General features: G+C 36.5%; 22 protein-coding genes, 1 long non-coding RNA gene and 3 pseudogenes across 36 annotated transcripts in view; 16 read left to right on the plus strand and 10 right to left on the minus strand.

Moving 5' to 3' along the window:
- Window positions 1-2923: 2923 nt before the first annotated feature.
- LOC128026623 (V-set domain-containing T-cell activation inhibitor 1-like) lies at window positions 2924-8846 on the plus strand. The gene is made up of 4 exons (XM_052613864.1): window positions 2924-3165; window positions 4196-4543; window positions 4977-5252; window positions 6643-8846. The coding sequence occupies exons 1-4, from the start codon at window positions 3120-3122 to the stop codon at window positions 6765-6767; spliced, it is 795 nt and encodes a 264-aa protein (XP_052469824.1). The 5' UTR covers window positions 2924-3119; the 3' UTR covers window positions 6768-8846.
- Window positions 8847-14101: 5255 nt separating this feature from the next.
- Window positions 14102-15303, minus strand: LOC128026582 (CD276 antigen-like). The gene is made up of 3 exons (XM_052613842.1): window positions 15294-15303; window positions 14786-15133; window positions 14102-14501 (listed from the first exon to the last, which is right to left on the minus strand). The coding sequence occupies exons 1-3, from the start codon at window positions 15301-15303 to the stop codon at window positions 14203-14205; spliced, it is 657 nt and encodes a 218-aa protein (XP_052469802.1). The 3' UTR covers window positions 14102-14202.
- A 2750-nt stretch (window positions 15304-18053) lies between these two features.
- On the plus strand, window positions 18054-19915 carry LOC128026764 (transmembrane protein 234-like; annotated as a pseudogene).
- A 318-nt stretch (window positions 19916-20233) lies between these two features.
- dcdc2b (doublecortin domain containing 2B) lies at window positions 20234-25547 on the minus strand. Its single transcript, XM_052613843.1, has 15 exons — window positions 25403-25547; window positions 25081-25191; window positions 24959-24968; window positions 24283-24340; window positions 23577-23647; window positions 23344-23475; window positions 23078-23224; window positions 22387-22426; window positions 22022-22081; window positions 21733-21910; window positions 21508-21617; window positions 21371-21442; window positions 21151-21300; window positions 20800-20895; window positions 20234-20396 (listed from the first exon to the last, which is right to left on the minus strand). The coding sequence occupies exons 2-15, from the start codon at window positions 25160-25162 to the stop codon at window positions 20304-20306; spliced, it is 1299 nt and encodes a 432-aa protein (XP_052469803.1). The 5' UTR covers window positions 25163-25191; window positions 25403-25547; the 3' UTR covers window positions 20234-20303.
- A 2109-nt stretch (window positions 25548-27656) lies between these two features.
- Window positions 27657-29334, minus strand: iqcc (IQ motif containing C). Of its 3 annotated transcripts, none has more exons than XM_052614040.1 (5): window positions 29186-29334; window positions 28720-28863; window positions 28238-28538; window positions 28017-28138; window positions 27657-27906 (listed from the first exon to the last, which is right to left on the minus strand). In XM_052614040.1, exons 1-5 carry the CDS (start codon window positions 29249-29251, stop codon window positions 27862-27864), a joined length of 678 nt encoding a protein of 225 aa, XP_052470000.1. In that variant the 5' UTR covers window positions 29252-29334; the 3' UTR covers window positions 27657-27861. The 3 variants fall into 3 exon arrangements, with proteins under 3 accessions (XP_052470000.1, XP_052469999.1, XP_052469998.1); XM_052614039.1 differs by having other exon boundaries at window positions 29177-29319; XM_052614038.1 differs by having other exon boundaries at window positions 29144-29264.
- Window positions 29335-31540: 2206 nt separating this feature from the next.
- On the minus strand, window positions 31541-36539 carry ccdc28b (coiled-coil domain containing 28B). 3 transcript variants are annotated; one of them, XM_052613860.1, is made up of 6 exons: window positions 36368-36539; window positions 34442-34694; window positions 34165-34337; window positions 33791-33945; window positions 32473-32495; window positions 31541-32052 (listed from the first exon to the last, which is right to left on the minus strand). In XM_052613860.1, exons 2-6 carry the CDS (start codon window positions 34675-34677, stop codon window positions 31998-32000), a joined length of 642 nt encoding a protein of 213 aa, XP_052469820.1. In that variant the 5' UTR covers window positions 34678-34694; window positions 36368-36539; the 3' UTR covers window positions 31541-31997. The 3 variants fall into 3 exon arrangements, with proteins under 3 accessions (XP_052469820.1, XP_052469818.1, XP_052469821.1); XM_052613858.1 differs by having other exon boundaries at window positions 34442-34704; XM_052613861.1 differs by lacking the exon at window positions 36368-36539 and having other exon boundaries at window positions 34442-35003.
- Window positions 36540-37128: 589 nt separating this feature from the next.
- Window positions 37129-44320, minus strand: tmem39b (transmembrane protein 39B). Of its 2 annotated transcripts, none has more exons than XM_052612803.1 (9): window positions 44126-44320; window positions 41994-42189; window positions 41669-41888; window positions 41495-41578; window positions 41247-41401; window positions 40407-40749; window positions 38155-38342; window positions 37661-37781; window positions 37129-37494 (listed from the first exon to the last, which is right to left on the minus strand). In XM_052612803.1, exons 2-9 carry the CDS (start codon window positions 42122-42124, stop codon window positions 37261-37263), a joined length of 1476 nt encoding a protein of 491 aa, XP_052468763.1. In that variant the 5' UTR covers window positions 42125-42189; window positions 44126-44320; the 3' UTR covers window positions 37129-37260. The 2 variants fall into 2 exon arrangements, with proteins under 2 accessions (XP_052468763.1, XP_052468764.1); XM_052612804.1 differs by having other exon boundaries at window positions 44123-44320.
- Window positions 44321-46037: 1717 nt separating this feature from the next.
- LOC128026084 (uncharacterized) lies at window positions 46038-51977 on the plus strand. The gene is made up of 3 exons (XR_008186336.1): window positions 46038-46291; window positions 46547-46612; window positions 47277-51977. It is a non-coding gene; the product is annotated as an uncharacterized LOC128026084 (long non-coding RNA).
- Window positions 51978-52181: 204 nt separating this feature from the next.
- On the minus strand, window positions 52182-54483 carry oip5 (opa interacting protein 5). Its single transcript, XM_052612811.1, has 5 exons — window positions 54157-54483; window positions 53947-54013; window positions 53731-53853; window positions 52477-52558; window positions 52182-52344 (listed from the first exon to the last, which is right to left on the minus strand). The coding sequence occupies exons 1-5, from the start codon at window positions 54386-54388 to the stop codon at window positions 52258-52260; spliced, it is 591 nt and encodes a 196-aa protein (XP_052468771.1). The 5' UTR covers window positions 54389-54483; the 3' UTR covers window positions 52182-52257.
- Window positions 54420-58989, plus strand: nusap1 (nucleolar and spindle associated protein 1). Of its 2 annotated transcripts, XM_052612808.1 has the most exons (12): window positions 54420-54813; window positions 55098-55163; window positions 55250-55399; window positions 55517-55706; window positions 55833-55916; window positions 56101-56213; window positions 56981-57031; window positions 57237-57400; window positions 57577-57737; window positions 57818-57940; window positions 58059-58164; window positions 58439-58989. In XM_052612808.1, exons 1-12 carry the CDS (start codon window positions 54739-54741, stop codon window positions 58524-58526), a joined length of 1371 nt encoding a protein of 456 aa, XP_052468768.1. In that variant the 5' UTR covers window positions 54420-54738; the 3' UTR covers window positions 58527-58989. The 2 variants fall into 2 exon arrangements, with proteins under 2 accessions (XP_052468768.1, XP_052468767.1); XM_052612807.1 differs by lacking the exon at window positions 56981-57031 and having other exon boundaries at window positions 54609-54813.
- On the minus strand, window positions 58841-63840 carry ndufaf1 (NADH:ubiquinone oxidoreductase complex assembly factor 1). 2 transcript variants are annotated; one of them, XM_052612809.1, is made up of 5 exons: window positions 63630-63840; window positions 60779-61343; window positions 59664-59849; window positions 59330-59404; window positions 58841-59178 (listed from the first exon to the last, which is right to left on the minus strand). In XM_052612809.1, the coding sequence occupies exons 2-5, from the start codon at window positions 61295-61297 to the stop codon at window positions 59038-59040; spliced, it is 921 nt and encodes a 306-aa protein (XP_052468769.1). In that variant the 5' UTR covers window positions 61298-61343; window positions 63630-63840; the 3' UTR covers window positions 58841-59037. The 2 variants fall into 2 exon arrangements, with proteins under 2 accessions (XP_052468769.1, XP_052468770.1); XM_052612810.1 differs by lacking the exon at window positions 63630-63840 and adding an exon at window positions 63566-63591.
- Window positions 63838-76842, plus strand: rtf1 (RTF1 homolog, Paf1/RNA polymerase II complex component). 2 transcript variants are annotated; one of them, XM_052612805.1, is made up of 19 exons: window positions 63838-63998; window positions 67670-67780; window positions 69063-69213; window positions 69300-69504; window positions 69950-70067; window positions 70152-70263; window positions 70418-70453; window positions 70541-70682; window positions 71165-71342; window positions 71478-71560; window positions 71647-71734; window positions 71851-71958; window positions 72074-72151; window positions 72552-72673; window positions 74290-74347; window positions 74428-74505; window positions 74617-74715; window positions 74791-74905; window positions 75712-76842. In XM_052612805.1, exons 1-19 carry the CDS (start codon window positions 63915-63917, stop codon window positions 75816-75818), a joined length of 2073 nt encoding a protein of 690 aa, XP_052468765.1. In that variant the 5' UTR covers window positions 63838-63914; the 3' UTR covers window positions 75819-76842. The 2 variants fall into 2 exon arrangements, with proteins under 2 accessions (XP_052468765.1, XP_052468766.1); XM_052612806.1 differs by lacking the exon at window positions 70418-70453.
- A 498-nt stretch (window positions 76843-77340) lies between these two features.
- Window positions 77341-84839, plus strand: golga5 (golgin A5). 2 transcript variants are annotated; one of them, XM_052612812.1, is made up of 13 exons: window positions 77341-77525; window positions 78094-78735; window positions 79634-79843; window positions 80363-80582; window positions 80679-80802; window positions 80892-81095; window positions 81187-81354; window positions 81898-82026; window positions 82153-82251; window positions 82385-82607; window positions 83943-84048; window positions 84144-84207; window positions 84327-84839. In XM_052612812.1, the coding sequence occupies exons 2-13, from the start codon at window positions 78105-78107 to the stop codon at window positions 84405-84407; spliced, it is 2259 nt and encodes a 752-aa protein (XP_052468772.1). In that variant the 5' UTR covers window positions 77341-77525; window positions 78094-78104; the 3' UTR covers window positions 84408-84839. The 2 variants fall into 2 exon arrangements, with proteins under 2 accessions (XP_052468772.1, XP_052468773.1); XM_052612813.1 differs by lacking the exon at window positions 77341-77525 and adding an exon at window positions 77987-78008.
- A 751-nt stretch (window positions 84840-85590) lies between these two features.
- trip11 (thyroid hormone receptor interactor 11) lies at window positions 85591-102366 on the plus strand. 2 transcript variants are annotated; one of them, XM_052612815.1, is made up of 23 exons: window positions 85609-85736; window positions 85973-86134; window positions 88209-88285; window positions 88518-88628; window positions 88757-89059; window positions 89162-89233; window positions 89322-89487; window positions 89637-89975; window positions 90079-90119; window positions 90335-90433; window positions 90633-90839; window positions 90945-93653; window positions 93751-94032; window positions 94371-94511; window positions 94660-94853; window positions 95591-95754; window positions 95855-95958; window positions 96057-96156; window positions 97603-97684; window positions 97784-97898; window positions 99887-100009; window positions 100088-100226; window positions 101023-102366. In XM_052612815.1, exons 2-23 carry the CDS (start codon window positions 85996-85998, stop codon window positions 101244-101246), a joined length of 5931 nt encoding a protein of 1976 aa, XP_052468775.1. In that variant the 5' UTR covers window positions 85609-85736; window positions 85973-85995; the 3' UTR covers window positions 101247-102366. The 2 variants fall into 2 exon arrangements, with proteins under 2 accessions (XP_052468774.1, XP_052468775.1); XM_052612814.1 differs by having other exon boundaries at window positions 85591-86134.
- A 4785-nt stretch (window positions 102367-107151) lies between these two features.
- Window positions 107152-121807, plus strand: fbln5 (fibulin 5). Its single transcript, XM_052612816.1, has 11 exons — window positions 107152-107622; window positions 108640-108694; window positions 108951-108999; window positions 109092-109412; window positions 117770-117892; window positions 118500-118613; window positions 118715-118831; window positions 119003-119125; window positions 119679-119805; window positions 119930-120125; window positions 120982-121807. Exons 1-11 carry the CDS (start codon window positions 107579-107581, stop codon window positions 121141-121143), a joined length of 1431 nt encoding a protein of 476 aa, XP_052468776.1. The 5' UTR covers window positions 107152-107578; the 3' UTR covers window positions 121144-121807.
- Window positions 121808-122046: 239 nt separating this feature from the next.
- Window positions 122047-132004, plus strand: LOC128026089 (tandem C2 domains nuclear protein). The gene is made up of 12 exons (XM_052612817.1): window positions 122047-122192; window positions 122805-122880; window positions 122990-123184; window positions 123324-123494; window positions 123823-123896; window positions 124813-124888; window positions 125569-125675; window positions 126155-126271; window positions 127223-127414; window positions 129963-130077; window positions 130299-130498; window positions 130821-132004. The coding sequence occupies exons 2-12, from the start codon at window positions 122814-122816 to the stop codon at window positions 130929-130931; spliced, it is 1425 nt and encodes a 474-aa protein (XP_052468777.1). The 5' UTR covers window positions 122047-122192; window positions 122805-122813; the 3' UTR covers window positions 130932-132004.
- Window positions 132005-133681: 1677 nt separating this feature from the next.
- On the plus strand, window positions 133682-137525 carry LOC128026641 (pleckstrin-2). The gene is made up of 9 exons (XM_052613891.1): window positions 133682-134001; window positions 134340-134504; window positions 135248-135438; window positions 135517-135608; window positions 136029-136216; window positions 136302-136403; window positions 136489-136572; window positions 136688-136766; window positions 136992-137525. The coding sequence occupies exons 1-9, from the start codon at window positions 133945-133947 to the stop codon at window positions 137117-137119; spliced, it is 1086 nt and encodes a 361-aa protein (XP_052469851.1). The 5' UTR covers window positions 133682-133944; the 3' UTR covers window positions 137120-137525.
- Window positions 137526-137676: 151 nt separating this feature from the next.
- On the minus strand, window positions 137677-141011 carry LOC128026761 (galectin-related protein B-like). Its single transcript, XM_052614031.1, has 4 exons — window positions 140863-141011; window positions 140406-140494; window positions 139110-139299; window positions 137677-138995 (listed from the first exon to the last, which is right to left on the minus strand). The coding sequence occupies exons 1-4, from the start codon at window positions 140887-140889 to the stop codon at window positions 138852-138854; spliced, it is 450 nt and encodes a 149-aa protein (XP_052469991.1). The 5' UTR covers window positions 140890-141011; the 3' UTR covers window positions 137677-138851.
- Window positions 141012-143823: 2812 nt separating this feature from the next.
- Window positions 143824-169029, plus strand: LOC128026090 (zinc finger FYVE domain-containing protein 26). Its single transcript, XM_052612818.1, has 41 exons — window positions 143824-143925; window positions 144394-144674; window positions 144941-145016; window positions 145131-145211; window positions 146046-146535; window positions 148114-148238; window positions 148454-148618; window positions 149375-149463; window positions 150043-150176; window positions 150250-150441; window positions 150945-151523; window positions 151995-152165; window positions 152258-152412; window positions 152685-152928; window positions 153454-153717; window positions 153790-153900; window positions 153998-154168; window positions 155020-155253; window positions 155345-155450; window positions 155536-156371; window positions 157313-157509; window positions 157777-157881; window positions 158549-158671; window positions 158894-159067; window positions 159161-159410; window positions 159534-159626; window positions 160168-160337; window positions 160510-160643; window positions 161163-161191; window positions 161339-161475; window positions 161600-161820; window positions 163811-163958; window positions 164153-164362; window positions 164466-164681; window positions 165170-165367; window positions 165443-165633; window positions 165855-166014; window positions 167227-167286; window positions 167376-167558; window positions 168350-168400; window positions 168498-169029. Exons 2-41 carry the CDS (start codon window positions 144484-144486, stop codon window positions 168699-168701), a joined length of 7668 nt encoding a protein of 2555 aa, XP_052468778.1. The 5' UTR covers window positions 143824-143925; window positions 144394-144483; the 3' UTR covers window positions 168702-169029.
- Window positions 169030-170826: 1797 nt separating this feature from the next.
- LOC128026092 (retinol dehydrogenase 11) lies at window positions 170827-175055 on the minus strand. Its single transcript, XM_052612820.1, has 7 exons — window positions 174890-175055; window positions 173945-174063; window positions 173646-173801; window positions 173454-173558; window positions 172529-172738; window positions 172258-172447; window positions 170827-171312 (listed from the first exon to the last, which is right to left on the minus strand). The coding sequence occupies exons 1-7, from the start codon at window positions 174964-174966 to the stop codon at window positions 171210-171212; spliced, it is 960 nt and encodes a 319-aa protein (XP_052468780.1). The 5' UTR covers window positions 174967-175055; the 3' UTR covers window positions 170827-171209.
- Window positions 175056-175622: 567 nt separating this feature from the next.
- LOC128026093 (vesicle transport through interaction with t-SNAREs homolog 1B-like) lies at window positions 175623-183016 on the plus strand. The gene is made up of 6 exons (XM_052612821.1): window positions 175623-175917; window positions 176255-176313; window positions 179385-179576; window positions 181709-181882; window positions 182016-182077; window positions 182182-183016. Exons 1-6 carry the CDS (start codon window positions 175821-175823, stop codon window positions 182273-182275), a joined length of 678 nt encoding a protein of 225 aa, XP_052468781.1. The 5' UTR covers window positions 175623-175820; the 3' UTR covers window positions 182276-183016.
- Window positions 183017-183979: 963 nt separating this feature from the next.
- Window positions 183980-191274, minus strand: LOC128026091 (arginase-2, mitochondrial-like). The gene is made up of 8 exons (XM_052612819.1): window positions 190826-191274; window positions 190663-190735; window positions 187318-187492; window positions 186737-186896; window positions 186434-186528; window positions 186095-186199; window positions 185042-185178; window positions 183980-184950 (listed from the first exon to the last, which is right to left on the minus strand). Exons 1-8 carry the CDS (start codon window positions 190934-190936, stop codon window positions 184763-184765), a joined length of 1044 nt encoding a protein of 347 aa, XP_052468779.1. The 5' UTR covers window positions 190937-191274; the 3' UTR covers window positions 183980-184762.
- Window positions 191275-197561: 6287 nt separating this feature from the next.
- On the plus strand, window positions 197562-202632 carry LOC128026584 (RNA-binding protein 25-like; annotated as a pseudogene).
- A 3352-nt stretch (window positions 202633-205984) lies between these two features.
- Window positions 205985-208258, plus strand: LOC128026781 (potassium voltage-gated channel subfamily F member 1-like; annotated as a pseudogene).
- Window positions 208259-237871: 29613 nt separating this feature from the next.
- LOC128026772 (uncharacterized protein C2orf50-like) lies at window positions 237872-240993 on the plus strand. The gene is made up of 3 exons (XM_052614044.1): window positions 237872-238403; window positions 238763-238802; window positions 239570-240993. The coding sequence occupies exons 1-3, from the start codon at window positions 238171-238173 to the stop codon at window positions 239765-239767; spliced, it is 471 nt and encodes a 156-aa protein (XP_052470004.1). The 5' UTR covers window positions 237872-238170; the 3' UTR covers window positions 239768-240993.
- Window positions 240994-243242: 2249 nt separating this feature from the next.
- The window catches only part of LOC128026094 (rho-associated protein kinase 2), a 48380-nt gene continuing 12639 nt past the window's right edge, over window positions 243243-278983 (plus strand). For 2 of the 4 annotated variants that reach the window (XM_052612822.1, XM_052612824.1), the window contains exons 1-15: window positions 243243-244114; window positions 268221-268302; window positions 271788-271888; window positions 272699-272836; window positions 273777-274037; window positions 275257-275401; window positions 275489-275627; window positions 276357-276448; window positions 277153-277312; window positions 277447-277504; window positions 277703-277714; window positions 277811-277939; window positions 278026-278253; window positions 278549-278795; window positions 278879-278983. The exon at window positions 278879-278983 is cut by the window's right edge and continues 2 nt beyond it. In XM_052612822.1, coding sequence (XP_052468782.1) covers window positions 244016-244114; window positions 268221-268302; window positions 271788-271888; window positions 272699-272836; window positions 273777-274037; window positions 275257-275401; window positions 275489-275627; window positions 276357-276448; window positions 277153-277312; window positions 277447-277504; window positions 277703-277714; window positions 277811-277939; window positions 278026-278253; window positions 278549-278795; window positions 278879-278983 — 1996 coding nt within the window. In that variant the 5' untranslated portion in view covers window positions 243243-244015. The remainder of the gene's footprint in view (window positions 244115-268220; window positions 268303-271787; window positions 271889-272698; window positions 272837-273776; window positions 274038-275256; window positions 275402-275488; window positions 275628-276356; window positions 276449-277152; window positions 277313-277446; window positions 277505-277702; window positions 277715-277810; window positions 277940-278025; window positions 278254-278548; window positions 278796-278878) is intronic. The other 2 variants (XM_052612823.1, XM_052612825.1) reach the window with 2 other exon arrangements.

A 278983-nucleotide genomic window follows, 5' to 3' on the forward strand; every position in this document is an offset into this window, starting at 1 on the left:
TGTGTTGCTGAAGAGTACATTTGAATATGCATCTAAACACTAAAATCTATCAATCACTCAAAAGAATTGACCAGTGTATGAATGGATAAAAAACAAAAAACTATGGTTTTGCCTGTAGTCTTGCTTTAGGCAAACTAAATGACTGAAGAAGTCCTCCATACATCACCAAAAAGAGGTCTATCATTTGGGTATGTTATTCACAAATAAGATTTTAACATGAATTTCAGAAAGCAGATAAGGTGAAGTCTGGTATAAATATGGTGAAGTGTGTAATTTTGTGTAATTTTCCTATTCCAGCTGCATTGGATTATAAAGTAGTGTCTCTACTATTTTTAATGTTATCACCAAAAACTGATAGTTTAACTATACTCAAAATACTTATAGCCATTATATGCATTTCTACAAAGTTATTACAAAGTAAAGGTTTGGGTTTATTCTGAATGAGCACCTGCTGTGGACGTGCTGTTTGAGAACACATATGAACCCCTTTAGACTGGGAGGAGAGCATCTTCAAGCTGAAAGCAGATCTGTTTATACAGACTCAAGATCTCACAGAGCATCTTTTGTTCTCTCACCACACACAGATAGTATAAATCTTGATGGAGACATGAGGCCATTAATCACACATGTACATTCCCACACACACACACACAAATAAAGTGGCCTCTGCATTTCCCTCCCAGCACACACAGACCATACGGTTTGTAAGACCAAACAGATTCATCGGTTGCTACACAAAAGCACATAAACGCACAACACCTTCTGACTTCTCAGGCTTAATAAGCCTCTTTCAAAACAACCATTACCATCTGGCTGAAACGAACCTCATACACTTAACTTGAAACCACATTACACAAGACCACAGCTTCCAAATAATCCCTCTTTATTATAAACACAGGACACATATACTAAACCATCTATTCAATCAAGTTGTTCGATGCATCTGAACATTATATACGAACAAGTTGTAAATTGTCAGTGATTCATAATATTGTCTCATATCCACAGGAGATCAGTTTTAAAATAATTTGGTGACCTTAAGAACTACATATTACAAAACAAAATGTATACCTTTAAATAAAAAAGACAAAACAGACTTAACAATGATACATGTATAATGCTAAGAACATGCCATTTTTATGATAGAATAAACATCTATAGTGTGAAGGAATCAAGACAAAGCATTCAAATATTTAGATTACAAACTCTATGAGAAATGAATGAAAGCCATATAATTGTTTTAACTTTTTCGATTTTATGTGACATGCTTAAGGTATCTCGATACCCTTTAAGCAATTTAGGGGATCATTTGACACTGAAGTCTGGAGTAACAGCTGCTGAAAATCCAGCTTTGTCATCATATAAATAATTAAAATATATTAAATAGGAAAACAGTTATTTTAAATGGTTATATGTCTGTTCAAATAAATGTGGATTTGGTGATAAAACTTACAAATATATATATATGTGTGTGTGTATGTATGTATGTATATATATATATATATATATATATATATATATATATATATATATATATATATAAATTGGTTAAATGAAGGGGATATGAATTCTTCATGAATGGCATATACTGTATATGAACACTCACCGTTCTCCCTCCCTCCTGTCTCCTGGACTCCCTCCCAACCCCAGTGTGGAAGTTTCCTCTCAATGATGACATATTTCCAGATGCTATAAACAAAGCAAAAAATTTCATATTTTAGTAATGAAAACATGACTATCTTAACCAAGCATTACAGTATGCTTTTCAATATTAATACTTTTAGTTTCCTTTTTTATTCGTCAAACCATTTTTATATTAAGCTTTTCTTTCTTTTTAATATTTTTATGTTATTAAATGATCTACAATTTATATTTTTTTGTTTAATTATGACTCTGTGAAGCACTTTGTATTACCCCAGTGCAAATAAATTTGCCTTGCCTAGTAATCTTCATCTTACCCAATACTTAATACCCAATACCAGGGGTGAACTGCTGCACATTTGGCAGAACACAACACACAATCTTCTGCCTTGTATTTGCTGAGCATTGTGAGCATGATAGTACTACAGCTGGCTGATCAGATCGCAGACACAGCAACAACACCAGGACTCTGTTATTATCATTCTTGGCGACTTTAATAAAGCAAATCTCTTACATGCCTCACCAGAGACAAAAATATTTTGAATCACTGCTACACCACAATACAGGACGCATATCGCTCCGTTCCCAGAGCAGCTTTAGGACCCTCTGGGAACCGCATTGGTGCTCCCCTGCTCAACCTTCAAGAACTCTATGCATCCAGAGTGAGGAAAAGGGCTCAGAAAATCACTCTGGATACCTCACATCCAAGGCATATCCTTTTTTAACTTTTTCAGTCTAGTCGGAGCTAGCACCAAACACCAGGACAGATAGACAAGAAAAGCATCTCCCTCCAGGCAATCTACCTTATAAACACAGTTATGAACATTGTGCAAGAAAAATGTGCAATACCACTTATATTTATTTGATACCACCCTTATTGTATTCCATCTATAGCACACCTATACATAATATTTTGTCTATTATCATGTACATGTGTATTTTATTAATATAGCTTTTTTTATTATCTGTGTGTTTTTTGTTGTTTTCTCTGTGTTCTGGAAGCTTCTGTCAAAACTTATTCCTTTTATGTGCAAACATTCTTGGTAATAAAGCTGTTTCTGACTGCTGACAGGCTTCGTTGCAAGATAATGCAATTATATTTAAATATGAAACATCACAGCCATCAGCTGTTTCAAGATGGTACTGCATTTCAAAACCAAAACTAATATTTCCCCATAAAAACTGCTATTTTATGCTTTTGATCCCTAGATGGGGCAGGCGTGTTGTAGCCTTTCATTCATTTCAAATTAGGACAACCTCCAAGTCACGCGCTCAAGTAAAGCCTTCAGCGGAGCACACTGTACATTGTTACTGTACGTGTACTCAAGCTTCTGTCCATGCATTTATTACAGATCACATAAATCGTGAAGAATAAACTTGAGGAAGATGGCTTGAAGTTTTATTTCTGACTGGCAGGTGAACAACGCTGCAATGAGCTGCTTTCTTATTTAAACCATGCTCCTGAACTCCAAGCGACCATGCTTTGGCTCTTCTTGTGCGTCGTGGTCGGGGATGTTCTTGTGGGTAAGACTTACATTTAATATAAAAGAAATCGGAGAAGTGTTATAATACACAACATTGTCATTGTGTCATACGTGTGTAGGCTACATACTTTGGAAATAAAGTAGGCTACACTAACGAATATATATATATAGAGAGAGAGAGAGAGAGAGAGAGAGAGAGAGAGAGAGAGAGAGACAAAGCCTTGATGGAAATGGCCAAGCAACTGTTGGATATATAACATTTTAGTGAGAAAGCAGTTTTACTAAATGAATACTGGGATATTAAGTGTTTTAATAGTGTTAATGTAATCACAATTTTTTTATAAAGTTTAAAGTAAAGTTTAGATTAATGTCTGGGTCTGGCATGATGATGATTGAAGGATGTTAAAACGTTCTAAGACAGTTTTAATGTGACCTTTATTTAAGTAAGTTTTTTTTTTCATTAGTCTTGTGACATACAAGTCAGCTTAACTTTACTTTATAAAAATGAACTTAACTGAACTGAATCTTAAAATGTTAACTTGATTGAACTTACTGTTTGTCTTTCCTCTCCTGACTAGTCAAGTAAAATATTTTGGCAGAGCTGAATTGGACTTAAGACAGATTCCAGTTGCTACATGTCCTGTAAATAAAGAGTTATGGCAGGCTTCTTTATTTTCATTTCTTCTTCTTGTTCACTGGGTTTGGCTTTTTGATAGTTCAGTCCCTGTAATATATCTAAAATAATTACATGTTAAAGAAAGAAGGTATAATTTAAGTCAGTAATAATGGAAAAACTGAGGATCAAACCAGTGATGTGATCTCTTGGTTGCAACCCTACTTTGGTCATTTATATTTAAGGATTTTGCAAGCCACATATTCAGGGTTTTTTTTTCTCACAGCTCCAGATGTTTAAAGCTTGATACTGTGAACATTTCTGCTGTACCATTGCTGTCCAATGTTTGTTTCCATAATACGTCAAAAAAAAATGAAGGAAAACTTGATTATTTTAATGTATGAAATGTGCCCAGTGGTGTTTCTTCAAACGACTCTAAATTGTTCTCTCTCTCCAGCCACATTTGAGGTGATTGCCCCTAATAAACATCTGCTGGCAGTCCGAGGTCGTCCAGCTGTACTGGGCTGTGAGTTCACACCTGGTCCTGACCTGTCCAGCTTGGTCATTACCTGGCAACGTCAGGAGGACTCACGAGTTGTCCACAGTTTCTATTATCAACAGGACCAATTGGACCGACAATGTCCAAAATACCACAATCGGACCTCATTATATGTTTCAGAGCTTCATAAAGGAAATGCCTCTCTAAGAATTGCATCAGTTGAACTGAAAGATGCAGGTTGGTACATTTGTGTAGTCAGCAATGAAAAGGGAACAGGAAGAGCCTTGATGGAAGTGACTTATGGAGGTATGTATATGATGGACATAGAAGAGAATATGTTGACCTAGCAGCGTCTTTTTCATGCATATTAAATGATTAAATTATCATACATGTTTTGTTTAAAGAAATGACAAAAAAAAAAGTATATTACCAAATGACATTCTGTTAACTATTCTTCCACATGCATTCTCAGAACACCATACTAAAATAATCAGATAATCAGTTATATATATATATATATATATGTTCACCGTGGTTTTGTAGTGGATGTATCATATTTCAGCTTTCTTAAGGTCACAAAAATCTTTGAAATATAAAATATATTTAAAAAAAATTGGATTTCAAGTGAACATTTATATAGTGTTTCAGTTATACTTTGCTGTAAAATATTTGATCAGCTAGACATTACTTACGATGTACATTTCAACACATTACAGCTGATTGTGTTTGTGTTTCTCAGCTCTTTACTCTGAACCCAGGTTAAGCTTCCATGTAAACTCCTCTGCTTTGAAAATGCAGTTTGAGACAGAAGGTTTCCCCAAACCTGAGGTGATCTGGCTGGGGGAACACAACCAGAACATCAGCCATTACATGGAAATCCACGACCAAACAGAAGATGGACTTTATCTCATAAAGAGCAGCTATGAGGCTCAGAAGCCAGTGGTTAATGTCACATTTACACTAAAGAATCACCTCCTGAACCAGAACCTTCAGAGAACAGTGTGCCTCAGCTTTGGTAAATATCTTTATTTACTTTGTGCAATAGGTGTGTGAGAGGGTGGCAGTTAAAGGCATGTTATTCTTTACTCCATTTATTTAAGACATGTTTGACTTGTTGATTTAATGTGAATTGTTGGAATCATATTATATATAACAAAGAACTGCTTTGTCTGCTTAAGGCTGGATCTTAGAATTACCCAACCTCAAATAATTATGGAAAGAGTAAGACAGTGATTCAATTGTTACAGTTAGAGACATGATTTTTCCAGTTTTGTAATGCTGATGTCTGCGTTAGTGACTCTGCACATACAGACAAACCTGAATATATTCAAACGCCTTCAACATTTCATATATTATCACAGTTTATTCGCTACGGTTTAGACAATGGTAATAAAATATGACAAGAGCTCAGAGTTAAACAGTGTCAGAACACATTAATCTCGATCATTCCAGAAAGCAAGACATGGTCAGGTCAAAGTGGCTGAAAAATGTTTGGTCCAAATTATTTATACATTTTACTGGTACTCCAATGTATGAAGAATTTTTGTGTGTAATATGTCCCAGACCAGTTTACTTTTTTTGCCATCCTCACTTACATAAATGAACTATAGTGTCCTGCACCCAATAGTAAAAAAAATATATATATATTTGGTGTCTGAATAATTTTTAACTGTATTTGTACACTTTTTTAATATAGCTGAGAGGTCATAACATGACACCTATCTTCTATTGGTCACATGTCTTAATAACCTAATATGAATTTACTAACCTTGACCTGCCACACTTTCATATGTATGAATGAATGTCAGTGGAACAAAAAGTGTAAGATGTCATCCTCTGTATTCAGACATACTGTACATTTTTTAGCGTACTATATAATAGGAAAGTAGGTATATTCGGATGCAGCGTTGTAGTCTCGACTACTGATGAACTGATGAGTCAGGAATCATATTGAGGTTTTCCTACAGGAACATGGTTGGGAAACACCGATAATTAGCAGTCCTGTTTTTTTCCTAAAACATAAATATATTTCAAGAAAAGGCATTAACGTACTAGAATTTATACAGCATAAAGGACGTGCCCATTTGAGTTGATAAATATTCTGACTAGCCACAAGTGTGTCAACAAGATCAGTGATTTTAAATGTTTATTTAAAAAATAATAATAATGAAAATAGTTGTCTGAGAGATTGTACATATACTGTACTGTATATAGTACATATCCAGGGTTTGAAAGCTCAGTAATTTTTGTAATAATAAGTTTGAATGATTTTGTTCAAGCACTGTATCTTTTTTATATGGTGTGATTATTATACTGGATGTAGATTTGGATCTGGATTTAACAGTTGATTTGACACTATCAAACAAATGCCACATATTAAACCAAATGATCTTTTTCTGTTTCAGATGAGGACACCACAGACCATACGATTATTGTACTTGCTGTCCTGTCAGTGGTTTGCATTCTCCTGTTCATTGGCATCATTGGGTTAGCAGTGCACAAGCAGAACAAGCAGAGATCTTCGATGTGATGAACCATGACAGTTAATGAACGGTGTTGGAGCTGTTCCCAAAAAGTCTGCAGGCATGTTTAGACTTGTGCTAAACATTACTGGGATTATTCATGAGATGCAAGCAGAGCAAATGTTAATTAAAGCTGCAGTAGGTAACTTTTGTAAAAATATATTTTTTACATATTTTTTAAACCTGTCATTATGACCTGACAGTAGAATATGAGACAGATAATCTGTGAAAAAATCAAGCTCCTCTGGCTCCTCCCAGTGGTCCTATTGCCATTTGCAGAAATTCATCCACTCCCGTTAAGAAACAACCAATCAGAGCTGCGGTCCGTAACTTTGTTTGTGTTTAAAATGTAGAAAAATGTATATAGTAAGCGAGTACACCATGAATCCATTTTCCAAACCGTGATTTTGTCTTGTCCTGAATCACTAGGGTACACCTATAATAAGTGTTTATATTCGGACTATTTTAGATTGCTTCGGGGGTACCGCGGCGGAGTAATCCAGTACCTTTGTGATACTTCATAGACATAAACAGAGTGAAGTAGATCCGGCTACGATGTTCTTCCGCAAGACGCAAGGAGTTCTGTTTACTAACCGCTAGAGCAGTGGTTCCCAACCTTTTTCAACTCACGGCCCACACAACCAAACACATATGTTTGCGCGGCCCACTTCAAAAAAATTAACTGACCCCGCTATTGTTGGGTTAATAACTTAGTACTCAGAAGCTAGATTTTAAACTACATTTATTGAATAAACTAGGGCTGTGCGATATGGACAAAAAAAAAAAAAAAACTATCGCGATTTTTTTGATCAATTTTGCAATTGTGTTTTTACAGTCATAAATGCATTCAGGATTAATTTGAAACATATTTCCAAAAGAAAACCAATCAGAGCTTAATCAAAAAGTTGTAACATCTCTAGAACAGACATAAGTCAAAATTATCACTATAGTGAAGATGTAAAAAAATGTATAGACTTGTGGCAAAAAAAATAAATAAAAACAAATCCTGTATACAGGGACTTTTTTTTCTTTTTTGCCATGCATTGTTCATAGAGCTCATTAATTGTAGCGGTGCCTCAGGTGTTTGCAGTGTGTATACAGTATGTGTATGCGGTCAGCAGTGAGAGCGCATAAATATAACGCGAAAGCACATTAAAATAATGTACGAGTGCGAATCTCTCTGTTCGCAGCAGATTTCCTTTGCTCTGTCACAAAACCGGTCGTGCTTGCTCAGATACACGCTGCTCTGCGCGGAGAGAGTGTGCGCACTTAAAACGTGTCTCCTCTCACTTAAACTGCATCCTGTTCACTAACAAATTCACTTTATGCTCATGTGTTAGACTTGAATTATTTTCGCACGTTTTTATTTCTAGCCTTTTACCGCAGTGAGAACGCTCTGATCCGTCAACATTGGCTCAGAAAAAAGGCGCATCACAGACAGTATGTGAACCTGGAGTTAGGCATATGCGCACGCTCAAATCGTGATTTTAGGTTGTTTTCTTTTAATCGCACAGCCCTAGAATGGACTGGAAATGAACAGAAAATAATTGGCGGCCCACCTGCAATACCACCGCGGACCACAGGTTGAAAACCACTGCGCTAGAGCATCAAAAGTTACCTACCGCAGCTTTAAACTATACTTGCATAAACTGAAAATAATTGCAAAAGATGCTAATGTTCGAAAGAATGGATTTCTAAATAATTTACACAGGTTTCAAAAAATGTCAGAGTCTGTAAGTGGGAGTCATATGGATATGTGCTAAAAGTCATTTCCAAATCTTTTTACTGTGTACATTCTAACCATTGCAGTCTGTCCTTAAGCCCTTAGAGAAATGTGTAATCCTAAATTTCTGTCCTCTAGCCATGTTTCCTAGCAACAAATATAAGGAGAGTAATATAATTCAGAGTATACTGGTGCTGATGGCTGTTTTTCCCACACAGTAGATTTAGAACAAATTATAACCCAGCATCTGTTTAACCATCTGTTAACTTACCCATTAATTATGCATTAATCCAGCACATACTGTAGCAGTAATTTAATTTCTCATGGCTGCTTATCAAATAAAGCTTGTGTTAAATGACTATGACCTGATCATTGTTTCAGTTTCATCTTTTTAAGACTATATTTGTCTTGGTTAAAAACCAGGAAATGGGTTTAAAAAAGAAATGCATTTGAATGCATTTCCTCCCATTTTCATTTTCTTTGTTTATCTACATTATATGCTGTTGGTAGTGTGGCACAAGGCTAAATTGACGAGCAAAAAAACAAAACAAAAAAACAAAGTACCGTTTCATTCTTTCCTTGGTGCTGTAAAGGAGTGAAGCATTTTTTTCCATTCACGTAGCGTGGACTATTTTGATAATAAAAATGACCTCATGTGCACTTTCGATGGGTTAAATGCAGAGCACAAATTCTGAGTCTGGGTCACCTGACCCAGCTGAATGTCAAGTTACTTTCACTCACTCACTATCTAAGTTTAAGTTTAGTAACAGCAGCACCCTCTGTACTTCACATTAAATTTTACACCGTTTACGAAAACTAAATGTAGACATTAATTTGTAGCAGACAAACATTGGATTATTGACATTGAGACAAAATATGTTACAGCCCTTGGACTCCACATGTTGTAACAAAAGATTAAGTTTGTGTCAAAAAACACATTTACAAAACATTACAAGCTCTGTTACATAACCTCGGTTCCCTGAGATAAGTAGTAATGGGTCGTTCTTGAAAGATTCATTCATTTTGAACAAATCTTTAATGTGACTTAAGAAGAACAAGTCGTCTCGGGGAGCGATTCGTTCAGTCGCACATGCACAAAATTCTATAGGTTATGTACTGGATTTAGTTTAGTAGTTCACCTGTATCAGTCAGTGCAATCTTGAGCCAGAAAAAGGGAATTGATTAGTTAATCTCTTGAGTCTCTGGGTTTTTCGAGGTGTTCATTCATCCCGGGACAGACCTATAAGCTTTAACCTATGCAGTCTTTTAATATAACCAACTCTTTATTACCTTTGTTACAACATTCAGTGTATGGAAAATAACCATCATGACAGAAATTCACACATTTATAAACTGTAAGAAGTAAAAAGCTACAATTTGAGACCAGAAATGCAGTAACTGTAAGAGTAAATAATAATTATAATAATGATTATGTTAAAGGGTTAGTTCATCCAAAAATGAAAATTATGTCATTAATAACTCACCCTTATGCTGTTCCAAACATGTAAGGCCTCCTTTTATCTTCGGAACACAGTTTAAGATATTTTAGATTTGGTCCAAGAGCTCTCAGTCCCTCCATTGAAGCTGTGTGTACGGTATACTGTCCATGTCCAGAAAGGTAAGAAAAACATCATCAAAGTAGTCCATGAGACATCAGAGGGTCCGTTGGAATTTTTTGAAGCATCGAAAAAACATTTTGGTCCAAAAATGGCAAAAACGACGACTTTATGCAGCAGTGTCTTCTCTTCCGTGTCTGTTGTGAGAGAGAGTTCAAATCAAAGCAGTCTGGATATCCGGTTCACGAACAAATCATTCAGTTCACCAAAACGAACTGAATCATTTTAAACGATTCGCATCTCTAATACGCATTAATCCACAAATGACTTAAGATGTTCACTTTTTTAATGTGGCTGACACTCCCTCTGAGTTCAAACAAACCAATATCCCGGAGTAATGCGTGCACTCAAACAGTACTCTGACTCTCAGACTAAATGTAAAATATCTTAAACTGTGTTCCGAAGATAAAAGGAGGTCTTACATGTTTGAAACAGCATTAGGGTGAGTTATTAATGACATAATTTTCATTTTTGGATGAACTAACCCTTTAATAATAATAACTATGAACCCATTTGTAACGAAGCTTGTAAATTCATTTCTCTATTCAATGCTGTCATGCCACAAGACAAAAGAACAAACATAGGTTAAAGCTTTTTTGCAGTATTTTTTTATTTATTTTTTTTTACAATACAAACATTAAAACATTAAGACAGTATGCTTAAAATCATGAAGACAAAAACATAAAAAATAAAATAAAAAAAGAATGTACACACAGATTTGTTGCCAGAGTAACTTTTTTACACAGTCTATGGTCAAAGCTTAAGGGGCTGTCAAGTGATGAAGGAACGACTCAAACATTGACTTGATAGATTAATAATATCCATCTTTATGTGACACAAACTCAAACACTTCTGGTTTAACATATTTAACCAAAGTATCAAGATTTGCACTTGTTTCTTCTCAGTGGTTCGGCGAACAGTGGCGGTGAAGCTCAGCTCTTTCCCTCTGATGAACCATGAAAGTTAATGAGGGTGGTGTTGCTATGTGTAAAGCTTTGCAAGGCATGTTTCATCTTGTTACATGGTTATATATCCAATGCAATGGCATAGTATTAGAGTTTAGCACGGGGGGCCACACTGAGCCAGTTGATTTGGTCAGTCACACTTTTAAACACATTTTAGAGTTTCCATAGTAAGTGTATTGGAGCATTTATGTTTTGTAACAAACAAGAAAGGGCTTAGAAAATAATTGGTCATGCCATCCATTCATTACAAATCTAAGCCAAACTGCCAACATTCCAACTGTTGTCATTACACCTATTTCAAATAAGCGTCCTTCTAGATTATCTTAGAAACTACAGTATTATCTGTTGACCGTTAAGGGCTTATTTTCCTGGAGCCGTCTGTGTTGACACAGTAAATGCATAAATTCTATGTTCTCTAGGCACTTGTCCTCAACTAGCAATGAATAGTGACGAGACTGCAATGATGACAGCATAGGTAACAACTTTGATGAATTTTACAAAAAATATATCATGGATGATAAATAACATTTGTGTGTATTTAAGGGTTTATGAAAAATTTATACTACTTTATTTTGATTTAATATTTAAATGAGCAATGCCCCAAGCAATGCCAGCAGTTTTATTTTGGAGTAATGATGGTTCAACATGCCAGGAAAGGCCATGGTGATGACAGAAAGAGATTGGAGGTTCATAGGTAGGACTTTATTTGTTTTCTTAACAGTAAAAACATCACAACAGCAAAAAGAATGACAACCAGTATTAAGAGAATAATGACTGAAGTGCTTCCATCATCTCCATCTGAAACTGAAAAAGACAAATTGTTAGTTATAAGCTGTACATCAAAGCTTGCGTCAATTCTACCTCAAACCATACTAATTGTTGAACTGGGTTTAAATCATTTAACCCCAAATTGAAATCAATCTTCAGATAAAAACAAGTTATTACTTGAAGAGAGAATCATAATTCCCGGAAAATTACTAACTGAAAATCAAAGACCCTGCAGAGACATGTAGGAAATTGAACACTAAGAAACACTAAGATAAAATGCCACAACTTACTAATGTATTGAACAGCTAAAATCACCCTTGAATAGCAAGTGAGCTTATATGTTTTATTCTTCCAAGAATCCAGAAGTGAAAATGTAGTGATAGATTTCATAAGTATAATTTGATCATTCAGTCAAAAAAAAAAAAAAAACCCAGAAAATTCAGTAACCTGAGAAAATATTTTTGTTTTCAGTTGACCATCTCAGGATTCAAATTAGTGACACAATGTAACCTAAATGGAGGTTACTACACAAACTAGGTTTTCAAACCAATGTGACTTGCATGTAACATAATCATTCACAGTAACTTGATACTAATAAGACTTACCCCGGCCCCAGTCACAACACAGCATCATCTTCCTTGTGTTTTTAATTTTACATAATGTATAGCTGTTTGTTGAGCTTGTGTCAAACCTTAATTTATGTTTCCAGTGTGGTTGTCTTTACTAAGCCAACAGATATAAGTTTTTTTTTAATGTAGCCAGTTCTTTTATCATCTTTTTCTTTTTGTAATTTTAATCTTATAAGCCTGCTTTTCCGTTTAAGTGGTAATGTGGTATGAGTCTGAATTAACCTGCAAAACTGGTTAAAAACATTCTGATTCATTCTTTTTTTCTAAAATCTGTGCCTGCAAAAAATCTGCTCACATGGAAAGTCCCTCACATGTTTGGGCAATTCTGTACCTCCAGCTGCATTTAGCTCTTTTTAAGTAGTTTTACCATATTTAAAGGGATAGTTCACCCAATTTGCAAAATTATGTCATTAATAACTTACCCTCATGTTGTTCCTAACCCGTGGGACCGCCGTTTATCTTCGGAAAACAGTTTAAGATATTTTAGATTTAGTCCGAGAGCTCTCAGTCCCTCCATTGAAGCTGTGTGAACAGTATACTGTCCATGTCCAGAAAGGTAAGAAAAACTTCATCAAAGTAGTCCATTTGACATCAGAGGGTCCGTTAGAATTTTTTGAAGCATCGAAAATAAATTTTGGTCCAAAAATTGCAAAAACTACGACTTCTTTCAGCATTGTCTTCTCTTCCGTGTCTGTTGTGAGAAAGAGTTCAAAACAAAGCAGTTTGTGATATCTGGTTTGCGAGCGAATCATTCGATGTAACCGGATCTTTTTGAACCAGTTCACCAAATCGAACTGAATCGTTTAAACGATTCATGTCTCCAATATGCATTAATCCACAAATGACTTAAGCTGTTAACTTTTTTAATGTGGCTGACACTCCCTCTGAGTTCAAACAAACCAATATCCTGGAGTAATTCATGCACTCTGAATTTCATCTTCAGTTCTCTCTTCACAGCAGTTCAGTCAGTGTACTGTTTAAGTAAATGAATTACTCTGGGATATTGGTTTGTTTTAACTCAGAGGGAGTGTCAGCCACATTAAAAAAGTTAACAGCCTAAGTCATTTGTGGATTCATGCGCATTGGAGACGTGAACCGTTTAAAACCATTCAGTTCGGTTTGGTGAACTGTTTCAAAAAGATCCGGTTACATCGAATGATTTGTTCACGAACCGGATATGACGAACTGCTTTGTTATGAACTGTCTTACAACAGACACGGAAGAGAAGACAATGCTGAATTAAGTCTTAGTTTTTGCTATTTTTGGACCAAAATGTATTTTCAATGCTTAAAAAAATTCTAACGGACCCTCTGATGTCCCATGGACTACTTTGATGATGTTTTTCTTACCTTTCTGGACATGGACAGTATACTGTACACACAGCTTCAATGGAGGGACTGAGAGCTCTCGGGCTAAATCTAAAATATCTTAAACTGTGATCCGAAGATAAACGGAGGTCTTGCGGGTTTGGAACAACATGAGGATAAGTTATTAATGACATAATTTTGCTATTTGGTTTAACTATCCCTTTAAATCCATTCAGTCATATAGCACCTATTCAGTGTTATTTTCACAGGCTTTGAACATATAATTCTATACAGCATGCATTCATTTGAGAAAAACCATACATTACAATGGCTGTTATACTTCCATAATTATGGTGTATAGATTTGATTTTAAATATCACAATTTTACATTGCTAACCGTGTTCTATAGTGAATGCCTTCTGACATGCACTTAGTTCAGAGTGAAAGAAGGTCTTTACCAAAGCTGAGGCACACTGTTCTCTGCAGGTTCTGATTCAGGAGGTGATTCTTTAATGTAAATGTGACATTAACCGCTGGCTTCTGAGCCTCATAACTGCTCTTTATGTAATAAAGTCCATCTTCTGTTTGGTCGTGGATCTCCAGGTGATAGGTGAGATTCTGGTTATTTTCCCCCAACCAGATAACCTCAGGTTTGGGGAAACCTTCTGTCTCAAACTCAACTGTCACAGTAGTGGAGTTCACATAAATGTTGAGCCTAGGCTCTGAATAAAGGGCTAGAAAACACACAAACATGCACACATTCAGAGATTAAGTATACAGTTGTACTGTAAATAACAGTAAATTCTACACAACTCTGTACCGAATAAGCTGTCTGTGTTGGATACTTTATTATTTTGTGAGCTATCCACAGATGCAAATATTTGTATGGAAGAAGGGTCTATATATGATTAATTAAGTTAACTTCACTTCAGGTTCATCTATGTTCATGTTCAAGCTATAATATAAAACACATTTATTTTTATACATATATTCTGTTTATTTTAAGCTTATAACATACCCCCATAGTCCAGCTCTATCAGAGCCTTTCCAGTCCCTTTAGCATTGCTCACTTGACACAGGTACAGGCCTGCATCCTTTGGTCCAACTGGATTTATTCTTAGAGAGGCATTACCTTTACCAAGCTCTGACATATACAATGAGGTCCGGTTGTGGTATTCTGGACTCTGTCTGTCCAAATTGTCCTGCTGATAATAGAAACTGTGGACGACTTGTGAGTCCTCCTGCCGTTGCCAGGTAACAACCAGACTGGACAGTTCAGGATCAGATGTGAACTCACAGCCAAGTAGAGCTGGACGACCTCGGACTGCCACCAGACACCTTTCAGGAACATTCACCTTAAAACAGGCTATAAAAATGTGTTCAAGCAGTTAAAGTTCATGAACAATAGTCTATTATTTCAAACAAGTTACACTATATAATCTTTCATTATATCATCAGTTTTTTGTTTTGTTTTTATGGTTTCAGTGTGTTTCTTCTAAACAGTGTTCTTTTAAAACACATCTAACACATATTCATGTATACGAGGGCTATAAGATGTCACACAAAATGATATTCAAACTCACATTAAACCCTTTTAACATTAAATAAAGCACATAATCAGTGCCTGGGATTATCATTGTCATATGGTGTTGTTCCAACCATGACATTGCAGAGATAGAAACTGAATAGGCTACTGAACACTCCTGTTTGAAAAAATAGGTATTTAGACACAGGTATAGCCTACTCAAGATACAAAGGTTCACTTACTTCTACATACATGTAAGCCATAGAATGTTTGAAACAGAATTAGTCGATCTAATAGGCAATCTAATCTAACAGAACGCATTATTAAAAAGCTGTAGGATGCTATAGACAGTTTGAGAAAAATTAGACTCTCCCCCCGTCAGGTGCTTTACTACGGTTCCCGGGAGATGCCATGGTCGGTTCACTTAGTTTTGTCATGGCCACGACATAATAACTCGTGGGAACATAATATGTCATGGCCACCAGATATTCATTTTTCATTTACAAATGAAGCTACTTGAATCATTAATTCCTCAACGACACACAACAGTATCTATATAATTATGGTCTATTGATTAGCTGATATATAAAATGAAATATATGTTACATTTAAACTGCATTCCAGCAAAAATTCCAGTCAACATATTCAATGCTTGATTTGCATGTTAAGTATTTACAGTAGGCTACTATTTACCAAAGTATTCAGAACGTTTAGTAAAGAGATGGAAATGAAGCAAAAAATTAACATAAATGGATATAAATATAACCAATAATAATAGTCTAATCATAATAATATACAAATATTATGGGGAAAAGATGATCAGTTAATAGACTCTTGTAGGCCTATTTTATATTATGCATTTTATTGACCATGACAAAACTATAAGTGAACCGACCATGTCATCTCCCAGGCATCGTAAAAGACTGAAGAAAACAGGATAAAACATAATCTTGCACCAGCCCATATTCATTTTTTTTAACTACTCATGACCACCTTTACTAGAAGAATTTATCAAGTTTTATTGAAGTCTGCTTTATTGTGGTGCATTTTGTTGAACTTGATGTAGAAATTATAATAGGTCATCTGTTAAGGGACTCGACTTTCCCCTATAGATTTATCTAACAACTGAGGCATGTTGTTTCTAAATGTGCAGGCTGTTGTTTTTCATAACAAAGGCTATATAGATAAAGAACAACAAAAAAGTAATTATTGGCCTGGTAATGAATAATAGGCTAGCCTTATTATAACAAATGCTGTTAAGAACTATGGTACATTTTCATAAGAGCAAGCACAAGCCAGAATCATTAAGAGCCTGATGAACTGTTAAGGAGTAAGAAATAAACTATATTAATATAAGAAAATGATAAGATTGACTTCCTATTGCATGTTGAAGTAGAACATTTTGTCAAACTATGAGTGCCTATAGGCTATCTGTAAACAAGTAGCCAATTGTTAACAAGGTTATTACTTTATTGCAGTTATGTTATTAACCAACTTTGCATGTGTGGATGAATGCACTAATTTTTTTTGGCTACTTCACAAATTTTACGAATAACTTAATTTCTAAACTGCTTTAATTTGTAGCAGACAAATATAGGATTATTATATCCAAGTTTATTTGGTTAACAAACAAAACGTGTTATAGCCCTCAGTCTGTAGCTAAATTATTGATAACAGTGACTGTATTATTCCATAATATGAAAAAAAAAACTTGTTTCACCTCACCAACACTGATGATCCACAAGCAATACAAAGAAACCTCTATAAGAGTCGGAGCCATGAAGGGTTTTATATGCGAAGTGAGTATAAACTGTCTCTGGTTTAAGCCAGCTGTCTTGATGAAGGCTACCTGCTTGTGGTGTGTGATACAGGTCGAGCGGGAAACTCAAACTGCCAACGGACATTGGTAGGTAAAAACTGGTTTAAATTGTTGATTGTTCAAGGAAATAATTAAAACGAATAGAACTAGCCTACCTTATTTCCCCCAACACCTCCGGGCCAAAGTGGATATTTTTTTTCAGTTAAAGGTGTTTCCTCATTTATATTTAAGTTAAAATGATATAAAACTAACTTGCAACTATACAACATGCAGCCGGAATTTCAGGAAATGTAATGTAACGTTAGCCTAATTTAGTATCTGATTCAATTTTATTAACATCTTTTCAGAACTCTTGTTTTAAATGTTATTCTTGGTATGCGGATGTTTTGTGTTCCAATCAACGAAAAAAAAAAAACGTTCTTTTAGCGTTCGATACCTGAACAGCAGATCTAAGCTACAGTGGACTGACAAGAGCTGCTTGAGACGAAGGGCGGTCGTGTGGTTTTAACCGATCAGTCTGAGTTAGATTAGATATCAGCAGGAAGAAGAAACAAAGAAAGCCCCAGTTTACTGTCGGATGCATAGAGAAATGGTGTCTACAAGTAAGCCTGCCGTCTATTATTATGTGTTGTTCAAATGTTTGGGCATTGTCGACTACAACTGTGTCAAATAAATAAGCTCACCACCTCACACAGTGTTGAAGATAAGAATGAACTGTAAGTGATGCTTTCCACGCGTGCCTGTACAAATCAATTTTTTACATTTAATAAGCGAGACAATTTAGTGCGTGTATTGAGTAAATGATAATTATAATAATTGTGTGATCGGCTGATCTGCATAGGTTAGTGTAGAAGGACCACGTCCTTCTTCTTCTTCTTCTTCTTAAAAAAAACTGTTTGTAGGCTAATGTAGCCTATGTAATAGAAATGTCCTATTAATGGAATGGTCTCTGAATGGGAGGTGTTTTGTCTGTTGTTGGTCGCGATTATGTGGGGAGGCACAACCCATTCCTGAAAAAAGGCACAGAGGGCATTGAAGGGGTTCAGAAGGACAATAAATTCCTCCAATTTCTGGCTGAGATCAAATTTCTGTTTCTCAATATCAAGGTGTGTTTTATAAACCTTTTATGCGCATATAACAACTGCTTATGAAAATATTTGCGTGTCTAATTAATTATAATTTATTAATCTATTTTTTTTTTATTTAATATAGTATTTATTCCCATTCCTGTTGAACCAAAGTGGATCATTTGTGTTCTACTTCACTCTTGCTTCTACAGGTGAGAAGTTTCTTTTTCTCCACAAGTTTCTAAGTGACTGTCTGTTCTTAGTAGCATAGTATCATACTACTATTTCAGCAGTATATGAGGCTGAAACTGGATTGCCTACTAAAAATGCAACAACACAACCACTGGATAGCTGGCCATTCAGAACACACGTCGCTTTTCAGAACAATGAGCTTTGTAAAAATCGATGCATTTCAGAAAGGGCATAGAGGAGCAACGATAATGTACAGTATGTCAAAAATAATGTTTTTTTTTGTTTTTTTGTTTTTTTTTACCTTAAATCGTATAAATAGATTGCATTACACCAAATACACAAAATGATTAGCAACATCATATGACCCCTTTAAGTGAATGTAAACAGTCGTGAAAGAGAAAAGTTTCCAAAACGACATTCAGATCCTGCGTTTAACTGAGTAAAATAAATATTAAGAGATATGTGTGTAGTCTGGCACAGTTGCAGGCTGTACTTAAATCAAGAAAAAGTAAACAAGTAGCATTAATAGTCATAATTTTAGTTGACATATGCTGAAAATTTTAAAATATTTTATTTTTATTGTAAAATAATGGAACATTAGATTGTGAATAGTCTCAAAAGTCATGGAAAATTATTGGTAAAAATGTGTACGAACCCTGTAAACTGTAGGCAGCATATGCTTGCAGTTTAGTATAAAGTTAGTAATCTGGTATACTTGTGCAGCCATGAAAAACATTTATTGCAAATATTAAGGCTTAAACTGTTATAGCATACACACATATTGGCAAGCATTGGTGTTGCATTTTTAAGTGCTGTTTATGTTGTAGATTTGTCTCTGGCTGTTCCCATGGTGAACTCCCTCACATTTCTGTTCACGTTACTAATGGGTAAATTGCTTGGAGAAGAAGTTGAAGGAAAGAGTAAGTAGCTTCTGTTCTACTAACATCTCTCTCCATCTCTCTCTGTGTGGCAGGTCTTTGACTCTGTCTCTCTGCTCATGTAGGAGCTGTGCTGGGTATGTTGCTCATCATGTCTGGAGTGACAGCGTGCGTGCTGAGTTCTGTCTCTGAGACGGACAGCGCAGGAGCCCGCAACACAAGTGACCACTACATTCCACTGGACTAGGAGGTGGAGGAGGACTGTAGATCACGTGATCACATGTCATCACACCTCACACACACACACAAATTCATCTGACACAATATATGTGCTGATCCATTTTCAGTATGTGCTGCTTTATATCTGTACTTGAACCATGCTGGTTAAAAATCCAAATATTTTGCACTTTAATTGCAACTGTGGAAAGAGTAACTTTTAAGTATGTGGATTGTGGAACATACAAAATAGTTGTATATATTGTAATATTAACTGATATTTATATGGATTCATATTAATATAATGTGAAAGTGCCCAGTGTTTAAATACTTTTATTTTAAATGTCTTTTACATCGAGGTATTATTTTTGTTAAACAGAAGAAATAAAAAAATTTAAACATTTCTCAGTGAATTTCTGCATGCTGTAAGATCACTGTTACTTTGCTAGGGTACATTCACGAGTTCACACTTACATATAATTAACTGAATATTATAATGCGTATTTGGCGTGCTGTCCGGGGAAGGGGCTCCGAGCTCGGGAATGGCCCGAACCTAGAGTACCCCCCCCGTATATGAAGTGTAAAGTGAACTCTAGTGGAGGAGAAGGGGTGGAGGGGGGATGCTGATAAACCGTCAATAGAGACAGGTAGGCTGATTCAGCTGTATTTATACCCTAAGGTTGATTATCTTGAGTGGTTCCACCTGTGCTAATTAGGTTAAGTATCTGACGTGCTTCTCCCGAACCTTGTTATAAAACTACATTTATTTTAAAAGCTATTCATTCACCAAAACAGTGCTAATTTCATAGCGAACTCCACGTTCAGAGAATGTCTCTAGATTAGTAAGGTGCGTCTCTGTCTCCTGCATCATCCTCAGACTGGAGAGGTCGCTCCGTATCCCTGTCTGTCTGTTCCTCACGGGAAACCCCATTCTGATACACACACAGATCAACACAATGTGTTTAGATGGTTAATATTTACACAGCATTTACAATAATAGCTAAATATGTACGTCTACCACATCTAATTTTCTGTAACAGGTCTGATAATGGACTATGAAAGGGATGTATTAATAAAGATATTTAATTTCTTTAGTTAGAAAAAAAGGTACCAAGATGTCACAGAGGCAGTTTCTTAAGATGCAAGCTATGAAAGGTACATTTTTGGACCTTATTTAGCCCTAAATGATACATATTAGTATATTTTGAAAGGGTACTGCCACAGTGACAGTTTGGTATATTTTAATTTAAATTAATAACATTATAAAATACTACAGCATCATTTGCATATATGATTGAATGCATCAAATATATTGATTAAATCTCATAAACTGACAGGTTTGTGTTGTGTTACTTCACTTCGTGGGGAATGTTTATAGACTTTGGGTGATGTAGATGATGAAGAAGCTCTGGAATGCCGTTTGGTTGACTCCTAATATATAAAATAGAAAAAAACTATTATTTGTATATATTATTATACTATAAGGTTTTGTTACTATACAGATGGCAGGCCTGAAAAACAAATCAGCATGATTGATAGTTTATTATATAATAATACTATAACCATTCTATACTGTATAAACATATAAAAACATTTTAAGCCAATTCAATTCCATGTAAGCCTAAGTGAAACCCAAAGATGTAAACATGCACAAAAATGTTAAGTGCTCAGTGCTTAGTGCCTTACAACATCTTGCTTGTTTGTGTCATGCTGAGACTCTTTGCTGGATGTGTATCGCTGCTGTGCTTCTCTCTGGGGAGCTGACGTGTCCTCCCATGTCTCCCTCTCAGACACTATGAACTCAGATGATGGCCTGTGCAGTTCAGCTGAATTTCTCTTTAATACAACAAACAATGAGTTATCTCATGATCAAGTCATTACATTCATGTGTATTTCACACACTCACATGATTTATGTTGGCTGTATCGAAATGGTTACTTTCAAGAAGCTCGTCATCCTCCACAACCTCTGCTTCTCTCTGAAATTATAAACATTTTTATAGTAAATGAGATGAGTTGAGACAAAAGAAGATTAGACATCTACCTGGTCAATGGGAAGCTCTACAGCTGTGTTTTCATCCTCTGTGACCTCCTCAGCACCTCGAACCTCCTCCCTCATCCTGCTCTTAGAGGCCTTAAACACACTGGGCTCATCTAACACAAGTAAACAATATCACACAAGAAAGAGGTCAACACTTTAATAAATAGTTACATTTTAGACAAAGTATGGCATAACAGTACTATTTTTATTTGTTTATTCAGCATTCACCTATTGTGGCTCTAGGAGGGGGTCTGTTTGTGGGAGGGTGTCTACGGACTCTTACAGGTCTGGCGAAGAAAACAGAGTTTTCCTCTCTTTCTCCTCTTCTTCCTCTCCTCTTAACCGGCTGAGGGGAGCTCTCTCGCTCAACCTCATCACCTGTGGACTTCACACGCCTGCCTTCCCTCTAAAGCAGTAAAGAAGGCAAGAGATCTATCTATATATATGTGTGTGTGTGTGTGTGTGTGTGCGGGTGTGTGTGTGTGTGTGTGTGTGAAAAAAAGTATCAGTTTTTTACCTCAGGTAAATTCATTAGGGTGGAGTCACTGTGGCTCTCCTGGGGAAACATCTTTCTACTCTGAGTTGGATCGTCATGAGAGAATAATAAGGAACTTCAACAGAACAAACGTTTAATTGAAATATATATTTTTTTTACATATTAAAAAGAACTATGCAGTGAAGTCCTTAAGTCTGAGACCTCATTAAAAGTTCTGAGAGTAAAAATATAATTTAGACCTGAAAATAAATATTTTATAAAAAAAAAAAAATTTTTTACTTTAATTAATGTATATCTTTTTAATGATTTCTAATGTTTTTAGATACAATGTTTATAATTTTCTCAGATATATTTCAACTCCACTGTATATTAATTGTAAATACTACCTCAGTTCTTCTCTGTAATCCTCTGTCTCCTGTAAAATGTCTACAGTGAAGACAGACAAATCCTGTTTAAAGGGGTTTAATTTACACTTCCACTAGCGTTCAAAAGTTTGGGGTCTGTAAGTTTTTTTATATTGCTGAAATAAGTCTTTTTTGCTCACCAAGGCTGCATTTTTTGCTTCAGTGTTAAGCAGTAATGCAAAATGTTATTACAATTCAAAACAAATCTTTTCTATTTGAATATATTATAAAATGTAATTTATTCCTGTGATGGTAAACCTGAATTTTCAGCAGCATTTACTCAAGTCTTCAGGGTCGCATGATCCTACTATAATTCTAATACACTGTTTTAGTGCTCAAGAAACATTTCTTATTATCAATGTTGAAAACAGTTGTGCTGCTTAAAATCTTTGTGTAAATTGTGATACTTTTTTTCAGGATTCTTTTTAGATTCTTCTTTAGTGATTAGAGAGATAACAGAAAATACATTTCTATTGAAAACTATTTCTATTTTGTAAAATTTTAAATGTCTTTACTGTCACTTTTGATCAATTTATTTTTAATGCATTCTTGTTGAATAAAAGTAATAATTTCTTAAAAAAAAAAAAACACTCACAGACCCCTAACTTTTGAACAATAGTGTATGTGCATAATAAATACATTACCATCTATTGCAGTTATCTACCAACATCACCTGTCTGCGCTGTTGCCTGTTGCTTTGTTCAGCAGTATCTCCACATATGGAAGTTTCTTGAACCTCTCTGTTCCCACAGCTACATAGCTTTGCCCACTCTCCAGTTCTTCTGTGGAGGTCACTGTGAAGCCCTCCAGAGTACAAAGCCTGAGAGGTAAAAGGAGAAATGATTATGGAAATGAAAACAACCTTTAAAAATGTAGGATATAAATATGACATGTTTCACAAGTTCACTATAAAATAGAATGTGTGACTGAATAGAACACCTGCGCACGGCTCCTGTGCGAAGCATGGCTTTTTCAGAAATGAGGCTCAGGATCTGCTCTAGATTTTTCTGCATGTTGCGGGGAATGATAAGACGCATGGCAGGACTGAGGATGTCTCCATTCCTAAATACACTACGTGTGAGTGTGAGAAAAAGAATGAAGAATAGATCTCTTGTGAAAGGATGAAAAAAAACGGTTTAACAGAGGTCAAACTTTGAGTGTGCAGTTCTCACTGTATGATGCAGGGCAGAGTGATGGCTTTACTCCATTTCGCAGACACATTAGGCCTGAAAAGTGCTTTAGCCTGTAAAAAGAGTTATATATTATTTAATGCCAATTATATATCAGAACAGTTGATTCTGATTGGTCAGTCACAGCATTCTGAGGTCATATCTCTCATATTACTTTGCGGCCACTTTATTGTCACATAATAAATTTAATGGAAATCAATATTTCATCTCCATTTATTTATTTGGCAACTGGTTGTGTAATAAGCAGGTTAATGTGCAGCCAGTGATTTTCCATCAGCGTAAATCAAAGATGCAGTGTGTGCTGACGCTGAGTCAGTCTCCCATGCTCTCAAGGTTATTATCATCAGTGGTTTTAGCAGCTCTGTGTGCAGCATTAAAGGGTCAGGCACTTAAACATGCCCTAACAAGCTTTCTAATCTGATAACACAAACTCCCCTGGCCTTCTATTGTTGGAAGGGACAATAACACCCCTCACTCCCTCTCCTTCTCTTTATAACACACTTCAGCTAAGCATCCACAGCAACATAAAAACACAAACACAACATTACACCCCAATAGACAGAAAAAACAAGGCAGACTGACTCTATCTGGTATGATTTTTGATACCTAAATTCAAACTTTAGAATACCATGATTTATAGGTTAATATAGGTAAATAAACAGGAAGTATTGAACTCTCACATGTATACCTGGGCTGGTTCCACAGCTCTGCACAGTGGACCTTTCTTCTGTCCCGAAGTCAGATAACTAAACATTTACAGAAAAGACAAGCCAAATATTATGCATCTTTTAGCCATCATCATGTATATAGCCTGATAAACCAGAAAAAAATCAATCTAGAATATAATTTCATGATGAAAATTTAATTAACACCTCTCTTAAAGGTTATTTCAATGCACACATTTAGAAAGATAGGATAAGTATACTTCTCAAGCAACGGTTCATAAATAAAGGTTTTTAAAGTATAAAACATATATAATACTTATATACAGTTCAAAATGTGAGCTGAGGGGAACTGACTTTATACATCTACTAAAAATCACTGAGGCAGTTGGATACAAATTCTTCATAAACATTAGTATTTTTTTTTTTTTTTTTTTTTTTTTACTTTTTAAATTTCTTTGTAGATGTAACATGGTTTATTTTATGGTGTAAATTATTTAGTATTATTTATATACTATTATAATACATAATAATATTTTGATATATTAATATATTATCCATTATATATTTTCAGAGTTGGAGTAGGTTTCATCTTAATTTCAGCTTTACTAATTTTGTATAAGTTTAAGATTTTTTTTTGCTTTTATCACTTAGTTTTATTTTTAAGTATATTTAAAACACACACACAGTTTCATTTCAGACATATGCATGTCTTTGAGAGAGCGGTGAAAGTGATACATGTTGCACACATCACTGCAGTAACATTTTAAGCCCTGTGTGTGCAACAAACAACCCAACAAAACGGTTTCAGGACCAGATCTAACCTGAAAAGAAAGGGTCTCCATTTCTGTAGACCATCACACTCTTGACTGGAGGCAGGTGACTAGTGACACCAGTGGATGCCATGACCCAAAACTAGCCACATTAACACACACCTGTAAAATAAACACAAACTCAGAGCAACTCCTTCATTTGATAACTTCTGTCATCAAATTTAACTAAAGGTATGTTAATAACACTGAAAATGTACAAATCCAAACCTTTATTTACACCTTAAATGCCCAAAAACTCACAAATGGATTCACTTACAGCTAAGATAAATAATTCACGTTTAAGCAAATCCACACACAATCACAAAATACTTACAGAGAAAGCTTGTTATCCAGTTGATCACCTGCAGAAAACCTATGAGTTCATCTGTTATTTGTGCTGATTATTTTTCAGCGTTTATTTCTAATATTAAAGCACTGAGCGTGAGAGAGTCAGACCCCTCATCCAGACTCCCTCCCTCTCGCGCACACACTGGAGTGTTTCCTGGTTGCCATGGCAGCATTACTAACAATGGCGGCGGCCTTTGTGAGATTTTACAACCAGCAACAACAAGACGGAGAGAGAGGGCCGCAGAAATACTTACAATTATAAATTCAATAATCTAATGTTTTTTTAATTAATCACTAAATTCTACTAAGAAGTAGATTTGGAAATCTCACATTCAGGACGGATATTTGAAGGGATTTGTTTGTGGAGGTTCGTGTCTTTAGTGAATTATGCCCCTTATCATCACCCACAGACAACAGAAACATTCAAACACAAGGACGAAAAACCTGTGGAGTGATAAAGAAGAAAAACAGCCTTCTGTTTACCATTTGCAAATAAATATAAATCAGCTAGTCAGAAATACTGTATAACACTGTCCAGTCAAAAGCTTTTTTTTTTTTTTTTATCTTTAAAGATAAAATTATTCTAATGTAACTGAACAGGGATTCTTGTGATTCAGTTATAATTATTATATACTACTTTGGGGGTTGTATATTGTCAAGTTGAATCTATTTATTTCTATAGCTCTTTACAATTGTTTCAAATAAGTACAGAGGTGTATAATCAGAGCTGGGTAGTAACTGATAACATGTAATCTGGATTACATAAATACTTGTTATTAGATTGAATTACATTTTTAAATACTCCAAATCAGACTACAGTTAACTATTTATCGATTACATGTTATTCAATCAATGGCAATAGATTATTTTTCTTATCTAAATTCATAATTTTCCTTTCTAAAATAGCCTACTAAAATAGCCTAGTTTTGCAGATATTCACAAAAAGACACTAGTCAGATGGATATAATTACACAGAAATTTGACAGGCCACACAGCATAGAACACTGGATTTACCACAATCATTTCAGTTTTAAGAAGTGATTTCTTAGCATTTCAACATTACATCAACTACTGATGAACATGCATACTTTGATTTAATAAATTTGCTTTTCATTAAACTCACAAATCCCCTGCAGTTCCTTTACGAACCCCAGTTCGGGAAACCTTGACATAATGTAATGTTTAATGCACTTCATTTGGAAAAACAACAAATGGAATATACTTTCTTTTTCTTTGCATTTATAGATGGATATGGTACAAGATTATCCTTTTTAAATCAACGTGATAAACAAGTTAGGTCAAAATAATCTAAAAGTAATTAAAAAGTAGATTATATTACCTAAAATGTGTTATGTAATGGATTACGTTACCACCACTACTTTTTTCATGTAATTTGGAATCAATAACTCATTACAGTTTGTAAGTAATCTACCCAACTCTGTTTATAATATCTTAATATCTTCAGACGTTACAGTCGGATTTAGTGGATTTGATCTGAGCGATAATATAGCCAATATATACACCAATATAAACAAATAAATAGCTGCGATTTGCTTTATAACATATATTGCTTCGTTAGTGTATTGTAGGCTCTGCATTTAGATAAAGTTTGATATACTTCCTGTATATATCCAACTGCACACATACAGTGGTTTATGTGCCTATACTATATTTGAACAAGGTGGAGCTACTACTAGGTTACATCCATCTTTAAATATATCACTAGACAATAATATATATATATATATATATATATATATATATATACACACACACACACACACACACATATCTATATATATATCTATATATATATCTATATATATATATATATATATATATAGATATATATATAGATATATATATATATAGCTCACCCATAAACAAATAAACTAAAGATTTAATTGAAAGTAATGGCATGATACTACTTATAGATTAAACATTGTACATAGCAGCCTATCTAATATATTTAGTACCCTAGTGTACAAGTCAAAGGCAACTGTGGCAAGGCAAGAAAAACTTGATTTTGGATAATGACATTAGAGAAACCAGGGCAGGCAACATCAAGAGATCAGTTCTCATGTGGTTATACAGTCTAAATACAAGTCAATAATTAAATAGATATTACACTACATTGACTGATCTGTAAGATTAAGTTGTGGGAGCCTTTGACGTCCTTCTAGGATTGAACTGTACTGGCTTTGCGTGATACAGAAAAATGTGTTGCTCTTCCATCTCCATCATGTGCACATTATATTTATTTCTGAAATGCCATTTGTACAAAAATATAAATATTCTTTAACACAAACCCGTTTAAAGACAAAAGAAGCTCATAAATAAGTATAGTTTACAAAATTTCTCAAACATTCTGTGCTGTAAATGATACAATAATACAGAAATAATGAGATAACATCTGTAAAAATGTTGGTCCACTTCCGAACTGCTTCAGTAGGAGTGTGGTACATCCATTCTCTGTTTGTGGGAAAGATACTACAAAAGAAGCAGAGCAGATTTATAGATTTATACATTTTATAGACTAAAACACACATATACATACAAATAAACATTAATGTAAAAAATAATCCTAAAATTTTTCTCACTTTCTTTCTGCTGCTTATGGCTTGCTGGATCCACAGCAGCTCCATGGCTAAAGTGCTCCGCTGCTGCTTCAGAGAGTCGAGAGTGTGTGCTGTGTCTTTAAAAACTGAATGCCAATTTGTTCCTACCAAAACAAAACAAACACATAAGTGTCTCAAATAAGTCATGTCTGTTTTTTAAAACCGCTGTATCCTTTTTTGAGAGGTTTTCTCTCTGAAAGTACCGGTCTGAAATAAGCTGCTGTGGTTGACATCTGAATTGACAGTACTGTAACATGTAGTAAAATCATCCATCAGGTTTTGTATGACCAAATTCTCTCCTCTCTTGTCCACAATACCATCCACGGTTGTGGAAGAATCTCTGCTGGCTGTAGCAGCAGCTTCGTCTCTCTCCGGTACCTGGATTTCAGACTGTGGGAGAGATTTTTCACTGCCCCTATTCAGTGTTTTCTGTTCTCTCTCTGAATTATCCAGACGGTCATGGGAATGAAACCTGGAGCGTTCATACTGCAACAATTGGTTTTCCTATGGATTACATTATTTACAATTATCATTATGCAACATGAAGACAAAACATTATCTGAAAATCTTAAAAGTGACAATGAAACTTTAAAGCATACTTTCTACGAGTAACAAATAAACAGCTTATGATGCTTTAAAATAACAGTAGGAAGAAAGAGAAATGGGAAATGACAGAGAGGCTCACAGTGTCAGTGAAGTAAGGTTTGGGAATTATGTTTCCTGTCCACTGCAGGTGATCCAATCCTCCATCAATCTCTCGGACGATCTCTTCAAACTGAGTCCGAATCAAACTCAGTCCTTTCCTCATCACATAACCTCGACACTGAGCCTGGAAAGCGCATAACATTAGTGTTACTTTCCTGACACTGCGTCTAAACTAAACGTTTTAAGAACTTCATTCTGTTGATAAAAACAGAAATAAAAAAAAAACAAAATTCTTAGTAATTTATCAAATGTATACACAAAATCAACTCAATAAAAAAAGAAAAGAAATATAAACACTTGAAAATGATGAACTTAGCGACTGTAAACAAACAGATACTCATCCGACACAAGGCAAAATAAGTTACTTGTAAATTACTGACAAAAAAACACACATGCACACTAACTTTAGAAATGGAATTTCTAATGATAATATTTACAAACAAAACCTGCAACAAAGTTAATGTCTGAATCCATTTCTGTTCTTTCATAGCTCCGCTTTCTGTTTGCACCATAGGTTTGCACCAGGTTTCTTTTACTGTCTATGGTTTAAACAGCTGATTGTCTATTTCTTCTCCCGTAGACAGACCGAGGAACAGACTCACCTGCAGCTCTGTTCCGCCACCTGCTGTTTGGAAGAGCTATTAATAATAAGGTCGCTTCCGTAGAACTCCCCAAAATAAGCTATTTTAGTTTGATCTTTTTTTAAAAGCATAATTAAGTGAAAATTGAGGTCAGAAAATAAAACAAAAATCAATACTTTGGTTTGAGAGTATTGTTTCCTTTTCTTAGGTTGCTTCTAAACTTTTCTAAAGTTTCCTTTATCCAACCAAAATGCTTTAAATAAAACTAATATCATCCAATATCATTGCAAAGTCTTTTGCAATATCCTTTATTATCATTATATTGTTTATATATATATATGTATATATATATATATATATATATATATATATATATATATATATGTATGTATATATATATGTGTGTGTGTGTGTTATAGTCGCTATTTATAACATTTGTTTTTAACAAATTTTATAGCTTCTGTTATTTTTATTTAACAAGCTGCTTACCTATAACTCAATGACCCATAACCTCAATAAAAGTCCAAAGTCAGTGATTGAATTGTTGTATTGTTTTATTACTTAAAGCACACAAATAGAAAATAGCTTATATGCATTGTTGAACGAAACAAGAATGTGGACAAAAAGCAAAGCACACAAATATTTTCTTTTTGAAATGTTTGAAATTCACAGAAAGAATACTAACTTCATTTATTTTTACATGATTCTTTCAATGCTTTAGACTCAGGCAGTGAGGGAAGAGAAAACAGCCTGTGCATGCTGATGCAGGATCAGATCCTGACATGAAACAATCGGATATCGATTTAAACAGACCTCCCTCAAGGAAACAGTATTGAGTCTATATTGAAATAGTTGGAGGTAGCAGGCGTAGCAGAGGTCGGCTGTAAAGTGATATTACTGCATCATGAAATATAATAATCAAACTGGTGTAGATCATTAGCTTTTTCTTAAACCTGTCCATATGTTGTGCTGATGGATTATCACTGAAACTGGTGTAAAATGGGAAGACTATCCTTATAGGGACGTTAGTGAGATTGTACTATGTATTATGGACTATGTCACAGTTTTTTTTGCAGTAGTTTTGTCCTACATCCACTTTAGCTTGTCAGAACCTCCTGACTTGTATTAGATACTACTGTACTCTGTTATTTTGTGCTTTGGAGTACAGACTGCAGATCTACAAGGTTCAAAAACTATTTTGTGCTCCAAGAAATGGACAAATTCCACTGGTCAACTCATCTATAATTCTACAATTACCCAAAGAGTACTGGATGTCAACTTTTTAGAATCTGAAATTTGAAATGCCTGACTCCATTATTTTTTTACTTTAGTTTATGCAACGATAACATACACATACTGTACATTTCCATCAGTGCCATCAAGAATAACAAATAACTTCTATCATAATTGTTCCTAAATCAACATAAAAACTCTAGTTTACAAACAAGGTGTATAAGGTTTATACAATGTATATATTTTAATGTACAAACATCTACAAAAAAATCCAGTTCCACATTTGGAGAGTACCATGAAAACTATATGATAAAACAATCAATGTAATCTAGACAGTGAGAAGAGGCACTAAGATCACTGATCTAAAACAGTCCTGAGTGAGTTTATAGCTACTCCGCAGCCATTTACGACATCATTTCTGAGAACACTGATGAACTACAAAATGAAGATCAATTGTGTATGTGCTGATTGACTGATAATGTAAATGTTCATCTTCTCATTCACTTTTGACATTGTTGATCTAATAATTTCAAGTCAAACTTTACCAGTAATGAATGAAATCAACTCATGCCATGTCTAAAGTATGGACAATTCTTATTTATCCAAATAAACCACTTAAAGGCATAGTCATTAAGATATTTTTGGTGAAATCCGAGAGCTCTCTGACCCTCCATAGACATCAAGGGAACTCCCACGCTCAAGAGCCAGAAAGCTGGTAAGGACATCGCTAAAATAGTCCACATGACATCACTGGTTCAACCTCAATTTTATGAAGCTCTATACATCACCACATGCATGCGTCATGGTACTCTTGTGAATAGCGGTGGAGACTGACCTGAAGAAATTGTTGAATACATGTTTTATTTTTGTTTTCTTTGCTCTCAAAAGTTTTCTCGTAGCTTCACAAAATTAAGGTTGAACCACTGATGCCCCATGGACCATTTTAACGATGTCCTTACTATCTTTCTGGGCCTTGAGGATGGCAGTTCCTTTGCTGTCTACGCAGGGTCAGAAAGCTCTCAGATTTCATCAAAATATCTTAATATGTGTTCCGAAGATGAACAAAGGTCTTACGTGTTTGGAACGACATGAGGGTGAGTAATTAATGACGGATTTTCATTTTTTTGGGTGAACTATCCCTTTAAACATGGCAACAAAAAGGGTGCGATTTAGCTTTTAGGCTCAAAACCATTTAAATTATTAACATTTCAATGCTAAGATCAAAACATTTAAAAAAAGAAGAATTTTTTTTTTCAACCATTTTTGCAGTTGAATTTCGTTTATATGGAGAATGTGCTTTGAAGCTGTTGCCATCACTTAGCATTGCATTAGCCACAGATCACGATGATGGTGCTTCAGTAACTTGTAGTTGAGTTGTAGCCATGGCAACTAGGGTTTTGGTCGGCACAGTGATTTGATAGTCGGCTGGATTTGGTTTCCCGCTTCAGGTGCTGGAGGTCTTGGGTAAGTCTTGATTTTCTGCCAGGTGGAGTTTCTGTCTGGATAAACTGCATTAAGGGGATATGTATTGCTAATGTACATCTAATGTACAAGCTCTGAAGCTCCTATTACATATATAACAATGCTGACTTTATCATTCTTCCTATACATATGTTGGATATATCCATTAGGTTTCTATTAGGACACAACTTATCTTCAGCTAAGATGTTCTGAGAAACACAATCCCCGATTTTACTGAAACTAAAACGAAATGCTTAGCTGAGAGCAGTGAGAGCTTTCAGTGTAACACAAACCCTTTCTGGATAAACAGAAAATACCAGGAAAACACAATATAACATTTTAACAAAATATTTACTTGACAAAAGCTGATTAAGCTTACTGTACTTTCACTGATTAATGTCAGAAGTAAAGTAAAACACCATATTTAAACACATACAAAACATAATATGGAAGGATACATTGAGCTGCTCAATTCTTCCAGCTGAGGGGAGGAAAAAACAGATGCATAAAAAATTAATATAATTGCTGCTGCTTTAAAAAAGACAAACAAAGGGTTCTTTTGGAATTCAGCCTATATGTTAAAAAAAACTGAGATGATTTGTGTTGTACAGGTAAGGAAAAGCATTTCTGCAGTGAAGTTTGTGATTTCTGAAAACAGACAGCCTGTAGGCTAAATTGTTTAGTTCTGTTTTTATTTTTGCGTTTTATAAACACCTATTTTCTGTCATATAGCTTCTCCTGGACATCAATTTTATAATAAATAGGTGAATTACAAAAACCTGTCTAGGTCACATTTTACAAACAAACAAACAAACAATAAATAAACTGTTTTTTGTTTTTAATTAATTGAATATATATTAAGTTTTTTTTGCATCCCAATATTAATGACTCTAGTACAATAATATCTAAACAAACATTGTATTAATACAACATAAATATTGTCATAAACATGTATTATTTACATTTAGAATTTCTGGGAGGAATTTTTTTTTGAATACTCCTGAAATAAGCTTTAATAGTGGAGTAAAACATGACCTTTCTTATGATTCAGCTATATACACTCTGTTATACTAAGTGAACCATCCATAATGAAACTCTCACACATATGTACACTCTCTCACACTCCAATCTGCTGGGTTCTATACCACATACCACTGAGCTGACAGCTAGAAGGGAAATACTATCTATAGCAACTGGCCAGCCCTTCACAGGCTGATGAAAGAATTCAGTCAGACAGCGACATTTGGATTTGGAGGATAACACAAGATTCAGCCAGAGGCCTGTATTCAGATACAAGGTACTATTGTGTCCAGTCCTGTAGTATCTGTGTGTGAGAGAGTTCTTGAATAGTGGATAGAGAACAAGTAGACTGGTATTCTATATCCATTAGATCCAGATTCCACTAATGTGTTTGTGTCTACTGTAATGAACAAATAAAAACTGGTGAGAAAAATGTATGTCTGTAGTTTAAGGTTCAGTATGAATACATAAGAGATTAAACGATTTGGGGAATTTTTTAAGATTCTGATATTCTGCGATTAAGATTTAAAATAAGTTTTTTTTTAATGTTCCGGGTTTGTTTGTAGGGGCTGCACAATTTGGCCAAAAATGCAGTGATTTTATCAAAATGAGTAAAAAAAATAAAAAAAAGATTATGAATTGCAGCCTTTGCGATTCGATAATCACACTAGGCCATATCACAATTCAGTTTTATTTAGATTTACTGTGCAACCCAACAAGAGATGCATTATAAAAGAAGATTAAACAATATCTTACATTAGAAAGCAAATGTTCTAGATTGCGGTCAGAAGCGTTTTTTCTCTGGTCTTCAGACAGCTCCTCCACATGACTGTCCAGACTGAAATGCAGATGGGCAAGACGTTCCTGCATCTCCCTCACATGCTCTAGCTGCTCAAAGGAGCACACCTTACCTGCAAACACACGGTTTTACACACATGGAAAGTGAGACTTTCCTTTCTAGACTTACTAGACCAAACAAATCCCAATCAAACTGATGAATTAGATGGTGAAAAGGTGCAACCCTTACACACCTTTGCATTACTTAAAAATTTCTCAACGGTTAAGACTGCAAAATAATTCTCATGACAGCCCAAACTACTAAGGCTTCTGAATAAACCCCTAGCACATACCAAAAGCCTGTAGTTTTCCAGAGTGAAAGTCATTGAGCAAGTTGAGCAGTCCTCCCTCCATCTCTCTCACATCAGAGACGTCGGTGAGGAATGAGTGCTGGAGTGGAGAGGACGACTGGGACACTCGGCTGGGTCCAGCAGGCTGAGGAGCTCTGGGTTTCTCTCTGTGAGGCCTACAAATGGAACCAGAATCACAATTTGTGGCTCAATTTGAAAAAGCCAATTACAAACTCAAACCAAATTAACATCTATCTATGATCTATAATGACACACACACCTTGTGTTTTTGGGGGGAACCACAGGAACAGCGAGAGCTTCTTTAGACGGACCCATTGCCCCCACCGATCTCTTGTACTTGCCTCTGGGTTTGGGCGAGGGCGGCTGGGGTAAACCCAATGAGAATGTGGCACTTTTACTCGCTGGGAGAACGGTAAGCTTTCGAGGGTTGATTGGTGGAGGAGGAGGCTGGGGAAGGGACACTTTGGGACTCCTTTTCTTCCTCTTGTCTTCCATGAGGCCAGTGGCACTTTCTAAGACACACTGACAAAAGCTCTAAGCTATTGAGGTACTATGAAGAGAAACTGAGAGACTATGAAAAAACAATATGAGCTGATCCTTAACTAGTGGAATACAAACAAAGTGTGTCATTTCTATCAAAAGGCACCATATGAAATTGCAAAAATATTGTTATATGAACTAGTGTTACCCAAATACTGCCATTATTGTAAAGAAGTCTACTTTAACGGGAAAAGTAACTTGTTTAGGCTTTCTGCTTTGGCTCTGGTGGAAAGGCAACCAGGAGCATAATATAGTATATATATATATATATATACATATATATATATATATATATATATATATATATATATATATATATATATATATAAATATATATATATATATATATATATATATAAATGTGGGCTCTAAATGTGAAGGTTTGTCCCATGCTTCAGTTCTGTTGGTATCACTGCACTAATGTCAATTTTAGCTTTAACTATTACATCAGGTCAGTGAGAGCCTGTGCTAAACATTCACAAGATATCAAGCAATTATCTGACCTTGAGCTGCTAACAGATGGAATGGAATATTCAATGTTTTGTGCAACTGCATGAAGCCATGTTAACAACATCAGATGTACTATGCGTAATAAATGAAACTAGTGAAAGTAAAAAGATATGCCTTCTTATCGTCCTATTTAAGAAGTAGTTTGATTCACACTCCACCAAAAGCAATCCTCCCTGTCATTTTCTTGTTTATTTATTCTCCTGTTCTGTTTTGTTTCTCACTCTGCATAAAGAAACACAGTGTTATCAAGCCATGCTCTAGTGCTGAATATTTTTAGATGCTTCAGATCTCTCCGGGACTCTCGGATGACTGCTGTCCACCCGCCAGGGATCCAGTATTATATTTCTACCATCAATTTCTTTTTCTTTTTCTTTTTTTAATTGCATTAATTTTTATATATACTTTGTTAGTGTAAGCATACCAATATTCAACACTGTTTCTCAGAAACTGCAACTAGCTGGGTCAGGTAACATAAACTCAAACATCTTTATCTAAAAGTAACAAAGTAATATCTTTAAGTATTTAACTAAGGTTTTTAGAAATTCTGACATTTTAAATAAAAGCAAGGTTTTAAATACAACCATTCAACTGTATGCCTATTATTTAAGTCCTTAGGCTATATGTTGGGGAAAAAATATAAATTAATTTCCGAGCACATGTTCCTCATAATTATATATCAGTGGTAGATAGATGTATGATAAATTAGATTCTATAGAAAGATTGTGTGTGTGTGTGTGTGTGTGTGTATTATAATCTAATTGCAAATTAATATGTGAATCCTACACGTATGTACTGTATATCATGATAGAAATTCATGCGTAATATTGTTAATTGCAAAAGGGCGTTGAACAATCTGGGTTAATCATGAAGCTTTTAGATGAATAATCTGCCCCAAAATCTCAATTTTAAATCATGCACTTTACTTTACAAAATTAAACACGAAGATTTCGTCTCTTTGTATTGTTATTCTATGCTAGACTATAATTTTTTTTTCTTTGATTTGTGTATCAGTGCAAGATATAATACGTTTTTCATTTGGCGAAGAGGTTTTACATATAATGGCAGGGATTGGCAAAGGGGGTTGAAAGGCACGATGCGCACATCGTCATATGGCTGAACAAAACGATTTACTCACCGGCTCGCGGACAAGGATGCGGCTCGAACTTTTGAACGTAAATTTAAGGCGCCCGTGTTGATTTTTCCATTCCAATAACGCAGGATTTATACGTAGTCCGTTTTAACAGCAGAGACAGAGCACTTTACTATTCTAGCGTGAACTCTCCTTTCCTTGCTTCCCGACCGCGATTCTACTGATTAGTACTATGGTGGAGCTTAGATGTTAATAATAATAAGACACGCTTTTGTTATTGGACGGCATTGAAGAAACGTCACGATTATCTAATTAATATTCAAGAGCCAAGCCTCAGCAATGGGTATGCTCCTGAGCAACGTCAAAATAACAGTATTAATATTAATGAGCTGGACCTTGGCCATAAGAACGTAATCACGAGCTGAGCACCAATTTAAATAACCTTAAACTAGTTATTAAAAACTCATCCACAAAGATGGCTATTTATACAGCGGCTTTTAATAAGCCATTATATACCACAAAAAGAAATGCCAATGTAAATATCTGTGTTCATTATAGTCAACCGTTGACCGAAATCTTGGTTGCTCATGCTACCTAATGATAAACCTAAGAAATATTATGATGACAAAACTTGTACTTACCACTGATCTATATAATGTATATATTCTCTTTTATAAATTAGTTATTTGTTTTTAAATGGTATTTGATTCAAAATAAAGAAACATTACATTGAACTATAAAGAAAAAAAATCATTTTGTTTTGAATTCATGAATGTCCTTTAAAGAAAACTTCAGATATCCAGATATAGTACAAAAATATGTTTCCTTTTTATTTCATGGCAAGTCAGAACAGACCGAAATGCACTTGTAGAAAAAATAAACAGCCCTCATGCATATTTTCTGCTCATCTGTGATGACTGACAATAATTTATCTTTGTTTAACTGACTTTATGATTGGAGGCACTGGCTGAATACGAATACGCTTTTCCCAGAACTATTCTGTCTCTGAGCAGTTTGAAAAAGGCATAATAATTACTGAATAAAATTAGAGCTAATGATATTGTCTGATGCCACTTCTCTGAACACATCAGTGAATATAGCTGGTAGAATATCATTGCACCTTCCAGGATTATAAGAATGTTCAATATTCGAAGAGGTTTGTTGAAGAAAAACTGTTAAAAGAAAGGGGAAAAAAAGGAGGGTATCAGTGGTTAAGGCAATTCCCGCGAATACATTATTAATTCTTTGTAATAATATTTCTGAAAACATTTCCATTCAATCATGTTCTTAAAAACAAAGCACTCTGTGTTTTAGACTTCGCCTACAGCTTATACTTACATAAAAACGATAATGGGAGACATCTGAGGGAACTGCTACGTTATAATGGCCCATGGCCTTATAAACATTTTTACTGTGTTTGACCAAAACTCCTTGTGGCCACATATACTCTTCTGTCCATCTGAAGGAAACAGAAAAAAGAAAGATATTACAACTTACAAAAAACAAAAAAAAATTTCTACATAAAAAAAAAAAAACTAAAAACAAAGCATTTTGACAGTTTAAGAAGAATATTATATGTAAAAATAAATAAAAAATTAAATGAGGTAATATTATTTAGCAAAAACAGGTTAAATAAAAAAAATCTGTTCTAGTGACTGTGAACAAGATTTGAAATTAGGCTCTTTTAGAAATGCATTTGGAATCATACAGTACCTGCTATACTTGCATTTTAGCACTTAAAAGAATATTAACCAAAACCCAGCACAGACACATACTAAAACCCTAACACAACCTATATTTAAGCTATTTCTATGTCCCCAGGTCAGACGTACATGTGTTGGAGGACGTTTGAGCAGAGGGAAGGGTCCACCTTCTGCCAGCAGCCCAGATGTGCAGCAGCTTTGTGGAGCAGGTCACAGTATCGCGGAGGTAACAGGTGCCGCATCAGAATGATTGAAGTACTGACGGATACCAGGATGAACAGCTCACACGACCACCGCTTATCTACATATTGTGTGCTCTATATACATAAAAAAAATTAAGAAAGAGTAATATGCATGAATGTAAAGCAATTCTTTAGGTCTAAGACAAAATCTTTCAGTCTAAAATGTGCTGTGCCATGTATAACAGTAGCACACAAATCTTTAAAAAATATTTGTTTGATAAATTATTTTATTAGACAATGACTCATTTGATAAAAAGTGACAGCAAAGCGATTTATAACATTACAAAGGATCTCCATTTAAAATAAATACTATTATTCTGAACTTTCTATTCACAAAAAAGACCTGAAAAAAATGCATTATGCTTTCCATAAAATATGAAACAGCACAACTGTTAATACTGATTGATATTACAACATATAACATTGATAATAATGAGAAATGTTTATTGAGCACCACATCAGCATGTTTTCAGAATGATTTCTGAAGGATCATATGACACTGAAGTCTGGAGTAATGATGCTGAAAATTAATTTGTTCATTGCCATGACAGGCAGAATTTAAATGTTAAAATGTAAAAAAAAAAAAAAAAGCAATAAACGTTCTAAGAAAATATAACTGCCATATAACTGATGATTCACTGTTTTGTAGCAGTTTGCATGGAATAATATGTTTTCAAAAGATACAATAATTTTTTTTTAATACAATAAACTATTACACAAACTACATCCAGAGGAATTTCAACAAAACCCATGATGCTAAACCAAAGTTTTGCATTGAGGGCAGATAGAAAGCCATAAAAATTATATCTGGAAAAATAATTTGCATGTGTTGGTTTAAACGCCAAGAATGATTTTTACCTACAGCCAATCTGATCTGAATTTACAGATTCATTACACATGAATCACCATTTCGTCATCAACCAAACCTGGGAGGTATTCCAGAAGGCTGGTTATGTGACATAGCCGGGTATGTTTAATGGCAAGTAAAGCAGATAAACTCAGCTTTCGGATCCAAAAACAGATGTAGTTCTCAGGGTACTCGTAAGGGACTGCTGTTGCACACATAAAATGCAACCTTTTTTATTCTGAAAATGTATGATTTATATTAACATTACAGAATAGAAAATGCTCAGTATGACCTTTTAAGATTCAATTTAAATAAATGTAATTGCACAAACTATGTAGTCTACAATTTCAGTTGGATTATTCTGAAATAAATAAGTTTTTTTTCTGATTTATGTTATTCTGGGCAGCCATTCCCAAAAGCATAATGCTTTCATATGATACTTTTTGGGAACGCAGGCTTGTTTGAATGCACTGTCAGAAGTGAGTGAACACTGTGTCTGATTGGTTCTGTCTTGTAGGGGTGCGCGATAAATATCGTCCGATAATTAATGCGCATCTCGTCAGTAAAGCCGGTTTTCTAATCAGCTGTAAATTCCATCAGGTGTGTGATTTCACATAGAACAGCTGTTACTACACAGAGCCATTGTTAACTGACTAACTGCGCAAATAAACGCTGATAATGAACGTGGATTTGCGCAGCTAGTCAGTTAACAGCGGCTCTGTGTAGTAACAGCTGCTCTATGTGAAATCAAGCACCTGATGGAATTTACCGCTGATTAAAGGAACCGGCTTTACTGACGTGATGCACATTAATTATCGGACGATATTTATCGCGCAACCCTACTGTCTTGCAACATTTGCGTTTTGATTAGCAGGAAAATAGTTCTATCCTACACAATTATTCACAAACACAGGTTATTCATCCAATTCAATGCATATTGCATTCATTTTTTTTGTTAAATAAACAAATTCACTGGTAAATAAAACACCTTAGTGTCAATATTTTTCATATACATATTAGTATCAATCCTTTCAATACTGACATCAGTATCAATATATCAATACTTAAGGATTGATACGACCATACCTTGTGAACATACTCTGAGCTGAATTAACTTAATCCCGGATGCTTTTTTGGAACCAGCAAACCTTGAGTCAGAAAGCTTTGGGTTAATCAGCTGAGAGTTCAGGGTATGTGTAAGGTCATTTAACCTTGCTTTCTGGAATATCCCCCTGCAGTCCGTACACTATATGTGTGTTTATGCACAAAAGACCACCTGTCAATGCACTCACCTTGACGAACCAAACAGGTACGAATGCAACGTAGTAGGCGCTGAGCATGGAGCTAACCAACACCTCCTTCATCCTCCAGTTGAAGTCCATCTTCAGGTACTCCACTTCTTTGCGGATAAGGTCAGGAGAGAGACAGCAGGCGTGGGTGGGCATGGGTTGAGCACTGTACAGCTGACTCGTGTGCTGTTTCCATGTTTCCTTCAGGACGGACAGATAGTCCCATCCCCCACGGCCCAAAGCAGCACTGTTCACCTCTTTGGAACTCATGCTGCCTAATGGGGACATGGATCCAGCCCTCCGGAAGTCACAGCTGAGTCGGAAGAAAGGGATGTACATTCCAAACCTGAGAGAGAAAGATAGATGAGCATGTTGAAACATTCTAATTCATATAAATTATCTATCTATCTATCTATCTATCTATGTATTGTGTTGTAAAGTATTGTAAAGCTCCTGAGCTAAAAAAATAACAATATATATCACAAAGCACAATAATTCCATATTATAAGTAACTAGTCAACCATCATGACCCATCATATATGCATTATGAAAGCAGTAAAGGTGGAGTCACATTAGCAAAATTTTATGGGCAAAAAGGTCCATTATTCACAGCTCACACACAGATGTTACTTTCAAACCAACCAGCTTTCTGTTGGCCAACATAGCAAACTTGTGTGACTGATGCAAAATCTGTGTTGAAAACCTTCAAAAAAAATTCTAGATCACATGGATCTCATTTAAATGACTGGATTTCACCCACGAAATCTCACAAAGCAATGGTAAACATGACAGCACTTGAAAACATTAGATTCAATAGCAGCAAAGTTGTAGATTATTACTCACGGATAGCAGAGGAAGAGCAGGCTGAGTACGGAATACGTCTTGAAGAGATAAATAAGTGAACGACACAGACTCCATCCTGCAAGGGTCAGGACAGCAAAACGAGCTGTCACCAGGAAGACAGAGTGAGGGAAGGACAACTTCCCACTTTGTGATGCCTTTGAAGCAAAGAAAGAATGGGAAATGATTGATGCACAACATTTTTAAAGCTATTAAAATGAAATAAAGATCCAGGATATAAGGCACGTTACCTCTTTTACAATGGCAGCAATTAGCCTGCGAGCCAGCACTATGATGGTGAACACCAACATATTATAATCAATGAGGTGGAAGTTCTGCAGAGACAAAGAAAAATTATAAAAAAATAAAAAATAAAGATTGGATGCTTCTGTGTTGTTAAATTTAAGATTAATGACGTGACTTACTAGAGAGGTGTGTGAAGGTGGGTGCGAGGGGGGGTACCACCACACGGTTTTGTAGATGTTGACGTAATGTACAAACAGAGCTGTAAGATGGCATACAAACAGGTGCAGCTCAAACAGGATGTTCTGGTCCACAGAGAGCTCCGGAATCTTACAGTGCTTCAGTGGCACCACCGTCTGAGTGGCCAACGGAGGGCTGGACATTCCCGTCCCTGATCCATTCCTGATGACCGCACAGATTTGAAAACAGCATGTTATTGGAAGAGGATGTTTTCATAGGAACAGAACATTAGTTTGTGTGTAACATTATGCTTAAATGTGCCCCCACCTGGTTCGTGACCTCACACCTGTCACAGGTGAGCTTGTGGAGTGGTTACCGTTGCCAATGGAACCAGACTCACTGCTCAGCGGAGAACGACAATATGTCGTTCTATTCGCTCCTCTTCTTCCTCCGGCCATTCCAGATCTACTCTTGCCCCTCCTCTCAATTTTTTCGCACTTATAGTTGGTTACGCTATAGATACCTGCAGGAAAACAAACAAGTAGTTCCAAACACACAACAACACTCTGTGGATCAGTTCAGGTCTATTCAAATCCTTTTTGTTTTAGATCATTATCGGCCAATCTCAAAATGATCATTTTATCAAGAGTGATGGAAAAGGCTGTCTTCCACCAATTTACTGTAATTTACAGTTTGTAAGTGAGAATAATTTGTTAGACAAGTTTCAGTGGGGTTTTAGACAACATCATAGTACAGATTCATCTTTGCTAAAGGTCCTGAATGATCTTTTGTTAGCTGGGGACTCTGCAATTCTAGTATTCTTGGACCTCAGTGCTGCTTTTGACACAACTGATCTTGCCATTTTACTTGAAAGGATGAGCAACTGTGTAGGATTTCAAGGTACTGCATTGCAATGGTTTAAATCCTCTATTTGTGATAGAACATTTTTGGTGGAGGTTGGGAATTTTTCTTCTTCTGTACCATTAACTTGCGGTGTGCCTCTGGAATCAACTTTGGGCCGCTTTTGTTTTCACTTTATTTGCTCCCTTGTTTTAATACACAAAAATTCATTGGCAAGTTCATTTTCTAAATATGTTTTTTTTGTTTGTCAATTCCTCTTTACAAGTAATTTAATGCTTATTACAGATACATTATTATACATCTCTGTTTACTGTTAATCATCATCACAGGTTGTTCAGAAGCTCAGAATGTTTGCAATAGCTGGTACCATACTTATCTTGCTATTTCTGCAGCATGAATGCCACCTGTGCACAGTGTGCAAATTGTCTTAGTGGATGGAATATGTTGACAACCAACTAATTTGACCTTGGATGTGATGTATTAAGCATATTTCTAAAAAAATTATATGATAATAAGTTTCTTAGTAATCCTGTCCAGAACACTGGGTACTGAATAAATTCATATAACACAATATTATTTTAAGACCCTGTCAAGACACCATACTATGTTATTAAAAGTAAAATCAAGTTTAGTTTATTGTCATTTGGCAATATGGTGACACAAAATGTAGCTTTACCAGGTCTGCAGGACAAATTATAGCCAGAGAGGAGAAAATGTTGCAGATTCTTTTGGTGTTGGGTTTAAAGAAAATTAGTTTTTAAATCCTTGCCAGCTCTAAAAGGATATTAATGTAAGTTACCAAACCACTGGTCTTGCACTGAATGAATTGACACTGTATGTTTGTAAACTCTTCCTCAAATGGCTCATATTGTAACTTTAGGCTACTTCCACTTGTGCCTTGGGCCTACAATTGGTAACTTTCTTTTAAGAGGCATTGGAAAGCCTTTTATGGCAGCAATTGTTAAACCAGTGAGAAGAACTTACTTGTCTGTCACATCCTATGAAGGCTCAGATACTTTTTACCATGCATGAAGTTTGTATTAACATGATGATGCCTACAATTTATTTTTAAACTTACTGAATCAAACCATTTTGCACTGAATCTGTCTAGATTATGTTTTGTCATGTTAGGGCTCATTGCACTGTTAGATTTATCCCCATGCACCACCTCTGGTCTCATGCACAGGACATTTGACAAAGAAGACTCGAAATGCATGCAGCACTACTGGCTTGCCAATTCACGTGCCACAAACGGGTCTCACTATAGCAAGCCAAAATAATGTATGTGTTATGGTTAGTTTTTAAAGAAATGTTATCCTGCTTAAAACGAGGAATAAGCTTTCCTGTTCGCTCTGTTGTTTTGCAGCCCTGCCTTTATTGATAACTTAGACAACTTTTGCGGAAGCGTTGCTGTTAAAAACATATAGGTTGAAAGATGTCGTTTTTTTATTTTGAAACCAAATTAATTTAAAATGCAAGAAAAATGTATTGGGTCTGGTTGAATCTTAACGCCTATAGCAATAAATGCATGTTCGAATATAAGACTGCGGCCTAGCACATAACCAAATTTCAAGAAATAGCAAAAAATGTCTTACCACCTTCAACAGCGGAGTTTAGTCCGGATAAGGCGACTGTGAGAATTAGTTTGAAACGCACTCGATACCTAAATACAGTGAATTACTTGGAAGCGTAAAGGGTTTGTTTAATTTCTGACAGTAAACGCGAAGGGCTCATTCTGTTGATGTTGTACCGCAGACGCACGCACGCGCAGGGGGAGGAGGCAAGCGTGCGTGCTTGCGTGTGTGTGTGTGTGTAAAGCCCCTTTCACACTGCACGTCGGACCCGCAATATTCCCGTAACATTGCCTGGTCGCCTTCTGTGTGAAAGCAACCACGTCCCGGAATTGATTACCGAATCGAACCCGGGTCGGGGACATAGTAACATTGCGGTAATCGATCCGGAACGAGCGCTGTGTGAACAAAAGCCAGATCTAATTCGGTATCGAAGTGATGACGCGCGTTATCGCGCGACTCTTTTACCGGCTGTTTTGAAGGAAGATCAACATTCGAGACGAAAACATATGTGCAAACTGTAATAAAGCAGAGATCAGTTATTTCCTCACTTTCCGCGCTGACGTTGAGATCATTTGCTTGCTTCAGTGAAAGTATAACGTGCCAAGCTTTGTCGACTCGTACATTACACGTCACGCGCCGATGTCACGTGTCGTTACGGGATCTTCAGGGGTTGTGTGTGAAAGCACGCACATATACCGGGTCATCACTGGCTGTGTGAAAGTGCCAAATCTAGCGACCAGGGAACAATTACAGGAACACTTTACCGCTGTATTTGCCGGAATGGCAGTGTGAAAGGGGCTTAAGAGAGAGAGGAGAGAGAGACATCAAAGCACACATCATGTGGTTGCTCTTCAGGCACATACATTACACAGAACCGGTTCGGAAAGGTTAATGTATTCAGTGTATAACACACATTCATTGAACATATTTGATTGCATATAAAAAACAGCCCGGAGTCCAGCCATGAAAACAGGCTAACAGTTTTATTCCGTTTAGCTATTCCACACAATGTATATTATTAATACATTGTATATTATTAATACTGTCAATCATTTATTCAGACTGTAATCTATCCTAATTTATATATATGCAAAACTATAAACAAATCTCCCTCCACAAAAGATACTCATGTGCCAGATTCTTGTATTTAAATATATTTTAAATATTCTCATAACACTTGTAGCTAAATTCCATAGACATACACCACTGTTTGGGGTCAATAATGTATATATATATATATATATATATATATATATATATATATATATATATATATATATATATATATATATATATATATATATATATATATATATATATTTAGCAAGGACATATTTAATTAATCAAAACTGATGGTAAAGTAACTTATATATATATATATATCATCCCACAACATTTACAAAAACTGTTTCAAATAAATGCATTTATTTGTAAATATTTCTATTAATAAAATATATATCTGTTTTCAACTTTAATAATTATAAGAAACAGTTCTGGAGCACCAAATTAGCCTATTAGAATGATTTCTGAAGGATCATGACTGGAGCAATGGCTTCTGAAAATTCGTTGTATTCAAACTGTCTCTGTTTTATTGTATTATTTTTTTTTTTTAGACAAATTCAGCCTTGGTGAGCATAAGAGACTTTAAAGCTATCGAAAGTTTTAATATTTGGAAGTTTTCCCCAAATATTCATGAACAAAATATTAAGTATGTGAATTTTTTTTTCTGTCTTCTTATTGTGTGTATTCTGCATCTCCATAAATAACGCATCCCTGTGGTGTTTTTTCTTTTCTTCATTTCTCTTCGTTGTTATTTATAATGCTGCCGTTTGTTTTTCGTTTATATATAAATGAATGCCTACACATTAAAAACATGTCTCTTCACCTGTACCAAATCCTGTACCCTGTGTCTGTACAAAAGGGCGGGTGTTGTTCGTCTGAAGGATCGTCCGGCTGCCCAATCAGAGCGCAGGGTGCGCGCCCGGAAGATCGCTGCTGCAGCAGCAGAACAGAAGCAGCAGCACACGGGACCGAAATGGCGTAGCGCGCAGTCCTCTGCTGCAGCAGCGGGGCCAGGCTCGCCGATCATCCCAGAGCCTGGCCCGTCGTTCTCCAACCGACGAGTATGATGGAGGTGACTTTTAGTTCCAGTTCACTTGCTTCGAAACCAGCACGAGATCACCGGAGACGGTAAGTGCACATGTACTACAGGGGCATGTCTTTGTTTAATCTTTGCGTTGCAGTTTCGCATTCCAGCACTTGCGTCACACGTATGGTCATGCACTTGTGCAGGACTAGAGATGCACATCATTTGGTTATGTATTAATATTAATTTTCACTGTTCTTTCAAGCACTTTGTCCTTTCCTTCCATACGTGCTCTAGAACTAATGACTGGATTGCTAAATGGGAATGCAGATCTTAATGAACCTGCTTTGTCTCATCAGAACAGTGCCCTTCATATGTCATATCAAGAAGAGAAAGCAACAGTCCTGGAAGGAACTCATGACCAGGTAGGTCAGTTTGTGCCGCAGAAATAAGACAAGATACTCTCTATTGTAGGGCTTGGTATTGTCATTGATTTCATGAATTGCTTTGACTCAGATTAACAAACTCTTGTTTCGATTCTGATTTCAATTCCTTTGGATACATGTCTTTTACAGCTAATGTTTGTAAACTATACAGGGAACCCTGTCATTTGGTTCATTTATATATTTAGCTATAATAACCAACACTTTATTAAACATTTTATATAAGCATTTAAATTGCACATAGTACATGCAAGTTGTGCTGTTTCTTTCCATGCTTAATATTAAAGATAGTAAAAAAAGTATTTATTGTTTGTATTTTGTGATAAAACTGTCTGAATTTGAAAGCTGAGATAGTTTTAGACCAGTAACAGGGCTTATTGTAATTATTGGGTGGCAGGTGTGCTACAAATAATGTTTAGTAAAGTTTTGTTCATGTATCAACGCAAAACAGCTTAGGTTAAAAGATTGATATTGGGTGTTAAAAACTAATTGGTTCATTAAAATAAAGATTTATTTAAATTAGTTCTGCCAATCTTTTTGGTTAACTCCTTTTTGGTAACTTCATGACCACTTCATGATCAATATTGGCAACCAAGCCCTGTCTTCTTGCCTTATCTGATCTGATTCAAATGTCCATTCTGTGCAGATAAGATCGTCATGACTTTGTTCTTCAAGCTGCTCTCCATCCCGATAAGTTGACTTTCCCCCAGCGTTATTTCAGGGAAGTGTTTGTTCAGCATACCAACTGTCACTGGTCTATGAAAATATCATCTCTGCACTTTGGAGACGACAACTGAAGTTGTTTTTATCCACGAAAGAACCATAAACTCTTCATGTGTCCAAAAAAGTTAAGTAACACACAATTGTGCCACAGTAAAGAGACATCATCATCTGGTCATATCTGTTATAAATAAATCCAGTGGGGTATTTATATGTTGCAGGTTGTTAAAAAGAAGTGAAAAAGGAAATGGTGAAAGTGCACTTGCTTTGCAAGTAAAACAAATGGGTATTTAAAAATGAAATCATGCAGGCAAGACAAAGTAGCTTCATCCAACAGTTTTATTATATGCAGATTAAGTGCCTAGACTTAGTCTTTTATTAAGAACATGTCTGAAAGTTTCATTTCTGAGACAATAAACTGTAGACAGATGTTCTTTTGATTCAGAACTCATATTGGTGTTTTCGTAAAACCATGAACCATGCTTTCATTTTTTCCATGATCACTTGACAAACCAAGACGGACAGTGTGGCACACTGACCCGTGCATAAGCTTTATAAATTCCACAGTTAAACTTTCTTGTGGGAGTGTGGTGCTAATGAGATGCAGGACATAATGAATTAGAATTATTTTACTACCTCAGAAGTTACTACAGCTCAGACCCACACAGCAAACACTCTGATCAACCTATATTCACATGCTTGTCTTACAGTAATGTCAAACGAGTCATTGTTTGTCAAATGGTTTGGGGATAATTTGAAAGAGGAGTAAGCATGATTCTTTTCACTTCTTGTACATTAGTTTATTAATAGGTTTGGGAATATCACACAAATCATAAAGAGACCTTGTAGTTCACTGGTTTGTACACTGGCGGCCGAAAGTTTGGAATAATTAAGGTTTTTTTTAACTATTTTTGAAAAGAATATTAGAAAATCTTAAAATAACTGGTTTCTATTTGAATAAAAAAATGAAATAATAATTTATTAATGTGATGGCAAAGCTGAATTTTCACCAGGCATTACTTGGTGTCACATTATCCTTCATTATTGTTATCATTGTTTAAGATTTTTGTGGAGATCATGAGATATTATATATTATAATATAAATTATTTGAGTAATAGAAAGTTAACTGAACAGCATTTATTAGAAATAATTTTTTTTGTAACATTAGTGTCTTTATTGTCACTTTTGATATTTTCTTTTTTTAATCTTACTTATCCTAGCTTTTAAATTAAAGGAGTCATATGATGCGATTTCAAATTTTCCTTTCTCTTTGTAGTGTTACAACCTCTTGGTGAATGTAGATCTGTTAAGTTGCAAAGACTAAAGTCTCAAATCCAAAGAGATATTGTTTATCAAAGTTAAGACTCTGCCACGCCACCCTTAAAACGGCTCATTCATGTCACTTTGTGGGAATATTTGTGTAATGCTGCCCAAATGTTCTCATAAAGAAGGCGTGGTTTCAGTAACTGTAGTCAGTGTTGAATCAGCCATGCCAGGGAGATGCTGTGTGTATCTAGGCGAAAGGAAAAGCACTTTATTTGGCCTTCTGAAAGTAGATGCATTTAGGAATCTTTAAGATTTGCTGATTTGAGAAAATTCTGACTTTGCTACGACAATCTAACCATGGCTTGTGTACTGCAAACACATACATGATTCATCACTGTATCTGCCACATGACGCGATTATGGAAAGGGGCCTTACATTTCCAACGAGTGCTTGCAGAAGGAGGGACTTTGTAGAAAACGGCGTGTTTGAGAGAGGCGGGGCATAGAGGACCTACAATAATCAGTACAATAACAGTACTTAAAAAAGGATGTCAACATATTCTGTTACACCAAATACACAAAATAATGATCTTTAAAAAAGCATCATATGACCCCTTTAACTAAACAAGGACGTATATCAAAGTTTACATAAAAATATCAGTGTTGATAAAAATAAGAAATTCAATTAAATTCAGATCAGCATATTAGATTATGTCCTGAAGGATCATGTGACACTGAAGACTGGAACAATGTATGCTGAAAACTGAGCTTTGCCATTACTAGAATAAATTGCATTTTGAAATATACTAAAATAGAAAACAGTTATTTAAAATTGTAATAATATTTTACAATAGTACTGTTTTTACTAATTATTGGATAAAATAAATGAAACCTTGGTGAGCATAAAAATGTTAAATCAAATACATAAAAACACATTTAAAAAAAAATCAGAATTATTCCAAAGATTTGGCTTCCAGTCTTTATGTGTCCTACATGTTTTCCAAGAGAGCATGTAGAGTGAAATAAACATGTGATTTTCATCCAGTAACATTCTCATGGTTATTATCATCATTACACCTGAAGAAAGGCAGTAGAATGGTTAAATGTTAGATCCTGGTAAGAACGTTTTGAAATAGTTGTTAACAGTTTAGTATGTTTTAATGTATCGCCTCAAATAGTCTATCAAATGGATTGGTAGAATTAAGGGTCTCGTGTACAGAGTATGAATTTTCATTAGAGAAGAAAGAGTAATGAGGCCTCAGTGTGGGAAATGTGCAATATTTGTTTCTTTCCTCTGTCTTGTTTTGAGATGAATATGTATATTGTACAAACAAGTGACAAGTTGTTCGCAAAAACAACAAAATCACCAATGTCTTCCATTAAATGATGTATAGTTTCATCCGCATGCTTTAGGGTTGGCGGGATTTGTAGTGCCAGCATAAACATGGCCATGCATGTACGGTAGCGAATACTAGCGATGCTTGCAGAGTTTAATAGTTGTGGTGACATTCAGTATATGCTATAATAAAGCTGTTTAGAAAATAAAATTAGGCCAATAATGATTTTGTTAATAACAAACCATGGATGCCGCATCCACATCTCGATCGATTTTATTAAGAGATCACTAGGTGAGTCATTTTCACCTGTGCACTGCTGAGTTCATTTTAGTTTTTAATCAATAAACAACATTTATTCACAGGTAATCACTGTTAGTTAATAATAATGTGTGGTAGCATGCTGAGGATTAGAAAAACGGCGGTTGGTATTGACGTATGGCTATCTATGCTGAAATTCATGTTTCATAAGCACTGTGTGAGTTTGTCCTAGTTTGTACTGTGCAAAATTAAGTTCTCGGCCCAGAATAGTTGACTCAGATCAAAATGAAAGTCCCTATTGGGCAGGAAATATGGCTTGGTGACTTAGAAGATATTACAGGTGTTGAAGTGAGGGGTTTCATTTGATACCCGTTTTGAGATTATTAGTTATTACAGAAACAAAATGGTAGATCTTGAAATATTATTTGGTCTGTAATAATCAGACACAAAGAAGGCTCGGTATTCTCATCCTGATTAGAAAGGGTAACCTAGAACTGTGTTTGTATTCATACCTCTAATATTGCATTCTCCATCAGGTTATGTTGTCTCAGACTAGAGCTGTGGGTAGATTATTCCTAGTAGCAGAAACTCTAGATTTTCAAGTAACGTAGTATATTAAGTGACAAAGCAATTATCAAAGCATTGTAATGTAGATAAATACCTCAATGACTGGAATGCAAACTATATTTTTTACATATACTCAAAGATATGCAAGCCATTATGTGTATTAAGTTCAAAGTTTAGAAGCAATAATCAGTTTATGCATGAATTATAGTGTTGGAATAGTTCAGTAGTGTTTGTGAAATAGAAATCTGTAGCATATTTGTGACAGTGGTAAGTGTCTGATCCAGAGCATCCCATTGCTCATATTTCGTAGGACAGAACTAGCTCTCAACAGCCCCATTATTCATTGACACCAAATAAATATATGAAGGTAGCACCAAGGGTCTGGCAAATTTTAAAGAGCTTTTATATTTTGGACAGGTGGAAGTTAGTTGATAGGTAGTAAGTATATATATGCAGGGCTTATGCCCTTCTGTTGACTTTGCATGTCTGCATACAAACCATTGTGGAATGCACATAAGCTGTATGTATATTTACAGCTTATTTTCATTAACGGCAATATGAGCAGTGTTTTGTAGCAGTTTGTGACACTCTGATGATTCATTATCTCAGTGAATCTTGGGTAAACAATATATCACAAAACTAAAAAGATCCATTGGGAATTAACTGGTATTTTTAATAAGAGTGCAAAAAAACATTTGCTGATGCATGGTAGAAATGGATAAGAAATGTTTTGTGCTGCATGCAATAATTAAACTTTGCTTGAACATATTTATGCAGAAATGTGATATCTATGAGTGGACAAATGTTGTCTTTTTCTTTTCAAATGCATGTAATCCCAAAGGTTTATCGCTATTGGGAATTATTCGCAGATGCGTTTTTTTAAAAACTTTTTTGGGTATGTGTATTGTATTGAAAATGTGACAAGTCTGTGTTTCAAGAGGCAAGATACAGTAGGTTTTAGCAAAACCAACAACTGAGTTTAAATGGGATAAAATGAGAAGTTATTTTTTATGTTCAATGCAAATAGAGTAGACCATAAGTTTATATGCTTAGACCTGATTTGTGTTGCTGATTTTGCCTCTGAATGTGAAACCCTATGCTTAGTCTGATCTATGCACTGCAGATGCACCCCGCATGATTTTGTACAAAAAATATAAAAATTTTGCAATAAAAAAGCAGCATGGTGCCAATCATAAAAATGTGTCTTTCTTTATTGTTATTTTTAATCCAGTAGTGTAAGGGATTAGATTAGACATTTTCCTTCAATACAACTTTATATACAATTATTTACTGTTATAAAGTCCCTTTCTTTGCACATATGTAAATATAATATGGTAACCAAAGATAATTTCACATTTTTAAACGTTCAAAAAATAAAAAAAACAACAACATTATTCCATACATAATACAAAAAATATATACACTTTATTTGAACAGTTACAACAAAACAACTGTACATATTCCATGCCTGGCCTTTCTTTAGCTTACACTGTGTGTGCACAAGGTTTTCATCATTCCCTCCAGAATCTTCACCTGCTTCAGCTGAGCTTCTAAATCTTGCTTCAGCTTGAAAGTGCAGAAAGAAAATTCACAATGTTCAACCCAAATGAGCTGAGCAGCATATAATAATATAATTTAATAGAATATAATGTTGATCCTCTTCTGTAAAACGAACACTATATGGGCATAAATACTCACCTCTTTAATATCTTTGTCCATGAGTCTGTATTTGAAGTTGACTTTGGAGGCTTTGACACATTTGTCACTTCTTAGGATGTAGCTAAAATGTAAAACAAAAATTTGTCAAAAAAAAAACAAAAAAAAAGAGACTTAATGGGATACTCCACCTCAAAATTAAAATCGTCATTAATCACTTACTCCCATTTAAGCTTTTTTCATCTTCGGGACACAATTTAAGAAATTTTGGATGAAAACCAGGAGGCTTGTGACTGCCCCATAGACTACCAAGCAAGTTACACTGTCAAAGTTCAGAAAAGTATGAAAGACATCATCAGAATAGTCCATATGCCATCAGTAGTTTAACTGTAATGTTATGAAGCGACAAGAATACTGTTTGTATGTGAAGAAAACAAAAATAACGACTTTATTCAACATTTCCTTTGTCAAAAGTCTCCTCTTTGTCTCCAACTGCCTATGCTCTTCTGTGTTAATTTGAGTGATGTGGAGAGATACAGAGGAGATGGTTGCCAAAGACATTGTTGATGCAATTGTTGTTCGTGTATGCTTTTCATACTTTTCTGGACTTTGACAGTGTAACTTACTTGGCAGTCTATAAGGACAGTCATAAGCCTCCCGGTTTTCATCCAAAATATCTTAAATTGTGTTCCAAAGACGAACAAAGCTTTGACGTGTAAGGAACCACATGGGGGTAAGTGATTAATGACAAAATTTCATTTTGGGGTGGAGTATCCCTTTACGAATCAATCATAAAAGATATGTTAAATTAATGGTTCACCAAAAAATACAAATTTACATAAAAATAATAGAATTTGTTTCTTCATCAGAACAGACTTTGACTAATTTAGCATCACATCACTTGCTCATCAATGGATCATCATCATCATCATCAGTGAATGGATGCCATCAGACTAGGAGTCCAAATTGCTGATAAAACATCTCATTCCACACAAACAATCCATGCGACTCCAGACACACAAACGCGAATCTTTTCTCTTCACAGGAAATTAATTGATGGACTTGAGTAATATGAATATTGTGATGTTTTTTTCTGCCATTTGGACCCTCATTGTGACTGCACCCATAGTGTAATACTACATTTCTCCAAATGTGTACTTGAGAGGAAACAAACATCTACATATTGGATGGCCTGAGAGTAATTTTCAGCAAATTTTAATTTTGGGTAAAGCGTTCCTTTAAAAAAAAAAATGCACTTCTGTTAGTGTGAACATTATTATTTCAGACTTCACCCACCAGTTTATCATATCTTTTTGTAAACAGAAGAGATTTCTTAAAGCAGACAGGTGTTCTGGGGTTGAGTGAAGAACCAGGCCAACAGCACCCTGGCAACCAGCACAGTTAAGGACTTGGTAGGTGCTACAGAGAGAAATCACAAGATGATGGGACATCCAGCACATGCATGGTGGACATGAGCTGCAGTAATTGAAATCAACAGACAGCAATACTTACGAGAAGGCCAGATGACCAGTCAAACTCATCTCCAGCTTTTTATTCACCCTCACATCCTCAGTAACTTCTGCAAAGGTAAAGTTTCAAATGGAGCGGTTATAACATCATTCACACGTGTTTGGTGCCTTTTTCAAGAAGTACCAATGACTGCATCCATATCTGCACAATTTGAATCTGTATACTTTCAAAAGTATCCCCAAACCAACTTACTCAGACAAATAATACTCTGAAGGCTCTGGACTTCCCCACAGATGCCGAGAGAGTCTCCAAGCACTGTGTTGCATGTCATGCATTGCAGGACGCTGCAATTCCTATAGTCTACCACACAGATTTCTCCGTCCTTTACTGCTCTTAGCTGATCTGCAATTGAAATAGTCTGTGTCGAGTCACACGGACTGATATCATAAGAGCTTTCGTGAAAACTTCGAGTGCTGTCCGACATTATTAAGTAAGGAAGGTCTGTCGTTCCTGCTCACACAAGCTAGTAGCTCAAACTTTAGGCGGCGTGTCGCCCTAAACCGCTCACTCATAACCCGCCTTTGTCGAACCCTTTAAGCCAATCAAAACCAATGAGACATAAACGCTACTTCTGATTGGATGTAGTGCAGCGTCGTCATAGCCTTCTCAACCAATCGTCTATCGGAAATTGCTGTTTTTGAAACACGTTAATTTTCAAACGGCAATTCCACCTAAACAAACCGTGTCGTAGATCTGTTTCGTTCATCGTCAATTTTAACATTACCGTTATATATACATATTATTTGCTGGTTTTACATTGAGTTTATCCACAATATGGATTTGGATTCGCTTAAATACGCGGAATTGCAGCGCCTCGCGAAAGAGGCTGGACTGAAAGCAAATATGAAGGTAAATCGCGTTTACTACGGTAAACTGATGCGGTAGTGCTGATTGCCTGCAACCTGTCCATGTGTAACGTTACTAAACGACCTGTATTGTGTAAACTGCATGACTTAAAGTAGATGTATCACGTATGTTTTTAAACGGACGCTGTACTGAGTAAACTATGGTCACCTCGTAAGGTTTTGGGTTACAATATTGACGTTTTTGCGCTAAATCACAACCCTTTCATTTAATTTGTTGCTTTTTTGTTTTCTGGTTTTATTAAATACTCAGTTTTAACTTGTTTCTAGGCTGAAAAGCTTTTGAAAGCTTTAAAACAACACTTTTCGCAACATCAACAGCAGACGTCAGAGAACGTGAGTTTTTTTTTTTTTAATTTTCAGAATAGTCTTTATGAAATTAGAATAATTGTTGTAACAGAATTACACTGCGTTGTTTGCAGGGAAATGTTGCAGCCACCGCGGACGCGCACGATGCTGTCTCAGCCGTGGACGAGCAGGGCGCGCACACTGTAACATTTGTGACCGAGCGCCGAGGAAAAGGCCGCACCGCCAAGAGAAAGCTCAGTGACTCCACACCTGTCACTGCTCAGGTATTCATGAGCATATGTACATTTTAATTTTCAATCCAGACTGTTTCATCTTTTAGTTATGCATATTATATCCACATCTTGGGTTTTGTAATACATTTTTTAATATCTAATATTTAGACTAAAGAAAAGACGGAAAAAGAGGACAGCCGAAGGGGATCCAAGAGGAGGAAAGTGTCCTCAGCTGAGGACACACAGACTCCAGTTCCACCTGAAACTTCGACAAAGGAAAATCCTGTGGAAAAAGGTCTAGAATCTGGGGAAACCAATCCAGACTCTAAAGATGCTCCTGCAGAGCCAAGTGTTAAAGGTTAAAACCGCCTTGATTTTAAGTTGTTCATGTAGATGTTATTAATTAACCTTATAATTAAGATCTAGTAGGTGAGAGAGATTAATAGTGTGTTTGGTGTTTACTATTAAAGTCTACATCTTGCAGGTGTGGGGAGAAGAACTGCTGGTAAAATCCCCCGTCTTGAGGGTCTGATGAAGAGAAATGCTGCGCTGCGGCCGACAACTCCTAGTAATAAGATCCTTCCTACTTTATGAACTGAAACAAAATGTATTTTTTCAGTTCCTGTACTATTCAAAAGACAGTTTCTTGGTGTTGTTTAGTTTGCTGTTTCACTTGTGCTTATTTAACATATGTAACCAAATATTTTGAGCTCTGCCCTTGAGTAATGTGCTTGCAAATCACTCTTCCCCAGACTTCAAGAAACTCCATGAGGCTCACTTCAAAAAGATGGAGTCCATCGATTCTTATGTCCAAAGGAAGAACAAACAAATGGAGGTGTTAAGGAATTCTGTCAAGGAGCTGAAGGTAAAAATGAGAGCGAAACCCTGGCCTGACAAATAATAATAACCAGTGTTATTGTCATTAAGGAATGGTTGACCCCCAAAAAAATCTGTCATAATTTACTCACCCTAATATTGTTCCAAACCTGTATGACTTATTTTATTCTGTGTAACATAAAATAACATATTTTGAACAATGTTGGTAACCAAAATTTTTTCGTTCCCATTGACTTCCAATGTATGTAAAAAAAATAAAATATAATAATGGAACAATATTTTCTAGTTCTACAGAAGAAAATATGTTTGAAATGACATGAGGATGAGCAAATATCACAAATATTTACATCTTAAGATGGACAATCACTTTAAACTATTTAAACTTTTTTGTTAATTGCAGTAAAACAAAATATAAATATTAGATGAAAACTTAAACTAAAATTAATATAAATGTTGCCTTAAACTGAAAAAAGTTATAGTTAAAATTACAAACTGGAAATATATATATAATATATATATATATATATATATATATATATATATATATATATATATATATATATATATATATATATATATATATATATATATATATATACTGACTCATACACACACAAAAAATCTATACAAGTTAATTGAAAATATTATATATATATATATATATATATATATATATATATATATATATATATATATATATATATATAATAATAATCTACAGTAATACTGGTTTGAACAGTGAAGTTTGAGTTCCAAGTGTTTTTTTAAGTGGTTTATTTATTTCTGTAATTTCAGACTCTGTCAGAAAAGACGTTGATGAAATCGGTTGAAACAAAGACTCAAACTGTAAGTCACCAAACCGCTTGAATATCCACTGTAGTTTCAGTCTGTGTGTCTTCATGATTCACTGTGAATTCACATACACCCTCAAGTTATGTCAAATAGTGACCTCTTTATAAAACTGGAAAAAAAAGTATCTTTTTAAATGAGAATAGTGTATATTGAAGACTTTGTTCTGAGGTATAAGCAAACTTTGGTATTTTCCCTTTAGAAGGTGCCTGCTATCCGAGTGTCTCTCTTCAGTCCTGGAGTGCAGGAGAAAAAAACATTGGCAGAAAAACGCAGGCTCACTCAGCAATCTGCCAGCAAGTCTGCTTTGAAGGACAGCGCCACCTTCAGGCCAACTGTCCTCACCACTAATAAAATCAATGTTCGGTAAATATTTCAGTGGGCTCTAATCCACTTTCATTTATAATGCTTTTAGTATTGAAATTGATGTGCTAAAGCCAAGCATTATGGTGTTTGAATAGAAAATAATAATTATTATGTAACACATTCTATAGCTGTACTTTAATGTTGACTTTACTTAACTGCTGCGTTTCCATCTCTAGGTTCTCACAGACCACTCACGATAACGAATACAAGCGTTCATTGATAAAGACTCCAGCTCGTATGTCTCCTCTCATCCCTCTTACTTCCACTCCAGGGAGGAAATCTGCTGTTCATACCAAACCTGAACTTAATAGAAGTGTTGGTGCCATTAATACACCTGGTAAGAGGAATGCCATCACACTGTGCTAGTCATTTATCCCCCCAAAATTATGAAGAATTTGTTTATTTTTGTTTTTGAAGGAGCTACTCCATTTGTTTTTAATGGGAACAACAGTGAGTCAGTCACCCCTAATATGAGCAAGAAGAGCGCATTTGATCTTAAGGCCAGTCTCTCTCGTCCACTCTCCTACAAACCGCACAAAGGTAGGTCCACATTCAGACAAAAATATGAATTAAATGCCCAGAACTGACATGTCAGGCAGTGCTTCCTTGAATTGAATTGTATCTGCTTGCTATTCATTGTCGTCTTTTATCTCTGCAGGAAAACTGAAGCCCTTTGGAGCTCCACAGGAGAACACAGCACTTAATAAATCTCAGACTATTCCTTCACACCAGAAAAACTATAAACAGCACCAGGTTCAAACCAGGTGAGGGTCTTATTTTAGTTGTGTATTGATTGGTCACTGCTGTTCAAAAGGTTGGGATTAATATATGTGTGTGTGTATATTTGATTTATTTTTGACTGTATTATGGTCAAATAAATGCAACTTTGGTGAGCATAAGAGATTTAAAGAACATTTCAATAAAAATCTTAACAACCTCAAACTTTTAAATTGTAAGTGAACATTTGAATTTATTTTGTCTCATTGTCTTAAATAAAACTTGTACACATTGAATATTTTTGTTCCTTTTAACTTTCAGAGAGGAGCGACGTGCCAAACACACAGAAGACCGAAAAACGAAGAAAGAGATGATGTTGGGTTCCAGACGAGGTCTGGTCATGGCCTAACTCCAGTGTTTTTACTGTTTTGTTATCTTAGACACTCACTGTATATGTTTAGCTTTCGTCTTTTGTTTTATTCAAAACTTTAGTACATATTTTCCTCTTCTCTAAATGCTTGATTTTTTTTGCTGGTTTAATATGAGGTGAGGTCATCCAACAAAAGAATACATTTTTTTGACCAGTTTATAGATATAGATTTTATACGTTTTAAATTGTTTTTGATTTATGTGTGAAAACATTTTTTCCTTTTATATTTAGTATTTGTACTGTGCTTCAATTTATTGTAAACAAAGACGAAAACAGTAAAGTCACTCAAAACATTGGTCACACAAAATGTTTATTTGAACTTGAGTGATATTCATACATGATACTTAGTCTTAAATGTCATTTTGTGTGTGTGTGTGTGTGTGTATATGTGTGTACAATTTTTGCCTTCAGAAAATACATCCAATTAAGTTTTTATAAATTACGCTGTGTCTGTCTCTTTTTTACAATTGGTGAATGTTGTTTAATCCAACTAGACCTCTGGGTTTCTCTTGTAAAGCTCATATGCAAACTCCTCTGTGTGGGCAAGGTCATTGCACAGACCAATGAAGTCAATCTCAAGCTGAAATGGGCCGTCTGCTTTATCCCCCAATGTAAAACCAATACTCTTTACCTAAGGGCACACACAAGTTTTGATTTAAGAGTCTGAGGTATGTTATGATGAATTTCCATCACAATGCTCTCATAAATGTATCATCAGAGAAAATATAATAAACATTAAATGCTCATATAAATGTCTATGAGGACATGAAGGCTGTGCTGACCTTATCTAACCAGAGGACATGCTGGTCATCCTGTATTCTTCCCCGGCTGGAAAGGAAAAACTTGGAGAATGGAATCTGTAAAAGTGTTTTACAGTTAACATAAGAACTTTGGACAACATGTTACAGCTGTTAAAATGTTTTTTTCAAATTAATAAAACCATTTAGAAAAAAAAAATTTATTTGAACCAGGAATTCTCAGTGTCTCTGTGCTGAATAATTAAATGAATACATTACTTTCTTTGAAAAAACCTAAACTTTTAAACTGTAGTGTGAAACTGATAAATTGGGATGCACTTTCATATGAAGTGTTAATGTTCAGTTTCTTAAGACCTGCCTTGACATCCTGCCAGTAGGGCCCCCCTCTAGTGTAGAGGAAGTAACTGTAGATGTCATCTCTCTGATGAGAAAAGAAGGTCTCCGCAGACACATTTACCATCCACGGTCTTCCATCTCCCCGGATACGCATATGTAATGTGTTGAAACTTGACCAGTCATACTGCTTTTTTCTGTCAAATGAGGCCTGCAACCAAAAATAATTATTTTAAAGGGCAAATTACATGTTATTGCTTCATTACTGCTCACTTTGAATGCATGTAAATTGATGCAAACAACCTCTAAAGCTGTGTTTCTCTTTATTGTGTAACATGCAACTCATGAATTACAGTGTCTCGATGTTCTTTCTTTAAAAATTGTACAATAATTAATTGAAAACACCTATAGACCACTAAAAGTTTGACTTTAAGAGTTTTATAAAGATATTATTACAAGGACCAATTAAATTGATCAAATGTGACTGACAATTATGTTACAAAAGTTTCTTTCAAATAACAAATCATCAAAGAACAAAACATTTTGAAAAATCAAGGTTTTCAGAAAAATACTAAGGAGCACAACTGTTTTGAACACTGATAATAATAAGAAATGTTTCTTAATATGTACTAAATCGGCATATTAATGATTTCTGAAGGATCATGTAACAACGCAGTAATGGCTACTGAAAATTCAGCTTTTCCATCACAGGAATAAATGACATTAAAATGTATTATAAAATAGAAACATTTATTTTAAATTGTAATAATATTTCTGTTTTTATTTTTTCTTCAAAGCCTTAGTGAGGATAACAGATTTTGTAAAAAAAAAAAAGTTAACTTTTGAATTCTAGTGCAAATCCAAGATTCAGTTTAAACCTTGTTTTTAATGCAATATTTACAGATCGGATGGAGTTTAATAAAGGAATTTTTTTATTTTAAATGGAATTAGACATCATATTACAGTTTAATCTACATTCTTCCATAATATTTACAAATAAATTGGTGGCTATCAATGTCCTATAGAGATTCGTCATTAACCCGTGCAGAAATAAGAAAACAGGAATAATTACAGATGACGTCTAAAAGATGAAGAAAAAGGAATTGAATTATAGATCAGATGTTGGATCTCAGCACTGACCAGCGGTTGTTTGGAACGTAGAGTGCAGTATCCACTGTATCGAGTCTCTCCATCACGGGGAGGTGTGGAGCACAAGGTCCCGTACAGCAAACATGTGGTGTTGTTCTTGCCCAGTTGGATGTATGCCTCGCTGCGACCCCCAATCTCCTGATCAGACGACACCACCCACTGATTGAGACTCTCCGGTCCACGGAACTCCCACTGGACACGTGTCTGTTCCAGTATGTGCTCTATTAACGGCCTTCCTTCAGGTCCAGTCCAGCGCTGGACAAACTCATCCTTCAACAACCCAATGTGCTTCTTGATACCCTCCACACCTTTGGAGAAATCAAATTGTATCTTTTGCCAGGGCCAACGGGTGTCTGGAGGCTGGCCTGGTCTGCGGTAATCACGCTCATGGATGCTCCTGGTGCTCAGTATACCTGAACATCTCAGGGTAGATGGCAATAACAGAGTCTGTCTGTGAATGACACCATGAACTCCTAACAGAGTTTTTAATGTTGTCTTTGACACAGCCATTTGTTAGTCGTAGCGCTTGCGATCAGATCAGGCATCCAGTGGAATCCTGAAAAAAATGAAAACATTATATTTAATTAAATGCCTTTTTTTTTACCACCATATATCATGTCAGTTGAACTTTCGGATTTAATTGAATCCAAATGAAAATGTCAGTTATCTAAAGCAGGGGATTTCAAACAAGGGGTCACAAGGAAGTGACAGGTGGTCCATGTTCATTTAATCATTAGTAGCCTTTTTGGCAAATCATTACTCTCCAAGGTGGAATAAGAAATTATTTCTACAAGTATTCAGTTTTGGATTAATAATCAAAAATAGCAAGAATAAATAATTGAAAATATCAGTTGCTCGTCTGTGGCAGGGGTCTCCTAAACATCCTCATGCAAGGGACTCCCACCCCAAAATTTAAAAGGAAACTAACAGTTTCTAAAGGTCTATATAGTCTAAAATAATTAGATAAATAGTACGATATAATCTTAAAAACAACAACACATATTAAAATAAGTTAATAATAAAAATTGATTTAAATGAATTATCAAAATAAAATTAACAGCAGTACTAAAGTGAGTTTCAAATTAACTTAAAAAACGAAATATTTTCCAAATAATATTTAAAATGGGTGTATGACACATCAATTTAAATCATAATTACATTATTAATATAAATTTGTTGTTTAAATTAGGTCTTTATAGATTAAACTATATGGCTTCCTTTTATATTTTAGGATTAGGTTCTCCTGCATGAGGTCGATCATACAGGTGCTAGTCATATAATTAGAATATCATCAAAAAGTTGATTTATTTTACTAATTCCATTCAAAAAGTGAAACTTGTATATTATATTCATTCATTACACACAGACTGATATATTTCAAATGTTTATTTCTTTTAATTTTGATGATTATAACTGACAACAAAGGAAAATCCCAAATTCAGTATCTCAGAAAATTAGAATATTGTGAAAAGGTGCAATATTGAAAGTGACCCATACTCAGAATTTGTGCTCTGCTATTTAACCCATCCAAAGTGCACACACACACACAGCAGTGAACACACACTCGGAGCAGTGGGAAGCCATTTATGCTGCGGCGCCCGGGGAGCAGTTGGGGGTTCAGTGCCTTGCTCAAGGGCACCTCAGCCGTGGTATTGAGGGTGGAGAGGGCACTGTACATGCACTCCCACCACCTACAATTCCTGCCAGCCCGTGACTAGAACTGAAAAACCCTTGAATTGCAAGTCCAGCTCTCTAACCTTTGAGCCACGACTTCCAACATGACCAGGTGTTGAAGATACATGGTGCACACTCTAATCAGCTAATTAACTCAAAACACCTGCAAAAGCCTTTAAATGGTCTCTCAGTCTAGTTCTGTAGGCCACACAATCATGGGGAAGACCGCTGACTTGACAGTTGTCCAAAAGACGACCATTGACACCTTGCACAAGATGGGCAAGACACAAATTTCATTGCAAAAAAGACTGGCTGTTGATCTCTCTGTACATTAGACCCTATTTAGCCATTATATATAGCAACCTGGGCTCTCATAATACCTGAGCAGTGCCACAGACTGATCGACTGATGCCACCCTGCATTGTTGCAGTAATTCAGGCAAAAGGAACCCCAACTAAGTATTGAGTGCTGTAAATGCTCATACTTTTCATGTTCATACTTTTCAGTTGGCCAAGATTTCTAAAAATCCTTTCTTTGTATTGGTCTTAAGTAATAATCTTATTTTCTGAGATACTGAATTTGGGATTTTCCTTATTTGTCAGCTATAATCATCAAAATTAAAAGAAACAAACATTTGAAATATATCTGTGTGTGTGTGTAATGAATAAATATCAGTGTGTGTAATGAATGAATATAAAATATAAGTTTCACTTTTTGAATTAAATTAGTGAAATAAACTTTTTAATTATATTCTAATTATATGACCAGCACCTGTATTTGGTGGCATCTACGTTAAAGGATTTAACCCCCCTGGTCTAAAGAGCACCACTACAGCACTTAATAAATGTAAAAAGCCCCTGGATATCCTACAGTCATATCTTTTCGTTGCAAACACTTACACGATGACCTGAAATAGCAATAGGAATAAATCTCCTTTGACTTTATAAGACATTCACAAGTCAGCACACACAAGAGCCACTGCGAGCTGTTTTAGTGACAGTTAATGTTACAGCTATGTTAACAAACCGAGTGTAACCACGTTTATCATAGTTAAAAATATATAAATGCAAGAATAAACTTAAAACATAGCTTAAAAGCAATTACGTTTTACTACTCATTTGTTAGAGTCAAAGATGCCATTACGGTCCGTCATATAATTTGACCTTACCTGAAACAAGCACATGTGCTTAGGGTCCTACAGACAACAGATATCTGTCGCAGTTAATTCCCGCGCACTTCAAATTTGGCGGTTAACAAATATCATTATGATTTTCTACAATTACGTGCATAATTTAAAGTATAGTTATGAGATACAGTACATTTGTTATCCTGTATATGTAGTCGATGTGTATGAGAGACGTGTGCGCATGCGTGGTGCAGCTCTAGCGCCTTTGTGTGGAGGAGTGCGGCGCTGCTGTTTAAACACACACACAGGGGAGCCAGGCAGCTAACCATGGTGAATGTAAAGAAACGGAAAGGTCGGGTCGTGATTGACTCTGACTCGGAGGATAGTGCAAGCGATGATAATTTGGATCAGGTAGGAATATCATTCATGTGAACGTGATCCAAAAACATCGCTGTTTACCGATCTCTGAGACGCTAAGGTGTCAGAGCTGTATGTGTGTGTTGAAGTCCCATGCTAAGTGATGTGGTAAAAGCTAGCTGGCTAGCAGGGGCCTGTACTTTGGCGTCGTGTTGTTTCTGAGACAACTCCCCCCGAATTTTACATATGTGACGTGCTTTTTATTGTCGCCTGTAGCACGCGGGTAATTCGGCTTTACAAAAGTAGCCGCGTGCGTTTAGAACCTTTTCTGATTCTTGACGTCACGCCACCGCGGCTAAACTTCTATTTCGGTTGTAGCTGTAGAAATATGACGAGAGACTAGAGCGGACTTGAGGCTCTAAAACACTTCCCAGAAAGCCGCTTTTTAATTGGGCAGTTAAAGTCACATGATAGGTTTTGTCATAAGATCAAACCAGGTGTTTCATAATGTGCTACAAACAGCTAATGGCAATTTGGCCTTGTTTTTTTCTCTTAAAGCTGCTTTTTCTTTAATATTGTAAACATTCAGTTAAACAAAGGATAAATAATACACTGATTTGTGCCATTTCAAGCAAAATTAAAATGTTTTATGTAGGTATGCTGGGTATCAGGGTTGAGAGTTTGACAGTTCATTTAGTTGTTAGAAGCATTTTATTTTTTTTGCAAATACTCTGTTTTGAGGTAATGATCAATCAAGTAACAAATACTGTAATGGAAAATGTCAGTTGCTCTGTGACTGGAGTTTTCAATCTTTTAGACATGGAACACAAAATACAATCATGCGTGTTGTGAGGAACCCCATCCTAAAATGTAAAAGTCACCTATATTCTTTCTTGTATAAAGACCCAATTTATTCTGTGAAAATAAATAAGTAAATAAATGTCTAAAATATTATTTGGAAAATATTTGTTTTCTATTAATTTACGTTATTGCATTTTCTACTACCTATTAGGGATGTCAAATTTCGATTATTTCCATGATCGATCGTCGTTTAAATTAACGATCAATTAATCGATTAATCGTTAACCATAATACTGCAAAATGCGTCTATTGCAGGCACGCAGTCAGCGGTATGACAGGATGTGCAAAAGCCACACACACACACACAAAACGCTTTCTCACTTGAATTAAAGAGGTTTTAGTCTGAATAAAATGCTAGTAGCAGGATTATAAAATGAATAGATGCGATTATGATCATTTGATAAAATGAAGAGAGCGCGCCATACTTTTGAGGTCATTTTACTTTGTTGACAGTTTCCAATCCCGCACGGAGAACGCTGAACGCGCATCTTTAAATGTTTTTGTGGTGCTCGTTGTTGTATTTTAAAGCACAATTGCAATGTTTTCAACTGACATTATTGTATAAAATTATCCGAAATGTGGAGCGCGTGTGACTGCGCTGCACATTAAGTGAACTACATCGGCGCTGCTGCACCAAAACACAGTTGCTCACATTAATTTGATCCCGCTGGATTCTGTCCTAGAAAATGTCAGATTTTTAAAAATCCGGCATACAGCGCATTAGATCGTGACAGTGCCTGCGTGCAGACGAGGATGAGCGAGCGCGGCTTTGGCCAGATTTATTTGGAGGTTATTGCTCATGTCTCATTCGGCACAAATCGAAATGTTTCCATATTCGCAATTTATTTGAATGTTAAACTATTATTTATAATGTAAACTAGGCTTGTACTTAACACGCATTCGCATATAGACGGAAAAGATGATCCTCTTCATATGAGCAAAAACGTCCTTGGCATAACAGCAGAGTGGACCGGTATACTACGGTCTATTTAAACTGAATGCTCCAGGAATGTGTAGGTCACAGCGCCTATTAATCGCTGTTTTGAATCCAGCAATTATTTATTTAGAAATGATAAGATCTGATTATGACAAGTGTGGTATAAAAGCTTTGTTTATTAGAGGAATAATAGGTTAACTGGAAAATGTTAGATCGCGACCATGCTTTTGGACCCCATATCTTCATTTACGCGGCTTTGTTCTGGTTTGCCGGTTGGTCACGAATTTCCACAAATTCAGTATATTTAGGCATTGTTTCTTTTCCTAAATCTTCATAGTCTAACCCTCTAATTTCCCAGGTTTATTTTATTATCTTTCGCTTTTAATAACTGTTTTCGCATCTCTTACTGTGGTAAACATGGGAAGGGAAATTAAAGATTTCATGAATTAAGAATTCGTTCGATTTATTAATTTGTTCCCTTATTTCACTTAAATCATGGGTTATTTAGGGAACAAAATTAATGAAACATGGACAATTGCCACATTAATAATTTGTAGGAATGAATTAACAAGTTGTATGAATGAATAGACTACCTGTCCTGTCACTGTGTCCCGCAGCCCTGCAAAGCGCACAATATAAAACAGTTATCTGATGAAATGATTAGTAACTACATTTCTATTGCATTTAATGTTGAATAACTTTTATGTTGTTTCTATTTTAATGTACTTTAAAGTTTAAATCACATTAAAAGCTTAATTTGTACATTGTGAATGAATGATGATGCTTTTATATATCGTCACCGTCACTCACAGCCGCTCGCACGTGTTGAGTGCGCATGAGCCGCACGCAGCCCAACATTGAATCGGTTAACCGACCATCGATAGCCTTAATCGATTGCATCTCTTATCGACAATTAATCGATCATCGATTAATCGTTGACATCCCTACTACCTATAGTACTGAACTGTTTATTATTGTCTGTTTATTTATTTGATAGCATTTTATTCACTCTTTTTTCATTTATTGGAATCTAATTCTAGTTCTAAATCTAATTGTTATTCTATATTTTAAATTTAGTTATTTAGCTATTTTATATAATGATAATTTGTTTATTTTCATTCTGTTATGTATTTAGTGTTAGATTTTATGCAGTTTTTCATAAAAATGTCACCCTAGCACTCCCTTTCGTTTTCCTGGGGTCCCCGGACCCCATTTTGAAACCCCTGCTCTATGGTGAACAAATTAATTTGAACCATGATACGCCCCCTATAGGCAGCACTCCCTAGTGCACATCTCAACAATCTGTGCACTTCATTTTCATTTCACTTGTGTTGACAAATTACGGCGCTAGCCAGCTAGCAGGCAAACAGATCAACACAAACACTGACAGCAGTTTAATAACTGACATCTATACAGAAACACACATACATGCAGTCATACAAGTGTTTTGGAGTCACATGAATATGATATGCTGAGAAGAATGCTAACAGATCAAATAAGTACCATTGTCCTCAAACAGAGATCATAATTTGACTAAAAACCCCATTCTCAGTGGAGTTTGACATCTGTCTGTACATTAGTCCCTATTTAGCCATATAGTTGTTGTCAGAGCATTGACAGTGTTGTGTTATGTGTTTTAGTACTTCAGGATAAAATATAAGCAGACACCCTGACAGGCACACATTAAAAAGAAAGGACAACTTCTTTTGTTCTTTGTGTTCTTCAATACAGGTGTACAGTATTATTTTTGCCACCACACCTGCCCTGCAAGCATTAAACATTAAGCAGCATTTGGTGGAAGAGTATCATGACAACTTGTTGTTGTTGTTTTAATGAACAAAAATAAGAGGGCATTCCTCAAGTACAAAGTATCTAACTTGGTGCTTGAGAAAAAGTGTAACTGTAAATCTTCCTGTGCTTTTTGCAGGAACTGCTGTCTCTTGCCAAGAGAAAGCGTGTGGATTCTGATGAACAGGAAGAGCCTGTTAGTAAACCTGCCGCCTCCACAGACTCAGAGACATCAGACAGCGATGATGAGGTATAAAGCTTTTTTTATTATTAAATATTGGTGCTGCCTTTTTGGATGTTCTCAGTGCAATTAGACATTTCGGATATTTAATACATTTGCTTGAACGTAAAATATTAGTCAGAAAGTTCATAGTTGGGCAAACACATTTGTTCGTATTCTTCTCAACTGGCCTGTCTTATCTGATGTAATTTCATCACATAGGGATGTAACAAACTATTATTTTGATAATCGATTAATTTAACAATTATTAGAATGGATAATCGACTACTCATCTATTATTTCACTGATTAATCATTAGACATTGATTGTTTATTCAGAATTTCAATTAGCTAAAATATTTAGTTGTACGTAACATAATCTAACCAATAAATGATGGTGTTCACGTCAGATTTTGAAAGTCATATTATGTGATTACAATTATAAAATTAATTACTACAAATAAATATTTGTAGTACCCAGCAGTTTCCCTGGAGACTGATGGTATTTAGGATGCGTTCTAAATCATTAAATAAGCACATTATCATCAGTGTCTGAAATTTTGTAATGTCTGATTAGATATTGTATTTGAATAACCGTAAAAAAGTATGCTTTATATAGTATCTGTATGCAGTTTTTTTCATGCTATAATATATATTAGGGAAGTATAGAATTTAAGTGGTGCCTGCTTGTTGCCTATATGTTCCTGCTCATATTTTGAGTGGCTCATAGTACATGTTATCCCAAATAAAATAATGCTAACCAATAACCAGATCGTTTTGGAACTGAATTAAGCTATTTTTGTTGCAAATCATGCTAGTCTGGTAGTTAATGTATAAATGTTATAAAGCTTACAGCAATAATAATAGAAAAAAAAAAAAAAAGTGTTACAATCAAGATATGTCAGTATGCTCTGGACGGTAAATTTGTTTCACAACCTGAAGCTAGCTATTTTATTTTTTTCACTGAAGGTTATTCATGTATAAGAACTGAAAGTGAAATATAGGAGTAAGCTTTAAGGTTGCAAAAAAAAAAAGTTCAGGTTTTTAAGTAGTAGTTTCTTTACAAATAAAGCAGCAATAAAGTGCAGTTTAGGTCTTGATCATTTCAGTGGTGGAACATACAGTGGCTTCTAGAAATCCAACAATACTGAATGCATTCAATCAGCTGTAGTCTTGTGTCTGACTGTTGGAGTGAAGTGTATGCTTTTGCTTATTTGAAATACTTTTATCATGGCTCTGAAAGAAATCCTCAGTGTCCGTGTGAAAAGGTGCTAGTATATTAAATGATATGATATGCTCTGTTGATCTGTTAGTGGACTGTTGGAGGCACTAAAACCAAAAAAAAAGGGAAGCCTAGTAAAGGGCCCGAAAAGAAGAATGCAGTCAAGAAAAGAAAGGGCAAGGCGGCTTCTTCCGGCAGCTCAAATGGAGACAGTTCAGCAGAGAGTTCGGCTCCAGAGGAGGGTAAGGGAGCATTTGGATTTTGTAATGTTTTACAGCACTGGAACAGGAACAGAAAAGTTGTTTCTCCCTGATTTACATTTTTTAAGGTGAGGTGTCGGACTCTGACAGTAACAGCTCATCCTCCAGCTCAGATTCGGACTCATCATCTGAGGATGAGGTTTTCCGGGACGGTTATGGAGACGATCTAATGGGGGATGAGGAGGACAGGGCCCGTTTGGAGCAGATGACGGAAAAAGAACGAGAACAGGAGCTGTTTAACCGTATAGAGAAGAGAGAAGTCCTCAAGAGGAGGTGAGAACAATTTCAGAGCTCATATCTGAGCAACTAAGGTCTGAATTTGTCTTACCATTTTCAAACTTGCTAAAAAAGGCAGAACTGCGAAATTAGCCTAAATGACATGGTCTTTTAGGAAAGGGTTATCACAAAATAAAAACAGTGCTAAATTATTGCAATATTCACAATGTTGTATTAATTTTATTATTTATTTACTATTATTAAATAGTATTTGTTATTTTTTGAATTAGCTTTTTTTTCTACATTGGTTTTAGTAGTTGTTATCTGTGTTCTTTTTTATATAGCTGAAAATAATTTTTAATAGTGTTTTTTACAATAACAACGCTGGTTGTATTGTGCAGAAATCATTTCAATCTGGCTATGATTGAGGGCAGAATTAAAATAAAAAATTGTAAATATACAATGCTTATCAATTAGTGACCATTGCATTTCTCCCAATAAGGTTTGAAATCAAGCAAAAACTGAAGACTGCTAAGAAAAAGGAAAAGGAAGAAAAGAAGAAGAAACAGGAGGAGGAGCAGGAGAAGCGAAAACTGTCTCAGGTCCCAGACACTCAGGTGGTAAGTAAACTGTGTGGCCAACAAGTCCTTAAAATATAAATGCAAAAATGGTCTGACCCTTGTTTTCTCTGTCTCCTCATGCAGGTCATGTCCCATAACAAAGAGAGACGGATCAAGAGAGATGAGAAGCTGGACAAGAAGTCACAGGCCATGGAAGAGCTGAAAGCAGAAAGAGAGAAGAGGAAAAACAGAACTGGTAAGTTTTTAATTACTTTGTTGTTAATAAAACAATATTGAATAACAAACTGGAAATGAAAATAAGCATGTATGATAACTGGATGACACTCACATGCAAACATGATGCAAATACAATTTGGCATTCTAATGTTTGAAACATTTCTTGGGCATAGTTCCTTCTCTTTCAGCGTTCTACAAAAAAAAAAACAGTAAGCAGATTAAAGTGTAGTGTGCAAAAAATTAGTATTCCATAGACAGCGTTGCCACTGTCTGATTTATAACCTTTGACCTTTCAGCTGAGCTCCTTGCCAAAAGGCAACCACTGAAGACAAGTGAGGTCTACTCAGATGATGAAGAGGAGGAGGAAGATGACGATGACAAGTCTTCAGTAAAGAGTGACCGCAGCTCAAGGTCATCATCTTTTGATGAAGAGGAGGAGTAAGTATTAGATGACACATTAACCTTCTTAGTATGAAGCAGCAAATTGGATAGCTAAACTTGTTGCATTATCAGTTTAAAAATTGAAAAAAATAATTTAATGGTAATAAAAAAAAATGCTTAGCCTACCATTATACACTAATGTTTTCAAACAGTAATATTGTAAAATGTTATTATAATTTAAAATGCAATTTATTCCTGTGATAGCAAAGTTAAAATTTTATGTTATTTATTTAACATTAAAAATATAGTTTAATGCATCAACAAGATTTGTATTTCTTTAAAAAGAAAATGGACACCAAACTTTTTGGTAATGTATGTGTGTATATATTATGTAAATGTATTTGTTTTAATACATATAGATTTTAAGCTTACAGATTCTTTAGGAAAATCTCAGATTCCAGAATTTTAGAAAAATATTTATGACAGGTCTGTCCCTCTGTAACAAGCATGTTCATCAAGTATGTATGTCTGTATTTCAGGAAAGAAGAGGCTCCGCCCAAGTCCCAGCCAGTGTCATTACCAGATGAACTGAATCGGATCCGGCTGTCCCGGCACAAGCTAGAGCGATGGTGTCACATGCCATTCTTTGCTAAAACTGTTACTGGTTGTTTTGTTCGAATTGGGATTGGAAACAGTAGCAGCAAGCCTGTGTATCGGGTCAGTGAAACATTTCTCATCTTTTTCATGTTATAAACGTCTTTCAGCAATTGCAACCTGAATGCACAAATTTTAAGATATGAGGTGCAATATACTGAGTTATAGATGGACAATCTCTGAAATTAAATCATGCAGGTGGCTGAAATCATTGATGTGGTCGAGACAGCTAAAGTTTATCAATTGGGGACCACACGGACAAATAAAGGCCTTCAGCTCCGGTACGTTTGCATAGGAAAGCTGATTATATATGCATTTATTTCTTTGGGGTTTCTTCCACCAATTATGTAATGTGTCATGGTTTCAGACATGGAAATGACACACGAGTCTTCAGACTTGAGTTTGTGTCCAATCAGGACTTCACTGAAAACGAATTCATGAAATGGAAAGAGGCGGTAAGTTTTGTTCTTTTTTTTTTTTAGTTGCATTTTAGGTTAGTCGTAGAACTGCAGTCAACCTGTACCATTATAGGATGTGGATGATCTTTAGAAACCTTGTTGCTGCCACGTAGATGATATCAGCAGGAATGCAGTTTCCTACTCTGGATGAGATCGGCAAAAAAGAGCAGTCCATCAAGGAGGCGGTCAACTACAAATTCAATGACAAAGACATCGAGGATGTACGTCCCTTCGATGTCATTTCCTATTGTCTTCAATACAGGATATTCTGATGGTTGGCAGTTTTATCGGTGTATAACAATGTGGGTATTTCTTTTTTCTTTTTTATTAATACAGATCGTCAAAGAAAAAGACAGATTCCGAAAGGCTCCACCAAACTATGCCATGAAGAAAACGCAACTTCTCAAAGAGAAGGTTGTAACTTTTCAGATATATCACAAGTAGATGTGCCCTTGGTTGGTGTATGATTCTGTCTGAGTGCATACTTGTCTTGGCCAAGTCGTGGCCTAGTGGTTAGAGAGTTTGACTCCTAACCCTAGGGTTGTGGGTTTGAGTCTCGGGCTGGCAATACCACGACTGAGGTGCCCTTGAGCAAGGCACTGAACCCCCAACTTCTCTCTGGGTGCTGCAGCATAAATGGCTGCCCACTGCTCCGGGTGTGTGTTCACGTTTTGTGTGTGTTCACTGCTGTGTGTGTGCACTTTGGATGGGTTAAATGCAGAGCACCAATTCTGATTATGGGTCACCATACTTGGCTGAATGTCACTTCACTTCACTTGTGATCCCATGCTAATCTTGCATATCTTGTGTACAGGCCATGGCTGAGGAGAGTGGTGATGGAGAGAAGGTGAAAGTACTGCAAGATCAGTTGAATGAGCTGGAGGAGAGGGCAGAAGCGCTTGACCGACAGAGAACCAAAAATATCTCTGCCATCAGGTCAGAAACACAATACACTACTACGATTATTTATGAATACATTTTAAGATGTAATTAAATTTTTTTATGCCAAGCTGAATTCAGGGTGTCCGCATGCAAGTTTTCAGACCAATTTTCACCATAGATTGCACATTTTCATTGCAATGCGCAATCAGTCAAAGAAAAGCCTTGCGTTTTCATCATGACCGATTTACAAAATCTCCGAAAGCAGAATGAGGCCGTGCTACTAGTTCGGGTTGCGCAGACCATTTATCTGCTCGAGCCAGAGCTGCTTGCTGATCAGCGCTTGGAGATACAGTGAAGAAAGCAGTCGAATTCCCCACAATCAATAACATCTGTGAAATCTTGTGAGAAGCTTTGAAATACAGTGAAGAATTCTGTTAAAGCTGATATCAGAACAAACGCCACTGATGTGGAAACCAGGAAAAACATTGTTCAGTAAAAACAAAATCTCCACCATTGACCTTGGATTTAACAGTAAAGCTACAGAGACAACTTGTGGCAGAAATGGTCTAATGTTTTCTAGTGAAATTTTGTGAAAATATATTGTTTTCCTGCTGTTCAAAGTATTTTCTGAATTATGGAGTAACAAAAAGAGATTTTTACAGAATTCCCTCTGTAAAAACATTTGACTCTAATATGTCAAAAAAATGAAACAAGAATTTTTAAATTTACTTCATCTAGTGTTCAGATTTTTGCAAGTTGGCGCATATTTCATTAAATAATGCTTCATTTGCATGTTGCAATTATCAATGTAATCAACTTAGTAAGTAAGGTGATAACTAATAGTAATTAAAAAAATTACTCTGATAAAGCCAAACATAAATTATAAGGTTCTTGTTTAAATGATTTTATTGTATGTTTAATCGTATCCTGAGTACCACCAATAGTGAGCCACAGCTGGAGTGCCAATGATCTAACTTTGACAAAACACTCCTGACATTTCTATGACTGTCAAATGTAGCCCAACACTTGGCTCATGTTTTACTTTAGGTTAATATTGCTATAATTATAGGCTAAGGTTGTCTAATAAAGCAATAAGCCCTGCGAAGCTTTGTCCTAAACTTTACTTCACGACCACCTCTTTTTTTAGATTGCTCACACATCAGATTTACTGACTAATGATCTATGAAGAAGAGGTCTCCTTCCTCTTCTGTCTTTATTTCTATTCTTATCTCTGTGGGCAGTTTTTGATTCCAGTGTTGATGTCATTTAGTTATTTATTAAGTTATAATGACCTCGTTACATTGTGATGCAATATATTCCATTTGGAAAGATATTTAATTTACGCCACTACAGTTTCAGCTTGAAGTCGCGCTCGACGCGCTGGTATAAAAAAATATTTTGAAGGTATTAAAAAGGTAGTAAAAGGTATTTAATTCAACTTAAGAAGTTCTGTATATACCCTGGAATTTTTAAGCAGTCATTACTCCAGTCTTTAGTGCCACATGATCCTTAAGAAAGCATTCTAACCTGATGATTTGGTGCTCAAGGAATATTTCTTATTATTATCAATGTTGAAATCAATTAATATCAGTATTAACTGTCTTAAATTAAATCTGATTGATCCCAAACCTCTTACTACTTCATAATATTTTTTTTTCTTTCCTTTTCAGTTATATCAACCAGAGAAATCGGAGTTGGAACATTGTGGAGTCTGAGAAGGCATTGGTGGTAGGTGTTCCTGTTATCTTTGGAGCTGTTACTCTCCTAAAGAGCATTCTGGAATCTGAAATGTGATGGTTGTGTTTCAGGCAGAGGGTCAGAATGCAAAGAACCAGCAGATGGATCCGTTCACCAGACGGCAGTGTAAACCAACTATGGTGTCCAATGTGAGGAATCTTTGTCTCCGCTCTATTGTTCTCCTTTGCTTTTAAGTGCATCATTTTTTGGGGTGGGGGGGTTACTTCTAAAACACCTAATTTTCTCTCATGTTTTCTTAGGCTAGAGATCCCTCCGTCCACGCCGCTATTTTGGCTCATCTCAACCAGAAATACGGTTCAGGCTCAGGCCAAGACAACAGCCAGCAGGCTAATAAACAGGTAACGCACAGACACACACAGCAACATGAGTCTGTTCTGACCTAGAATTAACTTGATTCATTTGTTATTATGCAGGGCCAGGCTAGCCAGAAAGACAAAGATGTTAACAAGCCAACCAGTGACCTCTCAGAGGACCTTTTTAAAGTCCATGACTTTGATGTCAAAATTGACCTTCAGGTTCCAAATGCTGGTAAGTTTGTCACAGATCTAATAGCTATATTTGAATTAGCTTGATGTGCAGCATGAAAGCACAATAAAGCAGTGCAGAAATTAGATATGAGTATTTTTGTTTAGCAAGGACACATTGAATTGATCAAAAGTGACAGTACATTTCTATTTCTAATAAGTACATTTCTGTTTCTAATAAAGGCTGTTCTTTTTAGAGATCAACGGATATGGGTTTTTCTATAGCTGATGCCGATTTTTAGGGCCGATATCTTGATGTTTTCCCCTTCATTTGCATGCTAAAATGTGACACTAATAATAAGTGGATGCACAAAATTTCTAAAATTATCATCATTTATTGAGCACTGACTTGAACCATCTCTCAAATCTTAATTTTGTGCACTGCACGGTATTAAAATAAAAAATGTGTCCAGTTAACAGTTATCCAGTTATGTATCAAGTTATCCAAACAAATCAATAAATTGACCAAGTATATGTAAACTTAAATATACATTTAAATAAAATAAATATAAAAATCAATTAAACTGGAAAAAAAAAATAATTATATATATATATATATATATATATATATATATATATATATATGTGTATGTATGTATGTATGTATGTATATATATATGCAAGAGTAAATTATGTTTATATTATATAAAAAATGTTTTATTTGAAATAGCAATAATATAGTACACTATTACTGTTTTTAAGAGTTGTTTCATAAAACATCAAACCCCAAAGTTTAGAACAGTTGTGTACATGATTCTGATCCTGTGATCTGATGACTTAAATTTTACAATTTATTTAAATCATCCACAGAAGCAAAGTCTTTGGCAGTGAGTTCGAATGCATTGCCTGTTAAAGATGGGGCACCCCGCCGATCTCTCAACCTGGAGGACTACAAGAAGAGACGGGGACTCATCTGACCTATGGTTTTTAAATCCTCTCCTGCATGATTGGACTCCTGTGCCGGGGTATACAGCTGCGGCCACCCCTGTGTGTGTGTGTGTGTGTGTGTGTGTGTGTGTGTGTGTGTGTGTGTGTGTGTGTGTGTGTGTGTGTGTGAGTGAGTGTGTTTGGAAAAGTATGTGAACGTACGCGTGTGTATATGTGTGCGTGTGAGAGGGAGAGAGTGTATGATAAAGATAAAGAATAAGTGCATACCTTTTAAGACTGAGTGTGTCTGAGACTGTGAGTGTGTGTATTTCACCTGTTTGTAAGAGGAAATATTGATGAATAATGATAACTTTCAGGTCTTTTCCTGCAAAGGATCACTTTTTAAGAGATGAAAAGTCCTCTGCGTTATTTACGGCGTCTGCAGACATGAGAACAGAAATGCATTACCTCTGATTCTCCTTTTCGTACCAATGTATCCAGCATATTTTGTCCCTCTCAGACGCTCCCAGAAACGACCCTTTTGTATACAAGCTTGTGAAAGACTCAAAGGACACTATTAAAAAAGACAACTCAAATCTTGGGGTTTTTTTGAAAGTGGTAATTAGTTGTCAATAATGTGATCGGGTCTGCCTCGCTCCCTTGTTCCTCCTGAAAACGCTCAAAGTTTTTTAAACAAGCATTTTCTTTTCTTCCCCAGAACCCATTTGTAATGGGTTGCTAGGACAGTCCTGCTTAACTCTGCTTGCTGGTTTAGAGGCTGAGGAGCCGACCAATCAGAGAGGGAGTCTGACAATGACATCACACTCCTTAAATATAAACGTTTGTTTCATGTAAGACAATGATCAAATAAACATGTCTGCCATGGACAAGAAAACGTTGAGAATTGATGTATCCTTTTTTTTCATATCCCTCTGTCTCCATCAGAGCTGATGTAAGTGTTATTGATCATTAATTATTGAAGTCTTTTAGTCCGTTCTCATATCGTTGTGGCATGCCTTGTAAATAAGCGATCTTGAGTGAGTGCGGCTGAATAAAGGAAGAACTGTTTCATAATTCATGTCTTTGTGTATTTATTGTTCAGATGTCTCTTTTAATTTAAATGTTCAAAATTATGTCATTAAGGAACTAACTTGTGTTAGAAAATGGCTATAATAAAAAAGACTAATTGGATGGAAAGTGATTTTGAGAATACAGTAAAATCTAAATATTTACTAATTCAAGTATCCCCAGAGAAAATAAATGTTGTTTAAAATATTTTGATAAGTGAAAGCAAATCCTGTTTTTTTTTTTTCAATTCTAATATATATATATTAGAAGTTTTGAACATTAAATGTCAAAGTAGTAAAATAATATACAAAACATTCATCATATATTCAATTAATATCAAAATTTGGTAAAGGATTTTAAATATTCGTGAATTTAATATGATTTTCAAATTGTGAGATTAATGTTTTATATATCACCACACATTTAATGGGGCAATGAAAAATTGCTGCATGGTAAATCAGGCACAGCAACGTCATTCAACCTTTTCTAGTCAGGCACTGTGCAGGGCGGACTGTTATGGGTCCTCTGTGTAGTTCCTTGTCCACGTCGTTCTGGATCAGAATGAGTGGATAAAAACAGTCAACGATAAGCGATCAAGAGACCAGTAGAAACAGCTTCCCCAGATATTCTCCAAAACATGCCCCTGCCAGATTTTCTTACCGCTTTCTAAGAGAACGGAGCCCCTTCAGGTACAAAAATCTGACCTTAACTTGCAGTTATTGGGCAGAAGACCATGTAATGCTTAGCACTGTTCTGTCATGTTTACAGGATTTACACTGCAAACGAACAAGTGTATTTTCATCGAAAACTAGACAAAATGTAGCGGAGTGTGACAGCTGACCGTTTTGTGTTAATACACCGTGTTAAGTGGATTTGGACGCAAAATGTAAACGCTTTGTTAAGTGAGGAATGGAAAGCAATTAAAACAATTGCAGATGAATAATTACTGCTTTAATATGCTAATAATAAATTGAGGGATTTTGTAATAATTTATACATTTGACAGGCAAGCGTTTTCTCGCTAGAGACTAAGCATTAAATGAGAGGAGGTTAAGTAAACTTTTAGGAATGGTTTTTATTTTTAGCTACTGTTTACATTAAAGAAGTCAAACATTTCTGATCTGACTCTTCGGTGTTGGTCTCTCAGGTTCAAAAACCTACAAGCAAAACAATGTAAGAAACTGTGGTGACATCAATTAAATAGCATGACAGACTAGCAGGCATATAAAATCTCTTGCATGCATGTTTTAATTTCCAGAGGATCTCAGGATGTCTTGGCTTGTCGATCTTGCTGGGAAGGCAGAGAACTTCCTCAATAAAGTGGACCAGGGTGCAGCCAGCGCTTTGACAAAAAACACTCAGATGTCTTCCCTGTCCTACAACAGCCCTGATACCACAGATTCGATCCAGTATGACTCTGCAGCTCACAGCTCCACCCAACAGCACAGGGACTCCATCTCCTCCTCAACCCATGGAGCTTCACCTTTCATCTCCACAGCTGCTGGGAACATAAAGAAATCCAATGCCACGGTTTTGGCCGGTACAGCTAATGTCTCCAGCACCATGCCGTTGGGTTCTAGCAGCAAGGTATCATCCAACTTTGTGCGACCCAAAAAGCCAGAAGTGAACGATGATTTGCTCTTTGACTTCTTGAACAGTTCGGACCCGCCGCAGAGCGAAAGAAAGGAGGTCAGAAGAGAAATGGTGTCTAAAGTTTTGGGTCCAACAGTTGGGCCAGCTCCGACCCAGATGTCCCCTATTTCTGTGACCGGCGACCCCTCTGTTGCTGCAACCCCATCCTCCTCTCAGGGCCTGTCCAGGAATTCCAGCCTCGGCTCTCTCTCTAACAGTTCACACAGCGTTAAAACCGAGGATGGCTCCACTCGAGACCAAAGCCAAGGTACAAAACCTACATCATTTGGTTCGTTGAATTCATCTGAGAGCAAGACATTTTTATATTTTTGTCATTGAGGTTAATAAAATTAGCTGTTTCTCCCAAAAACTGATAAATATGTATTTTAATTTGTCTCGCAAGTACAATTAAAAAATTGTTTATAGAGTTGTTATGTGTATAAAAAATTGCTTGGGCTTTTATTTTATTAAATGTTTGTGTTTGTTTATTGAGTCTGTATCTGCAATGAAATGTATTTTGCCCATGAAGATGAAATGTCAGTAAACTTAAATGTTATCTTATTAAACATATTATTATTATTTTGTCTAAATAAAATGTATACTTTACAGGGATATTCTAGTTTACTAAAACAACAACCAAAGAAACTTGAGCTTAATTTATTTCAGCTAGTTGCCAAGGAAACATTTTTCCTTTAGTCTGATGTAAAGTACCAAAATAACTAAATCTAATAAGTTATTATAAAAAAACCAATATAGCCATAAAAAGAATAGTAAAAAAAAAAAAGACTAAAACTAAATTACTAATTAAGATATAAAATAAAATAAAACGAAGCAAATTGAAAACAAAAAAATCATAAAAACAGTCTTATTCAAAATAATCAAAGTCTATAATAGTTTATCAATTATACTAAAATGGCATGCATACGGTTTTAACTGTTTTGTCAAATATATGTTTAAAGTAAAACCTAAAATTAAATACTTAACTGCTATAAATTAAGATATTGCAGTGTTATAATGTACAGTATCAAAAATAAATATTTATTTAAAGATCTTTTAAAGTTTCTAACAGTGTTATTAAATAAATAGTGTTTAAACACCTTTACTACTGTTTTGATAACTTGTAATTCATCCTCTTTGAACTTTCATGTTTTCTATGTTTTGTCTAGCTGATGTTCAGGAGAATTTGAACGCAGCGGTGCATGTTCCCACAGAGGTCCCGCCAGCACCGGAGATCTCACATCAAGAGCTCCAGCAGCAGGGCCAAGAGCAGGTGATCTCCAACCTTCGTCTCGAGAACCAGCTTTTACGCAATGAAGTCTCTTCTCTCAACCAGGAAATGGCCTCTCTGATCCAAAAAGCCAAAAACATGCAAGAGGGTGAGCCAGTGAGCCTGTTTGGTGAACTGTATGCTATAAAGTTTTTTTGGGTTTTTTTTCTAGTATAATTTATATACTGTTATAGTATTTCTTAATATTTAGAAGAAAAAAAAATTAGCTTTTAGATGTATTTTTCAGTTTTCATTTTAATTAAATTTTTAATGTGTTTTTTATTTCTTTTTTTTTTATTAGTTTCTTTTTTTATTGTTATTATTATATTTCAATTTAATTAATTTTTATTTCAGGTTTAATTTAAATTCTTAAACCTGGACAATTTATTTCAGTTAATTGCCAAAAGAATAATTCATTTGTTTTTAGTAATATAGCTTTTCATCTAATATTTATTTTATTTCAGATTTGTATTTTAATTAACAAAATCTTTTTTAATAGGTTAATTTTAATGAGCAGTAACAACACTCCTATAATGGTATAATGTATAAATGGTAAAATGAGTATAATGGTAAAATGAGTATAAAAGCTTAGGAAGCCATTAAATGATAATTTCCTCTTCTTTTAAAGAGGTGAACCTTGCCAGGGCTCGTGCTGAAAAGTGGAACTCGGACCACTCTCGCGTTGATCGCACTGTTCGAGAGCTGAGGGCACAGGTTGATGACCTCACAGAAGCCCTGTCTGCAAAAGATGGTCAGCTGGCGGTCCTTAAAGTACGACTGGACGAGGCAGATCAGCTACTGAAGGCCCGAAACGCCGCCCTGGAGGAAGTTCAGAATGAGAGGATCAGGTGAGTTTCTTTGACAATTCACAGAAACAGAAGAATACTTTTATCTGAACTTTCTCATATCTGAATCAACCTCTTTTGCTGTTTTTTATATTTTAGGATTCTTCAGGATCACAGTGAGGGAAGCAGTCTTCAGTCTCAGAATTTACAGACACTACACGACAGAATAAGAGACGCAGAAGCGGCAGTGAAGAGAGAACAGGAGAGCTACAGGCAGATACAGGCGAGTTAACCGGTATTACTGAAACAAACAGAACCTGGATTTATGTTGTAAACTCTGGTGGATCTTAATTACATGTTATTTTCTCACAGAGTGAGTTTGCAGCACGACTGGCAAAAGTGGAGAGCGAGCGTCAGCAATTGGCGGAGTCATTAACAAACGCAGAGCGTCGGGTGACCGAAGAGAAACAGAGAGCTGAGGAACTACTTCAACAGGTCAAGAGCGCCCGATCCGCAGCAGAGTACACCAAACAGGAGCTGCAGGACTACAAAAACAAAGCTTCACGCATCTTACAGGTCTCATTCTGTCTTTCTTTTCATGCCACTTTTTATCTCTATTTGATAAGTATATGAAGGATAAGTATATGAAGGATTGTTGTTCCTCCAGTCTAAGGAGAAGCTGATCAGCAGTCTGAAGGAGAGCTCAGGTCTGGAGGTGCTGGAGGGGGCTGGGGATGGGGTTGAACTCGAAGAGCTCCGTCATGAGAAAGAGCTGCAAAGAGAAGAGATTCAAAATCTACAGGCCCAAATACAGAGCTTGCGAACAGAGATACAGGTACACACGCAAAATTCCCAAAATATACAATCTCAATGTGGAGATAAAGGCTGGGTGATTTAGTGTGTATGTGTTCATATTTTTGTGCCTTTACTGAAGGCTGAAGGATTAAAGTTTAGTGTTTTTTACCATGAGTGGTAAAACTGGTAATTCTACAGCTCTAAATCAACACAGGTCAAAATTTTATTTAATAAATGTTTGATATGCTATTAAAATAACTAGAAACTAGAAAACATGCGTTGATCATTCTCTAGTAAATAAACACAATTAAAAATCAGATGTAGTTATTTTCAATTATATGATCCACCATAATAATAATAAGAAACAAATAGCATTATTTACCCGCTTGATGCTAAAATATTATTATGAAAGACATGAGATTTGTGTTTTATTTTTCTTAATAAAAATATTAATCAAATCAAAATATTAACAGCAAAAACCTTTGGAAAATATCATGAATATTATATATATATATATATTAGCCAGATTTAATACAGATACAAACAAACTCTGCTTATTTGATTTTCTTCATGTTTCCTCTAGGATCTGGAAACCCAGGCACTCACAGAGTCAGAAAACTGGAGAGAACAGCTGGCAGAAGTACAGGAACAACATGCCCAGCAGATCAGAGCCAAACAGGAAATGGAGGCAGAACTGGAGAGATCCAAACAGGTACATAATTGAGAGATAGCACATCCAGGTTTTTAGAGGGGGTATGTTGTGGGTTGTTGCATTTGTTTTATTTTAAAAAGAAAAATGTTCTAAATAATGAGTGAATGTTGATACATGTTAATGCAGGAACTGCAGTACATTGAGGAAGAGCATCATCGCACTAAAACCACCCTTCAGGGTCGCGTCAAAGACAGAGAAGATGAGATCCAAAAGCTTAGAAACCAGGTATCCTGAAGACACAGATTTACGAGGAATAGCAATTGAGGTTTTATAGTAATTTCTTTTAAAAAGAAACTTCTGTGCACCTGCTCCAAGCTTTTAGAATATTTATGGTGAATTTTACAATTCTTCTGTAAAGCTGACCAATAAGGCTCTGAGCAACAGCGGTCAGGCGGAGCTGGAGGGCCGTTTGCACCAGCTGACAGAGACACTGATTCAGAAGCAGACCATGTTAGAAGCCCTGGGCACAGAGAAAAACTCCCTGGTCTTTCAGCTGGAGAGGCTGGAACAGCAACTAAAGAGCCTGCAAGGTGGTCAGAACAGCAGCTCACACATCAGCATGGCTGCCATGGAGGGACCAGGTCAGTGCACTGCATGATGGGAAATTCTAGAAGGACTGATTTTATGGGTATTTAAAAAAAAAAACAGGCTTATAATCGTTAACTGAACTGAAATTAAAATAAAATTATAAAACAGCAAAGTTAGTAAAGTTAGTAAAAACTGTGTCGAATTATAATGAAACCAAAAATTAGGGATGCACCAATACTGGTATTGGGCCAATACTGTGCTTCTGTACCTCTACTCGTAAAAATGTTGCAATACCAAAAGGCGATACTACACAGCAGAAAAAGAAACATTGACAACAGAAAAACAGAGAGTAGAATGAAGTTATTAGAGATTAAGGATGTGTATAAAGTACATGTAAGTAATTAATATAATGGTAAACATTCAATATTCAAATATAATGGACGAGCTGATAAGCAGAGTGGATTGTGCATGCGGAAGCACAGATGTGTGAGCTTGTGGAGTGAATATCTCAAAGACATCACTGGAAAGTTTATAGTTTGGTCAGCTATGTCAAAATCAAGCAAGCAAAACGTACAGTTTACTTAAGTTATTTGTTGGTAAAAAGAGAGTTCTTTTGTCACGTGATGTCACAGCATTGGATAGAGAAATTAATTTATTTTAACATTTATTCAACAAAATTTATTTTAAACATCAAGCGTACACTATTACTGCAAAAGTGAAACTAGCAGACTGTATGAAATGCGTTAGGCTGGAAGTGTCTTTTGCGAATGTTTCGCTTTTTTTATTCATCACCAAAATAGTACAGACGTACTCTTATAATGTAGTATAACAAGTGGTTACCTGCATTATTTAAGGAAAATATCTTTTGGATTACAGTATGCCCCATTAAAATGAACATTGGAAGTAACAAAAGCTTATACAATAGATTTTAACAGGAAAATTAAGTGTGGAAATAACTGAGGGAAATATATGTGTGCTAACTGAAGCCAATTAAAATGATTGTTGTTCTTCTTATTGTTATTATTTTGTCTCTGTACCCAGTATTTGTAAAAAAAAATAAAATAAAAAAAAATCACATGTTGTGAAAATACAGTTCGGTATCGGCAAATACTAAAAATGAAAGGATCAGTGTCTGACTTTTTTTTTTTTTTTTTTTTTTTTAAGTGGTATCGGTGCATTCGTAATAAAAATAAAAGCTGATTCAAATTAGTAATAAAAACTACATTTTTTTTTTTTATATAACAAAAACTATTATAGTGTATCAATGATACTACAATGAACACTGAATCACACCATTCAACTCAAGCTTTTTGTGTGTGGAATAATTACACTTTTTTTTATACTTTGAAGCCCAACATGAATGTGTGTGACTGTTTTGGTGTGTATAGGTGCTAGGCAGAGGAACACACCAATACTCTTTAATGATGCAGACGGACCGGGTACAGGAGTGTATGGGAAGGTTCGTGAAGCAGCCAGCACCATCGACCGCTTCAGGTAATTCAGTCCTTGGTGTGTGTGCTAAATGTATTTTTTTAGTGTCCCAAATGTATTAAACTGTGTGTGTGTTTTTTTTTAAATGTCTTCTCCAGTATACGTCTAGGAATCTTTCTCAGACGTTACCCTATAGCCAGGGTTTTTGTTATTATTTATATGGTGAGTACACAGCACATTAAGGACTATTTGAATGTTACAATGAAGAATTAAAAGTTTTGAGAAAAAGCTGGATGCGTTTGTTTTTCTTTATGTGTCATAATCTATGTTTCTCTATCCAGGCACTACTACACCTTTGGGTGCTGATTGTCCTTTTGACATACACACCAGAGATGCATCAAACTCATCCTGATGGGAGATAAAGGACTTTCTACCTATAATAAAATATAATAACCTGTTAGGGTTAATAAAGGTTAAACTTTCAGGCTGCTGTTCAGTGGCTCAGTATGCATTCATCTTCAATTTGCACAGACATGCTGTTGGGGCAGTTCTCTCTCTCTTTCTGTTATGCTGCTTCTCTCACATTTCCCCTTAATCCACCTCATTTATTTTCCTGGCCCATACATGATTGAATGCCTTCAGCAAAATTTGGCATGAATGCAGAATAGAGTGAAATATTTAAGGTGTAATTTAAAGTTGTGGTTTTATTCAATTGAGAATCTCTTTTATTCATCTTTGTTTCAAGCAAATGTAATCATGACTATTTTTGTTACAGCAAATAACAGATTGAATTCCTCACACTGTAAAGCAGATTTATCTCAATAAATATTAACACCGACATCATCTTAATTCTCCCAACTGTTTTTGTGACTTTCTTATCTCTAGAAGTACTGAGGGGTGATAATGAGGAAAATGTAGAAGTTGCTACAAATGTATTATATATATTATATTTTATAATTCATTATTAAAATAAAAATAACACATTTGAATATATAATAAATTATACATGCATACATAGTTATATACTGCACAAAAGTTTTGACTTGGTAAGATTTTTCAATTTTTTTATTAAAAATAATAATATACAGAGTAAAAATGGTAATATTGTAAAATATTTTTACAATTTAACATGACTGAATTTAACAATTATGTTTTTTGTTTTATGTAATTTACTTCTGTGATGGTGAAGCTCTATTTTCATCATCCATCGCCGCAATCTTCAGTATCACACGATCCTTCAGAAATAATTCTGAGAAACATTTGTTATTATGAGTGTTGAAAACAGTTGTGCTGCTTAATATTTTAGTGGAAAAGTGACATGTTTTTACTATTTTAAAAAAGTGTAAAGTAAATCCCTTACTGTCATTTTTGATCAAATAAAAGCCTCCTTGCTTAATTAAAAATATTTATTAAAAAAAATCTTATTGGCCCCAAACTTATGAATAGAAGCCTGTGTTATATAAGTATAAAATATAATTACATTTAAAAAAACATTTTTTCTCAAATTATGCCCTCAGAAATATTAAAAGAAATCACATGATTGCAGGACTCGTTCAGTCCAGTGACGTCGCTGTTAAGGCGTGGTGTGTGGATTATGTTGGTCCTCCACCGTCCCATAATCCTTCTGTGCTGTCCACGTCCCCATGGCCGCGATCGAGCTGGCACTTCATCCGCGTGAAAAACACAGCAACCCAAATCAAACCGATAACAAAAACCTGCTCGTCCATATGTGGATATAATCCGGCAACCAGGTCTTCGTGATTCCTGAGGATTTAACACGTATAACCCGGCGTTTTTCTTTGTTTATGTCATGAAGTTTTGAGCCATTTGGAATCCAGATCCGCCGCTGATTAATTATTATAAACGTTACGTTTGTTAAAACAAACCAATATAAATAACGGTAGTTGTTCTTAGCTTGAATACATGAAGCCCTCTGTGATGTTAGAGCGTTGTCTGTGTGTCTGAAAGGCCCGTGTCGTTGATCAAGGGTTAGATCCGGATCGGCTCATCATGTCGTCCTGGCTGGGAGGGTTAGGCTCTGGCCTGGGGCAGAGTTTGGGGCAGGTCGGGGGAAGCTTGTCTTCTTTTACCGGACAGATCTCAAATTTTACCAAAGATATTCTACTGGAAAGCGCCGAGGAAGTGGAAGGTGAGTGGACAACAGTCATCTAGATCATATGACTTAATTTAGACATTTAACACTTTTAAAATATTTGCACAGTATGGTCTGTTGTTTTGTTATATAACTGTCTTTAACAACAACTGAGAGTGTTTGATCGTTTTGTTTATTAGGCATTTATTTTTTGTAGGCTAGACTAATGAATGTGACAGTTTTATGTTTATTAGTTTATGAATACAGTCAGTCAAGTTGTTCTTGATATGTGGCCTAAATATCGAAATTAAACTCACTGTGAAATGTGCTACTTGTGACTATGAATAGTTTGGCAGTTTTTTAAGATGCGATTTTTTTTACATTGGCAAAGTTTTTTACAAAGTAATTAAAGGGAAAGTGCATTCAAAAATGAAAATGATTATACTTTCCAAACCTTAATGGTTTGCTTAGAAAAATAAAAGTTAGGGACCTGCAGCCTCCAGACAGAGCCTGCTTTTGAGAAGAAAGTCAGTGAGTTAATGGCTTTCATTTTTGGGTGAACATTCCCTTTAGGATTTCTATCGTCATTCTCTGCAATTGGCATATGATTGCATATATAACGGGCTAAAGTAATTCTAGTAAGACGGAGTAAGGGGTTTGTTACATACAGCTGCTGAATCCCTATCAGAGGTGTAGCTTCGGCTGGAGTTTAGGAACTTGATCCTAATCCGGAAAGTGATAGATGTGTCTCAGTTCTGTTGCTTTCTTTTGTCAACTTGGCCTTACTATTGTATTACTTTGGTGTGTATCTCTGGCTTGCTTATTGTTGTATTCTGCCTTATTAAAACACAGAAATACAGTTGTTTACCAATAAAAACCTTGCTGGTGTTAAAAGTAAATATGCCTGTTTTGACCATTGGAGGAGTGGACAGACACACACAGCACACTGAGAACTTTGATCAGCAGCTTCCAGCAAAGCAGACAGACCTTGAGTCAATATGTCAAGTCTCAAGATGCATCGACCTGCGTGTTTCAAAGTTATTTCAGACTTACTTAAACTTACCTGCTTTTGTTGTCTTTTGAAACAACAACACCAAAGTACATTAATAAATGCTGTTAGTATTGTTCAGTGTTATTTCATGCCATGTATTACATTAAATACTTTTAACATATAGAAACTTATTATACATTTTTACCAGTGTACATTAGCCATTTTTTAGGCTGGCTGCTCAGAAAAGGCAGGTGTGACACATGGAAGGGTTTGTCCTCTTCCACAACAACAGAGACCACCTACAGTGGATATGTCACTATTTACTTTGCACATCTAGACTTTGGAATATTTGCCCACTCTTCTTTGCAGAACTGTTCAAGTTTAGTTAAATCTGATGGTGACTGTTTGTAGACTGCAGTCTTCAAGTCATTCCACAGATTTTCAGCAGGTTTTAAGTCTGGGCTCTGACTAGGCCATGCAAGGACATTCATTATTGTCTCATTCAAACACTGTGTGGTGAGTTTTGCTGTGTGCTTTGGGTCATAGCTATGTTGGAAGGTAAACCTTCTTCCCAATGACAACTTTCGGACAGAGGGCAGCACTAAGGACTGAAATTCTTTAAAAAAAAAACCTTTTGTTATTTACTCCAGACAGAGTCTATATTCATTTAAGTGTACTTGCCCCTTATAGATATGTAATATTCTGCTGGGGCTGTGCAGCTGCTGGAATAAAATAACTGAACTTGATCCTCCTGGAATGTTGGTATTTAAAGGGACAGTCACCCAACAATTGTCTAAATGTGTCTTTGACTTTAAATGATTCCTGTGTAGAGTACAAATGTAGTAGTCTATTTTTACTCTCTGTACACTTGTGTTACCTTTTAGCCTTCTCATTCAGTGAGGTCTTGTGGTCAGTCAATCGACCATCTCTTCCAGTGACTTGGTAATGTTGGACAGTTTACAGAAGAACAGAAGTTCCCATCCCCAATTTCCAGTTTTTTTTAATTCGATAAATGGAAAGAACTTGTCACTCTATGATTCACACTTGAGACAATTGCTGTATAATAAAGCTGCATGCACAGATGTAGGCTCAGCTATTTCTTTACTTCATTAAATGTCAGTGTGTTTTTCTTTCTTCCAGACGCTGCCTCTGAGCTGCAGGTGTCCAGCTCTAGATTGCAGGAACTGGAGACTTTATATGCAGCACAAAAATCAGAGGTGATTTATTGAGCTCAAAACTTTCATGAGGGCTTATGTGTTGTGTGCTTTAAAATTTAAGACTTTTCTTCTTTCTATTTGGACTCGTTGTTTAAAAAAAAAAGAAGCCCAGTTATGAACCATAATTCAGTTACAGGATCAGTTCTTTCAAAACATTTTGTAAGTACATTAACATCTGTAATTGATTTTTTTTTATTTGTTTGTTTGTTTGCTTTGATTTTTTGTGGTTTAGTATGAGCGCTTGCGGAGAATAAACTCTGAGTTGGAGGAGAAGCTAGAGGCGGCAGAGATTCAGGTCAATCAGCAGTCAGTGGAATACAGAACCCTCCTGCAACAGAAAGAGGTTTGGGTTCAAAACGAACTCCACTACTATTTTGGAGAAGAATGACAATATACCTAATTATAGTGGGAGAATTTTCTGAAATTTCAAATCATACTGTTAATATTGTGTGTATGTTTATTGTTGTAAAGGTGGAGATCAGTCACCTCAAGGCCCGTCAGAGTGGTCTGCAGGAGGAGATTCAGAAACTCCAACATTCCTCTCAGGCTGTAGCATTCTCCTCCGATTCTGCTGCTGTACTTCCTATAACCACTGCTGCCACTACTACTACTTCGTCTTCCTTTCTGCACCGTTCTTCAGCTGTCCATCAAGGCTTCCATGGCGATGAGGTGGACCTCAGTGATGTCCTGTGGTCACAGCAGGAAATTAACCGTCTTTCCAATGAGGTGCATCGTCTAGAAGCTGATGTATCCCACTGGAGGAGAGTTGCACAGGTTACTTTTAAATTATACCTCGGACACAGTTTTACAATTGTATCATGAGAGAGCGATGACATAAAATTTGACTAATTCGATTTTTTATTTTTTATTTAACAGGCATCCAAGCTACCAGGAGTTGATGGTAACGGACACCAAGGTGAAGTTGTGAAAATGCAAAGAATGATCAAGGTGAAAAACCTTATGAACTGTAACAGAGTAGGTCAGCGCTTGGAATCGGGTTCTGTTTTTAACCTAAATGATTTTCTGACCCATTCAGGAGCTGAGAGAGGAAATGGCACGGGAGGTGGATGAGCACCAGCATGAACTGGCAGCATTGCAGGATGCCCAGAGGGTGAAAATGGCTGAAATCTCAAAACGGCACAGGCAGGAGCTGGCAGAGTATGAGGAAAGAATTGAGGAGCTTGAGGAGCAGCTTCAAAGTGGTGAGGAGGAATATTATCGGAATATTATTATAGGAGATTTTAGTACTTTTTACATGCAGATGAAGTGTTTGATTTTTAATCGGGAGGTAACTTTCAAATGAGCAGTTGATCTTTGAGTACAATGCTGTGTTTATCTCCCTCTTTTTCAGAAGGTGGAAATGTTGCCCAAAAATCAACCACTGTACAAGACTCCACCAAACTTCAGGAATTGCAATCAACCATACAGTCATTACAGGAGGAGGCTGAGCTTCAGCGCAAACAGCACAGAGATCTGTTGGCCAGCTTGGAGGAGGCAGAGCATCAGAAGACCAAGCTAGAGAGGGAAAAGGAGGAGGCTGCTGTAGAAAATACAGAATTGTTGCAGAATTACAGTCGCCTTCAGAAGTCTGTAAACGAACTCCAGGCACGAGTACAGGAACAGGAGGGGAAGTCCATGCTGAAAACCCAGCATGAAAATGAAATACAAACCCTGAAAAAAGCTCTGGCAGGTATAGAGAACGCACAAAATTGTGTATAATCAAATATGTTCCTGGATGGGAAAATCCATCAGCTTTATATTTATGTTATATATTTGCATATAATTTTTTTTAGGTGCAGAGAAAGAGATGGCTAGATTGAGGACTCTCAGTGAGGTAAATTTGCTAAAAACCTTCCTCTGCACAGTTTAGAAGTTTGTAGACCAATAATATTCAGGTTTTTTTTTAACCATGATGAGGATCCTAAATATAAAACAATTGATATAAATTTTCACAATTAAGACACTTTCTGGTTGCCTCTGCAAATAATGTAAGTGTGGCTTGAGTATCAATACATTTTACACTTTTCTTTTTTTATTTATTTAATTCAGAGCAGTCCTACAGAAGAGGTAGAACATGCTGACATCCTGGAGCTCAACACCATCGTTGATACTCTCAGGAAAGAGAAGGAAGAGCTGGAGAGAGAAAAGGTTTGTATATGTTGACAAAGTTATGGTACACAATAAATACCCATTTCTTCTTGTTTTTAGACAGACGTTCAGTACCTGTCAAATCTAAAAAATCTACTTCAATAGCTTTTTGAAAGGACACTTGCATGTTATAATGGAAATGGTAATTTTTGCTTAATTGACATTAGTTTCATACACTTTTTCACAATTTTTTTATCAGCTTGCATTAGTTGAGAGACTGACTCTGGCCAAGGAGAGACACGAGGGTTTAGAGTCAGAAAGTGCTGTGGAACTATCCCAGGAAGTTTCCGACCTAAAGAGCCAGCTGCATCAACGGGAGCAAGCACTAAAGCAAGCACATCTTGATATAGAGACACTCAGTGCTGAACTGGAAGAACTGGACAGGCAAAACCAGGAAGCCACACAGGTACTCTTTTTGAGATCATGTATGATCATGTAAAATTATTGGATCTGTTGAATGTTTCTAATTTGAATTAATATACTAAATACTTGTTCAATGATTTTCCTCAAGCATTTTATTACAGTCAAGGAACAGCTGTCCTTGCAGAAAACCCAGGCTGATGCTGAAAAAGCCCATCTTCAGTCAGATCTCAACTCCTCTCTTGACCAGAGACGGACTCTTCAACTGGAACTGGAAGCTCAGGGGGAGAAGCTAAGTCAAAGTGCTTTCTCCTTGAATGAACTGCACATGGCAAAGCAGCAACTGGAAACCACGGTAAAGGAGCTGAGGGAAAAGTTGTGCAAGTCACAGGATCTGGGCAAAGAGCTGCGGCAGGAGACCTCTGAACTCAAGAGGACGCTTCAGGAGAGAGAATCAGAACTTACTGCACTTTGTGAGAAGTTAAATCATTCTGGGGAGCAAGGGAATGAGTTCGAGGAACACAGGAAGGTACTTGATGCAAGGGATGAAGAGATCCAGGGCTTGAGAGCAGAGTTAGCAGAAGTAAAGTCCTCCTACGAGAGGGCCATTTCAGAGGACTTTGAATTGAAAATTGAAAATAGGAAGTTAAAAGAAGAGTGCACTCAGACTTTGGAGAAGATTGACAGTTTGGAAAGGCAGATCCAAGATGGTCAAGCCTCTCTAAGCAGGATTTCCCTGGAGAAAGATACTCGCATTGAAGCCTTGAAATTAGAGAAGAGCCAGTTAGAATCTGAGCTAAGTAGGACTGAGAAGCGACTATCAGATCAGACCAAGCAGTATCAACAAACCATCGATGAACTGACCAGAGCACGCTCTATGGATGCTTCTGCACTGCAGACGGAACATGAGCGAATGGTGAAACTGAATCAGGAAAAAGATCTCTCAATAGCAGAGCTCAGGCGTGAGATGGAGCAGATGGTCTCTGACCACAAAGACACCAGTGAGATGCTAGACATCACTGTGGCAGGCCAAAATCAACTCACCGAGCTTCTGCAGGAAAAGGATGCATTTGCCGAAACCCTAAAAGCTCAAGCTGCAGAAACAAAACAGGAATTAGAGCACAAGTTCTTTGGCGCAACTCAGGAATGTGACTCTCTGAGAAGGTCAGTGGAGGAGAAAGACAAACAGCTTGGAGTCATGAAGGAAGAAAACAGCCATCTAAAAGAAGAGATTGACCGTCTGAGGGACCAACAAAGCAGACCGCAGTTATTGTCAGAGCCGCGGACACTGGACATCATAACAGAGCTTGAGACTGAGGTGGCCCAGCTCAAAGCTGCCAGAGATCATCTTGAAAAAGAGGTCCAATCTTTGAGGAAGGTATCAGAGGAACAGCAGGCCACACAGCGTTCTCTGCAGGTGCTACAGAGTGAATTAGAGCAAGCAAGGACAAGACATGAACAAAGCTCACTCAATTACGAAAGACTCATCAGTGCTAAAGATGAGGAGATTGCCCAGCTTCAGTCAGGCCTGAGCACACAAGGACAGAGTCATATACGGTCCGTAGAAATCTTACAGGAAGACAAGACCCAGTCACTGAATGGCGAAAACGGTAATGAGAAACATGACCTTTCAAAGGTTGAGATTGAGAAACTTGTGAAAGGAATCAGTGAGAAAGAGACTGAGATTAACCAATTAAATGAGAAGAACCTGTCTCTAACCAAGCAGCTCGACCAACTTGTGGTCTCTCAGAATGAACTGGGAAAGCTCTCGCAGATGGTGCTTCAAAAAGATTTAGAAATCCAGGCACTCCACGCTCGTGTGGCTGGTGGCCATGGTCAAGATGTGGTGTTCCTGCAGCAGCAGTTGCAGGCATATGCGGTGGAACGTGAACAGGTGTTGGCCGTGCTCAACGAGAAAACGAGAGAAAACAGCCAGCTACGCTCAGACTACCATCGCATTATGGACATTGTTGCATCCAAGGAAGCCGCCTTGTTGAAGCTCCAGCAAGAAAACCAGCGGCTCTCCACAATGAGCGACCCTTCAGGCAGTCAAGAGATGTTTCGAGAGACCATTCAGAACCTTTCCCGCATCATTCGTGAGAAGGACATTGAGATTGACGCCTTGACTCAGAAATGTCAGACCCTGGTCACTGTCCTCCAGGAATCTGGTGGCGGCAATTCTGTTAGTGGTGGCTCCGGGGGTGTCAGCAGTAACCAGTTTGAGGAGCTCCTACAAGAACGTGACAGTCTCAAACAGCAAGTGAAGAAGATGGAGGAGTGGAAGCAGCAGGTGATCACGACTGTGAGGAACATGCAGCATGAATCTGCTCAGCTACAAGAGGAGCTGCTCAAGCTCCAGGGGCAGGTTTCTGCAGATAGTGACTGCAGCTCACAGCTCTCGGTGGATTACACCAGACTTATTCAGAGCTATGAGCAGAAAGAGAAAAGGCTGGGATTTTTGAGTCAAGAGCTGGCACAGGTGCAGCAGACCATCAGCCAGCTGAGCAGTACTAAAGATGTCCTGCTTGGGAAGCTCGGCAATGTCAAGCACTCTCCAGAAGCTTCTGCTACCCAGGCTTTTGCCCCTCCAAACCTGAAGGGGGCAGCACCACCTGGCCAAGATGAGAGCCTTCATCAGGAGTTGCAGTCAATGCAGAGAATTTTAGCAGAGAAGGAGAGCATAATAAGAATTCTGCAGGAAAACAATCATCGCTTGTCAAATTCTGCATCTCTGTCTGAAAGTGATCAGAGAAGCCATGCAGAGGAGCTCAAGCAGGCCCGAGAGAAGCAAGAATCGCTACAGCGCTCCCTCAGAGAGAAAGATCTGCTCATTAAGACCAAGGGAGACCAACTCAGTCAGGTGACATACAATTCTGATGTGTTGAATGGCTGTTTTTAAATACACTTGGGTTTTTGTTAATGTTAAACTTATGTGACATTTTTTGTGTGCAATCTAGGTGAGTGAAAATTTACGTAATCGCGAAAACGACAATGAGGTCTTGAAGCAGGCTGTGACAAACCTGAAGGAGCGTGCGTTGATCCTGGAACTCGACGTGAAGAAGCTAAAAGAGGAGAATGAAGCGATAGCAGCAAAAGCTCGTGAGAAAGAGACAGAGTTCCGTGCCCTTCAGGAGACCAACATGCAGGTGTCACTGCTGCTCCGGGAACGAGAGTTTCAGTTCAGTGCTGTGAATGAGAAGGCTTCTGCCATTGAGAAGATGCTAAAAGATAAAGAGCAGGTTTGCCTTATTGTGTGTCTTTTAAATATAAAAAAATGTGTAAAAATGACTCTATTTTGATCAAATAAATGTGGCTTTGACAAAATTAGGGGACTTATTTCAAATACATAAAAATCCTACATCCTACAGTTTTGAACAGTAGTAACTGTTGAATTTTATTTTATTATTATTACTATTAATTTTAAAATCTCTTCTGTTCACCCAACCTCCTAAATAACTGCAGTGAACACAATGCACTTTTATAATGTTAATGCCAATGAATGCATTTCATTTTTTCTTGACTTTTCTGGTTTTATATGTTGTGAAATTGATCCCTTCTGCCATTGTCCCTACTGCAGGGTAAATCTGGTGAGCTGAACCAATTGTTGAATGAAGTTAAGTCCATGCAGGAGAAGGCAGTGTTGTTTCAGCAAGAAAGAGATCAAGTGATGATGGCTCTCAAACAAAAACAAATGGAGACATCCGCTCTTCAGAGTGAGGTAGCAAAGCCCAATATTACACATAATTTATTTGCTTTATTGCCTTACTAAAAGATAACATTTCATAACAATTTAATATCCAGTTGCATCCATCAAAAATATATTTTTGGGGGGAATTACTGTACTTTCATGTTCTTCCTTTATGTAGCTGCAACACACACGCGATAAAGAGCAGCGTCTGAAGCAGGAGGTGGAGCGTTTGCGCAATCACCTGTTAGAGATTGAGGATTCGTACACTCGTGAGGCTTTGGCAGCTGAGGACAGAGAGGGAGAGCTGAGACGCAGAGTGGCACTCCTGGAGGAGCGGTTAGCATCTTCCTCCAATGCCGTGGAGAGCGCAAGGTGGGTCTGTTTTAGTCTGTTTGTGTTATTGCTTGGTTTCAAACCATAGTTTGCATCCTGCCCTCACTAGTCTATTTTTATACTGTTATTTGTTTCCATATCATATATGCTTATAAAATTAGGGGCCAAGCAATGAAGGTATTTTATGCATTAGTCTTCTCCTCCTCTTTTTCCTACTCTTTAGTCATCGTCTTCCATTCTTGAGCCTATGGCAGCCCATAGACCCATTTATAGAAGTTATAAAAATTAGGCATACGGATAGAGAACAGTGTCAACAATAGACACAATAATAACTCAACAATAGAGTCTCTACCTTAAACCCTTCATCAGCTCAAATTTGCATTGATGCTTATGCTATTAACTTATGAGCCATAAGGGCCAGAAACAAAATGAATCCAGAATTCCTTGGCTCATGCTGAATCAATCTCACCATTTAACATAATTTTCTGTCATGAAAGTTTTCCCACCATTTAGAATTTTCTCAAAACCTCGTTTTTCAAACTCATCTGAGACGGTGTGTCCGATTTTCACCAGGCAGGGCAAGACTTAATTTTTCAAGACTCAAACCTTTTTTGAAGAACTCGTCATAAAATGTCACCCAACACTTACCAAATCAGTTTGGTTGCAGTGCCATTACTTATTACTGGTCAAAAGTAACTGGTCATTTATTAATTATTCATTACAAGTGATTGTATATATGAGTTTCTTAAAATAACTGTGTGTGTGTGTGTCTGTAGTCAGCAGGCTAGCCTGCAGGTCGAGTCTCTTCAGGAGCAACTGAACGGAGCAGTCAGACAGAGAGATGAAGCGCTCATTCAGCTCCGTGCTGCTCAGGATCAGATTAACCAGTATGCGGTGTCCCTCTCGAACCTGCAGATGGTGCTAGAACAATTTCAACAAGGCAAGCATGCACATTTTTTTTTGCTATTCTATTTCTATTGTAATTTATGAAGAGAATCATCTTTCTTTTATGGAATGATGACGTGTATCTCTCTTTACAGAAGAAAAGGCCATGTACTCAGCAGAACTGGAAAAACACAAGAGAGAGAAAGAAGAGTGGAGAACTAAAGCAGAAAGTCTTCAGGATCAGGCGGCCTCTCTGCAAGTCAGTTCAAGCAGACATATACAAACCTCTGTCCTTTCTGCACAGTGATTGACACAAGGATTTATGTTAAGGTTCGATGTCTGTGTGTGTAATCTTAGATAAACCTGGATGAAGCAACCGCAGCTCTAGAGTCTGCCTCCCGCCTCACTGACCAGCTGGACCTCAAAGAGGAACATATAGAAGATCTGAAGAAACAAGGTGAGGCCCAATGTTAGTTAATGACTTTGTTGAAATCAAAGCATAAGAACTTTACTAGGAAATCTCATTTTTTATCAAGGACCATGGTTCTCAACCTTTTTGTCTTTGAGACGCTCATTGTCCAATAACACCCCCCCCCCCACACACACACACCCATATTAGCTCAGTTCTATGGTATTTCTGCTGGAATTATTACAACATTGGTTGTTTAAAAACTTTATTACCAGAAACTTGAAGTGTTAATTGAGTTAATTTCTTGGTTCTTGATTAATAAAAATAATTATGATAATTATTAGTCAAAAAGCATTTTTTTATGACTTTGCTCATTTAATTACCCTTATGAACCTGTGTTGCACAGCACTTATAATATAATATCCTTTCAATGACACAATCCTATAAAAATGTTTTGCAAAAAGACTTTCTCTCAAGCTCAGTTGACACATTGTTTGAAATATTCTTAGATTTATAGCACTGTGAACCATTTTTCTGAACAGACTTGTGACATCAACAGGACCAGCAACATAAGGAACCAATAAATAATGTTCGACTCTTTGAGACTGTGCTTTATGTAGTTGTTTGTATTTGATTCATATCAGTGCAGACATTAAGAGACGTTTGTGCGAGAGATGCAGAGAGCAGCCAAGTTTGTAGATGGTATAGATGTTTAGCATTCGCTCTGTCAGAAAAATAATATTTATAGCATGTCAGTAGCCAAACTGTGTAGAAAAAGCTTCTCTTTTTCCATCCACCCTGTCTTTCTATCTCGCATTATCCCATTGTTTTCTGTTCGTATCAAACCCCAAATCAACAATACGGAGCTGTCGGTCTGAGAGGGAGATGAGGGTGAGGGATGAGCGGTGGAGAACATAAACAGAATGATCCAGAATGGTTCATTTTTTGCATAGGGAAGCACAAGTGTGGCCGACAGACTTTCCAGGGTGTTTAGCACAGACAGGAACTCTCGCACCCTTTCTTATCGCTCAGTTCGTGTGGTCTCAGGAGGTGAAGGCTCAGAGGAAAAGGGTTCTGAGGAGCCAAATGGTCTGGATCAGCAAGGGGTGTTTGTGATAAAGGCATTTACAGCACGCCATATTCATAGACTTCTTTGTTTCTACTCCACGAGACATTCCCAGACACACTGAACCCCATACCACTGTTATTACTGTTTATATTAAGGAGGAGACACGCATACTTATTAGTTCAGTGCAAACACTTGTTCTCTACTGTTTGCATTTACGCATAACAAAGTCATATACCACCTCCTGCTGAAAGCTGTGTTTGTGAGATGCATCCAAAATGAACACTCACCAAGTGCAAGTAAAATTGGCTTCGTCTAGAAACTAAACTTTTTATGAATTAGCCCAAAACTCGTAAGCTTAACTGTGACCGCAGTGCTTGAATGAATACCTCAAAATACTCAAACTTGTACCTGTGTGTGTTTTGCAGTGGATGTGAGACAGGAGATGTTGGAAGAGGCTCAGAGAAAACTGATGAACCTCGTGAACAGCACCGAAGGCAAAGTGGACAAGTGAGTCCAAAACACGTCTGTCATATATATGTAGATCCAAATATTTTCAAAAGGGTGTTCCTGTGGAATATCACCTAACATGATTAACTTCTGACACAGGGTTCTGATGAAGAATCTTTACCTGGGCTATTTTCATACCCCCCGAAACAAGCGCTCTGAGGTGCTGAGGCTTATGGGTAATGTGCTTGGTTTGGACCGAGATGAGGTGACAGAGGTGGGTCAGTGCTCTCTGCTTCTCGTACTATAGATTTCTCTAGATCCTCTCTTCTGGATTCACTTTTTTAAATGAAAGTATTCCTCTTCATCAATGCAAATGTGCTCGTGTCCAATTTACCAAAGAGAAGTAGCAATAGTCTCATTTCCTATTTACTATTTGTCATTTCCTTCACCTGTTATGTAAAAATTCCTCCTACTTTTCATCACTCTCAAATGTGGCTCTGCTCCAGTCCTTGTCTCACTCTTGAAACATGACTGTTAAACATGTGTTGATTTAATGTTTGGCCTCCTGAATCCTGATGTCCGGTTCTCCGCCCAGCCTCTTACTACATTTTTTTCCAATTATCTCTTGTTTGATGTCAGCGTGAAGGTTTTTTAATCAGATGTTTAAAAGATTTTTCCACTCATCTTACCTCATGTGTTTAATTTGGCACAAAGCTCAAGCTGCCCATGATGGACTTGTTGAAAAAGGTCCTTGTTTTGAGTCCTTTTGAAGGATGATTTCAATGTGTTTGGTCCTTGCTGGTAATCTGGGTATAGAGATTTCTGCTCTTGTTAGGACGGCCTGCACTAAATGACACATCATCACTCACAGAAACTGTGCACACATATGATCGCATTCATTTGGCTGTCAGCTAATAGAGCTGATTTGTTTTCTGTAGAATTGCTGTTTTTCCATTTTGATGCTGGTGGGGCTGATTTTCTCAATAACAGGAATCGATTAGTTCTGATGATAGAGCAGGATGTGGTTAAATTTTTTTCTTGGAAAAGCCATAGTTTTAAGCTATTGTCCTCAAAGAATCAAAATCAGTATGGGGTTTTTCCTTTTTCAAACTAATTGCACTCCAGTCATTCACAACTCCTTTTTACTTTCATAACGTGTTGTATTTCCAAGTGAATCTGGATATTCAGTGAGGGAAAAATGTGAATTAATTGGATTTTGAAGCATATATGTTGCATACCAGAGTGAGAATACAAGTTTCCTCAAACCCTAATTGGCCATTTGTAGATGTATTTGGCTATTGGTTAACATTATTTAATATCCTGTGCAGTCTAAAGTAACTTTAGCAGAAAGGGAAATTCATTTCCGAGGAAGAGCGAGTTATTATTTTTTTTTTTTTTTTTTGTATTAGCATGCATAAGTAATCATTCACATTATGTCAAGAAACATGCATTAAGAATATAAATAGTACCTTACATAACCCTGTTATAGAATTTAATACCTAGCCTCACACCAGCATACATTTTTGATCTGAATTAAGTTACTGAGGCATTTTCTAGATGAAACTCACTTAAATGGCAAATAAAGTTTTTTTTCTTTAACTTTTTAATTACTGAGTATGCTGTTTATATATTAAAATGTTGTGATTAAATTTGTTGACTGATCAGGCAAGCAAACATTATGAGAATATAGACAGACAGCAAACAGAAATCAGGAGTTAGAGACTCGCAGGAAGAAAGAAAGAGACTGCTAGACAGACAAAGACTGAATTAGATGATGGGCCCATGCCAGTCTTACACCAAAAGCATTTCCTTACCCACAATCCCATAGAAGTAGGATGGGGTCTAGCAAGAGAGACTCCAGCTATTCAGCAAGTTGCGAGCAGAATTACTCAACGGCCTCCAGAGAAGAAAAAGGGAGAGAAGGAAAGTAAATATGAGTATGCCTGTTTCTGCGTCACACAATCCACTTTCCATTTCAACCCATATCTTCTTTCTTCACTCCTCTCCACACCTTTCTCGCATTTGTTTATGCTACACATTAAGTTTTCCACTCGAGATCTCTGTTTACAACTTTAAAGATTAAGAATAATCCCAGTCTGCTTTTTGGTAAAAAAAAAAAAATAATAATAATAATACGTCTGATTCAGTGGTTTTATATCAAAGGTGTAGTTTTCAATTGGTCCGAGTGCTTTGAGGACACATAACCAAAGACCACACACACACACAAACATTCCCGACTTTTAATGTTTTCTCTTTCTGCAGTTGTTACAGGAAGAGGGCAAGAGTGGGATGACTGGATGGGTCTCGAGTTGGCTAGGAGGCAGAGCTGTTCAGAGTGTACCCAACACTCCCCAAAGGCCTACACATGCACAGAACCTCAATTCGGTGGGTGCACATATGAATGCATGCACACACATTATTATACACATGCATCTTCCTCTTACACTAGTCTCTGTTTTAAAGTCCTTCTCTGAGATGTTTGTGAAGTTCCTGGAGGTGGAGTCTACTCCTGCTCTTCCTGCCCCTAAATTGCCCGTTTATGACATCAAGCCACTGAGTGCGCCCCCACCTGGCCGGAGTACCGCAAGCGCACCTGCATCAGGTATAATGACACACAAAAACTAGTGATGCACAATATATTGTTATTGTTATGTTTTAATTTATTGTTGTTAGCAATTTTTATAGGTATAGGCCCACATTGGGTTTTTAAATATATGCATGATAATTTTATAGTTTTTATAAGCTTATATACAAAGCAATTTAACGTAATATTTAGTGCATCTCAAAATAGTTTACAATTATTTATTTTTTTACTAATTTAGTTAAAATTTATATTATTATTTATAATATAAAATATTATTTAAAAAAGTTGTTATTCTTTAATTTATTTAGACAAAATAGTATAGAATTTAATATTAAATGTTTGTCAATTATCGGTTATAACATGAAAATAATTTTCAGCTTATTCTTATTGGCCAGAATTTTAATATTGGTGCATCCATGACTAAAAAAACTTTATATTTTATGGGCCAGAGTCATTTATACCAAGGATGTTAACTATAAGGTTTTAATAAATGTTTTTATTCTTTGAAAATGTGGAAGTCCCCTCCAATGCTATAACAGTAATGACACAGAGGAACAATATCGTTGGAATGACTTTCAGAAAGATTTCCTCCTGATAAATGATACAAACATTAACAACAAATTAGGATCCATCTCACTTCAAAAAGTTCCAGCAGCATTTAAATCGGCAGACAACATAACTGCAGTGCCTGCTAGGTACAAACAGTACGTTATCGCCTGTTGGTCTGGACACTAGTGATATAGCTATCTTTATAGTTATCATTCTTGGTCCTGTATATCTGTGATGACTTCTAACATTGCTTGTGTTCTTTCAGGTGTTTCAGGTCCAGGTAAGCGCACCGGGGATTCAAACCCCTTCCTGGCACCCCGGTCTGCAGCCGTACCCCTCCTCAATCCTGCAGGTGCAGGCAGCACTACAGGTTCTGGGGGCCACCTGCTTATGAAGCCCATCTCAGCCGCACTGCCCACCTTTACACCTGTACCTGTGTCGGCTGAAGCAAGCGGTGGAGCTGTGCTGAAAGATTTACTCAAACAGTGATATCAGCCACCTGTACTGCCACTTAAAGCACTTTAGCTTATCAGGCCACTACGTTCCAGCAGATGGAAACAGAAAACTGGGCCATGTCATGGATTCAGATATTTACTAAAACGGCTGATTGCCATTGGAATAAAAAAAAACAGATAAAGCATCTAAGGGGCTGCCTGTGCTTGTTAAATTGGACTAAACTGTGGCTTAAGTTTGACAGAATCGGTTTGCAAACTGGGGAAGATTATATTATCGAATATTCTTGTGACCTTCTCCCAACATTTATTTGATGTTGTGCGAACACCGAGCTTGTAATTTTCAGACAAAGAGAGGTGTTTAATGTTTTTCTATTGTGTTGAGAGACTGTCTGATGCTGTCTGGCATCAACTGCACAAATGGATTATTAAGTCTTTTTCTCTTCTGCAAAAACGCTACAGATAGTCTTTCATCCTCACGTTTTGAGTGTTATGAATGGTTGAATGTATAGTATGACAGGTGCAATACCAGTTAATCAAGAAGTGACATTTGATCTTGGATTTAGACTGCGGCTCATGCTCCTATGCAGTACAAGTGTGCAGTTATTTATTTGTACATCAGTTATATTTTTCACTGTTTATGCAGTGGGCATAAGCTAAAAAATGTATCTGCAATATTCAGACCTTTCTAAGGTAGAAAGACACATTGTGTATATACAGTTTGGAAAGCATTCACACATAAAGGAAGATGAAAGGATTAAAGTGGAAATTCAGTCTAAAAATGACCTGTATATATAACAATTGTTTAATAAACCTCTATAATAAACATTATTATAACAGAGGACACCTAATTCAATGGGTTCCAACCAAATATTTAAAAATAGCATTTCCTTGAGGTCTAATATGAAGACTTTTTTTTTTGAGAGAGAGAGAGAAAATGGCCTTAGTAATTCTCTTTGGTTCTACCTTCATTAAAAGTTGGGTGCACTTGATTTATATAGATTTAGGGTACATTTATACATTTTAGGGTATATATTTTGCTCTGGTGTTTTTTTAAAGTGGATCAGTCTTTTTGAAGTTTGAAAGACCGCTCATGAAAGTGATAGTCAACAACAGTATTTCTCTTTTCTACTGAATAAACTATTCTCTCACATGCATATTTGTGTTTTCCCTTATATTTTAATTCATTTATTCATTCATTTATTCATTCATTTAAGCTACTTAAGTGCTGTTTTAATTTGAAGATGTTACAGTTCCATTCTAATAGTTAGTGTTTTTATTTAGTAATGCATCTCTTCAGGATAACTATTCAAGAGGAACTTATATAGTAAGTAAATAGTAAGTTAGCTCTGGACACGAACAGTGTTATGGACACTCTTTGTTCCACTTTAACATCTTGCTTGGACAACTTTTGTCCACTGTTGTCTAGACCACCAGACACGGCCCCTTCTGCCCCCTGGCTGTCTGAGGTTCTCCATGAACATCGCTCTAAACTTAGGGCTGCAGAGAGGAAATGGCATAAATCAAGAAACTCTACCGACCTCAGTGTGTATCAGTCTCCCCTCTCTACCTTCTCTGCAAATATCTTCATGGCAAAAACATCCTACTACCACAACAAAATTAACAGCTGTTGATACGCTCCGTCAATCTTCAAAACTTTCTCTTCTCTTCTTAATCCGCCTCCATCAACTCTTACAGCAGACGACTTTGCAGTTTTCTTCACAAATAAGACGAACCATCAGTGACCAATTCTCCACACCGCAGACTAAGGATAACTTCACAATGACCGACGCGCACTCTTTCTCCTCTTTTTCTCCACTCTCAGAGATGGACGTTTCCAAACTTCTCCTGTCCAATCATCCTACTACTTGTCCACTTGATCCGATCCCCACTCACCTCCTTCAAGTGATCTCTTCTTCAGTCATACCTTTGCTTACTTACATTATCACCTCCTCTCTTCACTCTGGAACATTTCCCTCAGCATTTAAGCAGGCTCGGGTAAGCCCACTGCTTAAGAAACCATCTCAAAATCCAGCACTTCTTGAAAAGGTATTCCTTCTTCCATTCATTGCAAAGACACTTAAGCGAGCTGTGTTCAACCAGCTTTCTATGTTCCTTGTACAGAACAACCTCCTGGACTGCAACCAATCTGGCTTCAAAAGTGGCCACTCAACTGAGACTGCTCTGCTCTCGGTTACTGAAACCCTGCGACTAGCAAGAGCAGCTTCAAAATCCTCAGTACTCATCTTACTGGACCTGTCTGCTGCTTTTAACACCGTTAATCACCAGATTCTCCTGTCCACCCTCAGAAAGATGGGCATCTCTGGAACCGCACTCCTGTGGGTTAAGTCCTACCTCTCTGATAGATCCTTCAGTGTGTCTTGGAGGGGTGATGTTTCTAAGTCACAACAACTTGCTACTGGGTTTCCTCAAGGCTCAGTACTTGGACCACTTCTCTTCTCCATCTACATGACGTCATTAGGATCTGTCATTCAGAAGCATGGCTTTTCTTATCACTGCTACGCTGATGACACCCAACTCTACTTCTCATTCCAACCAGATGACCCGACGGTAAGTGCTCGCATTTCAGCCTGTCTGAATGACATTTCTAGCTGGATGAATGACCATAACTTTCAGCTTAACCTTTTGACCATTACTCCCTCCAGGACAGACCACATTGCTACAACGACACGGTCCTGCAGATTTGCCTCATACAACATTAGGAAGATTAGACCCTTCCTATCAGAGCAAGCCACCCAACTTCTTGTCCAATCTCTTGTTCTCTCCAGACTGGACTATTGTAATCTCTCCTGGCGGGGCTTCCTGCATGTACAGTCAAGCCTCCGCAATTGATCCAGAATGCAGCAGCGAGGGTTGTCTTCAATGAGCCAAAAAAAGCTCCCATTACTCCTCTCCTCATCAGGTTACACTGGCTACCAGTAGCCGCTCGCATCAAAATTCAAGGTACTGATGCTTGCCTACAAGACGACCACTGGCAAGGCACCAACATACCTAAACTCACTGGTTAAATCTTATATGCCCTCCAGAAGTTTGCACTCTGCAAGTGAACGACACCTTGTGGTGCCATCCCAAAGAAGTTCAAAATCACTCTCACGATCCTTCTGGACTGTGCCCAGCTGGTGGAATGACCTCCCAATCTCAATTCGTACAACTGAGTCTTTACTCATCTTCAAGAAACATCTAAAGACTCATCTTTTTCGCCAGCACTTAACCAACTAATACTAGCACTTTTCCTTCTTTTCTTGTATTTTCATATATATATATATATATATATATATATATATATATATATATATATATATATATATATATATATATATAAAACCTGGCAATGCGTTCTGTACTAGACTAACTGAAACTTGTCATGGCACTTGTATACTGTTGTTGTTCTCATTGACCTGACTGATACTATTGTTCTCATTTGTAAGTCGCTTTGGATAAAAGTGTCTGCTAAATGATTAAATGTTAATCTAATCCTTAAATTGTACATTTCCTTTACATATATTATACAAAATAGGCTATGTATAATGAAACATTTTGCATTCATATCATGGATTTGTTGATCTTTTGCATCTTATAATATAAAATATTATTTTAAAAAGTATTTTTTATTTAGACAAAATAGTATAGAATTTAATATTAAATGCTTGTCAATTATCGGTTATAATATGAAAAGAATTTTCGTCTTATCCTTATTGGCCAGAATTTTAATATTGGTGCATCCAAGATTAAAAAACTTTATATTTTATGGGACAGAGACATTCATACCAAGGATGTTAACTATAAAGTTTTAGTAATTGTTTTTTATGCTTTGAAAATGCTCCTATGTAATCTGCAAGGCTGTAATTTAAAATTGCTTAGGGAGGCAGTGGCCATAAGTATTATCAGACCAGATTAACCACAGAAGGGAATGTCCTTCTTTCCCAATATGTCGCTAGGGAAAACCCTGTCTGGAATTCCAATTGTAGCGTATTTACCGTAACCATGTCTAAAACAGCCTTCTGTATTCTGCTGCGTAGATTCTTGGAACATTAAACCATTTTAAATGCATGTTAATATTTTGACATCCAGCTGTGGACATACATGCACTACCCTTTTTTGGGAGTTTGGGGTCAGTAAGACTTTTTTTCCCCAAAGAAATTGAGACTTTTATTCAGCAAGGATGATTAAATTGATGAAAAGTGACAGTAAAGACGTATACATTGTTATAACAGTTTAGAAACACACACATATATACACATACACACATATTAGAACGTAGTGCACAGGAAAAAAAGTGTATTTTAAGTGCATTGTAAAATATTAAAATAGGAATGTTATTGTGAATTGTAATATCATTTCACTTTATTACTATAAGTGCATCCTCTGTGAGACTCAAAACAATCTTACAGTCCCTAAACTTGAATGGTAGTGCAAGTAATGACATGACATTATTATCAAGGTGTATTATGTTGTAATGCATTAAATTCAGCACAGGCAGCATAACTGTTAATTTTTCATATAAACAAACATTTAAGTTATCATGCTGTATTGGCACATTTGAATCCTAACAAGTATTTGTGGTGCTTTGAAGCAAATCCATTGCACTTAATGGTGGAAACACTTTGAGGCTGTTGGATATAGTGAATGTAAGCAGGTGTCAGATTTTAATGTGAACTCTCTTCACACAGCACTCACAGAGCCAGATAAAATAACCCTGCCCTCACTAGGGAACACCTGCTTCAGCCTCCTGCATTCCTCAAAAGCCATTTTCCTGCTTTTATTTGTGTACATTTGGCTGTTTTATCAGCATCAGATCAAGTCTAAACCTTTTTTATTTTTCCAGATATTAATCCAAATGGACTTTTGCCTAGAGGGTGCGTTAATCTGGTGAACTTTGATCACTCTGGACCTGGAAATATTTGTATTTAAGAGTCTAATGAATGTCTGAGTGATAATAAAAAATAAAAATAAAAAAGTTCTGTAACATATTACTGATGCTTTCAGAGGCTCATTGTAGCCTACACTTAACTCATGCATCTATCAAAAAACTTGCTCTTAAGTAGTGCGTAAGTACACACAGTTGCCACTGAATGGTTGAGTTATTTCAGGTGAGCAGAGAGAGAGAGTGTGACAGTGTGCTGGGGATTTGACCACTGACTCCATCATCTTCTAGCCTGATCCATGCCAAAAAGCTCTGAAAAAATTCTTCCCTGCTGAATTCCGTCCACATCTGGCCTGTTAGATGCTGCCAAACCTATTCTAAAACCAATGAATCAAAAGACGAAAGCAAAGTTATTTGACATAAAAGGATACAATAAAAACAAATTCTGCCTGTGTATGTGCACCTTCCAGTTGAGTGTGTGGGCCGAGTGTGTCAACAGCTCAGAGGTTAGCGGTACAAGGCTATTTCAGCGTATTTACACTGCGCAATAGCTAATAGGATGCAGGTCAGGGTGAAACTTACTGTTTTCAATGTATGCTGTCCAATCAGTGCGCGACAGTCAAGATTTGTCAAGAAATCCATTAACGTTCCAACCCAGATTGTCATTTAGTTTTTCAACGGCTCTGGTGTCTGTAACAGTTTGCTAAATTTTAATTTAATTCAATAATAACAATAATAATATAAGTTAAACCTTATGTGAAATAAACTGTTTTGGTCATAAAGGCTAATTGTGATATGTAATTTTTTGTTATATTGAAAAACTTTCGACATTCCGCTAATACTAACGCGAGAGCAATTTTGTATTTTACTAACAGCCTGGACGAATATTTTTATGCCATAGTGATTTTGGGTGGTGGAGTCTGTCTGACGTGATGACCCGGCCCCGGCACGTACAGTAGCCCCCTCTAAATTTAAGCAGACTGGTGAGCCTTACAATTTAATTACGCGTCATTTTATCGATTCCTTTCTCGGTTTTCCTCACTGCCTTCTTCCTTCTCCTCGTTTGGGTCTGTGGCAGCTCCCTGGGCGCGCTTTCGTTCCAAAGGGGGCTGTCTGTCTTTGATGGGATCCAGCTGTTGGCCAAGTGCTCTGGGGGCGCGTTTATTTGCATTGCTAAACAATCAGTGGAGTGGGCCGAGTAAGGAGAAACATAGCAAGTTTTCTCTTTTTTTAGATAGCAAGACCCTCTTCTTATTATTTGTCAATGTTCTCACACGTCCTTGCCGTCGGTCGACAGGGCGGCCGCTTCGGGTGACCAAAGCCAAAGTGTCCCGACATTCAAGTGAACGCGCGTACGCGGAGGGGGCGCTTTGAGCACTGCGTTGTGCGCTCTGGGCATTTATCAACACTTTTCCTATTCCGAGGAGTTTACTGGTTGGCGGTGTGAAGATCTTTCCAAGGGAACCACAAGGATCCACATAAACATGTCATTTGTACTACGTGGCTTTCGTTGGTCGACCAACAAAAGGTGAGTTTAATGAGACAGATGGTGCTTCATGGTAAGAAGTTATAGCATAGCTACTTTACTTACAACTAACTAGTATCTATTTTATGACATTGTGCTTATTTATGAATTGCCACTAAGTAATCCTATACCGAATAGTTTGTTTGAAATGGCTATTGATTAGATACTAGTACTTTTATCAAAAGTGACTATCTATTCAATTAGTCAATGGTAGACTACATTCATTTGCAATTAGCTACCGTTCTATAAGTGACAAGTAACAAGTGTCAAGTAGCTAACTTCCATTGAATTCAGTGGGGTTACATTCTTGATTTTAGTATCTATTCCAACAGTTTTCTATTCTTGCTTGTCAAATGCTTATCTAGCTTGTCATATGTACAGAGAAATCAGAATAATTCTTATTCATACTAAAGTCGGGTCATAGCTGTCTTCAATTTATCTAGGAAAACTGGAATAGATATAGAATAAATGCTAACAATGCCAATGGATAGTTATGGTGAAACTAGAAGGATACTAGTGAACAGTTGATATCTGAACCACAGATCCCAAAAGAATTTGGTTGCAAGATATTTCTAATTTGGTACCAGCAGCAATGGAATAGTTACTTACATTATTGGGATGGTAACTAGTACCTAATTGATAAGTGCTAGTATGTGATGAGTATTGTGACTAACTGAATTGATACTTGTCACTATTGGAATTGAAAGTATTTACCAAAAAAAATAAAAAAAAATAACGAACAATCGGAAAACCCTGCTAGTAACATATTTTACAGATTCCTTACAAGACAATAAGTGATCGTATCAAAACAGCTATTAGATATTTTTAAGGAATACGTTTTTATCAGTATCCTAGGACTTCAAACTAATATGTAAACCATGAAATTATGATTGTGAAAATGATTCAGCCTATAGAAAATGTTGATTCCAAGTGCTTATTCCAATGAATGAAACTTAAACATTTACATGTGTTTCTTATTTTCAGAAAGATTTAACCAGGCATTTTGTTTTTTATTTACAGAATGTTGTCAGTTTTAATATATGTCATATGCTGCATTCACTCCGGGAGAAGTCAGGTAAATGAATTTCTGTTTTAAGTCATTCAAGCTTGGCACTGTTGCTCAACGCGTGTCGTAATAAGAATGCCTCACTTGTTTTGTTTTAGTTTTTTTGCTTTTCCAGTGCTGTTGTACATCCTTAACAGAAAAATTAACTTTAAAATGCGATAGCAATATCAAACTACTTCTACATAACTACTTGCACAAAAAAGAACTCCATAAACTGCTGTTTTTTATCTATTGGACTGACTATAAAATGTGAGTTTCTCTCCAGACTTGCACAGATGGATTTACTTATGACCGCCGTGCCAGACAGTGTATAGGTTAGTGGCATTTCTGCAATGTTATTAATATCTTCATTGAAACTTGTGTTTCAAATACATCTGTTAATGCCACCTCTCACATATGCTTTAAGACATTGATGAGTGCCGGACACTTTCAGACCCATGTCGAGGTGACATGCAGTGTGTAAATCAGAACGGTGGATACCTGTGCATCCCCCGCGGATTCTACTCCCAATCCTATGCCCGGAACAGTCCACGCTTCTACCCTGAGCCTTCCTATCCCGCAGAGTCCTACCCTGACAGATCTTTGGGATATTCTGAACCATTCATTCCTAATGTTCCTCCTGTGGGAGCAGGTACTGGTCCAGGCCCTGGTCCGAGCTACCCAATAGTGAGCCGGTCCACTCCCTGCGTCCTTGGATATTCACTTGGTGCTGATGGCACTTGTGTTGGTAAGTTTGTCTCCTGCTCCTATATATTCCACTATCCCAGCCATGTTAGTTAAAGATAGCACCTGAAAGGTTGTAGGTTCAGACCCAGAAGATTTGATACACATCCCTGGCTTGTCAGGCGATCTTAGTTTGCCTGGCCAGCCATATAATGGTCTTGACTGCTTTTACTTTATCATCTAGACCAGGCCAACCATTTAAAAAGCTTTTATATTGAAATGTATTTTTGTTAAGAAATATGCATGCACAATAATTATCTTCGAAGATTTGATTTAAGACTTTATTTAATTTATTAAGATCAACAGCTTTTTATTCAGTCAGTTAGTCAAGTATGTGCACACTTTTGGCTGGTATTGTAAATGACCATATATGATAATATTTTACCATATATTACTTCAGGGATACAGCCACTGTAACAATATATGTCTGCTGAATGTAAAGCCATTTCTTTATAATACATAACACAAGCTAAGAAAACTCTTTGAGATGTGGTCGATACTCACTTTGGGTCACATCAGGTTGTGGTCTTATGTTTACTTCATTTTCTGCAATAGTCCATGGGTCTTCTCGCTCTGAAATGAGGTAAAGAACCAGTTCTGTGCTGGACTGTAATTTAATAATGGTTGCGGTGGGTTGAGTGGCATCTTAAAGACTTCAGCAGAATGAATCTCATAATTTGGACTTGAACAGTCATTAGTGTGGAACCACAAAATACTGTGGAACCTCAGAACAAACTACACCTTGTGAAGAGGCAGGAAGACACACATCAACTAGCATTTAGCCCTTCTTACTGGGATCCAACATTACAATTCAATGAGATGTTTTTAGAGTGTCTTATTCATTGTCATACTGTAAATCATCAGTTTGTAATTGACTCTGTGATCTGCTTCTGTTGAAATTGTTGAGCTGATTGTGGTGTCGGGGTATATATCTTGTGTTTTATTTCTTTGATGTAGATTACATTTACGTTTACATTTATTCATTTAGCAGACGCTTTTATCCAAAGCGACTTACAAATGAGTACACTGGAAGCAATCAAAAACAACAAAAAGAGTAATGATATATAAGTGCTATAACAAGTCTCAGTTAGGTTAACACAGTACACGTAGCATGGGCTTTTAAATAATATAATAAATACATAGAAAACAGATAGAATAAAAAAAGAATAGAGCAAGCTAGTGTTAGATGTCTTCACACACACACACACACACAAACACAATTGCATAATAAATGAAAAGAAAATAGAATACAAAAAGATTAGAAAGGTAGTTAGTTTTTTTTAAAGAATAGAATTAGAATAGTGAGTGTTAAAATTAGAGGGTCAAATAAAGATGGAAGAGATGTGTTTTAAGCCAATTCTTAAAGATGGCTGAGGACTCAGCTGCTCGGATTGAGTTGGGGAGGTCATTCCACCTGGAGGGAACATTTAATTTATAAGTCTGTAAAAGTGACTTTGTGTTTCTTTGGGATGGTACAATCAAGTGACGTTCACTTGCAGAACGCAAGCTTCTAGAGGGCACATAAGTCTGAAGTAACAAATTTAGGTAAATGGGTGCAGAGCCGTGGTAGTTTTGTAGGCAAACATCAATGCCTTGAATTTTAGCCAGTACAAATCTGTAAACAGTAATGTGACGTGTATTCTATTTGGCTCATTAAAAATTAATCTTGCTGCCGCATTCTGGATTAATTGTAAAGGATTGATAGAATTGGCTGGAAGACCTGCCAAGAGGGCATTGCAATAGTCCAGCCTGGACAGAACAAGAGCTTGAACAAGGAGTTGTGCAGCATGTTCTCAAAGAAAGGGTCTGATCTTCTTGATGTTGAATAAAGCTTATCTGCAGGATCGGACAGTTTTAACAATGTGGTCTGAGAAAGTCAGCTGATCATCAATCATAACTCCAAGGCTTCTAGCTGTTTTTGAAGGAGTTGTGGTTGATGTGCCTAACTTGATGGTGAAGATAGTATCTAGATAGGTGTTATAATCTGTCGTCAGAGTCTTTATGCATGTCAGACCTATTTCACGTGCCATTTGATAAATAGTAGCACGAATGACTGCTTGCTGTATTTTTCGATATGGTCTGCGGATTTGTCTCGAATTGGTGCCAGTCTTTGCAGTTAATGCATTCTCCAGTCCTCTCTTGCTCCTCTGCAGAAACATACAATAGGTTTGTTACCTTTTAAGCCCAAGACAGCCATGTTATAAAGAAGATACATGCACAGATACACTCAGAATTGTCTGAATCTTGACCTGGGAAAAACTTGGACTGAATAATGAAGACGAATGTTATGTCCTGTACAAGATTTTGGACAAAGGTAATGGTTTTATAGAGCTACTGAGACATTCAATACAACAGCGTTTTAAGTTTCATTTCGACAAATCTTGAAAAATCGTGTAGACAAACCATTGCAATCTCAGCATCTGTGGTTGCTCATGCCAAACATGAGGTCACTGGTTGTTAAATAAGATCTGTCATCGACCAGCTGTGATATTTTAAGTGTCCTTTGTACAGTGTGTTTATGTATTTTCAGAGATGCTGTTTGCCCACTGTCATTTTCATGCTTTAATTAACTTTATTAACTTGAAAAATATCCCAAAAAATTATTTGATTTTTGTCAGGTTGAAACTTACCTACTCAGGCTGTGGGACTGTTACTGGTGTCTGTCGGCAAATGTGGAGTGGGTTAGTACTGCAGACTAATAAATGTGTTCTAGCTTAGTGGGTCGTCTGGAAATTGAGGTATGCTGTCATTATTACTTCCGATTCATTTAACTTTATATATAATCATGCTATTTAAACAAAATAAACCAGCATTCATAAGTTTTGGGTTTGATCAGTTTAAGTCATCCTTGCTAAAATGATGTATTGATGAAATGATGCAAAAAATCTTACTGAACCCTAACTTTTGAATGGTAACAAATAAATATTTTTTTATTATTACTATTTTCTGTGTAAAGTCAGTGTAGGACAGTGTAGATCAAGCTAAAAAAGTGAAAGTGATGCGACGTGACAGCCAAGTATGGTGACCCATACTCAGAATTCATGCTCTGCTATTAACCCATCGAAAGTGCACACACACAAGCAGTGAACACAGATTCAGAGCAGTGAACACACACCCAGAGCAGTGGGCAGCCATTTATGCTGCGGCGTCCGGGGAGCAGTTGGGGGTTCAGTGCCTTCCTCAAGGGCACCTCAGTCATGGTATTGAAGGTGGAGTGAGCACTGAACATGCACTCCCCCCACCTTCAATTCCTGCCAGCCCGTGACTCGAACTCACAATCCTCCGATTGTGAGTCCGACTCTAACCATTAGGCCGCGACTTCCACATAATTCATGGGGAATATAAAGTTGAGCAGCTCCTAAGAGTTGCTGGAGATATTTCTGATTCCGCAGGTAAGGAGGTTCATTTTCAAATTTCCTCCTCTAGCTGTAATTTATGCTATTGTTTTACTGTATTTCACTCTCAAATAAGACTCTCGTTGTGGCTGCTCTAGACATTCCACACCAAAGATAATTACCACTCTGGCACACTGTACACGTCGTGTTAATTTCATGAATGCAACTAACTTACATAGTCTATGTGAAGTGTTGCTTCACTGTCCCACTACTACTGCAGTGGCAGATTGTAAATGCCTTTGATATAATACATAATACAATATAAACAATTTCTGGAATGAAGATGTGCGTATGGAAGCAAGAGTTTTGAGTTGGTGCCAGATTTTTGGGTCCTTGTATGACCTCAACCTCTTTGTTCATATTAATCATCTTTAAGTTTTGCATGGCTGAAAAGATTTGTCTTGCATGTGTCTTGTTTGTTTGATGAACTGTTTTGTTTTAATAAGACAAGCATGTTTTGTGAGTGTGAATTGTAATACCCATCATTTATATTAATTCCCCACCCTCTTGTGTATTTGTTTGTTGATTTTGCTTTCAGCTAGCAATCAGTGTTATGAGCTCATTTTAACACATTTACCACGTGTAAATCCATACAGAATTACAGATTTTCCACATCTCTGATGTGAAGATTAGATTTAATGACCTCAGCAACATTTTGTGTTTGGGCCCCTTGTTAAATTTAATGAATTGTAACATAGTAAACTTGTTAAAAATCTAGTCAAAGTCATTATTCTGACCACATGAATAATAGCAGCTGTTGACATATTATGTCATCGATCTCTCGTCCTCTTTTACATGCAGACACGTTTCCATCTCTTTCATTTACCTTTTTCCTCTGATACTCATTTAAATCTTGTGGAAAATGTACTGTATAATCTCTGGATCAGTTCTGAGCTCTAAAATGCTGGCATTCCCAGAATGCTCCAGATCCTTTCACCTCAGATCAGACGTGTGTGATAGTACACATGTAATCCAGATGCTCTCCTTCACTCTCTGGCGCCCAGCTGTGCCTCATGTCTCATAAGGCCGCATCTCTGCTATCAGACCTAGCTGCAATGATGATGTCTAGTATTAACAAGCTGTAAAATAGTTAAGGATTTGACCTTAAAAGTTATCACACAAGTTCAATTGCAGGTAGGTGTAATGCAAAACAGGTGACTGCCTTTGTGATTGTACTGCAAGATAAGGTACTTTCGTTGAAATGCCAAATGCAAGTGAATGGGTAATTTAAAAGTGCACAAGTAACTTATTATGGAATTTCAGCTTGGCTTGCCAGGACCCATTGCATCACTCTACCAAAATAGTAACAGTGGGACTGTTGGCAGCTTTGACCAAAAGAAATGAATTATTTGGCTTTCACACGGTCCCCAACCCCCCAAATCAATCACACCCTCATCATTTTCATAGTAATGTTTGCTTACTTTTAAAATATGTGACTTCATGGTCTGAGAACCAAGGGTGCTTTTTTGGGTATTGAAGGCATATGATGTCCTCATAAGGAATTGTGCTGATAATGTGTGTGCGAGAGTGGTGCGAGACAGTTTTGGAAATGTGTTGTGTAAGACTAGCTATTTGTTTAAGATGTGATAGTTGTAGCTGCTTTATTTAAAGATGTCTATCAATGCAAGCAAGTAAGTGTCATTTGGTCAGTACTTGTCTTTTGAATATCTAGGGATTGTATTGAAAGGTGCGTCACACATTCTGTTTATCATTATTTACAGGCCTCCAAAATACTCTCCAGCCTTTGTTGAAGATTTCACAGAAATGCTATCAGTGATTTCCTCAGAGTTTGACTGTTTTGCTAATGCAGGGGATTTCCTTCATGCTTTTAATGTGAAACTAGCCACAGCTAGTCAAACGTTCTTCTCAAACCTTAAATTAAACAACACTCTTTTTGATACTGTTGAGAGACTAACAAACCTCCCATGTCAGATTGCCAGTTAAATGCTCTCTGACAGCAAATGCAATGAGTTCTTACTTCTTTTCTGAGAAGGTCAATAATATCAGGAAGGCGGTAAGCACATCCCCAAGTAATGCAGAGGTCAGACAGATTTGACTGCAGTATCAGAAAGAAGATATGTCTGCTTTTAAAGAAATGTATAGCAACATTTTGGAAGAAATAGGACAGCAGCACCTTAAATCGTCAACCTGCTATCTTGACACACTTCCCACATATTTTTTTCAAACGTGTGCTTAACTGTTTAGAAGCAGATCTCTTAGAAGTGGTGAATGCCTAACTTCTTTCTGGGACTTTTCCAAACTCCCTGAAAACTACAGTTGTTAAACCCTTTCTGAAAAAGGGCAATCTTGATAACACAGTATTATGCAACTTTAGACCAATATCAGATCTTCCTTTTATAGGCAAGATTATTGAAAAGGTAATCAGCTGAACAAATACCTAAACTCAAATAGATACCTGGACCATTTTCAGTCTGGTTTCAGACCTTATCACAGCACAGAGACATCGTTCATTAAGATAATAAATGATAGTTGCTTAAATTCAGATAATGGCAAATTATCAGTGCTAGTCTTACTAGATCTCAGTGCTGCATTTGACACTTTTGATCATAACATACATACTACTAGAGAGACTGGAAAACTGGGTCAGACTTTCTGAGATGGTTATCAAATGGTTCAGGTCATACTTATTAGGGAGAGGTTATTATGTGAGTATAGGAGAGCATAAATCTACTTGGACCTTCATGACATGTGGAGTCCCACACGGCTCAATCCTTGGACTGCTTTTGTTTAGCCTGTATATGGTCCCAAAAAGTCAAATAATAAGAAAGAACCAAACTGCCTATCACAACTATGCTGATGATATCCAGAATTACTATAACTATATAAATATCCTTATCCTATAATAATAATTACTAGAATTATAAATTAATTAATTAATTTGTAATTTAAATCACTAATTTATCACAGAACGTTAATTAGGTAAGCAATACACAAATTGAAAGGGGAAATAAGCATAACAATAAAAATATAGCCCTATTTAATATAATATTATTATCAGTTATTATATACGGTTAGCCTATATGAATGAATAAATTAATTATGCCTTTATAAAGCGCTTTATTGTGTATTGTTGTACACCCAAAGCGCTTTACAATCATGTGGGGGTCTCTCCACCACCACCAGTGGGCAGCATCCACCTGGATATAATATAGTATATATATGATGCTAAAAATGATAATAGCCTTATATGCACATATATTACATAAGAGACACGATCAACGGACTGTGGGACTGATAAAAATATTTTATTTATTGTATTTTATTGATACAAATATTTTATCAATCAATCTCTGATAACCTCAGGTTGCTCTGGTCACGCGGGTTTGTTTATTCATTAAACTCGTGGGCATGACAAAACTAAACCAAAATGACTTGAGTTTTTTTTTTTTTTTTTCTTACAATGACAGTCATTTATTAATTTATGCCAGGAGTTATGTAAATGAAAAACGAAGTCGAGATCGATATGAAACTTGAGTCGTGGACCTTTTTAATGATGTAAGTTATAGTTTATGAAGTGAATTGCATTATTTTACACTAAAACTAGCAGTAACTCTGAACTAATGTGAACAATGAACCCTTCTGTGCGCTGGCGTCTTCCCACATGTTAAGAGATTTTAAACAACACTGGTAATACAGTTGCAGTTAAAGAGTTAGTTCATAGAAAAACCAAAATGATGTTATTAATAACTCCCCCTCATGTCGTTCCAAACCCGTGAGACCACCGTTTATCTTCAGAACACAGTTTAAGATATTTTAGATTTAGTCCGAGAGCTCTCAGTCCCTCCATTGAAGCTGTGTGTACAGTATACTGTCCATGTCCAGAAAGGTAAGAAAAACATCATAAAAGTAGTTCATGTGACATCAGAGGGTCAGTTAGAATCTTTTGAAGCATCAAAAATACATTTTGGTCCAAAAATAGCAAAAACTAAGACTTTATTCATCATTGTCTTCTGTTCCGGGTCGGTTGTGAGCACATTCACAGCACTGCAGTTTAGTGATATCCAGTTCGCGAACGAATCATTCGATGTAACCGGATCTTCTTGAACCAGTTCCACCAAATAGAACTGAATCGTTTTAAACTGTTCGCGTATCCAATACGCATTAATCCACAAATGACTTAAGCTGTTAACTTGTTTAATGTGGCTGACACTCCCTCTGAGTTAAAATAGACCAATATCCCGGAGTAATTCATGCACTCAAACAGTACACTGACTGAACTGCTGTGAAGAGAGAACTGAAGATGAACACCGAGCCGAGCCATATAATGAACAAAAGTATTTTGTATTTTCTAAAGTATTTAGCAAAGAGACTATCAGCGTGCACAGCCATTGCATTTTAAATAAAGTAACATATAGGCTTATTGGTATTTAGCCATTTGTCAATCTAACCACAGGCTCTACTCTTCAGAACAATGGTAACCCCAAAAACTCAGACACACTAGAAACCCTTTTAAATTCCAAAATAATACAATATTAAACACTAACAGATCTCCCCCTATGTTCATATTTAACAAACCACATGAAATAAAGCTTAGTTTTAAGATTTATTCTCCTTCAACAGTTAGTAAAAAAGTCTGCTGTAACTCATTCTGTGAATGTGTACTATATATTTGTGTGTACATAATTCACATTTATATCGGAACATGTATATATATGTAGGATAAAACCTTATGAATATTACATGTAATGCTATTTTTGTCTTCTTTTCTGTATATATATATATATATATATATATATATATATATATATATATATATATATGACATTCATGGTCAATGCATATAATGCAATATATTTAAAAACATAAACCATAGTTCAGATGGAAATGTATTATGTAATATATCACATTATATTTTGCAGTATATTCCCAAATATTTCTGTTTCCATAAGGGTGAATCGTTTCAGACAAGTTTCTAAAGTGACTTTTTTTTTTTTTTTTTTTTTAGATGTTGATGAATGTGAGACACAGTCACACCAATGTAACCCAACTCAGGTGTGTATAAATACAGCTGGTGGATATACCTGCTCATGTACTGAGGGCTACTGGCTGGTGGGTGGACAGTGCCAAGGTATGATTTACAGACATTAAAAATGGCTGATTTGATGTTATACTGTATGCTCTAAAAATGCATCATAGTTTCAACAAAAATATAATGCAGCACAACTGTTTTCAACATTAATAATAAGAACAATTGTTTCTTGAGCACCAAATCAGCATTTTACAATGATTTCTCAAGGATCATGTGACACTGAAGTAATGCTAAAATTCATCTTTGCATCACAGGAATAAATTACGTTTCAAAGTATTCTAAAATAGAAAACACTTCTTTTAAATTTTAATAATATTTCACTATATTACTGTATTTATTGTATTTTTGATCTAATAAATTCAGCCTCGGTGAGCATAGGACATTTCTTTCAAAAACATTGCAATTCATATCAACCCCAAAATTTTGAACACTAGTGTAAATTAAAGTCCAGTTACTGTTTTTTTAACAGTTAAATTATGACAAGTCAGTTTCTCTTACAGTTACAGTAAATTTTGTAATCTAGTTTTGTTTGTTGGAGTGCTGAAATAATAATCAATAATCAATCTTATTTGACACTAATCAATGTCTTAATTCAGTTGTGACTACTGTTTGTGTATTTAGTACTCTCTAACTCACCTTTCTTTAGACATTGATGAGTGTCGCTATGGTTACTGCCAGCAGCTGTGCGCAAACGTCCCTGGCTCATATTCCTGCTCCTGTAGCCCTGGATTCCTTAATGCAGATAGCAGGACATGCCAAGGTGAACATATACACAGGAATATCATATTAGTGCGATCATTATTGTTTAGCTCGATAGATTGCTGAAAATCTGCCACCTTCATCCTTTTCCGCTCTCATCAGATGTGGACGAGTGTGCGACAAACCCATGCTCTCACGGCTGTTTGAACACATACGGCTCATTCATGTGTACCTGTGACGAGGGCTTCGAGCTCGCCTCTGATGGGACCACCTGCAATGGTAATCAGAGGAGGAGAAGAGATGCTTAGAAAAAATAGGGGGCTGGGAACAGGAAGGTCCCAATTTAGAGGTTTTAGAGAGTTTTAAGATCTTTGTTGCCTGACTTTTTTTGTGTGACTGTGTGCACTGAAAGTGTGTAATGTGTCTGTCTTTATCACTACCCATTCTCAGATCTGGATGAGTGCAGTTTCTCAGACTTCCTTTGTCAGCACACGTGTGTGAACACACCAGGATCATTCTCCTGTGTGTGTCCGCCTGGATATTACGTGTATGAAGATGGAAGGAGCTGTGAAGGTATCACAGGTTTATGTGAAGGAGCTGTGAAGGTTTATGTGCTTCTTTCAATGTGATTTTCTGGAATCATTTATATTTTTTTCTAAATGTTAACCTACTAAGATGCATTTCTCCTTGTTGGGACGTGGAATATTTCTCAAATTAAACCACTAAAACTAAATTATGTTGTGCAGTTTTTACAGAGAGACAAATATTTTTGTGTTGTATATGATGCTGTAGCGATGATTACATTGTTTTCCTTCAGTATGCATAATATGTATAGAATAGTAATATACTTACTATATATATATTTTTTTATATATAAAATAAAATTCATAGCAAGTAAGAAGTATTCACGGCCGTTAATAGACAAATATTTATTTTTGCTATTGGCATTAGCCATTTACCTTAGCCATTTGCAGAACTTTTGGATATTAAACAAATATTTCACATCTGCTGCACCGTTTAGCTTCTTTTAAATTGGTGGTGTTGTTATTGTTGCTGTTAATGATCATGAATCCTGATGATTATGATGATAACCCTACTTCTGTCTGTTGTGTGTTTTATTTCCAAGACCTCAATGAATGTGAGTCTGGTAACAACACCTGTACAACAGCACAAGTGTGTTTCAATTTCCAGGGAGGTTACACATGTCTGGACCCTCTTATATGTTATCCACCTTACATAGAGCTCAGTGACAAGTGAGTTCACGATGTTTGACAACAGAAAACCTGTCTGCTTTAGTCAGTCATTTGACTTTTTTTTGTTGTTGTTGAACAGTTACAGCGTGTTCTGAATATGTTTCTCTCTTTCTTTCTCTCTCAGTCAGTGCATGTGTTCTGCGGAGAATCCTGCGTGTCGGGAAAGACCCTTTACTATCCTGTACAGGCATATGGATTTGTCTTCTGGCCGAAGTGTTCCTGCCGATATATTTCAAATGCAGGCCACCACCCGTTACCCTGGAGCATTTTACATCTTTCAGATCAAGTCTGGCAATGAGGGGCGAGAGTTTTACATGCGGGTAAATGGGCTTCTGTTTGTACAACTGATTACTGTTGTAAAACACTTACATTAATGTTGAAAAGTTTGGGGTCAACAATTTTTTTAAGAAATGAATGCTTCTGTCGATGTATTCATTTGATCAAAAGGCATAGTAAAGACATTTATAATGTTACAATATAATTCTATGGTAAATAAATGCTGTTCTTTTTAACTTGCTATTCATCAAAAAACCCTGAAAAAGATTCACGCTTTCCAAGCACAACTGATTTGATTGCGATAATAAGAAATGTTTCTTGAGCACCAAATTAATAAAGATGAATAATGAGAAGAAATGTATTTTGAAGACAAAAATTGCATATTAGAATGATTTCTGTAGGATCGTGTGACACTGAAGACTGGAGTAATGGCTGCTGAAAATTCAGCTTTACCATCAGAACAATAAATTATATTTTAAAATATATTCAAATATAAAACACTTATTTTAAATGTTAAGAATATTTTACAATGTTACTGTATTTTTCATCAAATAAATGCAGCCATGGTGACTATAAGAGACTTATTTAAAAAAAAAAACAATGCAATTAAAGATCTTACAGACAGGATGCATTTGAATGTTAGTTTATATATAAAGGTGACCACTAGATGGCGCTGTAGGATTTCTAAAAGATTTTCCTTCAAAATCACTCTGAAGCCAAACCACAACATCTTTATAGGTCCTAGGAGTCCCTTAGCTAATCAAATACCATGTGAAATAGTTGAAAGAGTATGTTTTTACATATTTTCCACAAGTGTGTGCAAACAGTGTTTCAAGAAACAGTGACTCAGAATTAATTAATAAAATATGAAAACATTCTTTCCCTTTTTTTCCCCCACAGCAAACCAGTAACATCAGCGCAACTTTGGTTCTGGCTCGGCCCATTAAAGGACCAAAGACCATCGTTCTAGATCTAGAGATGGTTACTGTTAACAACGTCATCAACTTCCGAGGCAGTTCAATCATCCGCCTCACAATATTTGTCTCCGAACATCCATTCTGAGGCTTTACAAATGAACCTCTGACCTCTCACCTCTTCATGGCCCCATACCTCTATCTCGGACTTCCTGTTACTGCACTACCCTTCAGGCAGCTGCATTTCTTCGTTTTGTTTGTTCTGTGGATCTGGACTCTCATGTGGCCATCACCCTCTATATCTGCTCTCTAGTGGGCAGAGCTTGTGCTAATGTTTGATATCTCATAATAAAGATTCTTGATTAGGCTGCCTGGCTGTCATTGTCATCTGCAGTCACACGCATGTAACCCTACAAAGAAGAATATTTATGCTGTGTTTATTCTTGTTTGTTTTAGATTTCCCGTTGTGATTTTGTGAAGCTGGATTTGTTTTTCTACTTTTTAGTGGCACCTGTGTCACATATAATCACTGTGAATGTGAGTATTTGAGCGGCGCTTTCATTTGTTCTCAACCTTTTATGACCCCAAGCAGTGAGAGAGCTGCCAGCCTTGCACATGCTACAAAATCACGTTTTTGTAAATGTTCTAAATCACTCTGACAGGAGTCTGCAATGCACCTTCAGCACCCGTTTCCCAGGGAAGAAAAAAAAAGCACTTATTGCATCTGTGCAGAAATTCCTCTGTGTATCTGTTTTTATTTGACCCATAAAGACATCCTGGTCAATCAATAAACACAAATTTGATGACCTGAACTTTTGTTGGTTTGTCTCATGCCTACAAAAAAAAGTTAGGTATTAGTGATTATAATTAACAATAAGGTGTTTATTAAAAAGAGATTCTAATAAGAACATGAATTTTGATGTAGGCCTACATGTTAGATCACAAGGGGTCAATAACAACAAGATTTTGAATGTGTAAATATTTGAGGGATTAATATACATAATATGCGCGTGACTGAGTAGAAGTAGAAACTTTCGTTCGTGTCCCAGTGGTATTTTTCCTCAGCAGCGTTATGAGGGACCAGCGGACACTAGGACCCAACCGTAGGCAGAAGTTTGGATGCTCACTGGGGGCTTCCGATGCACCTGAAGCACTCGCGAGCTCAGAGATTTCAGCTCCTCGCGGACAGCAGCACAGGTACAGCCTTATTCACAAACATGATGTTCTTTGTCAAAAAGAAAGAAAGAAAAAAGGGGTTGATCAGGATACATTAATGTATTTTTGCTTTGGGCTACTGCTGGCACTTTTATTTTCCTCAGCTTTTTTTCTGTTGTTAAATGCCGTTACCATTTTTATTTTTTTTGTGCTAATTTTCAGATGTCTTTGGTGGAGTTGTAATGTTTTACCGTTATCCCAGACACAACTTCAATCTTACCACGGAATTTCATATAAACATAAAACAGAATTATTGTATGATTAAAACGTAATCTAAAGATGGATTGAAATACATTATTTAGAGACATTTATTAAATTTATTGTATTATTTAGCTCCTATTTCAGAAACTTTAATGTGTCGTTAATTTTGTTCTTCTACAGCAAATCAATGTTGACTTTTTTTCCCCTCTCTTTCAAAAATGTATTTATTTCCACCACAAAACATATGCTGGCGTGAGGATAATGACATTGTGTTGGAAATGTTTGTGACTAGACAAGACAGAATTCTGTCCACTTTTGTACAGTGTGAAGTTGATTCATAGAAATATCTTATTTTCAGTCTTTTTATGTTATTGGTTTGTGATTTTTGTAAAGATCATCAACATGACAGAATGTTTCAAAAACTGCTGCCGGACATTTATGTCCAAGAAGAATGAGCCAGAAATTCAGAGTAAGTCTCTCACCTTTACCTTGTGATTATTGTTTTTTTTATGCATACATACTGTAGCCTAACCTCATATATGAAGTAGGAAAGATGTATACATCTCAATGTTTTATAGTGATTAAGGTTCGACTTCCGGGTAAATTAACTGCTGAGTCTAATGTGAAGAGGAATGTTGGAGTATCAGAGAATTATCTGCTGTCTAAACTGCCTCCGGATGGCCGGGAGGTTCCGTTCTTTGTCCCAAACTTCAAACCTTCCTATATCCAGCCGAGAGGAGCACAGCACTCTGGCTACAACATTGGGCAACAGAGTAAGCAATATGACTATATAGTTATTTATTTATTTAGTTAAATGTAGTTATTTAGTAACATTTTTATGTTATTTTATTGAATTCTATTTAATTTTTTTAAAGTAGCCTACATATAAGTACAAATTCGATATGATTTTAGGTGCCACAAGGACCACTTATGCAGAAAGGAAGGCAGAACTCGCAATAGCCGGTCAAATGGTATATGACCCTGATTTGACCTTAAACAGCAGTCATATGATCAGCTACGTGTCACCTGGCTCACTGAGACGCCCCACTCTGAAAATCAGACCCAATAGCAGTCCTGGCACAGGTGAGACACCTTTTGATGTGCCTAAAACACCAAGTCTGTTTAGTACCTGTGTGTGTGCTGTTTAAAGAGTGCAATTTCACTTCCTCATAGCATCACTCAGTACGTAACTTCTCAGCATGTAACCTCAAATATTTACATTCCACCTGTGCATAATCTTTCTGTTTTATTCCCTCTCCTAAATCCCTGATTGTTCAAGGCTAAATTGCACTGAAAGTGTCCCAGATCATATTGTTGAGAGGCCACATTCAGATCATTTTAATGCTTTACATGGTTGTTTTCTTTCTAAGAGTAAAATCAATTAAATTATTTATGTCTTTTTGTTTCACAGGTTTGGAACATAGTGACAAACAAACACTCAGTTCTTCTTTGTATGATTTGTCAAACACTCAGGGCCATGTAAAGGTAAGTTCACATAGAAACACACACACACACACCCACTTAACAACCCAATCCATAAAACGTAATTAAAACAACATCATTCACTTGCTGCTGAGATCCCATACACCCGTTCACATGTGAGCTATTATTATATGATGCATATAAAGAAATGTAATATATCCCTGTGATGGCATTACCAGCAGTCATTATTCCAGTCTTCAGTGTCACAGGACCCTTCAAGAAATTATTGTAATATGCTTATGTGGTGCTCAAGAAATTTTATTTATTATTAACAATAGTAAAAATGATTGCGTTGCTCAATATATTTGTGTAAACATGATCGTTTTTTTTAGGATTTTTATGAATAGAAAGTTCAACATTTTGATCAGTTACTTTGTATTAATTGTTTAAATTTCTTTAAAAAGTCCTAACGATTGCAAATATTTAAACGGATTTAAACGGAGGAATATAATAATTAGTAAACATTATTTATGATTTTTATTTTCATTCCATTTTCAGAGCAAACTGCTATTCAAGAGTAGCTCAGCTATCAACTTTAAAAAATTAAGATATATTAATAAGATATATTAATAAAATATGAATAATATAGCATTTACTGCTGGAATAAGTCATATTTATCTCAATTAATATTTATCTTAGCTGATAATTAATAACTGTAGTTATCATACTACTTCCATGCATTGTTCAGAAATCATCATCACTATTGGGAAGTCTATGTATTGTAAATCGGTCATGATGCTGTTCAATTTGGTGAGGTATCTTTTTTTTTTCAAGTTAAATAGAATGTTTGTGGTCTCGTTTCAATAAGATCAGATTAAATTCCTTATTGAAATTTAGTGTATATAGATTGATACTTTACTGTTTAATGAGTAGAAGTAGTGTTGTTCAGTAAGATTTATTTCTCTCTTATTTCTTCAAGCGTTATGATTCTGTATCCAGTGTCCAGAGCAGCACATCCTCTGTTCAGGATTCCATTGGGAGCAGTCGTAGTCTAGGTAAATATTCATGATGGAACACTGAAATCATAACTGCAGACAAGCGCATTCCAAAAGAACCCTCAAAGTTCCCTTCCAATAGAACTTTCTGGAAAGTGTTCCGCTCCAGTGTTATCTGGAATTTCCACTACAGTTTCATTTGTTTGGTTATCCGTATTTACTTTTTGGACCCTTTATTTCACAACAATCTCTCCCCCCTCTCATCACCCTGAACACACTTAAACACAGTCTCTCAAACAAACTTGCGCGCACAAACACACACACACACACACACAGGACAGACTCCGATAACTGCAGATTGTGAAATCGTAAAAAACAGACAATTACTTCCAAATGTTTTCCCTGAGGTCCAGTACACAAGTCCTTAGATAACCTTTAGAAAGTAGAGAGGATCTTTACATAACACAAACAATACACTGAAAATATAATTCAGTATATTTCATTTTCATTTTCTACCATTATGTTTTATAAGTTGTAAGAGTTCAAACATCTAAGACCACTAGAGAAATCTTCTATTTTGCATTTTTATAAATCAGCTGAATGTGTTTTTAATTAACACTGAGCAAACAGTTGGATTACACATTGGATTTGTCCCTCGTTTTATTTCTTAACAACAGCACTTAAGCTGAATATTAAATTTTAAACAGAATATTCTATATAAAATATTTAATTGTGCGTAGACTCCATCACTTTCTCTGGCGATGAGCGAGATTGTGAGCCGGGAAAAGTGTGTGTGCAGCTGAAGTATGAAGAGGCAGTGGAGCAGGTGTGGATCACCTTAGTGAAGGTATGATTTCATCTCTACAACAGATCATTGTGTCCCATCTAGAGAACAGATGAATGGAGCCTCTGTGTTGCTCTGAGAGACCTTTAACAAATGATCACATTTCCAACCAGCTATTTCAAATAATTGAATAATGTGTATATCTTATCTGCATTTGCCTCTTTATTTTACACATAATATACAGTTTACATAATATATTATTGTTCATTTAATGCTCATTTATATTAACATTATTCACTATATGTACAGATATGACCAGTTGCGGTTGTATCTTAGAGTTGTTTATAAGATTAACAGACTTTTGATCTCATATTTCATAATATTTCTGTCAATTTTTTTCTAATATTTTTTCCTCTTCTGAGAAATTGCCTTTTGTTGACATACAGTGGTTTTAGTGGTTGTAAAAGCTCATGAACAGGATACATCGTCTTTTCTCACTGTTTCTTATTTTATCTCTCTTTTTGATACTTCCTCTCTTGTAGTGTACAGACTTGAGTGTGTATACTGACGGGGTGGAGGTGCAGAAGATTGGGGTCAAAGGGGTCATCACCATGACCAAGCCAGTGCGATTTAAGAGCACCGTCAAGGAAGCATCAGCAGTGAGTGAAATCCAGCCATCATAACACCCAAGATTCAGTTCAAGCTTCAGCATTGTTGAATTGTTGAAGTGGTTAAAATGATTAGCATTATCCCCTGCTTGTAGATGCCAGAATTACACCATCTGCTTCTGAAAGGTGAAAGGTATAAAATTAGCCATGTATTCTGATGAAATAAAATATTTTGCAAGCAACATACACTACTATTTAAAGGTTTGTGGTCAGTGAGATTTTTGTTATTTATTTAGATGGATGCTGAATGCTAATACATTTGCCAGGATTAGGATGCTGATAAATTTATCAAAAGTCAGTAAAGTGTCAGTAAAAAAAATAATATTACAAAAGATTTCAGGTTCAAATAAATGTTTTGAAATCTTTTGAACCTGTCAAATAATCAAATAACCCTGAAAAAATTATATATCACAGTTTCCAGTTTTTTTACATTGTTAAACATAATCACACACACACACACACACACACATTTTTACTGTATTTCTAGTCAAATAAACAATAAATGCAGACTTGATGAGCTTAAGGGTCTTTTTTCATGATCATTTTCAAAAAGTTTATGAACCCCAAATATATGAACCAGATATCTCAATTTTTTCCATTATGATGAATGGAAATAACATTTTCCTGGAATCATAAACCTTGTTGATCAACATAACAAGAAAAGCTGAATGAGAATGGTTGTTCTGTCATCATTCAGATTAATTCTGATGCATTATTCAGCCGTCCCTTCAGTCCCTCATGTGTTTCTTGAATAATGACCATTCCAGCTGGACTGAAAACTCCAACACAACCATAGTTTCATAAAAATCATACTTCCTCAGCTAATTAAAAACATGTGTAGAGCTTGCAGTATTGGTTTGTTTTGCTTGCTTTGCAGATTAAGTTTGTAACTAGTTGTAACTTTCCCTTTCAGTTTATTGTCTCTCTCTGTCTCACTTTCAGGACACTGTCTTCATGGAGACATTCGTGTTCACTCTTAACTTAGAGCAGATACGCAGGTCTGCACTGGTGCTGTGCCTGCAGGCTCACACACCACGTAGGCGTACGCTGGGAGAGTGTGTATTATCTCTGCGAAACCTTGGACAACAGGAAACAAAGCACTGGCTGGAGTTCAAGCCTCACTCTAAAACACATGTGAGTCCTCACCTGCTGTATCCCTTTGTGACTGCATATCTAATCCCAAATGTCTCTCCTGATTCTTCCTGGTTTTTAAAAAAATTTTAAACATCCACCTGCAATTAACAACTGGACCACATATTTAACTTTCATCAAAAATTGCACAGCTGCACTAGTTCTGATCCGGTCTCTCCTGTGATATTAAGGTCAATAGGGCTGATAGACAGACAGACAGAGAGAGAGGAAGAGATGAACTGCTGAAAACACTTCTTGAAGGAATTAACTTGACCCTTAAAATACTGATCTGTCTGAAGATCGTATAATAATATAATGTTACAAAACGTTTCAATTAATCATTAAATGTTGTTTACCTTGTTTTAACTTTCTATTCATTAAAGAATCCTGAACAAAATGTTTCATAGTTTCCACAGAAAAATTAAGGATGACTGTTTTCAACATTGACAATAATAAGAAATGTTTCTTGAACACCAAATTGCCATATTGCCAATGATTTCTGAAGGATCATATGACACTGAAGACTGGAGTAATGGCTTTTCCATCACAGGAAAAAAACTTTACATTTTAAAATAAATTAAAATAGAGAACAGTCAAATTACAATTATATTTCAGAATATTACTGTTTGTACTGTATTTTTGATCATAGAAATGCATCCTTAGTGAGCATAAGAGGCCCAAAAGAACATTAAAAATCATACCGATCCCAAATATATATATCATTATTTATTTATTTTTTTACACTTATATAGGTGAAATTGTATAAACTGATCATTAGTAAAATCTTAATACATATACTGTATATATATATATAAATATATATATATATATATATATTAGTGCTGTCAAAATTAGCGCGTTAACGCATTCGATTAATTTGAAATATTTAACGCGTTAAAAAAAAATAACGCAATTAACGCGGTTGCAGTTTTTTTTTATTTCCAGTTGTGGCCTATGTGTGTTCAACGTGCAAAGAAATATGGATAAGACCAAGGAAGGACTTTTAGACGGAAAGTTTCAGTATAAAACTCTGCCGGATTACTCTTCAGTCTGCCACAAGAAACATTACTCTTCATTTAGTCTGCCACAAGAAACAGCAACATTAAAATCATGAACTCAAATGTCTTTGTTTAAAAAAAAAAAAAAACAATGACTGTAACAGTGCGTAAATCAGACCTTTCTATAACGCTAACGTTAATAAGCTTAAATGAAAATAACGAAATAATTGTGTAGCGGAGTATTTTTTGTACACAGTGCCGCGAACTGTCAATCACTCCTGTGCGCGTGCATCACTGTCCTCCTCAGCTGCAGCAACTTGCGCTCTCTCTCTTCATCAAGCTTTAAAACAAAAAGGGGACAAAAAGATCATATTGTCTTTGTGCATAGGCTATAGATTAATTAGATAAATGAATATCTAAATTTGTGCCTTGCCGTCTATGGTATTTTTTTAGAACTTAGAAAAAAGATGCTGCAGCCAATGAACAGCCAGCGGGGGCTGCAGGACGACTCAACCTCCGCAGACAGTTTTTAATGTTTATCAGACAATAAATACTCAAGATTTTGCTTTAGTATAACTCACAACGAGTTTCACACACCTTCTCCGGCCACGTTGAGTTGTTGACACTTAACAGTGGGAAAAGCGACACATGCGCTATTCACTTGTGTAACTTAAGGGTGAATGGGTAATGTAGTTTCTGCTCTGGGTGGGATGAATTAGGAAGCTTGCATTGTGAAGGGCGCTCTGAAAATCGGCAGTGCAGGTAAACGATTAAAACCTCTATTAAAACTGATGTCCAAATGAGCGTACCGGTACGCTACAAGCACGTTCTGGGCGCACGGAGAGGTGGCGGTACGCTCAAGAGCTATATTTGGAAGTGGCAGTACTGAGTATGGGTGCATACTGGCCCACTTAAAGCACTGGCAATGACTACACTTTGGAATTTTTTTTGCAGTCCACTTAGAATTCAACATGGAAATCATTTTTGTTTTTTATTGGCATTGATTGTTTTGAAATTCAAATGGTACTTACATGCCTGTGTTTTTATTTCTGTAATAAATATGGCTTTCAAGCCAACAGTTAATTTGGAGGATATTGATGGTTTATTGCAGGTATGTTGTTTACATGAGAAAATCTGTGTTACAAGTTAAACAAAAATTCCAATAAACAATCATATTTTGAATTTAAATAGTTTCTTTGTCTTGAGTTTACATTAATTATTTACATTTTATATTTACATATCCAAAAAGTTTCAGTCTTTTAATTGCGATTAATCGCGATTAATCGCGATTAATTTTAAAAAATTGTGCGATTAATTAGTTAATTTTTTTTAATCGATTGACAGCACTAATATATATATATATATATATATATATATATATGTATGTATGTATGTATGTATGTGTGTGTGTGTGTTTGTGTGTGTAAATCCTGATAGGAGTGTTACATAGTGTTTATCATCTTTGTACATCATTTCACTGTAAGTAGTAAACACACACATATATGCAACATTAAACCTAAGTCTATTGGGAATTATTTTGTGTGTTTCTGTAGGTGTGTCATGCTGAGCTTCAGCTGGCCTTGTGCTTCCAGCCAGTGAGTAGCCGAATGCAACTCCAGATCCTCAGTGCTCAAAACCTTCCATCATCTTCCTCACCACTTACACAGAGTGAGTCTTTTCAGCTTTCATCATCATCATCTCGCACACTCTCAATAAGATAGCTTTACATCCTAGTCCATTTTAAAAATATATTTTCATTATAAGTTAAGTTCTCCTCCTGAAATCCTTCTTATTTCTTATTAATATTCCTTCTTAGTTAATTGTTGTAGAGGAGTGACAGATATGACAATGTTGATAAAATGAACTGTGCAACTGGACATTGTCTTTAGGATTCTTTGTGAAGGTTGAGTTGTTGAGTGAGGGTAAGGTATTACTGAAGAGGAAGACGAAAGTGATGAAGTCATCAGAAGGACAGATCCAATGGGGGGAGGTGCTTCACTTGCCCATCACCAATCAAGACCAGAATCTGCAGCTGGCAGTCAAACTCTGCAGTCGCAGCTCTGTTCGGAGAAAACACCTGCTTGGACAGGTCAGTTTGAAGCAAAATACATACATTACTATGACACACTATATTTAGTATCCAACAAGTTTAAATTTGAAGTAAATGTAAAAGATCAAAATTGATCAGTAATTGGTGCTCAACAAACATGTATTATTATTATGCTGGAAACTGTTGTGCTGCTTAACATTTATGTAGAAACCATGATATATTTTTTTTCAGGATTCTTTGATGAACAGAAAACATCTTAAAAAGAGCAGCATTTATTCGAACATCCATTTCTTTACTGTCATTTTTGACCAATTTAAGGCATCCTAAGTTTCAGTCTTTATGTGTATTCCTTCATTTCTAGATCCTCTTGGGTTTCGAAAGCAGTTCTCCTGAGGCGGAGGAACAATGGAGGGATTCCATGGCTAATCCTGAAAAAGTGGTGACGTCTTGGCACAGAGTTAGTCGACTATGAAGTGAGAGGATGAAGAAAGACATTTTTTAGCCAAGTGGATTTCAAAACTTTCAAAAAGGAAAAAAACAACAACCCTTTTTCTATCTTTGAATAATTAAATATGGTTATTATATGGGAAAAAGGTGTTTGCCTAGAACGCTGCTTCTCATCTACAGGTTTAAATTGAGTCACATACCCTCCGCAGACTCTAGTCTGGTTAATCCTGTATTCAGCTGTTTGTATATTTAACATTCTATGTTCTTCATTGGTGTAACTTTGAGAATGTGCAACTGTCTAAAACATAGCACAGGAACAGGATGCATAGACATTATGTGCAATAAAGTGTATTATACAGAGCTCTACAACTTTCAGTTTGGCAACATGGCCAAATATTGAGCAGAGAGTAAGCTAATTACGTAACAGAGTTCATAAATGAAGTATTATATTCAATATTTTTTAATGTCACCTCCATACAGCTTCAGTGCTGTTGAGTGAATGTGAATCTGTTCTCTGTAGAAACAGATATCTGCATTTTCTGAGCAATTTCATGACTATTATTGCACTTTAGCCAGCTTTTTTTTTTTGTTTTAAGTGCAGTATAAACTGTGTTGGTGTTGGGGTGAACACTATTTAAAAATGTTTTATTTTTAGAAGTTCAGAAAGGTTTGGGTTACATTCCTTTCCATGGAAATTAAATCCTTTAAATTGTTCCATATTTCATTTCACAAACACAAAACAGAGAAAGGCCACAAGAGAGTGCAAGAAAGAGACTTTTGTTTTGTTATTCACTTCCCTGCATCCATTGTGCTACCCTTAATTCAAGGTGACCTATCTTTCTAGAATTTATTTTTGCACAAGTGACAGTAGCTTGTCTAAAAGTGTTAATTGTAGGCCTATTAATGTTTAAGTACATTGTGTTAATGAATGCTGTAGTTCAGTGGACATGGGATATTATTACTAATATTTCGTTCATATTGACTGTATTTTGTATGCATACACACAAATATTGTTTGATCCCAGTCTGGCATCCTGATGTTAAAGAGAGAGAGAGAAACATTGTTTGTAAAATAAAATAAAAATGTGTTCAATTTTAATGGGATTTTGTGTGAGTGTAGGTTCATAAAAGGCCATTTCATCTACATTTTATGAGTTGACAACTTTACTATGACTTGATAACAGGTAATTTATTACCACCATTCTCCAAACCCAGAGGAAACACTATAAACAGACAAAGAATGTTTGTGTGGGTCTGAATGTTTGTGTTCCTTAACCCCTCTGATTGTGCTGCTCTTTCAAAGGCCTGTCAAAAGGAACACAACATCCGGGTGTGATTTAATTTACGTCATATCTTTCGGGATCGCTGTTTACACAGTGTAATTGTTATTTCTGATGACACGCCCCCAGCTGCAGCAAATCCCAGTAAAACAGCTGATCTTTGTGTGTGAAAGTATTTGTCATATCCATAGCAACCATTCAATCAAATACTAAAAATGGTCCATATATAAAATGACAAAAAAGACAAAAACAACTTGCAAAAGTCAAGTATCAAGTGACAAAAATAAATAAATAAAAATAAGTAAATATATACCAATAATAAAATTAAGAAATGATATAAAAAAAGTCAATATTGTAATCATTAAAGTTAACATGCAGGAATGCTTCTCTCTCTCTCTCTCTCTCTCTCTCTCTCTCTCAGTCACACACACACACACACACACACACACAAACAGCTGTGACCATGGGGGCTGTCTACCTTTGTCCTGTGTGTTTCAATTAAAAGTGGATCCGAATGTCCGGGATTTTAGCTTTGAGTCCAGGATCTGAAATCCTCACAAACTTCTTGGAACTAAGAATTGACTTAAATGCATCTTCACACCAACTACCCCCACCACCCCCTTTCATTATGATTTACAAGCACATAAAACATGAACTGCAGTCAGGGAATTAATGGATCTTGTTTGTGTTATGGGGCGGCATCGTTTTGCCCCAAACAACAGAAAACAAAAGAAAGCTGTATGAATTTTTCACATAATCAGTTTTGAGTTGTCAGTTCCCAAAATACTCAATTGCTGCGCGAGAGCACCATCTAGTGCACTACAGAAGTGAATGAACAATGAAAGGGCGTTTGTTTGTTTTTTTGGTAACTACGTTTTGGCCGTGCTCCCGCAGCTTACCATCTTCACACAGTTCATGTAGGAACATGACCGTTAATTTCTGAGCTTATGATCCACAGATAGATTGTGTAAGAATGTCTCGTCATAGCTATTCATGCCTGTTGGCAAATTCCAGTTTTATGCCAAAATTCGTGCCTGCGTTTGATTTGTTGTTTTGTTCTATGATACTTTTCCCGACAGTCTGTATACGGACTTGTTTGCATTAACAGTAAGATTCAGAATTCTGTAATGTTCTGATAATACATTCGATAACAGCTAATGCTGACAATTACGAAACAAAAACGAACCTTGGACTCTATGTAGGCTAAATAAATTAAATTAACATTTCATAACATTATCTGAATGCATTTTATTAAACATTATTTAATTTAACATACAATAGCTTCTTAATGTGAGTTGTTGTACTGTTACGGTTATTGTTTATAGTTTTGACCAGTGAAATAAAATGTGTGCATGACTTCCGACACGTTATTTCCATCAAGTGCCGCGCTGCCATAGCAACAAACATCAGTCAGTGAATCTCACCGGAACTGGATCTTGGTGACTCATGAAAGCAGCCCCTAACGGGAAGTTGTGTTCATTGTAAGATTTAATAGAATCACATTTTTTGTTTGATACTAGTTTAATTAAACTTTACGATTTCTATTTATTTTATTTTATTTTAACATTATTAGATTTTTTTTCTCATCAAACTCATGCCCAGACCAAGTTTTCTTGCTCAGTGTTGACTGTGTTCCCTAAAACCCGGTGGCGCCGAATAGGAGGCGCGCGCAATGACGCACATTCCAAATCAGCAATAAAACACCTGATGAAGCGCTCACCTGCTTATCAAGACTACAGACTGCTGAAGTGGAGTTAACATGGGCACTGAGTCAGAAAATAATAGCGTCCTTAAAGAGGGGTTTCTGGTGAAAAGGGTAAGAGATTGATTTTTTTTTAAATCCATACCCATACTGACAAATTAATTCATAATTCGTCCCCTTGGAATTATACATTATACATTTTTGTCAAAATTGGTTATTCCCATATTGTTGTTCAGTGATAACTTATTTACATTATGTGATAGATTATTTTGACGTTGTATAAATTATGTGATTTTTATTTAAAAAACAATAAGGTACTATCTACACAGTCGAATGGAATGCAAGAACTTTGAAGCTCAATATCTCAAAACTACTCGGAATGCAGATAGAACCTTATAATTCCAAGGGGAAGAATTGTTATTTGATTATTAAAACACGATGTTCATTTGTAGGGCCATGTGGTTCAAAATTGGAAAGCTCGTTGGTTTGTACTTCACCCGGACAGACTTATGTATTATAAATATATGGGCAGCAAACGGGACTCCTGCCATCGAGGGACCATACTGTTGAGCAACTGCAAAATCACATGTCCTTACCTGGAGTACGAAAACAGACCGGTAAATGCTGTTTGATATTATATGTATATTTAAAACAAATTCTGAAGCCCCAAAAGCTAAATGACATGTTAGTCAGAATGCACTAAATAGACACTCGCAACTCACTTATGAGTCGAGTCGACATAACAATATTAGTAATAATTTCATACTCAGTTTATTATGTAAGTACATGCCATAAATTAGGTTTTAAACCTGTTAATATTATTGTTTAATGGAAATTACTTTCCTTTTATTTATTGTAAATAATTTTTATATTATTCATAAAATTACAGTGCGGTTTGAGTTTTATTGTCCTCACTTGAGAGGATGTCTCAAGATATTGTAAGGTCAGTTGGTTATTTAGACTACAAACAGATAGTTTTGAGAAGTTGCTCCGCAGAGGTTTACACCTTGAAAACTGAACCAAACACTAGGAGTGTCTCAGAAGAGCTGTAAATGTTCACAGCCTCAGGTTATGCATATTTCCTGATTTTGTTTTGCAATACTCACATGCTCTAGCATGTCAGGAACAACAGCTTTATTTCCTTCCCCCAGTAAATCTTCGAGATGTATTTGATTTATATTCCACATTGTGTAAAAGCAGTAATCAAAACTAGAGTGATGGAGTTTTCTGTGGCATGTTAATTAATATTTGTGCCAAAAAAGAAAAGAAATGAAAAAAGGTGCTGTGCTTATCCCTTAAAATATTTGTTAAGGGCTGCGACTGAAGGGTTTTGTCATAGTAACCACTTTATTCTCCGCAGTTGGTGCTGAAGCTGCAGACCAGCACTTCAGAGGAGCACTTTCTAGAGGCTTGCACTAGGGAGGAACGTGATGAATGGGCTGCAGTGATTGGTGCAGCGGTACAGAACCTCAGCTCACATGACTCACAGACCCCCTCTCCATCACAGGTGAAAGGTTCCACATCACTCCAGCTTCACAACGTCAACCTCAGGTAGCTATGCATATAGTTTTTCAATATATGCAAACATGTTTTTGTGACTCAGTTTTTAAACGTGTTGCTGTATATCAGTCAGGTGGTGGACTCCATGTATGACGTACACACTGGTATCCGGCTATGCAGTCATGTTGAGCAGGGCAGCTCTTACACTAACTGTTTCTCAGGTCAGACACTCCAAAAAAAAAAAAACACTGATCTAACACAATAAAGCATTCTCTCCTTATATCTGAATCTTAATTTTATATATTATATATATATAAAATTATTGCACCAAACTTTTTAAAGGTACGGTGGACTGTGTGTGTATGATGTACAACTGTATATTTGACTGTATAACATGATTCCTTGACTTATGAATATCACTAGCTAGTTTGTCTATTTTGTCTTCTTTCAACAAGTTGCTTGTTTTGTTCCTTTTTGAATCAGTGTCATTGAATGAAAATGTTGAGTGAATCATTCACTCTGTCTGGAGCTTGCAAATACAGACAAGCAGATTGATTTAAACAATAAAAGGTTCCAGTATTGTATACCAGCTCCAGTTAATTTGAACGACTGGAATTGTTTTTTTGTTTATATGTGTTTAGGTGCAGCAGTGGTGGACTGGTTTGTGTTTAATAAGTTGGCTCTGACTCGTGTGGAGGCAGTAACATTAGGCTCTGCACTGCTGGACGAGGCCTCCCTGCGGCCCATCGGGGTCAGGAGCGCAGACGCTCTTCGTAACGCAGCTCTAGGAGAACAGTTCCTCGATGACTCCACTGCACTCTACTGCTTTGTAAGTTTCAAATCTCTTTCATGTTGTTTTATTCAGTAATCATGTACGCTAGACATAAACCGAATGGATATGATTTCTCAAACAGTCCCAAAGCTTCCAGAAGAGAGGCAGTGTGAAAGCAGAGAAGTCTTGGTCTGTGGTGGAACTCGGTGGAAAAGTGGTGAAGAGAGGTTACCTGCTCAAACAGGTGAGCACTCCACTGTAATTAGAAGTTTTGTACTGAAATGTGCTCATCTGTGATGCTAATAGTGTTTTTATTTAATGTGTGTCAGGGGCACAAAGTGAAGAACTGGAAGGTGAGATTGTTTGTTCTGAGGGCAGAGCCTAGTTTCCTGCACTATTATGATCCTAGCAAGGTGAGAATGCTAACCTGCAATTCACTGGCTGTATAAGTACATTTTATGTTAAAATCTAAAGAAATCATGTGATTTTTATTTTTGTGCTGGCTTGTTTATGTCCTGATGGCCTCAGGATGACATCAGTCCGGTTGGCAGTATATCCCTGCGTGGCTGTCTGGTGTCTGCTCTGGATGATAACGGCATACCGTCAGGCAAGTCAGAGTTACACCTTTTCATTGGAAGTGTCTGAAGTCTGTTGACGACCTGTTTCACAATAAATATTTACAAAGAAATTCCAGATATGAATCAAAATCAAGTAACCACTGATTAAAAAGCTGAAGAGCACTGATTTGGGTCTTGTTATGGTACCAGTGATATTTACAGGGAAAAAAACTGTGAATCACAAAAGCTAACAGTCACTTTAATGTGTTCTTCAGGTGTTAAAGGTAAAGTTCAGGGGAACCTCTTTAAAATCATCACTCAGATGGACACACACTATTACATCCAGGCCCCAACACACGAAGAGAGGATGGACTGGATCCAATCTATTAGACTACTGACTTAAGAAGGCCATTGTTGGTATTGCTAAATCTATATTTCTGTCTGTCAAACATCTTTAGAAATCTTGTGCTGTTTTAATAGTTGTAGATGTGGTGTTTGTGTATGTACAAAGAAAACTGATGTGTTATGCAGAGAAAAAAAAAAACTTATACATTTATAATAAAAAAGGTAATACACGTGGGGCCAGCACAAGGCCTCATTCAAGTCAGCGTATACAATATTTCCATTAAAAGTTCAGATTTTCCAAAGTCTAAAGTTTGTTTTTTTTTAATGTTTTTTTCGTTCTTTCTTATGTTTAATATAATGTGCAGGTAGGTAGTAAAGCTTATTCATTCAGTGAATGTACTTTGAATGCAGAAATTATGATCATTGTGAAATGTATTTTGTAAAATAAAGTTATATTTCAATAACTGTTATAAAGCAATCGTATCTTTGATGTGCATACCTGCAGTTTTGTCATGGACCATTAGCATGTTTTTACTTGCCTTAGGTTTGTCAGGTAAAATAACTGACTTCAAGTCTTGCACAAGTCCATTGGTTTGTTGCTATGGTTCTAAAACACACACTTTATTTGTTTATATATTTCTTGCTCTCTCTCTTTCAAGCATACCCAAATGTAAACTTTTACATGCACACACACACACATACATTAATTAACTTAATCAGATCTTAAAAGTTTTTTAAGAAAAGTTTACTGTTTACAGAAGATATTGCAGTTATTAGATGATAAAAGACATTCAAGTAAACCTTGCTATTTAACACATGCTTCATTTGCAGCATTACGTGTTTAGATAGACAGCACCAAGTACAGGCTTCAGATGGACTTTGAGTCCTTTTTTTTTAAATCAATACAATCACAGGGAACTGCATTTTAAAGAGAACAATCGGGTGTCAATTATGAATCATTAAGTTCTGAATGTTATCAAAACTGTTTTGAAGTACATTTGAATGAACAAAGGATAAACAAAAATGATTATCTTAGTTACTCACTTCTGTTGAAATGATAAATTTTCAGACAGGCAAACAAAAAACATTCCTGTAGCTTAAACTGTAAAGAATGTCACTGCCAACACTAAGATTCTATGTTTGATTCTCAGGGAATGCAGGAATTTATCAAATGTATACCTTGAAGGCAATGCAAGTTGCTTTGGATAAAAGCATCTGCCAAATGTGTAAATGCAAATAAATTTGAACTACAAGAATTACTGCTACAAGCACACCAAAAGTCCTCTACTGTATAAGTGCATCTAATGGAACAAATGAAGGCACTTTTGCTTCTGTATCAAAGAGCCAAAGAGACTAAATATCTAATCGAAAGCAAACAAAACATTTCAGGTAGTACATTATGTATTATGAAAACTATATGAAAGAAATCTATCTCTATTAGTTTATGGCAAATCATTCTTAATTAGAATTGTTATGCTATCTGAATAGGTTGCACGTAAGGTAACCTACAAATGTTCTCCTACAAATGTGTCTAAACATATGCAAAACCCTTTTAAAAGGAACAGTCTCATTTGCCACTAAAAATAAAAATCACTGGAGAAACAATATACGGTAAAATGGGCAATTAGTTTATCAAAACAAACAGACCCAACTAAAATACGTTCTAGATGAACTGAGGGGGTTCTGGAACTTAAAGACAATTGTGTACAGTACGGTCAGGATTCTAAATCCTCAGCTAAGTTGCTTCTGTGAATAGTCTGTGTCATCTTGGCAGGAAATTCTTCACTTGCTCAAGCCACTTTGGTAAGCTGTAAGTCTCCATTGATTTTAAGAGCAGTGAGAGATGCGAGCTGAGTCAGTCTGTGAGTGAAACCACACAACGGCTGCCCATCCACCAGAATACGGAACTGCTGGTGCTCGCACACAATCTCCATCTGAGAGACACACAAGATGAAAATAACATTATTGTGACAGAGCAGTTAGACATTACCAAAGATTTCAGCTTTATTAGCTCTATCAAACCCTCCAAACACACTCTGACTCTTTACCTTAAATGCCTCTCCTGGAGCAAAGGGAAAGAAAGACAGGGCGGTTTCTGAAGCGCCCCACTGTCCTGACAGACGAGCGTTACGAAGCACAGCCTTCTGTGAGAAGTTCACTTTCAACTCCAGACCCACATCACCTTCCATTTCTTCATCCCCCTCCCCTTTAGACTGGCATGCCACTAAAACTACCATACTAAAGAGACAGAAAAAATAATATTTTTAACATCAGTAACAAACATAACAAAGATAATTTTAACATATTATTAGCAGAGTCAATTCCATGGAATCTGAGTTCTGCTCTTTGATCTGTGAAGCTCCAGATCAAATCACATTATGAACCAGCAGGTTTTGGGTTACACTTAGTTACCAAATATGACCATAAATGTCCAGGCTGTTTTTGTTTTCCAGATATGGCTGGCTAAGCCTTCATGGGAATTTAACTTTTTCCCACACTGATAAAAACACTGGAAAAGCAAATGTATTGCACTGTAAAATATGTCTGTCATTGTAATTGAAAAAAAATAATAATAATAAATGTTAAAATGTTATAGTAAAAACCTATAAACCTATACGAAATAATGTATTTGACAATACAATTTTTACAGTATGTTAAAAGTATACATTTCCTCAAACTATGGAGAAGAATGTGTGTTCCTGGTCAGAATTCCCTGCTCAAACATCACATTTGTTTAGAATTTATTTTAAAAAAGTTATTTACTTCTTTTTTTTTTTTTACCAGTATACACTGTAAAAACCGGTAACCCGCAGACTTGTTGGTATAAAACAATGTACCAGTTATTTCAATGATAATTGTTTTGACTTGAATAAAACCAGTTAATTTCGATGTTTACATTTTTAAGGTAAAACTTTCTTTTGTGCATGTGGCATAGTATAGCATTCTATTGTATAGTATACAGCATAAGCTATTTACAATATATATATATATATATATATATATATATATATATATATATATATATATATATATATATATATACACACACACACACACACACACACATCTATACATATTATACAAAGACACACACACACACACACACACACAAATGGTGTTTTCCCACATGCATTTGAATTGAGTTCTATGTCTAGTGTTCTCTGTTTACACCCATCTTTTAAAGACGTTAAAACGGTTTAATCCCCGATACAACTGGCTCATTGTGTTATCGCAGTGGAGGCGCGTCGATCATCCTCAATGAACCGAGTCATTGTGCGGATGTGACAGTGGACAAATGCACGCAAGTGCTGGCGAAGGCACAGACAGGTGTGTCTGATACTAACCTTTTGGGCTGCTTGTGAACAATACCCATCACTACCAGCCTCATGGTCGGCCGTAGACCCCCTTTGATCTCCCCAACATAGTCCTCCTCCTGCAGGAATAGGGTTTTACTGTCATTCAAATAACTGATGCTATAGGCTAGTCAGGCAAAATGCGTAAAATTATTTATTATTGTACTGATTTAAAATCATCACGATAGCTACCTTATACCCATCGCTGTGATACAAGAAGGACCAGAATAGGTCCTCAGAATATTTTTCCTTTTGAAAATTACAGTTCTCAATTTTAATATGTTAATATTTAAATGAGTCGTAGCATTTATAAATGTAGCAGTGATTTATATGACATATTTATCAGCGTAGAGTCCAATACATGAGCCCATTGAGTAGTCTACGACACTGTTCCAAAACATCAATCTCAGTTGCGGATAAACTCTAAAATCATCGTCATCATACTTACGTGTCGGATGTCCCCCTTATCTGTCATGCTTTCCTCTGTCGCAAATGGCTTTAGTTTAGTCGTGCAGGTGTTACGTTTCAAGCGCGAGGACAATAGCTGTCATGCACGGGATTGATCATCGCAGTGCGCGAGACCGACCGGCGTTGAATCTGCGAACCCCGCCTCGCGCCACTGCGTTTCCATAGTAACCATCCCAGGCAGGGAGTGATGATGTCAAGAATACAGTAATGACTTCAGCAAATTTCAATAATGATAACATATGCCAAGTCTCGTGATTCCAGAAAAATACACTAGCCTACCAATTTTGTGAAACCAGACACGTTTTATTTGAATTCTTTATTTGAATAATTCAATTCAATTCAAGTATATTTGTATAGCGCTTTTTACAATACAAATCGTTACAAAGCAACTTTACAGAAAATAATTTTTTCTACAATATTTATTAATAGCTTATGGTGGTGACTGTCAGTTTGTGCATGTTTGCCAGGATTTTTAGAAAAAAATAATTAATTAAGACGTAGTTAGCTAGACGATGAACATTATTAATATTATTAATAAAAAATTATTATATGATGCAGTCACACATGTAGCAATATTTGTTAGTTCTGTTGTTGATTCAGGGTTAGCATCATCTGAGGTCCTCTGAGGCTCAGCATCATCTCTTCTCAGGTGTTCTGGATCCAGACTGGAGCTTGTGTAAATCCTATCCCGTGGCAAAACATAGAAACAAAATAGAGACATCATTAGCATAGCTGCTGATCCAACAAAGTAAAATTAGTTTAACCCAAGCTAATGAATAAAAATGCACATTTGATCAGATGCAACTACATGCTTACTATGCTTATTCTTAACCTATACATTTAATTGTACAAAAATAAACACCAATTCACATGGGAATAAGTTCACATAATGGTGGAATCACAAACACATGGACAACACACTCAAGAGACATAATAAGCCCCCAGGTCCCAACAGGTGTATCATTTCACATTCCCATCTAACCAGTCCGGCAATTTGTTTTCTGCAATATGTTTTTACCACCCAGAGAGAGTTTCCAAGGCATATAAACTCCTAATACTGATCAGGTTTCCCTTGTTATTCTCGAGGCTGTTTGTACACACAAGAACCGCATGTAATGTTTCATTCTGACTCAGTACAGTTTCTCAGTTACAATTTAAATAATTTATCTTGCCAAATACGAACAATTGTGGCATTAGAGTGCAGCAACAGAAACAAAAACAAGAAAATATTTGAATTAGACATGAAGCAACAAATTAGGCTAAAGATAATTGAAATATAACTTTAAAATCTAATTTATATATACTGTCTATATATATATATATATATATATATATATATATATATACGCACACACTTACCTAAAGGATTATTAGGAACACCCTTTCATTTTCTCATTAATGCAATTATCTAATCAACCAATTACATGGCAGTTGCTTCAATGCATTTAGGGGTGTGGTCCTGGTCAAGACAATCTCCTGAAATACAAACTGAATGTCAGAATGGGAAAGAAAGGTGATTTAAGCAATTTTGAGCAAAGCAAAAGCATTTGTGAAGCCACAACACGCACAACCTTGAGGCTAATGGGCTACAACAGCAGAAGACCCCACCGGGTACCACTCATCTCCACTACAAATAGGAAAAAGAGGCTACAATTTGCACAATCTCACTAAAATTGGACAGTTGAAGACTGGAAAAATGTTGCCTATTCTGATGTGTCTCGATTTCTGTTGAGACATTCAGATGGTAGAGTCAGAATTTGGCGTAAACAGAATGAGAACCTGGATCCATCATGCCTTGTTACCACTGTGCAGGCTGGTGATGGAGGTGCAATGGTGTGGTGTTTTCTTGGCACACTTTAGGCCCCTTAGTGCCATTTGAGCATCGTTTAAATGCCACGGCCTACCTGAGCATTGTTTCTGATCATTTCCATCCCTTTATGACCATCATGTACCCATCCTCTGATGGCTACAATAATTATTATCCTTCCAGCAGGATAATGCACCAAGTCACAAAGCTTGAAGCATTTTAAACTGGTTTCTTGAACATGACAATGAGTTCACTGTACTAAAGTCACCAGATCTCAACCCAATAGAGCATCTTTAGGATGTGGTGGAACGGGAGCTTCGTGCCCTGGATATGCATCCCACAAATCTCCATCAACTGCAAGATGTTATCCTATCAATCTGGGCCAAAATTTCTAAAGAATTCTTTCAGCACCTTGTTGAATCAATGCCACATAGAATTAAGGCAGTTCTGAAGGCAAAGGGGGTCAAACACAGTATAAGTATGGTGTTCCTAACAATCCTATATATATATAAATATAAGACAGCGGTCATCATAACGATGATCTATTTAAAACAAACACTTGACGCTTGACCCAAGGTTTCTCACTTTCTCACTAACATCACTTCTGCGTTAAGAACTATCAAAAACATTTTCACAATTAATACACAACATTTCAGCGCGCAACAACAAAAATGAACTGCAGAAATAATTTTATTTTTTAAAAATAAGGGTTATTTTTTGGACCACTGGGAGGAAATGTGAAATCTACCTGTGAGTCTTTCAAATCTTAGCCGTTTTTTATCTTATTGATTTTATTTGAAAATAATAAAATGTAATAGTTTAATAATCTAAATTTAATTGGTTAGAAACTACAGGAATTTCAGTAAAAAAAAAAAAAAAAAAAAAAAAAAAAAACGCTTTTTAAAATTCCTAATAACTAACGACTGTGATTAGCTTATCCTTCCAGCGCTGAGAAAAGTATCAAGTGTCACTTGACTACATCAGCAATCACGAGAAACGCTATTTGCCGCTGAATAAATACTAGGAATTTAATTGTCACCAAAAGGAGAATTGTTATTTAATTAGAAGTCCAGCCCACTGCGATAAACAGTTTCATGTCAATTGCCATTCCAACCCGTTATTTAAGTTTTGACCCTTGAACTGACAGCTCCTGGATCAGCTGATTGAGTCACGTGACCCGCCTCTCATGTCCACTCAGTTGATGGCAAGCGCATCTGACAGAGCCAATCCCGAATTGTAAGTGCTAATTTATATTAATTATATATTCTTGTGCATCAGCGTAAAATGTTGTACAGAATTTTGATAGTGTAGTCAGTTTGCACTCCTCCATCCTATTTTAGGTGGTCAGTATCTGTTGTTTTGATTTTTTACTTTTAAGAGCAAAGTTGAAATCACACATTATCGCAATGTAAACACTTTTTGACAGTCGTTTACAGCCTAAATCGATTCTGTGGCATTTTATGCTTTAGAATAGTTTTAACACTATTAACTGGTTTTGCTCACATGAAGTCTGTACATTTTAGTTGGCTTCGCATTTTTAACTATACCTTATTATAAATGCTCTTCTGATCATTAATTGAATATGTGTGCATAAATTCTGAATTTTATTTGATCTCACTCTCAGATATGCCTACAAAATATTGCCTCATGTGGCTCATAATTTTTTTGTTTCGTTTTCTATCTCCTAAACCCTCTCTCTCAAAGATGTGGAATATTCACTAACACATCTCAAGCCAGCAATATTTCTGTTGAGCTCAACACAACAGACGGCTGAATCAAAGCAGACTATTTATCATGCATCCGTTTGGTCGTGAAGAAGAGAGCTCCAGACGCGAGCTCTTCAGCTTCTTCAGGCGGTGTTTGAGGAGCGGTGAGTGGGAGCTCGCGGCAGCCTGCGTGGGTCAGCTGAGCGATGCGCGGGGAGATGATGGCCACAGCCCGCACGACATCGTTAAAGCCATCGTTACACACCCATACCCGCTCAGGTGAGTGATCCTGACAGGCAGAAACGACAGGAGTTATAATTCAAGTCATAATCGACATGAACTAATATTGAGAACTATAAACAAATCTACTTTTTCTTCTTTCTGTGGACGGTCGACTCGTTACAGTAGTAATTTTGGAGGAAATTATGGTGACCATGGTAAAATGTTTATAAGAGGTGCTTAACATTTCATTATGGAGAGGGTTCAAGAGGCTAAAGTTGTGATATTTTAAGAAAGGCATCTGTTTTGCTTTTATTTAAACCTAGATGGGAAACAGTGGGCAGCCCTCACAGACTGGCCTGGTATTGGCTTCAAGTTCTGGAAAAGCAGACTAAAATAAAGGTGTGTTTTCCACTGGATATAATTTCTAATATATGCTTTAAGCGGGAAGCACTCATCCCTGGTATCAGTGCCTCTTTTTCTTGATGCAGAAGATTATGGTTACCTTCTCTGCAGGTGAACGGGTCTGAGAAGAGAGAACTGGAGTTTATGTTACTTCTAGAGGAACTTGGAGATGTGTCACCATCTGTACTTGAGGTATGACTAATAAAACTTCTGTATGTTGACTCCAAATGCATGTAGAGTAGTAAGACACTGTTGTAACAACTTTATGGCTTTTTGTTGACAAACCGCTGATCATTTCCTTTGCGTTGTACTCTGATAAGGTTCTACTCTCACAGTTGAGAAAGACATGTAGTATAATAATAATAAAAAATCTTTTGCAAGCCCCCCGTCCCGATTCTGACAAATAGTAACTTTTTTTTTCCAGAAGCCAATAAACTGCTTATATCACATGTACCAATTGCAAATAACAGAACAAACACTGTGCGATCACATTAGCAAATTTCCAGCAGAATTTTGCAGGCAAAAAAGGTATGTTGTCTATGGTCAGTAGTGTAAGGGATGTATGAAGCACAGTTTATACAGAAGTCACTTCCACACCGACAGATACATTTTCTGTTGGTCAGTGTGGCAAATTTGTGCAACCAACTTAAAACAGTTGCGAAATATTTTGGAAATATATGGAATCCTATTGAAATTATTTTGGTAAACAATGGTAAATGTAACTGCACCTAAATGTAAAATTGTTTATATGATTTGTGGAGCTCTCAATTATAACTTTTACCAAGATTTACGTAATCTCTTTGACAGCAACTATAGACATGATGTGTATATCCTGAAAGATTTATACACTCGCTAAAAGTCAAACAGAAATGCCGCCTTATTTTCTTTTTTTTCTTTTGAGAAGTTGTTTCCCTTAGGTATACGTCACAATAAGGAAGAATCCATGATTGCAATTTGTGTTTCATCCTGTCTTTAGCTTCCAGAATCTTTATTTTTTTCATCTACTTTACTTTATATCTTCCTTAGGAGCTGCATGAAGCCTTCCTGTACTCTGAGGAAGTAAAGGGAAAGATTCCAGGTGATTCCACCGCTCCACTGAGTGCTGCTGTTCTATCGTGCCTCCGTTCCCTTTTAACCCGCCAGCAGCCGCGGCTCTGCCACTCTCTCATCAGCTTCCTTCAGCATGCAGACTATTCCAGAGACCACACCATACATGATGTCTTCATCCAGCACCTCACCGAGCGAGTGAACATACCTGTGGAAGAGAGGAATGAGGAATGGGTTGAGGAGGTGTGCTCAGCACTGGCCTTAGCACCGTGGGGGCCGGGGAGGTCAGAAGCACAGCTTGAGACCCTGTGGATGGGTTTGTGGTCAGCTAGAGAAGGGCTTGTGACGGAGGAGAGGATTCTGGGATGTCTGCTGAGGCCACAGGGTCAGGCTCTGTTGATGGCGTACAGCTCCACAGCACTCAGGCTACTCAAAGAGAAACTGCTGAGAGAAGCTCCAAACACACAGGGTAAGTCTGTTAAGTTTACTGTGGTCATACAGACAACCAGGTGCAGAATCACATTTTGTTTCCATTAATATGTGTTTTTTTTTCTAAGATCTTTTTTTTTTATCTTCTAGCCAAATACTGACGATGAAACGCTACTAATAGAATTATCTGTTCTGTTAATTATCAGTGTGAAATCACGTTGCTTTTTTCAGGATTCTTTGACAAATGGAAGGTTCAGAAGAACAGCATTTATTTTTGAATGTTTTTTGTGACATTTATAAATGTCTTAAAGGTCCCCTTCTTCGTGATCCCATTTTTTAAACTTTAGTTAGTGTGTAATGTTGTTGTTAGAGTATAAATAATATCTGTAAAATTCTAAAGCTCAAAGTTCAATGCCAAGCGATACATTTTATTTAACAGAATTTGCCTACAAAAAAACGACCAGTTTTGACTACAGCCCCCTAGTTCCTGCAGTAATGACGTCACTAAAACAGGGGGCGTGGTCTTGTTGCGCTCCGGAGAAGAGGAAGAGCTGCGTTTGTGTTCGACATGTCGTTGAAACTCTGATATTTTCATCTCGGAGTCCAATCATCTTTGTTTGGGCTTCCCAGGGACGCTGTACTTGGAGATTAATGGTTACAATTTATGTTTAACTCAGTTCCGGAAAATTATAATGCACATGTAAAACTATGTGCAGCACATTTTGCTGAGGACAGCTTGCTGAGGACAACTTCCTCAATCTCAATCAGTTTAATGCCGGATTTGCAAAAAGCTTATTCTTGAAAGATGGAGCAGTTTCCTCTTTGTCTGGAGAAGGCGTTGTTTATGGACCACAACCGGTAAGTGTACTTTATTATTTAAGTTGGTGTGTTTAACAGTTTCTGTAACTTACTACACAAAGGGCAACACTGTTTAGGGCTATGCAAAAAAACCAATGCAATGTTCATGCGCATCTCGTCAGTAAAAACGCTCCTGTGATTATAAGTACATCTCCAGCACGTGCGTTCTAGCCCAATCGCGTTACCAGGAGGTCAGCATGCTCTAAGCTGGGGCCCAATCAGAAGTCGTTATAGAAATTCTGAAGGAGGGACTTTATAGAACCAGGAAGTCATCAGCCCGTTTTTGTGACCGTGAAAACAGCGGTATAAAGATAAGTGAATTGTGTGAAAATACAGTGTTTTTTTTTACACGGCACGCGAAACATGAACACATGTTATATTGCACACTGTAAACACAATCAAAGCTTCAAAAAAGTGCAAAAAATGGGACCTTTAATTGTATTGTAAATGGAAACTAAAACTAGATCAACTGTAGGTCAACTGTAATTTGCAGTCTTAAAAGGCAGATCTGAGCCACTATAAACAGTGTTATTGCTTTAAATGTGTGTGTCTGTGTTTTAAGGAAGTGAAGGAGATTGTTACTGGTGTTAGTGCCACCTCCTTTACTTTGACTATTTACACTTCTGCTCATGTGGTCAGAGTTCCCTTTCAAAACATGTTCAGTTGTCACACTATTTGCATGTGATCTTTTTTTGTTTTGTTTTTTTGTTCCAGACATCACTGTTTGTTGATGCATTTCAAAAACTCTATTTCCTTCTAGCTGACTTGCCTGATCTGGAAAGGGTCATGCTTGGCTTGTGCTGTCATGTTGACAAGCGTTTGGTGTGGAAAGCCATATACTTTGAGTGTTTGAGTACGGGAAAGCACTTTCTGGAACAGGTCTTGGTAGGTGTACAAAATCAGCCAAATGGAGGTCTTGAAATAAATGATCAAGTTAGGTCCAGTTTGTCTGTGTCTTAAGCACTTAAGTCAGTCAGTGAGACTTTTAAGTTAATCAAGTTTCATTCATTTAAAAACAACATTTAAAAGTGTATAGATGAAAGCAACACAAAGTTTCCTCTAGTTTCATATTTGCAGTGATCCATCCGTGTTGTTTGCAGCTCACTGGATTAGATCTCATAAAGAGGGAGGAGTTTGGCAAACTAGAAACACTATTGCAGGCTGAATTTCAGGCTTTGTCCCGCCTCTTGTTGTTGTTGAGCTGGATGCATTGTCAAAGCCTGGATTCTGCCAAGACCCTTCTTAGAGTCCTACATCACCAACAGGTCAGTAGTCAGACATTTGACTAGCAGTACAAAGTTTCATCCTCTCTGCAGCTTATTCTGGTCAAGAATGAGCCACTTAAACAGATTAAATTTTTTGCATTTCAAATAGTTGTACAGAAATTTTGGCCTGTCACCAGCGATACAATAAACACCAAAAAAAGCACTCATTGTAGCAACCCAGTACCTTGTAAACATAACGTTGTCCAAACATCACCATGGACGGACGGTCTGTAAATGGCAATTTCAGTTAGAGTAAGCCATTATTGTGATTTTAAATAATAGCTTTTAAAGACATTAAGTTCCTGAAAAACTCCTGTTTCATATCATAAACCTTATGTAACAAGAAAGTTTTGTGTTGTTTGATCGGGGCCGCACATGGCTCAGAACCGTTAACGCTCAGTGTGGACAGCCTAATTTTTAAGGGCAACATGAAAACATTTTACATCAAAAATCCCCTCCAGTTAAGCTGTGATCATGACTTGAGCTTTTCTAAAAATGTGCCATGTTTTTTTATGCAGCACTCATGAGGTATACACCTTAATTATTTTGAGTCTATTAGATATAATAGATGACATTCAGAAGAAAAGCAATTGATATTGTGTCTCCATTTGAAAGCACAGTAGAAGTGGGCAGGAGATAATCAGATTTATAGACTCTCTCTTTATTTATGTTTGATATGATGAATAATTCCACATTAGTGTATGTTAATTCTCTCTCTCTCTCACTCTCTCTGTGCGTGTGTGTGTGTCTCTGTAGCCCAAGATAAATGATTCAGTGTTGAGTGTGTTAGCTTGCACGCTGTCTTCTCAACTTGTTGTGCTGGAATGGTGCGACCAGAACAACCCGTGAGTTAAAACACCGTTTGTACTCTTTCTTTCTTTCGTCCTTTTATTTAATTTATTTTTTGAGAAATTGTTGCTTTAACCACACTTCTGTATGTCAAAAAGTTGGAAATGATGTAAATTATCTCCGTTTATGGATTAATAACTATTTGTTCATCTACACTACCATTTCAAAGTTTTGAATAAAGTATTGTGTTCTCCAAGGCTGCATTTAATAATACAGTAAAAAAGCAATATTATGAAATATTATTCAAATGTTTTTTTTTTTTTTTCTGTTTTAATATAATTTTTTCCTGGCATAGCTGAATTTCCAGCAGCCATTACTCCAGTTTTCGTGTTGTGTGATCCTTCAGAAATGATTGAATCATTCAAAATAATTGTGCTGTTTATTATTTCTCCGGAAAATGTGATATATTTTTTTTCCAGGATTATTTGATTTTTCATTTTGTACCATTATAAATGTCTCTACAGTCACTTTTGATCAGTGTAATGCATCCTTTTTTATTTTTTTATTTACTATTCCCAAACTTTTGAACAGTAGTGCATATATTTATTTATGTACTGGTATGCATACTTGTATAGAGGGATATCCCATGATGCCTTGCTGAGTCACTTACACATGCTGGACCATCACTCTGCCCTGTATGTGCTGCACTCTCTGACACCCCTCGCCAAATATGAGGAACACAGAGTTCTGGAACTGCTTCAGAGAACAGGTATAAGACACGGGGGGTCATTTGAATTCACACAAATCTGCAGAAACTTTAAATCTTTGTTCTTTGTTTGTAGGAGAGCCTTCATCAGTGGACTCACCCAGCAGCTCTGTCCAGCGGAACATCAATCTGTTTCGAGGCTTCTGTGCCATGAAGTATGCCCTCTACGCCATCTGTGTGAATGCACACATGCACACCGGCTGCCTGGATTGTGAGCCACTGCATCAGCAGCAGACAGAGGCGGGTCAGGGGGAGGAGCCAACTAAAGGTGACAGACTGCTGCTGTTTTTTTTCTACTAGGAAAAAAAAGTCTCCTCCCATCATTGTATCAAGAAATCTTGATAAAAACCAATTAAAAGCTTTTTGAGTAAATTTAACATGATATCTTCATTTAATTGTCACATTTAGTTAACAAAAGTATCATGATTTAATATTCCTATTTCATAGTTTTGAAGATTTCATTATTATAAAATGTGGAAAATAGTGATTGTGAATACAAAGATTAAATATGTGTTCACAAGCTTTTTACTGGTTGTGTATAAATTGTTTTTTATTTTTATTATTTTTTTTATTACATTTTATTTTTTTAATATGGTAACAGAAATGTGCCATGGCTTTCTGTTTTTTTTTAATGGTTTTGATAATTTGCTAAACATAACTATAGCATCATGGTACCAAAGTACCAACTGAACTTTTTCCTGTAAATATGTTTGTCACATTTCAAGTAAATATGATGACATAGTTTTTTCTTCCATTCTGTATTCTTCCCAGGATGCTCTGATCTATTCCAGCACTACCTCTCAGAATGTCACCTGTACCTGGAAGCTGTTCCGGGATTATTCCGTTTGGAGCTCTTGGAGAACATTTTCTCTCTCCTCTTCCTTTGTGATACTGACTTCAGCCCTCAATCAGATCAGATCAGCACTGGCACAGAAACCCAACCAGACACAAACACAGAGAGAAGAAAACTGAACAGTCCTTCTGAGAGCATCTTAAGAGCAGAAAAGGAAGGTGGAAAAATGGAGGAATTGAAGGAAGACATCCAAAGTAGAGAGTCTGATCAGATAAACCCTGAGCTGGGCCATCTGACCTCAGGGTGTCGAGGGTTTCTGGTGGACTTGAGTGTAATGGAGGGGATTCTGCGGCTGGTGAGGGAGGGCTTGGAGGGCATCTGTGGGGATGGGCAGGAGGATGGCAGGGCACTTGCAGCCGATGTGGAGTTGGCAGAGAGTCTGGGATGTTCTGTTACTGCAGAAACGTTCAGTGCCCGGTCACAAAGATTGTCAAAATACACTGCAGAAGCCCAATGGAGATTGCAGATTGTTACTAGTAACTATGGCAATGGGAATGGTGAGAAATGTGATGTGGTATTTTGATATATTCATGTTGCAAGGGTTTAATACATATACTACAGTTTAAAAATTTGGGGTGAGTTTTTTTTTTTTTTTTTTTTTTTATTAAGCAAGGATACATTTAAATTGATCAGTTTACAGGAAGGATATTTAGAATGTTACAAAACATTACAAATAATCTCAGTTCTTTGGATCTTTGTTAATCAAAGAATCCTAAATTAAAATTACAATTATTAAAAAATAATAAGAAATGTTTCTTGAGCACCCAATCAGCATAATAAAATTATTTCTGAAGGATCTTGTGACACTGAAGACTAATAATAACAATTGAAATAACAACCATATTTTACAGTATTTCTGATCAAATGAACGCAGACTTTCTGAGCATCAAAAATATAAAATCTTAATGACCCCAAACTTTTGAACAGCAAATGTATGTATTAGTGTTTGTGTGTGTTTGTGTTTCTAGATGTCTTGTACCTCCCATCTCCTCTCCTCAGTCCGGCACAGCCTCTGAAACACCAGGGCAGCGACGACAGCAGTTCAGGTGTTCGTAAAAAGAGAAGAAACCATCGGCATGGCTCTGAACATCATGCCTCATCCGAACGACAGAATGGGGAGGTCAGCACCAGCACCTCAGGTCAGTTCACTCAAAAACACACTCCTACTAAAAATTCCTTCCAACATTCTGGCTAAATGCTAACATTGATAATTGCTTGTGCTGTTTTTCAGATGGCGGGGCGTGTGTTGGGGCTGTGTTCACGTCAGGGAGTGAAGTGTGTCCATGTAGTGGGCCGCACAGCTGGCTGATTCCTGCAATGCTTTCCCCACCTGAGTCTCTCCTCATCGCCTGCATACGAAGAGGCAACTACATAGAAGCCCAGCAGGTTAAATAGGATGTTTTTTTTCTTTCTGAATACAGCAGAGATGTGATGTCATTCCAGTGATGATAGAGTACCTGATTAGTGACATAGTGCTGCCCCATGAATTATTAAAGACAGTACAGACAACATATAAACAAGTCATTAGCAAGGAATCTAGCAAGGCATTTTTTGCACCGATTTATTCTGTGTTGGACCTCATTAGTCATTGTTGGATCAGATCCATGCATTTAGGCTTCTTTTTAATGGCATGTGTTTGTGTTATGTGTGTTTATTAGGTGATTGTGATGTATGGCTTGGAGAACTCTGAGTGTGCAGGTGAACTGGTCTTTATGAATCGGTACTGTGATGTCCTGACCAAGCTGGCTCAGGTGGAGCAGAAGATCGAGAGCCAGTCACTTTCTTCATCATCCTCGTCTTCTGAGGGTCTGGGCACAGTGGGTGTTGCTCCAGCAGCAGGCAGTACCAGAATGGGCAGCAGCAGAATAACACTCCAAAGCATTGGGAGTGCAGCAGCCGCAGGTATTGCCCAAAACACATTTAAAGAGGACAGGCCATAGACTTGGATTACTACACAGACCAGCAGCTTGAAAAAAAATGGTTGATTAGCAAAAAACACAAAAGCCTATTATTAACTAATTTGAGGATGATACGGTAAAAAAAAGAAATCACATTCAGTTTATTATTATAATTTTATTCACAAAATAAGAATTATTTCAGTTAATGTTTATTTTATTACATAATTTTTTTTTTCTTCAGTTTTTGTTAACTATAATTACCCTGGATTTTAGTATTTCGATCCAAGACTTTGTGGCAAAAATGCTATAAAATATCATATTTTTTGAGAAGGTGTGATGGACTAGTGAAAATCAGGCACTGAATCCGCACCCTAAAATTAGTAAGAGACAAATATTGGATTTAATTTTTCAAATATGATGCAGGGTGGTGGTAAAATTATCTAAGGCTGACCCCTAAAATAATAAAGTGGGTCATGTTTTTGTGAATTAGTGATATCTATAGACCTACTTGTTGTCTTTCTGTCCTCAGGCATGGCCTTTTATTCTATCTCTGATGTGGCTGAACGTTTACTCAGTAGCTTGAGCAGTCCAATACCCTGTCTAGAGGACCATTACTGGCTCTCCCAGTGCTCTGTAGACTCCCTAGACCTCGTGCGACCCCTGCTGGAAGAGTTGAGCCCTTCAGCTATGGCAGCCTTTGACCTCTCCTGCTGTCAGTGCCAACTGTGGAAAACTTCAAGGCAGCTGCTCGAGACTGCCGAAAGAAGACTCAGCAGTTTTCTGGAGGCCAGAGGTGAGTTTGCATGAAGCATTTTTATTTGGGCCATCTTTATTGCTGAGTTCTGCCTTATTTTGTCTACCGCAGGTGTACTAGTAGATTCAAAGGTTCCTCATGCCAACGGTATTAGAGGCTTCCCGTCAGTACTGCAACAAATCAGCAAGGTCCTTAATAGAACCTCCGCCATCAAAGGGACAAGTAAAACTAGTTTGAAGATTTCCACACACTTGCACGCACACTGATAATTTAGTTTTACCTTACATAACCTATTTATTTTAACATCTCTCTACTCTAGACTGTAATGGAGAGGAAAATGATGTCTACAGTCCCTTTGGCTGTAGTGCCCAGGAAGTGCTGCTGTCTTGTAATTCAACATTAACAGAGGAGAGTATCACCTCCTGGCTGAACCTGAATCAGCGCCTAGAGGTCACGCTTCAAACCCTGACCTCTGCCACCAACACCTCAGGTATTAGCAAAGTGAGCCTGGCATTATCTGTGTGATCATTTCAGCACACTACAAAACTTTATGCCTCTTGTGTTTTTTTTTTTTTTTAAGAATTGTTCAAATTAGTGCTCACTCTGTTAAGCACCTTATATAATTTATTGTTGTCTAAAATGTTGGTAATAAGTAAATTACTTCATTGCTTTTTTTTTCTGTGGCCTGTAGTCTGCAGACATTAAAAGGGGTCAGGGGTCATACATTTTTAAAACCAAAAATATCATTTATATATATATATATATATATATATATATATATATATATATATATATATTATTCTTTTTTTATTGATTCTAATTGGCTGATTTTAATGGAAGCCCATTTCGAAAACAATTGACACAAAATTTTGAAATTATGAAATTTTAAGGAATTTTTTTTTTTTTCTTACCAATTATTACCAAAAAAAGAAAAAGGAGAGAGACAGACAGACAAAAAAAGACAAAATTGTAATTAAATTGTAGAAATTATGTCATAAAAGTTGAAATTAAGTTGATTTGTTATGAGTCATCATTACAACATAAAAATTAATAATCATTACAAAAAGTTGAAATTATGAATTTAAAAAATATTGATAGTCAAAACTGGTAAAATGTAGGAATCATAATTAAAATTAAGATATTAGATGTTTTTGCAGCTTATATTCAGTAAATGGACTGGATGTCCTCTCGAGGGGCGCTTTTTTAATTCTTGATGCAATAACATGTCATATTACATCAAACACGGTTCTTATTCTGAAGCTTTTCCATTTGCTGTAGCCTGACCCCTTTAAAAGATAATTTATGTTATTAAATTTGGCTACTTTTGTTCCCCTGCAATAGATGGTCTGGTGGGGAGCACTCTTCTGACAGCACTGGCAGAACAGGCTGGTCTTAAGCAGTCTGAACTCGATTCCCACCCGGTGCGGACTGCTATGAAACAACTTCTACAGTATGTGGACCAGCTTTGCCCGTCTCAGCCTGACAGCACCCCTGGCAGGCCAGATTACATACGCAACTTCCTTGATTATGTCAATGTGTTGGCTTCAGTACTAGTGCGCAGTCTATCGTCAGAGGGTAAGACTAAAGATTCCAGTCAACAGACTTGAAAAGACATGTCTATAAAGTATCAAGAGCTCTGAGAATGACATTAGTGATCTGATTTTAGATCAATCCCTGGAAGTGAAACTCGGAAATCCTCTTTTACTGTTACTTCAGTCGCCTACCCAGCTTCTCTCTCTTCTGCTGTTTGACAGACAAGTGGCACCAGATAGGTGAATAAGTGTCTGTCTGTCTTAAAGTGCTGCAATTTACAATGATCAAATATTTATAATCAGTCATATCTGTCTCTATTTGCAGGGTTCTGTCTCTCCTGCAGCAAGAGCGGCTGCGTTTGAGTGTGCAACAGGTTGTAGTTCAGCGCTGCTGTGAAACTCTACCCCTGTGGGATTCTAGGACTGTGAGCTTTTCTCAGGAGCAGCCAAGGATTGCAGGGCTCAGTAGTGGGGTGTTCTGCCCAGCCAGCATTGCCTTAATTCTCCAGCAGTACGCTCAGGAGTGCGCCCCTGCCCTTGACCTCTCTGACCCTGCCAAAACCTCTGACCCCAGTTCTGAGTCTGAGGTATCTGTGGAGGATATGTCTGCTACATCCTCCAACCTCTCCACTTCTCCGCCCTCACCATCTTCATGCCCTCCTTCTTGTTTTCTCCTCACTCCATCTGCGCTGTCTTTCCTGAAGTCCCGTTCACCCCTCGTCACCTCACTGGCTTGCCTCAGTGCCAGTCGGGGTGGCGTGACCCGGGTAACATCCTCTGGCTGGTCAGAATATTTGCGCGGATCTGGGCGTAAAGAGGTGGTTTTGGATGGAGACCAGATCTTAAAGGAAGGGGAAGCCCTACTTAAAAGCTTCCCTATCCTGAGAATGTACCTTCGGACCATGGCTGAGCCCGTTCTAGGGGTCTCATTGGAAGCAGATGAGGGTCTTGGGATGGCTCTCTGTGGGAAGCCTGTGGTGGGAATGTTGTTTTCTGGCATGCAAGGCAATGTTGGACAAGAAATGGCTGCTGAGGCTTTCCAGCAAGCACTAAATATGGGTGATTTGAACAGAGCCTTAGACCTCCTAGAGCTGTATGTACAACCCTGCAGTCAGGAGGAGGCACTCCGGGACAAACTACTGGCATGCACTGCACTGCAAGGTAAGATTTACCTGGGTGACATGGTGTCTGCAGTGTCTCTTTTGCCATCAAAAGTGAAAAAATATCTTCTATTCTGTTCTATTCTATTCTATTCTATTCTGGGGTTTTGTTCCTCTGCAGACATTTAGTTTTCAGTTTATTCACTGTCTTGTAAAGATACAGTGAAATGGGAGTGGCAACATAACTTTTTCAAATTACATTATTCTTCTTCTATGTACTGTGACATACATCCAAATGGAATGGGTTATTGAAAAATAAAAAATATAGGGTGGAAATGCGATTATGCATCAGTTGTTCTTTGGATGTAAATAATATGGGTGTGGCACTTTGAGCAACAGGGATTAAGCAGACTGAATTATTCATGCATAGTTAGAAAATTTGAAGTCTGACATTTTTAAAGGAGGATCCAGTTATAAAATTTTATTAAATATTATGAGGTTCAAAAAACAACGAGAATAACAAACATATGAATTGTTCACAGTAAGATCTGTAATATGCATTTAATATGCAGATAGAATGAATTTCCCTTTCATGCCAACGTTTAATGTGTAGCTAATATGAAGTGTTTTTGACTGGGATACAATGGAAACTTCTCAAGCTTGATACAGTGATTAATATTTTTATGGTAAACTGGAAACCGATGTATAATTTAGGCACTGGCCAATTTAAAACTGGGGTTATATTGTTATCATTGTGTTATTTACATCATCTTTTGTATTTGATGTTAATTTAATTTGTAGATAAGAATTGTTCAGAAAGAGAATTAATCTAAATCAATTGATTTAGTGAATTGAAAAATTGGTTGAAGTTGCAAAATAAATAAATACATTTCTAGAGGTATTTTTCCAGTAAATAATCATAATTAAAGAGTTCAGACAGTCCTTTACAAGACCATAAATAAGGAAGTTTAACAGATGTCTTGTTTATGTCTCTTTGTAAAGAATGCAGCAGTGCGGAGCAGTTGTTTCGTGTAAGGGACTGGGAGCTGCGTGGACGTGTGGTTCTGCAGAGTTTGGACCGCTGGCCTTTACAACAGTGTTTGGAGCTGCTGCAATTCTGTCTCAGTGACCAGAACACCCAGGATCCACTCCGAGAGCAGCTTCAGCAGAGGAAACACGAGCTGGACATGTACCAGCGGGTCAGTCTGACACAACAATGCTCTCTTGATTTACTGTTTCGGTGTTAGACTGAACTCTTGTTGCAAAAGGAATTCTCGGTTTTCCAATGCTCTTGTATTTTTAACTGTATTACTGTGTTCCCATAATTTAAATAACATCTTTATAAGACACTTTAACATGCATAAACATGCCAGTAAGTATTAACAGGATAAAATTACTGTTTTGTCTTTGGATTGTAGTCAGTGCCAGGTTTGTAAAGATATAACCTGTAACGTCCATATTCGTAGATGCTGAGTTTGCAGCCAGCATTGTCATGGGAGATTTGGCAGGAGTTGAGGGAGGAGTCTACAAAGAATCCTGAATCTGTTTTCAGTCTAATGCTGAAGGCCAGGGTGAGTCTATAGAAACATCTGAAAAACAAAAATCACTGGATTATGAGGAGAAGTGAGTTTTGTGTAAAACCTACTGTAAACTGTAGCAAAACCATGGGCATCTCCTACGATGACGACTGAATAAATTAACTGGATGTATTGATGCTGTGTTATTTGTGAGTGAAGTTGTGTCTGAATTATTTTTGTTTGACATGACTGTGCCTGTAATATGTGGACCATTAGCCTATTCACACACCTGTGTTTCTGCAGCTGTTCACATCTGACCAAAATGCTTTCTGTAGCATGAGCATAACCTCTAATGCTACATTGTCAGATTCAGTGACCCTACTGTAAATTTGTGTCTGTTCATATTAGAGCATAGTGCTTTCTAAAATAAACATTTTCTGGAGATTAGACATAATGAGAGGGAATTCAGGTAACATTAAACCATTCTGTGTGAAATCGAGAGAGCTAAGAGATTTCTAAAACCTGTTGTATGGCCTCGATTTAGCGACACTACTCAATATCTGCAGCTGTTCACAGCAGACCAAAATGTTTTCTAGAGTATTAAACAAGAAATTCTACATCATCAGAGTGAATGTTTACAAAGTGTTTCGAATTTTTTAAAGCATTTTTTCCATTTTAGTGAAAAGGGCCTATATAATGATTGATAAATTTGTGTTTTCAGGAGTTTGAGTTGTGTACCCAGTGGGTGCAGATGTATCCAGTCTCCGATCACTCTCGAATGCAGCTGCAGACTGAACACCTGCTATACCTTCTTGAACAGAATCACAAAGAAGATGCTTTCCAGGTGTGTATGTGTGTTTTCATTATTTCTGTTGGCTTCTATTGTATAGTCAGTATCTAGTGTTATGCTGACAATGACCTGAATGCAAATTGGGCCTTCCATACTATGCATATTAAAGGATATAAACTAGCTTTGTGATTTGCTTTGTAACTCTTATTCTAAACAAAAAGGGTCTGTGAAGAGCACTGTATAAAGTGACTTTACTCCATGTCTCTCTGAACGAAGCTCTTGGAGGCTCTCTCTGATTCTGTGGGTTTGGAGGTTAGTGAGAGAGCCTTGGATCGAAGACCTGGATTAGCTGCTTGCCACTTCCTGTCAGACTACCTCACCCTTCACTTCCAGAGTCAGATGACCCCAGCGCGAAGGCGCCACATCAATGCCCTTCACCTTGGCTCCAAGGTAACAGTGTTTGATTTAACCAAATAACACACTGATTCAGCTGCAACAAGAAATGCTTGTGACAGAATAGCGTGGTGTGTGTGACTGTCGCAGGTTCTACTGACTCTACCCGAAGCATCTCGTCAGGACTATTTCTCCCTGCTGTCTGATCCACTTCTCATGCTGGAGCAGCTGCTGATGAATCTGAAGGTAGACTGGGCCACTATTGCCATCAACACTCTACGGAGCCTTCTGCCGTCTCAGGACACCGGTATCACCCACCAACACATTGACACCCTACTGGCGGAGTATGCCCAGAAGGCTCTTGATTTTCCTTATGCACCAAGATCATTGTCACGTTCTGGTGAGTTGGAGCAGTGGATCAATCCTTTTCAACATTCCTGTCAATGTTATTAGGTGTGAGGCCATTATATTTCAATTATTTTTTTCCACTAATCTATTTTTCTCCCATCTTTCTCTGTCTCAGACTCTGTCATTAGTCTGCAGGATGCATTTCTGCAGTGTCCAGCCCAGGAGAGTTGCCCCTCTTCTCCAAGCCACACCCCTCCTCCATATGCAGGTATAAGCCACACCTCTTCCTCTGACCTAACCTCTGCTTTCTTATGCACATCCTAATTAGCATGCACCAGCAGCCAGAAGATAAAAAAGGCAAGTTTTTAATTACTGCTAATATAATGGAAAACACTGCATGAATTTCAAAAATTGGAACAACTTTTAAAACAGTAGGTGTGACAGACTTGCCAACTTTTAGAGAAAAAAACGGTCATCATAATCATACAATAGACAACCGAGGATCACAGATAATAGACTTTTTAGCTTCAGACTATTATTATTTTCAGATGACATTAGATTTTTTTTTTGCCTGTTTTAGAAGAACATATTTTTGTTTGTCATGTGTCTGTTACAGCGAGGAACGTGTTTTTGCATGAATGTGTGTTTGAAATGACTTGAAAGTCTGTTGAAAGTGTGTGTGATCCTCAGGCAATTAGTGTATGATGCCCATTTTTTCTGTAACCATTTGCAAAGTCAGCAACTGTATGATTCAGTGCTATCTTTTTCACGTTACCGTGCTTCTAAGTCATGTTTGCAATTTTCTTTAGGCAGCACACCCAAGCACACCCCTTCCAGTGAGAGACACCATAGTGGGAAGAAGATCCGGCAGCTGGCCACACCTTTCACCCCTCCGGAGAAAACCCCTGATCGCAAGGACTGGATCCCAGACCACAAACAGCACATCTGTATGGTCTGCCAGAGGGAGAGATTCACCATGGTGAGAGAAGCAGAGTGTATGAGTGAGATGGGCTGTGAATAAGCTTATGTGATGTGTGATAGGATGTGCTCCTTCTGTGATTTTTCTGCTCTTTTTTTTTTTTATTTTTTTTTTTTATTTGGCCTCTCTGTAAGAATTTGAGAGTCTTAACATAACCCTTTTCCTGTGCCAGTTTAACAGACGGCACCATTGCAGGCGCTGTGGCAGACTGGTGTGTCATTCCTGCTCCAGCATGAAGATGGTTGCAGAGGGCTCTGAAGAGCCTGTCAGAGTCTGTGACCAGTGCTACAACTTCTTCCACCCAGAGTAAGACACATGCATACACATATTTTCAAATCACACTTCATAAGTGCAGAAGTGGTCATAGGGTTTTTGTGCCATTAATGAGCAGCAAATCATCATTTTAGAATAATTTCTGAAGGATCGCGAGACTGAAGATGTAATGACTTCTGAAAATGTAGCTTTGCCATGACAAAAATAAATTACATTTTAAAATGTATTAAACCATAAAACAGTCATTTTAAAATGTAATAATATTTCCCAATATTACAGTTTTTATTGTATTAGTGATCAAATTAAGGCAGTCTGGGTGAACATAGGATACTTTTAAAAACATAAATCTTAATGGCCCTGAACTTTAGAAAAGTAGTGTATTTGTTTTAGAAACAACGTGTTAAGGAACCAGAACCATTGAGAAGACAGAACAGCATCTGGATTTTATATACCGTATATGATTCCTAATTGTAACACAGCTAAATTGTGAAGCTTCTCACCTTAATCTAGGTTTTTTATGTTCCTTGATCTCTTATGTTATGTTTATTGCAGCTCAGATGAGAAGTTCGATCAGGGGGAAGGTAAAATTGCCTCTGTTTGGTTCATGTCACACACACAAGATATTTTTCATTCTCATCTTTGAGATTTACAAATCTCTTTGTTTTGATAAAATTTTGGTGCATTTACTCGGAAGATTATTGCAATATTATAATAAAAAAAATTCTCAGGAGTTGGCAGTCCTGCATCTGCTGATGGAGTCCTAAACTGGGTTCTCAGTCTGCCTGAGGTTCCACAAAAGCAGTACCGCTTGAGTCCAAACCCGGTAGAGAACCAGCAGCTGAAGAGCGAATTCTACTATGAACAGGTGTGATTCTCTGGTCACAATGGAGCTGAAGGATTGCTTGTTTTGACAGTGATTGGTTTAAATGAGATCTCTTTTATATGATCTCATTTATATTTCTTACAAATTGTCTCTCTGTATGTTAAAGGCACCCAGTGCATCACTGTGTGTCGCTATACTGACGCTACACAGTGATCACGCATCCTGCGGTCAACAGCTGATTGGCCACTGCCGCTCACTCTCCCGCAAACTGACCAATCCTGAGGTGGATGCACGTCTGTTGACAGATGTCATGCGTCAGCTGCTATTCAGTGCCAAACTCATGTTCGTAAATGCAGGATGCACCCATGAGCTGGCACTCTGTGACAGGTGAGAAACACACAGCTTTACTTGTGCAAACTTAATGTACCAACCCGATTCCAAAAAAGTTGGGACACTGTACAAATTGTGAATAAAAACAGAATGCAATGATGTGGAAGTTTAAAATTTCGATATTTTATTCAGAATACAACATAGATGACATATCAAATGTTTAAACTGAGAAAATGTATAATTTTAAGGAAAAAATGAGTTGATTTTTAAATTTCATGGCATCAACACATTTCAAAAAAGTTGGGACAAGGCCATGTTCACCACTGTGTGGCATCCCCTCTTCTTTTTATAATAGTCTGCAAACATCTGGGGACTGAGGAGACAAGTTGCTCAAGTTTAGGAATAGGAATGTTGTCCCATTCTTGTCTAATACAGGCTTCTAGTTGCTCAACTGTCTTAGGTCTTCTTTGTCGCATCTTCCTCTTTATGATGTAGCAAATGTTTTCTATGGGTGAAAGAACTGGACTGCAGGCTGGTCATTTCAGTACCTGTATCCTTCTATGTAGCCATTATGTTGTAAATGATGCATTATGTGGTCTGGCATTGTCATGTTGGAAAATGCAAGGTCTTCCCTGAAAGAGACGACGTCTGGATGGGAGCATATGTTGTTCAGGAACTTGGATATTCCTTTCAGCATTGATGGTGCCTTTCCAGATGTGAAAGCTGCACATGCCACACGCACTAATGCAACCCCATACCATCAGAGATTCAGGCTTCTGAACTGAGCACTGATAATTACTTTGGGTTGTCCTTGTCCTCTTTAGTCCGTATGACGTGGCATCCCAGTTTTCCAAAAAGAACTTCAAATTTTGATTCGTCTGACCACAGAACAGTTTTCCACTTTGCCACAGTCCATTTTAAATGAGCCTTGGCCCAGAGAAAATGCCTGCGCTTCTGGAACATGTTTAGATATGGCTTCTTTTTTGACCTATAGAGTTTTAGCCGGTAACGGCGAATGGCACGGTGGATTGTGTTCAGCGACAATGTTTTCTGGAAGTATTCCTGAGCCTATGTTGTGATTTCCAGTAGCATTCCTGTATGTGATGCAGGACCCGAACATCACAGGCATCCAGTATGGTTTTCCGGCCTTGACTCTTACGCACAGAGATTTTTCCAGATTCTCTGAATCTTTGGATGATATTTTGCACTGTGGATGATGATAACTTCAAACTCCTTTCTGATATTGCTCCACTTGCCGCAGCATTGGGGGATTTGGTGATCTGATAGACACTAGATTTGGTGATCTGATAGATTGCTGATAGACACTGCCACTCTGAGAGGCTTTTTTTATACCCAATCATGTTGCCAATTGACCTAATAAGTTGCAAATTGGTCCTCCAGCTGTTTCTTATATGAACATTTTAACTTTTCCGGCCTCTTATTGCTAACTGTCCCAACATTTTTGGAAGGTGTCGCTCTCATGAAATCCAAAATTTCAAATTCAATTTCAAAATGTCTCACTTTCAACATTTGTATTGTGAATAAAATATAAATTTATGAGATCTGTAGATTATTCCATTCCTTTTTTACTCACAATTTGTACAGTGTCCCAACTTTTTTGATATTGGGTTTGTGATATCTTTTTTGTATTTTATTTCAAAAGCATGAACTCTTAGAGTAAGACCAGAATAAATCCGATAAGAGTCTCTTATACTATTTCACAATATTTTGAGACATTTGAGCATAACAATTAAAAAAATTTGTACTTCGTTTCAATATCTTTTAAAAGCTGAATTTTCAGTATCATTACTCTTCAGTGTCTCATGATCCTTTAGAAATCATTTTAACTTGCTGATTTGGCACTCAAGATTTCTTCAGTTGTGCTGGTTGCTAAATATTTTTGTGGAAGCAATTGTCATTTTTAAAAAAAAAAAATTTTCTAACATTATAAATGTTTACTGTCACTTTTGATCAGTTTAATACATTCTGACCTCAAACTTTTGAAAAATAGTGTATCTTTGTATTTTACATGTATTTTTTGTATTAGCTATATCAGTAAGGTGGATGTGTTGAAGATCCTAGTCAGTGCAAACTACAAATATATTCCGTCTCTGGACGATATTCAGGAAATGACTGCAGTGACACGTCTGCGCAACCAACTGCTAGAGGCAGAATACTACCAGCTGGCTGTGGAGGTGAGAGTATTTACTCAAGATTTAAAGTAATAGTTCAGTCAAAAATAACCTGAATGTCATAATTTACTCGCATTCATGATTTTCTTGCTTCTGTTGAACTCAAAAGGAGATGTTGGGCAGAATGTTCATGATAATGATACTAGATTTTGGGTTCAGCTGTGTTTTTACAATCAATTTTTGTTTATAATGCTCAGGTGTCGACTAAGAGTGGACTAGACCCGAACAGCGTTTGGCAGGCGTGGGGTATGGCGTCTTTGAAGGCTGGAAATCTGAGTAGGGCTAGAGAGAAATTTGCCCGCTGTCTGAAAGCACCAGTAGATCGGAACCAGCTAAACCATGGAGTGAGACTTCTGCAGGAGATCGTTCAGCACCTAGAGTCCACAGTCAAACCCACTCGGAGCACGGTAATGCTACACCCAGACCCAGAGACTTGATTTTATGGGATCCTTGATTTGACAAGGGTGTTTCTAAACTCACTGTCTGTTTTTGTGTTCCTTTTTTATATAGACTGTGGATGAGGACATCCTGGCCTCTTTGCGTGAGCTGGAAGAGGCTCTCTCTGATTCTGCTCCTCTAGATGGAGTAGAGAGCAGAGTTCAGCAGTGTGGCTATTATCAGGAGTGTCTGTTTTACCTGCTCTCTTATGGCACACACCTAAGCCTCATCAGCTTTTACCTGCGTCACGACTGCCTGAGAGACGCACTCACCCACTTACACAAAAAGGTTTTGCAAAGTTACAGAGCAATTTATACCTCACAGATTTATTATTAGAACTACACTACCATTTGAAAGAAAGAAATACTTTTTCAGCAAGGCCGCATTAATCTAATCAAAAGTGATTGTAAAGACACTATTTCAAATGAAAGCTGTTAATAAATACAGAAAAAATAAATATATCACGGTTTCCACAAAGATATTAAGAAGCACATTTTCAATATTGATAATAAATTGGCTAAAGTAATGGCTAATGAATATTCAGATTTTTTTTTTGCCATCACTGAAATAAATAGCATTTTAAAATCTATTAAAATAGAAAACGGTTCTTTGAAATTGTAATAATATTTCACAATATTGCTGAATGGATCTTAATTATACAATAACATAAATAATTAAATTTTTGCATATAGAATAAGATAATATATAATATATAAAGATTCTCTCTCTCTCTCTCTCTCTCTCTATCTTTTTGTCTCTGTACGTCTGTTTTTTAGGAGTGTTCAGAGGATGTGTTTCTGGAGGGCATCTTTCAGCCCTGTCTTGAAAGTGGGCGGTTGGGGGCTTTGCAGGGTCATTTAGAAGCTCTAGACTCGACGCTGGAGAGCTGGGGTCCTTACCTTCTTTCAGCCTGTCAGTTACTGCAGCGCAGGGGACACTACCACTCTCTGTACCAGCTCCAGCAGTTCATGATGGTACTTAAAAACACACATACACTTTCTCTCTTGCTTTATAGCATGCTTCTATAATCTTCTCCTTTCTCTTTGTAGGATCACATTCGTGCCACTATGACCTGTATCCGCTTCTTTTCTCATGGTGCTCACCTGCAGCTGGGAGAACAGCAGCATTGGCTGATTCGAGCCAAAGAGCACCTGAGAACTTACCTCCAGGAACAACAGAGCCGCAGGAAATCACACAGCTCCTCTTTCAGAAAGAAAATGAGTTCCACTGATGTCTCCAGGTATTAAAAGGTTTTAATCAAATTGATTTTAGTTATTTTAATTATATTTATTAGGGAGAAATTAAACAGCTTAATATAATTTGCTACTATTTGCATTATGTATAATAACAAACACTGAATTTATATATTATTTAGTCAGTACTGGTAAGAGTTTCCATTAAGTTCCTCAGTATTTTGCCTTCGGGCTATTTTTGTGTGGTAATGGAAAATAAATGTTGCAGGCACATACACACAATTGAGCTGCAGTTGGAAGTGACACGCTTCTTACACCGCTGTGCAAGCTCACCATCCAAGACAGCTGTAGGTCCTGCCCTCACAGGGAAGAGTGTCCCACCCACTCTGTTTGGAAACAGCCCCATGAAGATGGACGTGGCCTGCAAGGTGAGCTAGGAAAACATGCTCTTCTGTATAGACGCAGTCTAGTCCATTTGTTGCATCTCCTTCCATATCTGTGTGGTTACATCACTGAAATTTTAGCAATATTTAGATGACAAAAATGTCCATTGTCAATAGTTTAGTGATGTATGAAGCACAGCTCACGCAGAAGTCTTTCTGCTTAACAATATGCCAAATATGCATGTCCAACTGGAACCCATTGTGAAACCCGTGTGAGGAAATCGTTTACGCAGAATTTCCAGTTGCATGGATTTCCATTGAAATGGCCGGATTTTGCCTGTGAAAATTTGCAGAGCAATGCTAAATGGTACATTTTGTAGGTTGCATTTAAGACTTGAAGTCTTGCATTTATAGTATTGAATATGTGAAGGTGAGGGGAAGGTGTTGCATATCAATTTAAATAAAAATAAATCAAAGATATTTAACTAAGCTATCAAACTGAATCAATAAACCAATTCATTTTTGCTCTTTTATGCTTTGTGTTATGTGTGTATATTATATTTGTAAGTGTCCAACTGTAAGTATTTCCCTGAATGGATTTTACACATTTAATTTGGAGCTGATTGCGGAAAGCTGATTGTTTTGAATTACACATGAATAATGCATACTGTGGGAAAATAGATACTGTATAGATATGGTTAACAGCATTAACCTTACAGAATACTGAAATAGAAGCAAAAATTATCCTATTTCCTAATGTTCAAAGTGCACATTATGCTTGAAGTGCTGTACACTCAGGCTGCATTTACAATGCATGGCCTAATGGAGATTTTTTTTTTTCAGTGTACTGATATATTAAGAAATATATGGGATTTAAAAAATTTGATAGCGGCCCAAATCAGATGGCGAAAATTCTAATGTTTTTGTTGTTGACATGCATGCAACAAGATCTGGTCTGTGACTAATATTTACATTACCATTCAAAGGTTTAGGGTTGATTTAAGGAGACTTTTATGAAAGCAGTCTCTTATGCTCACTGAGACTGTTTATTGGATTGAAAATACAGTAAAAAACGTAATATTGTGAAATATTATTTCAGTTTAAAATGACTGTCTCTTTGAAAATATTTTAAATTTAAACTTTTAAATGGTATGTGTATAACAAAAGCCCGAACAAGTGCATTGTGACATGTTTATAGCTGTTTCTTTTAGATTTATATCTCACAAACACTGTAACCTCTGGCTGCACTTTGCACAGGTGATGCTGGGAGGCAAGAACATTGAGGAAGGTTTTGGCATTGCATATCGAGTAATACAGGTAAAGCAGTCACAACACAACCATTACAGGTTGAGTTTTTGTCTCATACACATTTGACTCAGATTCTCGTTTTCTTTTATGTGATGTAGGACTTCCAGCTGGAGGCACTGGTGTTGTACACACGGGTCGGACAGCGCCTTGTCCGGCAGCGTCAGTACTTGTCTGTGCGGCAGCTTCTGAAGTGTGTAGGGGAGTCTGGGACGGCCTCTAAACATGACTGTGATGCTATCGTGCTCAGCTGTGTGTCAGTGGCTGATAAGAGTCCAGCCGATGTGAGTTCCCAACCTTAGTATCTCTTTCTTGATTTGTATTGCTGCATTTGTATAATAAATATATTTTATATAATAAGATACACTCACCGGCCACTTTATTAGGTACACCTGTTCAATTGCTTGGTAACACAAATTGCTAATCAGCCAATCACATGGCAGCAACTCTGCATTTAGGCATCTAGATGTGGTGAAGATGACTTGAAGTTCAAACCGAGCATCAGAATGGGGAAGAAAGGGGCTTTTAGTGACTTTGAACATGGAATGGTTGTTTGTGCCAGACAGGTTGGTCTGAGTATTTTAAAAAAAACTGCTGATCTACTGGGATTTCCATGCACAACCATCTCTAGGGTTTACAGAGGAATGGTCTGAAAAAGAGAAAATATCCAGTGAGCGGGTGTGTGGATGAAAATGCCTTGTTGATGTCAGAGGAGAATGAACAGAAGACCACACTGGGTGCTGCTCCTGTCGGCTAAGAACAGGAAACGGAGGCTACAATTCACACAGGCTAAGGCTCACCAAAATTGAACAGTAGAAGATTGGAAAAATGTTGCCTGGTCTGATGAGTCTCAAATTCTGCTGCGACATTCAGATTTTAATCTCTGAGGAATGTTTCCAACACCTTGTTCAATCTATGCCAAAAAGAATTAAGGCAGTTCTGAATGCAAAAGAGGGTCCAGCCCGGTACTATCAAGGTGTACCTAATAAAGTGACCAGTGATTATACATTTATTATATAATTGTTATATAATAAATACACAAATAAATGGAAATATTTGCTTTTCTTTTGTTTAGGCTAAAGAACTAGAGGCCCTGATTCTGGAGTCTAAGAGTCCAGAAAACAAAGTGCGGTTTCTCTCTTTCTCTGTCATTTTATTTTTCCCCCTCACACACTTTCTTTCTTCTTCATTCACACACTTTCTCTTTTTCTCTCTCTCTCTAGATAAAGGCATATCTTCAGTGCAGTAAGCTGCGGGCAGCGTATCTCCAGGCTGTGAAGCTTGAGCTAGTGAAGGCTGCTCCATTTGTACAGGATGTGATGCGAGCCGCTGAGAGCTCAGGTGACTCTGTCATGCATGACATATGCCGCCAATGGCTCTCAGAGCATCAGGAACAATCAACACAGCAGCGACAAAGCAATAACTGATAACCACTACCAAGCCCTTTTGTGAACTCTAATTCCTATTGGTCACTGAAGTATCCTGCTGTGCTCTGATTGGCTAGAGTGAAATAATGTGCCAGGAAATGAGTCACCGTTGTGCCACTTTTATAACATCGCCTGTTCACATTCAAGCTCAGTTTAGGACAAGTTCAACTCCCATTCCAGAACAAAAACCTTATCCACTGAGGGTTTGATGAAAGAAGAACAAGGCCTCTCAATCTACCAGTCTCCACCAAAAAGAAAACTTCTCAGGTTAACTTTCCTGTGGTCTGAGACAATATTTTACAATTAAGACAACATTCACATCTGTGCACTTTAATGTGTGACTGGGTTTGTTCTCTTACTTTAGGAAAAGGGATTTTTCTTTTCATCTTTGTCACGAAGAATAATCACTGTAACTTAATCTCATCCTGATGGAACGAGGTCATATGGCAGTAAAGTTATCTGGAGTCTGCCATTAATTTTAAGTTTACTGGCACCCTATGCCATATACGGGACGCCTACATTTACTTCACTATATTACAATTAAATCTAATCTAACCTTGATAAACTATATATCGTTGGAAAGGTCTAAGACTCCCAGATATATATATTTTACCAATGTTTTTTTGTTAAAAATTATGTAGGAAAAATAATAGATTAATTAAGAGTGCACCCTCAACAATCTACATTATACCGAAACAGGAGTTTTGACCTTTGTTTAAAAAAAAAAAGATGACTTTGTTGCATTTTTCTCTTTCACATTTTAGAAATCATCAGAAATTATATATCAACTGAAAACTTAATCTCAAAATGTATCATTTAAAACCCATTTTAAAATCAGACATTGCATTACCATGTAAATGGTACATCAATATCATCTTACAAAATGTTTTCATTCATGAATTATAATGTAAGTTTGAATCGTGCACTATAAAGTCTATGTTCAAAAATGTGAGTGACAGTTAAGGGGTTAAACTAATTCTTATTTGAGTTCATGGTAAGTTTACAATGGTGCCACTGTAAATGTAGTGTCACTTCAACCCTCAAAATCCAAGGCTGTTTAGTTTGGTCCTCAGTGAGAGATGTGGTTAGACCACAAAACATATCGTTAGAAGGGAAGGTGTGATTTACAGGCATTATATATTGCAAAACTCTAAACTAACAAAGTAAGGGATTATGGGAATAACGTTGCAATTTTCTAAATATACTGTATCCGATGTCTTTGTCTATAATACAGATTACCCTATGGCCTGAAATTATGTGCACTGTTTATGAATGTGTGTGTGTGAGAGAGAGGGTGTGTATATATTTAAAGGATGTTAATCAGATTAAACTGTCTCTGACCCTCCTGTAGTATTTCATAATTTAAAATGTGTGAATGTTTATACATTTTATTGTGTAAAGTTAAACACAGTTTAAAAAGGGAGGTGGTTTCCCCTCTTTTTTTCAGGGATACATTAAAGGAATATCACCCAAAAAAATAAAATGTTCATTTATTCTCTCTCTCTCTCTCTCTCTCTCTCTCTCATATTATATATATATATATATATATATATATATATATATATATATATATATATATATATATATATATATATATATATATATATATATAATGTAAGTGATGACAGGATTCAAATTTGGGGGTGGACAATTCCTTTAAGGACCTATGTCTGTTTAAAGTGCCTATGCATTTACTAAAATCAACGAGACTGTTACAGTGATGTTACCAAATAAATGGATATACTTCTTTCTGTTCATTCAATTAAAGTCACAAACAAATATCTCCTGAAGAGTGATGTTAAAGTTATTACATTATAATTAAAAGTTATTAGAATATAATGATCTAAAATAAAAATACATATATACATTAGTATAGATTTGTTTGTGTGTGTGTGTATATATATATATATATATATATATATATATATATATATATATATATATATATATATATATATATATATATATATATATATATAAAACAATGAATATCTCTTTTTTTTGTTTTTTAAATCATTGTTTTAATAATGAACCTGCTCATCTATTTGTTATCTGTTAATATTATTTGCAACATATACTTTTGTATTTGTATATTTTAGCAAATAAAGAAATGAAAATACAAAAATTATGCTTTTTGTTTTTTTTACTGTATATATTTAAATATTCATTTGGTCATGAATGTACCACAGTAGATAAAAGCACATCTGTATAAAAGACTTCAATATGCAGCTTCATGTGACAATACTGAGATGGGATTTAAAGCAGCATTTCAAATACAAACAGAATAAAACAGTGCAAAACTGTAAATTTAAAATGCTTCACAGATTTGTTCTAGACAGAGCAAAAGAAACATGCTTGCTCGTCACAAGGGCATGATAGCAGGAAATTAGTAGATAACAAGGTGGGTTGTGCTACTGAAAGCATAGATTTGGGAAAGTGTCTTAAAATCAAATAAGACAAAAGTCAAATCACTGAAAATGAAAGGTGGAAAAAAGTCAAATGAATGTTTCAGTCCCACTCAATGCCTAATAATTCACAGCTTACATCCCACAGTTTCCGTGCCGTCTCCTCATTTCGTCCCTGAGGGGCCACAAAAGCAGGGGCACAATCACTGTGTGGGAGAGACAGAGAGAGAGGTTTAATAATATGGCAGTACCTTAGAAAAAATGTATGATAAAGGACAATATTTTTATTAAACAATCACTCTGCAACACCAAAAAAGATATTTTGAGAAATATCTCAGGCCCTGTTTACACTAGTGTGTTTTTATTTTAAAGTATTGTTTTAAACTGATTACGATCCTCGTCTACATTTGCGTTTTCACTGCATTTCAGAAACGTTCTCGGTCCACACTACACAACCGAAAAACGCATGTCACATGACCATTCATGCAGATACATCAATGAGCACGATGTTATTGTTTACACGGTCATCAAGGATACGCAGGGCAAATTTGGGAAGCCACGCCATCATTTTCAAAAGTCTCCATTTTGGTCTGTTTACACTGAAACCCAACCTCAGAGATTTCAAACTATAACAGTGTCTGTGCAGTGTTTTCGCCTCTGCTTTCGAGGGTTGAAAACGCCAAAGTGTAAACGACAAAGTAAAGGTTATGCTTTTTAAAACGAAAACACACTAATGTAAACATAGCCAAAGTGTTTTTTTATTTGGTCCAGACAATAGATGTCACTGGTAACCAAAGCTGTTTGGTAACTAAAATCCTTCACAGTATCTTCTGTTGCATTCCAAAGAAATAAATGACATGTGGGTAAAATGATGTGATGATGAGTAAATGATTATTTTTGGGTGAACTATACTTCAGTAATAATTTTATGGTGTTTTTGTTTCATTTTGGAGCTTGACTGCACCTGCCCCCATCTATTTTTTTAATATATAAAAACAAAGGCTAGGTTCTTTAAAAAAATTACCCTATTTTAGATTTTTACATTTGATTTATTTTTAGATTTGTAATTTTTTTTTTCGTTTCACAATATTCAATATTTATCGTCAGTAACGTTAATTTTAGTACTGTATCCCTTTTTAAAGTGTACCGTACCTGAAATGTTTGCCTGAGATTGACTGGAGCTCCTCGGCTACGGCGCAGTAAGCAGATGTCTGAGCTCCTTCCTTCGGGGTCTTCAGGAACACGGAGAAGATCGCAAACAGCAGCGACATCGCAGTAGAATGACGCACCAGTTCTGACCTCACCGTCCCCGGGTGCACAGAGTTCACGGTCACATTTGACCCTGATGAAATACAAGACATCGTTTGTAAGGCATGATATATTATTCTTTTTAGATTCTTGTTTGATGTACAGCTGTGCTCACCGTGGAGCCTGCGCGCTAGCTCGCGTGTGAAAAGCACGTTAGCCAGCTTGCTCTGGCAGTAGGCAAGGCCGCTGTTGTAGCTGCCCTGACTGTGCAGGTCGTGGAATCGAATCCAGCCAAAATTATGTGCCAGGGAAGAAACAACCACGATTCGTGATGGAGCGCTACGCTTCAGCAGACCAATGAGGAGGTATGTGAGCAGGAAGTGGCCTGAATGAAAAGAGGTGTAGAAGTGAATTTTCAAACTTGTTACTTTAGTATATTTATACACTAATTGAGCATTCATATTTTGAATTAAACTTTGTTACATTTTCCTTTTTAATATAAAAAAAAATACTTACAACAAGCTTTATTTTTTATTTCAGCTTTAGTTTCATTAATTAATCTTAAACTTATTTTATTTCAGTTAGTTGCCAAGGCAAGTTTTCTATCATCTAATAGTTACATTTTTAATTCAGCTTTATTTCAAATAACGAAAAATTTACATTTTGAATCGTTTTAATTAACAACACTGGAAATTTTGTATTATTTCTCCTGATATTTTAATAATACCATGCGACAATCTCCAAGTGTGCTCAAGTGTAATATAATTTTATCATCAATTTTGTCTCACAAACGTTTTAGTAACAACACTGCATTACATATTTTAGGTGAAGACATGAGTAAAAAGATAATGTGCAAAAGACATGTAAACTTTGTTTTTAATCATATCTCCTGAAAGCTCCTGTTTTTTTTTTATTTATAAAATGCATAAAATGTGCCAATTAACTGACATGTATTACTATAATGTGTCCTGACATCATTCCTGTCAGGAGTGCTGCCTGTGCTTTTTTTCTTTTTGATAGAAATAAAAGCACTACCTGATTGTGAAAAATCCAGTTTGCTAACATGTACTAATAGAAATACAAGTATTATTCAAACTCACCAAGGTGATTGACCCCAATATGCATCTCAAAGCCATCGGCCGTCTTCATATAAGGACACATCATGATACCGGCATTATTGATGAGTATGTGCAGGTGATCAACCTCTGAATGAAGAAACAAAAATCATTAAATGAAAACTTAAGGCTTTTGGGTCTTGGTTGTTGCATTGCATGGGATATCATAAGGCATACCTCGCAGGAATCTCTGAGCAAAGGCTCGGATGGAGCAGGTGTCGGCCAGGTCCAGTTCCCTCACCTCCACTTTAGCTCCACCTACTCTTGTGCGGATCTCTGTGGCCGCCTCCTCGCCCTTCTCTCGATCACGACAAGCCAGAATCACACGTGCACCTGTTAATGAACAGGACTGAAGTGTTACTGTTCATTTAAACTGAATTATTCAAATGGTGGAATTTAAAATGGTCAAATGATTTCGTTAGGCATTTCTAAAGAACATAAGGGATATAATAAAGGCATTAAAGAGTCTGACAGACCTCGAGAGGCCAAATCCAAAGCCGTTTCCTTCCCGATTCCTGAGTTTGCTCCAGTTATCAAGACAACTTTTCCATCTAACCGAGCTGTGGATCGACACACTCCTCCTGCTGCATATTTTCTACACAAACATTGAAATTCATGCAATAACAAATGCATCACAGAAAGGCTGAAAACAGGGTGAAATAATACTTTTTTTGCCTCTCTGATTGGTCAGTCCATGCAGTCAGGGTTCAAATTTCAGAATGAGCAGAAGTCTGTTCTGTCATTCCATGTTCTCTACAATATTATATATATATATATATATATATATATATATATATATATATATATATATATATATATATTTATTTATTTATTTTATTTTTTTTCAGAACAGGCAGTCCTAAAACAATGATTATATGAATACAGCCAACATGTTTAGCTGCCAAGAGATCCATCCCACGCAGAAAGCTTTCGCCAATCCACTAAAGCCAATGACGCAGCGCGGTAAAGCGGAGGGGCGGGGCGACTCCGCCCAGGCTGCCACTCTATTGGTCGGTTTCTAGAGCAGATCATGCCAAGTGGAGGCGGGTACAACATGGGACAACCTTTCATCACCAAAGTGGCGAGCGCATTTTACACCCGATAAATAAAATCGTTTTATCTGTTATTTAAAGGTCTTGTTAGGTTCGATTAATATATGTGACTATTTAACCGCATTTCAATGCAATACATACTGCACTGAGCTGTACGCTTCAGTGGCTGCAATGCTTTCTGCAATCCATAGACTGGGATTTATGTCTTAGTCTCTCACATCATGTTTTCATCCCTTCTGCACAATATGCTCGTTTTTATAAAGCGACAATGTATGCATTTCTTTATGTATGCATGGGGTCTTTTTTTAAATGAATAAGACTGAATAGCATTTTCAAATCTTTCCTTACAAAAACGATAGAATTTCTTACCTGATTTGATCAGAAAACAACCTTAAAATCAGCGCGACGACCCCTAAACCCGCCGCGAGAACCACGATGACATGCATCCTGAAACTGCCTGCTTCTCTCCTGCTGTCTGTCTCTGTCGGTGTGAATGTGTTATGTTCAGCCTCCCACTCACATCTACAGCTGTGATCGCAGGGAATGATGGGATTGTAGTTCTCATGTTCTGGCCAACACTCATTCTCGTTTAACATTTTTTTTTAATGATTATTTTATTTTTTTAATATTTATTATATTTATTATTTATTTACTTTATACATGTTCTGGTTTCTATGTGTGAGATAAAAAAAAACTAAAATCGTAAAAAAATAATATAAACATCCATCTTTTATGTATTTATTTACTATTTGGGTAAAGCCATTGAATAATCTTATTAAAAAGTCGCTTATTCAAGTTAACTACAAATATATGATCGCTTTTCCCTTCCCACATTCAGTTCCTAAACCTAAATATTTCCAAAACCAGTTTATTTTGGGTCTACTGGAAAATATAAACTACAGATCCCACAATGTATTTATGACGCAGGCTGTCCGTGTGTTTGCCTTGTTGAAGTGTCGCACACGTTTGTTTAAATTTTGCAATATGAGGCATGATAAAGTATAAATAATACACATAACTGTTATTATGTAACTGCGTTGTAGGTGTTTGGATTTTTTAATTAATGTCTTGGGTCTTTTTCCCCTGTTTTGTTTTCAGGAAAAAACAAAACCACCTATACCCACGAGGTCCTACAAGGACGCATCAGCTGCTGTCCCGAGGATCTTGTTATTGCTAGAAAAGCCGATTATTCTCACTATTTACAGACAACAACAAACGCTAAAAAAATATTTTATCACCGTGTCATTTATTTCGAGAAGTAACCTTCCTTTGCTTTAGTCTTATATAATATCGCTCCAATATGTCTTCTGAGGAGTTTGAAAAGCTGCATGAGCTGTATAGATCTCTGTATGACGAGGTGAAGTCCGTGCCTGAACGTGCTCAGAGCTGTCAGGGAGGTGAATAAACTCTTCTGATCTATAACACAATCAAAACAGCACGTGTGGACTCACAGAGTGTATTCAGAAAGTTGAGTTCACAGACTGGTGTGTTTTTAGGAGTTTGGGACAGAAACAAGGTTTTGGTCATTTTTAAGCATAAGTTTTTGCTTAAATTTGTTTCACACAAAATTTTTATTATGAGTATTAGTATTATTATTTCTTAAAAGACTACAAATTCAACATCATGAATCAATATTAGTTATCTCCGTGTAATCTGCATTTTATTATTATGGTATTAGTGATTTATAATTTCGTAAATTTTAACACATTAATGAGATTTTTGTTTGTTTTCCAGAGGAAAGGAAGAGGATTGTCAGAGACTTTGATGAGCGTGTTTCAGAGGCTGAAGAAGTGGTAAGTTTTTTGTTGGTCTGGATTGACACTGCTAGTTGAAAATTTGGAGACAATTTTAAAATAATGATTATTATTTACATTTCTATTATAATTTCTAAACTTGTGAAATATTATATAAATAATTGACTAGGAATTTCTATGTGACAGTGCAGTTTATGTTTATATACATACATACAGTTGTGCTCATAAGTTTAAATACCCATATATAAGAATATGCAAAATGTTAATATTTTTTACAAAATAAAAAGGTTCATGAAAATTGCATGTTATTTTTTATTAAGTATTTAGGGAAGTGGGGAGGTTTAAACTTTTGAACAATACGATGATGTGTACATTTTTCTTATTTTGATTAAAGATAATATTTTTTTTCATTTAGTATTGCACATTAGTACTATGTACTGATACTATGTAAATTTTTTCCCAGAAGACAAAATAAGGGCAATTTACTCTTATCATCCAATTCAAAAAGTTTACACCCCTCGGCTCTTAATGCATTGTGTCGCCTTCTTGAGCATCAGTAAATGTTTTGACCTTTTGTAATTGTTATGTATGAGTCCCCCAGTTGTCCTCAGTTTTAAAAGATGGTTCTCAAAATCATAGTCACTTTTGGAAAGGTTTCAGATTTGCAGAAGATGCTGGAAAACCAAAGAATGTCCAGGAGCTGAAGGATTTTTCTGAAGAACAGCTGGCACAAACAAAGGGACTCATGAACAACTATCACAAAACATAAAAACAGTCATGGATCATCCAGGAAATGACACGCAATATTAAGATTCAAGGGTATGTAAACTTTTGAACGGGATCATTTTTATAAATTCAGTTATTATTTTGTCCTGTGAAGTATATGTAAAAATCTGTTATATGAAACAGCTTATTCAAGACACTACTAAATAAAAAATAACATGCAATTTTCATGACCCCTCTTTTTTTGTTAAAATTATGAACATTTTGCATATTCTTCATGGTGTATGTAAACTTATGTGCACAACTGTATATATTCACTCCTCCTGCTGCATATTTTCTACACAAACATTGAAATTCATGCAATAACAAATGCATCACAGAAAGGCTGAAAACAGGGTGAAATAATACTTTTTTTGCCTCTCTGATTGGTCAGTCCATGCAGTCAGGGTTCAAATTTCAGAATGAGCAGAAGTCTGTTCTGTCATTCCATGTTCTCTACAATATTATATATATATATATATATATATATATATATATATATATATATATATATATATATATATATATATATATATATGTATCTTTAAGCAATAGTTAATGATGGGGTTAAAGTTTCATGACATTCTGATTTTTTAATATTTTGCATTGACAGAGTGCTGTTGTATAATTTTTTATTTTTATTTTAAATAATTAGATCCTTGACGGCATTTGCATTACTTTTGCAGGCGCTTTTATCTAATGTGCCATTCAAATGGAGAAACATAACAATCAATTTACCATGCCAAGTTTATTAGAAATCTAGATGAGGAAACAAAATTGCGATGGTCTCAGCAGATTGGGTGTAGGCTGGCAGCTCATTCAACCAAAGAGGAGCAGAGAGGGTGAAAGTTTTGGAGATTGGCACATTCATTCTCATGTCATGTTTGGGGATTTGCATTCAAAGTATTTGTGTTTGGATCAGTTTAGACACCAGGTGGCAGTAGTGCTTCTAGTTAGGACATTCAGTACAAACCAGAACCAAGTGTTTTAAATCCATTGGATTGTGTGTAGACAAGTTACTATTCTTGTTTTGTACTGCTGTTGTTATTGTAGAGGACATTAATATTATTTAAATGTGAAATGTAAGTACAGTGGATGCAACTATACAAAACAATTGCAAAGTACATTAGCTCATCTGTATCTAGGGTGACCACCTGCTAATAAGGCCAAGGGGGACAAGGGGTATGTTTATGAGGGACAATGTGGGACACTGCCTTGCACGGCGGTACCCCCACCCCATGGGCAGACTCACTGATAGTGGTTTACCTATTTCTAGCACATACCACCTTACATGGTATATTAATAATGCCCCCTAAACATGTGTAATTGCTGATGTATGCTCATGACAGAATTGACAGATTCACTTCCACTTACGATTTACTTTAGCTATTTAATTTTATTTATTTGTCATTACAATTTATTAACTTTCAATAAATTATAATATAAAATGATAGGATTAAAATGAATTGTAGTTGCTCAACACCACAGGAAGAGTTAAAAAAAAAAAGAGTCTAAACTCACAACTCCAGAGAAGGGGGAGAAAGGATGGTGAACTTGCATGTTAGTAAAGGCAGGTGCATGAAGAAAAAAAACAGTTTGAACAGGACACACCTTCTCTTTTTTAATTGATGATGGCGGTGCCTCACTTTCTCCGTTTTTCAAATTGGAAAGCATGCATCTAAAAGTTCCTTCCCAGTGTGTCTGGTATGCATGTGTTTGCGCTGTCATGACAACAACGAATGGGTGGGTGTGGTGGGTGTGGCAACAGTAGCGTACTGAACTGTCAAGTAATGTTCATTTGGCTGCCTGGGGCTCGAGGATATAGTGCAACCAACTTTTTTTGAGCAAGCACTGATCATGCGTGACACAGTCTCAATTTGTGGGACGCATGAATTGGGCTTCAAACGCTGTGCGCGCACGCGCTACGCGGGACAGGTGGTCACCCTATCTGTATCATTCTTTAACTACATGAACTATACCGTTTTGGGGCCTAGGGTACTAAAATGTACTATTGTTTCAAGAAAATCTTAAGCAGTTAAAATATTTTCATCATTGATCATAATAAGAAATGTTTTTTGAGCACCAAATCAGCATATTAGATTGATTTCTAAAGGATCATGTGACACTGAAGACTGGAGTAATGGCTGCTGAAAATATAGCTTTGTCATCAAAGGAATTAATAACAGTTTTGATATATGAGAAAACAGTGAACATAAGAGACTTCTTTCAAAAACATAAAAAAACGTACAGACCTCAGACGTCTGAAGGATAGTGTAAGTACACAGTAACATGAGAAACAAACGACTGACCTCATGAAATTGTCAATGAATGTGCAATGTCTCTCCTAGCTTCAGGGCATGGAACAGGAGCTGTTTGGTGCTCCATCATCCTTTCGGACCCCCATGTCAACAAAGATTCGACTGTACCGGCGAGATCTGGCCAAACTACAGAGAGAGATACGCCTCTCAGCAACACAAGGCTTTCCTAGTCACACTGGAGATGGCAGACAAGGGATCTATGCTGCTCAGAATGAACAGAGTGTGAGTAGAGTTTTAGCAGTCCTTCACTAAAAGGAGCAGTTCACATATTAAAGACAATTCTGTCATGAATCACACACATTTGGATGCATTTGAAAAGGTTAGGGTTGGAAGGTGATGGGTTTCTGTTTTCTGTCTAACACAAAAGGTTTTATGGTTGTAGAAGGTCATATATAGAGGAAGTAAATGATGACAGTTTTCTGTTTTGGTTGTACTGACCCTTTAAAGACAGCAGAGAACACATTTAAATAATGGTGAACTCATGCTACTCTGGATAGACACATTTTACCATCTCTGATTTGGATTTACACAGAAAACGTGTTGCTTTGTACTTAAGAGCGGCTGTTGTTTTTGATTCCAAGCTCAAGCTAAACTTACTTTTCCTTGGTTATACACACGACTTGCTCAATTACACAGTGGTGATTTCTAGAAAAGTGATTTCTACATCTTACCAGTTGGATCTAGTTCTCACCCAGCTAGAACTGGCTACAAACTAACTCCACTTGCACCACCTCAAATGAGTATTCCTACAGGAAGTATGTAGATGTGTTGACCTCTTGAGATCATGACACACCTTTCTTGTGTTTAATGACACACAAAGTTGTCTGCATTCCACAAGTTATGTGATTCACAGTAAATCACAGTAACCGCCTGCTCACCTCAGGCTACAGGTAATGCTGTTATGTTGTGAATAAATCTGCTGGTCCCCTGAATGTGTTAATAACGTACCAAGCTCTGTTTAATAACAGACTGCCATAACTTGAACACTATATGGTTCTCATTCTTCTTGGTAGCTAGATTTTTGCTTTTTATCCAAAGTTGACGTCATTGTTATGTAATTCTTTAAAAAATAAAACTGGTTCCTTAGAATGTATAACAGATCCACCCTGTTGTCCTTGAACACATAAAACATCACTCTACAAACAAGATGCCTGTTGCACTGCAATGGAACGATGTTTTTCTGTTGCATATGCAGAATGTTGCCTTGAGCAAGGTTATGCTTTATGTCCCAAGAGTCCTGTTTCTAAACTCTTTGAAACCGAAGTAGTGAAGTTCATCAGAAAGACCTGAAAAGAATGGTCCATTTTTAATGGACTTTACAGATTTATGAGTGTCAGTGACCGGTAAAAGAGCAATAGTCAGCAAAAGTTACTGCTCGCTTTTTCTTCAGTTTCGATACAAATGTTTCCCATTCTGTTTTCGTCATCTTTCTTCAGTTAGACATTCTAGACAAGACAAGTTTTGAATCACACTAATCAGCACTGAGATGACAGCATTACATAATTGAAGTCCAAGACAAAAAAAGGATTTGAAAATCAAACAAAAATACAAAGACTCAACCCATGATGCATTGTGAATAAAGTTAATGAACCAAGAACAAGGATACATTATAAAACTATTATTATTATATTATATAATATTTACTTACACAGTATAAATATATTATTATTATTTAAAATGTCTATATATCAGTGTATATATCTATAATTATCTTTATATATTTATCTATATCTGTATGTACATACACATATTTGTAAATAGATTATGCAAAAGAAAAAAAAAATAGACATGCAAACACATGGCCACATATAAAATTATACTATTTAGTCAACTGTAATCTATCAATAAATCTATCAATATATTTTATGGTAAGTCTTATCTTAAAATCTGTACTTCAACTGCTTCAAAACTATTGGAATAACTATTTCAAGACTAAGTCCAAAAATATTTAAGGGCAAGGTTGATGTCTGCCCTACTAGTGCAATTTTTAGAATTCTCAGTCAGTTAGATAAATAAATAGAATTTCTTATTTCTATGAAAGTCTGCCAAACCTCTAGTTGTTTCTCAATGGCTTGTGGATACTGTGTATTTTCTGAAGCTGGAAAATATAATATGTTCCCGGTAGTGCAGCTCTGGTTCTTTCCATGATACATGCCAACGCTTCATTACATAGTTTCAATCTCTTGCCTGCTGACTACATTTTTTGACTGTCACTTTCCATTCAATGAACAAAAAACTAAAAGTTGTGCTCTGTTATTATGAGTGAATACGGTTTACACTGGAATTATAACAGAGTATGCTGCAGGTCTTAATTCAACTATTCCTAATTCCTGAATTATTGTTTGTTTGTGCAGACTCATCTGCAGTCTCAGCGAGCTTTGCTTATCCAGGGGACAGAGTCTCTTAATAATGCGTCAAAGAGTATCGAGCGCAGTCACCGGATTGCAGCAGAGACGGACCAGATTGGCACAGACATCATCGAGGAGCTTGGAGAACAGCGAGACCAACTGGACCGCACCAGAGACAGAGTAAGAGAGCGATATCTAGACAATCGCCATTGTTGTTGTTGTTGAACAAGCAGATAGTAAACTGTCTACAGCAAATTTACTTCTCTTTCTCCACTCTTACACCCTCATTTCCCTTCTCTTACTCCATCATCAGCTGGTTCACACTGGCGAGAACCTGAGCCGCAGCAGGAAAATCCTGCGTGCAATGTCCAGGCGGTGAGACTTACACTCTTATGAAACATTTGACATCACTAAAATTATTTCCAAATCTCTTTCTGAGAATATACTGAGTCAAACCTCTTCCTTTCCTGTTATTACAGACTTATTACGAACAAACTGCTACTATCAGTCATTATCATCATGGAATTGGCCATTTTGGCAGGGGTGGTCTACTTGAAGTTCTTCCGCAAGTAGGCAATGAGACACACAAGACCGTATTAGACTTCACCTTTCCCTCTTCTTATTTCTGATGTTCACGGGTGTCTGGCCCGAAGACAATGTGCTGGGTGGTTTAGTGACTGCGAGTGTCACATGGACATGTATGGGCAGTTATTTTAAGCACTAAACTGTATTAGCTTAAGTACTGCTCTCAAGGTGAAAAGAAGATGGTGAGTATGGTACATTAAGACTGCTGGAGGATCAGGACCTGTTCAAAGATGGCGTGACGGTGTTACTCCCTCCTTAGCTGTCTTGAACAAGATGTCAAATCTAGTGGATTTATGGATGTACAGTGGAAACAGAAGGATCCATTGAAAGGAGTGACAAATAATATATGCAACCTGTCTGGATTTTTACATACATCAGTCATTTTAAAGTCATGGATCACTCAAAAATTATAATTCTGTCATAATTTACTCACCCTCGTGCCATTCCAAACCTTTCATTGTTTGTACAGGGAAAGTCAAACAACACTGGTCCCGACTCCACACTGACTTTCATTGTTTGGACAAAAATGTATTCTTCAAAATATCTTCTTTTCTCAGAGGTTTGGAATAATGTAAGGGGGAATACATTATGACCGTTTTTTTCTGAGTGAACTGTCCCTTTAACTAATAATGAACTTTTAACAAGATGACAGAATCACATTGTGTATTACACTTTTTTGAGACGAGTGTTATTGTGGCATTAAAGGTAACAGCTCTTGGGTGTTTTCCTTTAGCTTTTCCTGCAATCACTCAAAACAGAGCTGAGTGTACTCCAAGCCAAGAGACAGACAACTATAAACATGCACGTCACTCGCTTCACAAGCCCTGGTTGGCAGAGAAATGGGTGTGTTTAGCCTGTCAGATATGGGGGTAGAGACATTACTGTAAACATGCTTGAGAATAAAGTGACACGAACACCTGCTAGAGTGGGAATACCAGCGTCCAGGGACATCAGGTCACCTTGACATACTGACTTTTTGCCAGCTGATGGTATTTCTAGTCATGTTAGGCCAAAACAGCAGAAGTATCAGTGGAGACCAGTCAAGTGTTTGTGATGGACAATTTTACAATGGGCCTAGAATACATATAGGGACACCCCTTATGAAAGGTGTATGACCAACAGGTCATTGGGGGGCAGTTGTTCTGTAATCTTATCGCATTTCATATACATATATATATATATATGACAGGTATATATTAGGCTACCTCTTAAGCATTTCAGGAGTAAAAGAAAAAAAAATGGTACCATAAAATAATACCCAAACCAGCTGTCAATATCAAACAAGTATATTTAAAGTGTTCTTTTATTATTTTAAATCACTGTTTGTAAACTACATTGGCACAAAGATGAACCAGTCAAAAGTAGTTATTTGTGAGCAAATGTAAAATTTCTTAAGTCAATCCTATTTTTTGGAGAGAATGCAATTGCTTTGACACACCCCCTCCATGTCATATTTTATTCTGTTGTGCCTTTAGAAGCTCTGTAGAGCACTAGTAATCAAGATTTTCTAATCTGAAAAAGTGTGTATCTGGAAATTGTGATCCAGTCCATTTGACTTTGAAAAATAAGAAAAAATGGATTACCTGATACTAGATAGTAAAACATTAGGATTACCAAATCCAGATCACTATTTTTGAACAACTGACCCTAGATGCTTCAAAATATCTAATCAAAGACAAGTCATAGTCTGTCTCCAGTACATTAGTTTTTTGCAACAAAACATTTTTACTGAAACAGAAATGCAGCAAATCAAACTTTCCCCAAGATGATACTTGTACTGGTGGTAAATTCAGATCTGAAGGGTGTATAAAATGCATTAATACATTATTTTTCAAAGGTTTATTTAAATAGAAATGAAAATGACTGAAATAACTTACTTCATGTGCGCTAGTTTAAAAAACGATCACTCAATTTCAATTTTAGGATTGAATTAGCCATTAAAAGCAGTCCTACTATACAAAAAACAAAACAAACAAACAAACAAACATAAAAATACAATAAAAACCTGTTCTGGTCCAAAAGTGCAAACATGTTTCAAATGAAAGAAAAATCGATCAGTCCACCAGAGTCACTTTAGCCTGCAAAAATATGCACATTTGTTTTTAGATCACTTTTTCCTGCAGCAAGTCCCAGAGCATGATCAGGGTTTCCCACTAATCCCATGACAGCTGACAAATATTATAAATATTTATTTTTCTGCTAGAATAACCCTCAAACATAGAGAATCAGATCTCTGACCTTTTTAAGCCAAAACAAATTTAGTAGTAGGTATAATAAAAATGAATCTCATCCATGTATTAATGGTAGCACTTCAACAAGGTGACAATTGTTTTTTTTTTTTTACCAAGACTAGAGTAACCTTTAAATTAAATCTTTAGTCTGGTGCTCAGTCTCTGCAAACCCTTCTGTGTCGTTCTTTTAGACTTTGGAATGCAAAGTGGTTGGTTTTCAAAGTCCTCGTGAATATCTGGTGCTCTAAAGCCGCAGTTCAGTGTCCTCTTTTGGTTCTGGAATCTTCGGGAAGGCGATGTGTGCTCCTTCACGTGTCTGACCGAGAGCAGATGCGATGACATCAACGGCTAGGCTAGTTGTGGCCTCCAGAGCCTCAGGTGTGGCACCTAGTGTGGGGTTCACTTCTACTACGTCCATCACAGAGAGTAAACCTGTGTAGTCCAAAATGAAAAATTTTAGCGTCAAAGTTTTGGGATTTATCTGATTTCAAAGACATCGGTTATATGAATGGTAGATCTGTACCTGTGTTATGGATCTCCTCAGTTACGTAGATGCCCTCTCTATAGGTCAATCCTCCATTAACAGGAGTTCCAGTGGCAGGAGCCAGGGACGGGTCAAAAGCATCGATGTCAAAGCTAAGATGTATCGGCCTTTGTTTCCTGATGTAACAAATAACAGTGACAAATTACATTGACAAAGTGCTACAAATTATTAAAAGGTGACATTAAACAAGCAAGTCAGGTTAAATAAGGCTGCTTGTAAGCTTGTATTCCTCCAGAAAAATACTCTGCCCCCATTTTCAAAGTTCACAAAGTCATTTAAACTGAATTTCTCAAGACCAATGTTTGAAGGGGACAGCTATAATAGTACTTGTAAGGATATGTATGCACAGAGGAAAGCCTTAGTACTATTAGTGCATCAGGGAGACAGTGTAACTACAGTGTTGCGAAGTCCGTGGTTTTCCTGTCGAATTGGGATACTCTATCACTGTTGCAGCAGGTTGTTTTTCTTGTTCCTGGGTTGAATCGACCCCAATACATATTTTAGCCCCTGGAACACGATTTTTACAGGGGGACCCCCTTGAAACGCGGTTAGTTTTGATTAACTGATTTTTAGCTAGTTTTGATTAACGGGTTTTGTAATTTGAAAATCTGGCAATCCTTTCCGTCAAGCAGGTAACATTATTATTGCTAATAATTATTATTATTCATCATCTGATGTTTAAGTGAATAAAATAGCCTTGATAGAGTTCCACAACTATTGCCTTTGTTCTCTCTCACTGGACTGTTTGTAGGTGATGTAAAAGAGGAAAGCAGGCATTTGGACCAAAGTACTGTGAGGCAAGGGAGGGGGAGACTCAAAATGTTTCTTATATACTCAAAGTATAAAACATTATCATTTATAATACATAGTGTGGTTTTTAATCATATTTTGATGGGGGACAGCCCTCAGATGCCGCCACACCGGGATTTCCACCTATGCACAGGAGGACTACATGAAGAACAAGCAGCAACATGCAATTTGCACCACTAACGTGTTAAATAAATGTGTATGTTTTTCACAATATCACTATACCTTGCCAAGAGGTGATCCAAAGTGACCTCCATTACCCTCTGAATGCCCATTCTGTCAATATCCCTCATGGAGAAATATTGGATTCCCAGGGTCTTCAGGATTATACTGAGAAAGAGAGCAATATGATCATAATGGGAAGTAAAATAAAAGTAGTGATGCTCTTTATATGTGCAGTACACACACACTGTACAGAATGTATTATAGTGGATTCACCATTGAACTAATCAGAAACATTTTATTTTGTGCCCTCTTGGCGGTTACAGATAATGTTAGTTATATTAATAGCCTATGGATTGCAACAGGTGCCAAACCCTGGATGACAGAACATAGTGTGCTTACTGCTCGCCTGGATCCACATCTCTGAGGCCGATGTAGACCAGATCTCTGGCAGACAGGAAAGGCTTCATCCAGGAAAATCCAGGAACTTGTGGCATCTGCAGGTAAGAAAGCAGAAGATAATAGCTTTAGATGTTCTAAAGAACAAAGCTTAGAGTTTTCTGGAGACAAGTTACTTGTAAGCGGAAAAGTCACGTACAAGTGTTACCTCCTTTGAGATAAAGTAATTAAAGCCATGTCAATGATTAGATGATATCAACATTTATTTTAACTTCTGATGTAATTTTGTGCATGAATGCTAATCACCTTGTTCTGCAGGTCCTTAAGTAGGAATGCCACAGACTGGCCGTGGAGGTTTCCAGAGGGTGAAGTCAGAGGAGTGTTGATATCTGCGTGAGCGTCCACCCAAATCAGACACAGATCAGGGCACTGCTGAGCGTGACCCTCCACTGAACCAATCGCTAAGCTGCAGGGAAGAAAGTATTACAAATGTTCATATTTGAGGATTTTAGCCTTTAACTGAACAAATTCAACACAGTCTGAGACTACACTGAATTGTTTAATTTGTCAAACCAGTTTTGATTAGAACATTTTTGGTTAAACTAACTGGAAATACAAACAGCTTCTTGAGTCTAAAAGACAAACCTTGACCTTTCAGAAACAAAGTGATAAAACTGATCTCAGTTTAGCCAGAGCACCACGACATTAATTTCTGCTTGTGCCAAAAAGACAAAAATGGAAAATCTAGTGGAATAAGTACCTAATTATTAACACTTGACATTTTCCATGATAAACACTCATAACTATATACCAGGATAAAAGTTTGTATTTTTAGCCCAAGATTTGACATAAAAAAGAAAAGACTCTAGATTTTAAAAAAAGTGTACCTATGGTCTCCCCCCAACATGATGCAGGTGTGTCCCGCCCCCACTGCACCACTCATAGCTCCTGACAGCAGCTGATTGGCACGTCCAACTGTGCGTGGGAACGGCACGTGCATAAAGTGCTCATCTTTTTCCAGATGCTTGAAGGTCAGGTCTCCAAAATCATGCACAGCGTAGTCTACAAGAAGACAAGACATATAAATTAACTAATGGCATCCAAGGTTTTCTTAACATGGCCATTACAATAAACGTCGGTGTTAAGTTTCCACACTTTTAGCCTACTCTTGACAATGCACATGCTTTTTTCTAAGCTTCTTTGATTTATAAGTCACAGTTCTGTCATTCAATCCCAGCATGAATCTGACCAAGCCATGTAGTGTCATATAGAAATGTAGGCAGAAACTCCCATAGGTGAACTAGAGGTGAACATTGTGGCCCAGTTAAAAGTTTAAATACGTATATTTAAAATACTGGATTTAAAAAAAAGCTAACTATGAGGGAATTAAGGAGTTTGCCATGATTGAAGCATGAGGGACAGTCTTCATAAACTAAGACAGAGGTAAGGGTTACATTTGTATTGACTCAACTGCATTTGTAGACTTCAGGTTCTTTTGTAGTTCTTGCTGAACACATTTTTGGATTTTTAGATTGAGCATGGTTAAATTAAAGCTCTCTTGTCTTTAAATGTAACACCTTTCCATAAACAAGACATTTACAACGAACAGTTGGTGAAGAGAGTGAGACTATATTTGTTGCATTGGATAAGGTAAGCTCTGATATAGTTTAGTCAAGAATGCTTGCCATATATGGTGCTATGGTTTATTTTCACAACTCCAAACACATGATACCATGCGTTTGTTAAAGTGATGCAACAAATCTGCATTGTATCATTAGATTCTACTGCAAATATGTTGATGTTAAAATTAAGGCTGGACAATAATTAAATATGGTGATATAATTTTAAACATTTCCGATATTTCAATATACATTCTCAGTGTTTCCCATACACTGATTTGTGGCAGTTTGCCACAATTTCAACATGGACCACCACAAACAGACGGTCCAAAAGGCTTTGACAGTTTGACTTTGTAAAATAAACAAAAGCACTGCACGTTTCAAAAACAAAGCACAGCACGGGTGTTTAATATGAATGTATTTTTAAAGGGAACCGACTGTCTTCAAAAAAAGTTTATGTGGAATTTTCATTTTTATTTCATATAGAATTCATGAGCGGAGCTCTGCTTTGTTTACAGCGTTACCAGGGAAACCGCTGTTTCTGCCGCGCCAAAAGCACCTCCTACTGGCAGAGAATTAATTAGCATTTTCAATCAGCCCGTCTCCAGCATAGCACTGTTTTTGTTGTTGCTCTCGGTTTTTTTTTTTTTTTTTAACAGCATTTCTGAGCACTTATATATAACGTATACAACAGCACCCCCACTTTCAGCGATCCTACGGGAAATCATACACAGCCAGCTAAGGTCAAACGGGGTCTCCGAAGCTGTGTCATTGTCTTTTGTTCATAACGGCCGATGGAAAAGATCTCAGGCTTAATATAGCAGGAAGCATCACATTACATGGAGAACATGGAGTTACGTAAGCGGCCCAGCACTCTGCACGTTGTTTGTGATTAACAGCTGACTGACTGACTGAAGGCGAGACTGACGAAGCGACTTGCACATTCTGACAAGCAACTCTGGAATGTCATGACTCAAGCATCTGACGTTAAAGACCAATTACGCCTTCTTTCCTGTTATTGTTATTATTATTATTATGATCAAAGACAGCAGTAAGCCGTTACACGTGTCAAAAGTAATATTCTGGTTCTAAGTCGATACTAAAATTAAAAGGATGTAACTATATCACTCTCTACAGTACCTGCAGTACTGACTGGCTCGCGCCTGGCGTGCTTTATTACAGTCTATGGCATGGACATACACTTCAAAATTAAGTGAAAATGCTCGTCTTTGTCGTCTATCAATGTAAACACGGTAAGTTATTTAAATAACAATAATAACAATAAAATTATTCAGGGAAAACTAATCATTTTTTGAATATTTTTCCCCCCACATACATGACTTTCAATTGACGAATGTTTAGACCTGTTTCTTGTATTTTGTTTAACTGCTCTTAAGTGCTTGCCTTTAACATTTAAAAATAGCATACGTTTTACCTTTATCGAAAATGTGTCAAATATTGTTAAATTTCAATAGTATTGCTGACGTGACTACTGTCAGTGGAAGTTTTTCCTCTTCATCTCATTCTTTCCAGAGATAAAAAATAAATAATGCATGACACATTCATTGATTATTTAGTTCATAAGGAATAATTAATTATGGAAACGTGTAATTAAAAACCACGAATGTCCTCCAGTAATTTGAAGCTACTTTTGTTACAGTACTGGCGGGAACTGCGTTCACATTAACAGGCAGCGGTTATAAAATAACATCCGACTGTATCACGCTCCGCCGAAAAACTTTTTTTTTTTTACACGAGTCTGAGTCAACTCATCTGAAACCTTATCCTCACTACAACCCCAGTAGCACAATCATCAATAAAGCCATTCAATTTAGGACCCTCTTTCTAATCTCTTTGTGATTCGTCTACGGCTCTGCGTTCTCTTTCTGGGTAATTCTAGAACTTTTGTTTCACTTTCCATTGCTGTGCCTCGGTGATAAATCGCCTTTGTTAAGGGTCACTCACAGACCCAGGGCTGGGAAACGATTAAAAACTTTATACACTTTATTTAAACATTGAAAGCCGCGTTTTTACCTGAGAAAAGCAACAACAATGGAAATCAGCGCGGTGCAAATGCAAAGACGAATGGACCGGCATCCTGAATTAAACGTTGCCTTGAATAGATGCGTTTGCTAAATTACATGCAAGTTTCCTACTGTGCCATCCCTTCTAAAGTCTATTGTGAATGATAATACCCTATTGTTATGTGCTGTCGTCTCATAGCATCTCTGAATGTGTGGAGGAGCTGTGACACGCACATACTGTAAATCTATTGTCAATGTAAATGGATTCAAGTTTAGCTCGTTGGCTGATGTAACAGCTAATCCAGCCCTCTCTTTCCGTTCCTTCACGGTGAGCCCGCCACCAACTTTAAAGACATAATTAACCCAAGATTTTCACGTTCAGCTAAAATTTAATATTTACCTTCTTGTTTCAAATCTGCATGCCTTTTTTACAAAATTATTTGATTCTCAAATTGACAACCTCGCTCAGTCATCATACCATCAACGTTACATAGAAGTCTTTTGAGTCTTAAAAAATTATAAAACAATCTACCTCTATATATCTAGGTAGCGATATTATACATAGATAATACTAAATGATGTAATTTACCCAGATTTGAAAGTCTCTCCACCAAACCCGCATCCCGGATAGCCTTGGGTCCATGCTCTACCCCTCTCCTTTTCTGAGTGAAAATCGTAAAAATACAGTCATATCACAATGTTATACAGTTTATGTGAGTTATAACTAAATAAATCTATATTTCTTAACTTACCTGTCCTTTGGAAAAGGGAGCTCCCAAAATGGCAACAGAATGAGATCGGTTCTGCTGGCAGGAACTCAACGTGCATCTCAATAATCTGGACAGTGGTCCTCTCAAGGCCATGCTGACACAAGAGTTAGGAAATAAAATACAAAAACGCTGCGAAAGGTTGTCTCAAACGATTAGTCTGTCGCCCGATGTGGCTTTTTACTCTTCTGGCTCAGGACTGGCTGTTGAATCTCAAAGAACAGCCACGACGTTTTTCTTTAAGTCTTCCACTTAATTCATATTCATGAGTTCGTCAAAAGCGGAAGGTGAAGCTCAAGCTACACACCTTGGGAGAAATCTCAAGACTGCCCCCCAAAATCTAACAATCCTCCAGTATCCAATTGTTTGTTACAGTTATACAGCTTCGTTATATAGATCCGCTCAGTGCGGCGTGGACCACGTTTTTCTATTCATAGAGCTGGCTGGCAACCTGCGTCATAATCGATGACACACCTTCCTCCCAGCCAATCAAAAGCTCCGCTAAGCATGGGTTTGTTTCGATGAGCGTGGCTTTGGGCGAATGAGTGGCTTGATACAGTAGATGGGGTGCCTTTTTTTTGGTGTTGGAAATTTCCATCACTGCACTGTCGACTGAATATTTTTTTTGGCTTGCCTAATGTCTCGTCAACAAATTCCCATCTTATAGATGTAGTGGATCAAAACAGATCCAGTTAACATCATCTCCATGACTGATTGTTTATCTTCAATAGAAATGTCTTGAAACACCAGACAACTTTGGCCTAATTCCAGTGTTTATGTCCACTACGAGCAAATACACAGAAGTTGACTCATATGCATAACTACATATTCATAATTCATTGAGATTTATTAATTGATCAGTTTAGTTTATCTAATCACTGATCCGTAAAAAGGACATTATAGAGATTGGTCAGTAAATGGAGTCCATATTCCCTGCACTGTGGCTCCACCTGGTGTTAGATTTTTTTTTTTTAAGAGTTTATTTTTTATTGTATTTTTTTTTTTTTTACAGTTTATAAACACGTATAGACACATCTATATATTTTGTTGCTATCATTCATATGGCAGAGTTACATGGCCAAATGTTGCATTTAATGTCATGTTGAATTTGAGTTTATGTTAGATTGGTAATGCATTATTTGGGCGATATTGCAAAAAGAAAGTCAGCTGGACGTTTGGTGGTGCTGTAGCATTGATGTGATGTTGTGTGCCGTATTTCAAAGCATTTCCGGGATATTTTCTCGTTGGGTGGAAGGTTTTCTTTTCTATGCACAAAAAGTGTCTTCGTCTAGGGGGCGCATGTGGGCTCAAAAAGCAGAAATTTCAATTCAATCTATAGACTGTGATTCATCATTCACTCACACTCAAAACTCGGGGTGTTTTTGTCTTATTTAACACATTATTAAACTAAAAACGGTATTAAAATAAGCTAATTCATTTATATCTGATATAGAAAAAAAAACATCCGCCTCATCCAAAAAAAAAATAAAAAAAATAAATTAAAATAAAAGTGAGTGGTCCGTCCTGATTTGCGCTTATAAAAGTATAGGGTACCACTTGACAAGGCCGGTCACGTGTTGCTTCAGCAGCGTTATTGACATTATTTTAAACACGAACAATCACACTTACAACTTTTAGTAACTGATAAAGCGAAACTTCTCATTGAACTCGAAGAAGCATGAAGATTATAATTGTATACCTTCACCCATACTAGGTCACAAAGCCATTCTTGTCGCTGACGATATTTTTGGCGATTTTCTATGGATGCTATTTATTATCATAGGAGAGCAATCAGCGCATGACCAAACCAAAAGAGTAACATTCATTATTTTACTGATCGTGAAGTTATATATCCATTCCTGTGGCGGATAGGATAGGAGAAGGTGTTATTTTCAGCCACGTTGATACTACAACCGAATTGGGTGTGTCTTAAATATACAGAGGAAAATATTTTAGTTCCCAGCCGGCCTACTAGTTCAGTAAGGGTATAGTGAAGTGTATATTTATTGTGGATGCAGTGGTTTTTGATTCGTATGATTCATATATTATGCCCTGAGTGAAATCACAGTTAAGGTGACTTTGTTTGGCCAAACGCTCTTTGAAACAGATATAAACCTCTTTGACAGAACGGTGTGTCAGCAGACATGTCTTTCCCTCCTCATCTGAACCAGATAGCCCAGTTGCCCCCTTGCATTTCCCCTTCACAGTTTACTGGGTTTCCCAGTCCCACCATTGTTCCTACAGGTAACATTATATCATGAAGATAAGAGATATGTATATTAATACATATTGACATTAGAAGTTTATAATCTTTTTTTAATTGTTATTTCTATTTTTTCTATAGCAAATCCAATAATTCCAGTCCCAATGGGAATGATGCCTCCCTCTCCCGCAGTATGTAAAGAAACAGCTGAAATGTTAGTTTTGGTTTCCTTGGTTTGTTTTGAAAATTAACCCTGTTACAAGGTTGAGAAACATTTTCTAGAATATTTCCTAGAGAATCTGGTTTTACAATGTGCCATATATGTAATGGCTGTAGCTATATGCAATACACAGATCCTAGATGTAGAGATAATTCAGTATCTTATGGTGCTGTACCCCTGATCATTTTAAATAATACGCATGCCTGTGCTTTTTGTAGCACCCAGATGTAACATTTCAAATTCAGATGCATGGAACTGTCAGTCCGGTTGTGTTTATTATGCTGTACTCTACAGTTTGTTCTTGAAACATAATGCAGGGTTTGGTACAAACTTTAATGCCAGTAGTTCATAAACTGTCTAAGGACTCCTTTGGCACCCGTAACAAGGAATCAGAGGAAGGTACAGGTAACAGCACAGGTCCAACCACCACAGTGTTTCTGGGAAACATTTCAGGAAAAGTCTCTGAGATGTAGGTGTGGCAGATGTTGGCGGTAAGTGTTGGGAATTTATTTAACAACTTTTGTCTGCACAGTATTATTAAATCTCTTCATAGATTTAGTACTCTCCAGAATAAAAATTATGTCATCTTTTACTCACTCTTATGTCATAGAGCACATCAAAAATGGCAAACAGAGGTTCAGCCTTACTTGCGTGACACATGAGAGCTAATGAGGTTTTTGAAGATTGACGTCAAAAATATCCTAATTTTTGTTACAAAGATTTATGAAAGTCATGTGAGTTTGGAAGAACATGAGGGTTAATGATGGCAGAATTTAAAGTTCCTTTTAAGTTGATTAACGCATATATTATTTTATATAATTATATATAAAAATATAAAGCATTATAGGATGTCCCAAAAATAGAAAAGATATTTCTGAAGCCTCTAAGAATGGCAGCAGATGGGGAGGACCAGTTCAGGCTAGATTTAACACACAAAAAGTGCATGAACAAACTGTAAACCTCCCTCTAAAGCTAATCTGTTCATTAAACCCCACCATTATGGTAGAGGTCATATGGTGACTAAATCAAGATGATTCTCAGAGCTTTGGGAAAAGTTGCTGGAATAGAGGATGTAAGTATGAGCTTCCTTTTCAATTCTTCATATCTTGGGCGCCTCTCTCTGGAGGATGCACAAAGGTGCAACTGGCTCTGGGTCTCAGAAATGTGGCACTGAGGATGTAGCACACTTTAATGTACTGACTTCAGGAGACCAACTGTACAAAAAAAAAAAAAGTTCAGCGGATGTTGCTCAATAAGCCATATTTTTGGAAGGTGGGCAGAGCTCAGTGAACCTTTGTGAGTCCTCTGTGTACTGAGAAATGCAGCACTGAATAATGACTGCAGTATTTTTCACTGCAGTCTGAGGGGGGCGCTCTTTCACAACACGCTCAAAGCTGAAGATTCCTCAGGTAAGAAGTCATATTTCTTTTATGGCCCATTCTCTCTTTCTGTCTGTTTCAATCTGTTGTTTTGTTCTTTTTCTCTGTTGTTACATTACATCTGATAGAATAATATATCACAAATGAATAGAATTTGCCCTTTTTCTGTGTATTTGAGACATATTATGAGGAATCAAATTGTCCTTGATCTGTTGAGATACAAGCTAATTGAATGATGGAAACAGACTTATTTAAAAGGTATATAATACTTTAACAATGAAAAGACAGATTATTGAGACTTATTTGAATTAAGAACTATATTAAACCTGACGGCAAACCCATAACTTAAAAGGACAGAAGTAAAAATACAGAAGTCAGTGACAAGATAGAAAACGGGCATGGATGGCAAAAGAGGCTATTTCAAATTATAAATGGGGAAAAAAATATTAAGGGTATTATCTATGACTACCCCATCCAACTCCCCCACCCCGACCTTAAAATAAGAGATAATTATAAAATATAAGCTACTGTCTCAACCAGTTGTCGTTGTTTATTGAGAGGTAACTTCACCAAAACTTTGTATATTAAACGTTTGGCTCATTAAAATTCAGCGATTGGAAAGTCAGTCTCACACAATCCCACTTTTTTTGTGTGCATCATTTGATTTTCCTCCTCATTTCTCTCGGTTTCTTCTTTGCATTTCCTCTCTTTTGTCAGGGTTCACCATTTAGAGCAGAGAGTTGCTGTCCTCATCTGTCATTCTGTAGAGATGGGAGTATCTTTTTGTATTGCCCGTATCTATTTGAAGCTCTTTAGTCTCTCTGTCTCTGGATGGTCAGCATCTGTATTTATGTTTGTTTACATTTGTTGGGTGACTGGAGACTGAGGGACAGCAGAAGACGACACTTGGGTGAGACTCCACCTCTCTGATTTCATTCATTTTGTCAAAGTGAATGTATTTGGATGATGCAGTGTATTACAGATCTCTGCCAACCCGTTTTAACAATACAGCAGTGATAAGAAATAATGGACATCGCTTTAAATTCTGATGTTGAATTATGAGAGAAACGCACAGGGTTTGTTTGGAGTAAGGATGTACAAGGTCGATACTATATAAAAAAGTGTAGTCAGTCAGTTTGGTTCCCAAGGACTATGTCAGTGGCAGGTGTGTATTTCAGTGTCTGAACGGTCAAGTCTTGGTCAAAATGGCCTTCTCGAAGGGGTATTCATGTAAAGCGTCAGTTTGTCGAAAAGAAATGGACAGAAAATATCTTTGAATTGTAAATGCAGCCAAATAGATCTGTTGTTGTTCGTTATATTATTAATATTAATTAAACTGCTGTTTATGCCAATAATTAGGCTAAACAGTTCCTTTGTTTTAGTTTTGCTAATATTAATATTTTTTGTTGTCAAAATAAATGTGGTTATATGTGTGTTTGTATATATATGTATACTTCTATGTACTTATATTTATTATACATGTTTATACATTATTATACAGATATTTGTATTTGTGTGTACACTGCCTCTCAGAAGTTTGGGGTCGGTAAGATTTGTTTTCTGTTTTTAAAAGCAAGGATACATTCAATTGATCAAAAGTGATATTTAAGACAGTTATAATTCTATTTTAAATAAACGCAGTTCTTTTGAACTTTTTTAATCAAAGAATTCTGAAAAAAAGTATCACAGTATCAAAAAAAATGTAAGCCCCTGTTTTTCAAGATTGATAATAATAAGAAAAGTTTCTTGTGCACCAGATCAGCGTGTTAGCATAGTTTCTGCAGGATCATGTGACACTGAAACTGGAGTCATGATGCTACAAATTCAGCTTTACCATCACAAGAATAAAATAAAAAATAGATGTTAAATATATCTAATAATAATTCATAAACTAATTATAAATTAATAATATATATAAATTAATTAATAATATCTCACATGTTTTATATACATGATTACTGTTTTTACTGTATTTTTGATAAAATAAATGCAGACTAAGATACTTTTTTTTTCAAAAACATGAACAGAGTCTTACAAACCCAATACTTTTGAGCATTATAAATTTATAAAGAATATTAGTTTTTGCTGTTACAATGATACTGATATTCCAATAATATTGTTATTGACTACAGATTATTATTATTGTATTACTGCAACCCTGGTAGGGATTATGGTTAAACTGACCCACCCTGCCTATGTATAAGGCCTAGGTAATTTCTGGAAGTGAAACCATCTTTCAACACAAAGGCAAAAGACAATTGTGTAACGTCTTCAAGTCTTTCATACAGAAAGCATATTTAGTGCAGTGTGTCCTCTTTACCCACCATTAAAATTATTACTTGCTTTATTTAGAATATTTCATATGTTTTAAGTGGACTGTAATCATGTATGAAGATGAATATTTTTACCTAAATATTATTGGGGAAGTCGTGGCCTAATGGTTAGAGAGTCAGACTCGCAATCGAAGGGTTGTGAGTTCTAGTCTCGGGCCGGCAGGAATTGTAGGTGGTGGGAGTGCATGTACAGCTCTCTCTCCACCTTCAATACCACGACTTGAGCCCTTGACTTGGTGCCCTTGAGCAAGGCATCGAACCCCCAACTGCTCCCCGGGCGCCCTTGAGCAAGGCATTGAGCAAGGCATCGAACCCCCAACTGCTCCCCGGGCGCCCTTGAGCAAGGCATTGAGCAAGGCATCGAACCCCCAACTGCTCCCCGGGCGCCACAGCATAAATGGCTGCCCACTGCTCCAGGTGTGTGTTCAGGTGTGTGTGTGTGTGTGTGTGCACTTTGGATGGGTTAAAAGCAGAGCACGAATTCTGAGTATGGGTCACCATACTTGGCTGAATGTCACGTCACTTTCACTTCACTTTGTTTTTTTGTTTTTTCATTGTTTCTCCAAAATCGTGTGTGGAAGGATGAAACTTTATATGGGAGAGGAATACTGTGTGTTTATCTGTTTGTACTATATGTGTGTTCTCACATTTACATGAACTAATATCTCTTTTACCCCAACGGAACCTTGCAGAAACTATAGAGGAGAAGGAGAAAGAACGGCAGCAGATTGAGAAAGAGAGGAGAGAAAGAGACTAAAAGAGAGAGCGAGAGATAGAGCGACGTGATCGGGAGAGAGAGAGACAGAAGGATAGAGAAAAGGAGCGAGAGACTGTAAACGTGAAAGAATGAAGGAGAAAGAGCGGGAGAAAGAGAGAAGTCGTGATCGCAGTAAAGACAGAAGCAGATCAAGGTGTGTATGAGTCTTTACAAACGTCTGTATTTTTTTGCCTGACCAAAACCTTTGACCGAAATGTTGCATAATAAAGTTGTGCAAACTGACAGTGTTTTTTTTTTTTTTTTTTTTTTACATTTATTTCTAAATGATTTGCCATATTTGGATTCCTTTAAATCACATTACCTAATTAATGGCTAACGAAAACCCATTCAGTGTTATTTAAAAAAACGTCATTAAATCAGAATTATTTTGTGGCTTTTAGTTCATGCCTATCCATATCAAAGAAGTTGACTACTTGCTACTGTACTCCTGAATATTCAGCTATCCACACATTTGAAATGTATAGGCTTTGTCTTCTGGGAAAAAGCAAACAAATGAAAATAACTTTATTTGTATGGCACATTTCAAATAGTGTTTCTCATGGTGTTTCATATTTGATTAATAATTAAAAGTAATGCAACAATTTTAAAAGTGACTAGAACTAAGAATGAAAAGAGTGAATAAAACAAAAACACTGTCCATGATAAAACATTACTATAATGTATAAAAAAATAAAAAGAAAAAACATTAATATAATGTATAAAAAATATAAAATATAGAAGAAAAAAAAACATGTTAAAGTTTCCTAAAGCTTATATTTGTAAAATTTAATTTCATGAGGTTTAGACTCTAAAGTCGAATATTTAGAAGATTTCTAAAACCATCTAAAAGGTTCAGCTAGAATCTTTGTCGCTATTTCCTTTGTAAGTGTTGTTTATGTTCTGTAAGTAGTTTAATTGCTAGTTTCTAATGTACAGAATAAATGTTGTGTGGGGGTGCGTAATGTTTTGAAGGGAGAAGAGTGGAGAAGAGAAGAAAAGAGATCGTGAGGAAGATGAGGAGGAGGCGTATAAACGACGGAAGCTTGAGAGGAAGCTACGTGAAAAGGATGCAGCCTATCAGGAGGTTTGGCATCTAAAATTGACTGTTGTAGATGATTATAATGGAACATTTTTGCACATTAATTTACTCTAAATGGTAGTGATAAACTAGATTATGAGGTTTTTGGTCCATAAAAGTGCAGAAAGGCCGGTGAGAGAAAATCTGTGCCATTCCAGAGCACTGCTTCTATCTCTGGAGCTCTGTAGTCTCCTGCTTCTGGATCATCTGCCCTTCTTTATTCTCAAATGCTGGACAAACAGAACTGTGCTTGAAACCAAACACAGTAAGATACTGTGATGTTTGTCTTTTGCAGCGTCTGAAGAACTGGGAGATCAGAGAGAGGACAAAAGCAAGGGATTACAGTAAAGAAACAGAGAGAGAAGAGGAAAGACAGAGAGATGGTAAGAATAAGTGGATAAAAACAGTTAGCTATCAGAGTGTATTTATTTACATGATGATATGGGTAAAAACTTTTTTTATTGTCAATTTTAAACAAATGTAATACATTCTTGCTGAATAAAAAATATATATACATATATCTTAAGTCAAACTTTTAAATGGTAGCGTATACATTTTTACTAAAAGATCTTTGCCGTCTTTTTGTGTAAAATGTTTTGTTATGTTTTTTTAGTTATAGCACAAGGAAGGAAATTGGTCTAATGACACACTATGTAGGAAACTTAATGGCCACAAAATCATCAATATATGTCTTGGCCCTAATTAGTTCCAAGAGAAAATTATGCTAATAAAACTTTTTTTTTTTCCTGAAGACTAAAGAAGCCAAACGCTTGAAAGAGTTTCTGGAGGATTATGATGATGACAGAGATGACCCCAAATACTACAGGTACAAACCCATACTAATTATGCAAATGCTTACAATGTCAAGGTAATTGAATAACAGTAATGCAGTTTTTACTCGGCATCATTTCCACTTGAGCAGTTTTGTAAGATTATGCAGAAAGTCTAAAAATATTACTGAAATATTTTTATTTAACATTTTACAGTAGGTGACCATAGTTGAAGTATTCTGTTCAAATATATATCTCTCCCTGTCTATGATTGTTGTCTTACTCTCTTTTTATCTCTCTCAGGGGCAGTGCATTGCAGAAGTGATTGAGAGACAGAGAGAAGGAGCTGGAATGAGATGAGAGGGACAGAAAAAGAGAGAAAGATGAGTTTGAGGAGATCAGACAGAGACTCCTAGCAGAAGGACATCCAGATCCTGATGCTGAACTTCAGAGGGTGCGTATGTGTGTGTGTTTTGATTTCTGCATTCGTCTGTGTCTGTGTTTAACTTTGTTTTTTTTTGCCTTAAAGATAGAGCAGGAGGCAGAGAAGCAGCGGCAGGCTCCTCTAAAGCAAGAGCAGAGCGAGGAGGTGCTGCACATCTCCTGTTTGACAGTATTGACAGTAAAAAAAAGGTTTCTATTTCAAATAAATGCCGTTCTTTTGAACTCCCTTCATCAAAAAATCCTGATTCATTCCAGATCACATTTTAAAAAAGAGAAAACAGACAAAATTGGTATAATATTTGACAATGTTTCTGTATTTATGGTATTTATTTATTTTTTCAGACTTGGTGAGCATATAGACAGAAAATCTTACTGATTCCAAACTTTTCAATAGAAGTGTACATTGATGAGATATTCTGTATTCGGAATTTTTCTTTTGAAAGTTTTTCTTACCATACGGTACATCAAATGTCTTGAAACTGCTTTTTGACTCTCAGGTGCTGCGGGCAGTCCTAAACTGCCCCAGGGAGGAAGACGAAAAGCTTTTGCTGCAGTGGAAAGTGTATTTACTAAGTTTGATGAGGAGGAGGCAGAGGAAGCATCAAAAAAGAGGAAGCTTGTACCTCTGGACTACAGTGAGGATGAGAGGGGAGGCCTGAGTCTTGATGAAGCAGAGGTCATAGGGTCACGGCCTGGTGTAAACACAGAAGAGAAATTAAACAAGAGCTGTCCACTGACTGGAGCATGGTGGACACAGTGAGAGAAAAAGCTATTAGACAATCTATTAGTGTGACTGCTTTAAATTGCTGTTTATTTGTATATTGTGGCTTCTAATTGCTCAGCATAGATATTGAAGTTTTATGCATTATGATTGTAGTTTATGCAGATGCGTGTGCATGCAGTGTAACGACGACTCTTTGCCCCACACAGACATTAATGGACAAGAGGATCTGCCCCTGGATCAATAAAAAAATCATAGAATATATTGGAGAAGAGGAAGCCACACTAGTGGACTTTGTCTGTTCAAAGGTGTGTGCTTTTGTCTTTATCTTGGTGGGAATATTGTCTGTTTTTCTTTCTCTGTATTAATGTGTGTTTTGTCTTTGTTGCAGGTCATGGCCCACAGCACTACAGAGGGAATTCTGGATGATGTTGCCATGGTAAATAGCACATGTAAAAGGTTTTTTTTGTTGTTGTTATTTTCACATACTCCTAAGTAATATTATCTGGTTAATCTCACAAAACCTGTCATGTCAGTATCATATTACACTCTTATATATAATATAATAAATAAATGAGTAAAATTTTATATTTCTTTTCATGACAATTTAGCACATTTCTCATTACCACACTTCCAAAAAATCTTAGCTATTTTTCACTTAATTTGTGTTATTAATTATAGTATGCAAGAACAATATCTAGATATAATCAGTACCGAAAATAACACAAAGTACAAGTTTATTCATGTTATTCAGTCATTTTAACAATAAGTACATTTTGTGAAAAAACAGTAGCTTATTTCTTTTCCTTTTAATTTTGGGATGGATTGTGACATGGCCAAGTTTTTGTGTAATTCACCAATTTACTGTGAGGATAATCATGGGTGTTTTTACAGGTACTGGAGGAGGAAGCAGAAGTGTTTATTGTGAAAATGTGGAGACTTCTGATTTATGAAACAGAGGCCATGAAAATCAGCCTTGTGAAATAACATGAACTGAGAGTGATAGAAACAAGCAGGTGAGAGGATGAAGTGAAGCTGGCTTCGCTCTCCTGCTTTTAGATCCTTTAAATTAAAGTATGGTGGATGAATGCCACAGACTGAAGCTCTTCCTATATACTCCAGAGGAATAACTGCACAGCTAGTGGTGTGTGTGTGTGTGTGTGTGTGTGTCTGTGTGTGTAATAGGCATGTTCCATTTGATCGGAATGCATTGCCAAAACCATGTAAAAGTCAAAAGCTTCTTTCATGCCCAGATTAAATGAGGAGTATAGTTTGGCTGTTTTCCATTAGACTTAGTTGTAGATTTTATTTTCATTATTTTCAGTCTCCAGTTTTTAGCACAACCAATTTAAATCAGCTTACATTTTTTCCTTTTATTATTTGAGCCTCGTTACAGGAAAGTATGATTTTTTTTGTGTGCGTGCAAATATTATTATACAAAACTTTATGTTTGAATAAGGATTAATTATCTCACTGTAAACAAGCTCAATGATGTCATTCCTGTGGAGATATGGAATTTTCTCCAGGTTTTGTCTGGTGGTTTTGAATGTGGTGTATTTTGCACATGCCAGCTCATCTGAAGGTTTGTTTCCATGGTGATTGATTTGACTTTGAAATATTAAAATGTTGCATTTTCTAAACTAGAACCAGTACTGTTGCCACTTTCATCTTTTTTTTTTTTACTTTTATACTTCACAGATCTAAATTATTGCTGACCACAGAAGCCACTGAAAACAAGTAGCATTATGTAATATATTTTTGTGACTTGATGGTTAATGCTTAACAGATCAGTGCTTCTAATGTATTTACCAGTAAATTGGGCAGACTAAAGCAAGTTGTCACAGGTTAACTAGATTTTGAGTCGAAGGTCCAATTATTTAAAAATAATTTTTTTCTTCTAAATAAACTTTTTCTTCTAATTTTGCTCTCTGGACAAATAATTTTTCATAAATGTTGGTACTTGCCAATACCGAGTACCGATACCAATATTTTTATTGCATTTGTAATTTTTTTAAATATTGGGTATATAAACCAAAAGAGTATGTATAAGGTTAGAGTATGCATAGTTAAACTGTGTCAGAACAAATGAATCTTGATAATGTAAGATAACTTTGATAGAAAGGTATGTAATTACAATAAACCAAAAATTATTCAGATAGCTGACCGTATTTACACAACCAACAATACTTAGTCGGGCAACCCTTAGCCTTAATGACTGTCTGTAGTCTCCTGGGCATGCTACCATCCAGGCTCATGCAAATCTGATAAAAAAAATATATATATATATATAAAATATATATCTGGTCTCTGAATAATTTTTGGTTTCACTGTAGGGGAAAGTGGGGTGAGTTGTGCCAGTTTTTACTCAAAGTGACTTTAAAGTGAGGCCATGACAGTAATCTCTTTCACTTTAGAATGTACATAGATTTCAGGATGTGGTGCATCCCTGAGAACAATAACTTTGGATCTGAAATAAATTGTTTCAGAAATATAGCTTTTGGGAAAAAAGTGGTATTGTGGCACAACTTGCCCCTGGTGCGGGGTAAGTTGTGCCTTTTGGGAGAATACGTTGGGGTAAATAGTGCCAGTGATTTCTGAAGCAAAACAGAACATTTTAATGTTATGAACTGTAATCCTATATGAAACCAAGACAAAAAAGGTTTATTCATATATTGTCATCCTATTAAACTATTGGAATAAGACATATTTTGTTGTCAATGCCACTTGTCAATGCTTCAGGGGAATATTAACTGGGATGTGGGTAGTTTCTTGAGCACATCACCTTCAGGGATAACCCCTTCACTATTTTCTTTAAGTGTGGGTGTGTGTGTGTGTGTGTGTGTTAGAGAGAGAGAGAGAGAGAGAGACAGAGAGAGAGAGAGAGAGAGAAATAGAGAGAGAGAATATGTCTTTTTCTTGGCGAGCATGATTTCACCAAGTAAAACATGTTCCTGGATCAACATCCTTGTTGATCCAGGAACAACATTCCAATCAACCAATCAGAAGTGAGATAGAACTTTTCAAGGTCATTCCAATCAACCAATCAGAAGTAAGATATAACTTTTTTGTCGGTCTTCCATTTATAAGTGCGTGGCATAATGGGTTTTTGTCTAAAATTAAGAATGCCACATAGTTTAAGTGCTAAAATGCAATAGTGCAATGTACAATTACAAATTAATAATGTGTTGAAAATAATCATAAGTGGAGGTGAGTAGTGCCACTGGCCCTTTGGCACAAATCACCCCATACCCAAAAATTAGAAAAACTAGCATGATCCAGCAGTTAAGAGCTAACATCATGCTAACTGTATAGACTCATTGTGTAGCCTGGTAAAGCACTAAAACGTGTGAAATGTTTTCAAACTTTTCTAGAATTGTTCAGACGCTACATCAAAAAACCTTGATAATAGAAATTTCACTTTTAAAGTAAAAAAAAAAATGTGATTACCTCTCATGCCATGTGTCTCTCTTCTTTGGAGGATGAGTAACTGGATGGCTTTTTAAAATTATGTAGTCACATGACCAATTTCTTCAATGGTTTTCCAGAAACAAGGGGTGGAACTACTTCCCCTCTGGCACAAATCACCCCACTTTCCCCTACATCCGGTTATTTTCACACTTAATTATGCCCATTAAAATATAATTCAGTTTTGGTTACATCCATTGTTCATGTTTTTGCTCTGTGGTCCATCATCTTTAATTTAATAGCATTAGAGCATGACGCGCTTGCTGTAATAATTAAGGTAACCACTAAATCTCCTGTGATATCTTTTACACAATTTTTTTTTTTTAAATCTGAAACGTGCTGCGATTTATATTTCAAAGCCACTCATATAATGCAGAAACACCCAAACAAGCAAAACGCGCAATGTGTGCATGTATTTGTATTCTGGTGCAGAACGAGAGGGACAGCACATACACACAGGCTGCTATTCACTATCACCAGAAAGTCATGTATGCCTAAGGTTGAAAATAAATGATGTTTATAGTGAATGCCCTATAAATTGTATTTTTTTAACGATTTAGTTTTAATCCAAATGCGTGTGCTACATCAAAGATCACACAACAGAAGTGCACGAGCGTGCTCTCTCTCTCTCCCTACCGTTAAGTAACTTGTACATTGTTTTACTTGCTTTTGACATATCCGACCGAACTACAAACTTTCCAGTAATTAACTGTATTACTCGTCAAGCTTGCGCATCTCCGCCGCTGCGCGCTCAATCCACTCAGTGTGCTTTATCACTCGTGCACGTTAGCTATATACAGGCATTAATACTGAATGTTTTACATTATATTCATTGCATAGATATCCTAGACAACCTTAATCTCTAATAATAACTCCACTCTACTGTCTGTTGTTGGTGTATCTTTGTCTGAATATGGCACTTATCACATGCTGTGTGGTGTTGGGGTTTTGTTTAGGGGCATTTTAACGAGTACAGGAGCTCAGTATCGATACCGGTGCATCCCTAGTGTGTGTGTGTGTGTGTGTGTGTGTGTGTGTGTATATATATATATATATATATATATATATATATATATATATATATATATATATATATATATATATATATATATATATATATATATTTAAATTCACCTGCCACTTTATTAGGTACACCTGTTCATTTGCTTGGTAACACAAATTGCTAATCAGCCAATCACATGGCAGCAACTCAATGCATAATGGGGAAGAAAGGGAATTTAAGTGACTTTGAACTTGGAATGGTTGTTTGTGAAGAAAGAAAAAAAACCCCATCAAAACAAAGCTTCGCTGTCTATATTGAATCTGAAGGGTGGCGCAATTACTCCTGGATGCTGGTGATTGCCTCTGCCCGACAAACTGAGAACTAATGTTGAGTGACTAATGCTATTTCAGAAACGATCTATTCAGGGTTTTTTATTTAGCACATGCGTTCTTCCTGTGATGTATGTATGTACTGTATGTATCAACTTGATGGAAATATCCAGTTTCTTACTGTGGGCTGTGCAAGTTACTCCAGGTGAGTGATGTTAATTACAAGAAGAGACTAGAGACTTTGTTACAAGTTTAACTCGGAACTTCACAACAACTGCCTGTGAAAATAGAAATGAGAAGGGGGGGCGGTGTATGTTTTCAAGCAGTAATCAAAAAAGTTTAAGACAAGACAGCCCATGTTCGACTGAGGTAACCACAGCAACGGTACGTTACTCGCGAGCTTTTTGTTGAGAACAGCTGTAAAAAAAAACGTGTTTATCAACATGGTTTTTCTATTGTACCTTAGATGGCAAATTACAATTTGCGTTGTGCTAGAAAATCCTCTAAAATATCAATAATACTATCAGAAGCTTTTAATTAGAGGTGACCCTGAAACAGTATATATATAAATCAATTATTTTAAAAAGTCGACCCCTCGCCTTATTTAAATTCGCTCTCTTTTCACTAGTAGCTATTGATCTTTCGTAAGTTGGGCAAAAGAGTTATTAAACACGTTGGAAATGGCAATAAACACCAGACGAGATGTAGTTTTAAAAACCTGGGGGTTAAAAGAGAGAGAGCGGGAGAAAGCGAGAGATGTGCACTGGGAGGAGGGGGGAGACCTGTTACTGCTGTGCCAACTGTGCGCTTTCACTGCGCAAAAGCGCACAGAAATGTTATCTGCTCAAATCTAGATATCATTCTCTTGATTCTTTTTCTTATCAAAGTTTTTTTTTCCTCAAGAAAAAAATGCATTAATATTACATTCAGCATGTATTTAGTATTTACGAAGTCAATCAGCATCCTCTTTTGACCTAAGAGGATCCTGCTTCTCCATGCGCTTTCTTTTCAACTCACCGTTTCTAACATTTAACGCGATTTAAATGTTTTGAGACTAGGGCTGCGAGGATGTGGACGCTACCGAGGACCCGGTTCGCGCACTGTAACAACGCATCGAGCCGCGATGAGAAAGAAATCGCCGTAAACATCGGCGGCGTGCGGCTGGTGCTGTGCGGGGACATTCTCAACCGCTATCCGGACAGCAGACTCGCCGAGCTTGTAAACTGCTCAACTCGGAGTTTTGATGTAATTTCTTCGCTCTGTGATGATTACGACCCTGGAAAACGAGAATTCTACTTCGACAGAGATCCTGACTCGTTTAAATGTATAGTAGAAGTTTACTACTTTGGAGAGATCCATATGAAGCGCGGAATCTGCCCTATTTGTTTTATCAAAGAGATGGAGTTTTGGAAGATTGACTTAAGCTACTTGGACGAATGCTGCAAGAGTAACTTGTCTGAGAAGGAGGAAGAGTTGGCAGAGATTGCAGACAAGGTGAAACTGATCCTGGATGATCTGGACTGTGACCCTAGCGTGAGCCGCTCTGAAAGGTGGCAGAAATTCCTCTGGAAGCTCATGGAGAAACCAGAGTCCTCGCTCCCTGCGCGCGTAATTGCCGTTGTGTCCTTTCTGTTCATATTAGTGTCGTCTATAGTGATGTGTCTCGGGACCATACCGGACCTCCAGGTGGAGGATTCCGAAGGGAACCGCGTTGAGCACCCGACCCTAGATGCTATCGAGACGGCGTGCATCGGCTGGTTCACGGTAGAGTACGTGCTGCGCCTCGCATCATCCCCAAACAAGGTGCGCTTCGCACTCTCCTTCATGAACATGATAGACTTCTTGGCCATCCTGCCGTTCTACGTGGTACTGGTTCTCACGTACCTCGGCACGGCAATGATGGAGCTGGTTAACGTGCAGCAGGCTGTGCAGGCGCTCCGCATCATGCGCATTGCGCGGATCTTCAAGCTGGCGCGCCATTCTTCTGGCCTCCAGACGCTCACGTACGCGCTCAAACGGAGCTTCAAGGAGCTGGGGCTGCTCCTCATGTACATGGGAGTGGGCATCTTCGTGTTCTCTGCGCTCGGGTACACCATGGAGCAGAGCCACCCGGAGACGCTGTTCAGAAGCATCCCGCAGTCCTTCTGGTGGGCCATCATCACCATGACCACCGTCGGCTATGGGGACATCTACCCAAAAACCACCCTAGGTCGGTGCAACGCGGCCATCAGCTTTCTGTGCGGGGTGATCGCTATAGCGCTGCCCATCCATCCCATCATCAACAATTTCGTCATCTATTACAACAAGCAGAAAGTGCTAGAAACCGCCGCCAAGCACGAGTTGGAGCTCATGGAGCTGCGCGCACTCGAACTCTCAATGAAAAGCTCCTCGCGCAGGTGTGACGCGCCCGGGAACGCGTGGGAAGGTGCCATGCGCGCGTCGCGTAGCGATACACACATCCCGCTCCTTTCGCGAGCGCACAGAACTGAGGGAGCCCGTGAAGAAGAAAAGCCTGACTTCGGACCAGAGTGAAAGAAACTCGTAAAGCAATTTAAGTTTCACGTGAGATTGTGTTGTTATGGTCATTGTGCGCTATAAACTACCGAGCTGCAGTGTGACCGTCAAGATGCTTGCTTTTTCACTGGACAGCAAAAATCAATTCCTCTTCAAAAGTGTTATTTTGTATTATTTAAATAAAGTGCATGTCAAATTTCAAGCGTATGTGTTTTTGATGATTATGGCGCAACCAAAATGTTTACATCATCAGAATCATATATTTCACAAACACACATACAGCAAGCTACAGGTGAGACAACAGTATCATACACGACTACTATCCTCATAGACGTTCTGAGTGCAAAATTATGAAAGATTTACAGGACAAATCTGAGGTAAGAAAGTACCATTTTACTTTTTTATTTGATTTTTAATCATGTTAATTGATGGTACATGGTTACATTTATATTGTGAATTGGCAGGTTGACTCCACAAGGAGGAGACTGTGATGAGGGTAGGATAAAAATTCATATAAGCAAAATTTATTTATTTTGTTGTGTTAGCACTCTTGCCAGTGGTGAGGTAGCATCTTCACTCTTTGTATTTGGCATTAATTATTCATTTATATTATATATGTGTGTTTTGTTTCTGGAATTCAGATTTTATTTGTTGCTAGGAAGCAACTGTCTGACAAATACCAAGCATCTGTCTATTTTTTTATGATGGTGTTTTTTTTCCATTCTCAGTATGAAAAGGACTTACAAGCTGTAGACATGAGAGAGATTCTAAAAAAGTCTTTACTGGGAGGAAGGGTAACTCAGATGTTAACTGAGCTACAGATGAGGTTTTTTTTTTCTTTTAAGCACTCCATCCTCAAACGAAATAATTTTCATCTAACTTTCTTACACACTGTCTCCTTACCTCTTCAAAGTGATCCAATTACATGTGGTTAGTGCTAAATAAAGTTGTAAATGGGCTTACTTGCAGCACATTTGGAGGCACTTGGAATTGCATGTGACCACACTGCCTTTTATAGTATAAAACAACTGTATTTGTCCTTGAATTACAGTGTTGCTCAAAACTGGTCTATTTGCTCAGGTTTGCTTAAAAGCACAGCGCCCCTGTGCAAGCAGTTCGCAAAACAGGTGTCTGAAAAAATTTCACAATTTTGATTTATTCTTATATTGTTATTTCCTGATGTCCAATTCCTGACTCAACATTCCAGCTCAGAGATAAAAACAAATGAGTCACAGAATCCACATAAACATGCCGGAATTCAGCGAAGAGCCACTGGAGGCTAAGAATAACACCCCCAGCATGATGTGAGCTGGTGTCAGTCATGAGAACCGATACTAAGCATTTATGGAGGGAATGTGTGTCTGGTTGTTATATGAACATGTCTGCATAGCAGGGGGTTCTCACATACACCCTCGAAACGCTCAGACAAGATGGTTGCCCTGGCACCTCCAAGCGTGATGAGAGAGCTGACATGGTTCAGAGTCGCAGCGTGAGGAGGGTGTGCTTCTGTGTGGGTTAGTGTGAATAGTTTAATACTTCTTTTGTATTACAGTTTTAGTGTCTCTTAAAGTTTAATAATAAATATTGTTGATGTGGTTTCCATACAGGTTTGAAGCATTGATTCTTGCATAGAGGACTAAGACTAGAGGACATTTATGCCAATTAACAGGACCTAAATGTAGTTCAGCCGTAATTATGCCACTAAATGTTGTTCCCATTTGAAACTGTTGTATGTGATGTTCTGATTGAGAATAAGAGACAAAAATGTGCTTCCATAAGTCTGTTCTCCAAAATTATTTATGCAGGATTCACATGGTCATGGGAAACTCAGGAAAACCATGGAAGTTAGATTTGTGAAATGTATAGAAATTTACATTGTGTGTGTGTGTATATATAGCTGTGCCTAATTCCCATATTTAATCAATTAATCAAATTCTGTAATTTTCTTAATCAGTATAACTTCATAAATGTTTTTGATAAATGAATGAATTTATTTGATATTATGATTTGTGACCTATAAATACCTATATTATCTATCAAATATCGTTATTTTTTTTCCCTGTATTGACTTTTTTTTTTTATTTAACCTTAAACTTTCAAGCGTTTATGCTTAATACAATTTGTTAATGGAGTAAGAAAAAATACATTCAAGATTTAAAGACATCCTTTGAAAATCATTTTGCTTGCAAGTTTTACAGTGCATGTGTGAATTAAAGTGCAGTTAGAAAATGAATGAGATTGTGATTATAATTGCAAGTATGTATATAGCTGAGGTTTTGTGCATGTGAGTGCTTATTCCTTGCATGCACTGGACAAGTGAATGTCCTTTTACTGTAATCTTTGCTGACAACAGAGCATTTACACACCATCCTCATAGTGCAAGAGTTTGCATGCTTTATAGCTGTAGATTACACTTTCCAGTCAATTCTAGCATCTGTAATAGAATGTGTTAGCTGTGAACATGCAAGCACAAATTCTAAGTATATTTTAACAAAAACTTTTCTTCCTTGTGTTTGTGCACAGGTTAGAAACGTGAAGTATATTTGTGAGAGAGGCAGAAAAGTGAGTAGCTGGGAGCACATTCACTCTGGTGATCAAGAGCATTTTGGATATTTTTTTTTTATTAATATTTTTATACTTTTTCACATATTGTAACTTTTCACTTAATGTTACAATTGGTGCTTTTAATCATACAAAAAAAAAAGATACATTTTGTTCAACCACAGCATATAATTAAAGTGTTTTTGACGGGCTGTAAGTGAATTCCCTTGTTAAAAGAAACTGAACCATTTCTCAGTCATTTTTCTGTGCAGTTTTATATTTTCTTCTGTCCATTCCGTTATCCTCCGGGTGTGTAATTGCCATTATGTGACTCAAGTGTTTGTTGACATTTAAACATCCAATTATGTGTGCTCTCAAACACTTAATTGCATTTAATATTTTGCAATTATGCTGCATAAAAAATAAAAACCTTCCAGTATAAATGGTGACATCTAATAAGTAGCAACTGATTCTCGGAATTGTGTGATAATAAATCTGCTGTTGCTAAGAAAGGTAAAAGGCTCTTGGGTGAAATCATCCATTCATCCATACTTTATTGAGTTTTACTCAATGTCTTCAGCCTCAAATGAAAGAAAAATAAAAAATGAGATCTCTTTTACCTCCATCTATAGACAGCAGCAATCAAATGTGAAAGGTTTGTGTGACCAGGCTAGTTCAGCTGCACTCAACTTGTTCTCACAGTAAAGGTGACATTAGGAGCACAGCTGGGTGTTTTGTGATTTAGAGCTTGGCTGAATCTGTGTGTTTTAGTGGAAATGTAGGAGATTGTATGATTGTTAGTAACCGTTTGTGAGCACTGATCATGTTCTGACTGCAGCCGCCAGCTCATGCCCACAGTTCTGCTGCTCGTTAGGGTTCTAACAGCAAAAATAATTAGTCCAACACTCTGGCAAATCCAGTCCGAGATAATTACTCAAACAGACGGAACAACTTGACCTTTTACTTCAAAGAGCACAAAAAAGAAACGAGTAATGATTGTCTTTTATGAGAAAGAAAGAACTGCTTTTTCACATTGTGCTCCTATACCTTACCCATTAAGGAGATGAACCAAGGTGAATGGATAAGCTGAATGGATAATACTCTTTTTAAATGATTTCTGTTGTGTATATAGTATTTCTGCTGTGTTTCAGATCTGTTCCCTGGAGAGAGGGCAAAAGCTGTAATTACCTTCATGGAGGGGAACAGATAATGGTCCCTATTAGCAAAAATGGCTTTAATAAAGCATATAAAAATGCCTTAAAAGGACAGTTCTCCCAAAAAGGAAAATTCCGTCATCATTTACTCATCATTTACTCACCCTCATATCTTTTAGAATGATTTTGTCCTTCTGTAAACCACAGAAGGAAAAGGCAGGATGTTCATTTAAATCTTTTCCAGAGTGAAAGTGAATGGTGACCAGGGACTGTCAAATTCCAACAGTGAAAAAAAAGAAGAAGAAAAAAAAGGCCTGTAGTACATTCCAAGCATTCTGAAGTGTGTGTGTGGAAAATGCTGAAATTTGGCATGTTGCGATTGGTTGTGAGAATTATGGTCATTGATATCAAATCTGCTGTTTTGATTTGTGCAGACATGAAAAAGATTTGAGAACGATCCACAAGAAATGTTCTGTGAGTTACATTTAAAAAATTCAACATTCTATAAGCTTATGCTTTTGTGTTATATGGAAGAATTAAACTATTAATTTGAACTTTAATATTAATAGAATATAATAATGATGATAATAAATTTTGATAGGTTTAGTAATAACAATAATCATTGTTATTTTTATTCAAATATTCTAAATAATGAATTGCAATAATTATTGGAGTAATTACATTTTTTATATTAATTATTATTGTAATGATATTATAATTTTGTTGTTGTTGCTTTTTATTTAAACTATCAATATTACATATATTATTAAACTATTAAAATCATGAGTTAGGAATTCGCTATTATTAACTATCTATTTATTATATCTTATTATAAACAATTAAACCATATTTTTATGTCTTTTTTTATTTAGACATTGTAATTTTTAATTACATGGCTCCTTCAATATTAAAACATTTATTTTAAAATACTAAAATATTTCTGCATGGGTTAGGCTAAAGGTTAAGGGATATATATATATATATATATATATATATATATATATATATATATATATATATAAGCTCAGCTTGAAACAGTCCCCACTGTGATAGAATGTGCATGTTTGTGTGTAACACAGAGAACTGAATTCATGCTAGATGTCAAGATAGATGTGTGACAGCAGCATGTAGCAAGAAGACGTATGATCATTTAAAATAATTTTATGATGTTTATGACAAGGTCGGTGAGAATGGGAGACAAAGCATTAAAGCAACAAGGGGGAAGTGCTGTCCCCTCAATGCTAATGTAAACCCTGGTTGGATAAGGATTCAAAATTGGATATGAAGATGAAATCTGACGCATAGCTTCATTGTTAAAACTGATAAAATAATTGCTGTCTGTGATTCTATATGGGTTGTTGCAATAATTTGGAAAAATAATAGCTCGCAGCAACATATGGAAAAAAAGAACTATGAACTAGTTCATTTTTGGAACTGTGTGAACTTAGTTAAAAATTTTGTAGTTTGAACTATGAACTGAACTAGTTCATTTTAAAATTTGTGAATTGAACTTTGAACTAGTTCATGTAGAAAGTGAACTTTCCCAACACTGGTAATATGCTCCCTCTTTTTGACCCCCCACAAGAGTTGAGCCGCAGCATTTTGAACAAGCTGCAAGCGGGATAAAGCTGTCTTTTTTTTTCTCAGATAAGGAAGTGAGAAGTGAGAAGAATAGTGGACAGGCTTGCTGAGTTAAAGGTCATTTCTGTTTGTTATAAATGTACATTTTGAATATGATGTTATCCTAGGATGGACCGGGACTAAAAACTGTCTAGGACCTTTACCAGCCAAATACAAACCATACTTGCTCTATTATTTAGTTCATGTACAGGTATATTGATTTTTGCAATGTTTTGATATGCCTGAAAAAAATTATTAATACTGGTAAGATTTTTGTATTTTTGAAAGAAGTATCTTACGCTCACCAAGTTTGCATTTATTTGATTTAATAAATACAGTAAATTGTTAATATTAATTTTTAATATTGTGAAAATTATTAGAATAGAAAATAACCTTTGTCTTCGTCCACTGTACTGATTGATTTGAATTTCCTCTTGGTCTGACCTCTGTCCTTGAGGTCCTGCTGTAATTGAACACACTATCCCATGCCATCTGCTACATTGTGGGTAATCAAATCTTCAGTGTTTAAAAGTTATGGAGGGAAATTTACCTTTGCCATCTCAGAAATAAATACACAGTTCCTACAGTATTTTCTTCTGTTCAAGTCATACATTTGTCATCCTTTTTTCCTTAAATCTTCCATTATTGTTTGGATTCTAATCTACTGTGTAGATCCATTTCTGTCTGCTCACTGAATCGTTTCCATTAGGGAGCAACAATGCATCTGGAATTTGGTTACACTGACGTCTCCTCCTCAGAGTCTGATGGTGTGGTTTTTTGTGCTGGAATGGACTGAGATGGATTTGCTTAATCACAAGCCTAGACAATTCCTCTGAAGTGTTGACCTCATCCATCTCTCAACTCTTGTCATTTATTGGTATTGCTTGTTATATGTGATTCACTTGTGTGATCCATAAATGAGTTTAATGTAGGACAGCAGCTGCACATATGTGTTAATCAGAGAGCGATGTTGACAAAACACACAAGCATGAATGTGTGTGGATGTGTTTAAGGCACTCATAGATCACGGAGATTAATGCTGGCTAACAGAGCGAGAGATTCAACTAATCACTCATCTCTTTGACACACACAGAACCTTGTGTGCTGTCCTTTTCTGTTGAAGCTGATGTTAGACTAAAAGCAGGAAGTATCATAACCAGGCAGAGGGATAAGTGTGTGTTTGAAAAAATGTAGAAATTTACAGGTGTGTTTGGACATACTGTTCATGGTCTGCTGCTTTCTTTCGCGTGAGATCCGGGAGCAGCAGGTCTCTGAGGAAGCATTTGTTGGCTCAACGCCGTGTGAATGTTTTTTTTATGGGTATCAGCAGATCCCTGATGAAGCTGAGCTATGTGTGTTTGTGTGTAAACTCCTGCCATTCCAAAAGAGTGTGTAGCTGTGATCATCCAGCAGAGCCAATGGGTAGACAGCACAAGTTCAGATACACATTACAGTATATAAACGACACAATGGGGCACACATATCTCTCTATCTCTCTCTCAATAAGATGAGCCTAGCAGAGTGTTTTGTTTGTGTGCATCTCACATTTCCTCTTTTCTATCAGACAGACTGTGCCATCTTTCCCCCGCTCTGTAACGCTGCAGCAACGCTACTGTGATATTGACTGTTTGGCAGCACATTTTTCAACTTTTCAACACTTTTTCAACTTTATAAACTATCTGTATCAATCAGTAATAGTAAGTGTTTTTTTATGTATTGGATCTAAAGAAGTTTATTACTCTAGTGTTTTTAATCATTGATGGTTTGGTATGATACTGCAGCACAAGTATAGGGTGAACAGCTTTTTAATTGTTAATTGTTCTCTCTGAAAAGAAAAATATTGTGGGGTTAATCTGTGGGTAGACTTCAATAAAGACTATTGGCTTGAAAATACTGACGACTAATAACTTTTATTGAGCAGAGTGTTAGAAGTTCTTGTAGTTCTTTCAGTTTGTGTGTTGCTTGATGCTTATTGCGCTCAAGGGTTGATTGATGAAGGCTATTTTAGAACTAGAATTCAGTATTGGAACTGTCAGTTTTATTTTTAGAATTTGAAATTAATCAATTTATAGAAATTCCCCCTGATAGGTCATTTGTTTTGAGGTGATTTAATGGAGTATCTACCAGCACTTTTACTGTTCAGGGTCTGTCAGTCAAATTGAATTACAGTCTCTTTAGCTCTTGTTGGCAAGCTAAATCAGATTTACTGTTGTTGTATTTAAATATTTATTAGACATATCTATCAGATTCTCAGTCTGAGAAACATCAACCATTAATCACAGCATAAACTGTTACATATGCACCGCACAAAATAATCTCCAGCTGAGACGACTGTGCAGAAACTCAAATAGCATTTCAATGTTCTAAACCTAACGTCAGCTCTGTTGTGTCCCTTGTCAGCAAAAATATTCTGTTTATCATTTGTCATCTCTTCTCTCTTTCTCTCTCTATTGCTCTTTTTGTCTACATGACTTTGCAGTTGTGTGTTTGTGCATGTGTGTGTTTGATTGGCTGCATCCTCCGTCTGCTTAACTGCCATCATCTAATGTTATTTTGTAAGTCTTGGTGTGTGTGTTCGAGATTTGTGTGTGCATCTGTCATTTTCTCACTTAATGAGGGCTTGTTTGTTTCAGTTCCCTTAGAAACGTCAAGATGTCTCTGTGTCTTGTCAAGATGTCTGACAACACGGTGGGTTGACTGGCATCTCAACTTACACAGCATTGTGGGAAATGTCCATGCGAGCTTGAGCTGTACCACCTCAGTTATGGTTGAAGAAACTAGAGGAACTCTAATATATCGTGGTCTGTTAAAAAGACAAAACGGGACAGATAGAAAGATGCGGTGAGGGAGTAATGGAGACAGGTATTTTTTTTAGGTGTAGTTATAGTAGAAAACATGCTTGTATATATCATGACAGCTCTCAGTTTCTGTAATAACCCCAGACTTTATACCAACTCACTACAGTTTCCAACAACTCAAAAAACACAAAGATTTTTTAATTCTTTATTTCACACAAACTATGATTACAGTGGCTAATTATCTATTTATAAAGAGTAAAATAATACATTATGACATTTGCTTCGGATATGAAAATGTAAATAGCTCTCTCTCTCTCTCTCCATATATATATATGACTTCTTTGATGTAGTAAACTTGCTAAGTAGCTCACCTGGTATAGCATTGCACTTGTGATGGGGAGCACACTGGTACAAGACCTGTGAAACACAAGTCATAATAAAAGAGATCAAAGACTTTTTTTAATGCAATGTAACCTTTCACCACAATTCAACAGCCAGTATTTTCGAACTTCTGCGATAAATACAATAAACAATGGAATATAATGTTGACAGGTTCACGTTAACTTTGGATCAAACTTAGCACATTTTAGCACCACTCGGACATTTCACTATGAATGTGTCATGAAACATGCAAAAATAACTTAATATCCTTTATATGTAATATGCTGAAATTTTGCCCACACTCTCTCAGTATATAGAGTAACATAAGAAATGTTCCAAGTTATGCTATAATGTTAATTACCACAGAAAATTGCGTCATTTGTACGTTTTTTTTTAAAGTGTCTAGAAAATAAATAAACCAAAATTTAATATACTTGATGTTAAACAATATTTACATTACAGCCAACTCCACCTCATGCTTTAACAAAAATAGAAACTTCACATTTCTACGTTTAAATGTCCGCATTTTTGCATTTCAAAATAATAACTGAAGAATGAGAAACTGGGGAACAAGTTGAAATTTACATTGTTACATTTACATCAGCCCAGGTTCCTCCTTCACTTTTTTCTGTTGCAATACCAATTCCTATCCTTCGTCCGCCTCCTAAAATAAATTATATTTTAAAAGATATTATAATAGAAAACAATTATTTTAAATTGTAATAATATTTCACTTTTTTCAGTCAAATACAGTGATTATAGAAAATAATCAATTTTTGTTGCTTTGAAGACTGAAATGAAGACAGACATGCATGCTTATATAATATCCAAGTGAAATATATAACACCAACATGTCAAAAAAAAAAAAAAAACAATCATTGAGCTGAAAAAAGGATCACCCTAAAAAATGACTTGTAAACTCAGTAAGGTGTAGCTTATCACCTTCACAATGGCACACCAAGCAATTTGACTTTTTTCAGCTGTGGTCATTTTGATTTGCTCAGCATGAAAAGAGCGTTCCTGGAGCATTTCAGTCCTTGGTAGTGCAACTGAAGCAAACAATCAAGCAAACAAAGGTGGCAAGACACTGTCAAAAGATCTCCGGGATAAAGTTGTGGACAGAAGATGGATACCAAGAAAAAAAAGAAAATTCAAGACTTTATCAATATGAAGTCACAGTGAAGTCTATTATTAAGAAATGGAAGGTATTTGATCCCTGGATCTGGAAAGAGCCAGGAGGAAACTGGTCATAAAGTCTACCAATAGGCCTTTAACAACTCTGAAGTAGTTGCAGGAATTTATGACAAAGTGGTCATTGTGTGCATCTGATAAAAATATCACAAATTCTCCACAAACTTTGCTTGAATATGAGAGGGTTACAAGAAAAAACTCCACTCCTGAAGAAAGGCCACATACAGTAACTACTGAGCTTTGTCAAAATGTAGCTTGAAGATACTGAGGCAGATAAGACTAAAATTAAATTATTTGGCTTCAACACCAAATGATATCCATCCAAATAATAGCATTCCTCCAGTAAAGCATGGAGGTGGTGATATCCTATAGGTTTTATTCTCTGCAGCAGGATATGGAGCGCTTGTCGGGATAGAGGGAAAAATGGATGGGGAAAAATACTGTCTAATTCTTGAGGAAAATCTGCTGCTCTCTGCCAGAAATGTCTAAAAGGGAAGGAGGTTTACCTTCTAATAATGACAATGACCCAAAGCACACAGCAAAACTCACCACACAGTGGTTGAATGAGAAAAGAGTGAATGTCCTTGCATGGTCTAGTCAGAGCCCAGACTTAAACCCCACTGAAAACGTGTGGAATGACTTAAAGACTGCAGTCCACAAATAACAGTGGAAGTTATACTTATACTCATCGAACAAAAACTATTTTGCAAGTACAATTTCATATCTGGTATTATCTGAATCAGCAGCCTTTCGACTTTGTTGTCATATACAATAAAAAAAACAACATATAGGTCATACATGTCGAAAACAAAATCTCCCTTGCTGCAGCAAAAAGCAATGTGTCGCATTTGAGTGTGTTTTTGATCTTGCCGTGACATTTAAGAGAAGCTGTTATAATAAGGGTTTATGAATGAGATCTCATGTTGTTTTTCTCTGTCTCTGAACATCCTGCAGGCTGAAAAACAACCTCATTCTCTGCACAACAAACAAATGAAAGGCACTGTGTAGAGAACAAGCCGAGTGAATCCTCAAAGCCATCCCCTTGACAGTAAGTCTCAAATGCTCTTTGAAATATAGACAGTCTTTTTGTTTTAAAAATAAAATAAGATCAAAAAGATCAGCCCCTCCTCAATGAGCAGAAGTATGTTTTGTATGGAAGTGTATATCAGAACTGAATGTTAAAATGATATGGGGAAAAAGCTGTAATTCTCCTTCTACTTCTAAGCCTTTCTCTCCACATCCACATTCCACTTTATTCTCCTTTGCCCCCATTTCCTCTTCTTCTTTAATGTCACTTTATAAAGTCAACATTAAACATGCACCAGTCAGCCAGAAGCTAGTGAAGACTCTCTCTCTCCCTCTCTGTAAGAAACTAATAAGAGATGTACACAAAATTAAGGGAAAATAAATGAGCTTCTCCACAGTACCAATAGCCAGAGGGGCCAAACTGTTCTTGTAATTCAGTGATTACAAGGGTTGTTCTATACTCCAGTTTTAGAGAAGCTGCTTTAAATTATGAGCAACCTGCAGTATGACAAGTTTCAAAGTTGATAAACCAGACTTTACCCCCAAAACATGCTTCTAAAAATAAGAGTATAATTTAATCAAAGCTGTTGTTCCTAGCTCAAAATGATGAGATTTTTTAAAATTATTATTATTTATCAATATAAATTAAATTAAAGCACTTGAAGAGATAAATCTACACTAAAACAACCATAGATTGTTATTTATATAAATAATAAAAAATAACAGTGACTTCATCATTTAACCAAATCAGAATCATTGAGTTCATTTGTATTTTGTTTTGCGAGTGAGTAGGGCAGCTAGTACCTTGCTGCTGGAAAAGCTACAGTTCTCTATTTCCAAAACAGCTGCCTCATGCTCAAGCCATGACATCAGGTCAGCGAAACACTATATTTTCCATATCGAGTTTCAACAGTTCATATTTCATATTACTCAGATCATATTTTTTTCTCGTTATCACCTCTTTGTCTCTTCTTTAACCTCACGTGGATGCTTTCAGCCTTCCCTTCCATTCATAATTCAATTTCTGCCCCATATTCCCCCAGTATTTATAGATTGAAATCATTAGTCTTGATCCACGATCAGTCATTTCTTATGTGATATTCACTTAAAGTAAAGGAGTTACATTATTTTTAGTTAGATTGGAGTTGTTTTGTTTAAAGGCTGATGAAGAGATATCTGACACTGTGACTTTAATAATAAGTGAAGAGGAGTTAAAACGGTTCTTGAATCATTGAAGTGGACTCTGTGAGACACCCTGGAGACAGAGTTAGTTTCAATGCAGAGTCAGACATCAGCTACGGATGTCCTCAAACATTCATTTCAAACATAAAGCTTCAGTTCCTGGCTTGTTAATCAGTTTGTTTGTGCTCATATCATGTTAGAATTTTTCTCATTCACCTTCAAACTATCTATCTATCAGCTTTGCACTGGAAGTCCCTGTGTGGCATGATCCACATGGCACTTCCTGTCATTCTAGCCACATCACCGCACTGATTACTGACTCAGCAGTGTAATAACATCTGCTTGTATCAAAGCTCAGAAACTCAATACCACCTCTTATGTCTCCTGAATGACCTGTTCAGAAAAATGCTTCCCTGTTTTCATCTCAGTGTCTGATAAATGTGTTAATGAGAACTTTTTTTCAAGCTGGTCGAGGTAATATTCTGTGTGAGAACAGAGGCTTTAATCTGTGTTTTAGTTTAGAAAGTCTAGTAAATAGCTAACAAAAATTGTTTCTTGGGCAAGAAAACAAAAATAACAAAGAAAACATTTCTGTGACATAGCTGACACAAGAGAGCATGCACACTTTGAGTTCAGCGATAATCTCTAAAATGGTGCTACAGTGATGCATAGAAGAAATGTTGAATTTAAGAGTTTTTTTTTTTTATTCATGTACAAAAAGTTTTTTTGTCGCTTTATAAAATTATGATTGAACCACTGATGGCAGATGGACTATTCTGACAATGCCTTTCATATTCTTCTGGACCTTGACAGAGCAATTTACTTGGCAGTCTATGGGGCAGTCAAAAGCCTCCTGGTTTTCATCCAAAATCTTAAATTGTGTTCCGAAGATGAACAAAGCTTTTATGGGTTTGCAACGACATCGGGGTAAGTGATTAATGACAAAATTTTCATTTTGGGGTGGAGTATCCCTTTAACACTTCCCTACATCTTCTGTTTTATTGTCTCTGTGTACAAAGCTTGTGTCGCCAGAACAGATTCCTTGTGTGCAAACTTACTGGGCAATAAAGATCTTTCTGATTCTGATTAATTTACTAATACATTATCAAAATCAATAGTTCTTTTAAACTGTGAGTATGGTTTTGTGCCTCTTTGGGATGGCACAATAAAGCGACGTTCACTTGCAGAACGCAAGCTTCTAGAGAGCACTTAAGTCTGAAGTAATGTATTTAGGTAAAGTGGTGCAGAGCCAGTGGTGGATTTGTAGTCAAACATTAATGCCTTGAATTTAATACAAGCAGCTATTTATTTGTATTTATTTATATTTGAGAAATCTCTATTTTTAACCTATTTTGAAAAATCTGAAAGGGATAACAAAGAAAAACAAGTTGGCATTTTGGGATATGATTTTAAATCTCTCCAAGCCAAGAGAGTGCCAACCACTTTAATTTGACCTAAATAGTTCAATTTTGTATAGTCAGAAGTACCATGTAAATACCATGGTACATGAATACGGTAATCGTTCAATATCGTGGTACCACCATTGTACTGTCAGTGATATGTTATTGAAATCTGTGAATATTAATATAAAAGTATGATGCGGTAAAGGCTTTTGAACAGATGAAATCAGCTCACTTTCTGCTTCTCTTCGACCTCTGCTGAATTTTTTATGATAGAAATGAATCTTTTACCAAACCAGTATGAAAATGTGCAAGTGTGCAAGTCCTACGAGGACTTGTAGAGATAGACAGGGAGAGAGATGCTCAGGTTGTGACAAGCAGTGCACGACTGAGCCAGTTCAGGTTTACTGTCTATTACAGCAGGCAAACGAACGTGTGTATGTTTGAGTGTCTTTTTAAAGCAGTGTCCTTGTGTGTGTGTTGAATTGGACGTGTAAGAGGCAAATTCCTGCAGTGTAACAGATCTAACATATAGCAAGACCTGGTGCAATGCAGTGCATGTGTGTATTTGTTCATTCAAATGCCACAATCTCTTTCAAATTTATTGCAGAACAAAATGCATTCTCCTTATTACCCTCCCAGGCCATCTGTAGATAAAATAAAGAGAAAGTCCAGAGTATTCATTTAAAAAACAATTTTTTGAGGTGGTTCACTTGATTTTCCCAGCCGTGCAATGAAAATGTTTTTCTAATGGCTACTTTGAGCTGTTTCAGCCACAGAACAGGCGTTCTCTGAGTGTGGTTGTTGATTTTATCTCATTGCTCTGTATTAAGCTTGTAATTGACTGTAAAACCCATCATGCCGAGTATGTACTGCTCACATTGCAGCATATTTTATGTCCTTTCTGAACTCATTAATGCTTATGGTTGGAAATGCAATGTTTTTGCAGAGTGAAGATAAGAATGAACTCACCACCTTTGTAACCAATGTGACTACCACCTTCCTCACCACCTTCTAGAATCCCCTATTGCATTTAATGTTGTTGCTTATTTATTTTTCTCAACTTAATAAAAAAAAAAAGTACAATGATTAGTGGTCATGCATTAAGTATATTATATACCTAATACATGATCACTGATCAATGTATAAGCTACAGTATTATATATATATATATATATATATATATATATATATATATATATATATATATATATATATATATATATATATATATATATAATAAATATAAATTATTTTGAAATACCCCCTGTGGTGAAAATCAAGTTTTTAACATTGATTACTTGTCTGTGTTTTTAATAAGACACCAGATATATTGTATTTATGTGGGCGCCGCAGCATAAATGGCTGACCACATCTCTGGGTGTGTATTCACAGTGTGTGTGTGTTCACTGCTGTGTGTGTGCACTTTGGATGGGTTAAATTCAGAGCACGAATTCTGAGTATGGGTCCCCATACCTGTCTGTATGTCACGTGACGTCACTCACTCACACACACACACACACACACACATACTGTATATATATATATATATATATATATATATATATATATATATATATATATATATATATATATATATATATATACTTTGTGTGTGTGTGTGTGTGTGTTTCCTATTGGCATGGGAGGGAACTTAGAGCTTGAGTTGAGTGCAGCAAAGCAGACCTGTTTTCATATTACATGAGAGATGTGAAGATGTGAATATGTGAGTGATTGTGGCAAAGGGAATCACTTGAGGAATTGAGAGATGTCATATGGTCCATTATTAATTCAGCATACGGTAATTAACAGCAATGTCTTACCCTGCTGATAACATCCATCATGATCTTAACTCTCCCTTCTTTTCCTCCTCTTTGCCTCTTCATCTTCTTCTCAAATTTTACAGCTTCCATTGATGCCCCAGTAGAAACAGAAATAAAAATTTGTTCAGATGGCCTTCAGCTTCAAACCCAGAGATGCTTTTGAAGAGCTTGTTTCCACAGGAAATTTCTGACCACTGTAATAGATATCTGTAATAGAAAAACTATATTAAATACTATGTAATTCAAGGTCTTGTGACACAGGTGGCTAAATAAATGCACTTAAATCCAATACATCTGAATAGCCATTACATTGAATAAACATTGTAAATAATAACAGATGTTATTACTATTGGGAAATTATTTTCACTTTTTTCATTATTTTTCTTTTAAATTGAAAAGAAACACCTCAATGAGAATTTATGGGAAATGGGAGAAGAATGTGATTGAAAGAAGGTAGGTTCCAACTCAACACTTGGTTCCATTTTAGCTCCGTCATTTTATGTGTGTTGTTTCAGAGGAAGATGTTTTGTGAGAAGATGACTGGGACCAAAAATTTTTTTTATTGTGAATATCATACATAAAAAAGTATTAAAGGTCAAATTTGAGTTTGGTGTTATGATAAGCTTTATTCTGCAATAAATAATGCACATGTACACAAACACCCTCTCTTGTATTCTCTCTCTCTCCCTCCGTGTTGTTTGCTTCACATGATCTGTTAGAGGACAGCAGGTGAAACTGGATGGCTATTATATTTTGACCTTTACATGTCCTCATCCCCACCTCTATCAGAATCTATCTTTCCCTCTCTAACAATATCTTTCACTCTCTTTCTCTTCCTCCCTGCCTCTCTTTCCATTTAATTTCTCTCTTCAACATTCTGGTGGCATTTGGAGTTTCCTGCTGGGCTAAAGAAGATGAAAAATGTCCAGAAAAGAGAGAAGTGCCTTTTCTTTTATTTCTGTCCTTCTTTCTTTTTTCTCTCTATGTTTTCTGGCCTGTGCTCTTTACATTGATCAATATTCCATGGGCTCGGTGGAGAGGTTGCTGTGTGTGTGTTTCAGTCAGAAAGATAAAGAGTGAATTTTCCCTTGCAGATGGACGTGGGGAGCAGCCAGTCCACTCAGGCTTGGCAGAATCATTTGTCTGTCTCACAGACAGATACAGATGACTCAGTTTACATGCTTTTAATATTTAGTTCGAGTGTCCAGTGACATTGTGCTGGTGGCTGCTGCAGCTTTTAGTACATCACATCTACAGCGATGCTCATAGCAGATGCGTTCCTACCAAAACATCTTACAAGAAAATGCATCCGTCATGCTTGTGAATATTACTGTCTATTACTGAATATTATTGAATATGTACTTTTTCCTTTGTTTGTTTGTTTGTTTCTATCCTTCTTCTCTCTGTTATCTCTGCCTAACCAGGTTGTTCTGATACTGACCTTTCTGCTGCCACAGTCCACAACACAATCAGTAATGGATGTGAACCAGTAATTAAAGCACATTCAGAAACAACATCATTAAATGCTTATCAACTCTTAATGCGCTACATTTGTGATTTTAAAGGACGAGAAATGCAGTGTATTGCTTACACACACACACACACACACACACACACAGAGTGGGAGGTGAATGACTCAACATCATATCAGACAGCTGTGACTTCAGAGGTCTGAGGTCCTGTTGCTTTACTTGGCAGGGAGGTGATTTTTCAGTTCTCAATTATTATATACAATAAAGGAGCGCTTATTACCATCCATCTTCTCAATCCTCCATCTTCAAGCTGCAGAGACCAGAATAAATGTAAATGGGTTTCAGAAGACCGAGAGCACTGAAAATCCTTCTGTTTTGCATTCTTCTGCATGCATGTGATATATTTTTAAATTACAAATTAGTATATATTATTAGCATAACAGTTATACATTTCACAACTCATCAAATCTTTTCACACCATCCCCACTCCCCTTTTAATTAATCTATCAGTTTAATTCAATTCAATTCAAGTTTGTATTATAGTTGTATGGCGCTTTTTATGATATGAACCATTGCAAAGCAACTTTACAGAAAATTACGTTTCTACTAGTAGAAGCTTATCAGTGGTGACTGTCAGTTTATGTGCATATGGCAAAACTTTTCTGAAAAATTAAAGACGTAGTCAAACAGACAGTGAACACTGTTAACAGCAATTATTATATGATGCAATCACACTTGAATGCTTGGCGAAAGAGATGTGTCTTTAATCTAGATTTAAACAGAGAATGTGTGTCTGAACCCCGAACATTATCAGGAAGGCTATTCAAGAGTTTGGGAGCCAAATGTGAGAAAGCTCTAACTCCTTTAGTGGACTTTGCTCTTCTAGGATCTACCAAAAGTCAAGCGTTTTGTGACCTTAGGGAGCGTGATGGATTGTAACGTGATTGTAAGGCTAGTTAGGTACGCAGGAGCTAAACCATTTAGGGCCTTATAGATAAGTAATAATATTTTGTAACTGAAACAGAACTTAATAGGTAGCCAGTGCAGAGACTGTAAAATTGGGGTAATATGGACATATTTTCTTGACCTGGTAAGGACTCTAGCTGCTGCATTTTGGACTACCTGTAGCTTGTTTATTGAATATGCAGGACAACCACCTAGAAGTGCATTACAATAGTCCAGTCTAGAGGTCAGTCTAGATGCATGAACTAGCTTTTCTGCATCAGAAAGAGGTAACATGTTTCGTAGCTTGCCAATGTTTCCAAGATTGAATAATGCTGTTTTTGTAATATGGGAAATATGGTTTTCAAAAGACAAGTTGCTGTCTAATATTACACACAGATTTATCACTGACCTCCACCTCTTCAACTGCCCCCATATTAATGCCTCCACCTTTAATAGTTGATGCTACTTGATTTGTCTATGGTATGATTCATTGCATGTTTGTTCAGACTGACTGCTTTTGTCGGCCAATTCAACAAAGATGATCACTCCTTTCAGTGTTCAGTTTGCAGGCTTAAAGTTTATTCTGAAACACACAGGCAGTATTTTGAAGAGAGAATAGATATTTGAACTGTAAGATTTTGGATGTGTAGATGGTGCATACTTAATGTATATAGAATCTGCTCTTCACAGAAACTGGTGTGCTTTTTTGAGACGATTTTGTCCATATTTCCTGGAGTCTGAAGCGGGTGCAGTTGGGAGATGAGTGAAGGGCCGTGGAGCACGACTGAATAAAAGCAGTCAAGAGTGTCTTTGTGAAAGGTTTTCTCAGATTGAATCTCTGTGTAGGCTGTAAAAGCCTCTGAGAGCCAGGGGACTCCTCGTGATAATGTGTATAGAATACTCTGTTTCATTTTATGAACCACCACTAGTTTGTGTGACCTCAGACGTCCCATAGGTGATGCAACCTGGAGTTCAGTGCCTACATTTAATTATGATTTTATTTGTAATGTTTATTAATTTTATAAAATTATATTTTTATATTGTATTTTTGATAAAAATGTGAGTCATAAGAGACATCTTTCCTATACTGTATATTTGCATATTATACTCTTCAGTTCCTGGGTCACCTTTACAGGCACTGAACCTGCATTAGTTCTCCATCTTTTCTGGCTTCCTAGTGCCTAGCTGACATTTGCGTTTTAAAAGCAGCAGTGACTTCTCAGCAGTAAGATTTGAAATAGCTCTATTTAATGGCTTTTGGAGTCAGACTGTGTCAGAGTGAAAGCCACATGTCTTTGTGCTACTTTGAGGAGTTTCCTTCAATCCGTCTTCTCAACGTTGTTGCTGCAGTTTCTAAGGGCACCTCTGCACTTCAGTCATCGACATATTGCTTGTAAACTAGTGCTGTCCCTTGGGCAGTAGTGGGACAATTTCAGGAAGCGTCCTTAAAGTTCAAGTTTTCTTTATATTAAAAGCTCCTTTATACATTCACTTGACATGAAATCAGTTTTAGTTTAGAAATATAGCCTTTACAGCACATACAGGACACAATTATTTATTTATTATTACATAATTTTCACATTAGGTTATAATAAATAAATCAGTCTTTTTTTTTGCTATATGTGCTTTACAGGTTATATTTCGAACCCCAAATTTTACTGAACCCTATTCACTTTTAGTGCATAATGCAGTTCTGCAGCTTTCTTGGATGTACAATATAACACATGTCCATTGTTATGATTAAAGTGCTAATTCACAGAAATTGATTAGCCTCTGTATCCCACCCATGACAGCACTGTACAGCATAAGAATGCCGGCGACCAGGAAAACATTAGAACGGATCAATACTAACAGAGATAAACAGACTTAAGAGTAAAACAGAAACTTCCAGCATGCGGCATCCATGCAGTCTTAGATAATCATGGAGGATTCTTCAAGAACCATGTATAAAGCTTGCAGTTTATGAAATAATATCAATTTCTCCCCAGTCGCACTTAGAATAACAACTGTGCAAACCCAGAACAGAAAAAAAACCTCAGGGAAAATTACCTTCTAGGGAGTCTTTTACAAGATCTCAGTGGGTTTTACGCCCACAGTGCTGGGTTGAAGGTCAGAATAATTTAAGAGGAAATGACAAGTGTGAAGCAGCCACTAAAGTGATCATTAGGGGAAAAAGAGAGAAAGGAAATTCTTTGGCAGCCCAGAGGAGATAACAGAGGTGAAATATCTCTGGAAGGAGGGATGCTGTCACACAGTGGGCTTTAAAGTGTTTGTTTATCCTTAGTAAATACACATCAGACTTCAGCTTCATGCAGCCAGACTGTAAGATCATAGTTTCAGGCAAAACTAAATTAGCATATAAAGCAGTGAAGTGAGAAATTACTGAATGTTGAACTCTGAATCTTTGTCAGCTTTTCCTTTTTTTTCCCCCAAAGAAGAAAATGTCCTAGACAAGACCACCTCTTACTGATGTGTAATGAATTGATCATCAAAGTACATTCAGGCAAATTATTGCAAAAGGCAAATTTCCATCAAAACTTATCTAAAACAAATCATGTTTTTGTGTAAAACAAGAAAGTAATAATTTAGTCAAAACATTTAATTCTAGCATTACTTACAAGTCTATACATTTTTATTTAGTTTTTAGTTGTTGTCATTTTAGTTATCAAGTTAAACTAAATGAACATGAGAATTATTATTATTATTTATTTTTATTATTTTTTGGAACTGGAATAAATTAAGTTATTTCATGTGCTTTTTTAAATAGCTTTAGAGTTAACAACTATAACCAACCCTGTGATACACTGTAAAACCCAACAACTTAGGATAATTATCATTTTAACTGAGGAAACCAATTGCCTGTAAGTACTTGTACTTTTAACTATATTTTAATTTGAATTCACTATAAAAAGATGGTGAGATTGAATGTTCAGTTAAATTATGCACTCTATACAAATACCTTGTGGAGCTAAAATGTCACTGTATTGATTAAAAACATAACATTTTAATACATGAACTCAACTATAACTCTTTCAGATGGAGTTCTGCTTAATATTTCAGTTATTGAGTTCACATAACTTTTTTCTATTAGGTGCAGTGAACTTGAGGTAATATTTGAGTGTAATGAACTCATTTGATTTAATTAATTTGATTTTTAGGTTTTACAGTGTATAATGAAATCATAAAATATGTCTATACAGTATTAATATGCACTGTAAATAGTTCCCAATGGAAAAATTCATTTTAGAGTACTTTGTTCCTCACACAGTATATGGCACTGAAAGACTTAAAATACAGTATGATGCAAAAATCATATGGACTACTTTTATTGTTCTTTTTGTCATTTTGGAGTATTTCTTGACAGCCCCATTAATTTTCATCATATACATAAGAAATGTCAGCATGCACTTAATTTTTTCCCCTTTTGTTCTGCATTAAACTTCACATGGTTTGGAACTATAGTGTGAGTTAATGATGAAAGAAGTTTCATTTTTTCATATTTTTATTCTTCTATTTTTGTCTATAATGTGGACATACTGTTTTTCCATTAGTGCGAGAGAGATGTGGGCTCCCTCTCACCTGTCAGTGGGAGTCTGTTGAGTGTACCGTATGGTCCCCTGTCTGCAGCTACGATCTGGATGAGTGTCCTGAATGAATCAGACACTGATTCATCGCTGTGAGCTGAACAGAAATGAGCTTTTACAGAACGGCTTTAAGATCAGAATCTATGAGAAAATCATGATTAAAGATTCTCCAACATTTCTCATGATGCACAACACTTTTAAGACTGAGAGTAGAAAGTGCAGATTACTTTACCCCCCAGGGCTTTAAATATGAGCTCTTTACAACGGGGTACGTGTATGGCTGTGGAGAGAGGGGTTGGGGGTCTTGTTGCCTGGACAACGCTATTTGAGGAGCCGTCACTCCTCATTTTGGAGTGATTATACTCCTTGCGATCATCAGTCAAATGCTGTGGTGATCAGAGAAAGGAAGCGAGGTTGAGAATTTGTCCTCTGTTGTCTGGACAAAGGGCTCCCCTCTTCAGCTGTTTACTGGGTTAGTTAGGTCCCATAAGTTCACGTGAACCTGAGAAAACTGCAGAGGTATGGAAGTAGACTGTTTACAATTTTTAAAATAACTTCTAACATATAATAAGAAATATAAGTATATCCACACATGTTTACAATATTTACAATATATATATATATATATATATATATATATATATATATATATATATATAACTGCAATGTAACATTAAATGTGTTCTCATTAAATGTGCTGCCTTGACTGAATTTACCAGAAGCATTCTAGGTTCTGTCAGGTCCTTGAGATTTTTGCACAGATGAGGCTGCTTAAATATTCTGAATAAAATAAATAAATGAATGAATAAATGAATGAATAATTAAATTAGAGCAAAACTTGTAAACACAATATTCTGCTTGCTAGTATTTCAGAGCATCTGAGAGCAACATTTTATTTATTTATTTATTTATTTATTTTTAATATATAATATATATAATACTTATACAACTTCTTTTGAAATATTGAGAAACTAAAGGCTCTTAAAAAGAATTTAGGAAAACACTTTCAGACTCTAGAACTTTTGTTCTCAGGGCCTCTGGTGTGCAGAACATAACGTGTAATGAATTATAGTCTGAGCTGTACGGCGTTCTGATTCACATCCTGCAGTTCCAGAACATACATTTCTCAGTGTATCATCAGCTGTATTTATATTTTAACAGAGTGTCCCATAATCAATGTGTGTGGCATCTGAAAAGAATATCTGAGGCACAAGATCAATTTATCAAACGATGTTCTGACAGAAAGAGGTTTGTTGTGATACAGAAAGGCTTCTGGTAGTGCTGATACTCCCACCGGCCCTGTTCCTCTGTCTGCTCTGAGACTGAGACTCTCAACAATCGGTAACAAGGAAGAAGTGGAACTTTATGACTGACACATTCAAACAGACAAAAAAAAATCCAGCTGACAGAATTCTTGATTTGCTCAAGTTTGGATAAGGAGTAAGCAAAGAATTGTAGCGCTACCATATGGAATGGCAAAAACAATTATTGTTTTCAAATAGGTTTCCAGAACACTGTTTTCCACTGTCATTTGTCAGATAAACAGATAGTCCTGCCCCAAACTCATGCCATTGGTTGACTCAGTTTTGGTATTTTCAAACACTCAGAGCAGTGTTTTAAAAGCACTGTAGTGTTTACACTTTCAAGGGAACCAGTGTTAGTTTACTATATATATATATATATATATATATATAGTAAACTAACACTGGCTCCCTATATATATATATATATATATATATATATATATATATATATATATATATATATATATATATATATATATATATATATATATATATATATATATATATATATATATATATATACTGTTATATATGCTATTATCGCATTTATTCATATAATTTTCATTTATTTTTACATTTTCAATTTTAGTACTTGTATGTGCTTCTGAATTTGTATTATTTATTTATTTAAGTTTTACATTGTGTAATTTTTGTTTTTTTAATCTAATTATTTATATTTTATATTTATACTTTATTTCAGTTACTGAAATTATTGTTAATAGTTATAGTTTTAGTTAACCGTAGCAACACTAATCATTTAATTTTACAAACATGTCTTTTATAAAGACTGTATTATTATAATTTTCTCACACAGATCAGTTTTTATTCCTGTAAATACACAGCTGCATATACAGTATACAGAGGTCCCTCACTAATGGATCATATATGAGGATCCATGGCATAAACAAGTTTGAAAACTTCTGCTGTAAAACAAATATGACTGACCTAGATTGACTGAGGTTTGCATGACACAACAAAATGTTTCAATAAAAGATTTATATTTATGCCTTCTTGTCTTTCTGATGTGGAGTTTATAGTAAGTGTTCCATCCCTCAGGAATCACATCCTTTGAAGATATTGCATTGTGGATCCTCATGTATATTTCTCAAACACCTGCTTTGCCTCTTACTTCATTGAGAAACTCCACTGTCAGAATTACATAATCGTCTATGCTGTCCTGACCCACGTAAATAATGCATGTCCTTCGATGCCTATATGCTCCATGAGTTTTCCAGACAGTGCATCAAAAGAAATTGTTAACTTGCTCCTCAGAATAAAATTTTTCTTTGCAGGATTATTGTTCCATCATCCTTCCATCCTCTATCGGAGCATCACTTGCTCTCTCTTGCAGGCCCTGATGTGGAGGTGATTACTCTTTTTTAACTTCACAGAGAGAGGAAGGAGAAAGAAAGGCAGAGAAACAGCCACAGATAGTGGGAGAGACAGAAGACTGTTGGGAGAATTGGCCTGAGAGGAAAAAACTAGTAGGGTTTGAGTAAGTGAAGGACAGTCTGGCTAGTAACTGGGCTGCTCAAATAACACAAACACAGTATTATCAGAGTTAATTACATCTTTCTTTGTGCCAGAGTACATGTGCCCTCTCTTTAACTTGGAAAACCCCATTTAATACCAGTCTAGTGCTTCTTTTCATTAGCTTATATTTAACAGTGGAGACATTAGCATTTCATTCCTGAAGTATCATAGTTTTTCTGACTGAATTTCCTTTTCTTTTTCATTTCTTTTCTTTTCTTTAGTATTAGTGTCCACAGCAACGGACGATAACTAAGCTACCACACAATTCTGTCGTTTGACACTTTAAATGCTGTAATCAGGTGGATTCTGATTGGCTTATTGTTTTTATCGTTCAAAAGATTTTCTGAAAGAGAGTCCAATGAGATATTGTGTAGTTAGCGATATAGTTATGATGTGAACTTCCCTATTCTCATAAAATTAGGATTATTAAGACTTTATAGTTATAGTTGTCACCTTGTCTTGTCACCTTTGTGTGTGAACGGGCCTTAAGTAGGAAGTAATTGGCAAGAATAAGGTGCAATGAGAAATAGACCTCAAGTCACATCAAAAGTCTAGCTTTGTGAAAAGAAGGTCAGCTTATCTCAAACTGGGTAGTTGAAAGGTGCCATGAATGGTGCTTCTCAGATGGGTGTTTTTTTGGGTGTAGCAATAGATCCAATACTTGTTCTATTATTTATTTTTCTTAATAGTCAGGTTTGCTGCACAGCATGTAAGAGGATAGTAGGCCAAAAAGATCCTTTATATACAGACTGGAATCATTTTAGTTCTACTGCCTACTGATGAACAAAATAAATACCCTGGATGCATCTCATTTGGACAGATTAGCACAATAATTAAAGCGATTTGGAACAGAAAATTAAGCTTTGTTTGTTCCATCTGAGGTGCCATAGCTGCCAGTTTACTAAAATAAGAGCGCTGCTTTCCTTGATGCATGACTTTATTCAGTAGCATGAACGATTGGTGTGTATTACTTTTGAGGGGATGTGCAGGTTTATGACAGCTATATTAGTGGGAAATCATGCAGTTATGTGATGCTGATTGAAGTATGAAAACCGGCCTGGTCAGTGCGATTGTTCCTTGCTGTTACATGTGCATTTTACATTTCTTATGATTTTGTTTAGGTTACCTTGACGTCATCACTTCCCTAATTTTAGAGTGTGGTTGGTATGTTGTTGCTTGGTTACAAGTCGTATGCTCAAGCTTCCTGTCGCCTGAAGAAACTTGAGGCATTGGGAGAAAAAGAGGCAAAACACAACACAGAGACTCAAAGAGGCACAGCGGTAGAGAAAAAGAGAGTACTTAACATATGACAATCTCCATAAATGAAATACAGACTAGTGCTTTTAAAATGTTGTACTGTCAATCTTTCTGAAATCATCGTGCTGCCCTTGTCTTTGTCATTCTCTTCTCCCTTTCTCTTTCTTTTCATCTCACACTGGTTTTTAATTACTGTCTTCAGGCATGTAAAAGCTCATAAATGCTGAAACAAAAAAAAAGCCCATAAATGCTACAAACAGAGGCCTGTGTAATTAAATGGCTGATTAGTCATATCTAAGGGAAACTGAGAGGAAGGGGCTCCATTCAGCTGCCATAAGCTATCAAACTCAACGCGCATATGCACTTATAAACACACCCACACTAATATTTGCATTAATATGGACACACACACCCTTCTATACTTCACATAACCAGAAAAATATCTTATTTTTAGTGGCTTTGCAAACCTAATTGGTGAAAGGTTTGATCAAAGAAAAAGAAAGGTACAAAATAAAACAGAAATGGAAAAAATAACACAAGGTTATACCATTTCCTCTGCCAGGCAGGCAGCAGCCGTTCGCCCGTTTTGTCTGCTTTGTGGCAGGATAATTACAGTCATCATGCCTCCATCGCTCTGTGGAAAGGATGCAGGAAAAAATAGCAATTATATAAGAGCTTTAGAGAGGGTCATCAGACTACAACCCCTTAGGGGACGATTTTGCTGTAAAAAGTAACTGTAGTAGAAGCCATCCCTGGTTCATTACCAGTAAGTGGCAACATGGTGTGCGGTGGAAGCCCCCCATTTTGTGTGTGAGGAAGAATTAAGGAAAAGAAAAGGAAGAAAGACACGGTGGGGTCCTTATTTGACCTCTTTATCTCTGTTTTGACATTTCTGGGCTTATTTTAAATAGTTTCTTCTGTTATGTGTAATTGTTGACCGCAGACCCTTGAAAGATGTTTTTCTGAATCTTAAAAAGTAATTACTATTATATATTTTTTGGTCTAATGTACCTTGACTGATTTTCTTCTCTTGTTTTTCTTGCTTGGAAGCTTTCAGTATGCATTTTGCTGCTAAAAAAAGCAAAGTGATTTCCAGTCAAGTGAGTTCTTGATTCCAAGGCTATTTGTGTCACTTTTTTGCACTTTCCACTCATAGTTAAGACTTCCTGTGCATAAAGCAAGAAGACAGATGGCATTGTAATTGTATCTGCAACTGCATCATGGATAGAACTGAATCTGTTGGTGAAATTGTTCTGTGTGCATCTTTGAACAGAATATCTGAACGCGCTGAACAGTGCAACATGTATGTTGTTGCAAGAGTTTAATTTTTTGCACATTATTTTGGGGAGACTGAGGTATTCTCATGACAAAGTGTTTTTCATAAATGTCAGGTCAGGGCAAGCTGTAAAATATGTTTTATATGTAATCCTTTTTTATTATTTTGTTTGACAAAAAAAAAAAAACAGTTGCATGTATTTTTTCATTGGTACATAATTCTTTTACTGTTTTACTATAGAATTATAATAGGCTATTTATTGCCAGTTTACCTTATATACTGTGAGAACATAACCATTATTGCATGTTAAATGAACTGTGTCTGTTAAATGAACTGTATCTTTTCCTGGTCTTTTTTTCTTCTGACTTTTCAGGCATGTGCCTGAAAATGATGAGGGCAGAGGCAGAAGTGATCATTTCCATCTCTCTTTTTGTGTGACTACACTGCATTGAGGAGAAACACATTGTGTATGTGAGACTGTGATGTCTCCTTAACTAAAGAATCATAAACGTGAAAAAATCCTGAAAGTGTTTTGGTATATGATCCTCCTGGGTCTCTATGTTCAGAGGCAGTTTAAACTAATTTTAATCTTTACAAGTGGTTGTTATTTTTGTGCCTTGTTTCTTGGTGACTTTGTTGCTTGCAGTTTGACATAGAACATTTCTTAAAATCAGACCAACATAGTAGCATCACAATTACAATTGACAGGGTATTTTAAAGGATTCCAGGCATCCAAAGGACTTGTAATGCAAAAGTATGAACCTCTTAAGATTAAACTGGATTTGTTCCTGCAACCTTTTGGCCAAGAGAGAGTTTACATATTTTTATTTTTGGTTTTATGGCAAATAGTAACCTTGTAACCTTTTTTGTTGATTTTTATACCTCTATAATTAATTGATTGTTTTACCTGTAATAATCAACAGGATTTTTCGCTGTTTTCCCCCCGTCTGATCAAAATAAATAGTCACTTTGTGAATGTGTAGGAGGTCCTTTGAGGAAATAGGGATACACTATTTCTAAGTTAATTAGCAGTCTCGAAAGACCAGATCAGAGTAACGAGCTCCTGACAGAACTGTCTCAATCCAACAACTTTTAAAGAAACAACCGTTTTAGACTGGAAAAAAACACCCGGAAATAGTCGTTCTCTGATCTTATTTCACGATTTCAGAAAGGAATTTAATCTCTCTCGCTCTCTCTCACTCATCACCTTTTCCAACAATTTTGTCACCTTGAGTGAGGCTGATGGGAAAATGTGTGTGGGCGTTATGCGTCAGGAATCGGATATCTATCCATATAGGAAAAATTGCCTCTAATCGTTTCATTGCATGCGTTCAAGGAGAAAGGCATTAAGTGTTTGGGTGTTGGGGGTTGGGATTGAGGGGGGAACGAGTAAACCTTGCCTAAAATTGGCTGGAAGATGACAGTGCCTCACAAGCCTCTTGCAAATCATTATGTAGGTTGGCAGGAGCTGGAACATACAGACGTCTCCCCCTGCTGTGGACATGATCGTCTGATATTGCCTGTGGTATCCATACAGTTCATGGTAATGGTTTTCTTAGACGCTTTCTATTCTAAAAATATCTGTATCTGAGAAAATATCAGTATTACACTTCAAAGCGGAAGCAAAAGGTCAAAACATGAAAATCGTATTTTCTATGAATAACTTAATCTGTCTGACAGCATCAGATCTTTCAGTGAACAGTTCTTAAAATATCCTCTTTTCAACTATAAATAACCTTTTGTGTAATGGAAAGGTTTCATGGACATTAAAGAGTATTTATGGAACCACAGATGCCAATAAAGAACCTTTAGTTATGAATTTATGTCATCTATTATCACCATGAGGTTAATTTAATAGAAATACGCTATTTGTGTTTAATATTTTTTTACAATAAATCCATGTGACAGCACGGCATCCCAGTCATTTAAAGAAAAATCTAAACTAGCTTAAAGTCAGGCAGCTGAAAAACTACTCTTCTCTTTGTGGCACCCACTGCTCTGGCTGTGTGTATGTTCACTTGGATGGGATAAAAGCAGAGCACAAATTCTGTGTATGGGACAACATACTTGGCTACACGTCACTATTTAGGCTGGCTACTCATTCATGGGGTAATTACTGCTAGCCATTATTTGACTGCTATGACACAAAGTTCTCCAGTTCTTTTAGTGAGATAAAAAGATATGGAAAATATTCATATTCTTAGTTTTAACCAGGTAATTCAAGTCCTGTCCAATGTGGTGTTCTATATGTGATATGGACCCTCTCATTTTAAATTAAATGAGCAGAACTGGACCTGTCTGACTCACTGCAGGTACAAATGTTACCTGTATCCCAAAAGCTGAAGTCAGAACTACTGTCACAGTGAATCATAGGCTTTACTGGACTCTGTTAAATTATTTAACGCTGTGACAGTATGTGAACTTAGCTCAGCCCACAGCCCTGAAAGAGGTTTCTCTAAAAATATTTCAGCGCTAAACTGTTAAACTCAAAACATCTTATTATGGACTCAAAATTAAACTATAGGCTTAAAAGAGTTCTTTTTTATTCTTCCCTCTCTTTTTAATTTACTTTTGATTGATTAATCTGCTGCTGCTGTCTATAAACAGGCAAGCAAAATATGGACTATATCGCCACCTTTAGGGCAACTTGAAAACAAGAAAAACATCCCATAAAATTAAAATGAAGTCAAAGACTTCTTAGTCATCACATCTGACACCTCTAATAATATTTAAGAAACACTGCATAGTAATGAAAATATTTTATTTTTCAGACACCGGATTGAAGCATCACAATAATCTAGTTAAATACTGGTCAAAAATGTAAAAAATATATTTTCTTTTATAACTTTTACACAGTATTTACTTGGGACAACAGAGCAGATCACAGTATAGCCTCTCATTTAGAGGCCAAATGTCACCATGTAACAATTAAACAGTGTTTGGGAAAAGGTTTGTATCACTCTCTACCTCTGTGCAGAGGAATCTTCTGGGCATGATTTTTCTTTTGAGAAGGTCTACATTTTTGTTCTCATTGCAAAGTCAAGTACAAAACTGCAGCTTTGGATGAATTAATTACTAACACAAAATTAAACAGGTTATGTTACTGTTTGTCTGTCGCATGCAAGCACATTATAAGGAAACTAATATGTCAGAGTTTGTGTGTGTGTGTGTGTTTCCTCTAATGTTTGAACATTTTGGTTGAATAGCTGGGTTCTTTTATGTAGGCCCACGTGCGTTGTGATGTCACCAGTCTGTCAGTCTTTGGCCTTTGTAATACTAATTTGCTCTCATAGTTGCAGCGGATGTCTCGCCTCCTCGTGAATAAACAAAAGCTTTGAGAGAGTATCCCAGCATCGCCCGGCTGTCTCCCGGGGAAACATCCCGGGTAAACAAGAGCCAATCTCTCCTCGCACCCGGGCGACAGCAGCAGCAGCTCGCGTGTTGTGATTGCTGAAACTGGCGCGCGCGACACGTCCATCCACTTTAGAGCAAGACAGGAAGGTTTGCTAAAAAGAAAATACCTTACATTGAGGCAGCAGTTTAAGCCAAGTGGTTAAATAGATAAAAATGGACTTTACAGTGGCTTAAATATATTTGTGTTTGACTGACGAGCTCAAGGACTAAGTGATGGATAGAAAAGTAAACTCGCGGCGCGCTACTTCAGCTGGGTACCGTTTACCGGATCGACCGAATGGTCCTCTCGCTTCTCAGTCCTCGGTCTCAGTCTTCAAGCATTCAGCAGTCAGGACACGAAACACCGGTGAGAAACCGGCGCAGGACGATGATACCCGAGATCCGGTAAAGCAGGACCAGGTTTGGAGAGAGTTTGTGCTCGCAGAGCGAACCGGTGTGAAAGAATGGTAAGAAAACGATATGGTAAGAAAATGGTATTCACTTTTTTAGAATTGTCGTGGATTTGCCGGTTTGTTTCTCACTTTCTCTGGAGTTACGTTACTAATCTTTTCTTTCACCTCTTAAATGTGGCATTGTTTGACCCGTTATTTGATACGGGCTGGATTGTGGTTGACCAGGCGCCCCCTGGACGGTGTACGTTACGGTTACTCATCTCTTGTTCTTCAACAACTACTGTTTATAGCCGTAGTTACTGTACACAAAACCACCGTCATATAATAAAACAATCACAATCTAAATCATTTATTGCATCGTCTGGTTTGGAGAATTTCATGATGTAAAATACTTAATGGTTGTTTTATGACAGGGAGAAGAACTGGAGTTTCCTGATGAACTTTGACCAACTTGTAAGAGACCCTTTTATCTACCCTTTTATTGCCAATGATTCAGAACTGTTACTCTGAAATATTACTGTAAGTTTTCTTGCGGTATTGTTAAAATGTAAATTTAATTAACATAATGCAAATATACAATACTGTTTAAAGGTTTGAAATCAGTCAGATTTTTTTAAATAATGTAATTATAATTTTTTCCTCAGCAAGGATGCATCAAATTGATCAAAAGTGCAAACATTTATGGTTACAAAAGATTTACAATTCAAATAAATCCTGTTCTTTTGAGCTGTTTATTCATCAGAGAAACAACATCATGTTTTCTAGAGCACCAAATCAGCATTTTAGAATGATTTGGAAGGATCATGTGATGCTGAAGATTGGAGTAATGACAACTGAAAATTCAGCGTTGCCATCACATGAATGAATTGCATTTTTAATTAAATTAAATCAGTTAATACTCAAAAACAAATAGTAATGATAATTCAGAATATATTAGTTTTTACTGTGGTATTAATGAATACACTAATAAAAAATTCATGCATTCAGTAAAATCATGGGACTGGTCAGACTTTGTGTTCACATGACCAGCCATATCAATAATGATAAACAAATATTTTTATAGTGCTTTCAGTCCATGCTCGAGGTGCTTTATGAAGCATTTATTATATATATTGAATTAAAGCTATCATTCATCTTTATTTTTTCATGTGTTCATGATGGAGTAGCTCAAGCTGCATTTTCATGTTAATTTAGTTGTATTTCCCTTGGCACTCTCACAGGGTCATCCACGTACAGAAGCTCCTCTTCCCAGCTCTCTGTCTTTATACTCAGACAGAGTCCCAAACACCACTAACCAAATGTTCGGCAGTGGCCTGTATACTGAGCTAGGCAAAGAGCTGATTCGCCTGGACAATCTGCTAACCCTGACAGCGAACCACCGCAAGGCCAAAAGGAATCCAGAGATGCACCCCTGCTGAGGTTCACCAGGCACAGGATATGCTCAAAACACCCTCTAGTGTAGTAGCTGAGATTAGTCTCTATACTTTCCCTTGGGTTTTTCTGTTTGTCTTACCTTTACCTATATACTTAGACAAACTTAAAGGGATAGCTCACCCAAATATTAAAATTATGTCATTAATGACTCACCCTCATGTCGTTCCAAACCAGTATGACCTCCGTTTATCTTCGGAATACAGTTTAAGATATTTTAGATTTAGTCTGAGAGCTCTCAGTCCCTCCATTGAAACTGCGTGTACGGTATACTGTCCATATCCAGAAAGGTAAAAAAAAACATAATCAAAGTAGTCATGTGATATCAGAGGGTCCGTTAGATTTTTTTGAAGCATCGAAAACACATTTTAGTCCAAAAATAGCAAAAACTACGACTATTCAGCATTGTCTTCTGTTCTGGATCTGTCGTGAGCACATTCACTGCAGTGTATGATATCCGATTCGCAAACGAATCACTCGATGTAACCGGATCTTCTTGAACCTGTTCACCAAATCGAACTGAATCATTTGAAACGGTTCGCATCTCCAATAAGCATTAATCGACAAATGACTGAAGCTGTTCACTTTTTTCACGTTTAACTGCTGTGAAGAGAGAACTGAAGATGAACACAGAGCCGAGCAAGATAACGAACGAAAGATTGACTCGTTCTCGAGTCAAGGACCGGTTGCATCGGTTTTCGGATCACCAGGAGTGATGGGAAGTTCGGTTCTTTTCCACAAACCGGTTCTTTCAGACAGTTCACTGGTTCTTTTGTGCTCAGCGTAATGACGTCATTGACGATGATTGCCCTTGATTCCAGCCTTCGATTTACCCGCGCTCATAACATTAGCACAGAATCAGTTCAGAATCAATCACCAAAAGAACCAGTTAATTTCAGAAGCGCTGTGTGTCAATCTGCTTCACACTGAATCACACATGCGCAGTATCATCAGCTCCTCGGTTCTCGAATCGGACGCGTCTGACAGAAACGGTTCTTGACTCGTGAACGAGTCAGTCTGTTGTTTGTTATCTGGCTCGGCTCTGTGTTCATCTTCAGTTCTCTCTTCACAGCAGTTCAGTCAGTGTACTGTTTGAGTACATTAATTACTCCGGGAAATTGGTCTGTTTTAACTCAGAGGGAGTGTCAGCCACATTAAAAAAGTTAACAGCTTAAGTCATTTGTGGATTAATGCATATTGGAGACGCGAACCATTTCAAATGATTCAGTCCGATTTGGTGAACTGGTTCAAGAAGATCCGGTTACATCGAATGATTGCCAATCTGTGTATGTATGCGTGTGTTTGTTGTTTGTTTTGACAGTGTGTTAAGAGCATTTGTTTTTATATTAGATTTTGTTTTGACATTAAAAAAACATCTCTTTTAAGAGTACTGTAATATGCTGGGGAAGGCAGTAAAGATTACCGTTTTTATAATATACTATTGCATATTCATTTTTTCTTTTCTAGATGAACCCAGTTACTCTTCCGTATATAAATGCAAGTTAGTTACAGAACTGGATTAAAATTAAATCAGAAAGATTTATTTTTCTGTACTTGAAAGGGTTAGATTTGTTTGCATCTCAAGAAAAAGATGTGTCAGATAATTATTCACAGTTTACAAATAGTCCTAGCCAATTCAGACATTTTATCTATGGAATATTAGGAAGATTAGAACTGGGATATTTTGCCAAGAACTTCTACATTTATACTGTTTAAAAAAAAAACTATATTGCCAAATTATATTCCAATAAAGTTTTTCCCATTTTAAACAGCGACAATGTGTGCCTTCTTTTCGGCCACAAAGGTGTGATCACAGTCAAAATAGATTTCAAAATACGTTCATATATATTTTTCTTATTTTTTTCTTTGACCTTAAAGAGAAAATGAGATGAGATGAAATGTGGTTGGGAAATGGCATAAGCCATATCTTTGGCCAGACTTAAACTTAATTTGATGTGTAATAATCATGATTGAGCTGAAACTTGAGGAAGTGTATGAATGCAGAAAATGGAGGGTCAGTTTAATCTTGCTAGTGTTACCAACTCAATTTTTGATTTTAGTACAGTTAGGTTATTTCTCATGAGTGTTCCTTTATAAAACGCGCCCTCTAGTGGAAGAAGTTGCCAATATCAACAAGTGAACTTTAACTTCATAATATTGTTGCAAATACAAGAGAGGTCACTGTTACCCTCTTTATTAGGTTTTGCTGCCTTAGTTTTCCTCGAGCTACTTCAAAATTGTTTCTAGAATAAATTCATAAGGGCCTCTACTACTCTGTATTTTATGAATAAACCAACAGGCCATTAAAGAAGATCCACTGCATTTTATTTTAATTCGAAAACTTCAGAAATCATATCTTTATTTGATTCACCTAATAAATAAACAAATATAATACATTTTAATGTATAATACATAAAAAGACGATTTACAATGTACTCCGCTCTGTCTGCAGAAACATGAGTCATTGTGGTGATTTCAACATCCTGTGTTCAGTCACGTCTCATTTCCCACTCAGTTCAGTCAACTCACGCTCAGTACAGCATAAAAATTGTGTTTAGAAATGATGTGGAGTAAAACTAAAAGCCTAGTGATGTTCTGCGATTCTTCAGTAATAGAATGATATCCACCGGAGGATATTTGCATTATCCTATGTGCCGCCGATCGTGGGCGAGACAGAGAGAAGAGAGGGTTATGGGTAAAGACCGCTGTTGTCGCGGTCGTTAGTGATAGATTCATTTCAGCGAATCGGTTGTTTTGAGCAACTCATTTCAAAGAATCATTTACATAAACGATTCAACAATTACTTTACGTCATGACGAACTTGCGTCATCACGTTATTCCTGATATCTGGCATACTGCCCACTGTAAAATCTTCAGATGAGCAATATTTAGGCACGTTTTTTTGGCTTATATTGCAGTTTCATGAGTTTCCATTCGATTTAAATGTAGTAATCAGAACTTAAAATCAGTGTTCTGACTGAATCAATTGTTATCTATTCTATGGAATCATTTTACCCTCTAGCATTTGAACTCTAGCACCATCTATTCTAAAAAAAAAAAAAAAAAAAAAAACACTCGACCCTCTAAACACTTGCTTTTTCTGTTCTATTTATAGAATTACTACTTGTTTTATAAAAAAAAACTCTAACATCAGATTTTTTAATTATTATTTTCTTCCTGTTTTCTTTTTATTTATTATAAAAACAATTTTGCTATGTGCATTAGGCTAACCGAGACTTAGCACTTACATATTATTGCCCTTTTGTTGGTTTCGATTGCTTATATTGTCCTAATTTGTAAGTCGCTTTTAATAAAAGTGTCTGATAAATAACTAAATGTAAATGTATTAGTTGAAAACTCGAGAACCGCTCAAGGCGAATCGTTTGGACCAATCGTTTTTGTGATTCAGATCAACTGATTCATTTACAATTGTCCGAGTCAAAAGACCGATTCGCTCACGAATCGGACATCGCTAGTGGATGTCAGAGAAACGAGCTCGAGCTACCTGCAGGAACACCGAAGAACTGATCCGCGGGACTGGCGCGAGAGACCTAATCCACCAACGACATGTGGAGACACTTGAGGAAAGCGCTTGCGAGTAACTTAAAATAACTAACTTTATCAGGAATTTTTTTTATAATACATATAAAACGCGCCGGTTCCGTTTCAGGTCGCAGTTTAGTGTGTTGCAGGAATGCGTTGGAGTTTGTGCTCTGTTCGACTCCAACAGATGCTCGTCTTTGAACAACAGCGACGTTGTTTATGAATTGGGGAAGATTTGAAGCCAGGCTCAGCCAGTCCGGAGCACCCGAGAGAGAGGGGGAGAGAGGAGACGAGGGGAGGGAGGAGAGAGGAGAGAGGCGGGGAGGAGAGGGGCGCCCAGAAAACGCCCTGCTGCTGAATCCTCTCAAAATTAAAACTTTATCGCGCCATTAACGGTACGCTCGCACTGAAGGATGAGAAGTTTGATTCGGCTCAATTGTTTAAAGTAGCCACTTCATAGATTGTTGTGAGGGGGAAAGTTTGGAAAACCTCAATTGTTCCCATTGGATTATTTTTTTTTTGTCCGCTTTATTCTGGACAAGCACGGGGTACTTTTTGGAGGGCGGCGAGTAGGAGGCTGTCTAGGCCCGCTGCTCGACAACTTGAAATAAGATCTTGTATCTTTAATGTGAACCAGAAAAGTTGGGCAGATCGCTCGTCATTGCTCAGACTGGCGCCAGGACAAAGCAAAAATGTCGCTAGGAGCGGAGAGAAGGATGGAAACCCGGTTGAGAAAACTGGAAGCCATGCTCAAAGAGCCGCGGTCTGCGATCAACTTGGAAAGTTTGCTGGTAAGTTAAGTTCCCCGTCCTTTTTCATGAATGTTTAATACGCCTCGAAGATCCGTTGCCTAGTGACAGGGAAAAAAGAAACAGCAACAGCTTAACCGCGATGTTGCATTGCAGAAACGAGTGTCTAGTGAACGTTACAGTCGACTGTGAGGAAGTTCAGTGTGCACGTTGATGTCTCTTTTAATATCCTCGGTATTTGTACATAAACATCGCCCCTCTTCCTTCTTTCCTTGTCGGTAACTTGTGGATGATCTCAAGTCCCAGTCTCCGCGTATAAAACTGTTCTCACGTACACTTGCCATATTTGAATAACTCTGCTACGTCAAGTTCTGAGTTCATATGTTGCCTCGCTCCAAATATAGTAATATTGTTGGCCTGCAACATGACAATTTCGTAATTCCCCCTTCCTGCTGTTGATGGCTAGTTTTTGTTCTGGAAGTAGACTGCTATTAACTGGCCTGCAGGTGAAGGTATGGGACACATTTCCAAGAGCAGGAATATTTACAGATGGATCTAATCTCTTCAAAGTGCGATTTTTTCCCCCCTCTTTTTTTTCTTTTGTGTATTTATAGATGAAAGTTTCGTGCCCATCCTTTTTTGTGTGTGTGGGAACATGTTCAGTTCAGTTAGTTCCAAGTAATCATATTTGGCGAGTTTGTCAATCGGTTTATGTCTGACCTAGCTATTGACGAAAACAGGAGATATGCAGAATGCCAGAAGTTAGATAAATCTGACAACTATCAAACAGAGAAGTGCAAAAACAAATAAAAAAATATTTAAAAAGTTTCTTTTAGAGGTCTATGATTATGAATAATTTAGTCTGAAAGCAGTATAAATTAATTGTAATTCTTCACATGCTTTTTCAATGACTGAAACTATTAGAGAGCCGGATAGTACTTATAATGGTGATATTTATGTGATATAGCGGAATAAAATTAATTATAGCAAATTAAATTTGAGCTAAAATGTAAAATTTTTGTATGCTCTATGCAGTGTTTAATGTGTAAAAGTTTGGGGTTTATATTGATAGATATTGATAGTAATAAGAAATTTAATTATGGACTAAATCAAGCACATTCGAATGTGACAAGGAAGTCTGGATTTATGGCTGTTGAAAATTCAGATTCGCCATCACATGAATAAATTACATTTAAAATGTATTAAAATAGCATTCTTTTTAAATTCTAAGATTATTTATCCGTATTTCTCAATGTTTTACCATATTTGTACCATAGTTTTTATGATAAAATTAATGCAGCCTTGGTGAACACAACCGAAAACGCATGTCACCATTCATGCAGGTACCAAAGTGAGCATGATGTTTTTGTTTACACGGTCGTCAAGAATACGCAGAGTGAATCTGGGCAGCATTTACACTGAAATGCAACCCCTGAGTTTTCAAACTAAAAGGGTCTGGAGCATTTTCGAAAGTCTCAGTTTTGGAGGATCGAAAACGACGGAGTAGTTAGGCATTTTAAAACAAAAACACACTAGTGTAAACATAGCCCTTGTCCCACCCCAAACTCTTCCCATTGGTTGAGTCAGTGTTGTTCTGTTGGGCAGGTTGTGATGCATAAACTAACATCCACGATTTGACAGAACAACAGTGTTCACTGTTCAGGGAAACTACCTTATTAATGGCTTACTAATGATTTTGGATAAGAAACCATTTGCTTGCCAAAACAATGTTTTAAAGCATGCGTGTTTGAACTTCATAGCAGATGTATGAAGTAGATGTGAAACGTATTGCTTATAGTAAGTGAAGTGATTCATTTGAGGCAGTCGAGGGGGCAGTTCTTTTGGTACTGAATGTTCCTGGATGCATAAACTGTATGTAAAATGGCATTACAGATCTATGTGACTGATTAGAGTTAATCTGGTCAAGAACCAAACAAAACTCAGCAGACACTTGAAGCATGATTTGACTAACTCTGTCTGGGCCTAAATTCTGAGCAGATATCTGAGAGAAAGATATAGTTCATCCTTTCTGAGAGAATCAGTGCGTATGTTTATCAAGGAGGTGTGTGCTGTCCATTATGAGAGTGCTGGTGACAGAGTTTCTCCACCACTGAAGAATGTGTGTGTTTCCTGAGGAGGAGATGAGAAGAGGAGAAGTAGGAAGCAGTGAGTGGGAGTGAACAGGCTTCACTCTCTTTCTTTCTCTCTGCCATTTATAGCTCAAGTTCCTCTCTGGTTTAGCTCAGGGCAGGAGATTGCTCTGTGTGAGAGTGTTTAGCTGTAACGAGATGCTTCTAGAAAACACATCAAAGTGATATTTCCATTCCGTTAGAGGCATATATGAACTTACTTCCAATAAGAAGTTAAGAATGCAAACATTTCTTATCCCCAAAAATGCAAATATAAATAATCTCTTTGCTTTCACCCCCTCGTGATCTCTTTAAATTGTCATTAATTATAGCTTAAGCTGATTACTGTCAGTTATCCAGTATAATATGATTGATTTCAAGCCTTTAAATCAAGTATTTCAGCCTGAGATTATACCTGCTTTGACCAGTCTGTGTGTTTGGGAGAGTGATGCCAAGTGGATTCATCAGGAACTTTTGGAATTTTCCAGGTATGTTTCCAAAGGCAATTTTCCCTATTCACGAAGTAATGTAATCCTTTTTTATTGTGATTACTACGCTGTCATATTGCCACTAGCTCTGGCCACTTTTAACCTTACAGAAAGATTACGTATTGTTGTGCATTACCTCTGTCTTTTAGAGCAGGTGCACAACACTGTGGCCCATTGTAGTCCAGTAAATGTGTATAGATGCTGTACAAATCCAACCTACATGCTGCATTTAGGTCTAGTCCATCCTTAAAAACAGACTGGTATGATTTCAGTTTAGACTGAAGTGTTTAAATGTTACGGATGTAGCGACAGATCAATACACTTTGTTCGATCCATTGGTTGTTTAATAGAGTGAAGGCAGATCTGAATGCAAGCTTTCAGTCTATTGTACGAAAGGGGCTGGGTTCATGATGACAAATTGATTGGAGAAGTCCAGCATACACCAGCCAAGAGAAGTCTAGAAGTCTAGTGTTGTTTCACTAGAAGGTTGGATAGTTGCATTATAAAAAACTGTTGATCTGCAAATTCATAAATGGCAACATCTCCAACATTCCAGATTAGCGGATTTCTCCACTTCACCTGAAGATGATTTAATATTTCTGCTAAAGAGCAGCAATTGGAGATGTGTAAAAAAAAAAAAAAAAAAAAAACACACTGTAAAAAATAAATTAATAAAATGTAAAATTTCTAGGCAACTTCTAAGTTCTCTCAGCTATTGTTTTAATAATTGTACTAAGTAATAGTAATGCGTTTTGTCAATTTGAATTAGTTTGTTCACTAAATGCAAAATGTCTCGTTCATCCAATATATTCATGAAGCCAACAAAAGATTTCTTGTTCAGTAAACTTTCTTTTATTTGCCTCAGTAAATTCATTTCTTGATATGATAGTCAAATGTACTATATGGACACTTAATATGTTAAGTGAACCATGCTATGTTTGTAAAGAGGATAACAATCATCCTTTCAAAACAAATAAATGTAAGATATAGTTCTACACTGCTATAGACCTCAACTCTTAACATCACAACGCAACAAATAACAAAAAATAATGACAAATAAGCAACAACAACAAAAAAAAATGTTTAAATGAAGTCATCAAACAGCAAAAAAACCCCTAACAAAACCTGTGTATAACAGTAGCTACATAATACTCACTTAAACACAAATTCTTTCATCTTTAACAAATGATCTTTCATGATCAGCATGTTGGTACCATTGAACAGTTAAAATTGGTCCTTTAAAATGGCCAGGTGGAAGTGTGGTCTGAGAGAAAAGGGCAAAGGTCAGGCTCAGGAGGGAAGGTTAATGAATAACCCGTCTGTCCTTTATTTAGTGGCTGTCAGAAAGGCAACGCGTACACAGATAATTGTAGGGCACAATCCCAGGCTAACGGTAAAACCGGACTGCTATTATTTATTCCTGGAAATCAGGTCTCGTGTTGCTCTGGATTGGGTCAAAGTGGAATGTTTCAGTTGCGGGTGTTTTTTAGACACTTTGCAACCCTGAATAAGTCTGGCTAAGATAACTGGCGGTCACGCTGTAGCCTGGAATGTTGATGGGCCTTATCTCTGTTCCCTTCTTCCCTTGAGGTGTGTGGATAGCGTCTGCTTGTATAGTTTGTGTGGTTGCAGTGGGTAAGAGATGCTGACCACAGTGTTCAAATTCCACCCTTGTTCTGCACATTCACATTAGACCTGTGTTTTGTAACATAAAACTTAGCAAATAAGCTACTTTTTTTGTGCATTTTCCCTTTTAATAAAAAATTCTCTGGTCATTTTAAACATGTATTGAGGTATTTCTTTAGCTTAGAATGTGTCCCAAAGGATCAATTATCCTATACTTGTTCCTTTTTGTTTAATTTGAGATTTTGAAATTTGAGAATCATCGCATTAAAACTTTTTTTTAATCATGCCTTTATGATGTAAGCTTTTTAAATCCCTTGAAACCATTTTATGCATAGCGGTTTTTTTTATCTCAGAATTTTAATCTTTCACACTTTAATCCTAATGCAGTTTTATTAAAAATGAGTGTCCTTGTTTACAAAAGAGATGACAGTGCCAGTGAAGAGCTTGGGAGGGAATAAAGAAACATCAAGGGGAATATAACTTGTGAATCAAATATATATCATGGCATTACCAAATGATGCAAAAATTATTATTTTTTTTCAGTTGATTAGAAATGACATTGTTTTCTGAATATGCATGACAGACAGACATTTTCCTGTGATACATGCATACAAAATACACTGGTCATAGACAAACTAAATAAACTAGAGCATGTAAAGGGTGCTGTTGTTTTTTTTGATACATGCATAAAAAATACACTGGTCATAGACAAAATACACTGGTTATAGACAAACTAAATAAACTAGAGCATTTAAAGGGTGTTATTGTTTTTTGTAGAGTTTTTGTGTTGACAGAACCAAAAGTTTCATAGGTGAAAAAAAAAAACCATGATTCCTGTCCCAAAAAAAAAAAAAAAAAAAAAAAAAACCATTTGACAAATATTCACCTGTGTCTTTTTTCTATTCATGCTCTTCTTCATGATATATATATATATATATATATATATATATATATATATATATATATATATATATATATATATATATATATACAGAGATGTATAGTAACGAAGTAGAACTACTTCACTACTGTACTTAAGTACTAAAAGGCAGTATCTGTACTTTACTGGAGTATTATTTTTTTCTCCTACTTCCACTTTTACTTCGGTACATATTTTCGCTGAGTTTAATACTTTTACTCCGATATTTTTTTTATGTGCTGCATCGTTACTCGTTACAATTATAATAATGTTACGAATCATTCCATTACAAACCACTGCCAGAACTGTAGATGGCAGGTTTGATGAAGCTGGCACATCATTGAGCGAATCAAGCGATTAAGAAGACTGCGCATGCTGACTGAACTGCTGTGAAGAGAGAAATGAACACCGAGCCGATCCAGATAATGACTCGTTCAGTTTGCATCGGTTCTCGGATGACCCGTAACGTTAGTTCTTTCTGACAGTTCGATTCAATAAACCAGTTGAAGAAAACAGTTCACCGATTCTTTTGCGCTCGATGCAATGGCGTCATTTGCGTTTACTGCACCTGGGCTCATAACATTAACACAGAATTAGTTCAGAATCAATCACAAAAGAATCAGTTCAGTCCAGCGCTCTGTGTGTCGGTTTGCTTCACGCTAAATCACACATGCGCAGTATCATCAGCTCATCAGTTAACGAATCAGACGCGTCTGACAGAAACGGTTCTTGACTCGTGAACGAGTCATTATCTGGCTCGGCTCGGTGTTCATCTTCATTTCTCTCTTCACAGCAGTTCAGTCAGTGTACTGTTTGAGTACATGAATTACTCCGGGATATTGGTTTGTTTAACTCAGAGGGAGTGTCAGACACATTAAACAAGTTAACAGCTTAATTCATCTGTGGATTAATGCGTATTGGAGAAGCGAACCGTTTAAAACGATTCAGTTCGATTTGGTGGACTGTTTCAAAAAGATCCGGTTACATCGAATGATTCGTTCGCGAACCAGATATCACAAACTGCTTTGTTTTTAACTGTCTTACAACAGACACGGAAGAGAAGACAATGCTGAATAAAGTCGTAGTTTTTGCTATTTTTGACCAAAATGCATTTTCGATGCTTCAAAAAATTCTAAATGACCCTCTGATGTCTTAGGGGTTTGAAACAACATGAGGGTAAGTTATTAATGACATCATTTTGCAAATTGGGCTAACTAACCTTAGTAACCATTTTTTGTTTACAAGAAGTTACAGTCAAAGGAATTGTCCTTTAGGTTAATCATTTGAAATAGTAAAAACAATATGTTCAAACTTTTGACTACTTTCTTTAATAGCTACATAACACAATACTTCTACTTTTACTTTCAGTACTTGAGTAGTAAATTTTAAAATAGACTACTTGCAATACTTAAGTACAAAAAATGTTGAATACTTTAGTACTTCTACTTAAGTGTGGTGCTTAAAGAGCACTTCAACTTCTACTCAAGTCACTTTTTTGATAGAGCACTTGTACTTTTACTCAAGTATGGGTCTCTAGTACTTTATACATCTCTGTATATATATATATATATATATATTAATTCATACGTTTATTCAGCAAGGATGCATTATATGCAGTTCTTTTGTACTTTCTATTAATCGAGCAATCTTAAAATATGTGTCACAGTTTCCCAGAGATGTATAAAGTACTAGAGACCCATACTTGAGTAAAAGTACAAGTGCTCTATCAAAAAAGTGACTTGAGTAGAAGTTGAAGTGCTCTTTAAGCACCACACTTAAGTAGAAGTACTAAAGTATTCAACATTTTTTGTACTCAAGTATTGCAAGTAGTCTATTTTAAAATTTACTACTCAAGTACTGAAAGTAAAAGTAGAAGTATTGTGTTATGTAGCTATTAAAGAAAGTAGTCAAAAGTTTGAACATATTGTTTTTACTATTTCAAATGATTAACCTAAAGGACAATCACAATTCCTTTGACTGTAACTTCTTGTAAACAAAAAACGGTTACTAGGGTTAGTTAGCCCAATTTGCAAAATGATGTCATTAATAATTTACCCTCATGTTGTTTCAAACCTGTAAGACATCAGAGGGTCATTTAGAATTTTTTGAAGCATCGAAAATACATTTTGGTCCAAAAATAGCAAAAACTACGACTTTCAGCATTGTCTTCTCTTCCGTGTCTGTTGTAAGACAGTTAAAAACAAAGCAGTTTGTGATATTCGGTTCGCGAACGAATCATTCGATGTAACCGGATCTTTTTGAAACAGTCCACCAAATCGAACTGAATCGTTTTAAACGGTTCGCGTCTCCAATACGCATTAATCCACAGATGAATTAAGCTGTTAACTTGTTTAATGTGTCTGACATTCCCTCTGAGTTCAAACAAACCAATATCCCGGAGTAATTCATTTACTCAAACAGTACACTGACTGAACTGCTGTGAAGAGAGAACTGAAGATGAACACCGAGCCGAGCCAGATAATGACTCGTTCACGACTCAAGAACCGTTTCTGTCAGACGCGTCCGATTCGTGAACCGAGGAGCTGATGATACTGCACATGTGTGATTTAGCGTGAAGCAAACCGAAACACCGAGCGTCTGAACCGAACTGATTCTTTTGGTGATTGATTCTGAACTGATTCTGTGTTAATGTTATGAGCCCAGGTGCAGTCAACGCCAATGACGCCATTGCATCGAGCGCAAAAGAATCGGTGAACTGTTTTCTTCAACTGGTTTATTGAATCGAACTGTCAGAAAGAACTAACGTTACTGGTCATCCGAGAACCGACGCAACCGGTTCTTGACTCGTGAACGAGTCATTATCTGGCTCGGCTCGGTGTTCATTTATCTCTTCACAGCAGTTCAGTCAGCATGCGCAGTCTTCTTAATCGCTTGATTCGCTCAATGATGTGCCAGCTTCATCAAACCTGCCATCTACAGTTCTGGCAGTGGTTTGTAATGGAATGATTCGTAACATTATTATAATTGTAACGAGTAACGATGCAGCACATAAAAAAAATATCGGAGTAAAAGTATTAAACTCAGCGAAAATATGTACCGAAGTAAAAGTGGAAGTAGGAGAAAAAAAAATACTCTAGTAAAGTACAGATACCGCCTTTTAGTACTTAAGTACAGTAGTGAAGTAGTTCTACTTCGTTACTATACATCTCTGCAGTTTCCACAAAAATATAAAGCAGTTTTCAGCTTATTTGATAATAAGAAATATTTTTGAGCACCAAATCAACATGTTAAAATAATTCTGCTATCACAGGAAAAAAATAATAAATGAAAAGTAAAAACAGAATTTTTTATTCGTAAGTTGTGACCGATTGTTTTAAATCTCATCTGTCTATTTTAAGTAATTGCTGTTCATTTTAACTTTCTACTCATCAAAGAATCCTGAAGAAATGTATCATGGTTTCCAGAAACATATTAAGTGGCACAACTGTTTTCAACATTGCTAATATGAAGAAGTGTTTCTTAGGCACTACATCAGCATTTTAGAATGATTTCTAAAAGATCATGTGACACTGAGGTCTGAAGTAATAGCTCCTGAAATTCAGTTTTGCATCATAGGTACATTTTAAAATATATTTTAAATTGTAATAATGTTTTTTACTGTATTTTGATAAAAAACTGCAGCCTTGGTGAGTATAGGAGACTTATTTCATGAATATTAAAACATTTTATCGACATAGTCTAGGTTCGGAGCAACATCCTTTATAAAAGCAGACCAGGCATCTTCCTTCTGAAACGCAAATACATATGAAGTCCCTAGATCTTCACTCTTACTGTAACTGTATCTGTGTGCTGTTGTCTAACTGATCTCAGCTCCTTTACCTTGCAGTAGTGTTACAACTGACACGTCTTCCACACTGAAGCAATAACATGAGCACACAAACATTGTGTTTGTAAGGTTTATCCAGGAACATCTGGGATAAGCAGGAATCCAGCTGGATCCTGATACTGTTATTGTTTGCTGTCATTGTTGGATCTTATCAGCCTGCAGCAGGTTCAGTCTCATCTGGAGACGATCTGTTCTGCAGCAGGAGAGAAGATGCGATTTCATGCCGCTAACACCCATACTGGTCCTGTATTCTTCACTTTATGTTGGATATGGAATTGCATTGGATGCTATGCTGATGAGACCTCCCCATACTCTTGTAAACATCTAGGGATGCACCAAAATGAAAATTCTTGGCCGAAACCGAAAACCGAAAAAGAGAAAACCAAGGCCGAAAACAGAAACCGAAACACCGATAGAAATTATGCCAATTATTAGTACCATTGCATTTATTGCTATGACCGTGTACTAACTTTACTAAAATTAAGACATTGCAATTGCATAAATTAATATTAAAGTTTCAAAGATAATTACAATTACATAACTTATTTAAAAAAAACACATAAAAATACATGATTACAAATGATGCAAATATTTATTAAGCACATTGCAACAATGCACAGTATAAAATAAAATTCAAACTAAAAATTTATCCCACTCATGTGTATATTTAATAATATTGTACAGGCCTACTGGCCTGCAGAAAGGTTTTAAAATGAACAGTTCTCTCATAAAAACAAAGTGCATTTAGGTGAAGTGCATTTGAAATTGTTCTATGTAGGACTAGAAAGTGCATTACTTCTCCAGTAGGCAAGACTGTTATCACTTCTGGGGATGGGGACTTCAGACAGATAACCATCTAGCTGTTGAGCAGTTGAGCTTGTCATCTGCCTGACATTTGAGAAATATTTGAGAGAGTGTATTTAAATAGGGCCAGGGCATAAATAAACATTTTTATCAAATTAAAGCAGAAATCTAGCATAAATATGGCTACAATCTGATATTATGTATGTATATATGTTTGTGTGTGTGTGTGTGTGTGTGTGTGTATGTGTGTATGTATATATATATATATATATATATATATATATATATGTATATATATATATATATATATATATATATATATATATATATATAATAGCCTAAGAACAAAATAGCCAACGTATTATTATTATTTGAGGCACTTTCTTGCAGAATTCCACTTAACATATCAGACAACAATGGTGCATGCCACTCATCTGGTGCAGAGACCAGTCTTTTTTTTTTTGCGCTCTGATCTGTCTCCAGCGCTTGGCGCTTCTCCGCATTTCGGTGCATCCCTATAAAAACATCCTTTGTCTTTAGTGTTCCTGTAGCTCAAGTGGTAGAGCATTGCGCTATCAAGCAGAAGGTTGGGGGTTCGATTCCCCAGGAACACATGATTGGTAAAAATTGATAGACTGAATGCACTGTAAGTCGCTTTGGATAAAAGCATCTGCTAAATGCATAAGTTTTATTTTTATTTTTTTATTTATTGTTAATGTCAACACCATTAGCAGGAGCAGGATTTGCTGGAGAATCCAATAAGTTCTGCTTTTGTTGTGTGTGTGTGTGTGTGTGTGTGTGTGTGTGAGGCATGAGGTAGATAGTTATATGTCTCCGGAAGAGGGACAAGTTTCTCTTTATAGACAGGAAACATTTGTCATTTGCTCCAAACATTCTTTGTTGTGTGGAACACAAAAATCTAAATGTTGAAAAAGATCCTTATCACGCTTTCCAATACAATGCTGTAAAAAAAGCTATGAAATATTCCTGCTAGTTCACAAGAGAAATGGACATTTAAAAAAAAAACATTGTAGAAAAAGTATTTGTTAACAAATCATTTTTTTGAGTTAAATCTTTTCAAATAGTCTTTTGATCCCATTCACAATCATAATACTAGGCTGGAAGATTTGGTTTTTGAATCAACTGATCCACTTTTTGGAGTTTGACTCACTGACTCAAGGTTGAATAAAACAACTTATGTACTACTCCCTAGTCTTTGTTCATTTTCATTTAAACTGGTCCGGAGAAATTCACATTTAGTGTCTCACTGAGAAAGTCTGTCGGTTTGGAATGACATGATGATGAATAAATGACGACAGCATTTTTATTTTTGGGTGAACTAATCTTTCAATGAAATATAACTTGTTCTGCGTTTCTGAAATGTGGTTTCTGTGAAAATCTTGGGTTGTCAAAAGGATCTCCCTGGACACCTCCTTCCTAGAAAAGAAATGGTGACTGAAATGAAAGGTTTGGCCTGTGTGGTTTCTTTATACCAGACCTCTTTGTGTAAAATACCAGAATGCATCAGCCACATTGAAAACTGCCCAACAGTGGTTTTAGAAGTGATTTGAGTGCAAATGGAGCTTCACAGCAAGGTTTATTTAATGTAGAGCTTCGTAACCAGACCACAGGATGTACACTGTACACTGTAAATAAAATATGTAGTTTTTACAAAATAATTCCGGCAGCTGTGGTTGCCAAAACTGTTCAGTCTAATGTTCCCAGCATTATTTATGTTGTTTTATGGTATTGTATTGTGCTGCTGAGAAGTTCCACACCCTTGTTGTGCTTTGTCATTAAGTTTGATCTGATTGTCATGGTGGACGTGAGATGCGTCATCTTCAGGAGATGTGTGTTTTGAAGACCTCTGTGTACAGTTAAATGAAAACCCACTTTATTTATTGCATTAATTTGGTAAAAAATACAGTGAAAAAAAAATATATTGTGAAATATTAAAACGAATACATAACAAATAATGTATATATTTATATTTTAAATTGTAATTTAATGCTTTGATGGCAAAGCTGAATTTTAAGCAGCATTACTCACATGATCCCTCAGAAATCCTTCTAATAAGCTGATTTTGTTCTCAAGAAAACATTTATTTATTAATATCGAAAACAGTTGTGTTGCTAAATATTTATGTGGAAACTTATTTTTTTTTTTTTTCAGAATTCTTTGATGGATAGAAAGTTAAAAAGAACAGCTTTGTTATACATTATAATGTCTTCTCTGTTACTTTTAATCATTGTGATGTGTCCTGGCTGAATAAATGTATTAGTTTCTTTAAAAAAACTAAAACTAATGTATATGTACTTTGTAAATATTTGAGGTAGTTGTTGTCTGAACCAGTGTTAAATTGTTTATTAACCTTGACAAGTTGTTGTCCGTTTTTGATGGTTGTCGGTGTAATTATTGAACAGATGTTTTGAATGTTCCTTTTTCCGTGTCTCAATTTCCACTGAAAAAAAAAAATTAAATTCAAGTTTATTTGTAGAGTTTTTCACAATGCAAATCAGTGCAAACAGCTTTGCAGAAAATGTAAGTTTATGTATTATATTTAGCAATAGCTTATCAGTACTGACTATCTCAAGTTGATGTTCATATGGCAGTAATGTACAGTAAAAAATATTGTGCTTTTTTCTGTGTGCATTGAAGGATGAGACACATTTTAACTGGACTAGTGGCATTAGCAAATTAGGCTAATTAAAACGTCTGACTATCTAATGGAGGATGGAGATCTGTCGGGGGTGGTTTGTGATGCTGACCAGGTTCATGATGTTGATTTTACAGAGTTTCATTCAAATCAGATATGATTCATGATTGGTAAACCACTGCTCTACATTCTTCAGTGATATGTCTAGCTGACAAGTCAAGCTATCAAGTTTGAGTTGGTTCTTGTGTATGTACTTTGCTTTCTGATCTCTGATTCTTAGGGGCGGTGATTCTGCTGACTGTTGTTAATCAGCATTAAATTGTTGACGAGCAGCTGTTTAATGGTTACTCTAGTCACTTTTCATAATTAATGTATAATTTTTTTAGGAGTTACAGGATAGGATCTCTATGCAGTGAAACTGAATTGTGGCATCCCCTTGCACAGTGGCTCTGTTCCAAGACCTAGTGAGGCACCTTGTTGTCTACTGCATGCATTGACCGTTTTCTTCTAAGGCGGCATTGTAACTGAAACGAAACATCTAAACTGGTACCCTATAACAAACAAATAGTGATTTTTAGTGAGGGGACTTTACTCACAACTGATTTTAATAAAGCTCCTCTAACACAAACATTGGGAAAAATAGTTTGTAAATGTTCATGTTGTTTATTAAATTCATAATCAACCTTTCAATAACTTTAATAACTCCATTTTTGGATGGATTGTTTAGGGCTGCATGATTTTGGGGAAAATCTTTATCCACTTTTTTTTTTTTTACCTGATAAAAACTGTGATTTAAAAAAAAAAAATCTTCATTTAGCCTATTTGTTTATTTTTTAACTACGTTTGTTGTGTGACTTAAGAATTATGATAAAATAATAATTGTAATATTTAGTTATAAAATTGCTGGGTATTATTCGATTATTATTTGAAAATCGCAACTTTCACCCGCAAGCATGCACAGGTAGCACTTTATTTTACAGTCCTGTTCCCCATGTACATACTATGTACTTATTATAGTAATTACAATAACTATGTAATAACTAGGTACTAACCCTGAACCTACCCCTAAACCTAACACTACCCCATGTAGTTACCTTGTATTACCAGAACTTTCTTAGATAAGTACACTGTAAGTACACTATAAGTACATGGAAGTACACGTACTGTAAAATAAAGTGCAACCCATGCACAAACACTTATAAACGGAGAGAGAAGGAGAGAGATGGTATTCACTCTTCACTCAATCTGTATGATAAACGGTTTAATTCAGAACATAGGCTACCTTAACTATAAGCCATATAATGATTAAACGTGCTGAAACATATTTATATAATAAACATAACCAAATGACGACACTTATTAACATAACAATCCGTCGTTTAGCATAAATCAACTGTTCATAAGTCTTGGACATTTTACATAAAAAAAAAAATGGAATTTCCTCCAATACGAGATTGGAGGAAAAATATTCTTCAATATCTTTTGTCGCAGTTATATCTAGGGGTGGGCACAGATAGTCGAACATTGGAATATTCGTTCTGCTCTAATCGATAAATAAAAATGAAATTCGAATTTCACAAAAAAAAAAAAAAAATAAAGTTCACAATAAAACCTAATTTGGTCACTTTCTGTGATTCTCCATGGCATATTTGAAATTGTATGCAAGCAAAAAATAATTAATGAATGAATAAGGGGCCGTTCACATATGCCTAAAAACGCTCTCCTTCTTTCCAAAGCGCTCTGGCAGAAGCGCTCCTGAGGTGTCTGCCGTTGCTAAGCAACAATGACGTGCTCTCTCCATGAAGATGCGGAAATTTCAGCAAAGGGTAAATGGATTTGCAGCACAAAAAAAATAGCTTTCAGTAGCTCTGCTACTGTTCCTTCTTCTTGGTTGAGCTTTCAACGTTGTTACGGGAAAGGATGAAGCTGAATGTTTAGTTCTTGACCTGCAGCGTGCTTGCAGCATTCTGAAAAGTTGAGATGTTTTTAACTCGATGCGGTGCGGACGCGCCTGGAAAAAACGGGTGCGTCGCACCACGTGCGCATCGTGACCGCGTCGCTTCCCTTATGAGTGCGCATACCGCGCGCCTACATTGTAAATAACAAACTTGAGCTACGCAAGTCTTTTTTTTTTTATGCCACGCAATCTACAGTATGCGTGTGAGACCTTGGGCCCTATTTAAACGATCTGAAACGCAAGTGTCAAAGCGCGAAGCGCAAGTAAGTTTGTGGGCGGGTCTCGGCGCTGTTGCTATTTTCCCGGCGGGATAAATGGCTCTTGCGCCCGGCGCAAATCTAAAATAGGTTGGTCTGAAGTAGCTTCATTATTCATAGGTGTGGTTTGGGCGTAACGTGAAATAAACCAATCAGAGCGTCATCCAACATTCCCTTTAAAAGCAGGTGCGCAAGTTCCATTATGGATTGCTATTATTATGGCGTATTTACCAGGCGCACGCCAGGAGCGGTTCACAGCCGAGGAGACCGATGTTCTTGTAAGAGCAGTGAATGACAGAGAAGTTGTGTTGTATGGGGATGGGAGAAACCCACCCAAAATAGCGTCGGTTAAACAGGCGTGGGAGGAAATAGCCACAACTGTTTCATCGATTTTTTTTCCTGGTTCTTGACGGACAAACCAATTTGTCAGATGTCCTTATATACATATATGACCTCAAACAGGTCTGATCCTTAATTACTACAATTAGCCTGAATAATTTGTAAGCAAGATTTATGCCTATTTTTTCACATCTTCGTGGCACACCACAATGATTTCCGTCATCTCATGTGTTAATATTTTTTTAGTGTAACAATTTATGAATCTTAATAAAAATCTGTGTAGATTATATGAGCAAAGTGTATGCGCGTTGTGCACGCTATATACATTAAGGTCAAGCATGCGCCCTTAAAATAGCATAATGAACAGCGCGCAACGCGCCACTGACTTTAGACTAGGTTTTTTCTGGTCAGTGGCGCAATTGCTTAATGGAACAGCAAAATAACACCAGGGATTGTTTGCGCCGGAACACGCCTCTTTTTTTGCGCTGATCCGCCCAGGGAGCGCAAGTTCATTCACTAGTTTAGCGACGTGCTTCTGTGGAGGGAAAAGCGCGCTTTGCGCGGGTGCAAAATAGGAATGACACATGCGTCGGTGTACAAAGTCAATTGCGCTGGGTGCAAGATAGGGCCCAATGTGTTCAGAAAACATGGGGTAATTTTTTAAGACAATATTCGCATTAGTATATATTGCTACATTTTGGTCCAAAAAGAACAAAAATTACGACTTTATTCAGCATTGTCTTCTCTTCCGGGTCTGTTGTGAGAGAGTTCACAACACTGCAGTGACGCTGTTGATGTACAATGCTGCTGACGTGTTATCTTTGTTATTGGGCGCACCAGAAAAATCGTCAGCAGTGTGTACGTCAACTGTCACAACAGTCGCACTCACAACAGACCTGGAAGAGAAGACAATGTTGAATAAAGTCGGAATTTTTTGTTATACCGTACATACATTTTCAAATGAGGGACTGAAAGCTCTCGGACTAAATTTAAAATATCTTAAACTGTGTTCCAAAGATGAACGGAGGTCTTACAAGTTTGGAACGACATGAGGATGAGTCATTAATGACATAATTTTCATTTTTGGTTCAACTAACCCTTTAAAGTATATTAGGGTCTTTAAATTGCTCATTGTGTTTTGGAACAGAGCCAGTGTTATTCATTGTTTGCCGCAGGTGGATATACTTCACGTCATTGACTTGAGTCTGTGCGCATTCATTTGCCAAAATAAAGATCAGGAATGCTGCGTTCATTTAATCTTTATACATTTGAATCCACTGATTAGCTACTACATGGAAGATTGATTGACAGATTAGCGGAACACTTTATTTCAGTTACTCAGCACAATTAGTCTTTTACTTTGAGAGATCCCACCCCAAGTAAAAGTGGTTTGTTGGACAAATATCAAATTACACTCCCAAACCATTTGCAGTTCTTGTCCTGATGGTGCTTCGATAATGACTCTGACTTTGACGATAGGAATGTGTCCAGTCTGTTTTGACAGGTCTGGTTGAAATCAAGTGGGAATGCAGTTTATGAAATTCTCATATTGGTTAGAGGAAATTCAAAGGTAGTTAACTAATACATGTTCTAATAGTGGTTTATAAGCACACAAATGCAAACATACATGACAAGATGTCTGTATATCAGGGTTTATCATGGTTAAAAATAAGGTGGAGGTGATTCCATCCTGCTCATGTGCACACATTGTACCCACCCTTCAACTGGCTGAAACAAACACTTTTTACATGATACATATATAAGGTGTTCTAATAATTATAAGATTTAATAAAATGACAATTATCAAGTTAAATTTAGCAAAAACAAACCTGTTGAAATATGAAATACAACATAACAGCTAAAATGTGCCCTTTATTGTAGGTGAACTTAAACATTTTATTGATTGCACTTTATTCTCGCTATGAACATAGCTTTAGAAGCTGCTATGGCGTTTAAAAGAAAAGGAAGAAAGAAGAAAGAAAGAACTTAACATTAGGTTGTTAAACACTTCATGAAATTGAAAACCTTTATTCATTCTTTAAAGTTTCTTTGTCCATGCATGTTGCTTTGATCCAGCATATATTTACCCACTTATTATAAAGTGTCTTTCTAGAAAACAACATTTTCTCACAAACCTACGTGAATTCTTCTGATAGATTACATCATGAAATTTAATTGCAGCAGGATAACAGGTGCATGACCATTTTTTATTTGTTTCAGGACTGATCCAGTCCAATACCAAAAATTTGTCTAAGTATTGTCCAATACCGATCCGATAATTTTTATCCGTTTTTTTTTTTTTTAAATCAGTCTAAACCTCTTTGTGTTGACCTTATTGACACTGTTTTGTGTGTTAAACACAATCTACTAAATATAGACTGCTTCATTACACAGAGAAATAACAAATGAACATATGTAATCATAATCTATGACAAAAACACTATTATAAACTAGATTTAGTAGATAATTCAGCAGCAAAAGTTGCTCTTTAAAAATGAGTGCACAGTATTTTGATCAGATATAAACATTAAGTGAAAAAACATTTAGTGGAGAACAAATAAAAATAAATAAGTCTAGGACCAAATCTGGTAAAATGTTTACAACAAATTTTTATATCGCCCAGCACTAGTTATAACCGAACGCGACATCTGTACCTCACATTAAACTAGGGAAAGCACAAAATTTTTTTATGGTGCTTCAAAATGTTTTTGTGCCTTTAATATAATAATAATAATAATAACACAGAACAGTATATGTTTATTGGATTTGGATCGGTCTCATCTGATCGATACCTGTTCTGGCAGAAAATAGCAGGATCGGTGGCGATACGGATACTGACAGTAGCATCAAGCTATATATGATTATTTATACAATTAATGCTATGCTTTTACTCAAATTTAACTTTAAACCACCGTTGAGTGTTTATATAATGTTGTTGAAATGTTATTCATAGCCTTTTTAATGCAGCTAATCGCTACACAAGCTTAGTATTTCTCATGTAAACATTCTTTATGAAAATACCCCTAATTTCCTGAAAATCACATACAAACCAGATATTATCATATATGTGTGTTAATTAGCTTCATGAATGTTTATGAACAGAGCAGAATGCGGAAGGTCAGGGCAGGTTATGAATGCGTAATATGATTGACAAATGAGCAGCGAATGAGCTTCATCTGAGTCATAACAGCAAATAGTGGAAGAGAAAACAAAGACAGGCAGTGCTCAAAGCAGCTAATGCTTATCATATCGTGGAAAGCAGTGGAAAATGAATAGAAATTATGATTCTGTGTAAAGAAATATCAAATATACATGAATAAAGATATTAGTATTTCTCTGAATTTGCTTACTTTTGGGCTAAAAGCATATGACTGCCTCCCTGAGATTTGTTGACTACCAGAGGCGGCTGCTTCACAATTCTCTGTTCAGGAATAAACCACTGAAGAAGCTTTGATATCGGTTTTGACAGATTCTAATAGGGAAGCCCTCTTCACTCTGTGTTTGATGTCATGTTTGTGTCTTGAATGAGTAATATGTAAAATATCTTGTAAAGTTTGACTTCCAGAGCTTTTCAGGCCCCTCCCTCCTTTCATTTGAGTATGCTCTCTCTTTCTCTCTCTCTCTCTCTCTCTCTCTCTGTGGGCAGATAGGAGAAACACTGCCATATAAGGTGGTGTGATAGTGGGCTTGTCCATTTTTACTTGGGAACAGCAGCTGCTTCTCTCACCCCTCAGTCAAAACAACCAGGAAACCTTTTCTCAGTACTTTCTAAGAGTTACAGAAATCCTGCCCCCTGTGACACTTTCTCTGCCTGATTATTGTTGACTGGGAAATCATCTCAGCATGGTGAAATCTCTGTAATGCGCAGGTAGAAGTTTTTTCAAAATTATCAAATCAAAAATACAGTTAAAACACTAATATTGTGAAATATTACTACAATTAAATATTTTCTTTAATAAATATTCAAATGTTTTCAGGATCATTGCTCCAGTCAAAAATCATTCTGTGATGATTTGGTTCTCAAGAATATCAATTTCTTGTTGAGCCGTATCAACAGTTGAGCTGTTTGACATTTTTATGCGAACATGATTCTTTGCTGAATAGAAATTTCAGAAGAGCAGCATTGAAAGAAACCTTTCTTTCTTTTTTTTAATACGCACAAACTTTTGAATGGTATTATATATGTTATGTTATAATAATAATAATAATAATAAACTAGTGGTTCAACGAATAACAAACTCACGGTTTGGATATTGCATTTGTTGAGTCAAAGACAAAAAAATTTTGTAAACAGCAATAAATTTTTTTTTAATATCTTTATCTTTATCTTTTTTATTACTTATTTACTTATTACTTTTTAAATACCACAGTTAACTAACTAATATTTATCTACTTTACTAAGAAAGTTCAACTAAAAGCAAGTGAGAAAAAACAAATCTAATACACAGATAACAATCATAGATAAATACATTATGTAATAATTACATGTAAAATAACACTAAATTAAATATAGATGAATCTTTGTCAAAGCTGTGTATATTTTTGTTGATTTAACATTATTGACAGAAGCAGGTATTATAGGCCGCTGTAGCTTTAAGACCTAATGCATGGGTACAATATAATGTGTCACATCCAATTTCTTTCTCCATTGCTTTCATTCACTTAAGACCAACTGTGTTTACAGGTATTTCGAATTTTGTGTGCATGTGTCTGTTCAAATGCAAAAATATATCAATGAGAAATGTGTAAATGTGACTCTCTGTGCACACAGACAACCGAGTACCGAATCGAGATCTCTTTCGCCTCTTCTTGCACTGGAATAGTTTAAAATTGTTTGAATGTGTAAATTGGCTAGACAAAACACATACAAATTATGAACTTTCACTCTATGATGTCTAAATTTTGCATTTAATCCACAAATCACATGCATGCTACAATGTTGTGCCTGGTCCATACGGTTCACGGATCGACTACAATCTTTTAACCCCTAAACTGACTTTGATTTTAGATCGTTGATGTTTTGATTTTTGTCTCAATGGTTTCAAGAAATGTGTTATAGATTTCAGGAAATGACTCTAAGCAAGTGTGAACAACTGTAACATCCTGATGCTAGTGAGTGACACCAATGTATCAGCCAGACCAATTAAACGACAGAAGGTTTTATTTTGGAATTATCTGCATTGACTGAAAACTGCATGGTGGATTTACAGAAGTGGTAGTTCCCTTTTTGTCTGTTCCCAAACCTGACAACAGCTTTGTCAATGGATAATAAACATTTTCTGAACAAAGGTTTGTAGTTAATGTTAAGTAAATATTGTGCAACATTTGGCATTTTTTCAACAATTAATTTGTCTCATTTGCCGTCATAAAAGTTTATTACGCATAAACATTGATGTTATATCAGCCATCTGCCACCCATCTCTCTAGATACTGGCATCAGCATCAGTTTAGTTGTTCTTCAGCTCTTAACTGTGTTTATTTTTTCCTCCTATTTTTATTTCTGATCTCAGTTGTTCAGACTTCAGATTATTGTATTACTGACTGATGCATATTTCAAATTTCCAGATATCAGTCCACTAATCAGCATGTTATATCAGCGTACAGCTAATTGTTGCACACAGGAGAGCTAATAAACTGAGATGTTGTCAGGGTGAAACTGTGAGAATGAGGAGTGTGAGAAGAACGAGAGGATGTCTGCGGGTTTAACTGAAGCGTGGATAATCATTCGTCATTATTGCAGTTAGTGTTGGAGGTTGTGTGTGTGTAGGTGGGAGTGACTCACTGTGTGTGTGTGTGTGTGTGTGAGGTAATGATAAAGTGCAGAGATGCAGTATTTTTAACTCCCACTCATGTTTCAGTGTTTTCATTCGCCTTTTGCATTCACATGAATTTCATGGATGTTTCATAACGATGTTGTTGTTTTTGTCATTAATGTGCAAGTCCGTGACTGAAAATTATCAATCATAACATTAAACGTGATTACAGTGGTATAAGTCACTTCTAGAAATCTTTTCTTTTGTTTAGTCACTTTGTAGTTAGGTTTTTGTGGATTGACAGTTTTTATTTTATGTTTTACAGTGTAATGAGAAAAATTAGAGGACTTTTAAGTGAGTCAAACACTTCATTCATAGAGGAAAAATAATTTATGTTTGAATAACACAGAAAGGTTTTTTCCCCACCATGTTTGCTGGGCAACTCTCGGATACTTTAATGGTGATTAGACCTGCAGACACAATATTATAAATAAATAACTAAAGCATTTTATAATGAATTTTTTACTTTTTTCTTTTATTTGGCCAGAGCTGCATGCACTCATTGACCTTTGGTTGTGTTGTGTAGTGACTAAGTGTATAATAAAATCAGAATTGATTAACGTCTTTAAAGAAATGGTATTCGCAGCCTACAATGCTTTAATTGTATTTATTTATTTGTTTTTAATTTCTCCTTTGTTCAGCCTGGCCTGTGGAGGCTGAAGGTCAAGTCTAAACTTTTGCACATCAACAGAGGTTTGTTCAGGTCTGTAAGAACATGCAGTTATAGGTTAAGTGTTAAAATACTTGTCTCAGGTTAATGTGTAAAATGGCACTTAATAGTGCTGCAAAAATTAGATGCTTTCATGTTAAAAATTAAGCAAAGCAGAGGCAAAAGCAGTTGCAACTGTGTGCATGTGTTGGGTTAAAAATAGAGCTGCAGTTTTCAGCTGAGGGTCCAGTGTGCTTGTCCTATGAGGGTGTTTGTACAGGTGTAACGGTGGCCCCTTATATTTCTGGGCTTTTCAGCACCCCTTACACCATCCTCATGTATTAAATGTTTACTTTGGTGTGTTTTGGTATGTTCTGTTTCATGTCTCTGATGGCTGTACGGAGAAGGGGCCACAGGAACAAATGATGTCATCTCTAAACTGCACCATGACACTACAGCAGTTTCACTGGAGCCTCTGGTGGAAGGTGTCATTTCCTGCCTATGTGTGCTTTGAGATAGACAGTTCGTTTTTCCTTAAATAGAAGATTTATATTTGAAGTGCTCTGTAATGGGTAATGAGCTGTTGATATGGGGAAATGTAACGGACTCACACAAGAATTCAAGCTAATGTCAGCTCTAGTCCCATGATGCTATGCTGTGTTTCCTACTTTTCAACAGCGTAGTCAGATGTTGAATATGTATGCAGTTACTGAATAAACAACTTTAACTGATTTAAACTGATAGTTTGAGTCTTTAGGCTGATTCATTTGAATAAGTGACTCAGTTTGGCTTTATGTTTTCTTTTGCAAAAGGTTTAAAGAGGTCATGAACTGGCTTTTTTATTATTTTATACTGTTGTCTGAGGTCCAATTATGACATTCTGCATGGTTTTTAATTTCAAAAACATCAAAATCCATAAATAATAGGTTATTTTCTACCCTGGTTTTGAGGCCGGCTCGAGAACACTTGGTTTTTATGGGCGTGATGTATTGCAGACTTGGAAGTAAATGCCCATTGCTATGATTGGGTGGTAGTTTTGCATAGTAAAATAACTTTCTGTGTGTCTGTTTGACAAGCTGCATCCTTCATAGTTGGAGCCTTCTGTGACTTTGGTTAGATGCACACACAATCAGGGCATATCAAGTGATTCCTAACAAAGCAATAGGGACACATACTACAAATATTTTTATACTTCCATAAGTGGGCTGCACCATACCTGTCGGACCCCCCCCCCCAGTTTTTTTTACAATACATATTGTGTCAAAGCAGCTCTACAGTGTCAAATGGGAAAATGGTTTGACAGTAATGCAAGAGGACAGTAACAAACACAAATTTTTTGTTAAAGTCAGTTCGTTGATGATTCAGTGATGCCATCATCCTGTTCAACTCTCTTCCAATAGTGTCTGTGCAATCAAGCCAACAATATTGCCAGAAATTAAGCATCCCCAACTAAGCAAGCCAATGGGGACGGTGGCGAGGAACGAAAACTCCATCGGTGGCAGAAACTGAGAAAAACAAAACCTTGGGAGAAACCAGGCTCAGTCAGGGGCCCAGTTCTCCTCTGGCCAGACAAAAGCAGCATGGTGTGGTTTAATTTCTGGCTGCAACACAGGTCAGATTGTGCAAAGGACTCATCTGGTTCCCGTGGTCTTGTGCCGATGGCAGTCTTAAGACTACTTAATAGGCAAATAAATAGTGCATAAAAATATTCACTATGTTAACTGATGGTTCTTTTCAATATAAGAGAGATTGAACAGATGCACTTATAAAGAAAGGTTGTGTCCATAAAGATTTCACATTGTGCAGTAAAGGGTAGAGAACTTTCGGAAGTTGTCAAGGCAGGACAGGAGACAGAGTGAAAAAGGGAGAGGAGGAGGAGAAGATGTGTGGCTGCTGGACATTCCCAATTTTTTTTCCGGTAAGGGTTTCCAGCCTGACCATGCCTGGTATTCCGGTCACAACAGACCTGGTGTTGCTTCAAAGCGCTTTACAAGCGCAGCAGTGTTGTAACCTCCATCCATCACCTCAGTCTGCATGTGCAGGAACAAATCCATGGGCCTGGTGGTCTCAATGTCTGCTTAATTGTTTTAAATGCATTTCCGTTCATTATACACTACATTCCCTGAGGAAAGGACATCATCCAGTTGCCCAAAAAAGGTTAAGTGTGCTCTGGGTAAAAAAGGCTGTAATAAAAAACAAAAAAGGATGAATGATCAGGCTTCATCAACAGAAGTGGATGTTCCTTTATTATCTAGTGGCTGTAAAGCCTTGCTAACATATCAATCTTCATTTTTTCAGGCTGGAAATTATGCCTTGTCATTTAACATCCTGTCCTTGAAATATGCCTGTTGTTCATTCCACTCAGGGTCTAAGTAAAAGAGATACTGCTCAGCATTAGTTTTATTCCCCCAGATGAATAAACATTTCCTAAACCGTAACAAGGTGGTATTCGTTTTTTTCCAAAATCAGTGCTTCTACAGTGGCTTTTCTAAGTAGTTTATGTGATTGGACCTGCATTGATAAAAAAAAAAAAAAAAAACACTTTCTATTTTTACACCTTGAATGGGATACCAGCAGCACTTGTTACCCAGAAACCTGGCACACCGTTTGCATTGAGACTGTTATTTGAATGTTTTACTCAAAGTGTTTGTCTTTCTGTTTCAGGACTCCATGAATGCCATGGTTTTAGATTTGGATTTTCCAGCCTTGCGTAAAAATAAGAACATTGAGACCTTCTTGAACAGATGTAAGTATCTGCTTTATCAGGTCATGGTTTTCTCTAAATTTTTGTTCTGTGTTATGTAGGGAAAATACTTAATGGTGGCATCAAGTTTTACAATGAGACTGCTTCCTGCTACAACATCAACAGCATTGAATTGAATTGTTTTTGAGTGGCTCTTCCTAATTTGGGCCTTCACTTTACAACACTGAATCTTATCACATAAATAATGGACCGTCAACACAAACTGTGAAAACTCTATTTTTGTGTGTGTTTGGAATGAAGAAATGTTTTACAGTTGATGTCATAGAGGATTTTAATGCACTTTCCATGCAGTTCATTGCAGGACACTTCTGGCTTTCATTTCTAAGTCTTGGAAATTTAGCAAAGTTTTAAATGTGATATATAAATGTATTAGGGGTGTCCATGGTTAACCGGTTAACCGATTAACCGTTAAAAATTGCGTAACCGAGTGAAACATTTTGCTCGGTTAAGTGACGTCAATGGCGTGCATTGAATTTAGTTGTAATACATTTTTGCACCACCAGAGACCGCCAGAGCGCTCCCAGATATTTGTAATGTCCACAAGAAGAAGTCAGTTTCTAATATGAAGCGGGCAAAAAAAAGTACAGCGTTGGAGCACTTTAAAATTGAGAGCGACGGGGCAAAATGCAAGTATTGCAATACAGTGCTTAGATATTCTTCAAGTACCACCTCGTTGTTGTAATCTCAACAGCCAACACCTGGGCATCATTAGGCCGGTCAGGACACACTGGATGCGTGGCGATGGGCGAAAGCATCTCAGCTGCGTGGCGTGTCTGTTTTTAATTCGGCTCCCATGTTAACAGGTTAGAGCTTGCAGACTGCCTGCGTGAGACGCGCGGCTCAGGTGCGGTTCGACGCGTGCATGCTAGAAATAGAACCGACGCCTTGTTGGAAGCGTTTCCAGGCAAAATATAATAGGAAAATATGTTTGTCATTTTGTACACAAATACATATTAATTCATGACATTTTGATATTTGAAAGTCTATAGGTTGACATAAATTCAGATATAAATGTAATAAAAAAAAAATAATTATCGATTTTCAAATATTGTACCTGTCAAACATAGTCATAGCCTTAGCGAGGCGGCCGCGGAGCCTGCTTGTTACCTTCGCCTAAACACGGAAAGTTACATAACCATTAATAGAGCCTGTTCCTTTATAAGATAGCCAAAGGTCGGTGTATATTTGCTTTATACATTTTAGGCTTATTCTCAAATTCAGATTGTGTTAGTGGGCAAGATTATTAGGCAGTTTTAAAAGGACAATTTGACCGGAAAGATGAAATTTTGTCGGACATTTCTTTTTTTTTTTTCGGCCAATGTCCGGAAATTACCGGACAACGGAAACCCTGGCGCACACTATGGTTAACCGAGTATTAACCGATAAGGGCCTCGGTTAACGGTTAATGAAAAACTTGAAAACGTGCAGCCCTAAAATGTATCATTGGTGTATTAATTATGTGATATTAAAAAAAATATGTCATTTATGATTATCTGCTGACATTGAGCTAACTGTACTATTGTGGGCATGCACATTCTCATAAGCTAAAGATGTTTTGGCTTCATTGGTATCAGAAGCCATATAGTAATGTAGTGTTGTCACGGTACCAAAATTTCAGTATTCGGTACCGACACCAGTGAAAATCCACGGTTTTCGGTACCAAAGCAAAACACAAAAATATGGTAATTAAAAAAAACAAAAAAACTTATCACTAAAAATAAAACCAATGTCATTCTTTATACTAATTTACAATTGTGTTTAAAGGTTTTCTACAAGTAATATAATAATGAAAAACAAATAAACAAGTTTCACCCAAATTTAATTTGTCTTTTAATTAATGATATTTAAACATTTTATTTTTTGGTAAATAAAGGGGATTTGCTATTAAAATTAAAACATGGAAAAATATTGTGTGATTTATTTCTTAAAAAAAATAAAGTTTTATTATTTTTTTCAACAGTAGTAGCAGTATCACATACATTCTACTAAATAATATGTTTATGTTTTAATGTCCTCATTGAGACGGCAGATGCTGAAATTACTGCAAGCGTCACGCGCTTCAATCTATGTAGTAAACAAACCCGCACGTCTCTTCCTTTCATTCATTCACACAGAGACGCGTAGAACATGCAGGATTCATATTTCAACCCACTTTTGCGGCTTAACATTTACAGATACTGGTCCATATGGAGATTTGATTTGATTAATTTATGCTAACTTTGACAAATTCCGTGACTGTCTATATTAAAATGTAAGTTTCATTTTCATGACTGGATTCCGTCTGCGTTTTCTGCTTCGCGGAAAAACCGTGTTGAGCAGGTACTCGATACCAAAGTACTTAAAGAAACCTGGTACCGTCACATTTTCATTTTTTTAGTACCGACTTGGTACCGAAGTACTGGGTCTTTTGACAACACTATAGTAATATTATATATATGTAATATTAGCTCTGTGATGGACTGGTCATCCAGTCTTCTTGCCTATGGCCCAATACCTTGGGATAGGCTTCAGCTTCCCTGTTCCCGTAATATTGGACAAGTAGTTTTAAGGATGGGTGGATGGATGGAAGTTCATCTAATTTGACATTTGTGCCCAAAAATGTAGTGTTCAGTTTGTTTTTGTTCTCATCGATATTTTTTTAAATTCAGTAGCCAGTACCATGTCTGTGTGAAAGCATGTGTGTCTGTGTTTTGTTCATGCACTATTAAACTTTTGACTAATTATCACATTCTGTCCCAATTTTGTTCCTGTTTCTGCCTGTTGTCATGGAGACCAGTAGGGCTCTATAATGTTTGGTTTGGAAGAGAGAGTGTGACTCAGTCCTCTCATCCAGACTGTGAACTCTCTGTACTGGCCTTTTAGAGATACCATTCCTGATGTTGATGTTGCACTAAACATGCTCAGTTTTTCGATGAATAACTAGTGGATCTGTGAACATTTTTCATAGGCCAATTATAATGCATGTGTGTGAAATTTATTTATATATATATATATATATATATATATATATATATATATATATATATATATATATATATATATATATATATATATATATATATAATTTAGACAGTTTTTTTCAATGGCTCGCACTGTATAAAGGTCCTAAATCATGTAATTTTCAAAGCTCACAACTTTCAAAATGGAGTCTGTTTTATGGAGTCTGAAATCTGAAAAGTTGAAAAGATGTTTTGTCAGCTGAAAAATAGTAATGTAGTTAAACAACAGTACAATCCATTAAAGGCATGTACTTCTAACTCTCACAGCCTCTCTTTTTCATTTCTGTCAAAAATTATATTTGGTGCTACACTGATTAATGTCTGTTATGGATAAATACTGGCCAGTTAATAAATGGAAATGTTATATTAGTCATTACTATTGACAGACCTGACAGGTCACTAGAAAACAAATTCTAGTTCTTCATGGCATGACTAAGGAAATGTGATTTTGATGTTTTATATGTACAGATGAGAAAGTTATGGGCCAAATGAGGGAGCTCCAGATGAAGCCGGATGATTTTGACCGAGTGAAGGTGATCGGTAGAGGAGCGTTTGGAGAAGTCCGGCTGGTAAGGAATTTCAGGATGCATTGAAATGTGTTGACTCTGCTAAGAAAACTTACAGTTCTTTTTTTTTCATTGTGTCTGATGTGATAACCCTGTAGCTAGTTTATGAGTACGAGTACATTTAGTGCAAAGGCCATTTATTTGTATAATAGCCCATATAAGTCACACATGCACTGTTAAATCAATCTGCGGCATCAATAGAACATTAAATGTTCCTTAATGCATCACTTTTTGAAAGCACTATGCTAACTCCATGAGAATGAGTTTAATTGCAATTAATTAAATCTATTAATAACCACAATTAAACTAAATGTAATGCGTAAGTGTCTGTATGGATGTGTTAAGTGAGTACACTTGTACTAAATGCTGCGAGCAGTTCTTCATGTAATTGTGTATTTAAATGTCAGGTATATAAAAGGAAGAAAGAGCATGTGTAGTTTTGTATTGCTCTCTGGTTGTGTGTTTGCAATAGTCAGGAGAGAGATGCAGTAGGATGCGTCTGGACAAGCCTGCAGACACAAAGAACATGATTACCCAGTATTGTCCTCGGTCATTTGTCTGACAGGGGCTTTGTGGGTACGTTATGCCTAAAGCACAACAGAGGGGGCTTTAAAATGTGGCTTGTCTGTGATAAAGTCAAAACAGCATCTCACAGAGTGTTTATTGGTTTTATTTTTAAATCTTTTTGGGAGTAAGGCCTGTTAGAAATTGAAAATGTTGTTAGTTAGTAATGTATTGGTGAACCTCTTAATATTATTCTCGCAGTAGTTATGTGATGTAGATTTGTTATGATCTGGTTGTGTGTTTGTGTAGGTTAGGCATAAGGCCTCTCAGAAGGTGTATGCAATGAAGGTGCTCAGCAAGTTTGAAATGATCAAACGCTCAGATTCTGCCTTCTTCTGGGAGGAGCGTGACATCATGGCGTTTGCTGACAGCCCATGGGTCGTACAGGTAAGATGTGCTGATACCTTTTTTTGAAGCCAAAATGTTGTCCCTTTTTTTTTAAAATTCCCGCTTACAAGTGCATTGAGGTTTTTTTTAATAAAATAGCTCACTATGGTTTGATCTATGAATATAACAAATGTGCTGTTTCCAAGCATTAAATATCACATATGCACACTATAATTCAAAAGTTTGGAGTCAGCAAGAATTTTTTTTTTTTTTTTAATGAATAAATTAATTCAGCAAGGATGCAATAAATTGATCAAAAGAATCATTATTACAAAGAACTGAAAATATCATGCAGTATCATGTAGATTTCAACATTTATAATAATAAATGTTTTTTGAGCACCAAATAAGCTTTTATTAGAATGATTTCTGAAGGATCTTGTGACACTGAAGACTGGATTACGGTAATGGCTACAAAAATTTCATTTTTGCCATTACAGAAATAAATCACGTTTTGAACTACATTAAAATAGAAAGTTGTTTTAAATTGTAGTTATATTTAACAGTATTACAGTTTTTACTGCGTTTTGTAATCACATAAATCCACCCTTAGTAAGCAGAAAAAAATCACACTGACCCCAAATTATAGTGTATGTTTTTACTGGTTCCTTTTATGATTATTACAGTAATATTTCATTAAAAAAAATGAAATGGGACACTTTTAATTTGGCAACCAAAAAGTATTTTTTTCTGTCAGATCAACTGGCTGCATTTAAAATTCCATATTTCAAGCATAAATGACAACTTTTTTGTATAAATTGAGTGTTTTTTTTATTTTTATTTTACCTAATTAGCAAGCTGCCCCACTTAAAATACCAAAAAAAAAGTGTAATGTTAATTGGACCATGAATACATCAGTGTATCTAGTTTGAGCACATACACAATCTCTCAGTCTACAGAGGGGGAAAAAAATTCTTAATTCTTTCTTGTCTTTCCCTTAGCTGTGCTGTGCGTTCCAGGATGACCGTTCTCTTTACATGGTAATGGAATACATGCCAGGAGGAGATCTTGTCAATCTCACCAGTACATATGATGTCCCAGAGAAGTGGGCAAAGTTTTACACTGCTGAGGTTGTGTTGGCTCTGGACGCCATTCACTCTATGGGCTTTGTCCACCGAGACATCAAACCAGACAACATGCTGCTGGACCGCTACGGACACCTCAAACTTGCCGACTTTGGGACCTGCATGAAAATGGATGGGGTAAGGGCATAACCGGTTATTGCAATACAAGATATCAGTAGTTCACAGGCTCCCATGAAAACTTCAGGCTTGCTCGGGATTTTTTTGGGGTGGGGGGTGGGGTGTAATTGCATTACAAAAACCTTGAACACATGCCAGTTCTTGTCCAAACTCAAAGGACCAAAGAAAAACTCAGCCTTGCTCTCATTCCTTAATGTCTGAGTGAGGAAGACCTCAGGTGGGTTCAGAGGTCATAGGGTCATACTGAGGCTAAAAAGCGTTTGAATTTGAAAAATGCTCAGTTTATGTCGACTGAAGATTAAATGTGGCCAGATCAACTTTTCCCCCATCAGTTTTTGTTTTAGAAGACATGAGCAAAAATAGCTCAGTTGTGATAAACTGAAGGTAACAGTGTGATCCTGTACTGTATGTTTTCTGCTTTATCGCTATCATATGTGATAATTATAGAACAATAGCTGTAAAATATTGACTCTACGGGTCTGGGATGCTTGAATGTCACAGTCTTGGTGGAGTGAAGCAAAAAAATCATAGCCGTAAGAACACTAAAGGTGAACAACAATCTAAAACTTAAAACAGCAAATATATCAATATATTTCTGTTTATTCAACAACAGTAACCTCTGTGTTTGCAGGGACACTGAACTCAAGACTAGATAGGCCTATAATAGTAGGTTATGAAATACTTCACATCTTACATACCAGACACTAATATATGACATTTATTACTGGGACACATTTTTTTTGCCCCACATTTTACATATCTGGGGTATTTTAGTCACTTTTATTGCCAGTTATTTCCCCCAAGTCCTGGTTAAGTTCCAACCCTGCCCTTTAGTGCCACAATCCAGCCACAGAAACTAGGCTGGATGTACAGCTTGGTTATGTTATAGTGCCATCTGGAGCAGAGAAGCAGAACTACTCTCTTAAAAATATTTTTTTGAATTCGTTTCAGTTTGTGTGCTAAAAACGGGTTGATCCTTCCAGAAATCATGCATTGAAACAGCCACTCAGTTCACTTCAACTAGAACATAAAACCCAAATAAATTTTTTAAAATAATACAAAAATAGTTCTGAAATAAATCTTAGAAATTCACTCAGATTCAGGGTAAACAATTGTAATGTGATATGTTATTCCTTGATGTAAATTGTATTGCTATATAGAGTCTCTAGGTCGACTAAGGTCCTATCAGTTGACTCATTGATTGGCTGATTGTTTGTAGACGGGGATGGTTCATTGTGACACTGCGGTCGGGACCCCTGATTACATCTCGCCGGAGGTTCTTAAGTCTCAGGGAGGGGATGGATACTACGGACGCGAGTGTGACTGGTGGTCAGTTGGAGTATTTATCTACGAGATGCTGGTTGGTGAGTCAGGATGTGAATGTGTGCGTTTGCCTAAAACTGCATTTGTAGCATTGGTTTATTAAATTAGATGAATGCTTGTGTGTGCAGGTGATACACCGTTTTATGCAGATTCTCTGGTCGGGACCTACAGTAAGATTATGGACCATAAGAACTCCCTTAACTTCCCCGATGACGTTGAGATCTCTCAAGAAGCCAAAAACATCATCTGTGCCTTCCTAACAGAGAGGTGAGCTTTTACATGCACAGATAGATGTACACGTAGTCCTCTGTGTTTCATATTGTTTAACTGCCAATGTTCACACCTGTTTGACAATATGTTCTTGTGTTTGTGAATGCTTGCATTTGGTAGGGAGGTTAGCCTGGGCCGAAATGGCGTAGATCATAACCATAAAAAAAACTAAGGTGAACAACAATCTAAAACTCAAAACAGCAAATACTGTGTCTGCAGGCGCACTGAACTCAGGACTAGATAGGACTATAATAGGTTATGGAATACATCAAATGTTGTGTAACCGATACTAATATATGAAATTCACTACAGGTACACTTTTTTTTGTCCCACATTTTACATGTCTGGGGCATTTTTGTCACTTTTATTGTCAGTTATTTCCCCCAAGTCCTGGTTAAATTCTGACCCTGACTTTTAGTGCCAAATCCAGCCACGGGAACTAGGCTGGACGTACAGCTTGGTGATGTTATAGTGCCATCTAGAGTAGACAAGCAGAACTACTCTCTAAGAAAAATGTTTGAATTTGTATCAGTACATGTTTGTGTGCTAAAAATAGGACAAGACTTCCAGAAATCATGCATTGAAACAGCCCCTCAGTTCACTTCAACTTGAACACAAAATCTAAATAAATTATTTAAAATAATACAAAAACAATTCTGAAATAATTACATTTTAGAAATTCTCTAATTGACAATTTTTGTGTTTGTGAATGCTTGCATCTGGTAGGGAGATTCGACTGGGACGAAATGGTGTAGAAGAAATTAAAAAACATCCTTTCTTCAAAAACGACCAGTGGACATTCAACACCATCAGAGAGAGTAAGTAAAACACCTCCCCACCTTAAAAAAAAAATGTGTGGATGTGTGGATATTTAAAATAAAACCTGTACTTGAAGGTAATGTAATATTAATGAACTAAAAGGCCTCTTAAGTCTATTTAAAGAGTACTTGTTCATGTTTCTTACCTGCTTCTTTTAAAAATAATTATTTTTTAAATGTCAAATTAAAATAATTACATTTAAATTAGTCTTGCACCTTTTTAATAATCTTTTGCCATGGTTTGAAGTTCACTTATTTTAATGTCTCAACTAACATACTAAAGTACATGTAAACTAAATATATATTTTTAATGTGCTTAATTGCAGTTGGATCATTTTAAATGTGTATTTACAAATATATATTTAATTAATGATGTACAAGTTTCAGTAAACCTTAATGCTTTTTAGTAAATTCAGCAGTACATTTATACTATATTTAAGAAAATAGAAGTATTTATTAAATGTAAAAGTGAGTTTAAGTCGATCAGAAAAGCCCTAAAATGTATCAACAATAGAAAACCAAATGAAAAAGTTCTAAAACTATAATAATTTTGCCCAATACGCATTCGTATTTCAGTGTTACCTAAGAAAAAGTAAAGTAAGCCTGTTAGATGGATGTAAACATTTCAGAGCAATGTTATCTTCATCTCTACAATCTCAGTGCACTTTACCCTGAAAATAGGTTTTTGCCCATTCTCTCTCCAGCTGCAGCACCTGTGGTTCCAGAGCTGATAAGTGACATAGACACCAGTAATTTTGATGAGATAGAGGAAGATAAAGGAGAAGTAGAGACCTTTCCCACACCTAAAGCCTTCGTTGGAAATCAGCTGCCCTTTGTGGGGTTCACTTACTTTAAAGAAGACCAGTGAGACATCTCTCTTTTGTCACTTTTGTACAATAATCTATTTCTTGGAACAGTGTTGCTTCTGCATATAATGTCCTCAAGCAAAACTAGCTGAATAACTACCGTCACAGATGATCTGATATGTTTTTGTGTAGGTTGTTGAATGCTGTTAACAGTTCAGCAATGAAAAAAGATCAAGTATCCAAGACAGAGGTATGACATAGATATACTCCCACCTTTGTCAGCTTATACATGTAATTTAACTGCGTTATGCTCTTTAGAGACTGCACTTACATCATACAGTAGTACCTGGTTAGAGACTTGGACTTAAACTGGTTTAAAGTGCTTCTCACAACATTGGTTGTAACATTTTTTTCTTTCTTTCTCTTTTTTTTTTTTTTTTACCCACAGGACAGTTTAGCTGTAAGTGTTCACACACTTTCTGCTTAATATAAATCTTGTTAGGTAATAATACATTTAAGAGATTGATGACATTAAATTGCTTGATTTTCCACTCAGCTCCAGAAGAAAATTAACTCTTTAGAAGAGCAGCTCAACAATGAAATGCAGACCAAAGAGGAGTTGGAGCAAAAATACAGAAGCAACTGTAGCCGCCTTGAGAAGATCACCAAAGAGCTTGATGAAGAAGTGAGTGGGTGTTTCATCTCTGGGATCTCAGTTAATTGTGTGTAGGAATATGCAATAATCTTACCATTTTGCACATGTGTTTATAGATGAATAGCAGAAAAGGGTTGGAGACGACTCTGAGACAGCTGGAGAGAGAGAAGGCTCTCCTGCAGCACAAGAGCGTAGAGAGTCACCGCAGGGCAGAGAGTGAAGCCGACCGCAAACGCTGCTTAGAGAATGAAGTGAACAGTCTGAGGGATCAGCTGGATGAAATGAAGAAGAAAAACCAGAACTCTCACATCTCCAATGAGAAGAACATCCACCTGCAGAAACAGGTGAGAGTGGGTTAGAAAAAGAAAATAGTTTCAAAAGCTATATATATATTTGAAAGGCAAAACCAAAACATTTATGTGATTATTTTGTACTTATATGATGTTTTGTTGCATACTCTTAAGTCAGAATAATACAGTGTCTGTTAAAAGCATCATTTAGCTACTTAAAAGCAGAGTTCCCAGAATTTCAGTCTTCTGGGATCAACACATGGCTATGTGTTTTTCTCATGTGTGATCAAGTAACAAACTGATCCTGGTAACATAACGTTGTGTTCCCATTATAAACTCTCTCCGGCAGCTGGATGAGGCAAACGCGTCACTGCGGGCGGAATCTGATGCTGCTGCCAGGCTGCGTAAAGCTCAGACAGAGAGCTCAAAACAGCTGCAGCAGCTGGAGGCTCACGCGAGAGAACTGCAGGACAAATGCTGCATGCTAGAGAACAGCAAGCTCACACTAGAGAGAGACAACATCAGCCTGCAGGCCGCGCTGGACGCAGAGAAACGAGAGCACACCCAGGGCTCTGAGACCATCTCTGATCTACAGGGTAAGTGCATATCCTCTGTTTTGGAAGTGTGCGTTCATTTCACAATCAAAAATATTCATCCACATTCCATCTCTTGTCCGTAGCACGCATCTCTGGTTTGGAGGAGGAAGTGAAACAGGTGAGACAGGCCCTGTCTAAAGCTGAGACGGAGAAAAGGCAACTCCAGGAGAAGCTTACAGACCTGGAAA

This window comes from Carassius gibelio, chromosome A13, assembly GCF_023724105.1.
Source record: "Carassius gibelio isolate Cgi1373 ecotype wild population from Czech Republic chromosome A13, carGib1.2-hapl.c, whole genome shotgun sequence".
Lineage (NCBI taxonomy): Eukaryota > Metazoa > Chordata > Actinopteri > Cypriniformes > Cyprinidae > Carassius > Carassius gibelio.

Excerpts from the sequence above, each read along its gene's own strand:
- trip11 (XM_052612814.1), top strand. The coding sequence starts at position 85,996 with ATGTCGTCCTGGCTGGGAGGGTTAGGCTCTGGCCTGGGGCAGAGTTTG. Across the intron at positions 89,488-89,636 it reads TGAGGAGCAGCTTCAAAGTG|AAGGTGGAAATGTTGCCCAA; the intron begins GTGAGGAGGAAT and ends CCTCTTTTTCAG. Across the intron at positions 94,512-94,659 it reads CATCCGCTCTTCAGAGTGAG|CTGCAACACACACGCGATAA; the intron begins GTAGCAAAGCCC and ends TCCTTTATGTAG.
- LOC128026623 (XM_052613864.1), top strand. The coding sequence starts at position 3,120 with ATGCTTTGGCTCTTCTTGTGCGTCGTGGTCGGGGATGTTCTTGTGG. Across the intron at positions 4,544-4,976 it reads GATGGAAGTGACTTATGGAG|CTCTTTACTCTGAACCCAGG; the intron begins GTATGTATATGA and ends TGTGTTTCTCAG. Across the intron at positions 5,253-6,642 it reads AACAGTGTGCCTCAGCTTTG|ATGAGGACACCACAGACCAT; the intron begins GTAAATATCTTT and ends TTTCTGTTTCAG.
- LOC128026641 (XM_052613891.1), top strand. The coding sequence starts at position 133,945 with ATGGGCACTGAGTCAGAAAATAATAGCGTCCTTAAAGAGGGGTTTCTG. Across the intron at positions 134,505-135,247 it reads TGGAGTACGAAAACAGACCG|TTGGTGCTGAAGCTGCAGAC; the intron begins GTAAATGCTGTT and ends TATTCTCCGCAG. Across the intron at positions 136,217-136,301 it reads CCACTGCACTCTACTGCTTT|TCCCAAAGCTTCCAGAAGAG; the intron begins GTAAGTTTCAAA and ends TTTCTCAAACAG.
- ccdc28b (XM_052613860.1), bottom strand. The coding sequence starts at position 34,677 with ATGGAAGACAAGAGGAAGAAAAGGAGTCCCAAAGTGTCCCTTCCCCAG. Across the intron at positions 34,338-34,441 it reads GTTCCCCCCAAAAACACAAG|GCCTCACAGAGAGAAACCCA; the intron begins GTGTGTGTGTCA and ends TTCCATTTGTAG. Across the intron at positions 33,946-34,164 it reads TGGAAAACTACAGGCTTTTG|GTAAGGTGTGCTCCTTTGAG; the intron begins GTATGTGCTAGG and ends GTGTGTTTGCAG.
- LOC128026089 (XM_052612817.1), top strand. The coding sequence starts at position 122,814 with ATGACAGAATGTTTCAAAAACTGCTGCCGGACATTTATGTCCAAGAAG. Across the intron at positions 123,185-123,323 it reads CTACAACATTGGGCAACAGA|GTGCCACAAGGACCACTTAT; the intron begins GTAAGCAATATG and ends ATATGATTTTAG. Across the intron at positions 130,078-130,298 it reads TTCCTCACCACTTACACAGA|GATTCTTTGTGAAGGTTGAG; the intron begins GTGAGTCTTTTC and ends CATTGTCTTTAG.
- oip5 (XM_052612811.1), bottom strand. The coding sequence starts at position 54,388 with ATGTCGGACAGCACTCGAAGTTTTCACGAAAGCTCTTATGATATCAGT. Across the intron at positions 54,014-54,156 it reads TCAGAGTATTATTTGTCTGA|AAGTTACTGAGGATGTGAGG; the intron begins GTAAGTTGGTTT and ends TTACCTTTGCAG. Across the intron at positions 52,559-53,730 it reads CAAAAAGATATGATAAACTG|CTACATCCTAAGAAGTGACA; the intron begins GTGGGTGAAGTC and ends TTTACATTTTAG.
- fbln5 (XM_052612816.1), top strand. The coding sequence starts at position 107,579 with ATGTCATTTGTACTACGTGGCTTTCGTTGGTCGACCAACAAAAG. Across the intron at positions 109,000-109,091 it reads CCGTGCCAGACAGTGTATAG|ACATTGATGAGTGCCGGACA; the intron begins GTTAGTGGCATT and ends ATATGCTTTAAG. Across the intron at positions 118,614-118,714 it reads AGATAGCAGGACATGCCAAG|ATGTGGACGAGTGTGCGACA; the intron begins GTGAACATATAC and ends CGCTCTCATCAG.
- tmem39b (XM_052612803.1), bottom strand. The coding sequence starts at position 42,124 with ATGGCCGGAGGAAGAAGAGGAGCGAATAGAACGACATATTGTCGTTCT. Across the intron at positions 41,889-41,993 it reads GGTGTGAGGTCACGAACCAG|GAATGGATCAGGGACGGGAA; the intron begins GTGGGGGCACAT and ends TGCGGTCATCAG. Across the intron at positions 37,495-37,660 it reads TCTCCCATTATCGTTTTTAT|TTTTTCTTCAACAAACCTCT; the intron begins GTAAGTATAAGC and ends TTCTTTTAACAG.
- nusap1 (XM_052612808.1), top strand. The coding sequence starts at position 54,739 with ATGGATTTGGATTCGCTTAAATACGCGGAATTGCAGCGCCTCGCGAAA. Across the intron at positions 54,814-55,097 it reads GACTGAAAGCAAATATGAAG|GCTGAAAAGCTTTTGAAAGC; the intron begins GTAAATCGCGTT and ends ACTTGTTTCTAG. Across the intron at positions 55,917-56,100 it reads GCTGCGGCCGACAACTCCTA|ACTTCAAGAAACTCCATGAG; the intron begins GTAATAAGATCC and ends ACTCTTCCCCAG.
- LOC128026091 (XM_052612819.1), bottom strand. The coding sequence starts at position 190,936 with ATGGCCTTGAGAGGACCACTGTCCAGATTATTGAGATGCACGTTGAGT. Across the intron at positions 187,493-190,662 it reads GGAGAGACTTTCAAATCTGG|ACTACGCTGTGCATGATTTT; the intron begins GTAAATTACATC and ends GTCTTCTTGTAG. Across the intron at positions 184,951-185,041 it reads TGAGGAGATCCATAACACAG|GTTTACTCTCTGTGATGGAC; the intron begins GTACAGATCTAC and ends TGGACTACACAG.
- iqcc (XM_052614038.1), bottom strand. The coding sequence starts at position 29,251 with ATGGTGCAAACAGAAAGCGGAGCTATGAAAGAACAGAAATGGATTCAG. Across the intron at positions 28,539-28,719 it reads AACCTTACTTCACTGACACT|GAAAACCAATTGTTGCAGTA; the intron begins GTGAGCCTCTCT and ends TGTAATCCATAG. Across the intron at positions 27,907-28,016 it reads CCATAAGCAGCAGAAAGAAA|TATCTTTCCCACAAACAGAG; the intron begins GTGAGAAAAATT and ends CTTCTTTTGTAG.
- dcdc2b (XM_052613843.1), bottom strand. The coding sequence starts at position 25,162 with ATGGCATCCACTGGTGTCACTAGTCACCTGCCTCCAGTCAAGAGTGTG. Across the intron at positions 23,476-23,576 it reads ACTCTGCCCTGCATCATACA|TGTATTTAGGAATGGAGACA; the intron begins GTGAGAACTGCA and ends ACTCACACGTAG. Across the intron at positions 20,397-20,799 it reads AAGTAACACAACACAAACCT|AATGGGGTTTCCCGTGAGGA; the intron begins GTCAGTTTATGA and ends TGTGTGTATCAG.
- ndufaf1 (XM_052612809.1), bottom strand. The coding sequence starts at position 61,297 with ATGGCTGTGTCAAAGACAACATTAAAAACTCTGTTAGGAGTTCATGGT. Across the intron at positions 59,850-60,778 it reads TACGTTCCAAACAACCGCTG|GCCTCATTTGACAGAAAAAA; the intron begins GTCAGTGCTGAG and ends TTTTGGTTGCAG. Across the intron at positions 59,179-59,329 it reads ATGTCCTCTGGTTAGATAAG|GTAAAGAGTATTGGTTTTAC; the intron begins GTCAGCACAGCC and ends GTGTGCCCTTAG.
- LOC128026092 (XM_052612820.1), bottom strand. The coding sequence starts at position 174,966 with ATGCATGTCATCGTGGTTCTCGCGGCGGGTTTAGGGGTCGTCGCGCTG. Across the intron at positions 173,802-173,944 it reads TTTGGATTTGGCCTCTCGAG|GTGCACGTGTGATTCTGGCT; the intron begins GTCTGTCAGACT and ends GTTCATTAACAG. Across the intron at positions 172,739-173,453 it reads TATTGGGGTCAATCACCTTG|GCCACTTCCTGCTCACATAC; the intron begins GTGAGTTTGAAT and ends CTTTTCATTCAG.
- rtf1 (XM_052612805.1), top strand. The coding sequence starts at position 63,915 with ATGGTGAATGTAAAGAAACGGAAAGGTCGGGTCGTGATTGACTCTGAC. Across the intron at positions 72,152-72,551 it reads CGCAACTTCTCAAAGAGAAG|GCCATGGCTGAGGAGAGTGG; the intron begins GTTGTAACTTTT and ends TCTTGTGTACAG. Across the intron at positions 74,506-74,616 it reads AACCAACTATGGTGTCCAAT|GCTAGAGATCCCTCCGTCCA; the intron begins GTGAGGAATCTT and ends ATGTTTTCTTAG.
- LOC128026582 (XM_052613842.1), bottom strand. Across the intron at positions 14,502-14,785 it reads GATAGAGCTGGACTATGGGG|CCCTTTATTCAGAGCCTAGG; the intron begins GTATGTTATAAG and ends TGTGTTTTCTAG.
- LOC128026093 (XM_052612821.1), top strand. The coding sequence starts at position 175,821 with ATGTCTTCTGAGGAGTTTGAAAAGCTGCATGAGCTGTATAGATCTCTG. Across the intron at positions 175,918-176,254 it reads TGCTCAGAGCTGTCAGGGAG|AGGAAAGGAAGAGGATTGTC; the intron begins GTGAATAAACTC and ends TTTGTTTTCCAG. Across the intron at positions 179,577-181,708 it reads CTGCTCAGAATGAACAGAGT|ACTCATCTGCAGTCTCAGCG; the intron begins GTGAGTAGAGTT and ends TTGTTTGTGCAG.
- LOC128026761 (XM_052614031.1), bottom strand. The coding sequence starts at position 140,889 with ATGACAGATAAGGGGGACATCCGACAC. Across the intron at positions 139,300-140,405 it reads GTTCACAAGCAGCCCAAAAG|TATGGTAGTTTTAGTGGCAT; the intron begins GTTAGTATCAGA and ends CTGTCTCTTTAG. Across the intron at positions 138,996-139,109 it reads CTCCAGGAGAGGCATTTAAG|ATGGAGATTGTGTGCGAGCA; the intron begins GTAAAGAGTCAG and ends TGTGTCTCTCAG.
- LOC128026090 (XM_052612818.1), top strand. The coding sequence starts at position 144,484 with ATGCATCCGTTTGGTCGTGAAGAAGAGAGCTCCAGACGCGAGCTCTTC. Across the intron at positions 150,442-150,944 it reads GGGGGAGGAGCCAACTAAAG|GATGCTCTGATCTATTCCAG; the intron begins GTGACAGACTGC and ends TATTCTTCCCAG. Across the intron at positions 167,559-168,349 it reads CTGATAAGAGTCCAGCCGAT|GCTAAAGAACTAGAGGCCCT; the intron begins GTGAGTTCCCAA and ends TCTTTTGTTTAG.
- LOC128026772 (XM_052614044.1), top strand. The coding sequence starts at position 238,171 with ATGGATAGAAAAGTAAACTCGCGGCGCGCTACTTCAGCTGGGTACCGT. Across the intron at positions 238,404-238,762 it reads CGAACCGGTGTGAAAGAATG|GGAGAAGAACTGGAGTTTCC; the intron begins GTAAGAAAACGA and ends GTTTTATGACAG. Across the intron at positions 238,803-239,569 it reads TGATGAACTTTGACCAACTT|GGTCATCCACGTACAGAAGC; the intron begins GTAAGAGACCCT and ends GCACTCTCACAG.
- golga5 (XM_052612812.1), top strand. The coding sequence starts at position 78,105 with ATGTCTTGGCTTGTCGATCTTGCTGGGAAGGCAGAGAACTTCCTCAAT. Across the intron at positions 78,736-79,633 it reads CACTCGAGACCAAAGCCAAG|CTGATGTTCAGGAGAATTTG; the intron begins GTACAAAACCTA and ends TGTTTTGTCTAG. Across the intron at positions 80,583-80,678 it reads GTTCAGAATGAGAGGATCAG|GATTCTTCAGGATCACAGTG; the intron begins GTGAGTTTCTTT and ends TTTATATTTTAG.